At 45.5% G+C, this 288,358-nt stretch overlaps 2 protein-coding genes across 2 annotated transcripts; one reads left to right on the top strand and one right to left on the bottom strand.

Moving 5' to 3' along the window:
- The first annotated feature begins 85,194 nt into the window (after positions 1-85,194).
- ADAMTS3 (ADAM metallopeptidase with thrombospondin type 1 motif 3) lies at positions 85,195-224,094 on the top strand. Its single transcript, XM_035103109.2, has 22 exons — positions 85,195-85,807; positions 90,915-90,942; positions 98,219-98,625; positions 129,504-129,660; positions 168,107-168,306; positions 172,767-172,850; positions 177,436-177,592; positions 178,387-178,492; positions 179,514-179,657; positions 181,063-181,195; positions 182,478-182,591; positions 183,826-183,971; positions 184,825-185,000; positions 186,439-186,572; positions 189,337-189,460; positions 191,257-191,337; positions 199,185-199,348; positions 202,170-202,335; positions 203,338-203,470; positions 205,287-205,494; positions 208,657-208,774; positions 219,923-224,094. Exons 1-22 carry the CDS (start codon positions 85,739-85,741, stop codon positions 220,495-220,497), a joined length of 3,624 nt encoding a protein of 1,207 aa, XP_034959000.2. The 5' UTR covers positions 85,195-85,738; the 3' UTR covers positions 220,498-224,094.
- A 15,481-nt stretch (positions 224,095-239,575) lies between these two features.
- On the bottom strand, positions 239,576-241,515 carry LOC118079055 (ferritin heavy chain A-like). Its single transcript, XM_035103078.1, has 4 exons — positions 241,414-241,515; positions 240,641-240,787; positions 240,382-240,507; positions 239,576-239,731 (listed from the first exon to the last, which is right to left on the bottom strand). Exons 1-4 carry the CDS (start codon positions 241,513-241,515, stop codon positions 239,576-239,578), a joined length of 531 nt encoding a protein of 176 aa, XP_034958969.1.
- Positions 241,516-288,358: the final 46,843 nt, after the last annotated feature.

The following is a 288,358-nucleotide window of genomic DNA, read 5'->3' on the forward strand; positions in this document are numbered from 1 at the left end:
CACTTTGCCCTTTGCAATACAGGGACTCGTGCTTAAAAGACAGAGGGAAGGGAGAGGGCAGAACTGCCTCATCCCAGTTTAGAAAGCAACCAAGACTCCAGGGTGACATTTCAGAAGGGCGTAGCATCAGTTCGCCTCTCTCCTCTCTTCCCCCAGCTTTCAAGCAAAAGAAGACTACTTTCAAAGATGATTGGAAGCAAAATAGATATGGAGGATCAGTCTGTTGTTCGTGACAGCTGAATGGAGCATCCATGTTCAACAGTAGTGTATTTTGGAATATCAAGAGGTGAAGGCAAATGGGAGGGGATAAATTCATATATCCTGCTTGTAGACTTCCCAGCAAAATCTGGCTGGCAGCAACTGGAAATAGGATGCATGATGCGATAGCCAGAAGAGCCTTGCCAGAGCAGGTCAGAGGGTCATTTAACCTAATATTTTATTTCCAACAGTTGTCAAATCAGTGATGATTTCAGTTATAAACTCCTGGTCTGCAAGCGAGCACACAAGCTTCTGGAAAATTAAATAAGCCCTGGTGGTTGTTAATTAGAATTAGAGACTTTTGACAGAATACATTAAAACAGGGGTCAGCAAACTTTTTTAGCAGGGGGCCGGTCCACTGTCCCTCAGACCTTGTGGGGGGCCGGACCATATTTTGAAAAAAAAAAAAAAAGAACGAATTCCTATGCCCCACAAATAACCCAGAGATGCATTTTAAATAAAAAGACACATTTTACTTATGTAAAAACATGCTGATTCCCGGACTGTCTGCGGGCCGGATTTAGAAGGTGATTGGGCTGCATCCGGCCCCCAGGCCTTAGTTTGGGGTCCCCTGCATTAGAAGGACAAGGGACTAGGGTTGCCAGGCTCAATAGTGGACAGGACGTCTGTGCCTTTAATTGCCCTCCTCTCTTTTGAGTCTGGAAACCTTAAAGAGAAACCAGCAGACCCTTTACTTGGAAATTAAACAAAGAGTCTGCTGGTTTCTCTTTCAGGTTTCCAGACTCAAAAGAGAGCAGGGCAATTAAAGGCACAGAAGTCCTGTCCACTATTGAGTCTGGCAATCCTACAAGGGACCTCTGGCCCACAGGCCTATTTAAGCCTGTTAAGTCTCTGCATTTGGCCTGCAGTGCAACACCTAATGACATTTTCGATGTCAGCTGTGGGGCAGATAAAGTCACAGCTGGGCCATCAAGAGGGTTTGTGGTACTGACCAAACCCTATGCAAACCCTCGCACAGCTCTTTGCAAATCCTGACAATCAGCTGATGGGAAGTGTTTGTAGGGGCGCCCCATGTGGTGCTTTGAAGCCCCGTGTCATGAACTGGTTGGATGCAGAGGAATGGGGGGAGGAACCAGCTGGGGAAACCCCCCCCCCAGGGAAGAATGCTCAAAGCCCAGGGAGTGGTGGTGGGATGATGAAGAGGGGAAGGAGGAGAAGACCAAGGGGAGGAGGAGGTTTCGGAAGTTGAAGGGGTAACAGGGCTTAGTGAACAGGGAGAGTCTGTGGCAGAGAGAAGTCCAGCATCAGAGGCAGAAGCTGAACCAGGAAGGTGAGAGGAGAGAGGCCAATACTGGTACAAGCTCCCCTCCACCCTAGTCTCCCACAACCAACAGAGGCATGTAGCAGGAGGAGCAAAGACAGCCACAAAGGTACAGCCTTCAATTGCTTGGAAGAAAAACCTGGGGAGGCGGAGACATAGACATCTGTGGGGAGGTGGGGACCTTTAGTCTCAGCAACTGATCCATGAAGGCAAGACAATACCGGGGATGAGTTCCTGTGCTCATTAGGTCCGACACTCTGCCAAGTCTGTGAAGATCCTGTTCTTGCCAATAATGAGTTAACTCCAATATGCATGGTGTGATTTACAGCTGGCTAGCTTAGACACTTGTCGGGGCTTCAAAGCGCCACGCAACAAACCAGGCCTAAAAGGGTCACCTGATATCATAGTGGCATCAGGTGATTGGCCAGTGGGGGGTGCAATCAAACTCGGCATGCAGGGGATGCGGGGAGATAAGGATGTGGCTTACTGGTCAGATGTAACTTTCTGATCCTGGCATGCACATATGCTTGAAAGAGAAGAATGTCAGGCTGTTTTGAAAGCCCTCTTAAAACCAGTTTTCTTTTTCTTTCTTCTTCTACTTTGTTGCATGGATATCTCATCTTTTTCTCCCAGGAGCTCAAGGTGACGACATTCATTATTTAATCCCCAGGACAGCCCTGCAAGGTAGGTTAGACTGAGAGGCAGTAACTGTCTAAAGGCCACCGAGTGAGCTTCATAGCTCAGTGGGGATTTGAACTCTGGTCTTCCTGGTCCTAGTCCGACACGCTAACCACCACACTACATTGACACTCTTGTTTTACCGATTGTCAGGGTAAGGGCCCATTTAAACCAAATGCATGTTTTATCTGCCTCTTCATTTCATCTTGCTGCTCTTTCAGACTTAAGCCCACCCTTTCCAACATCTGCTTGCCGCTTTTCCACTTCATTGCAATGAACCTTTGATGCAGCCCAGGGTTTTAACCTGATCTTTGGAAGAATGGAGGAGAACCAGCCTTGCTGATCTGCCTCTCGGGAACAGAGAGGACCAGTAGACATTGCCAGGTGTCCGCACAATCCCGTCTCGTTGGACTGGCTGTCTTTGCAAAGCCCTCTGTGTTTGTAGGAAGGTGGCCCAGCTGGGAGAAGAATGGGTCCCTTCTGCCTCTTGGGTTTGTTTACTTACTGAGCTGCTGGACCAGCGCTTAACTAAACTCAGTTCATCATGCCAAGATTCAGTCTAATCCTGCAGGCCCTGGCAGCGCTGAGCAAAAGGCGAGCGCAGACAACAAAAGCATCCCAAAGAGACTGCAGAACATCTGCTTTGCATGCAGAAAAACCAAGGTTCAACCCCTGCCATCTCCAGGTTAGGGCTAGAAGTGACTCCTGCAGGGCAAATGCCAGCCATTGACAACACTACTGAGCTACATGGAGCAGTGGTATAGGTTACTTTTCTATGTTCCTATGTAGAGATTCAGATGGGAGTTTGTTTTCCTTCTCATAGAATGGTAGAGTTGGGACCCTAACCCCAAGAAATGCAGGAATCATCTTTGGTTCCAGATAGTACATGGGCAGATGAGTCTAAAAAGCCAGGGGACACAAATTTGCATGGCCCTCTAGCAGCTAGGGTGGCTCATTTACCAGAAGTAACATATTTAGTGTTAATTCTGGAAGTGTATACTCGATTCTGACCAAACTAAGCCTCCTGATGTATATTTTGCTCTAGGAAGCACACACAAACCAGGACGCTGTACACAATGCATTAATGAAACAATACATTTGACATTTAAATTTACAATTGCAGCAATCCATGGCAGAAAACAGATCAGTTTTTTTTAAAAAAAATCACTAAAAGCTTGTTCTAAATCAGCAAATTTCATTCACTCCCAATAATTCTGGGAACTCTAGTTTGCTCATTGCAGACTTACGATCCCTAGCATCGTAAAGAAACTACATCTACTCGGGGAGCCTGTTGAATATCGTGTGTGTGGTTTGTGTTTTCCATCACCTGCATATCTGCTGTTTAGATCTGATGCAAGTCTCTCTCTCTCTCTCTCTCTCTCTCTCTCTCTCTCTCTCTCTCTCTCTCTCTCTCTCTCTCACACACACACACACACACACACACACACACACACACATACACACAAACCTCCACTCTCCTTTCCTTCTGCATGAACAGCACATTCTTGTGGGAAGCTTTACTGGAAATTCTTCACCTATAAAGCACCCGCTTCACTGTTAACTTCCAGGAGAAACAGGGGAAAGAATGTTGTGTATCGCGGTGGTACAGTATTTCAGCCGAAAAGGGCATCTGGCCTCATCTCGCTCTCTCTGCTCCGAAAACAGTGATCCTGCCTAGGCAGAGAACGGGGTACTGTGCTTTCGTTGACATGGGCAATGGGTAGCAGGGGATTTCACAAGGAAATGGCATTGCACCACTGGAATATTTGCAGGGCAGGAGAGGGAAGGTCTCTCGGGATGCACCTGCCACTACCTCATCCTTTGAATAGCAAACAGACATTCACGGAAAATACAGGTGAAACTCGGAAAATTAGAATATCCTCGAAAAGTGCATTTATTTCAGTAATGCAACTTATTAGTTTTTATTTTTCTTTTAATTTTTACAAATGCTTTCTTTTGGAAATTTCACAGTAATAAAACAAATAGTTACAATAATGCAAAAATAAGCAAAAATAAACATCGCTATTACATTTCATTAATTACATTCCATTTATAATTGACCTGCCTAATGACAAATAATTACAATTACAACAAATAAAGGCTTGACATATCTTGCTTTGCATGTCATGCATCTATCTCATATATTGGTTTCACCTTTTAAGTTGCTTTACTGAAATAGATGCACTTTTTGACGATATTCTAATTTTCCGAGTTTCACCTGTATAACAAAACATGAAACGAAAAACAAAAAGCCATGACAATAGACAGTGAAAAATATTAAATGTATTATAGCAGGCATCCCCAAACTGCGGCCCTCCAGATGTTTTGGCCTACAACTCCCATGATCCCTAGCTTAGAGGACCAGTGTCAGGGATGATGGGAATTGTAGTCCAAAACATCTGGAGGGCCGAAGTTTGGGGATGCCTGTATTATAGCAACAGTGAGAAGAAGAAGAAGAAGAAGAAGAAGAAGAAGAAGAAGAAGAAGAAGAAGAAGAAGAAGAAGAAGAAGAAGAAGAAGAAATATCTATGAAAATGCAATGGCCTGACGCATACATTCAATGGTGCACAAACATTACTTATCTCTGTCAGTCTATAATGCAATAGTTCACTTGGGAATCATAAATGTTCCAGGTAAATATAAAGTTGATATTCAATGGTATTCTGTTTCCAGCAAAGTTCCTCGACTATCCTCGTCTATCCTGATGGGTTGCTAGCTGAAAATCCTCCCATTTCACTGGTGAAACTCCAGTTTCCTCAAAGGAGCAAGCTCTATCAATGGGAACAATATAAGAGAGAATTAAACAATGGCCAAAAAGCTCCAAAAAGCTACAATCCTCAAGGTCGGCAAAAGCCATTCAAACCTCCAGCAGGTGTCCATGTTCTGAGCAGAGTATCGGGGAAGGAAACCGTTGACACATGCCGGTGCTTTCTTTAGAAAGGGTTAGCCATGTCTCATTGGAAAGTTATTTGATATGATATAGTGAATAATATATTTTATTTATGCAAGAGCACAGCCGGTTACGTCTTGTGTGTTGGTTGCGTGTATTTTACGTAACCACAGGTTTGATGTTGCTTTCCTTGGATATACCAAGCAAATACTTGACTGCACAGTTTTGCAGATGACCCAGAGAAAAATGGGTTTAAAGCAAACAATTGGGTTGCTTTTTTCTCAAATCTCTCTGTGTGTGTTTTGCGAGTGAGGAGTTGAAGGATTTGATGCTCTTAGGCCTTTTGTTCTTGATTCGAAAGCCGAGTCTGAAGCTCTTGCTTGTAAAAGCAGCTTCTGAGAAGGACTTTTTGATGAGGAGCCAGCGCTGCCGAAACACACATGAAGCCAGCATTGCACCAGAAGATTGCACCTGAAACAAGCCCTGGGACCAACATTTTGCAGAACTGTTGCCAGGGATTAGATGTGAGCTACTAGCCCTTTGCTGGCCTCTCGGTCTGAGCAATGGCAGACCCTGGGGTCTCAGATTGCAGGGTGCCCTATGCAACACCAAAATTTGTCACCTCCTGCCTCTCACACTCCGTTCTAAATAATAATTTCTGCATCCTTTGTGGCACGCCCGAGTCTCTGCCCTCAGCGCGACTGAACCCTTAAATCCACCTCTGCTCTGGACAAGGGGTGCTGAGGTTAGCACTCCTTCTCCTTGCTCATTCCTTTGCTGGACTTTCCAGAGGGGGCAGGTGAACAGGCAGAAACCACAGGGAGCAGCACCTGTGGCAGGCGAAAGCCAACACCAGGCCCATACTCCAGCAGGGACCCCACTGCCAGTACCTGGGACAGGCCATAGCTCAGTGGTGTAGGATCTGCCTTGCATGTAAAAGCTCCTGGGTTCAATCCCTGGCTTCTCCAAGTTGGGCTGGGAACAACTCTTTATGAAACCCTAGAGGACTGTTGCCCAAAGGTGCAGACAACACTGAGCTGGATGGAACCAATGGTCTGACTCTGTAAAAGGCAACTTCCTAAGTTTCTCGTACAGGGATGGGGAACTTGTGACTCTTCATCCCTGAACACTGGCTATGCTGGTTGGCTGGTGCTGATGGGAGTTGAATGGCCATGTGTCAGGGATGCTTTAGTTGAGATTCCTGCATTGCAGGGGGTTGGACTGGATGACCCTTGGGCCCCCTTCCAGCTCTACAGTTATAAGACTTGTGCCCAGACTTGCACCCCAGGGAGATCACTTTGGTGCTGGTAACACAGCGGTTTGACTTCACCCCTAGAGGTGCACTCCATTGTCTCTTGACTGAGTCACAAACATGTAGTTGGCTAAACACTGAGAACCGGTTCCAGCTGTTCAATGAGTGGTGATGTGACAGTTGACTGTCAGTCGTAAGCACTGCCTTTGGAATGTATCGCAATGAGTTCTCAATCTCATCCGCAGCTTGACTTTTGTTTTCTACCTATAATCAGCCTGAGCAAATACGTCTCTTAAAAAAAAACACCAAGCAAAGTCTAAATGACTTCCACTTGGTGGAAGTAAGGAGTGCAATTTCTGTTTTCCTCTCAAATTGCCTCCACATGTTTGTAGAATTTGACCTCATTAGTACGCTTGTAGTCTGTAACATTAGCATTAAATCATTCAAGGGCATGCACCCCTCCCTCTGCCTTATAAAGAGTGTTCGATTCAAAAGAGCTGAAAGTCAGTTGATCTATAGATGGGTTTCATTATTCCTAGGGGAGTGGGGCAAACAAATGCCAAATTGTTTCCGGGGATATTTAAAAGGTGCTTTCGGTATGATCTCAGTTGCTCAGATTTATGATGGGAAGCCCCTCCAGGATTTTACCATCAGTAAAATCGGTGGCAACTGCAATGATGTTTTTAAAGTGAAATAAAAATAGGGGCAGAGGATCAGAACCAGACCATTGGGCCCACCTACTTCAGTTCAGTCTGCACTGACCTGCAGCTGCTTTCCAGGATTTCAGGCAGGAGGTTTCTCCTAGCTCTACCTGGAGATGCAAGGGGTTGAACCTGGGACCTTCTGCATGCAAAGCAGAGGCTCTACCACTGAGTTATGGCTGTTCTCCAATGGCCTATGCCTACTGAACTAGGGCAGGTGGCCTTTGGTTCTCCAGATGTTCTTGGACTCCATCTCCCATTATCCCTGACCATTGGCCCTGCTGGCAGGAGCTGATGGGAGTTGGAGTCCCACAATGTCTGCAGGAGAGAGGGCATAAGTTCCCTATCCCTGCAATGTAGAACTTTCTCTGGTAGCACAATGCACAATGGTCCTTATCAGTTTCATCTTTGCAATCACCTTGGAGGTACAGTGGTACCTTGGTTCTCAAACTTAATCTGTTCCCGGAGTCCATTTGACACCCGAAATAGTTCACAAACCAAGGCACAGCTTCCGATTGGCTGCAGAAGCTTCCTGCACTCAATCAGAAGCTGAAGAAGCCACGTCGGACGTTTGGCTTCCGAAAAACATTTGCAAACCGGAACACTCACTTCTGCGTTTGCGGCATTCGGTAACCGATTTGTTCAGGAGCCAAGCCATTCAAGTACCAATGTACCACTATATACAGGTACAGTATTTTATTCCTATTTTACAGACGACAATCTGGGGCAAAGGCAGGTTTCCCAATAAACGAGAGAGTGAGGATGTGATTTGATCCCTGAATAATGTGATCTATCCTGCTTAATTCAGAGTTCACAAGTCACTATGGGGTGTCAGTGTGTGTAAAAACCTCCTCCCCTCCGAACTCTTGTTTGTTAGTTCTTATGTGAAAACTGCAGGCACACTGGCGAAGCTAAGCAGGGTCTGCTTTGGTTTAACATGGATGGGGAGCCACATACTGAGATTCCGACATTGCAGGGGGTTAGATTAGATGGCCCTCGGGGTCCCTACCAACTCTACAGTTCTGTGATTCTATGTCCAAGCCATGTTGCACGGCAAAGATCCCAACAAGAACACAATCTGTGGTCTATTGCGATCTAGTTTCCCCAGAACCTTCAAAGTGACTAGGATTCCTTCCAACCGTTCCATACAGTCTGTGTTGGAGGAAGGTCAGTTCCCCGAGGGGACAAGTTGACCTCAATATGGGACAATCAAAGCTCTATTTTTTTTATAACAACAATAATAAATTGTGGTGTCCGGTCACTGGTTTCTCCAAGCAGTCAGGCTTGTGAACCGCTGACAATGGTGTTACATTTGGAATGCCTCTTGGCTCTCCATCTTGAGGCTAATAGCAACCAGCTTTCCTGCAGTATGTTATGTTCTCTGTTGGCATGATCCTGTCCTATTCTCCTTGCAGCTGCATCTTTTGCCCTTCAATATGGGCTAGACATCACACAAGCGAGAAATAATTTGTTGGCCTTAGATACAGTTCTTCACCAAAGGCCGGGGGGGGGGGGGTGATGAAAAAATGCACCTTGAGCTCTGTTCAAAGAAGCTGTGCGAAGATCCAGCAGAATAAAATAAGCAGGCTGTTCTTGCTTTCTTTTTTGCGTCTTCAACTGGATTGGTAGCATAATTCCTGGTGATCCCATCCCTCCCTCCCTCCCACCCATTTCTTTTTAATTTTCAAAAGAAACATTATTAAATGAATAGCTTGTTTACCATTACAATCAAGAAAGAAAAAAATCCCAGAACTTTTTGCCATAATATCGCAACTACAACAATTAATGAAATAAATAAAATAAGATGGTTGTCTGTCTGTTGCTTCCCGAAAACATTTCATAAACCATCAAACCAATCATTGGAGGGGGTTGGACTAGATGATTTTGGCCCCTTCCAACTGTACTTCCAACCTTCTATGATCAAATGTAGCCAGACTCTGAATAAGAATAAGCAGCTGAGATTATTGGTCCCATATAAATGCAAACAGTCTTCCCCCACACCTGGTTTTTAATCTTGTATTTAAATTATTTCTTTAATCAATCTGGTTAATGTTTTTATAGTCCACCTTTCTCCTGAGCGGAGATTCAAGGTCACTTCCAACATTTAAAAACATCGTTATGAAATACATAGTAATGCAAACAAACTAGTTACAAACAGCAGTTAAAATACACCGAAACACTCTGGTTCTTCTTGTGCAATCTACCATTGCATGGCAAGGTCCCACCCCCGGGAAGTGGAATAAAGACACATGAAACAGCATTTTTGGTTAATGGGTGAAAAAGACCACAACTACAGAATGTGAGTGGTATTGGCTTAGGCATTGGAAACCACATGACTATACAGTATCTGATTCCTGCCCATCCACAGGAAGTCTTGGAAGGGTTAAACACCAGTAAGGGGGGGGGCTTCCGGTCGCGCCGCACGGCCATTCAGTCGGGTTTAGTTCAGCGGAGCTAAACCCGACACGTCAAGGACCGGGCACCCTGCTCCGGCGCAGCGGGTGCCCTCAGAAATCTCAAGAGGGGCTTCTTGAGAACGTGGACGATCTGGCAGCGCAGTTTTGCGGGCTCCCCCCTCCCCGGAAAGGCTTAATTTTGAGCCCCCGAGAGTGAGGGGGTCGGAGCTGCAGCGCTATAGCGGACGCAGCACTTTCCTTGACAGCGTGAAGCCGCAGGACTGAACGGCAACAGCGGGCGATTCTTCTCAATAAAAGGTTGAAGAATGTACCGTGAGTACTTTGGATACTAATTCGATTTAATTTGGAGTAAATTGGCCACGGATAAGGGGTTTAAAAGAAGGAAGCCAGCCCCTATCTATTGATTGAAGCGGCAGCAGCAAAAATCACTGAAGCCGCAAAGACTCTTTGAAGTTTAAGGCTGTTTCTGGAGAGCTGTCAAACCTCCCCTGTCAAACTCACAGAGAGGGGGGGGGGAGACTATTTAAGAGACTATTTAAGAAGAGAGCAATTAAGCAATAAAGATCTGGAAGGGAGTAATTTGTTGGAAAGGAGGACCTGTCAGCTCAGCCAGAGAATAGAGGCTTTGTTAGTGTAACAAAGCCTCAAAAGAACTGGGAAAGAGCTGTGAAGTCTGCCTCTTTTTAACCATTTGAAAAGTTGGAGACAGTGTTATTTGGAACTTAAGGACTTGCCACATTGTTGGAACTAAGTAATATTAAGAAGACTGCAATAGACTGTGTTGGATTTTGACTATACCCCTATGGTTAGAAAGAAAGTACTTGCCGCCTGTGAGAAAGGAGCTTGGTTTCCAGCACCTACCCAGTTGTTTGGGCTACATGAAGGCTTGGTGACCTTGAGAGCCAGCTGGGGAAAAGTGAGTGTTTTTCAGCATTGCAGCCTCTGTTGGCAATACAGGGGTGTTTTGAATTAAGAGGAAACGAAAGTAAATTCCAGCACGTTGGCTGCTGTGTGGATTATAAAATATTTTGGGTTTTGGAGAAGAGAAAGTGTTTTCCAGCACATCAGCTGCTGTGTGGATTACAAATGACTTCTGTTTTGGTTGGGGGAGAATCTATGTGACTTCCAGCACGTTGGCTGCTGTGCGGATTACAAAATAATTTTAAGGGCAGGAATTCTACTGGTCTAGCACACTAGCTGCTAAGTGGATTACAAAGTTTGGGACTCTGCAAAGAAGGTATTTCTCTGGAATTAAAGACATAATAATAGCACTGTGGATTACAGTTTTCTGGTTTGGAAAGGCACATTAGCTGCCTGGTGGATTACAAATTATTTGGCAATCATAAAGGTGGAATATACAAATAAAAAATGTCGGGTACCGACAAAAAGATGCAATTGAGAAGGAAATCCAGAGATCAAGCTTTTCAAGAACAAATTTTGGAATTTATGAAAGAAAATAAGCAGAGCCTACAAACTTTAACTACAGAGGTAAAAGCTACTACAAAGTGCCTCCAGGAATTTAAAGAAGAATTTGGCGTGCTGAAAAAAGATCTTCAGGAAGTAAAAACACAGGTCTCTGGTTTAAATGTAAGAGTAACAGATATTGAAACAACTAAGCTAACGGACTTAGAAAAGTTGCAGGAAGAAACACAAATTAGGCTTGCTTTTATTGAATTACGAGATAAGGAGAATCAATTACGACTTAGGAATTTGCCGGAGCTGGAGAAGGGAAAAGGAGATTTGGGAGATTTAATCGCACAAGAATTTTCTGACTGGTGGGGCCTAGATAAAGAAGAGATAAAAGCCACTATTTTGAGGGCCTACAGAGTAGGCCCAAAAAAGAAAAAGGATTCTAATTTTTTGAATGATTGTATAGTGGTGTTTCAAACAAAGGAGCAAAGAGATAAGATACTAGGCCATCACTACCAGAAAAAATTGGAAGTCCTCCAGCACACGATAATTTTGTTTAAAGAAACGCCTAAATTCTTTTTGGCTAAAAGAAATAAATATACAGACCTGACAACGATCTTGACAAGGAAAAATATTTTCTTTAAGTGGAAATTTCCAGAGGGCCTGGCGTTTAAATATAAACAAAAAGAGTATAAGATCCGATCGGTTGAAGACAAAAGAAGATTTTTGGAAAGTCACGCAGAGGATTTTAAACTACCAACTGGAGGAAGCCAAGGTTTGGGAGCAGGAGCTGGACCAGGAGCATTCGATCTAGAATTGCTGGCAGGTGCAGGAGTGGGGACAGGTGCTGGACCAGGGGAAGACGAGTAAATTACAAAGTAAGACAAGATGGCGTTAAGAGTACTTTCGTGGAACGTGAATGGACTAAATTCATGCGTTAAAAGAAGGAAGATTTATCATGTGGTTAAAAAACAGAATTTGGATATTATTTGTCTACAAGAGACCCATGTAATTAGGACTCACAGAAGAATTTTACAAAATAAATTATTGGGCCAAGAATTTATATCTTCTGATAAAGTTAAGAAAAGAGGGGTAGTCATCTACGTAAAGGAAAAATATAACCCTAGACTGTTGTTTAAGGATGAAGCAGGGAGATATATCGCAGTGGAAATATCTTTGCAAGGCGAAAAATGTTTGATACTTGGAATTTATGCACCAAATGAAGCTAAATCAGACTTTTTCAAGAATATTCATACTGCGTTGTTGGAATATTTGGATTATAAGATTATAATGATGGGAGATTTTAATGGGGCTGTATCGACTATGATGGACAGAACTCAAAGACAAAAAATATCTAATGATGGCAAGCTTCCAAAAACATTCTTTGACTTGGTGGAGAATTTTGACTTAATAGATGTTTGGAGGCTAAAAAACCCACTAGAAAAAGAGTTCACTTTCTTTTCGGACTCGCAAAAGTCAGGAAGTAGATTGGACTACATTTGGATTACAAAGGACTTATGTCCAAAAGTGACAAAAAGCGAGATATGCCCCAGAACATATTCAGACCACAACGCAGTTTTAATGGAGTTAAAACAGTACCTGCAGGGTTCTTTTAGATGGAGGATGAATGACTCTTTATTGAGAAACGAGCAGATAAATAATAAGGCCCAGAAGATGTTGAAAGATTATTTCGAATTAAATTTGAACAAAGGACAGAATATTACAGTGGTTTGGGATGCCAGCAAAGCGGTAATGAGAGGATTTTTGATTCAGCAGAACACAATTTGGAAGAAGAGGAGAAATGAAAAGAAGGAAAAGATTTTGGACAAATTGAAAGAAAAGGAAAAAAAAACTGAGAGATAATCCGAAAAGTCAGGAAATCCAAAAAGAGATAAAAGCTTTGCAGGTGCAGTATTCCCAAATAATAAATGAAGAAACTGAGTGGAAAATTAGAAGAATGAAACAAAGATCTTTCGAATCGGCTAACAAATGTGGGAAATTGTTGGCCTGGCAATTGAAGAAAAGACAAAAAGAGAATACAATTATAAAGATCATGGACGAAGGAAAATCTATTGAGAACCCTGCTGAGATACGGAAATGCTTTACGAAATATTACAAACAGTTATATAAAAGGGAAAAAGAAGATTTAGATGGAATTGAGAAATTTATAAAAGAAAATGGGCTGCAGAAAATTCCAGCACAACAAAAGAGCCTACTGAATGGACTGATTACAAGACAAGAGGTTGAAACAGCAATTCAAGAATTGAAAAACGACAAAGCCCCAGGTCCTGATGGACTCACCTCCAAGTACTACAAAGCATTAAAAAACTGGTTGATACAACCATTAATGGAGGTTGCAAATGAGATTTTAGGGGGGGGGGGCAAAGCACCAGAGACTTGGAAAGAAGCTTTTATCTCTCTGATACCAAAACCGGATGTGGATAAGACTCAGGTTAAAAACTACAGACCAATCTCCTTACTAAATGTGGATTATAAGATATTTGCTAGCATTTTGGCATCAAGATTGAAAAGGGTGTTGAAAGATTTAATTCACAAAGATCAGGCAGGATTCCTGCCTGGTAGACATGAAAGACAACGTGAGAATCATAATAGATATTCTTGAGAGGTTGGAAGTGAAAATAAACACCAAAGCAATGCTAATTTTCGTAGATGCCGAAAAAGCTTTTGATAATATTTCTTGGAATTTTATGAAAAGAAACTTTGCAAAAATGGAGGTTGGCCAAAATTTTGTTAATGGGATTAATGGTATTTACTCTGAGCAAAGAGCTAAGATCATTGTAAATAATGTGGTCTCAGAAAAGATAAGAATCGAGAAAGGAACAAGACAAGGGTGCCCACTCTCCCCCCTGCTATTTATTTCTGTCCTGGAGGTTTTGCTGAATATGATAAGGAACGATGATGGTGTTAAAGGAGTTACAGTGGGTACAAAACAATATAAGTTAAAAGCCTTTGCAGATGATTTGGTACTGACTTTGCAGAACCCTGAACAGAGTGCGGTGAGAGCACTGCAGATAATTCAAGAGTTTGGCAGTGTGGCAGGCTTTAAGCTAAACAAAGGAAAAACTAAGGTATTAGATAAGAACTTGACATTGCAAGAGAGACAGAATATAGAGGATTGCACAGGACTGAAGTGTGTAAAAAAAGGTGAAATACCTAGGAGTTAATATGACGTCAAAAAATTTGAACTTGTATAAAGACAATTATGAGAAATTATGGAAAGAAATCCAAAGAGATTTGGAAACATGGACAAGGTTGAAATTGTCCTTAATGGGAAGAATAGCAACTGTTAAAATGAATGTATTGCCGAGAATGTTGTTTTTATTTCAGGCCCTACCAATAGTTGACAAGATGAAATGCTTTCAAGAGTGGCAGAAGACACTGTCTAAATTTGTCTGGCAGGGGAAGAAACCTAGGATTAAATATAAACTTTTGACTGATGTAAAAGAAAGAGGAGGATTCTCCTTGCCAGACTTAAAGATTTATTTTGAAGCCGCAGCTTTTTGTTGGTTAAAGGAATGGTTTCTGTTAGACAATGATGATTTGTTGGATCTAGAGGGCCATGACAATGCGTTTGGTTGGCATGCATACTTATGGTATGATAAAGTAAAATTGCATAAAGGTTTTAAAAACCATATAATTAGGAAATCATTGTTTAATGTTTGGATTAGATACAAAGATTTATTGGAAAGAAAAACCCCTAGGTGGATTTCACCACTTGAGGCAAAGAAACCTAAAAGGACAAATATGGATGAGAATAGGCTGAAATACAAAGATATTTTGATGGAGGTGGAAAACCACCTTAAGTTAAGGCCATATGAACAATTGAAAGATAAGCTGAGTGACTGGTTTCAGTATGTGCAGATAAATGAAGTATTCAAGTTAGATAAAAAATTAGGATTCCAAACAGAAAAGTCGAAATTAGAAACGGAATTATTAGAGACAGACCATAAGAATTTGTCCAGAATGTATAATTTGTTGCTAGAATGGCAGTTGAAAGATGAGCAAACAAAATCAGTTATGATTGAATGGGCCAAAGATTTGGGCCACAATGTGATGATGTCGGAGTGGGAAAAATTGTGGAAGAAGGGAATGAAATTTACGGCTTGTACTGTGTTGAAGGAGAATTTGATGAAAATGATGTATAGATGGTATTTGACGCCGGTTAAATTAGCTAAAATGTACCACAAAAGCGATAACAAATGTTGGAAATGTAAGCAGGATGTTGGCTCATTCTACCATATGTGGTGGACATGCCCTAAGATAAAAGGCTTCTGGGAAATGATTTATAATGAGTTGAAAAAGATGTTTAAAAACACATTTTTGAAAAAACCGGAAGCCTTTTTGCTTGGAATAATTGGGGAAGAAATTCCCAAGGATGATGTTAATTTGTTTATGTATGCCACCACAGCTGCTAGGATTTTAATAGCAAAATATTGGAAAAAAGAGGAATTGCCTTCGAAGCAGGAATGGCAAATGAAAATGATGGACTATATGGAATTGGCAGAATTGACAGGAAGACTCCGGGACCAAACAAATGACAAAGTTTTAAAAGATTGGAAGAAATTTAAATTATATATAGGCAATGTATTTGTTAATTAGATTTTGAACATCCAGGAAAATAAAGAAGATAAGGCAATAGGGAGATAATAGAAGATTGAAAGGGAGAAATTATGGTGGATGATATAAAATGAAATTTTGAAGTGTTAATGAGATTATATGATGGGTAAGAAAGATGATTTAGAAACTGCTACAGAAGTTTATAAAAATGAAAATCAATTAGTGGGGAACTGGGGAAGCCAGAAGACAATGAATATTAAAATGGACTCGGGATGATATATTTTTCTTTTTTTTGTGTTGTGGATGTTGTTCTCTGTTTTTTGCTGTATTTGTATTTTTGTATTATGTATTGTTTTTGTATTATGTACTGTTTTTCTATGTGTGTTGATAAAATGTGTAATAAAAATGTGTAATAAAAAATATAATGAAAAAAAAAACACCAGTAGGGGGAGCCCTGCTGATGCACATCAACTAGGAACTCCCCCAGGGTCACCGCTAGGGGTCGTGCCAAGGCTCTAGCCTCCCATCTGGACAGAGACCACGTCCCTCGGATTCCTTTAACGGAATACCCTTGAATTAGGAGGGGTAGGTGATGGCCACTACCTCCCCTCACCTTCAACCGAATACTCCAATGCCTAACTGCCAAACCTTACAAAGTTGTGATGATTTGCTACGAGGTAGGCGAAAAACCAAATGGCCGGTGCCAATTTGCCAAGTGGGGGAAAAATATCCTACCAGGCCCCTTGGACAACCAAGGTCCATAGCAAGGTCAAGAGCCTAACCTAAGGGAGGGAGGGAGGAAAGGAGAAAAAAAGTGGCCACAGGCAGTTTAAATAGCCCGTGCCACGCCCCTGGATCGTGCGGATTGGACGGCCTAGGGATGACATGGCTGAGGACCCCCTGATGGTGCAGGGGCTATCCGCCCTGTGTGCATGGGGAGGGCTTGAGGGAATGGGAAATGGCTTTTCCAGACTTTCAATCCCAGGGAAGAGGGATTGATTGCTAAACCACTCTGGGAGTTGCAGCTCTGCAAGGGCAATAGGGGGGTCTCGCAAGAACTCTCGGCAACCTTAACAAACTACAGTTCCCAGAATTCTTAGGGGGATGGCATGTCTCTTTATAAGTTGTATAATCATGCTTTAAATGTGTGGTGCAGAAAGGGGCTTCAGCAGGATGAAATGTCCTGCTTCAAGCAGCACTAGGAAATGGGGGTGGGGTGGGGACAGAAAGAAAGAAAGAATCGTCTCAATGTCTTCTTTGCTACAATAATTTGCTTTGGCTAGCACAAAGGCTTTTAATACCTGTTGGTTCATTCAGAGGTCAGGGAACATTTATTGAAGGAGTTTATTCTATTCCCCCAACCCCACACCATTTTATATATTTGGCATATTCTTTATAGCCCACCCTTCATCACAACAGGTCCTACCATGAAGGAAGAATGGAATCTAAATGTAACAATAGTTTAGTTTTTGTTTTTTTAAAAAATATCTCTCGATCGTGTTATTGCATGGACCTTCCTGACATGCAATTCAACAGTCTTCCTCACCAGGAAGCGTGTCAGGGGCTGCTCTGGATCGGAAGATTAGGGAATGCAATCACAGGAAGATCAGCTTCTAACAGAAGAGGAGGGGGAATAATCCAGTGTTTCCAGAAGCAGAGACAGGCAGACTCAGAAGCTGCACAGTTAAGACAGGAGCTATCCAGCTATGAGATAGTAGCTAAGCAACCAGAAGGGAGGGAGCAGCTGGGGAAGACATCAGTTGAGAGTGGGGGGGGAACCCCTCCCTACCCCCAAACTCAGAGGACCGAGCGTGTCAGAGAACAAAGAAAATGCAGGGGAGGGGCAACTTCCTGTTGGTGCGTTACTTGCTGCGGAAGTGGGGGGGAGTCAGAGTGAGCAACTGATATCCTTGCGGAGGGTGGCCTTTTTGTGCTCGCAACATATTGCTGTAATAAAAGGACTATAAATCTACCAAATGCTTGTTAATTCTTTTTGGTGAGCTACCAGAAGGGAGAGGGAAACTCCCATACTACTTGACAAAACGTGTCACACAAAGATAAAGGCAAATCCACAGTAAATTCATTTGCTCTCTGATCCATTAGGGTTGACTGAAATCCAGACCTTCAAAGGGGCAGCTGTTAATGTTAATTTTGCAAATTTCAATGATGGGCTCCCATTTGTCCATTGCAGATCCTCACAAGGGGAGTAGAGGTGTTTGGGTGGACATATCACAAACACATGGATGGAGAAGGCTGGAAGAATCAGTGGTTTCATCACATGTGCATTATGGAGAGGAATAAGTGGTATTCTGTTATCCCCATCTGGGATTCTGGCAGTCCAGGCATTTCTGGGGAGTGTTTATTAGTATTACGTAGTATCATACCTCCAACATTTCTTTGATGAAAATATGGGCATCCTACCATACTCTCCAATATTTTTCTCTGCTGAAAATAAAGACGTCCCAAGGAAAAGCAGGACATTCCCAGGATCAAATCAGAAACAGCAATGGCTTCTCTAAATCCGGGGCTGTCCCTGGAAAATAGGGACACTTGGAGGGTCTGTAGAATTAGTATTACCCACCCTCCACCCTAAGGTTCCAGTGCTGGTTACAACAATTAAAACACAACATTGGCATTAAAGCAGAACATTACACAATATTAAGAACGGTTTAAGCACATCTGTCTTAGAGGAGAAAAAGATGAAATGAAAGAGATCTGAGATGGAGGAAAGAGCTATTCTTAGGCTCAAAGCAGTGAGCTATTTTAGATACCGGATGTACAGAAAGCAATAAAAGAACTTGGCTCCTTACTTACACACACACACACCACTCTGTTTCGCAAATGGTAGCACAAAATGTGTTAATCGTTTCGTTTTATCTTGAAAGAAGCTGCCTGCAGATCTTGCTGGATGCCCTAATTCTGTATTACTTTTGGATGTAGGCCTGAGAGCAAATATATTGCATGTTATCATCAATGCCTAGGGCCCCATTTGTTTCCCAAGGTTGTATTGACATTTTCATTTTTGGAAAAGACAGAGGGTTGCCTTCTGCGCAACCTACTGACATTGATAGGATTGAGGTTCCAATCCTAACCCATGTCTACTCAAAAGTAAAGCCTATTAAATTTAATGGGCCTCTTTCCCAAAGAGTGGGATTTGGTTTGCAGCGTTAATCATGTCCATTAATTTCAGCATGATAATTTCAGCCCAGAAAGTTTTTGCCAGTGTCATGGTTTCAGCCAAAAGCATGTCCTGAAGATAAGGAAGCCATGCACTGTTGTTGGCATCTGTCTGTCTCAAGAGACAGTGGAGGACACCTCCAGGGGTGAAGTCAAACCACTGAGTTAGCAGAATCTAAGTGACCTCCCCAGGATGCAAGCAGTGTGTATGGAGGTCCTGGGCTGCCCAGCCAACAAGACCCCCTCCAGGCGTTGCTGATGTGGTCAAAGGAAAGCAGAGCAATATGTTTGGCACCAGTTTGACTGCAGGAGTTGCCAGAAGGAGGCGTACAAGGCACCATTCAACTGTCTTAGAGACTCCACTCCGGATTTGTGTTGGGTTAACTCCTTAGCCTTTTCTTCCCCTGAAGATATTCCACAAGGCAGCAGAGGCTTAGGATCAGAGTTTTCCTTCTCCTAGATGGGCTACTTTCCCAAGCTGACTAAGTTCAGTTGAACCTAAGTTCCATTCTCCACATTTCCAAATCAGTTTGAGATTATTATTTTTCAGTTCTCGTGATAATTTATCATTGCTTAAGTGTAAATTCCTCCTAATGTACACATGTCTAATACATACATTTTTTCCCCAAAGCAGTTTTCCCCAATATAATGCATTTTAGTTATTTTCACTAACATATGCAATTTTATGCATGCTTTACCCTAGTATAAATATTTCTGTACACATCACTTGGCTGGAAAACTGCATTGCAAAATTCAGAGAAGTACAAATTTTAAATAATGGCTGCACTTTTATTGCACACTTCTGAAAGCATAAATTAGGTCACTTCACTTTTCAGTGTGAACCTAATTGAATTTCTCCTCTATTCCTAATTGTAACTACCACCCCATAGAAATTTTTGAAATGAATGGCAGCGTAGAAATGTTTTTTAAAATAAATAAATAAACAAACAAACAAACCCATTTGAAACACACACTCTAAGAGCAATAAAATAAAATGCATTTAACACCACAATTACCGGTAGTTTAGCCCTGTGAATTTGAGTTGCTGTGCTCCCTGCTATTAACTTCATAATATTTCTGAAGTGGTGTAACTATTCAAAGGTTGTCCAGCTCACTTGGAACATCTTTAAGAGATTTCGGAGAAGGTGGGATAATTTTTAAGCTCTCTTACTGTAAGAACGTCTATGGGCCTTTGGAAATGCATCCAGGAACAACCCGTCTGAATGACTTCAGCTTCCTGCTTCTGTATTGCAAAGACAAATGTAACTCATCACTATGGGAATAGAGTATTTGGAGTGAGATACAATAGAGTATCCAGCAGGGCTCAGAACTTGGCCCGTTTGTCTGATGTGCTATCCAGGATGCTCTTCAAGTCTGAGAGAGGGGGGGGGATCCTCTCCATGTACAATATGCAAGGTTGATAGATCACATACTTGTGATGGTAGATAATTTTGTCTACCTGGGCTCAACCATAACCAGCAATCTCTCAATCAACGCTGAGCTGCAAAAGCATATTAGCAAGGCAGCTTTGGCAATGGCTCCCTTCTCCAGAGCTTTTGGGAGCATGTGATGCTAATGCCCAAGAAGATGAAGGTTTTCCAAGCTTGCACGTTGAGCATGCTGCTTCATGGAAGTGACTTGTGGGAAATGTATACTTCCCAGGAACAATGCCTCAATGCCTTCTGTATGCATCTATGCTGGTTTGGTCATGTCCACAGAATGGAAGATGGCAGGATCCTCAATGTGACATGAAGGCTGTCAGCACCAATCCCGCCATGAGGGAATCCCACAGTGCCTAGAGACAGGGAGTCAGGTCGTGTATCCATGGCAGTGACTAGAGGAGGGATGACAGCTGGGAGAAACACAGAGAAGCACCACGGTGGACCAGTGGCAACAAAACCGGGTGCTTTCACCTGCCCCACCTGCAATGAAACATGTCTCTCTCATATGTCTCTCTACAGCCACAGCAGGTGCTGAAATTCTCAAATGGTTTGACTTTTGCCCCAAAGGAGCACTCTTCTAATGCCCCCTGAGAAAGCCAATTCCCCTCGCAAAGAGTCAATGTTGTGGGCAGATCATGAGCCCAACCCATGCACACGGGGCTTAGGTCACAGGGAGTTCCTGGCCGCATCATTTCATATCGGCCAGTCCGGTCAGCTGGGGGTGTGTGGCTTAGCCCATTTAAATGAACCGCAGCCAGGCTCTCGCTCTCTTTTACCTCGCTCCCGCTTGCGCAGTTCTCCCGCCCTCCCTCCCGAAGGTTAGGTCCTTATCCTTTGATAAGGACTTCAGTTGGGTCGCCTGTTGAAGGGGCCTGGTAGGAATTTTTTCCCACTTGGCAAATTGGCACCAGCCGCTTGGTTTTTCGCCTGCCTCGTAGCAAATCGTCACAACTTTGTAAGGTTTGGTGGTTAGGAATTGGAGTATTCGGTTGGAGGGGAGGGGAGGTGGAGGCTATCACCTACCCCTCCTATTTCAAGGGTATTCCATTAAAGGAATCCGGGGGGCATGTTCTCTGACCGAAGCCCAGACGGGGGCCAGGACCATAGCACGTCTCCTATCGATGACCCTGGGGGAATTCCTAGTTGATGTACATCAACAGGGCTCCCCCTAACGGTAGTTAACCCTTATTAGACTTCCTGAAGGCGGGCAGGAGTCAGATACACTCAGATGCCTAAGCCAATACCACTCATATTCTGTAACCAATAAAGTTGTGGCCTTTTTCAGCCCATTAACCTAAATTCTGGTGTCAAGTGTCTTTATTCTACAATGGGGGAGGGTTCAGGACCTTGCCACACAAAGACAGATGCCAGCAACAGGTCAAATATAACTAACAGACAGACGCACACCCACCCATTGAAGTCCTATCCACCCATAAGTTGACATGATAAAGGCCAGGAAGAATTTGCACCATGCACTATTTCTGCATGCATTAATTGCCCCTGAAAACTAATTTCCACATTCTTTGTTAGATAAAGGAACAAGCCACCGGAAAGGAGTCCAAGAAGCGATACCAGCAGGAAGCTATTTCTGCAGCTGCACTGGGTTCTCCACACATCTTTTCACCACCTGGATGGCTGTCCATTAAAACATGTGATTTCCAGACCCTGTTGTGCACACTTCGTGAAATGTGTCGCGAGGCTGGCAGATACATTGAGCTTGAGCTGCTTGGGATCTTTGTAAACCAAAAGCCAACACAGGACTGGAAGTCTGCCGTGCTGACATCAATCACAGAAATATAGACACAACATGTAGGCTAATAAGTGTTAGAGCATATGTAATAGAATAATGATATCACTCAAAAAGTAGAAATAATTCAATAGGAGTTCATATATACAATGTAACTAGTGGCACAGAACGTCAAGCCATTGTGTTCAAGATAGGTGTCAAAGGTCAGTCTCACAATGGTTATTCAAAGGTTTCTACAGAAGAGGTCTCAAAAGTCTAAAAAGTTAAGTTTCCTCAATAGTTTTTCAAAAGTTTCAACGGAAGAAGTCCCAAAAATCTCAAGGACAGTGTTTCCGGAATGATACTACCGTTTTGTTACAGCTGAAAATACAATACAAGGCATACAACCAAGGAATGTTAACAGAATTGGGCTATCCGCATACACATTGTATAATAAAACAGAATATACAAAACAAAGTGTATAAAGAAAGCTAAAGGGTAAAGGTAAAGGGGACCCCTGACCATTAGGTCCAGTCGTGACCGACTCTGGGGTTGCGGTGCTCATCTCGCATTATTGGCCGAGGGAGCCGGCGTACAGCTTCCAGGTCATGTGGCCAGCATGACAAAGCGCTTCTGGTGAACCAGAACAGCACACGGAAACACTGTTTACCTTCCCACCAGAGCAGTACCTATTTATCTACTTGCACTTTGAAGTGCTTTCGATCTGCAGGATCTGGAACCGAACAACGTGAGCTCACCCCATCACGGGGACTCGAACCGCCGACCTTCTGATACGTACCCAATATTTTTCACAAGAATATGTAAGTAATATTCATGCTACGGATTAGTGTTCACTAGTAGTGTAGCTGGTTATACTGTACTTGCAACTCAACTGCATAGGACATGGCAAAGACTTACAAGCCCCTGTCTTCCATAGTGATGATGAAAAGGGGACTGTTAAGAAAATTGTGATTACCAGATGTTGACACCATTCCTTCCCACTTTCTATAGTTTCATATTGTATTCTCCTACTTTTCTGCATCTAATATGCAATCAAAGCAGCAAGCGTGATTAATTCTGCATACAATCAGGGTACTGTTAAAGTGCACTGCTTCTCCCAAAGAATTATGGGAACTGTAGTTTACACCTCATAGGACCACAATTCCCAGCGCCCATAACAGTTCCCAGCACTTTTAGGGTGAAGCCATGTGCTTTCAGTGTATGGTGTGTACACAGCTGAAGAATAACAACAGCAAAATCAGACCCATGAACAGTGTGATCCTAACTAGGTCTACTTTGGCTTTCTATGGGTTTGTTTTTTAAAAACAAATCTAAACATATATATATATATATATATATATATATATATATATATATATATATAATTCAAGATCCATATATCAAGATTGCTCTGAATCTCTTGACTTCCCCCATCCCTTCCACGGGTCCTAATCATAATATTTACAACTGCATATCAATACTTAACCAAATTTTAACCATCCAAATTATCCATACTTTCTGTTACTTTACAAGTGTGATTAAAATCCTACTAATGTTTTGACTTGCTTACAGTGGTCTCGTAAGTAAATCACAAGCTTTTCCCATTCTTTTTCCCAAGTTCTTGTCCTCTTGGTTTCTGAGCTTCCCAGTTAATTTTGCCATTTCGGCATGGTCTCTCTTGCTTTATTTTTTAATGCTCATTTGTTGCTTTTTAGTTTTATTTATATGGATTTACCCCAACACACTCTAGAACCTAGAAAGCTGCCTGATCCTGTGTTGGACCGTTAGTCTGCCTAGCTCAGCACTTCCTACACAGACTGGCAGTGGCTCTCCAGGATTAGGCAAGGAGTCTCTCCTAGGTCTACTTGTAGGTGCTGGGGGTTGAACCTGCGACCTTCTGCATGCAAAGACAGGTGCTTTATCACTGAGCCACAACCCTTCCTTCCACTGAGCCATGGCCATTCCCCTTTCGTACACCGCCTTGGCATTGTTTGACAAACAGCAGTGGAGAGGTTTTTTGGGTTTTTTTAAAAAATGAAATAAAAGAATAATAAAGCATTCCATCTGACTGTGTGATGGAGTGGGAACCAGCCATCCCTGGGTCATTCTGCAGGTGCCGAAAGGGCCTGGAAGTTTTTCAGGATTAAAGCCATGATCATATAGGGCATGTCATCTGAGCAAACAATGGACCATCTGGCCAAGGAGTGAAGTCAACCCAGAATTCGTTCCATTCCAAATGCTTTAAGTGGAAGTTGCAAATCCTGTCCAGGCCTTTAATTCTGTAATGTTACATCCATAAAAGCATTGGAGACAGGATGGCTTAGGGTGGGGAGGACGGATTTCTCTCCCTTTCCCAGGTGGTGAGGAGCTTATGGTCTGAGGCTTAAATATTCCTAGCTCATCTAACTTCTGCCCAAGCTCATTCACTGTAAAACCATTTAATTTCTGTGAATATTATTTTCAAAACATGCTGAATCTGTACATTGGAAAAAAAATAAATTGGCAGAAGTTATAAGAGGACCCCATTCAGAAAATTTCAGATCATACACACTACCCAACATTTCCAACTTGTTTGTCCTACAAGTCTAGTTCTGTTCTTCTGACCATCTAGCCTTAAGTACAGCTGAAATGATCCTCTCACAGTCAATGATAATGGGATCTTTTCTTCTGTAATTAAGTCCCAATTATGCCTAACAAGATTGACCCCAAACCTCTTGCAATATGATCTATGCAATCCCATCTGTGTGTAGATATTTCCAAGGCACTCTTCTTCATTGCCCAGCCTTAATCCTTGATTAAGATATAGCAATTGATTAAGTTATAACCTGGAAGAAGGACCATAGATCAGTGATAGAGAGAGCTTCTGCTTTGTATGTAGAAGGTCCCAGGTTCTGAGATACATGTGTTTCCAGAAAGATGCTGGAGGAATCTGAGCTCGGTCCTGAAGCTTCTTCTATGAGAGCTGCTCCAGTGATGTAGGGAATATAGCCCACACATTGAAGGAGCTGGAGCAAAGAGCTTTAGAAGATAGATGCTCGTCCAAGAGATCTGATGACAAGCACTCTGATCTCCAACCCAGTTAAGGCCCATTCTTGGAAGGAAGGAGGTCAAGCCTCCCTTTGTTGTTGTTGTTTAGTCGTTTAGTCGTGTCCGACTCTTCGTGACCCCATGGACCATAGCACGCCAGGCACTCCTGTCTTCCACTGCCTCCCGCAGTTTGGTCAAACTCATGTTCGTAGCTTTGAGAACACTGTCCAACCATCTCGTCCTCTGTCGACCCCTTCTCCTAATGCCCTCAATCTTTCCCAACATCAGGGTCTTTTCTAGGGAGTCTTCTCTTCTCATGAGGTGGCCAAAGTATTGGAGCCTCAGCTTCACGATCTGTCCTTCCAATGAGCACTCAGGGCTGATTTCCTTAAGAATGGATAGGTTTGATCTTCTTGCAGTCCATGGGACTCTCAAGAGTCTCCTCCAGCACCATAATTCAAAAGCATCAATTCTTCAGCGATCAGCCTTCTTTATGGTCCAGCTCTCACTTCCATACATCACTACTGGGAAAACCATAGCTTTAACTATACGGACCTTTGTAGGCAAGGTGATGTCTCTGCTTTTTAAGATGCTGTCTAGGTTTGTCATTGCTTTTCTCCCAAGAAGCAGGCGTCTTTTAATTTCGTGACTGCTGTCACCATCTGCAGTGATCAAGGAGCCCAAGAAAGTGAAATCTCATTCTTGGAAGGAAGGAGGTCAAGCCTCCCTTTAGCCAGGGCCGTCTTTAGCATATTTGGTGCCGGGGTGCAAAGATCTGCCCAGCTCCCCAAAAATTTAGTTTAGCCCCGCCCCGGCACCATTGAGTCTGACAAGTGCCACTGTTGTGAAGTGAAAACTGGAATGGTCATGGCTGGGGAGGATCGGGAAGAGGCCGGGAGGAGCAGGAAGAGGTGGCAAAGTGGCAGGGAGAGTGGAGAGAAATGAAAGCTCTGCCAAGGCGGCGGCGGCGGGGGGGGGGGAGAGAGATCAGCTGCTCCGCCTTGGGGCTCTGCAGGATCAGAGGCAGAGGGCACCCACCCACCCCCTTCCCTGTTCTGCCAGCTGCTTCCGCCACTCCCAGACCCATCCAGGAGCCACTGGGGGTGGCAGGGTTCTCCCTCTCAGCAGCAGCAGAGTGGCATTTCTGGGGGTGATTGGCTTCTCTCGTGGGCTCGCAGCCGCCATCAGGTGAGCGTGGCTAAGAGCAGATCAGCAGTACTTGTTTCCAGCAGCTGGGGCAGCCGTGATCTCAAACCCCCCCCCCCGCTTTCCTTCCCCTCCTCCTCCTCCTCTCCTTCTCCTCTTCTTTCTCCTTCTCCTCTTCCACCTCCTTCCCCCCCACAGCGGGTGCTGTTGCTCCTCTCCTCTCCTCTCCATTGCAATGCAGCACCTGGCAGTCAGCTTTGACAGCGGCCGGGGAAGGGGAGGTCAGGTTCAAGTAAGTGGTGTCGCCACGAGCCAACCACACCAGGGAGCTTAGGCAGTTTCAGCAGCAGAATTTGGCGCCCAGGTGCCCTGCACCCCTTGCACCCCTGGGTAAAGATGGCCCTGCCTTTAGCCATTTCCAAGGCATCTTTCCTAGGGAGGCCCCCTTCACACTTTGAGAACCGAGTCTGCCGATCTACAGAACTTCTTCAATCTTCTGTTCAAGCCCAACTACAAAGTGTTCCTTTGATGGGTTGCTCCCCTCCCTTAGTCTTAGCAGATGCAGATTCTAGTATTATCTCAGGATTATCTTAGACAGCTGCTTCCCACACCTCCAGGTGAATCATGGGTAATTCCAGTTGATTGTCACAGGTCTCCATGCTGGAGTTCAGAAGCTCCCCTTGATCTTCCCCAGGCTTATTTTCTTCTGCTCTCACTTCTGTCTGCTCCTCTGGCTTCCACCCAAGCCTTTCTCGGGAACAGCTGTGACCACATGGCTTGGGTGTGTGCTTGCCGGCTGGAGTGTATTATGCACATTTTCGCTATAAACCTGTTGTTTCGATATCTGCAGTTAGGGTTGGGGGAGAAATTTGGCTTGGCACATATTTGTGCTTCCAGGAAGAATGCGTGAACTGAAACATAGATTTCCTTTGAAATTTACAAAAGAACATAAGAGCCTGCAGGATCAGGCCAATGGGCAACTAGTCTGGCATCTTGTTCTCACAGTGGCCAACCAGATGCCTGTGGGAAACCCGAAAGCAGGATTCAAGACAAGACCCCTCTCCCCTCCTGTGGTTTCCAGCAACTGGTATTCAGAAGCATTGCTTCCTTCCACTGTGGAAGAAAGAGCGTAGCCATCATGTCTAGTAGCCAATGATATTCCTCTCCTCCCATGTAGTACTCCGAATTTCTTAATGCCATTCTCCAACCCAAAATGTGTACAAAAATTTGTATATTGTGGGAAATTGCACTTTAAAATGCACACATTCCTGAAAGCAACATTTTAAATGGGAGTAAATTAGGGCCGGCTCCTGAAGCATTGCAATTAAATAATTTAAATCAGATAGGTGACCTTTTCCTTCAAAATTATAGGAAGGGCTTCATACTCCAGCTTTGCCATTTCCTTCATTCAGTGCAGATATTTCCATTATAATCAGGCAGTGCTTTGGGGGGGGGATGCAGGGGGACACATACCCGTAAACCTTTTGTGAGTCTTTATACTTTTGTCCATTTATTGTATTTATTTCCCCTGATTTGAATTACAAAATGGTGATTTTCTTGAGTCAAAATGAGAGTACCCATAAACATTTTTTAAAGGAAAAAAAGCACTGTAAACAGGTCTCAATTTTTGCACCTAAACAAACACATGCACCACTTTTAATTGTTCTCCAAGACATGGAGGAGAGGAAAAAGGGAAAACAGAACGTTCCAGGGTCAAACCGAAACCTAGATGGCTTCTGTAACTCCATGACTGTCCCTGGAAAACCGGGACACTTGGAGGGTATGAAATAGTCCATCCTCCTAAGGCTTACTTGCCTGCTATTTAACTACATTCATGCATTCAGCTATGTGATTACACACACACACACACACACACACACACACACACACACACACACATTATTATTATTATTTTGGAGGACTGGCAAGTACAAAGAAATGGTCTCATTTAGTTTTATGTGGAAACCCAGCTGCTTGACGAATTAGCAATGGCAAAGCTGGAAAATATGATTTTGTGATATTTTTATAACAAGGTTAACACACAGCCAGCACAGGTGGCACCACAATTAGTGCATCACGTCGAAATCAGCCTACATGGTGCACATAGACTCATGCATCCGTTTCTGGGGCTTAGCTCAGCCCAATTCAGAGAGGACTGCTGTTTACATAGCAGATCCTGCTGTTTATCTGGCGATCTCATCCCATGGCACCTTTGCATTTTAATGCAATTTGGATTAGAGTCACTGCCGGCACATGAGCCAGAGCGAAACTGGAAGTGAACTTGAAGGGTCTTTCTTGGATGAAGCATTAGACGATAAGTGGATGATAAGTGGGACACAGGTGGTGCTGTGGTCTAAATCACTGAGCCTCTTGGGCTTGCCGATCAGAAGGTCGGTGGTTCGAATCCCCGCGGTGGGGTAAGTTCCCATTGCTCTGTCCCAGGTCCGGCCAATCTAGCATTTTGAAAGCACGTCAAAGTGCAATTAGATAAATAGGTACTGCTGTGGCGGGAAAGCAATTGGCGTTTCCATGTGCTCTGGTTTCCATCACAATGTTCTGCTGCGCCAGACACGGTTTAGTCATGCTGCCCACATGACCCGGAAAGCTATCTGTGGACAAATGCTGGCTCCCTCAGCCTGAAAGCGAGATGAGCGCTGCAATCCCATAATTGCCTTTTAGTGGACTTAACTGTCCAGGAGTCCTTTACTTTTACCTTTTACAGTGGTACCTCGGGTTACGTACTCAATTTGTTCCGGGGTGCCGTTTGCACCCTGGAAAGTGCGCAACCCGAGCGTCCATTTTGTGCATGTGCAAAAGCGCGATATCACGCTTCTGCACATGTGCGACCTGTGCAGAACGCTTCTGCGCATGCACAGACTGTGTGCGTGGCAAAAAGTGGTGAAAAATACTTCCGGGTTTGTGGAGTACGCAGCCTGAAAGTACACAACCTGAAGCATACATAACCCAAGGTATGACTGTACATTAGAACAGGAGTGGGAAGCCCCTGTGGTCAACTGTGGCTCTCCAGGAATTTTTGTCTGGCTCTCCAGATTTGGCCCAAGCATCATACGCTCCCCAGACCACACCTCTTCTTCCTGGATCCAGTTGCTCACTGGCCCCTGCTCTATTGCCTTGAGTGCTATTTAATATTTATATACCACTCTTCATCACAAGATCTCAGGACGGTTCACCCTGGTCCCATGCCAGGAGCTGGAAATGTCGGGCAGATGCCAAGGCCCAGCATTCCTAAATGGGCCACATTGCCACCCATTTAGGATACCAGGAAGGGAAGGGAGGGCAGCAGTCGTCACTGTTCCCTCACCTGCCCCCAGAGTAAAAAAAAAAAACCAAAAGACAAATACAAAATACAAATGAACATATAACACTTAGGAACAATTTAAAACACCCCCTACACACAAATAAAAACACCCACCCAGAGGTGCCAACTTGAATAAAATATTGGGGGGGGGCAGGTAAGTGCTGCCATACATAAGTGATCACATGACATGGCACAGCACACACCACTTGACTGACAATGTCCATTAACTTAGGGGGGGGGGGTCACAAATATATTATTGGGGCAGGAACGGATCTTGGCTGCTACCTCATCCTCAACATCTTGTGGGAGAGTTCAACTATGTGCTTTGTGAAGGAGCCAGTGTGGTGTAGTGGTTAAGAGCAGTAGACTCGTAATCTGGGGAACCGGGTTCATGTCTCCACTCCTCCACATGCAGCTGCTGGGTGACCTTGGGCTAGTCACACTTCTTTGAAGTCTCTCAGCCCTACTCACCTCACAGAGTGTTTGTTGTGGGGGAGGAAGGGAAAGGAGAATCTTAGATGCTTTGATGGGTAGTGATAAAGCGGGATATCAAATCCAAACTCCTCCTCCTCCTCCTCCTCCTCCTCCTCCTCCTCCTCCTCCTCCTCCTCCTCCTCCTCCTCCTTCTCTTACCTGAACTGAATCTTCCAAAACTCAGCTTCTTTGGAATGCCCACGGGTTCTAGTATTATGACAGAAAAATGTCCCTCTATAATGTCTCTCCTATACTGAAAACTCCCAAATGTTGGAACTTTTCCTCAACTGGGAACCCTGGATATACGGAGACATGTTCTTATCATTTGATGGTGTTTTCCCAGCAGGCTTATCAGATCCAACGGCCGCAATGTGTGATGCAGCAGCTAAAAAAGCTAATGCAATTCTGGGCTGCAATAGGAGTATAGCATCTAGATCAAGGGAAGTAATTGTACCACTGTATTCCACTCTGGTCAGACCTCACCTGGAATACTGTGTCCAGTTCTGGGCACCACAGTCCAAGAAGGATACTGACAAGCTGGAACGTGTCCAGATGAGGGCAACCAAAATGGTCAGAGGCCTGGAAACGATGCCTTATGAGGAATGGCTTAGGGAGCTGGGTATGTTTAGCCTGGAGAAGAGAAAGTTAAGGGGTGATATGATAGCCATGTTCAAAAAGGATGTCATATAGAAGAGGGTGAAAGGTTGTTTTCTGCTGCTCCAGAGAAGCGGACACGGAGCAATAGATTCAAGCTACAAGAAAGAAGATTCCACCTAAACATTAGGAAGAACTTCCTGACAGTAAGAGCTGTTCGGCAGTGGAATTTGCTGCCAAGAAGTGTGGTGGAGTCTCCTTCTTTGGAGGTCTTTAAGCAGAGGCTTGACAGCCATCTGTCAAGAATGCTTTGATGGTGTTTCTTGCTTGGCAGGGGGTTGGACTGGATGGCCGTTGTGCATCAGAAAGCACTGAAAAGGTGCATATTTTATGTAAAAGGTATGCATTTTTCATAACAAAGCCTGCACAAGAGGACACCATAATAGGATGGAATGGAACAGAATGGACCAGCAAGGTCAAGACAGGATTGAATTAGCGGCTCAGCCCATCCCTAATGAAGCTGAGCATCATGGTGCTGATGAAACTCCATCCTGAGCCAGACATGCTTCATCTCTGTTCTTAGCCAGATGCTCAACTGCATCATAGGCACACAAGTTGTCCATGCATACTGCTTCAGGCTACTATCTTGAATTGTTCTGCCAAACAACAATTCTGACAAAATTCAAGACAATGGCTTCCATCCTAAGGGATGTCAGTTCTCCTACAGTCACCTAGATGTCCCCCCACCAAAAAACCCAAGAACACATTACTCCCTGGTGGATACTAGTGGTGGCTTTTGAACAATGAGAGCTAGTGTGGTGTAGTGGCTAGAGCATCATACCAAGACCTGGGAGACCAGGGTTCAAATCCCCACTCACAGCCCTGAAGCTCACTGGGTGACCTTGGGCCAGTCCCTGCCTTTCAGCCTAACCTACCTCACAGAGTTATTTTGAAGACAAGGAGAATTGTGTACACCCCCCTGAACTCCTTGGAGGAAAGGTGGGAAATGAAGGCAATAATCGAATAAAATAAAAAATAGATAAGTGAGGGGTGGGTGAAGGGTCTGCTGGGGGAAGGGAGAATCTAAAATAGATTAAGTTAGGGTTAGATTAAGTGGGCTTAGAATCTAAAATAGATTAAGTTAAGGAAGTTCGTGGACAGAAAGTCTCTTGTCACCTCCTCAAAACAGCCCCCTGTGTCTTGTTGCACATTGTTCAAAGGGACCCCAAACTTCCATTGCATTTATATGTTGATTTGAAGCATTCAGTGTGCTTTGTATTACTGTAGTTATAATCCTCAGAACAATTCTGCAAGTAAATCAGTATTGTTATAATTAGTGTCCTCTATCTACCCACAGAACTTTTTATTTCATTGTCTGTACCAGACTCTTCATAAGTCTTGCAGTAATAATTCCCTTCTTCTTGTGCTCTTTGGAAGGCATCCACAAGCATTGAGCTGATACAATGGGATGCACTTACTTAGTTAAAACCAGCCATGCAAATGGATTTGAAGAAACTCGAACCTCAAGTTTGCAACACTGTGCTTTGCTTGTGTCTGTCATTGGGCTGCAATGGCATCAGGGGCAGAAAAGGGGGGTTGGTTTTAAAGCCCTATGCTCCCCCTTCACAAACACTTTTTATTCTGCCGCTGTGAACTACTCTTTGCACCACAGACTTGGGTCTTTAAAAAAACAAGACACCAATAATAAAACACCCTGATTTTAGCTGTCAGACAAACTATATTCCAGGAAAATTGGCCGAGCCCCCAGAAAAATTGAACTTACTAGCAGAAAGTATTAAAATCATAAAACTTTTATAGAATTCTTACTTTATTATACTTCCATCCCTTGGTATTTAGTGTATGTGTGTGCATATATATATCTATACATAGTACACAAATCATATACTGCCCGATTCATTTTGGGCTTCTGTCAGTTTCACTGGCATCGCAATCCATACAAGACGTGACTGGCTTGTCTCATTAAAATGCAGTAGATGAAAAAAAAGGGAGGGGGGATAAGGGGAGACAGAGAATCTTAGAAACGTAGAATTTTAGAGTCAGAAGGGAAGGATCATCTAGTCCAATCCCCTGCAATGCATGAGTTTGCAGCTGTCCCATACGGGGATTGAACTTGCAACCTTGGCGTTGTGTGGCAATGTCCCTCCTTCCCGTGTAATAAAGACACAAGATGCGGTAAATAAGTTTAATTGGGTGGTTAAGGCCACAACTTTATTGATTACGAACGTTGAACGGAATTGGCTTAGGTGTTGGAACCTATCAGACTATATCCGACTCCAACCCGTGTGTTGGAGCCCGTGAGAAGTTAACCACCAGTAAGGAGCCCAGTGATGTACATCTACCGGAACACCTCCTGTGGCCACTGAAGGGGTGTGCCCTACGGCCTGGCATCTCCAGGCTCAGGACCAAGCTCCGCCCCCGGAATCCTTTAATGGAATTACTTCTCCAAATTTGGGCAGTTGCTGACGTAACCTGCCCCTCCCCGTCTAATTGTTATGCAAATTTCCAACGCCTAACAGCCTAACCTAAGTTGTGACAGATTGCTATGAGGTAGGCGAAAAACCCATTGCAGCTAACCCCCAATGGGAAAAAATCCTACCAGGCCCCCTGGCCAACCAGGGCGACCAACTGACGTCCATAGCAGCGTCCCCTACCTAAGGGGTGGGCGGTCGGGTGAATCGTTCGCTCCGGCGAACAGGGGGTAAAAGAGGCAGAGTTCCCACCTGCAGGGGGCTTTAAACTCGAAGCCTCCACCCCCGACCGACCTGATTGGTCGGTCCGGGTGTGATGCAGGCGGGAACCTTCCATCGCGCAGGGGCTGAGCTGGCAGCCCCTGCGCAATGGTTCAGTCGGGAAGCCCACAACCCCACCTCCGTAGCAGGCGCGGAAGTGGCTTTATCAGCACCATACTTCAACCCATGTCAGAGAACATGGGGCTCTCTCAAGATCAAGAACGCATTGTGCATGGCTCTGGCTCTGGTGTTCCCTTTTAGAGAAGCTGTTTATAAAGGGTGTCACACATCAAGAAGGAGAGAAATATTAACAAGGTTGTGACAAAGGGAGAAGTGATCTGCTTCTCTGGCATGGCCATTCAGTATGTTGGACTTCAGGTGGTGGGACATGGCCACAAACTTTATGTGGCCCTTGGTCTAATGTTAACTCTGCAAGCCATCAGTTCAGACTTTTGGAGACAGCCACCTGCATCTTCCTTGCAGCCCACTAGGAAGGACGGGAGAGAGGGAGAAGGTCTATCAAGCCTGCAGCCCCCCAGATGTTTATAGATTCACAGATTTGCAGAGTTGGGAGGGACTCTGAGAGTCATCTAGCCGTGCGAGCATTCCACAAATGGGGAGCCACCACAGAAAAAAAGCCCATTGTCACCCTCTGAACCTCTCAGAGAGGGGGACACAAGGCTTTAAGTTCAAGAGCAACACCTTGAATCGGGCCCGGAAAGGATTAGATAGCCAGTGAACCCGGAACATCGCTGAGACAATATTGTCTGAATGTATGATACTGTATGATACTGCTTTGAAGGTGTGGTACAGATGGCACCTTGCTCACTTCCATCTTAGATTATTGGAGTATGCTTCAAACAGAGCATACTCCAATAATCTAAGATGGAAGTGAGCAAGGTGCCAACTGTACCACACCTTCAAAGCAGTATCATACAGTCATGGATTTCCCTGGAGACTCCTAGGTCCTGTAGTAGAAGGTGCCATGTGTTTTGAAGAAGCTCAAACTCAGGACGAAAGGGAGAAATGCGCTTAGAGGAAGGCATGCTTGGCAAACCTCACCCAGGTTTGCTCCCACCCAGAAACCTATGTCCCCACTGTGGAAGGGCGTGTGGATCCAGAATTGGCCTCCACAGTCACTTACGGACTAACTTTTAAAACCATGCTTATGGAAGACAATCTTACTCGGCTACGAGTGATCGAAGAAGAAGAAGAAGAAGAAGAAGAAGAAGAAGAAGAAGAAGAAGAAGAAGAAGAAGAAGAAGGAGGAGGAGGAGGAGGAGGAGGAGGAGGACGAGGGGGAGAAAGGGTGCTGAGAGTTTTTAGGACACCTCCTGTTCCCTGCACAGAGCTAGTATTCTCAGAGTTCCCTGTGAAGAGGGATTGATTGCTAAGCCATTATGGGAAATGAATGAATAAAGCTTTGATGCGGGGCAGAGGCAAGGAGATAAGTGCTAGGAAGGAAATATCCCAGCTGCTCAATTTATGCATTTCAGTTGCTCTTTAAAGGGAGAGTCTGAGCAAAGCAAGCGAAAACAGGTTGACAAACGGAGTTGTCAAGGAAGCTTGGCGAGGCTACTGAGGCGGCAGACTGGATTTGGAGCTGCTCATGGAAAGGCCTTGCCGGATCAGGTCCCTGATCCCCAAAGCGTTTTCCAGTGCGTCGAAGCAGCTGTTCTTGGGATGCTTTGAAAGAAGAAGAAGAAAAAGCCTTGTAAAAATGAAAGTCAAGTCCATTGAGTGATTCCAACTTTCTTTTATTTAAAAAGGAAAAAATGCAAGGTATTCTTTTTGCTTAAATCTGAAGTGTTGAGGTTTTTTGTTTTTTGTTTCATGGTAAAGGTTGTGGTTATTGGCTGTCTGGGTGAATTTTGAGAGAGGAGAGAGTTCTTGATTCACCACTTTACTACAGGGTGTGAAAGACATCTGTGTGCAATCAGTCAGGTCTGAAATACATGAAAAAAACATATGAGATATAGCAGCAGATAGGCCTACGATTTTCCCAGTGGATTTTAAGAAGCAAGTCCAAAAATGATTGCAGTTTGGGTGTCTTCTGATTGGTTTATCCATGCAGGTAGGGGATTGTGAGCTACTGGAGAGGGGTCTACAAGATGTTATTGCAACAATGATAGTGCATTAGTGTGGATTCTGATTTCTTTGTTGTTTTGCAATGCTTACCCAGCCATAGCTGCCAAGTTTTCCCTTTTCTCGCGAGGAAGCCTATTCGGCATAAGGGAAAATCCCTTAAAAAAAGGGATAACTTGGCAGCTATGTACCCAGTGTTACCACATTATTCCCAACTGGAGAGACAGTTTGAATGTTGGATGATTCAGAACAGATAAATGAAAATACTTCTCCACTCGGTGCTTAGTTAAACTATGGAACTTCCTCCCTTGGGAGGCAGTGATGACCACCGACTCAGAGCTGTGAGAATCGCAGAATAGGGGTCTCCTAAAAACTCTCATTGCTCTTGACAAACTACAGTTCCCAGGATTCTTTGGGAGAAGCCAAAGAATGTATAGTGTATGGTGAGGATGGGGCCCTAGAATATCTCCCAGAATCCTATGCAGAAGTGGTGTGGACTAGATGACTCGTGGGGTCCCTTCCAACTCTACGACTCTATGATATGCAGAAAGAGCTCCTTCAATCAATGTACAGTAGAAAGTTCAAAAACAAATTGGCCTATACCAGAGGTTTTCAACCCTTTTGGGTCCACAGCTCCCTTGACCAACTACATTCTTTCTGTGGCACCCCGTGGGGCTCGGGAGCCCAGTTATGTCACCCCTTGCTTGCAGAGCTGGCAGGCTCTCACCTGAAGTGTAGGTGGGTTCCCACAAAGCAGGGCACATGAATAACAGGAAGAACCTTTATTGAACTAACAGAACTGGACAACAGGGGCAAAGCAACTGCTTACATACATTTCTGAAGGACTGGGCCACTCCCACTCTCCACGTGATTGGCTGTCTAAACTCCCAAGCTGCAAATCATAACTCAGAGTTTGAGGGCCAATGGCAGGGGCCCAAATCCTGAAATGTTCTGTGATTGGATATCATGTTTCAAATCAGAACACAGGGGCTCAGAATTCTTAGTCCAGAACTCAAGCTTAGGCAAACACAGACCACTGAAAACATAGGTAAAGGTAAAGGTAAAGGGGCCCCTGACCATCAGGTCCAGTCGTGTCCGACTCTGGGGTTGTGGCGCTCATATCGCTCTATAGGCCGAGGGAGCCAGCGTTTGTCCACAGACAGCTTCCGGGTCATGTGGTCAGCATGACAAAGCTGCTTCTGGTTTACCTTCCCGCCGGAGTGGTACCTATTTATCTACTTGCACTTTGATGTGCTTTCGAACTGCTAGGTGGGCAGGAGCTGGGACTGAGCAATGGGAGCTCACCCCGTTGCAGGGATTCGAACCGCCGACCTTCTGATCAGCAACCCACAGCGCCACTGAAAACATAACACATCCTTTTTTGAGCATCCTCCTTTGTGGAGTGTTTCCTCAGCCTCCTCTCCTTGAGAGTCCTCTGGGCAGTTGAAAGAATATTTTGGGTCCCTGGAAAAACAAAGCCATTCTGTGTATAGGCAAGGCACGTGGCTATTATGGAGTCACAAGGAGGAGGAAGGAAGGGAAAGACAATCTTCATATCAGCAAGTGGTCACTCATGAAGGAATCTGTGAGGAGATATTAGGTTGACTTTCTGTCTATCCCCACCTCAGGTTACTTGTTATGAGTGTTGGTATTTTATTCACAGCGTGCAAAACCTATATCTTCCCCCAGGTTACCCGAAGTCGGTCTTCCACCCCAAAGGTTTCGGAGGTTTGACTGGAATTCCATCTGGTTCTGTGTAGCTGATTTTCCCCTGTTTTATTGGGTTTGGCAGTAGAATGCTTCTGGTCTGAGAGCTGCAAAAATGCTTTATGCATATCGGCATAAAACTTAATATTTTCTAGCACTCAAACTTTTCTTTTTCTTTTACAATTTCAGGGCTTCTCTCTCTCAGCACTGGTGGTAGTGTTGGGGGAGGGGATTGCAGGGAGTGAAAGAGGAAGTGGGAACTTCTAAGAGGCAGTGTGGTTGAGTGGTTAGAGGGTCTGATTCAGGAAATCAAGGTTTACATTCCCACTCAGCCACAAAACTCCCTGGGTGATCATGGACCAGTTTTCACTACTTCTCAGCCTATCCTATCTCACAGGGCAGATGTGAGGATAAAATGTACCGTAATAAATATCACTTGTGATTCCCAGCGGAGATGGAACACAGCCAGTGTAGCTAGTGGACGTTGACAGCCTTATCCATGAATTTGTCTCATTTCATTCTCACTCACAAACACACATTCTCTCTCTCTCTCTCTCTCTCTCACACACACACACACACACATGGTTTTTTGTTTTTTGTTTTAGAGGAGTAGCTTTGTGGAGTAGGTTGAGGACTAGGCAAAGGCTCAAGGAGGTAGGGAACTTGCAAGCAAGGTGGCCGAAGGAGGGGTATTGAACAAGAAGTGTGAAATGGCAATGTGGGCAGCCTAAGACTAAGAAAAAGGGAGCGAGGGGGAAATATTTGTATGTGTTGGGAGAAAACTGAATTTCACATATTGTGGGTGTGGGTGTGGCCTGGGTGACAGTTCAATTAAGAGCAGCAAGGGAGATCTTGACCCCGGAAAGAAAACCACCAACTATTCCTCTGCTTTGTTTCATTTATAACGCCTTATATGTTTGCTGCCAGTTCTCCTAATTCAAGCAACATGAGAAAATAGCAAAGAGCTCCATGCTGCCTTAGGTCTAAAATGCTGACAATAACATTGCAAGCAAGGCAAGCCAGTTCATAAACAAAATTAGGGGATAAATAAATATAATTATTTCCCACTAATTCCCTGCAGGATCAGGGCCAGTATGCAAGCCCCAGCTTGTTGCGGTGTTCGTTTTTGGCAAGCCTCGTTAAATGTTTGCATTGGAGGCCCACAGCTAATTTTAATGAAAAACATGCGGCCCAATGTTTTCGTTGGAGGAAAGTTTGACCATTGGCCACAATGGACTAACACAGATTCCCCCAAACAAATATCCAATTCAACGTGTGTGTGTGTGTGTGTGTGTGTGTGTGTGTGTGTGTATTCTTAGTTTATAACGAGCAGGCAATTTATTAAAGTTGGGAGACAATTTTGCACACATTGTTCTATCTGGGAGGAGCTGGCAATAAATCAGAAGGAAATGAAGGCCCATCTGGTAGATATACATTATTTTATACATTATACATTGCTGTACATATCTGTTTTTGTACTTGGTTACTCTAGAAAACCTGGATCATATAAATATCAGGGATATGTCGTTGTTGTTGTTTAGTCGTTTAGTCGTGTCCGACTCTTCGTGACCCCCATGGACCATAGCACGCCAGGCACTCCTGTCTTCCACTGCCTCCCGCAGTTTGGTCAAACTCATGTTCGTAGCTTTGAGAACACTGTCCAACCATCTCATCCTCTGTCTTCCCCTTCTCCTTGTGCCCTCCATCTTTCCCAACATCAGGGTCTTTTCCAGGGAGTCTTCTCTTCTCATGAAGTGGCCAATATATTATATCAGGGATATACAGTAATAGTGCATAAAATTTGCAAGCATTGTTCACAACTTCAGCAGAACTGGTAAAAATATATTGTTTCTCACTGCAATCAAACTGTGAGAGGGGAATTAGGGGAAAAAATCTGTGCGGATAAACGCAACCTAAGATTTTCAGAAAATTTCCTCCCTATCTGCTCCTCATGCTGCTATTAAGACACAGAAGCAGGGGTGGTTTCAGCAGTTGGTGACCCTTCCTGACACTTATTGAAGTTGTTTTTTTTAAAAAAAATCCAGATCATCCCATTTATAAATTATGCTGCAAAAAAATAGTACAGCATGAGAGTTGACTTTTCTATACATATCTTCCTATACACATTAAAATGTAAGGCTGTCTTCACGCAGCTCACATTGGAGAATTTGTAGTGCCGCATCACAATCCTGGATTTGCATGCAGAAATGAGGTTGGGAAGGCAAAAGCTGATCTTAGTAGTTGCATGGGATGAGAAGAGAAAGCTCTAGGGTTTAATGTGGATTGGGCAAGGCCTCAAGTTATATGTAAAATACATGTATTTTTTCCCCCATACAATTTTGGATATATTTGGTTGTGGTTTAAAGAAAAAATGACAATGCACGGATGGCTTGAACCTAAGTGGCCACTCAGTGCAAGAGGCAGTCTCATGTGGGGAAAAATGAATGTATAAATCAGTTTAAAATGGATTCTGATTCCATTCCTATGTGCAGACATTAACAGGTGATGTTTATTGCCACTGCATGCTGTGAAAGCTTCTTCTACTGATTTTCATTTTCATTTTACTTACTTTAAATTTCAAGAGCAGGCCAAGCCATTCTTCTAGTCAGTTGGCAGCCCAATTGCTATGTAACTTTTTGAGACAAACAACAACAACAACAACACCAACAACAATTTATTATTATTTATACCCTGCCCATCTGGCCGAGTTCCCCCAGCCACTCTGGGCGGCTTCCAACAAAATACTAAAATACAGAAATCCATCAAACATTAAAAGCTTCCCTAAACAGGGCTGCCTTGAGATGCCTTCTAAAGGTCTGGTAATTGTTGTTCTCTTTCACCTCTGGTAGGAGGGCATTCCACATGGTGGGTGCCACTACAGAGAAGGCCCTCTGCCTGGTTCCCTGTAACTTGACTTCTCGTAGCGAGGGAACTGCCAGAAGGCCCTCGGCGCTGGATCTCAGTGTCCGAGCTGAACAGTGGGGGTGGAGACGCTCCTTCAGGTATACAGGACCGAGGCCGTTTAGGGCTTTAAAGGTCAACACCAACACTTTGAATTGTGCTTGGAAATGTACTGGGAGCCAGTGTAGATCTCTCAGGACCGATGCTTGATCAAATAAGAGCTATACATACAGAAGATATCTGTGAGGGGCAAGGGATATCGCGAAGCCCCTCCCCTCCTGAGTTCCAGCCCAGCCCCGAGCGAGGCTGAAAAGAGGGAAAGCTCCAGCTCAAGTGGGGAAACAGGAAGTGGTGTCCAAGGCTCTGGCAGGGTAGAAGAGCCATCGTCCCAGGTGGGACAGGAAGGGGGAAGGAAGGGGGGCAGGCCAGTCCCCCCAACTCCGGAACTTCGCAGATAGTGTCGGGGGAAGAGGATGGGTCTCCCCAAGTTGTTATGCTGGCACAAGACGCGCCAAAAGCCACTTGGAGGTTCTGATTCAAGCTGAACAGATGTGTCTTTGTAAATAGCACTGCCATTAGCACTGTAAATACTCAGCACCAATAAAAGAAAAAATGCAGAGCTGTGTAGAGTCGTTATTCTGAAGTAGCCTTCTCCGGCCACCGTGACAGCAACCTCCAAGTCTTTCTGGCTACTTTGGAGCGGCCGCGATGAGCGCGCAAGACGCTGAGCAGTGGAGGCTGGAGGCCGAAGCCGCAGCACAGGAATTACAGAAATTACAGAACCTGACAGCGCAGGCACACCAGCAATTACTTGCCGCTCAGGAGGAAGCGTGAGGAACGCGGGAGGAGCTGAACAAGCTGGCAGAGCAGGTGAGAGCGAAAGATGAAACTGAGAAGCAACTAAGGGTGATGGTGGTGGAGTTACAGAAAAAGCTGGATGAGGAAAAAGCTGCGAGAGGTGGGGGGTGCCCCAGCCCCAGCTAGTCCAAGTGAGGAGGGGACAGACCCTAGTCACCAAGTTTAGCGGCGACCCAAGAGAGTACCTAGGCTTTGAGACAGAAATAAATTATGCGCTGGAACTGCATGCGGCAGAATTCCCAGATGACGCGCACAGAGTCTCCTTTATCATAGAGCATTTGACGGGGGCCGCCAGAGAATGGGTCAGACCGCTCATCGCGCAAAAAAAGATTGCATAAAGAACACAAAACTATTCTTAGAAGCTTTAAAAATCATGTATGCGAGTGACTCTGAAATGGAAGCCACAAAAGAAGAGCTTCATAACTTAACACAAGGAAAATCGACAGTTCGGGACTACTGGGCGAGATTCACCATGCTAGTGCACAAACTGGGGTGGGATCTGCACAGTGAGCCAGTGAAATCAGCCTTCTACCTGGGGTTGCACTCAGACGTTAAGGATGAGCTGGCGAGAGGTCCCAAACCGCGGACTATGGATGAGTTAAGCAAAGCGGCGCTAGCGGTGGGGGTGAGACAGGAATCCAGATGGAATGACAAACAAACGACGCGCGCAGCAAAGCCTTGGTTCCCACGCTCCCAGGACAGACCACTTCACCAAACCCCACCCCAGGGCCCACCCCTAGTCCCGCCCAGACCGAGCTCAGAGCCGGAACCGATGGAGATCGGTGGAGCGCGCGCGGGGGCTTTTCAAACCCCGGCGGCGCCAAGACGCAAGGAGGGAAGAGGCGGGAATTGCTTTCTCTGCAACTCCCCCCAGCATCGCGTCAGAGACTGCCCACATCGCAGGGAGTGGCAAGGAAAGGCGGGAACGGTTGTGCCCTCCCCCACTGACGTAGCACCACAGCAGGGAAACGAGACAGCCTGGCTGCAGGAGACAAGGGGCAGCAGCCAGGCACAGTTAGCACAAACCGGCCCCAACCCGCCCACCCACACAGCGAGGAGCAGCGCCAGCCCACCCCACCCCCAGAGCAGGGGTGGTTCTAGAAGTGACGCTAACGCTCCCAAATGGCTATCCCCTGACGGTCCTCGCGTTAATCGACAGTGGTGCCTCAGCCAACTTCTTCTCGAGAAACTTTGCAGAAGCGCACCAGATCCAACTTCTGCAGCTGGATTTTCCCCTGCACGTCTCCACCATAGACAGCAGGGAGTTGCTGGGAGGGGCCATCACCCACCAGACCCCCCCCATGAGGATGACGGTGGGAAGGCACTCAGAGACACTGGCATTCAACGTCACCACCATCTCAGACCCCCCCCCATCGTCTTGGGCATGAGCTGGCTGGCGCGCCACGACCCCTCCATCAGTTGGCACCAGAGATGCATCACGTTTGGATCGGACTTTTGTCTGGAACATTGCATGCAGCGCCAACCAGGGGAGGGGCCTCCCATAGCCACGGTGGCCACCATGCACGTCAAAGGGGGTGAGGCGATACCCAAACCGTACTGGGACCTGCAGGAGGTCTTCAGCAAAGCGGAGTCCGACCACCTACCCCCGCACAGGTCTTTTGACTGCCAGATCAACCTGGTGCCAGGGGCAACGCTACCCCCCGCCAAGCTGTACGCCATGTCAGATCAGGAACTGGAGGATCTGCGTGCGTTCATCGACAAGAACCTCAAGCGGGGGTTCATCAGAGAAAGCAAGGCAGCAGGGGGCAGCCCGGTCTTCTGGGTGGACAAGAAAGACACGCAACAGCACCGTCTGGTGGTGGATTTTTTTTTTGTGTTATTTTCACTACTGTATTCATTTTGACAACATTAACCCTTAATATATAAATCTCTGCTTGGTTCAAGAACTGCATTGTAAAATTCAGTAAGTGCGAATTTTGGTTCTCATATTGTTTTAGAACATGTGAATTTGATAGAGTCATCTATAAATGTGAACTGAATCAAATATCTCTCTCATCCCTATGCATGAATGAGTAACTAAACAGTTGAGCTCTTTATGAATGAATGGAGTAATAAAAGAAACTACTGTCTGGTGGTGGATTTTAGACGGCTCAATAGCATGACGGAACCGGTGGCTTTCCCAATGCCCAGAGTGGATGATCTGCTGACAGCGGCACGCAGGGGCAAGATCTTCACCAAGCTCGATCTGAGGGGGGCGTACAACTTGATCAGGATCCGGGAAGGCGATGAGTGGAAGACTACGATGTTCACGCCTCTGGGCTCTTTTGAATATCTGGTGATGCCCTTCGGTTTGCAAGGAGGCTCAGCATGCTTCCAGGCCTTCATGCACCAAGTCCTGGGGTCACTCCTCTTCAAGAACTGCTTGGTCTTCCTAGATGACATCCTTATATACTCCAATGACCCCGAGCAGCATGTGAAGGATGTCAGGGAGGTGTTGCAGCGCCTAAAAGAGAACCACCTGTATGTGAAGCTAGAGAAGTGCAAGTTTCACACCAGGGAAGTGGACTTCCTGGGCTACAAGCTGTCAGACAAGGGGCTAGCGATGGACAAGGACAAGGTGCAGGCCATCCTGGACTGGCACAGCCCCAGGACGCGCAAAGATGCACAACGCCTACTAGGCTTCGCCAACTTCTACAGGAAGTTCATCGAGAACTTCTCTCGCGTTACGGCTCCCATCACGGACTGCCTGAGAGGCAAGCAGAAGTTCAGATGGACACCAGAGGCGCAAGCAGCGTTCGAAAGCCTCAAGAGGGTGTTCGCCTCAGACCAGAACTTGTTCCACGTGGTGCAGGATGCGCCCCTACGCGTGGAGACAGATGCTTCAGACAGAGCTGTGGGCGCCATTTTGCTGCAACTGGACGCCAACAGAGAGTGGAGACCCTGTGCCTTCTTCTCCAGAAAGCTGACCCAGCCGGAGCGCAACTACACAGTGTTTGATAAGGAGCTTCTCGCGATCCACTCTGCGTTCCAGCACTGGAGACACTTCCTGGTGGGCGCCAAGCACCCCATTCAGGTGTGCACGGACCACAAGAACCTGGAGTTCTGGAGAACGGCCAGGGTGCTCAACCAGCGGCAGATACGGTGGGCAGAGTTCTTCTCGCACTTCAACTTCTCCATCCACTACATACCGGGGGAGCAGAATGTCAGGGCGGATGCCCTCTCCCGCAAGCCAGAGTACATGGAGGAGGAGTTGCCCCCAGCACCCAGGCACATTTTCCCCCCGTCCGCATGGTCCTGCGGAGCAGCAGTGGTGAGCGAGGCAGAACTCACAGCACTGACGGCAGCAGATGAGTTTGCCACCCGCATCTTCAGAGAGCTGCGAGGGGGGAGGGAGCAGGCAAAAGACTTTGAGGAAAGGAGGGGGTTGCTTTTTTACAGGGGAGCCCTGTACCTGCCCACCAACCAGCTCAGAGGTAAGGTCCTCAAGCAGATGCACGACAACCCGACGGCGGGTCATTTTGGAAGGGACAAAACCACTCACTTTGTCATGAGACACTTCTGGTGGCCAGGGGTGCGGGAAGATGTTCGGGACTATGTAAGGGGCTGTGACATATGCCAGCGAGCAAAGGTGGTCAGAGCACCACCAGCAGGGTTGCTGGAGCCATTAGCCACACCGCACAGGCCGTGGGAAGTAGTGTCCATGGACTTCATCACAGACCTGCCGTCGTCCAGGGGCAAGACCACAGTGTTGGTGGTGGTGGACCTCATGTCCAAAATGTGCCATTTTATACCGTGTGCCAGGGCGGTCTCTGCAGAAGAGACAGCCAAACTGTTCGGCAGAGGATTGGGCAGAGGAACTGGAGACGGTGCACCAGCAGCTCAGAGAACACTTGGAGAGGGCCAAAGAAGCGTACAAGAAGGGGGCAGATCGCCACAGGCGACCGGGGGAGGCCATCAGGGTGGGGGACAAGGTTTGGTTGTCCTCGGAGGGCCTTCCCACCAGAGGGAGGTGCAAGAAGCTGGCACCCAGAAGGTTGGGCCCCTTCACGGTCACGCAGCAGGTAAACCCGGTGGCATACAGGCTGGCACTGCCAGAGGACATGAGGGTGCACCCAGTGTTTCATAGATCGCTGCTGTCTCCGTACAGGGAAAGTAGCAGGTTCCGAGGCAGCGAACAGCCCCCCGAGGGAGGGGGGAGAGTGGAGGCAGGGAGCCACTCAATGAAGCAACGGCCATCCTTGATTCACGAAGGGGGGTGGGGGGCCTGGAGTACCTCATGGCATGGGAGGACGCCCCGCCATCCCAAAATGAATGGGTCCCAGCCACCCAGATACAAGAGGAATTCTTAGTGGAAGAATTCCACGCCCTCTTCCCACACAGGCCCAAGCCCTGGCACATGGAACGGGAGTGGGAGGAGGAGGAAGCACAGGAAGGGGAAAGCAGTTCACCATGGAGATGGGAAGCAGAGTTTGAGGACACGGAGGAGGAGATATGGGCATCTCCGAGGTCCATTCAGTCAGGAGAAGAGGTGGACTGGCAGCAGATTTTCACCCCCACCAGCTCTGAGGCCACGGACTTTTTGGGCTTTCCCTCTTCCCAGGAGGAAGGAGGGGGCCAACGGGACTGGGGGGAGGTGTTCACACCAACCGGCTCGGACAGCACGGAGTTTTTAGGCTTTCAGTCACCACCGACACCCGTGCAGCCTCTAGGGAGGGGAGAAGGGGGGCCTGGGAGGGGGGTGGATGTGAGGGGCAAGGGATATCGTGAAGCCCCTCCCCTCCTGAGTTCCAGCCCAGCCCCGAGCGAGGCTGAAAAGAGGGAAAGCTCCAGCTCAAGTGGGGAAACAGGAAGTGGTGTCCAAGGCTCTGGCAGGGTAGAAGAGCCATCGTCCCAGGTGGGACAGGAAGGGGGAAGGAAGGGGGGCAGGCCAGTCCCCCCAACTCCGGAACTTCGCAGAAAGCGTCGGGGGAAGAGGATGGGTCCCCCCAAGTTGTTATGCTGGCGCAAGACGCGCCAAAAGCCACTTGGAGGTTCTGATTCAAGCTGAACAGATGTGTCTTTGTAAATAGCACTGCCATTAGCACTGTAAATACTCAGCACCAATAAAAGACAAAATGCAGAGCTGTGTAGAGTCGTTACTCTGAAGTAGCCTTCTCCGGCCACCGTGACAATATCCTTACCTCAAACATTCTAATGTCACCTTCTTCGGGATCCATGAGTAGGAACAATGGACATCAGCACCCAAGGGTACTAAAGGAGCTTCTGTCTATAATGTTCAAGAATTCTGAGGTCGCTGCAGACTGGAGGAGAGCAAATGTTGTCCCCATCTTCAAAAAGGGGGGAAAGCTTACTGACCAATCAGCTTGATGTCAATACCAGGAAAGGTCCTAGAACAAATAATAAAACAGTCAGTCTGTGAACACTTAGAAAAGGATGCTGTGATTACAAAGATCCATCATAGGTTTCTTAAAAAAAAAAAACACCAAGCCATGCCAGACAAATCTAATTTCTTTTCCCCCAATGGATTTAGAATCATAGAATCATAGAGTTGGAAGAGACCACAAGGGCCATCCAGTCCAACCCCCTGCCAAGCAGGAAACACAATCAAAGCATTCTTGACATATGCCTGTCAAGCCTCTGCTTAAAGACCTCCAAAGAAGGAGACTCCACCACACTTCTTGGCAGCAAATTCTTGTAGTTTGAATCCATTGCTCCGTGTCCGCTTCTCTGGAGCAGCAGAAAACAACCTTTCTCCCTCCTCTATATGACATCCTTTTATACATTTGAACATGGCTATCATATCACCTCTTAACCTTCTCTTCTCAAGGCTAAACATACCCAGCTCCCTAAGCCGTTCCTCATAAGGCATTGTTTCCAGGCCTTTTACCATTTTGGTTGCCCTCCTCTGGACACGTTCCAGCTTGTCAGTATCCTTCTTGAACTGTGGTGCCCAGAACTGGACACAGTACTCCAGGTGAGGTCTGACCAGAGCACAATACAGTGGTACTATTATTTCCCTTGATCTAGATGCTATACTCCTATTGATGCAGCCCAGAATTGCATTGCCTTTTTTAGCTGCTGCATCACACTGTTGACTCATGTCAAGTTTGTGGTCTACCAAGACTCCTAGATCCTTCTCACATGCACTGCTCTCAAGCCAGGTGTCTCCCACCCTCATTTGTGCCTTTCATTTTTTTTGACCAAGTGTAGTACTTTACATTTCTCCCTGTTAAAATTTACAAGCTTGGTGGATCAGGGGGATTCTGTGGATATAGTGGATCTTGATTTCAGGAAGGCTTTTGACAAAGTCCCCCATGATATTCTCACGAGGTAACTGGTGAAATGTGGGTGGAATGAGGTTAGGCGGATTTGTAGCTGGTTGACTGACCAAACCCAAAGAGTACTCATTATCCTGGGGGGGGGAACTGAAAGTGGGGTGCCCCAGGGTCAGCACCTGTCTAATCAATGGCTGCTAGGCATGATGGGGATGCTCAGCCTCCACAGTTGGAGGCAGTGACACTTCTGAATACCAGTTGCTGGAAGCCACAGAAGCGGAGGGTGTTGGTGTGCTCCAATCCTGCTTGCAAGTTTCCCATAGGCATCTGGTTGGCCATCGTAGGAACAGGATGCTAGGCTAGATGGGCCACTGGCCTGATCCAAGAGGCTGTTCTCATGCTATTGTGTTCTTAAACCTTCACTGGGGATATTCCAAACTGCAGGTGCCATAACACCAAAGATCTGATTCCTGTTTTTTTGTGTGGACCTCCCAGTAAAATGGCAACTGCGGGATGCAGTGATCCATTCAGTGTATAAAGGGTGAGACGATCTTTCAAGTCTCCAGGTCCAACATGGTAAAGGGCTTTTCACAGTAAAGCCAGCACCTTGAACTTCGCCCAGTACCACGAGTGAACAAGAATAATAGTTTTGTTTTTTATGGCAAAAAAATCTCAATTCACTAGCAGATGAAATCTGAGTCCAATATAGTTTTGGATAATTGTGGAGGAAAACTGGAGGTGCCACATTCCTTTTTGCCTGCTAGGCTCTGAGCAGAATACCATTGTAATATCCACAATAGCAGCCATTTGCGCGTCAATGCAGTAATAATATTTTCCTACCTTCCCATCCAGATTGGCTTCCGCACTGTCCGTCTGGGACTTGGACCACCCAAGTGATTCAGAACAGTAAGTGTTGCAGACAAAGGGTTAGTGCAACTAAATAAAGACACACACACACACACCCCAACAACCATGAAAAAAGGAGGAATGTTAGAAAGATTTGCAAAACAAAAAACACCCACCCCCATGCTCTTCTCTCTCTCTCTCTCTCTCTCTCTCTCTCTCTCTCTCTCTCTCGCGCTCTCTCTCTCTCTCTCGCGCTCTCTCTCTCTCTCTGTGTGTGTGTGTGTCTGTGTGTGTGTGTTTGGAAGTAGCCAGCAAAATGAGAATTGGAAGATGGAAAGGAGTCGGTACATTAAAAAGAGTGCTGTGCAACTTATTGTGGGGCAGAGAAGACCTGGGGTGCAAATGCTCCCCTGTGGACAATTGGATAGAAGACTCTGACACCAACCCAGAGTGAAATAATTGCAGACTCTGGGAGGTTAGCAGCATCTCAGGAGCTTCCCCAAAGGAGGTGTGTCTAACCGTCAGGGCCGTCTTAAGCGCCCCTGGCGCCGTGGAGCGACAGATCCCTCCAGCGCCCCCCGCCCCGTTTCCCAGCGCGGTGGGCGGGCGGAGCGCACAGCACGGCTGCCACAGGTGCTCCTGTGCGGCGCTGCGGCAGGCGGGCAGGCACAGCGTGGTTGTCGAACCGGCGGACCGGGCGGGCGCAACTCGCGGCACCCTCCTGGCGGGCCGGCGCCATGGTGCCCTGCGCCACCGGGGGTCTACCTAGAGCCGGCCCTGCTAACCGTTTATGCAACTGTCACTTCTTACTGGGTTACTGCAGTGATGCAGAAGCCATTGCATCAGTTGCTCATCAGGAAGCCCTGACTGCAAGTCAGGATCAGTTCCCTGCTTCTTGACCCACTGGGTCAGTAGATGGAACAGTAGGCAGCTCAAGCGGGAACATGATCCCCACAGCCAAGAATCTTCCAGGGTATAGGTAGGAATCAGGTGACATCAGAAAGACAATTCTGTGCCACTTCGTATTACAAAGCTCCCATATCAACTGATAAACCTCATGATGTTGGTAGAAAACATATTCTCTGGTTGCAAAGGTTTGTTCATTGTTTTATTTTTTGTTTATATTAAAGCAGTTTTAAACTACTCGAAATTTAAACTGAAGCTGTAATTTGCAGCGGCCCTTCTGGGAGAACTCACCCACTCAAGCCTACCAAATTCCCAAAACAAGAGGTACATTGAAATGCAGCAATCCTTTGAAATTCTTGCTTCTCTGAAATTTGCAATGTTGTTCTTTAGCCAAGCAAAGGGTACAAAACTGCATATGCTTGGGTAAGCTGTGTCTCAGCATGCATGCATTAGTGCATGGATTTATTATATCAGAGGGAATTGTTTATATTAGGCAGAATGCCATTTAAAATATATCTGGCAAGGAGGAATTCACATGGAAATGTTGATGAATTTTCATGAAAACTTCATTTTTTGAATTACAAATTGATATGGATATGTGCAGAGCTGAATTTAGGACTGAGGGGGGAACAGAAACAGAGAGAAAGTGAAGTTGGAATATTTGCCCATCCCTAGAGTAGCCTCTCAAAGATGGGAAGGACAACTGAAAAAAACTCAGGAATGCCATGGTTATGACACTGCCATGAGACGGCAATGGGTGTTCCTCCATATGCTCATTGTAGAGGTCAGCAGCAACAAACAGACAACACAGTAATGTTAGCAAAACAATGAAAAGGTAAACAACCGTGCATATACATTTGTTGGTGCATATACATTTAAATATTTGCACTTCACGGTTGTTTACCTTTTCATTGTTTTGCTAACATTACCCTGTTGTCTGTTTGTTGCTGCTATTCTGTGTATTTTGAGACATGGCCACATGTGATGGGTTTTTTTGCCTTCTCTGAAGAAGATAAAAAATGTATCTTATCAGACTTACCATCTATGCTAAGCTTAGGGGCAGGGTTCCACCACCAATCATTGGGACCAATATTTATATTTACGCAAAAGAGAAACCCGCTTCCACCTACGTGCCGTATCCCTTACAGATTATTGTAATGTAAACAAAATTCCTGGAGGTCTACGTATGAACAAACCACCTGCTATGTTCCAGCAGGATGATATGTTTATATCCAAATGGGCATCTATTTTGAACAAATGTTCGCTGGACCTGATGTTGCTCATTGTAGAAAGATCCAGACAAGAGGCTATAAAAATTAAAGAGGAAACCGGAAAATTAGAACATAACCTTAAGACTACTGAGGAGGGAAGTGTTTACGAAAGGAAAATGCGGGAGATGGAAAACAATATTAAGGAATTTGAGAATAGTTTGAAAGAGCTTAAAACCAAAAAATTGAACAGGGATACAAAAGATTATGATATGGGTAGGGTTTATAATTTGTGGCAGAATTCCAAAAACTTAAAGAAAAAAGTTACATGGGCCACTCCAGTAGAGGCTCACTCTGACTTTGAGACTACAGATGGGGAAAGTTCTGAATCAGCCACGAATTCTGGAGATGAAAATTCCTCCAGACCCAGATATTGGGCTAGGAACAACCGCTCAAAGGGGCATTTTCCCCAGATGCGAGGGAGACGGAGACGACACAGACAAAGGAATTAATAGTCAATTTATCTACCCGACCTCTGAGTTTTTGGGAAAGGAAAGTGTTAAACATGGGTTTGGGTTTTGTACCGACGCCCTGATATAATTCATTTAATACCCGAGTGGATGTCTTTAGGCTGATTAGACTCATAAAATTAAAAAAAAAGTTTTTTGCAATACACCCACAGACTCATCTTTACCTAGGTTTAGAAAGAGATCCACGTACTGTCCCAATGTTGCAGACCCACTTATTACCACGTTTGAACAGATGGTTCTAAGAGACACCACTAAAGTAGAACAGGAGACTCGATCTAATTGGTCCAACTTATCGAGATTAGAATATAATGCCTTAAGAAATCTCATGACTGACAGTAACATCATCCTCAAACCCGCTGACAAAGGAGGAGCCATAGTTATCTTGGATAGAGGGGATTATTGTAAAGAGGTACAACGACAATTGGCGGATACCTCATATTATAAAAAATTGACTGGAGATCCATCAGGACACATTGGTAGACTCGTTAAAATTGTTGTAGAGGAGGCCGAATTATTGGGCCATAGAGATTCCCATTTAAAAGGATACCTAATGAATCAAAATTGACGGCAGGGAGTTGCTGGGAGGGGCTATCACCCACCAGACCCCCCCCATGAGAATGACAGTGGGACAGCACTCAGATACACTGGCATTCAACGTCACCACCATCTCAGACCCCCCCCCCATCGTGCTGGGAATGAGCTGGCTAGCACGTCATGACCCGTCCATAAGTTGGCACCAGAGATGCATTACGTTTGGGTCTGACTTTTGTCTGGAACATTGCATGCAGCGCCAACCAGGGGAGGGGCCACCGATAGCCACGGTGGCCACCATGCACTTTAAGGGGGGAGAGGCGATTCCCAAACAGTATTGGGACCTACAGGAGGTCTTCAGCGAAGCAGAATCCGACCACCTGCCCCCGCACAGGTCCTTTGATTGTCAGATCAACCTGATACCAGGGGCAACGCTACCCCCAGCCAAGCTGTACTCCATGTCAGATCAGGAACTAGAGGATCTGAGGGTGTTCAACGACAAGAACCTCAAGCGGGGGTTCATCAGAGAAAGCAAGGCAGCAGGGGGCAGCCCGGTCTTCTGGGTGGACAAGAAGGACACGCAACAGCGCCGTCTGGTGGTGGATTTTAGGCGCCTGAACAGCATGACGGAACCAGTGGCGTTTCCAATGCCCAGAGTGGACGATCTGCTGACAGCAGCGCACAGGGGCAAGATCTTCACCAAGCTCGATCTACGGGGAGCGTACAACTTAATCAGGATCAGGGAAGGCGATGAGTGGAAGACCACGATGTTCACACCCCTGGGCTCTTTTGAATACCTGGTGATGCCCTTTGGTTTGCAAGGGGGCTCAGCATGCTTCCAGGCCTTCATGCACCACGTCCTAGGCTCACTCCTCTTCAAAAACTGATTGGTCTTCCTAGATGACATCCTTATTTACTCCAATGACCCAGTGCAGCATGTGAAGGATGTCAGGGAAGTGTTGCAACGCCTGAAGCAGCACCACCTGTATGTGAAGCTGGAGAAGTGCAAGTTTCACACCAAGGAGGTGGACTTCCTGGGCTACAAGCTGTCAGACAAGGGGCTAGCGATGGACAAGGACAAGGTGCAGGCCATCCTGGACTGGCACAGCCCCAGGATGCGCAAAGACGCCCAACGCCTACTAGGCTTCGCCAACTTCTACAGGAAGTTCATCAAGAACTTCTCTCGCGTTACGGCCCCCATCACTGACTGCCTGAGAGGCAAGCAAAAGTTCAGGTGGACACCGGAGGCGCAAGCAGCGTTCGAAGGTCTCAAGAGGGTGTTCGCCTCAGACCAGAACCTGTTCCACGTGGTACAGCACGCGCCCCTACGCGTCGAGACTGATGCTTCAGACCGAGCGGTGGGCGCCATTTTACTGCAACTGGACGCCAACAGAGAGTGGAGACCCTGTGCCTTTTTCTCCAGAAAGCTAACCCAGCCAGAGCGTAACTACACGGTGTTTGATAAAGAGCTTTTGGCGATCCATTCTGCGTTTAAACACTGGAGACACTTCCTGGTAGGTGCCAAACACCCCATTCAGGTGTGCACGGACCACAAGAACCTGGAGTTCTGGAGAACAGCCAGGGTGCTCAACCAGCGGCAGATACGGTGGGCAGAGTTCTTCTCGCACTTCAACTTCTCCATCCACTACATACCGGGGGAGCAGAATGTCAGGGCGGATGTCCTCTCCCGCAAACCAGAGTACATGGAGGAGGAGTTGCCACCAGCGCCCCGACACGTGTTTCCCCCGTCGGCATGGTCATGCGGAGCAGCAGTGGTGAGCGAGGCAGAACTCACAGCACTGACGGCAGCAGATGAGTTCGCCACCCGCATCTTCAGAGATCTGCGAGGGGGGAGGGAGCACGCAAAAGACTTTGAGGAAAGGAGGGGGTTGCTTTTTTACAGGGGAGCCCTGTACCTGCCCACCACACAGCTCAGAGGTAAGGTCCTCAAGCAGATGCACGACAACCCAACGGCGGGTCATTTTGGAAGGGACAAAACCACTCACTTAGTCATGAGACACTTCTGGTGGCCAGGGGTGCGGGAGGATGTTCGGGACTATGTAAGGGGCTGTGACACCTGCCAGCGAGCAAAGGTTGTCAGAGCAGCACCAGCAGGGTTGCTGGAGCCACACCGCACAGGCCATGGGAAGTAGTGTCCATGGACTTCATCACAGACCTGCCTTCTTCCAGGGGCAAAACAGCAGTGTTGGTGGTGGTGGACCTCATGTCCAAAATGTGCCATTTTATACCGTGTGCCAGGGCGGTCTCTGCAGAAGAGACAGCCAAACTGTTCGTTGACCACGTATTCAGACTGCATGGGTTACCCTTAAGGGTTATTTCGGACCGCGGCCGACAATTTGTTTCCAGGTTCTGGAGGAGGCTCATGAACCTCCTGCAGGTGGAGGTCAGCTTGTCGATGGCTCGGCACCCGCAGACCAATGGACAGGCGGAGAGGGTCAACGCCATTCTGCAGCAGTACCTGAGATGCTACGTCAGCCAGAGGCAAACGGACTGGGTGGATCGCCTGCCACTGGCAGAATTTGCCTACAACAATGCAGTGCACGTCTCCACAGGGGTGTCGCCCTTTAAGGCCAACTACGGGCGCGAGCTCAGATCTTTCCCAGAGAGGGAGGGGGAGGAGGAGGAGGAGGAGGAAGGCCCACAGACAGACGATTGGGCGGAGGAAGTGGAGACGGTGCACCAGCAGCTCAGGGAGCACTTGGAAAGGGCCAAGGAAGCGTACAAGAAGGGGGCAGATCGCCACAGACGACCTGGGGAGGTCATCAGGGTGGGGGACAAGGTTTGGTTGTCCTCAGAGGGCCTTCCCACCAGAGGGAGGTGCAAAAAGTTGGCGCCCAGAAGGTTGGGCCCCTTCACGGTCACGCAACAGGTCAATCCGGTAGCCTTCAGGTTGGAGCTGCCGGAAGACATGAGGGTGCACCCAGTGTTTCATAGATCACTGCTGTCGCCGTACAGGGAAAGCACCAGGTGCAGAGACAGCGATCAGCCCCCCGAGGGAGGGGGGGAGAGGGGAGACACCCAGCAACTCAACGTGGCCACTGATATTCTGGATTCAAGGAGAGGTGTGAGAGGGCTGGAGTATCTCATGGCATGGGAAGACACTCTGCCATCCCACAATGAGTGGATACCAGCCACGGAAGTACAAGAGGAATTCTTAGTGGAAGAATTCCACGCCCTTTCCCCCCACAGGCCAAAGCCCTGGCACATGGAAAGGGAGGGGGAGGGGGAGGGGCCGGAGGAAGGGGTCGCAGAAAGCAGCTCTCCATGGAGGTGGGAAGCGGAATTTGAGGATCCTGAAGATGAGGTGTGGGTTTCTCCAAGGTCGTCCACGTCAGAGGCAGGAGCGGACTGGCAGCACATTTTTACTCCTACCAGCTCTGACGCCACGGACTTTTTGGGCTTCCCGTCTTCTCAGGGGGAAGGGGAACGATCGCTAGATTGGGGGGAGATTTTTACGCCTACGGACTCTGACAACACGGACTTTTTAGGTTTTCAGTCGTCCCCGGCACCCTTGGAGCCCCTAGGGAGGGGAGAAGGGGGGCCTGGGAGGGGGGTGGATGTGAGGGACAGGGAATACCAAGAAGTCCCTCCCATCTTAAGGTCCAGCCCATCCCCAAGCGCGGGGGAGAGCTCTACCTCCAGCGGAGAATCAGGAAGTGGTGCCCAAGGCTCAGGCAAGGTTGCGGAGCCACTGACCCAGGTGGGACAGGAAAGGGGGAGCCAGGGGGGAAGGCCAATTCCCCCAACGCCGGAATTGCGCAGAAAACGTCGGGGGAAGAGGATGGGTCTCCCAAAGCTTCTTTGCTGGAAGAAAACGCGCCAATCTCCATTCGGAGGTTCTGACACCTGACCGAAAGCATGTATATAGATCGCTCTGAGCACTGTAAATAATCAGCACTTAATAAAAGTCTAAAAGGACTATGCTGCGAGGAGTCGTTACTCTAGAGTAGCCGCATCAGCGCCTTTGACAGTGGGGCATAGGAATTTGTTCATTTTCTTTTCCAAAATATAGTCCGGCCCCCCACAAGGTCTGAGGGACAGTGGACCGGTCCGCTGCCGAAAAAGTTTGCTGACCCCTGATCTAGAGCATTCTATAAACCTAGAAATAGTCTGTTTGAGGAACATACAAGACAGGAAAACCAGCCCATTACATATGCACTGGATTTCATTCCTTTGGCTTATTCCATCAGTAGAATCATTTTTAAAAATGGCATTTGGTAAAAGATTTACGTGGCTCTGTGGGTTAAACCACTGAGCCTAGGGCTTGCTGATCAGAAGGTCAGCAGTTTGAATCCCTGTGGCGGGGTGAGCTCCCGTTGCTTGGTCCCAGCTCCTGCCAACCTAGCAGTTTGAAAGCACATCAAAATGCAAGTAGATAAATAGGAACCACTACAGCGGGAAGGTAAACGGCGTTTCCATGTGCTGCTCTGGTTTGCCAGAAGCGGCTTTGTCATGCTGGCCACATGACCTGGAAACTATACGCCGGCTCCCTCGGCCAATAATGCGAGATGAGCGCGCAACCCCAGAGTCGGTCATGACTGGACCTAATGGTCAGGGGTCCCTTTACCTTTACCTTTTACCGGGGTGTGCCAGAATTCCACAGATAGGATATCGTAGAACGAGGAATCTTAAAGACACACGGCCATTTCCGATGCGCGCCAGACCCAGAGCAGTATACGGGGCCACTTTAAATGTGGAAGGTGTGCCACCTGTGAATTAACGCAAGAAATTAAGGAATTTACAATACCGGGTTTTTGCAAACCTGTCCGGTTGGAGTCTTTTACTAATTGTAACTCTCGGGGAGTTGTGTATGCCCTACCATGCAATTGTAATTTATGGTACATAGGGAGTACTATTAGACCGGTGAAAGCGAGAATCTTAGAGCACAAAAATCGAATCCTTAATAAAGTTTTGGAGGCGCCACTTACATCCCATTTTATTGAGCAAAACCATAGAGCTATGGATTTTAAATGGTTTATTATTTATAAGCACAAACACTCTGGAATAAATGCTGAGGCTTTGAAAAGGAACCTACACCAAAAAGAGGCATACTGGGTACATAGATTTGGATCTTTAGCACCCGCGGGGTTAAATCTCCAAGCAGAACTTAGTGCCTTTCTATAAACGAGGAATTTCAAGGATATGGTGGCGAACGTTTTTATCCTATTTATGAGATTATTAACAGTTGTATATCTTTAAGAGTTGCTGGTGTTGTACTTTTTGCAAGGATTGGTGGATTTGAAATGATTTACTGATTGGACCTTGTAAGTAACTGTTGCATTTCATCAGTCTTTGAGAATTGTGAGCTTTGGTAGTCTTGTTAAGCTTTTACACCGGAACGTTAGGTGAGTAATTTTAAACATTTCTGTACAATGTTTTATAGAAATGTATAAGTATTTATGGTGCATCATATAAATTTATACAAATGTATTACTTAAGAAAAAGTTCGCCCCCTGAGGAAGCCATTCCTGTGAAACGGGGAATAAGCTAGCCGCCCGTTGGAAGAGATAAGAACGCATGGGAAGAGATAAGAACGCATGATACATCGTAGCACTTTATTATCGGACTTTATTATCAGACTTGATTATTGCACTTTATACTTAAAAGTCCAGTATAAAGTGCAATAATCAAGTCTGATAATAAGACTTCGAGCATGAGATTTTGTACACATTTTTGAATCTCTTTGTATATGTGAAGGTCACTTTAGGGGTCAGGCATGCTGGGGAGCCTGGGAAATGTAGTTCCTAGGATCCCAACTTCTGTGCATATTATAGAGAAGTTGTACAACATTGTCCAGGGTTTCTGGGAATGATGAGAACAATTGAGACTGGGAACATGTCCAGAAATGCATTGTGCAGACCTCTCAGCTGAGATTAGACATGCATTAGTTCATGCATCTGATCAGGGAACTTACAGCAAAAAAACTTTTGCCATTAGTAATGTGTACTACAAAACTTATTTGCTGAAAAATAGACAGTAACATGGCTGCCCTCTGGAAGTGATTGCATCTGCTGACATATTCATCATTCGTTCATCGTGAGCAGATCAATCCATGCAAATTTCACACATGCTAATTCCTAAATCTATTCCATCCTGTTTCTGCATGAATCTGTGGTGTTATTTTTTGGGGGGGGGGTGTATGAAAATTCTTACTATAATAGTACTTTGAATATATATTTATTTTATACATACTTACTTTTAATATATATTATCACAAAGTACACACTTAAATGTGTATTTTATCTATGCATACATTTCTAATGTATATCTCCTACCCTAAAATCCACTTTGCAAATTATATTTGCCAGATTCTGAGAAAATAAAATATAAAAATATAAAATATAAAAGGATGTCATATAGAGGAGGGAGAAAGGATGTTTTCTGTTGCTCTAGAGAAGCAGACATGGAGCAATGGATTCAAACTACAAGAAAGAAGATTCCACCTAAACATTAGGAAGAACTTCCTGACAGTAAGAGCTGTTCGGCAGTGGAATTTGCCACCAAGGAGTGTGGTAGAGTCTCCTTCTTTGGGGGTCTTTAAGCAGAGGCTTGACAGGCATATGTCAAGAATGCTTTGATGGTGTTTCCTGCTTGGCAGGGGGTTGGACTGGATGGCCCTCATGGTCTCTTCCAACTCTATGATTCTATGAAATTCAGAGTATAATTATCATGTTCCGGTCCACACAGTTTGCATTGTACATAACATGAGCTGAATTCTCAAGCATCCCTGCATGATATGCAAATGTGTTTTTGTGCCACTCATTGTATAGATTACCATGTGCTTGGGAAAGACTAAAAGAGAGAGAGAGAAAAGGAATATAGTTTACTGGTGATCTCATGGCAAAGAGCTTATTGCTACTGTAGAACGGTACTACGGTATAAACACAGCACTTCTAGGTAGCAGGTGCTCATTAGCAATCCACTGTTACATATCATTAGTGGCTGAGTCAGAATCTATAGAAAGACCAGACCAAAAAAAAGGAGGTTGGACCCAGGTAACCTAATGAGGGCATAAGAAAGAATGGGTATCAAATGCCACCTCTCCTTGATTGTTGGAGATATCCCAAGGGAAGTCTCTGGGCATGACAACACCCGTTGGCAAAGGCACCCACTGCTGGTGCAGACAGACCGGGGGAGAATTACTGCCCTAGGGGGAAGAATTATTTTTAAACAACAAAGTCTATTGTCATGAAGAGCATCCAGTCGGAGGATCAGCCTTTACAAGTTCTGAGAAGCCCTCCCCGGGTGCAAACTCGGATTTATAGACAAAAATGGTTGTGGATCGGGTGCTGTTGGTGCTCCTGTTTCTCGTGCTTGTCGAAGAATGGATGAAGTCATAGCATGTGGCCTCACTTTGACCGAGGACGGCGTCCACAAATGCCATTGGGATGAGCGGCGTGGTTTCTGCTCAGGCATTCCGCTTTTTATTGCCTTGTTAAGGGTCAGCAAGGGGCCAGGCGGGCAAGGGATGTGGTAAAATCAAGCATGTCCCTGTATGGTAGAATCCAAACATCGGACCTGCAACTTTGGCACTATCAGCACCATGCTCTAACCAAAGGAACTATCCAGACTGCTCTATTGAGCTCAGTATTGTCTATGCTGCATCCGGGTGTGTGGGTGCATGGTTAGACTAGAATCAGGCATGTCAAACCCGCGGCCCTCCAGATGTTTTGGCCTACAACTCCCATGATCCCTAGCTAGCAGGACCAGTGGTTGGGGAAGATGGGAATTGTAGTCCAAAACATCTGGAGGGCCGCAGGTTTGACATGCTTGGACTAGATGATGCTCAGAATCCCTTCCAACTCTACAATTCTATGATTGTAGTTTGACTCAGGGGAAGGCAGCTTCTTCTACAAGAGCATATTTAGAACTGATACTGACTTGACTGAGGATGGGCTATTTAAGGTCCTTGGCTTCTCGGAAGAGCCAGGTGTTGTAGTGGTTAGAGTGGCAGATTAGGACCTGGGAGACCAGGGTTCAAATCCCCATTTAGCCATGAAACTCAATGGTAACCTCAAGCCAGTTACTGCCTCTCAGCCTCACCCTCCTCACTGGGTTGTTGCGGGTATTGAATTAGGATGCAAAGAACCAGGTGTACTGCCTTGAGCTCCTTAGAGAACAGGTGGGCTAGAAATGCAATTTATAAATACAGTGTTCTGTTAGCTATGCAGAAGCCTGTGGATGTTGACTGTGGATGTTGATCACCTATCCCTGTTGCACAGGCATTTGGAGGTAGACTGCATCCATAGATGGAGGTTCCATTAACCCACCATGGTTCAAATAACTATAAAAGTGAAGTGATGCATTTGGAAGTTCTCTCCTTCTCTCGTTACAGGTAGGTAGCCATGTTGGTCTGAGTTGAAGCAAAATAAAAAATTAAAAAAATTAAAAAAATTAAAAAAATTAAAAAAAATTTAAAAATTAATGCCACTGAAGGAATTTTTCAGGTGCTACTGAAGGAATTTTTTTTATTTTTCTCCTTCTCTCGCTCAGTCTCCTGCCCAAGCATGTCTCGCTTGGGAATTTTTTGACTGGAAAAGCAGACAGTCTGGTAATGGTTACAAGTATTTGAAAGCCTCTTTTTCTTTTTCTTTTCTCTCTTTTTGCTGACTTCTCCATTCTTTGCCAGCTGTGAAATCCTAAAGTAGCTGAGGTTTCACCTTGTGAAGTTAGTCCTCCGTTTCCTATCCAGAATTCAGAAAGAGGAGCAGTTTCTTACAGGGCAAAGCTCTGGACAGTGGTGAAAAGCTGCCGGTCAGCAATATTATCAACGGCAATTTTGCACTGCAACATTACATTCCTGCAAAACCGGTGCTCTCATAAGAATGCATGCAACATAGGAACATATGGTTAGGAATGTTCTAGCTCAGGCTGCAGTCCTACTCAGAAGAAAGCCCAATTGAATTCAAGGAGGCTTACTCCCAGGTCAGTGAAGCTAGGACTGCAGCCTTTGTCTATTCCATTTCCACTCCTCCCCTTTCTACATTAATCTGAAGAGGAGGAAGATCTAGAGGGGGCGGGGATTCCATTTAAATCCATATGTATTAAATATGTATTTCAACATGTTTTCTCCCAAATGATGCACTGCTAAAAAGGGATGCGGGTGGCTCTGGTTTAAACCACTGAGCCTCTTGGGCTTGCCGATCAGAAGGTCGGCGGTTCGAATCCGCACAGCAAGGTGAGCTCCCATTGCTCTGTCCCAGATCCTGCCTACCTAGCAGTTCGAAAGCACGCCAGTGCAAGTAGATAAATAGGTACCGCTGTGGCGGGAAGGTAAAAGGTGTTTCCGTGCGCTCTGGTTTCCATCACGGTGTCCCATTGCGCCAGAAGCGGTTTAGCCATGCTGGCCACATGACCCAGAAAGCTGTCTGTGGACAAGCACTGGCTCCCTCAGCCTGAAAGCGAGATGAGCACCGCAACCCCAGCGTCGCCTTTGACTGGACTTAACCATTCAGGAGCCCTTTACCTTTACCTTTATTGCTATCTCTCAATATATACTTTGATAAATAGATTGGCCAGTTAGAGACTCCCCCTGCAAGCGAAGACAGACCCCGACAGAATGGGCAGGCAAGACCAATTGTGGGACCAATGGTCAAGAAGGCAGTTTCTGCGTGAGCTGTAGGGGAAGTGAGGGGCAGTTGGGGCCTATCAACCATCTAGGAGAAGGAAAGCTCTGATCCTATACCTCTGCTGCCTTGAAAGATATCTCTAGGAGAAGAAATGGCTAAGGAGTAAACCCTCTACACAAATGCAAAGTGAGGTCCCTAAGGCGGTTGGATGGCACCTTGTATGCCTCCTCCTGGCAACTCCTGGAGCCCATCTGATGCCAAATGTATTGCTCTGCTTTCCTTGGGACCACATCAGTGAGGCCGAGAGACAGTGTTCTTCTCTGAGTAGCCCAGGATCTCCATACACACTGCCCAGGCTTGAGCCCCAAGGAGGTCACTTCATTGCTACTAACACAGCAGTTTAGCTCCACCCCTGGAGGAACACTCCACTGTCTCTTGAGACACATGGATGCCAACTCACAACCCTTGGGTTCCTTGATGCTTATCAGGAGCCCCTCAACAAGAAAGTCAGTAACAGTGGAAGAGTTTTCTTGAAAGACAACTTGCCCATCACTTCCTCTGCCCTGCATAGCCATGTTTGTGGGGTGGATATGCTCTAATTCATGTTCTCTGTTCAGGAGAGACCCCAATGCCAGGACTCTCCATAAGCTGAGGTCTTAAATATGCTCCACAATTTTGCATAGGCCACACTTCCTGCATAGACAAATCATGGGGAAATGGAAGGTTTGTGAAGGACCCTGTGATCCTTGGATGAAGAGTGATATTGAAATTTAATAAATAAAATAATAAAATAGTTGATAGCCTCAAGGATATAAGTATGATGGGCACAACCTCAATGGCCTAGAAGCATTCCTTCCTACCAAGAGGAAGGGAAGGTTTTGTGAGAGATGGGATCATACAATTGGCTGTACCCAGCATGAGAACCCATTGAATATTGGAAGATTCAGGACAAATAAAAGAAAATGTGTGTGTGTGTGCGTGTGCGTGTGTGCGTGCGCTTTACAATTTAAAATATTCATTTTACATCCTTAATATATCAATGACTACCCTTCTTTTCTTTCCATGGTTCATTTTACATGTCATAAATCCCTGCATATTTTACAAAAACTACCAGTATATCATTCAGTATTCCATTATTGCATCCATCAAAACTTATTTACACTGTTGAATTCATCTTAACGCTGCCAGCGTTTTCAGCTGTACACAATTATTTCCCATATATTCAGCGGTTTCCAATCTTCTCTAAACATATGTTCGTCTTGTTCTCTTATTCTATATGTTAAGTCTGCGAGTTGTGCATATTGTGTCAACTTGAGTTGACATTCTTCTTCGGTTGGGACCTCGCTCGTTTTCCATTTTGGAGCTAACAAAACACGGGCTGGAGTAGTAGCTTCTTCTTCATGCGGTGCAAAGTTAAGCTATGGAGCTCCCTTCCACAGGAGGAAGCGATGGCCACCAACCTACCATAGATGGCTTTAGAGAGGATTAGAGAAAATCATGGAAGAGAGGGCAAATGATGGCTGCTAGCCATGGTGGATGTGCTCAGGAGGGAGCAATGCTTCTGAATACCAATTGCTGGAAACCACAGGAGGGGAGAGGGCTCTTGTGATTGGGTCATGCTTGAAGGTTTCCCATGGGCTTCTGCTTGGCCGCTGTGACAACACGGTTCTGGACTTGATGGGTCATTCGCCTGATCCATTGCCCTCAAGTGCCCCTTTCCTTTCCTCCTCCCTGTTTGCCCCCATTCCCATTCTAGGTTGACCCGGATTACGCCACACCTTTTGAATCCAGCGCATGGAGGTCGTGGTGCCCTTCAAAGACATTGGCCTTTGGGCGACCTTTCCGAAGATCAAGAGGACACCTCCAGAATAGGAAGCAAACAAAAAAGTCATTCCCTAGAAAATGGACCTGTCCGAGTGGTGGCACATTGCAGAACAGCTATTGGAGGCAGACCCTCCGCTTGCCAGAAGTCAAATACCGTCCATGCGGAATGCCCAGCATGTGGACTGAAGCCACGGAGGAGTCCCATGCCAGGCGACTAAATAAATAAATAAATAAAATCACCCTCTGCCCTGTTACGCCAGCGGGGAATGGCATTACATAAAGGAGTAGCATTCTCCAATGTTTAAGCAATCACATAACTAAGTCAGGTGCTGGAGTCTGCGACGAATGCTGGACAGCTCTTGCCATAGTGCAGCAATGCCAGACAGAGCAAGGGGAAATTGGTCTCCCTTGTCTGAGTAACTGATTCTCCCCAGGATCTGCAATAATAACAATAATTGTATTATTGTGGAAATAATACTGGCACTGTTGTGTTTGCGCAATGCAGTTTAGAATAGCGCTATGTCCTGCTTTACAGAGGACAGCTTTCCTCGAAGACCTGTTAAGCAGGCATGAAAAGTTGCCTTATACTGAACCAGAGTTTGGATGTGTTTAGCGCAGTATTCCCAAGAGTGGCTGGCAGTATATTTCTGGGGTTAAAATAAGAACATAAGAAGAGCCTGCTGGATCAGGCCAATGGCCCATCTAGTCCAGCTTCCTGTTCTCACAGTGGCCAAGGGGATGCCTGTGGGAAAGGTCCGAGCACAAGAAGACTTCCCCCTCCGTTGTTTTCCAGCAACTGGTATTCAGAAGCATGACTGCCCCTGACTGTGCAGATAAAGAATTGGCTAGTAGCACTGATTGCCTTATCCTCCATGAATTGGTTGCTTCAGGGGGGAATATATATATATAGAAAGGATATTTCCTGTATGCCAAGTTCCAAGTTTGGGGCACATACTCTTTGGTGAGGGAACCCCAGTAGAGATTTAACGTCACAAAGTATGCATCAAAGCGAAGTGTGGAAATATAGGCTGCTAGACCTTTAAAATATGTGCCCTTTAAAGTGAGTTCCAAAGCTTCCCCTAGGATAGAAAAAAACCACATGTTTGGTAAGTTTAAAATGGTTTACCTACAAACTTCCAAAGGTCATATTCATGTGCTTTCCCATACAGCATTTAGAAAAAAAGTTGCAAAGGCAGTAAAACTTGGGTTAGTTACAAAGTGGTGAAAGTTTCTAAGGTATTGGTGTAGGAACTTGAATGTGGTGTAGGAACTTGAGCTTCTTGGGAAAAAGGTGGGATAGAAATGGAATAAAGTATTACAAAACTTTAAAATGCTGTTGCTGCTGCAACTGCAATACCCTCCTGTCTCCAGCAGGGGCTCTTTCCATGGACAGGGGAGGGTGAGACTTGCCATCACATCGCTCAGCCTGGAATATTACATTTTCTTCAAACCACGTGCTTTTCTGAAATGTGGAAAGCCACATTGGGGGGGGGGGGTGGAAGGTGTTTTTTTTTTAATTGAAAAAAAATCAAACATCTGTTGGTTCAGAAAGTGACTGCTGAGCTTTGCATTAGCATCCAAGAGAGGAAACACCTGTCCACGTTTTATGAAGGTCTTGGTGCCCACTCAGTGCACAGTGCAGATGATTCAAGCCAGGGCATGCAAGGACATGGGCAATTAGCAATGGGGCTTGGCCCCGGCTCCTGGCTCTTGACTGCTCCTCCATGATTAGCAGCGTGTGTGCAGGATTGGCCCATGCCAGAAACTGCATCATATGTTCACAAAGCAGGCTCTGTGTCCATTCTTCTGATTCATCCCTCACCCTTTATGTGCCACCCCTCTGCCCAAACACAGACCCTCTAAGTGCCCCTATTTTCCAGGGACGCTCCTGCATTTACAGAAGCCGTCCTGGTTTCTGATTTGATCCTGGAACGTTCCGCTTTTCCTTAGGAACAGTGCCAGATTTATCTATAAGCGAAACAAGCTATAGCTTAGGGCCCCACTCTCTTGCCCCCCCCAAAAAAAATGTAAAGGAAAAACAGCTGGATGTACATTTCCAAAATATAAGATAAAAAACAAATGAAATAAAACCTACATGCATACAGCAACAGTGTTTTGTGTTGTGTAGGCTCCTATTTGTTATGTGCAAATGACTTTAGATTATAATATGTCCATAAATAAAAGATGCCTGCTTCTTGGGATAAAAGCAATGCCAAACCTAGACAGCATCTTTAAAAAGCAGAGACATCACCTTGCCGACAAAGGTCCGTATACTTAAAGCTATGGTTTTCCCAGTAGTGATGTATGGAAGTGAGAGCTGGACCATAAAAAAGGCTGATCGCCGAAGAATTAATGCTTTTGAATTTTGGTGCTGGAGGAGACTCTTGAGAGTCCCATGGACTGCAAGAAGATCAAACCTATCCATTCTGAAGGAAATCAGCCCTGAGTGCTCACTGGAAGGACAGATTGGGAAGCTGAGGCTCCAATACTTTGGCCACCTCATGAGAAGAGAAGACTCCCTGGAAAAGACCCTGATGTTGGGAAAGACTGAGGGCACTAGGAGAAGGGGACGACAGAGGATGAGATGGTTGGACAGTGTTCTCGAAGCTACGAACATGAGTTTGATCAAACTGCGGAGGGCAGTGGGAGACAGGAGTGCCTGGCGTGCTATGGTCCATGGGGTCACGAAGAGTCGGACACGACTAAACGACTAAACAACAACAACAAATAAATTACCATATAGCGCATATTCAACACAAAAAACCAGTGACAATTTGCTGTTGACAAAGGACAGCTGGACATATCAAGGGCCCCATTACCTTCCGTAGCTTTGGGCCTCATCAAATCTAAATCCAGCCCTGTTTAGGATGTCCCTATTTTCATCGGAGGAATGTTGGAGGGTATGGAGTTATGCGACCCCCGAGCCAAGGAGAGAAGTCACTATACCGTCTTTAGAAGGCATCTGAAGGCAGCCCTGTATAGGAAAGGTTTTTTTTTTTTTTAAGGATTCATTATGTTTTTATACATGTTGGAAGCTACCCAGAGTGGCTGGGGGAACCCAGTCAGATGCGTGACATGATGATGATGATGATGATGGAATAGGACAACCCAGGTGGCGCTGTGGGTTAAACCACTGAGCCTAGGGGCTTGCTGATCAGAAGGTCAGCGGTTCGAATCCCTGTGACGAGTGAGTTCCCGTTTCTCGGTCCCAGCTCCTGCCAACCTAGCAGTTTGAAAGCACGTCAAAATGCAAGTAGATAAATAGGAACCGCTACAGCGGGAAGGTAAACGGCGTTTCCGTGTGCTGCTCTGGTTCGCCAGAAGTAGCTTTGTCATGCTGGCCACATGACCTGGAAGCTATACGCCGGCTCCCTCGGCCAATAGTGCGAGATGAATGCGCAACCCCAGAGTCGGTCACGACTGGACCTAATGGTCAGGCGTCCCTTTACCTTTACCTTATTTTCATTGGAGAAATGTTGGAAGGTATGTGACTATGCTTCCAGGGGCCAATTTGGATCTTCATAATGTGTGAAAAGGGCCCAGATAGCAGTGCTGTGGTTTTCTTCTCTTCTCTTCTTTTCCTTTTTTAAGCCCAGCTGATTTAAATCAGGAATAGTAAGGTGGCGCAACAGTCTCAATGCAATTCGTCTAATATCCAAAGTGCCAGTATTGGCAGATTCGTCAGGCCCGGTGCCTCTTTGATGAGGTGTGAAAGCAGCTAAAGAAAGCAGGTTCCCATCCCAGCTTCTCTCGCTGAAATACTGCTGGGAATCATCCCAGCGTCTGGTTTTGAGTCATGCCGAACTCACAGGCGTGCGTGAGCACACACACACACACACACACACACACTTGAATGGAAGGGAAGGGTCTTCAGAAATATACGATGGAATTAATTGCGGGTGGTCTTTGGTTCACAACTCGCACACCCCTCTCCATAAGGCCCCTTCAGTTTCCAGCCTCTGTTTGCTATTTTGCCTTCAATAAAATACTTCTTATCCATCTCAAGCAAAGCCTCTGCCCTGAAAGAAAGAAAGGAGGGGGCGGGAGGAGAGGAGAAACTTCTGGCAATATTTTCAGGGTAGAAAAAAGAGACCTCAGACCTTGCTCACAAGCCAACTTTTCACTGCTGTCTAATAAAATGAAATAAGAGTGAAAAGTTCAAATATTAGACTTTCCTGTGGAGCTGGTTTCATTGGGGTGGGGGTGGGGATGCGAGGGCCAATGTAAACAGTGTCCGAGTGGCGAATTCATGTCTCTGTCTCATCTGTGGCGAACGCGTGTGAGAGCATCTGCTTAGAGGAATAAAACCTCCTTTGCAAAAGACAGAAGGGATAATATATGCCACTCTCCTGTATATAGATCATTGGGTTTGGTGACCTAAAGGTGAGATAATCTCTCTTTCTCTCTCCCTTGATGTTGTGGTTACAGAGCACATTGAAAACCTTTAAGTCTATTTTGGCCAAAAAGTAGGGGGTGGGGGAGATTGGAACATGACTTTTGAAATATTTTCTGTTTAAAAAAAAAAAAGCAAAACCCGCCAGTCTTGGGGTTTATTTATTTTCCCTTCCAACTTTCCTACCCACCAGACCCACTGGCCACTATTGCCCTAAACATCACATTCAAAGTAACGTGAGTCAGGAAACACTCGACAAGCAGCTAGCTCACATTATACTATAAAAATTTAGTAAATAAAATGGAAAATAAAAAATACTAAGCAACATGGATTGCTGGTCCGACTCAGCAAAAACTAGCCTCATTTGCTTGTATGTCGTGTCCCCCTCCTGAGGTTGTTGAATACAACTGCCATCATCACAGACCAGTGGTTATGCTTAAGTGGGGCTGGTGGGAGTTGGAAGTCACCTTGAGGTTATTTTTAGTTGTAGGTATTTTTTTTTTTAAAAAAAGCTTTTATTTATACTTTCCAAGTTTATACATTTCAATAGTTTTACAATCAATTTAACATTTCAAAGTTTGCCATCATTCCCCCTCTTTTTGTGGTTCCTTAAATTTATTTTTTAATATCTTCTGCATATCCAAATTCATTTAATTTGTTCATTTAACTATCTAGTTTAAATATATACTCTTATGAAACTGCAGGTTATTACAACAATCCTGCTCATGTTTTTTATCTGTTTGCAATGCATCTGTAAATATTCTATAAACTATTTCCATTCCTTTATATATATTTTTTAAAAAATGTGATCTTGATTTCTTACTCTTCCAGTAAAAGAGAGCAGGGCAATTAAAGGCACAGAAGTCCTGTCCTCTGTTGAGTCTGGCAACCCTAGGGATACATTGTAACAATGCAGAACTCCCTGTGTTGCCTTTTGGTTAGATCTGTTTTCTGCACAGGTACATGGGCAAGTGATTTGGATTGCACCGGTATCTTATTCTGGAGCGAGTCAAGCTGGGTTTTCCTTGAAATTCAAGTGTACGTAACTAGGGTTGCCAGACTCAATAGAGGACAGGACTTCTGTGCCTTTAGTTGCCCTGCTCTCTTTTGAGTCTTGAAACCTTAAAGAGAAATCAGCAGACCCTTTGTTTAATTTCCAAGCAAAGGGTCTGCTGGTTTCTCTTTAAGGTTTCCAGACTCAAAAGAGAGCAGGGCAATTAAGGGCACAGAAGTCCTGTGCTCTATTGAGTCTGGCAACCCTATACGTAACAGAATTTGCACAGCATTCTCTGGGTGAAAACTTTTCTGCTTTCAGAAGCGCTTTGTGTTTTCAATGTTGCTAAATGCTTCACTTTGGAGGATACAGAACAACTCCTTTGCTGTGTTCTTCTGCAGAGTGACCCTAGGGACCAATACTCAGCGGCTGACTTGCCTCTTTCACTCTTATTAGCTCCAATCAACACAACTTTTTCACGCGGGCTGGGTAGCTCTAAGATGCTGGACATGGTTCTTGCTGCAGAAGTAATAGTCATTCTTTGACACACATGCACACACACACACATTCTGCCATGAACCCTGACCACTATGGCTAGAGCATGAGACCCTTAATACCAGTGGAGGGTTGGGGCTGTACCCCCTTGCTGGGCAAAAGATCCCTGCATTGCAGGGGGCTGGACTAGAGAACTCTTGTGGCCCCTTCCAACTCTACAGTTCTTTGATTCTATGTAGACGATGGCACAGATAGCTAGGAATAAGACATGATTCTTAGGGGTGCCTTTCTTTTTGAATTCCTCAATGAACTCACTTGAATCTGTATCTCCTTGATGAATGTGTTGAGCAGAACTTGTAATGTGTGGCTAGTCAGGCGGCAGAATAGCAGGATGGGAGATCGAACCATATTGAGCTCACCATCGTAGTTGCTCTAACCATCTTGGTTGATCTGATTTGATTTGTTCATCCATCAATTTCTCCCCAAGACGCGCATTCTGGACACTAGTTTGTTATTGAACCACTCTGGGAAGCCAATAGCTAGAGACGTGTTGGAAAATACAATGATCATAAAAGCTAATCCCTAAGGAGAATTACTCTAAAAGATTATAATGTTATGACTAGTATGAAGGCGGGAGGGAGATTTTTCTTCCTTTCTCATAATGCTAGAACTCGGGAGATATCACACCGAATCTGTAAAGTGCTACAGCTGCAGACAAAATTCTGGATTCACAGATCTTCAGTCATACTCAACCAACTCTAGATTCAGGGTAGCTGTGTTGGTCTAACACAGTCAAAATAAATTAAAAAATTGTCCAGTTGCACCTTAGAGACCAACTAGGTTTGTTCTGGGTATAAGTTTTTGAGTGCAAGCACACTTCTTCAGATACACTGAAACAGAAGTTACCAGACCCTTGTATATGGTGGGGGTGGGGTGGGGGTGGGGTGGGGTGGGGTTCTCAGAAGGCTAGTAGGAGATGGGTAGTTGACTCTGCTTATGACAGAAACTCATCTGGAAACATGACTGTTCAGGGTGTTCATCAGATAAAGACATAACTTGTCAGAATCATTTGCCCAACATGGGATTCAAACCCACAACCCTGAGATTACGAGTCTTAGAGCATGGCGCTGAGAACACCAAGGTTTCAGATTCAGTCCCTGTATGGGACAGCTGCATATTCCTGCATTGCAGGGGGTTGGACTAGATGACCCTCGTGTTCCCTTTCAGCTCTATGATTCTGTGACCGGTATGCTGTACCGACTGAGCCATCGCCAATGTCCTTACAGGAAGCCTGATGCCACAGAGCTGCTGAAATCAGGCAGTACTGGGGGAGATTTTATGGAAAGCAAGCTCTTGGCATGTGGAGAAATCCTGGCCAGCTTGGAAATGTTGGCTTTTTTTCTGGCTTCCTTGCATTTCTCTGAGATGTGTACGTGATGCTGTGGGAAGAGCACTGTTTTGGTCTCCCCAGGCACTATGTAATCTACTCAAGCCACCTCTAGTGTGTGTCCTTACTGGCCAATGGAAAGGTGTGAGTCACACTGAAATTGCCTAGAGGAGCTTAGGCATTCAGACAGATATCTCTGTGGCATTGGAGATTCTCTGTCTCCCCTCCCTGCTCAAGGATAGCATTCCATGCTGTCTCAGCATGCTCCCTGGATTAGCACACACATTGAATTTCTACTTTAGGCTCTGCTGAAACAGCAAAATGGGACTGAAAGCTAGAGGGAAGTACTTAACACCTGAGCTGGGGAGATATCAGTGGTGCAGCAAGAAAACCGCTAGCCCATTTGCAAAGCTAAGCAGGGGCCAGTATGGGCTCTAATTTGGTGGGGAACCACGTGTTGAGATCCCTGCATTGCAGGGGTTAGACTAGATGACCCCCAGGGCCCCTTCCAGCTCTCTGATTCTATGATCTTAAAGAGACCACTAGCAAAGCTTTGCAAAGATGCTTTTGGAAGTCTCATTTGTTTCCCTGTGATGTACTGAATGTGCACTGGTTGGGGAGCCCAGAAGCAAATGTAGCAGAGAGCTCCTTTATAGGTTTGCCGTATGACCGGAATTTCCCGGACATACCTGAGATACTGTGTCCGGATTTCCACTTTTTGAAATATGGCAACCCTACTCCTGTATGTTCAATAGCTGATCATTGGGAGCTGCAACAAAATGTTGCAGTACAGAATGCTCTTGCTCAGAGTTCTAGTCTGCCAGTCAGGCCATCATCCAGCATACCTCATTGCATTCGGCTTCCTCTATTTCAACCCCTTTCCCAGTAGACACTCAAATATGAATTTCTTGTTCACCAAGCGTATTGAGAACTGAAGATTGTTTCTTTATCCCCCCTTTATTATTATTTTTCCTTTGGATCACTTTGAGTAGCAGTCACATAAAAGCTAATGTAATCCACCAACACCCACCAGAAACATTATAAAGTATTTGCAGCTGCATAATGATCTTGATATATACTGTTGGATAATAGCTTTTTGAGGGGAGGGGATTGAATAGGTCAAGAGAAATTGTACAAAATCAATTCCACTTGCTAGATACCGATAGCTGCAGAACTTACAAAACTCAGCAGATAAAGGCAAAACTAATTTCGTCAATAAATATTGTGGTTTCTTGACATCCTTTGGAATTGATCTGGATTGCCTTGGAGGAAAGGCAGACAGTCCTTTATGACTGAAGATTTCAGCTTCAATTAACCTAGAAGGTCCAATTTGAGCCCAGAGAAGGAATCTTTCTTGGCCTGAAAGCTTCCTTCCATGAGAGGTGTATTCCAGAGGTCACATGCTGTGTTGTGAGTTGGGGACCTAGGCAAAAGTGGGCAGACCAGTTTGACATGGCATCCAGACTAAAGCACACAAGTTTTGACACACATCCACACACCTCTTCACCTTCCGTCCAGGAAAGCAAGAGGCATTGACATATTCCAGCCAGGCAAAAGCTCTCAAGGAGGGCACAGAGTGAGGGGTGTGGCTCGGGCACAGGGGAGTTGTCACCTGCAGACAGGACAGGGAGACACATTCAGCCTCAAAGTTCTGCACCCCTGTGTTAAAGCAGGTGTTTTGCTATACAGTGGTACCTCGGTTTATGAACACAATTGGTTCCAGAAGTCTTTTCATAAACTGAAGCAAACTTTCCCATTGAAAGTAATGGAAAGTGGATTAATCTGTTCCAGATGGTCCGCGGAGTACTTAAACTGAAGCATTCATAAACTGAAGCGAACTTTCCCATTGAAAGTAATGGAAAGTGGATTAATCCATTCCAGACGGGTCCGCGGAGTACTCAACCTGAAGCGTACTTAACCCGAAGCATGGTTCCGGAAGTCTGTTCATAAACTGAAGCGTTCATAAACTGAAGCGAACTTTCCCATTGAAAGTAATGGAAAGTGAATTAATCCATTCCAGACGGGTCCGCGGCGTTCGTAAACCGAAAATTCATAAACCGAGGTGTTCATAAACCAAGGTTCCACTGTATTTGAACTTTGCTCGCGGTCTTTAAGGTTTATTGAGATGAGGTTCATGGAGCTAAGACTTGCAATGCTGGATTCGTGCTGCTTTCCCCTGCAGATGAATGCCCTTCTTGTCCAGGTATGTCAGCTTGCATGATGACGACCACGATGCGATATAGCTATTTGCTCATAAACGTCCACGAGTATTTAGAGAGTCTGGAGAACAGGATGCCATGCATCTCTGCTCAACGGACAGGGGAATTTTTACGAGAGCAACCCAAAAAAGGGTAACATGGCTTGATGGGCACAGCCTCATTTATGGAAAAAAAGTTGCAAAGAGCTACGCAAATCCAAAGTCATGCCAAAGGCTGGACAAAAGAGCAGCCTGCCGATATATTTGTCCTTGCTTTTGAAGCTATCCGTGGCCTTGTCCCCATCCTAGGTTTTTGCCGTTCTTTCTTCCCTGTAACCTGTGGTGTTTCACATATATTGTTGCACCCCAATCTCTGAGCGGTGAGAAATTCCAGGGGTTCCAGTGCTCACCCAGGATTAGAATAATAGAATCATAGAATTGTGGAGTTGCAAGGGACCCTGAAGATCATCTGGTCAAACCCCCTGGAATGCAGGAATATGCAGCTTTTCAATACAGTGGTACCTTGGTTTACAACCATAATCAGTTCCAGAGGTCCGGTTGTAAACCAAAGCAGGTTGTAACCCAAGGCATGCACTTTTGCCAATGGGGCCTCCCCTCCCCCCAAATTGGTTGTAATCCAAAACATTTTTTAAAAAGAGTTGTAATCCCAAAAAAGGGACACACAGTTCTGGGTTTGACGTGGTTGTAATCCAAAACGGTTGTAATCCAAAGCAGTTGCAAACCAAGGTACCACTGTGCAGGAATCTAACCTGCAACCTTGGCATTACCAGCACTACGCTCTAACCAACCAAGCTATCCAGGTTCCTTGGAAGGAAGGTCAGCAGAGACTGCAGTGTCTTTAGGATATATGGTTTTATTTACACATACAGTGGTACCTTGGTCCATTCCAGGAGTCCATTCGACTCCCGAAACTGTTAAAAATCCAAGGCGCGGCTCCTGATTGGCTGCAGGAGCTTTCACAAACCAGAACACCTACTTCTGGGTTTGCAACATTCAGGAGCCGATTTGTTCAACAACTAAGCCGTTCGGCAACCAAGGTTCCACGGTATATACAACCTGAGCATCTTGTGCATTAACACTCCAGTACATTTTGGTTCCCCATTAAGGTGGCTGAGAAAACCTAATCCACAATATGCTACTTGGAGTTGATTCAGCTATGAGCTTTCCAACACATTTTATTAACTATAGATATTCCTTGGGAGGGCTTGCGGAAAGGGAAATCCATAGAGCAAAAGGGCATCGCTGAATAGAAGTAGTTTATACTCTAACATTTTGTCATAAATCTCGCTTTTAATAAATGTGGGTATTAGGAGTGCTGTGCACCGGATTTGGCCGAGCTCCAAACCGAACTGAGCCAATTCAGGGGCATCTTGGTGTTGATTTGAGTTGGGGTGAGGCAGTCCCAGATCTCCATGCGGTGGGTGGACCAGAGTGATCCTGGGCTGCCAGGGGGTGGGGCATCAGGCAGGAAAACCCACCAAGAGGCCTACTGCCACCTGAGAAGCCTTCCTGGGAGAAGCCTTTGGTTATGGACAATGGTTTCCAACCTGATCTCCTTTCCACTCCAACACCACCTGACTCTCCTTCCTGCAGATACCCAGCTCCTGCAGGATTGTCACCTATGGGATGTAGGGTGCTCCTTTGTGAAGCAGTGCCCCACAGGATCCACGTCCCTGAGCAACAGCTGTTGCGTAGAAGCACCAATCCTGCAGGGTGCAGGCTTCTCATTCGCATGTGCACCTTCTCTGCACAGAAGCTGCTTGCAAAACAGCACCCTGCAGAATCAGACACCCCCCCCCCCATTTCCTTCCCCTGCACCCCTCCTGACTATATAATTAATTAGGGTTTTGTGTTCTCTTTTTAAAACCTAATTAAACATTAGCTCCACCCCTGAACTAATTCAGGACTAAACCCAGGGCATTGTGGAGGTGGGGTTCTCGTCTTGGCCCAAGGTGGGTTCCCAGGGCAGATTGGTGTGGTGTGTGTGTGCGTGCACAGCATTAATTCTTATTACTCCCCCAGTTGCAACCTTAAACATGGCATGAGAAATCCGTGTTCTGAGTCTTTAAATGCACTGCTCTAATCTTTCATCAGGAAGGATATTATTTCGACAGGAGCTCAGGTCTCTGTTCTGCATGTGCGCGGTATATGTATTTGTTTAGCAGCTGTTCCGAATTAAGAGAGGGGATAGGTATATTGATCTTGGGAAGTGGACAGATGTTCTTACTTCTCTCTTGAACAAAGTGCGGGCCACAGGCAAGCAACAATAATTCACTAAACCTTGATCCCTTCCTAAATCTGTAGCTGAACAATTTCCCTTGGAATGAATGGGCAATTTTTCGCACGGTTCTGAGCAAGCTGTCAGAATGGTGCAATTGCTCAAGAAATACCCTAACGCTGCTGATGTAATTGGTCAAAGGCCTGGAAACGATGCCTTATGAGGAACGACTTAGGGAGCTGGGTATGTTTAGCCTGGAGAAGAGAAGGTTAAAGGGGTGATGTGATAGCCATGTTCAAATATATTAAAGGATGCCATAAAGAGGAGGGAGAAAGGTTGTTTTCTGCTGCTCCAGAGAAGCGGACACGGAGCAATGGATTCAAACTACAAGAAAGAAGATTCCACCTAAACATTAGGAAGAACTTCCTGACAGTGAGAGCTGTTCGGCAGTGGAATTTGCTGCCAAGGAGTGTGGTGGAGTCTCCTTCTTTGGAGGTCTTTAAGCAGAGGCTTGACAGGCATATGTCAAGATTGCTTTGATGGTGTTTCCTGCTTGGCAGGGGGTTGGACTGGATGGCCCTTGTGGTCTCTTCCAACTCTATGATTCTAATTGCCAGCTTTTTTTTATCAAAGATGAATGTGGTGGTTGTTTTTTTTTTAATCATTAAACTGCACGGCATCCAACAGAGCCACCTCTGAATTTGTTGGCATCTCTCTGTCACGAGAGACAATAGAGTGCACCTCCAGGTGTGAAGTCAAACCACTGAGTTAACAGGATCTAAGTGACCTCCGAAGGGTGCAAGCCTGGGCAGTGTGGATGGAGGTCCTGGGCTGCCCAGATGACAAGACTCCACCTCTCAGCCTCGCTGATGTGGTCAAAGGAAAGCAGAGCAATGTGTTTGGTACTAGCTTGCCTACAGGAGTTGCCAGAATAAGATTTACAATATGCTTAGGGACTCCACTCTGCATTTGTGTAGGGTTTAATGTCAGCCTTTTCTTCTCCTAAAGATATCCTGCAAGGCAGGAGAAGTTTAGGATCAGGGTTTTCCTTCTAGATGGGCTACCTTCCTGGGTGGAATGAGCTCTATCTGCCTATCATTTCCTTCCACATCACATGCAAAAACTACCTTCTTGACTGCTGGACCCACTATTGGTCTCATCTGATCAATCCACTGAACCCAGACTTTGCATGCATAGGAAGTCCCTAACTCACTGAGGGTTTGAGACCCATCAGCTACCCTCACCTGGTTTAGCTGGCCAGTTGAAGCTATTTCCTGGGATATGGCTGCTGTCACATGCTGACTCAGCTTCTAGGAGCCACAGGTGAGAGCTGAGTGCAGGGTGGGGACAAAAAATGGACACACTACCCCAGAAGGAGCATGACGTGTCCTCTACCAGAGGTACTAACCTTCCCCAGCCACTCTGGGAGGTGCCACCACTGAGAAGTCCCTCTGCCTGGTTCCCTGTAACTTCACTTCTCACAGTGTAGGGACCGCTAGAAGAACCTCAGAGCTGGATCTCAGTGTCTGGGCAGAACGATCAATTTGCAAGATTTTTTAATTATTTTTTTAAGAACAAAACCTCAAGTGTCAGACTAGGACCTGGGAGACCTGGGTTCAAATCCCCACTCAGTTAATGATGTTCACCTGTTGACCTTGAGACAATCACTGCCTCTCAGCCTAAGAAGTATCTCTCAGAAGTATCACAGGGTTGTTGTGGGGTTCAAATGAGGAGTGGGAGAACCATGGACACCACACTGACCTCAGCCCAGTATACCTGAAAGAGCATCTCTACCTCTGATGGCCTTTTGGTGGTTCCCTCATTGCAAGAAGCAAAGCTACAGGGAACCAGGCAGAGGGACTTCTCAGTGGTGGTGCATGCCCTGTGGAATGCCCTCCCATCAGGGTGGTATATTAATAATAATAATAAAAATTTAGAGTCATCATTAACTGCTAGTGATTGTCAGCCCTCTACTCCATGAAAAGCACCTACACTTTTAGGACAGCACAGCTTCTGTCAATTGTGCCCCTATCATAGCATGGCGTTTCAGTGTACACCATTACTCATGGCGCATTGGTCCACTGTGAGAACAGGATGCTAGACTACACGGGCCCTTGGCCTGATCCAGCAGACTTCTTATATTATTATTTTCTCATTTGGGGGGTGAATGAATTTGTCAGTTTTGGTTGTTCTCGCTTTCTCATTTTTCCAGCCTTAAGGGCCTGTTATTCCCATTCCCATATCAGTTTCCATTTAAAGAAAAAAGAAAAAAAGTCCCCATGAAAATTTTAGCTCGTATTTCCCCTAAAATATACATTTTTGTTTGCTTTTTGGATGCACATTTTTGCAAGCAATTGTGCAAGTGTGTGTCTATGTGTGTCTGTGTGTGTTATGTTTGCATATATATCCACAAACATACTTTCCCTCAATGCATGCATTACATAGAAACATACAATTGCAGAGCTGGTAGGGTCCCCAAGGGCTATCTTTTCCAACCCTTTGCAATGCAGGAATCACAGCTAAAGATTCCTTGATAGATGTCTGTCCAACGTCTCTTTAAAAACCTCCAATGAATGAGCATTCACCTCTTTCCAAGGTAGCCCGTTCCACTGTTCAAAAGCTCTTGCTGTCAGAACATTCTTGTGTGCACATTTTTGGGTCAGAGAACAGCACCCCAAAATTCGAAGAAGTGTCAATCTGGAAAGAGAGCTGTGTTTTGTTCATGCCTTGTTTCGCATCAAGTGGCCCTTCTTGCGTGTGCGCTTATCCTAGCCATTAAGTGGTTGCATAAATATTTGCTGGATGGGAGCCTACAATGCATAATGTATTTGGTGCAAAAATAGCTCTCTCTAGTATGCTTACCTCTCCCCTGGTCAAACACATGTACATCATCTCATAACAGAAGACTTTTAAGCAGCCTGCACATTTCAGCTGTCTCTTTTTAAAATGCCCTTTGATCCATTAGCAGTTTACGGGAATAGCACTATCTCCTGGGCTTCGGCTCTGACTCTGCGTTAAAAATGCTTACAAAATTGGAGGATCTTGGCAAGCGGAGGTGGGCTATTTTTACACATATGCCACAAGCTTTCATCATGAAATCAAGGAAATGGGCGGGGAGGGGGGCAGGAGAGGGAGAGAGAGGTGCAAGTTCACTGTGTGAGTAGGCCTATTCGGATGAAATCCCAACAGGAATTACACATTCTAGGGCAACCACACGGAAGGTAGCGTTCTATCCCACTTCTTCTGAAAAAGGCATTTCCTACTGTACAGCGGGCCAAATTGGCTGCTTACTATTGATTCTGAACCAACTTTTTTCCACCCATTCCTATTGTACTTTTTAATTGCTCGGGGAAGGGTTTTTTGGCTCCTTTGCCTTCATTCTCTGTTTGGTTGGCTGCCTAGATACATGGAGAGGCTGGCTGGGCTGCTGCGTAGTAAAAGAGCCGTAGAAAATGCAAGTAGGATTGTGGCTGAAGAACAAATCTGAGATTAAGGGCGTATCTGCACCACAGATTTTGGGTTTGATCTTCGTTCTCTCTCCTTGGGGAACTGTAGTTCCGTGAAGAGATGCTTGGCGTTCCTGGAATGGCAAATCTGGGGATTTGCACCAAATGTCATTTCCCAAGATTCTTTGGTAGGTTTCTGGCATTGCGGATATGACCCAGAGGCACCAGCTTGCAAGGGCGATTGTGGGGGGTCAATATTGAGCGTGTGACACCAGGACATTGGGGGGGGGAACCAGGAGCAGAGCAGAACATGGCGGTCACGTGGCTTCAATGGCTTCTCCTCCACACTTTTGGGACTCTGGGGCCCCCAGCCCTGACCCTAAAAATATTGAGGGGCCCCAAAAGTGCTTGGCCCCTAGGAGCTGGCCCCCTGATTTGACTGTATGGAGCACTGTGAATAAATAAGTTAGCATCTTGATGAGAAGACTTTCATGTTTCTTCGCAGTCATTGAAATGGCAAATCACAGAGTCAGGATCTCGGTGCACTGCTTAGGTGCACATGAGAAACTAGAACTTCTCAGAATGTCCCATAGAAACTTTTAGCAGTTGCATTAATATTCTGGGCATTTATTTTAACAACCTATTTTTTAAGGTCACTAATGTCATAGAAATCTGAACGATTTTTATAAATACTGCCTTCAGAGTAGCTAGCTGCATGTCAGCAAATTTGCTCTACATTGACTTTTGCATAGCTGGAGTGAAATAAATATTTTACAGTCCTCTCCCTCTCCTGACTACATTCTACGTTGGGCTCAGAACTTCACTTTCACGGGTCTTGCTGTTAAATCTCTGCCATAAATTCTACTCTCCGGCACTCTGAAATAATAAAGCCACCGAATTTCTCCATTTCATGCTCTCGTGGAATTGAGGGCGTCTTTTAAAGCAATTAACTTTGGCTCGTGTAATACAATATTCTCCACAGTTTCTAAGGTATGGAAAAGATGTTGTTTCATTAAGAATCTCCATCCTAGAAGGGGATTATTTGTGATCATGAACTATAAAGGAATGCCCCCTTCCCCCCCCCCAAAAAAAAAACCTGGGATCTGGAGTTGAGCTGCTGCATGTATGCATGTGTGCACATGTGTGTTCAGTTAAACTTTTTCCTGCATGCTGTATTTTTTGTGTGCAAAATCCCCAGAAACTGCTTTGCTCAAATAGAGTTCGGAGCATGCTTGTGAAGCCCATATGTGGGCCAATCCATACCTTGGCTTAATGTGGATTGTGAACCCCTCATGCCTCGTTTAATTAGAATAATAGAATTAAAAAATTGTAAAGTTGGAAGGGACCCCAAGAGGCATCTAGTCCAACCCCCTGCAATGCAGGAATCTCAGCAATTCTTCCTTGTCCATGAGACATTCTCCAGCCCCTAGGAACAGTTAAAAAGGTAAAGGGACCCCTGACCATTAGGTCCAGTCGTGACCAACTCTGGGGTTGCGGCGCTCATCTTGCATTATTGGCTGAGGGAGCCGGCGTACAGCTTCCAGGTCATGTGGCCAGAATGACAAAGCCGCTTCTGGCGAACCAGAGCAGCACACGGAAATGCTGTTTATCTTCCCGCTGTTGTTGTTGTTGTTGTTGTTTAGTCGTTTAGATGTGTCCGACTCTTCGTGACCCCATGGACCATAGCACGCCAGGCACTCCTGTCTTGCACTGCCTCCCGCAGTTTGGTCAAACTCATGTTCGTAGCTTCGAGAACACTGTCCAACCATCTCGTCCTCTGTCATCCCCTTCTCCCATTGCCCTGAATCTTTCCCAACATCAGGGTCTTTTCCAAGGATTCTTCTCTTCTCATGAGGTGGCCAAAGTATTGGAGCCTCAGCTTCAGGATCTGTCCTTCCAGTGAGCACTCAGGGCTATTTCCTTAAGAATGGATAGATTTGATCTTCTTGCAGTCCATGGGACTCTCAAGAGTCTCCTCCAGCACCACTGTAGCGGTACCTATTTATCTAGTTGCACTTTGACGTGCTTTCGAACTGCTAGGTTGGCAGGAGCTGGGACCGAGCAACGGGAGCTCACCCTGTCGCGGGGATTCGAACTGCCAAACTTCTGATCAGCAAACCCTAGGCTCTGTGGTTTAACCCACAGCGCTACCTGCGTCCCATGAGGAACAGTTAATGGAGCCTTAATTTTGGGTGGTGCAGGCAGTTCTCCCACACAGGGCTTCAAGTCAAGGGGGTGCAAAACTATGATGTAGCACACTTGAGAGCATGCACTGAATGGAAAGCAAGGGGGGGCACCAGATATTGTCCTTGCTCAGGGCACCCATGGCCTTAACTAATAGATTCCAACAGGCTTAAACATGCCTAATTCTGCACATTATCAGACCATGTCACCTATAAAAGTGACTTTAGGATCAGTTCACTGGCATATAAAATGGGCATATGAATGGCTTCCCTCAGAGGCTTGTTGCAAAGATGCATGCTGCACAGATTGTATAATGCCCTTGACACAACCGAGAGTGCTATAGAAATGAGTTGTGGTGGTGATGCAAATAATAAAGCTTGGGATAGTTGGCTGGTCTGAAATTTTATGACCAGCTCTGAGATTCCTGTTGCAATGGAGAGGTGGTAATAAATATTTAAAATAAGATAAAACAATTAGATAGCATGCACACCTGTCTGTGCACACACACACACACACACACACACACAAATAGATTGTATTCTTTTCTTTTTAATGTATTTTTATTAAATATTTTCTTGATTTACAAAGGTATGTGCAATCTCTCTCTCTCGTATATTTTCCCCCCATGTAACATTTTTTTTTTTTACAAATCATTGATTTGTAACAAAATCATTTGAGACATTAGGAAAAAAGGGGGCAAAGAGGTGGTTGTTCATTTGTGGTTGGCTGTGGTGGTCTTTATTTTCATGTATGAGTGGGGTGGGTGGGTGGGTGTTTTGGATCAGGTTAGCCTTATTGATTTGTATGCTGTTGGTGGATTTTTGTCATTGTCTTGTTGGGCTGTGTATGTGATAAAGAGGAGCCATACCGGGGTGAAGGCGTCTTCTTCTGTTTGTCCCCGTGTCAGTTTCAGCTTATTGGTTAATTTTTCTAGTAAGGCTGTTTCCCATACTATTTGGTACCATTGGTCCATGCTTACTCCTGACAGGTCTCTCCAATGCCTGGTTATGATGCTTCTGGCTGCTGAAAGTAGGTGAGTTATGAGTTCTTTGTGGTCTAAATGGGCATTGTTGTCTTGGAAGATGTTTAGTAGGTTGTATTCTGAAATGTTAATATCTGCCCTGGGGCTGAAGGTCTGTAGCTCAGTGTATAGAAAACATGCAGGACATGTCAAAAGTCCCAGGTTCAATCCTTGGTATCTCCAGATAGTAAAGACTCCTCCTAACTAAAAACCTGGAGATCTGCTACCAGCCAGTGTTGATAATATTGGGCTAGATGATCTGATGATCTGATGAGGCTATATGCTAGCTTTCTATTTTTCTGAGATATCCTTCTTCCTCCAATCTGAGGGCTGTTAACAAAGGGAAAATGCCTTCTGTGTGAATTCTGCTGTATTCAGACTTTCATTCCAGGAGACTTGCAACCCTCCACCCCAATCAGAGGCTGATTCAAGTGTGTGAAAGGGGAACCTCAACTGCCCAATATTCCACACAGCCTTGGTTCATTCTGTGCTGGAGTACCCACTGCAGTTATAAACCAGCAAACTGAGGCAAACTTTGTCCAGAGTTTCACAGAAAGGGGTGTACAAAGAAGACTTGGAATGAAGAATTGTGAAAGGGGAAAGGTTATATTTATTAAATACAGTATAGCAGCCTAGAGGATCTGCAAATCAAATAAAAACTAGTTAAACCATAATATATTCTGGGCAGGAAAGCTCCCTAAAACAGCAGGAACCTGTTACTCTCTACTTCTTGGCATGTTTATAGATAACACTTGTGGCCCCACAGCAAAGGATTGGGAGGAATTCTTTCTCCTTTCGACAACAACAACAACAACAACAACAACAACAACAACAACAACAACAACAACAACAACAACAATTCATTAATATCCTGCCCAGCCGGGTGGGTTTCCCCAGCCACTCTGGGCGGCTCCCAACAGAATACTAAAATCACGATAAAATATCAAACGTTAAAAACTTCTCTAAACAGGGCTGCCTTCAGATGTCTTCTAAAAGTCAGATCGCCGTTTATTTCCTTCCCCAGGGCGGGTGCCACTACCGAGAAGGCCCTCTGCCTGGTTCCCTATAACCTCACTTCTCACAATGAGGGAACTGCCAGAAGGCCCTCGGAGCTCGACCTCAGTGTCCAGGCTAAACAACAGAGTATTGTTTACTTTCAGGTATACTGGGCCGAGGCCGTTTAGGGCTTTAAAGGTCAGCACCAACACTTTGAATTGTGGTCAGAAACATCCTGGAAGCCAATGTAGGTTTTTCAGGACCGGTGTTATGTGGTCTCGGCGGCAGCTCCCAGTCACCAGTCTAGCTGCTACATTCTGGATTAGTTGTATGGTAGTTTTGGGGTCACCTTCAAAGGTAGCCCCACATAGAGTGCATTACAGTAGTCCAAGCGGCAGATAACCAGAGCATGCACCACTCTGGTGAGACAGTCTGCAGGCAGGTAGGGTCTCAACCTGCATACCAGATGGAGCTGATAAACAGCTGCCCTGGACACAGAATTGACCTGTGCCTCCATGGACAGCTGTGAGTCCAAAATGACTCCCAGGCTGCGCACCTGGTCCTTCAGGGGCACAGTTATCCCATTCAGGACCAGGGAGTCCTCCACACCCGCCCGCCTCCTGTCCCCCACAAACAGTACTTCTGTCTTGTCAGGATTCAATCTCAATCTGTTAGCCGCCATCCATCCTCCAACCGCCTCCAGACACTCACATGAGTAGAATGTGTCCTTTTATTAAAAAATGCATCTCTGGGTTATTTGTGAGGCGTAGAAATGTGTTCATTTTTTTTCCCTTCAAAATATAGTCTGGCCCCCAACAAGGTCTGAGGGACAGTGAATCGGTCCCCTGCTGAAAAAGTTTGCTGACCCCTGTTCTTGACTGTTGGTCTCATCTGATCAATTGGTCTCATCTGATCAATCCACTGAACCCTGACTTTGCATGCATAGGAAGTCCCTTACTCACTGAGGGTTTGAGACCCATCAGCTACCCTCACCTGGTTTAGCTGGCCAGTTGAAGCTATTTCAAAATGACTCCCAGGCTGTGCACCTGGTCCTTTAGGGGCACAGTTGCCCCATTCAGGACCAGGGAGTCCTCCACACCCACCCTGTCCCCCAGAAACAGTACTTCTGTCTTGTTAGGATTCAACCTCAATCTGTTAGCCGCCATCCATCCTCCAACCTTGGGTATGTAAGTTGGCAAGTGCACAATGGCCCCACCAGCTCATCCTTCAACCCAATGTTCATGCCAGGCATATAGGGAACCCAGTGATCTTTATTCAGTTCTTTACTCCGTCTATTAACTTGCTATTCCTTCCCTGACTAATAGCTAATGAAACCCAATGCCGCTGCAGACACAAAAGTCCCGACAATTTGAAGTAGGTGAAAAAGAGGAGTCCCAAGGCCAGTTAGGGGCTCCCCCCCCCAAAAAAATCCACTCACCTCCCCAATGGGCAGCTAGTCAAGGCCCATGCAGCATAAAGAGGGAGGGGGGACCCAGAAGAGGAGACTGGAGTGTTTCTGGATGCTTAAAAACCTGCTTCCCTCTTCTTCAAAAATTGGTCCACACTGAGAGGTGGACCAGTCACAACTCCTCCCCAGGATGATACCACCTGAGTCTTCTTTCCCAAGGGAAAAGGTGGATGGCAATTTCAAGAGCGGCATTTTTAGAGGCCTGTCAAATGTCAGCTTCCCATGTGTCTGTGGAAGCCTCTAAAGATGTATCAAAGAGTGTAGCCAAAACCAGGAATGCCCCCTTTTCTATTAATGTGCATTTCCGTCATTCATAAGTTATGCTGATTCAGCTATCCAACTATCCAGAAGAAAACACGTTCAGCTGATGCCTCTCATACCGCCTTGTACTGAGATGCAAGTCCATCTTGCTATCCTGCCATTTCTCTGCCCCACCATCCTTTACCTTTCTCTCCCTATCTGATCCCCAGGGAAACTGATAAGGTTAGGGCAGGGAGAGTGAATATTGGAGTGAATGGATACTGTGCAGAATTTGAGACTTTTCAGCTTAGAGAAAGTTGAGAGGTGACTGACATCACTTATAAAATGATGCATGGCATAGAGAAAGTGGAGGGGGGTGTTAGTAAAAATCCTATACAAGGGAGAAAAAGCTGCATGTGACTGAATTGTTTACATTATAAGACTGCTGTATTTTCCCACGCACAGGCGACACTGTAATTTGATCTCTTGTCATGTGATATTCTTTGTTCTGTTTCTACTTTCATTTTTGACTGGAGAGTGATGAAGTACACACTTAATAATCACTCTCTAATAAATGTAGTTAAAAAGCTACGATTGTTTGCTGTCTTCTGTACCGAAGCCAGTGGCAAGAGGAAGAATATTGGGCTTTAAACCCCAATATTCTAACAGGGGGGTTCCCTCCTCTCTCATAACACTGAAATTCAATGAAGCTGAATGTTGGGAGATTTGGGCAGATATCTCCACTGCCAGAGACAGCATTCTTTCTGAATACTAATTGATGGAAACCACGGAGGACGGGCGAGAATGGTTTTGTGTTCCGATCCTGCTAGCAGTTTCCCAGAGGCATCTGGTTGGCCACTGTGAGAACAGGATACTGAACTAGGTGGGCCATTGGCCTGATCCAGCAGGGTCTCCTTACAGTCTTATATTCAGGAAATGTGAACTGGCGAAACTAACCCCACCACCATTCTGTACAAGAGAGCAGAGGTTAACATCTCTCTGTGTGTAGCCCTTTGCAGATGTCTGCAAGTCTGTGCAAGTCTGCATTTGCTAATGTCTACAAGTCCAGTTGATGGAATCACAGGAGGAAAGAGGGTTCTTGTGCTCAGGGACTGCTTGAGGGTTTCTCGCAGGCATCTGGAAGGCCACTGTGAGAACAGGATGCTGGGCTAGAAGGGACAATGGCCTGATCCAGCAGCCTAAAAACCGTGCGTGAAGAAACACAAGCAACTGACATACTGCAAGCACTGGGTCTATCCACCTCCACACTAACTGGCAGAGATTCTCCAAGGTTTCAGAGCCAGGTTTACCCTCAGCGTTGAACCGTCAGCTTTTACAGATAGCAGACGCTCAATCCCTGATATCTCCAGGCACAGCTGCCTGAGAATGCCCCCTGGCTGAAACCCCGGAGAGCAGCTGCCAGTCAAGGTAAGCAATGCTGAGCGAGGTGCTCCAAAGGTGAGACTTGGGATAAAGCTTCTTCCTCCATCTGCAGCTTCACGGGTCTCTTCGACTCCCTCGCCGTGCGCTCTCAGGCACCGGCCGGCCCGCGCTCTTTCTGCCAGCTTGTGCCCGGCGCAGCTCAGCTGTGCGCCCCTGCTTCGGAGCACCGGTGCCCGCGCTCACGCCGGAGCGCAGCCAAAGGCGCTTCCCGCCTCGCCAGAGAGAGCGTCGAAGGGACTCCTTGATATCTCTGGCTGGAGAGGTGGAGCGTGGCCAAGAGGGGCGGACTCCGGAGCGGTGGCTTTATTAGCGCGCCCAGCAGGTTACAATGAGAGGAGCTGTCGAAAGAGGAGGCTGTGTGCTCTTGCCCTTTCCCGGCCGCCTAGGAAGAGACCCCGCGCAGGGGTAGAGGGGAAGGAAGGAAGGAAAGAAGGAAGGAAGGAAGGGGATCTTCAAAGCGAGCTGGTCCGTGCCTCCAGGCAGGAGTCGCCCACCCTTCTCCCCCGCCTCCTCCGCCCTCGCTGGCTTTCTCCGCCCCTCGCCACGGCTCTGCCTCTCCTCCTCCTGCGCGGCGAAGGAGCTGCTTTGCAAGACAGCGCAGGCTGCCAGCCGGGACGGGAGCGCGCGCGCTGCGGGCTGTGCAAAGCGCCAAAGAGGACCATCAGGGAATTCTCCCTCCGGCTCCTTGAAATAAATACATTAAAATTGCCCCTTTCTTTTTTCCATTCAGAAGTGCAATTTTCCATTCTGCACCCCACCCAACCCCGCAACATTTTACTTCCATTTATTTATTTATTTATTTATTTTTAAAAGTGCATATAGGCTGTCCTATATATCCATCATCCACCATCCAGCCTTTTTTTCCTTCCCCTTTCGAGAAACTCACTTCGGGATGATTCTCCTGTCATTGTGCTTCACAGCAGCGGCTCTGGTCCAGTTGAAGACTTCAGCTGACGAACAAGTAAGTCCACGAATATCCCAAGAAGCCTGCATAACAACGCACATCCCTTCCATCACCACCTCCATCTACTACTAATTACTATCATTTATTTATTACTTTCTTTTTTTATTTATTATTTGATTGATTGATTGATTGGAGGTGATGGTGAGAAAACTTCGTTGTTCCTTTCCAAACTCTGTTCTTCCGGGTGGCTTTTTATAAACCCACTTTCTTCAGCTACCCCCCCCCCCCGCTTCAAAAAAAGAAAGAAAAGGGTTTTTGATTGTGTGATGATATCCCTGGCTCCTGCGCGGAATTACTGCTTGGCAAAGCAACCCAGAATTGCCTTAAGGTTCTAATTTGTAGCGTAATAGAATAACTTTGTTTGTTTCCAACTTTCTCTTTTGCTAACACGGCTTTCTCTCTCTTTTCTTTTGCGTGTGTGTGTGTGTGTGTGTGTGTGTGTGTGTGTGTGTGTGTGTGTGTGTGTAACGGATTGGCTTGTGAGTATTAAATTGCAAGATTCTTAGCAGCTCTTCCTCAGCAGCCCAAGGTGAAGAGGCTGCTGTGAAGATTAACTGCTGTCAGCGAGTGATGGGAATGGGGATGTTCTTTTTCGTCTCTCGGGGGCGAGCGTGTGAAAGCGTTCATTCCGTGTGCAATTCCGCAGGTGGTGGTGGTGGTGGGCTTCTCTAAACACGAGCCCCTCCGTCCGTGGCTCCCGTTCTCTTCACTGTGGCTTGCGCAAGAGAAGTCCCCCCACTGAATACTTTCCCTCTATTAGGGAGTTCTGATGCCCTTGGGATCCGTCAAGTAGAGACCAAGGCTAAAGATCTTTGAGCGTGGTAGCACCTGCCCTTCGGAACTCCCTGCCTATTGACAGCAGGCAGAATCCCTCTCTGTACTCGCTCCTGTTTAAAACGCTTTTTCTTAGGCAAGCCTACCCGGACACGTGGAAGCTGAGATTAAAACACAAGCCTTTTTAGTCTCTTGTTGGTTTTAATTATATTTCTGGATGTTTTAATACCTGTTTTTAACACACTTTCACTGGCAATTTTCTATCTGCTTTATTAAGGTTTTTTGTTTTCCTTTTTACAATCAAGAGGCATGTACAGTTCATTAAAATAAATAAATACGGTAGCAGCTTACCAACGGTCTGGGACCCACTTTAGGCAGGGATCCTAAGCTCAGGTAAAGTACCTGAGAGTCATCCCCATTGAATTCAATAGGACCTACCTCTGAGTCGTCATGGTTTGGCGTGCACTGTTAGTTGTGCTTAGAGTAGCCCAGCTGAGACTGTAAGGCATTGCTTATCTTTTTAAAAATATCGTGCATACACCAGGTTGGATCTCGATGTGCAGTACTCATACTATGGGTAGACCCATTGAAGCCAATGGAACTTCAGTACTAAGTTTGACACAGTGTTGGCACAAATGATAAAATAATTGATTCCTCGCCCCAGTGTAACAAAACTTTGAGACATTGGCCCATGCACAGAGATATACAGACCTGAGCAAACAGGCTATCCCACCTGCCCCAAGGTTGGCACGGGATTTGTTTTCTGCATGAGGGAAATGGTCCAAAGGAGTCATCATTTCTTGGGAGATGTTTGTAACCTTAGCTTACTACAGCAGCCACCAGGTGTCAGGGGACATCCTTACTTGAAGGTGAGATGTTACTGGGTGGACCAGTTTGGTTCCATTGTAAAACACATTCAATGCATTCCTCTTCTTTGTGCTTGGGAAGCATGAATGAACCTTTGCAACCTGACGTTTCATTTCCTCTTCTCATCTTTCATGGAGTGGTTTTTATTTATTTTTATTTAGAAAAGCTCATTCAAGTCAAAGGGCTCTTCTTCCCACTCATCTGAGAATCCTTACAATTTTCTCACAAGCTCTTTTCAGTTATTATTCTTATTCTTATTATTTATACCCCGCCCGTCTGGCTGGGTTTCCCCCGCCACTCTGGGCGGCTTCCAACTTCATAGCTGCCAAGTTATCCCTTATTTTAAGGGATTTTCCTTTATGCTGAATAGGCTTCCTCGCGAGAAAAGGGAAAACTTGGCAGCTATGCTTCCAACAAATACCAAAATACATTAAAATATCACAGATCAAAAGCTTCCCTAAACAGGGCTGCCTTTAGGTGTTTTCTAAATGTCAGGTAGTTGTTTATCTCCTTGACCTCCGATGGGAGGGCGTTCCACAGGGCGGGCGCCACTACCGAGAAGGCCCTCTGCCTGGTTCCCTGTAGCTTTGCTTCTCACAGTGAGGGAACCGCCAGAAGGTCCTCGGTGCTGGATCTCAGTGTCCGGGCTGAACGATGGGGGTGGAGACGCTCCTTCAGGTATATAGGACCAAGGCCGTTTAGGGCTTTAAAGGTCAGCACCACCAACAACACTTTGAATTGTGCCCGGAAACGTACTGGGAGCCAATGTAGATCTCTTAGGACTGGTGTTATGTGGTCTCGGCGGCCGCTCCCAGTCACCAGTCTAGCTGTCGCATTCTGGATTAATTGCAGTTACAGTTGATACTTAAGAACATCAGAACAGCCCTACTATATCAGTTCCAAGGCCCATCTAGCCTCAGCATCCTATTCTCACCAGCCAGATCACAGAATCAAAAAAATGTAGAGCTGGAAGGGATCCCCTCTCCAAAAATGCAACACGACTTTCCACATCATGTGTGACATTGCACACACTATGTGCTGATGTGTGATATCGCAAGTCCATGTTATAGCGACAGGCAGCCACAATCCTGAGAGCGAGCTTGAGCCCCTTGCCCCAGACAGTACTTTTGCTGGTTGCTGTTAATTTTCTTTGTGGGCCCACATACATTCCTGAACTTGGGGTTCTTCCGCTGCATGTTGGTTGCTGTGAATGCAAATAGGTATGAGATGCAACAGACTTTCAGATTGCTATGATAATAAAGCCATCACTTCCCAGGAACTCATTTCCTTCCCTCCCTTTGCCATCACCTTTGATCAAATAGGTTTTGCAGGCTTTTTGAAGCACTCTCCGCACCTTCAAAACCTGTTCGCTCAGAGATCTAACTGTACTGTACTGTACTTCCTTTCTCTGCTAGCTCAGTTCTAGGGCAGAAAAAAGAGAGACTGCCACTTGTCTTGGTTTCTTTGGCTTTGTGTCCCTGGAGAGTTGTCAGGATTCATGTTTGCTCGTTCCCCCTACGCCCTCCATCCCTCAGGAATCGTGGGTTTAATTAGCTTTTAAAGTATTTCTTCAGCCACCAGACTCTATTTTTTTGGCGCAGCACTGCAGCATTACAGAATGGCCCATTCAGAAATCTGGGTTTATTAGCTCAAGCTGTTTATGTGAAACTTATTATTTATGGAGTCTTATTAGTGCATTGGGGGACAGCTGTTTATTCACTTAAGGGCAGCATGGTTCCTGGATGTGGGGCAATGGGGGGCATTGCAGAAGGCAGGAGGAGGTAGAACAGTGTAGGATAAGCTGGCTAGACCAACTAGTTTGTCCTTTGCAAACATAGCAACTGCTCTGAAGCATGGATCCTCAGTGGACAAAAATACTATACTTCTGAATACAAATTGCTAGGGACATTGGTGATTGGGGACTGGTAGGGCAGAAGTCTGGGAGGCCAACAGTAGATGGCGCCAAAGCTGATGGTTGGTGGAGCAAGAGCCAGAGATGGGTAGAGCCATCTAATTCTGGTCTGGTTCCCATCATCCTCTTTGGTGAGTTCCATGGGGCAAAACTGAGACTGAGGAAGAGGAAGCTGATGGCCGTCCCCTGGAATGAGACAGGTTGAGGGCTGGCTGAGTACAGACTGAGGCTGGTGGGGTGCAGCCTCCACTGGCTAAGGGCGAAAACAGGCAATGTGCAGCTCAGTCAGGAGAGCATGAGACTCTTAATCTCATGGTTGTGGGATTGAGTCCCATGTCAGGCAAAAGTTTCCTGCATTGCAGGGTGTTGGACTAGATGGCCCCTCATGTTCCCTTCTAACTCTACAATTCTGCCGAGGGCCTTCTGGCAGTTCCCTCGCTGCAAGAAGCCAAGTTACAGGGAACCAGGCAGAGGGCCTTCTCGGTAGTTGCACCTGCGCTGTGGAATGCCCTCCCACCAGATGTCAAAAAGAAAAACAGCTACCAGACTTTTAGGAGATATCTTAAGTGAGCCCTGTTTAGGGAAGCTTTTAATCTTTAAGAAATTAGTGTATTCTAATATTTCTGTTGGAAGCCACCCAGAGTGGCTAGGGAAACCCAGCCAGATGGGTGGGGTATAAATAATAAATTATTATTATTATTATTATTATTATTATTATTATTATTATTAATTTCCAGCATCTGGGTGCCCTTGCTTTGCTACTTTTCCAGAAACATAAACTATCTTCATCATGATCAGAAGCAATTAGCATTAGCATCCTCCCACCCACTCACCCGCAAAAAAGTTTCCTGGTCCAATTCAAAGTGCTTCTTCTTGCCTAATAAAGCAGGGGTGTGAGATGTGTGTACCTCCAGATCTTGTTGAACTACAACTCCCATCCTCCCTGTCTCATTGGCTGTGCTGGTTGGGGGCTAATTGAAGCTGAAGTCCAGCAACAACTAGAGAGGAACACATTTCCATCCCCTAAGTGGCTAGGGACTAGGACATCTGAAGGGCTGCTTACATTGCTACTCTGAGGTTCTTTAGAGGTTCCCCCCATCGAAATAGGCTAGACTGGTGCTCCTGCATGCGACAGGGCCTTTTCTGTGGCAGCCCCTTCAAGGATTATGGAACTCCTTTTTTGAAGTTCTATTTATGTATTAGATTTATCTCCCGCCTTTCCTCCAAGGAGACCAAGGTGGTGTACCTGGTTCTCCTCCTTCCTCATTTTATCCTGACAGGCAGTGATTGGCCCCAGTGAGCCTCTTGGCTGAGTTGGGGGGGGGGTTGAACTCTGGTCCCCCAGATCATGGTCCAATAGTCTAACCACACTACACTCTGCTGGTGATTTGATTGTTGATGTGGTTTCGCTGTTTTGCCACTCTTCTGTCATTTAATATTGTTTCAAAAATTGTTTTTTTATGTACACCGCTTGGAGTGCCTGAGTGCCAAAAGTTGATCTATATTTGAGTATTGTTAAAGAATAAAACAAGTTATTGTTTATTTTTTCAGGCTGCTAAAGAAGACGCTATTCAAACAGGTAAGATCATTCAGTTGTATCTTGTTTGTGGTTTGTATATAAAATACTACTACTACTACTACTACTACTACTACTACTACTACTACCACTACTCCTCCTCCTCCTCCTACTAATAATATCTACTATTGCTACTACTTTTTTATTTATATGCCACCCTTCTGACTGAGTTGCCTCAGCCACTCTGGGCAGCTTCCAACAAAATATTAAAACACAAACTCAAAATATTAAACACAAGATAGAACTATTTACCACTAATATGGCTTTATTACCCTGTGGGACCATATATTTGTATACACACACAATATAAATAAATTGCCATGTAGTTAATATTTGATCCCAGTTGCCAAGTAATAGTGATACATGTTGGAACTGTGTCAGTCTACTATGGATGGATGGAAGGCAGGCGAGAAAATCAGGGGGGAAATATTATACATATACAGGAAACGACTGGCCATCTTATCACAATGAAACCTTTACAAATTCTCCACCTCCATGCTTCAGCTTGACCACTGGGGTCCACCTCCGAGGGCCTTCTGGCGGTTCCCTCACTGCGAGAAGTGAAGTTACAGGGAACCAGGCAGAAGGACTTCTTGGTAGTGGCACCCACCCTGTGGAACGCCCTCCCAGCCGATGTCAAGGAGATCAATAACTATACATCTTTTAGAAGCCCTGTATCAGGAAGTTGCTAATGTTTGGGGTTTTATTATGTTTTTATATGTGTTGGGAGCTGCCCAGAGTGACTGAGGAAACCCCGCCAGATGGGTGGCGTATTATTATTATTATTATTATTATTATTATTATTATTATTATTATTATAGAATAGATTAGAATAATAATTTATTGGCCAAGTACTAATACTTGGAATTTTGTTTCGGCTACATTTGCAATGTAAAAGTACTTTATAAAAAGTGTGCAGAACACTGTTTCAAGATCACCAGCGGAGTGACTTCAGAACAGGTTGAGGTGGTTGTTGGTGCCTCTGGCACTAACTGAATGACACTAGTTGATAATGCTAGACTTTCGAACCTGCTATAAAACTGATTCAGGTCGTTTGCCAATTTTTTGACTCTCTGGAGCAGAATAAGATGTTCTCTTATATTCAGTAATGTTCTGTAAATTCTTCCAAAGAGTAGCCAAGTCCCTGTTGAGAATTGACTCTGAATCATATTATTATTATTATTATTACTATTATTATTAGACAGATACCTGTATTTAAACCTGAATGCTGGGCTGGCCGGCCTTTGGCCCAATCCAGCAATCTCTTCTGATGTTCTTATGTAATTATGGGCAGGCGGACTGAGTCCAGTGCCTTGGGGTCCTTCTCCCTCTAGGAAAATGCTCGAAACATGTAGCCCTGGTGGCTCCTGAGACAAGGCAGCTGTGCTCAGAGCTGGGGGCTCTCACTTCCAGCCTTGGCAGCTGTCAACACTATTGCAGAGCTGTGTGTGGGCAGACAAGCTAACGAAATGCCTATGGGCTTGTAACAGAGGCTCTCGTAACCGTTCCTTAATTTCCCTCCATGAAAATGCTCCTGAATTGTCTGTGGATTTTTCAGATTCGTATTCATTCAGCGCTTGCCAACTGGAAACCGTATCGTCTTGGGGCAGTGGGGGGGGGGGGAGAGATGAGTTGCCTAGTCAGCCAGTCCTTGAAAGCGAAATCTCTGGTGCCTTTGACCCCTTAATATGGAGGTTTAAACCTGTTTGGTGGCTCTTCTAGCAGGCGAAAGCTCACATCCCGAACACTTCAAAAGGCTGCCTCTGAGCTTTGGCGATCTCTTTCATTGACCTTTCGCTCTGAGCTCTTCTCCAGTTTGACAGCTCAGCTCCTCGTATTCTTAGGTGGCCTCGGAGCAAAAAGGACCAGTTTGCTGAAGCGTTATGGTCCTACGACAAGGATGGGCAATTGACAGAAACACAGTCCAGCTGTCTTAAAAGGGAACTGGACAAAACGTAGTCCTTCCTTGGCTGCAAGTCACGACAGCTAAATTGGGCCATCATATTCAGAGGTTATATGCCATGGATAGGGGTGTTAAATAATTCTGATGCAAACAGGAATGGAAATTGCCTTGTTTTTTTCTTTATGGTCCCGTGGCATTTCTCCGCATTTGCCCAAATTTCTCCTAGCATACACATTTTTGCATGCAACTTCATTTGAGAAACACATTTTTAAATGTGATGTTCCCAATACAATGCATTTCCTTTGTCAGAATTTGCATCTTTATGAATGCTTTCCCATGATATAAACATTTTTGTACGTGTTATTGGACTGCCGAGGTGCATCGCCATATTCAGAGAAGCGCAAATTTGGGAGGAAAGTGCAAATTAAGAAGATTTGCATTCAGATTCTAACTCAACCAATTTTCTCCTCCACTGCTAATCACCCACAAGCAGAGCTAGTCCCGGTATACAAATTGGCTCCCCCCCCCTTTTCCCCCTGAAAGCACCCCATAGCCTGTGGCTTAATGTCAGTGGCATGCAGTGAAATATTACGTAGAGGGGAAATTAGGGCCAGAGGCCCCAGCTTGTGAGGACAATGGGGTGTGGGGGGGTGATGTCACACACAAGATGTATTGATGTCCTGATGTTGCGCGCATAAACATCATGCCTCCCTAAGCCGGGGAGAAGCTCCCTGGGCTTTGGAAAGGAGGCATCAGGGGAATATTTAGAGGACTAGACTGGTCCCCCTTGCCCACTGACCGCACACCACTGCTTAATGTGTGTGCTCCCCTTTGCAATGCACATGTTCCATCAATGTAATACTCTTACTGCTTAGTGGTGGTGTTTTTGTTTTTTTGTTTTTTTTGAAGCACCTATATGCTAGGCCTCCATTTGGAGGAGTGAGAGATTTTACTTTCTTGGGCTCCTTGATCACTGCAGATGGTGACAGCAGTCACGAAATTAAAAGATGCTTGCTTCTTGGGAGAAAAGCAATGGCAAACCTAGACAGCATCTTAAAAAGCAGAGACATCACCTTGCCGACAAAGGTCCGTATAGTTAAAGCTATGGTTTTCCCAGTAGTGATGTATGGAAGTGAGAGCTGGACCATAAAGAAGGCTGATCGCCGAAGAATTGATGCTTTTGAATTATGGTGCTGGAGGAGACTCTTGAGAGTCCCATGGACCGCAAGAAGATCAAAACTATCCATTCTGAAGGAAATCAGCCTTGAGTGCTCACAGGAAGGACAGATCGTGAAGCTGAGGCTCCAATACTTTGGCCACCTCATGAGAAGAGAAGACTCCCTGGAAAAGACCCTGATGTTGGGAAAGATTGAGGGCACTAGGAGAAGGGGACGACAGAGGATGAGATGGTTGGACAGTGTTCTCGAAGCTACGAACATGAGTTTGACCAAACTGCGGGAGGCAGTGGAAGACAGGAGTGCCTGGCATGCTATGGTCCATGGGGTCACGAAGAGTCGGACACGACTAAATGACTAAACAACAACAACAACATATGCTAGGTAATACACAAGCAGGGGCATGGTTCCCTGCCCCAAGGAGCTTACAGCAGCTGCACCATAACAGTGACTGGGGCACTACCACATCAACCTCAGTCTGTCCTCACTCAGCCCTCACTTCCCTGCTTTCTTATCCACAGCCAGGGAGCGTCTCTGACTGTCATTCTTTCTGGCTTCTATTCCTGTTGGTTTCTGTGCTTCTCGCCCTAGCAATACCAGCCACCACTGGCCTGCAGTCATCCAGTGAATCTGATTATGGCACTTCGCCATCTGGGAGGCAGGGATTTGCCTGGCAAAAGTAGACTTCTAGGCTTCCAAACTGGAGAATAAGAATATATTAAGTGTATATATATATATATATATATATATATATATGGGCTGGATTATGGAGCTGCATCTTTCATACTCATATATAATTTAAAGCAAAGAGCAATTCTCATGCATCATCCGATGACATATTGCTAACAATAAAATAAAACGTATTTTTAGCTCTTGCGGTTAGGGAAGAAACAATCTTGGATGTGTGCAGGGTAGTTTGTGTTGCAAAGCCCTTTTGGCTCAGCCCTCTCGGCTCTCGGCTCTCTCATTCTGCCTGGCATGTGGAGCCGGGAGGTGATAGAATTCTGATAACACTGATGAGTTTCTGACAAGAGCTTGGCTTTCGAACTTCGGGGGATGACATTGGCCAGCTGCCTTTAGGAGAAGCCCTGCGAAGCTTCCTTGATGACTCCCTGTAGGCCGAACCAGACATACTGGGGTGATAAATGAGCCCCTTTTAAGTTCTGAATCAACAGGGGAATTTTAAGTGGCCCCTTGGGAGTTGTCATCTCTGGCTGAACAGGGAAATGTACTTCCAGGACTATTAGGCTATTAGATTTCATCTCTCTCTCTCTCTCTCTCTCTCTCTCTCTCTCTCTCTCTCTCTCTCTCTCTCTCTCTCTCTCTCTCTCTCGTCCAATCTAAACATGCTTACATTTTTTAAATTAATATTTTATTAAGAGAATTTAATTTATATTTAAAAAAAGAGTGAGAAAAAATGAAAGATAGAAAAAGCAATTGGGAATGAAAAAATGCCATTACATGTTTAGCATGTTTACATTAGGAGTACATCCTGCTTATTTTATAGGGACTTACTGCCAAGAAAAGGATGCATAGGATAGCCTTATGTGTCTGTGATGGTTTGTGCAGGGCAGGGCTTCCTTGCCCCACCCCCAATGTTTCATTCAAGTTGGCACCAAGTTGGTAGCCAAAGTGGTGTAACAAGAACTGAAGAAGACCCTGATGGATCCCGCCAATGGCCCCTCTGGTCCAACATCCTGTTCTCACAGCAAACGCCTGGATCCCTGGACAAGATCCTTTCACTTTCTTGCAATTTCCAGCAACGTTGCTGCCTCCAGCTGTGGAGGTGGAGCATAGCCATCATGGCTAGAAGCCTCCAAAAACTCTCTCTTCTCTATGAATTTGTCCAATCCTCTTTTGTAGCCATCTTAGTTGGTGGCCATCGCTTGCCTCCTGCGGGAGGGGGGTTCCACAGTCTAACTCTGCAACGACTATAGAGGTGCTTCATTTTATCTGTCCTGAATCTTTCATCACCCAGCTTTATTGATGTCCACAAGTTCCCGTGTTATGAGAAACCACGAGTTGCAATGAGCTCTAATAACATGAATGAGATCACACATGCAAGTTAACTCCAGTAAGGTAGATGGGATCAACTTGGGTGGTCCAGAAGACCTGATTTCGTGACCCTTTTTCTTTTCTTTTTTCTTTTTGCTCCCTCTGGGAATTCTGCTAAAAAGTTGTAAGACTTTCTAAAAAATGCCTTCCTTTTGCTTAATTATATGTTTTGGAATGCTTCCTTATGAGAATATGATGTGCTTTCTTGAGCAAAACCTTACAACGTAACCATTTTTGCAACTGTAGCAGAAATGAGGAGTCTGGGAAACAAAATCAGGACTATTTTAAAATCCCTTATTCTGCAGTCTGGGGCACTTATTTGGCTCTTCCATTGGAATCAATGGCTGCGTCCAAGTTTTAAAAATTTGTGCGTAAGCATTTTCACTCTTATCTTCTTCTTCCCCTTTTTACTATTACTGGCTATTAGCAGAGCTCCTAATTAGCTAAAGAGGATGTGCTGGGATTGATGTGTGGGAGAGAATGAAGAGAGGGGAAAATACTGTTTTCCACCACCAATGGATGGAATTGCATTTCCATAGACTGTAGACTCTGGAAAAGGGACAAAGGAAGCCAAATGAGACAAATGAGAAGCCTGGATGTCTACAGAGTTTAAGCATGCCACATTTAATTTTAATTGCCTTTGACTACTTAAGGGGGGGTGGGAGAGCCTTCCATTTCTATGTTTATGGATCTTGGGAAGCTCTCTGCTGACTGCAAACAATCCTGCTGGTGTCTCCTTCTCTCCTATTTATTCTCACCTGCTCATACGTAGTTGGTTCTGCTCCTTGAAGAGCTCCCTTTCTTCCCTTCTCCCTGCATGCTGAAATGTGCGGAGATGGTTAAAGGGAAAGGGACCCCTGACCGTTAGGTCCAGTCGCAGATGGCTCTGGGGTTGCGGCGCTCATCTCGCTTTACTGGCCGAGGGAGCCGGCATACAGCTTCCGGGTCATGTGGCCAGCTTGGTGAACCAGAGCAGCACACGGAAACGCCATTTACCTTCCCGCCGGAGCGGTACCTATTTATCTACTTGTGCCGGTGTGTGTGCTTTCGAACTGCTAGGTTGGCAGGAGCTGGGACTGAACAACGGGAGCTCACCCTGTTGCGGGGATTCGAACCGCCGACCTTCTGGTCGGCAAGCCCTAGGCTCTGTGGTTTAACCCATAGCGCCACCCGCGTCCCTTCAGGGAGGTGGTTACAGGACTTTTAAAAAACCCTGTTTTTGAACTGTAGCTGAAAGGCTGAACCTAATCATCATCTTAAAGGGAAATGTCTGTACAGGGGACTAACTCTGCTACTATTCATGAGGTGAGGGTTTTTTTTTTTTTAATGTATTCAGTGCTGGCACATCAGATCACTCTCAGATCACTGTGTCATTTTAAAAGTATTGTATTTGTGGCAGTGGCGGACCTGGGGGTCTCAAATTTCAGCAGCACCCTGTGCAACAGCAAAATTTGGCACCCCTTCTCACAGTGGCCACCCAGATGCCATGGGGAAACCAGCAAGCGGAATTCAAGAACAAGAACATACACTTATTCTGAGTTTCCCAGCATTTAGGTTGGTGGCCATTACTTCCTGCGGTGGAAACGAGTCTAATAATAATAATAATAATAATAATAATAATAATAATAATAATAATATATTTATACCCCGCCCATCTGGCTGGGTTTCCACAGCCACTCTGGGCGGCTTCCAACCAAATATTAAAAACAATACAGCATCAAACATTAAAAACTTCCCTAAACAGGGCCGCCGTCAGTTGTCTGCTTAACTATGTGCTTGATTGAAGTCTTTCCATAGGTAGTGAATTGGCTGCAGTGGGGAAAGGATGGTGGACCAGAGCTTTTAGCTGAGATTCCTGCATTGCAGGGGGTTGGACTAGATAACCCATGGTGTACCTTCCAAGTCTACAATTCAATGATTCAAAGTCTTTGAATTGATCCAAAAGGGTTCTTCTTACAATGTTATGATACGCAATATTGATGGCTGTGCCTGCGCCATTTGAATATAGCTGTCACGTTTTTTTTTCTTTTCTTGCGAGGAAGCCTATTCAGCATAAGGGAATTTCCCTTAAAAAAAAGGGGGAGAACTTGACAGCTATGCATTTGACATTGATATAAATGTTGCTTTTTCCTTTTCCTTTTAACAGAAACATCAGAACACAAGCTAAAACAGTATATCTTAGCAACCCCGATCAGCACCAGAGCAGACGGAAGTTACATCTCCCATAGAGTTTCCGCAAGCCATTCAAGAAGATCTGTGAGAGATGTATCAGCAAGTCCCAAGCAACTATATTTCAATATATCTGCATTTGGAAGGGAGTTCCATCTGAGACTAAGACCTAACACTCATCTAATAGCTCCCGGAGCGGTGGTGGAGTGGTACGAAGACTCTGTGGAAACAAGGAACGGAACGGACGGCGTTAGCCTGGGTCAGAGTGGGAGTGTCACCGAAAGAATATGGAAAAAAGAATCATTATCGACCAACTGTGCTTATGTTGGAGATCTTGTGGATATCCCAAGTGCTTCAGTTGCTATTAGCAACTGTGATGGTCTGGTAAGATATTCTTTTTGGTTACTGATAGTGTCAATATGTGTGGTTGTTTCTGTCACAAACATCACCAGTAACTCAGAATAGCTGAAAGGATGCCTCCTTCCCCACAAAACTTATCAGGTGCTGAGATCATCAGAGGGGGCCCTCTTGGTAGTTCCCCCACCCTCAGAGGCTCAGGGGGTGGCATCCCCTGGGAGAGCCTTCTCTGTGGTGGCCCCCAAGCTGTGGAACTCCCTCCCCACAGAGTTGCGCCTAGCACCTTAATTGTACAGCTTCTGGCAAATGCTGAACACTTCTTTACCTTGTGATGTTTGTTTTTTTAGGACCCACCTAATTTCTACGGTTGTTAAGTTGTTCTAAATTACTTTTGATATTGCATTTTGATGTTGCTGGACCACAGCTCCCATCATCCTTGACCACTGTTCCTGCTAGCTAGGGATGATGGGAATTGTAGTCCAACAACAGCTGGGGACCCAAGTTTGAGAAATACCGCACTGGGACCTTCGGCTGAAGGGTAGGCAAAAATAAATATATAAATTGGTAATATTTTCCAAATGGGATGGGGGAATGTTTTTCTGTGTTGGAACTCTTTTTTACGTTTAGCTGTTTGCATTTGAATACATGGGGCTTCCTTGCTTCAGTCAGCATGAACAGTTGCTCTCCAGTGCCTTGGATGGATATCTCTCCTTCTCTGACCACCCAGGTTCCTTTTCACTGGTGAGGCTGGAGGTCGAGTCAAGGGCCCCTCCCCTCTTCTCTGCCCTTCTTCCAAAGCAGGGGGGGTGAACCTGTACCCCCCCCCCCTCAGATATTGTTGGGCTCCAACTCCCATAAGGCAGCAAGGATGGGATTTGCAGTAGAGGTCCACGACTTTTCTACCACTGTATCTAAAGCGTTCAGAATCACTCATATGACTTTCACATTTGGTCTCCCATGCAAACAAAACTCAAGGGACCAAGTCTACTCGCCTTCAGCAGTTGTGCTTCATTATGGAATAAGGCAATTAAATTTGTCTGTAGCATTCTGTGTCCTTTGCTGTGCACCATGGGAGAGGGGGTGTAGCTTGGATTCAAAATCTTAGTTCGCATCAAAATGACATCTTCCCTCTTGGCTGATTTAGCACTGGAGTCTGTCGGGACTCCTGGAAGAGATTCTGGTGGTGTGGGGGAACTGGTGTGGTGTAGTGGTTAGAGTGTTTGGCTAGGACTGGAGAGATGGGGGTTCAAATTCTCACTTTGCACAAACTTTGAGCCAGTGACTATCTTTCAGTGTAGCTTATGTCACAGGTTTATTGTCAGAATGAAATGGAGTGGAAAAATCCTCGAGCTCATTGGTGTGTGTGTGTGTGTGTGTGTGTGTGTGTGTAAATAAGCAGGAGAGCATGTGAGTGGGTATTTAGAAAACTTGAATGGTTATGGTGGCCCATATCAGGAAAGCAGAGCTGTGCACAGACCCCTGATATGTGAATTGGGTCAATTCACTCGGTGTCACCCAGGGGACTTTCACCTTGCACCGGATCCATCCCTGAAGAAAGAGGTTTCTAAAACCCTATTTTAACATAGAGTCGAAACACTGGGTTTCAAAAAGGTTGGGTGGGGATGCCTTAGCTCCATACAGGAGTTGATTCTCAAGTCCAACAGCTCTTAAGCAGAAGGATCTGATCCTGTAGAGTGTGGATCTCAGCTCCTTTGTGGATGCTTAAACTCAATTCGAATGGTGCCTGGCTCAATCCAAATAGCCCATTTTGGCTCAGTATTCAGGCCTTTGGTGAATCCAGCACACAGCCCTAATGGAAAAGCTGTCATGAAAGACAGATAATGATCTCAAAGTGTGTAGTTCAGGCATCCCCAAACTGCAGCCCTCCAGATGTTTTGGCCTACAACTCCCATGATCCCTAGGTAACAGGACCAGTGGCCGGGGAAGATGGGAATTGTAGTCCAAAACATCTGGAGCGCCGAAGTTTGGGGATGCCTGGTGTAGTTACTCTGAATGGTTCCATGAGGTTTCATTGCATCCAAATTTGTCAGTCTTCTCCTTGCTAGTACTTATGAAACAATAATGCACTTGCATTATTGCTGTTCTTTATTTTAAAGTGATAATAATATTTGTCATTGAAGCTGAGGGTAGATGTGGTTTTTTTTTTAAAAAAAATTGGTGTTCAGTCTTGGAATGCCCTTTCTCAGTCCTGTGGTACCTCTTGCAAGGGTGGACATGAACAATTAACTTGGACAATGCAAACCTTCTTGAAGCTAGTAGAAGCTGTGCAAGTGCATTACTGCTGAATCTCATGCCCAATAAACTGGTGCTTAATTTTTTTTATTTAAAAACTCATGAAAATTCACCAGTATTTGAATGCAAATCTCTCTGAATAGGCATTCATTTCTATGCAATTTTGACTAGTATGTGCATTTTTGCAAAGCAATTTACACTAACATCACCTGAATTTATGTTTGTTATTCCCCTCAATATGCACACTTTTATGCACACATCACCTCAGTATATGCGTTTTTGCACACATTACTTGGCTGGAGAAAGCCACTTCCGTGCTTTTGCCGGAGGTGGAGTTGTGGGCAGCCCGACGAGCCCATTGCGTGGGGGCTGCAGTTTCAGCCCCCACGCAATGGAAGCCTCCAACTGCGTCACCCACGCCCCTGTCCAATAGGGACGAGGAGGCGGGGCCGCAGCACTAAAATCCCCCCCGCGTTGCCGGAACTCGGTCTCTCTATGCAAGGTAGCTACGTAATTCCTTTACTTTTCAGGTCAGCCTTGGTTATCATGGCCACCTGGGCTGAGCCCTTAGAGCCCAGATACCTTTTTCCATAAGTGTGTATCTGGATAGCAAAACCGAGCGATGGCTCGCCTGCGAGATCCCAGACCGTGTGTTGCAACCGGGAAACTGCTTTGCAAGCTCAATTTGCAAAGCTGATTAGTGCAAGCTCCTTCAAAACCAAACACTAACATTGTTGCTGGGGGTGTATACGGGTTGCTCTGCTTGAGCAATATCTTGGAACGAGAGAGTGGACCCTTGGCAGGGCCTAAGCATTTGGGAATCTCGTAATGTAGAAAGTCAGTCCTGTCTTCGAAGCGGACGCAAAACAGAGGGCAGCTGAGGTGAGAGAAAATGAGGGTCAAATGACAAGACAGTGAGAGGAACAATAAAGGCACCGGAAAATATGCAATTAGTCAAACCGTCTGAAATAATGAAACCACAGATGATCAAAACATGCTAATTCTGCATGCTTTTTCATCTCTTATAGTTTGGAGCCCAGTCAAGGGCCATTCGTGACATTATTGCCCAGCAATGCACAAACTGCAGATTGGGGGCATAGCAATTTATTTTGTGCGCTGGAAAAGAACTTAAGGAGAGCCCTGCTAGATCAAGCCAAAGGCCCATCCGGTCCAGTGTTCTGTTCCTAGAATGGTCATCCATATGCTTCTGGAAAACCCACCAGGAGTGACAGCACTCTCACCAGGCGTGCCAACTAGGGGCAGAAGGGTCTTTGGCGCCCTCTATGTTGAGGGGTGGAGGAGGCTGAGCGTGCTTAGGTTCAATGGTTGGCTCCTCCTGAGCATGAGAGAAGAAGCCACACCAGCCAAGCTCTGGACTCGGCCTTCTCCCGACGATGCAAAATCCTGCAACGTCCATCTGTATTACGTCACAAGAGCATGCCTCGTGCTGCCCCCCAATATTGGGTGCAAGATAGTACCTCTGACTCTCACCATAGCTGCCAAGTCTCCCGTTTTCCCTGGGAAATCCCCATTTTCCAGCTGTTCCTAGCTGAAAAAAAATGGATTTTTTTGTTTTCCCCCGGTTTATTCTGGTGCGGCAGCCATTTTGGAACTGGGTGGAGCATGCTCAGAAGCGACTTTTGATGCTGCTCTGCCCAGTTCCAAAATGGCTGCAGTGCGACTTCTGGCACGGTGGCCATTTTGGAACTGGGCAAAGCAGCATCAAAAGTCACTTCTGAGCATGCTCCACCCAGTTCCAAAATGGCGCCAGCGCTACTTCCGGTCTTCTATTTCCGGCCCGGTCCCTTATTTCTCTGACAGCAACTTGGCAGGTATGGACCCTCACCATTTGTAACTCCAAGCAATTGGTATTCAGAGGCATACTGCCCCTGACAGCACAGGCAGAACATGGCCTTGTGTCTTGTAGCCATTGCCATCTAGTAAAAAAAGGTGAAGGTAAAGGACCCCTGGATGGTTAAGTCCAGTCAAAGGTGACGATGGGGTTGCGGTGCTCATCCCACTTTTCAGGCTGAGAGAGATGGCATTTGTTGGCAGGTTGGCAAGAGCTGGGAAAGAGCAATGGGAACTCACCCCATTGTGGGGATTTGAACCGCCGACCTTCTGGTCGGCAAGCCCAAGAAGCTCAGTGGTTTAGACCACAGCGCCACCTGCATCCCACCATCTAGTAGACCACTGAGAGAACAGGACTATTTCTAATCCCCTTTAAAAGCCAGCCAGGTAGGGAGCCCTCGCTACCTCCTGTGAGAGCAAGCTCCATAGTTTAACTGTTTTTATTATTGTTTTTGTATACCACCCTTTCATCCAAAGACCCCGACTACGTGTTGCAAAAAGAACTCCTTTCTTTTATCGATCCTGAGTCTTCCAACATTCAGCTTCATTGGATAGCCCTGAGTTCTAGTGCTATGAGAGAGGAAGAAAAACTTTTCCCTATGCATTTTCTCCATACTGTTCATGATTTTATGTACATCTCCTCTTCCTTGCCTTTTATCTAAACACTGATAGTGTTATCTGCCCTGGTTCAGGTCAAAGGCATTCTGCATGTCCACTGGATATCTCTAAAATTTCCAAAGCTGGACATCAATCCAATAGTGCTGCTTCTCCTTTGTTAGTATATGCTTAGAGTGTGGTAGGGACACGGGTGGCGCTGTGGTCTAAACCACTGAGCCTCTTGGGGCTGCTGATCGGAAGGTCAGCGGTTTGAATCCCTGCAACGGGGTGAGCTACTGTTGCTCTGTCCCAGCTCCTGCCAACCTAGCAGTTTGAAAGCACACCAGTGCAAGTAGATAAATAGGTACCGCTGCGGCAGGAAGGTAAATGGTGTTTCCGTGTGTTCTGGTTTCCATCACGGTGTCCCATTGCACCAGAAGCAGTTTAGTCATGCTGGCCACATGGCCCGGAAAGCTGTCAGTGGACAAACACTGGCTCCCTTGGCCTGAAGTGAGATGAGCGCTGCAACCCCATAGTCACGTTTGACTGGACTTAACCATCCAGGGGTCCTTTACCTTTACCTTTCTAGAATGTGCTACTGATAATGCCAAGGTTGCAGGTTCAATCCCTGTATGGGACAGTTGCACATTCCTGCATTGCCGTGTGTGTGTGTGTGTGTGTGTGTGTGTGTGTGTGTGTGTGCTAGATGATTTTCAGGGTCCCTTCCAACCCTTACAATTCTATGGTTCTATGGTTCCTAAAAAAAAAAACCCTTTATTGCATTTCAAAGACATTTACAAGAATAAAATCAAACAAAATTTTACAAAAAATTCCCCATACATGTTATTTTTTAACTCATAATCTGTTCTCAATTCCCCCCTACCCCCCATTTCCCTCACCCCCTTTACCCCCCCTTTACGTCTCAGCCTACACCGTGCTACTCTATAACTTCTATATTTCATATCTAAATTGTTAGAACCTTTAAATTTCTGGTAGAAGATCTGGCTTTTCCACCTGACTTTTAATATAGTCTTTAAACAATTTCCAATTATTCCCACTTTCTTCTGATATTACTCCTTTAATTTCTCCATACTAATGGTTCTATGGTTCCCAGGTATACTGCTAGTTAAGGACATTCAAAGTCAGACAAGTAGTTGACTATTATTTCTTTCTGCATTAACCTGCATGGACAGCATACACCCCAAGTGCCCCAATTCCCCCAGGACATTCCCAGAATTACAGAAGCCACCCCGGCTTCTGATTTGATCCTGGAATGCCCTGTTTTGTTCCTCCAGTGCTGCCACTGCCAAGCTCGGGGAAGAGTGTGAGCTGGCCCTCGCAATTGCAGTGGTGCTGTGCTCTCGTGAGAGTCAGCTGGCTTCCGCAAATGTGCAGCATCAAAAGACAAGCATCCTGATTTTCATTAGAGGAATGCAGTAGAGTATGAGCACAACCCTTGGCTGAATTATTCCTGCACTGCAGGGGTTGGACTAGATGACCCTTGGGGTCCCTTCCAACTCTACAATTCTAGGATTCCATGAATGCCATACAGGTTGCAAGGAGGGAAAACAGAGAGAGAAAGAGCAGGTATTTGTTTTGTTAAAAGCATTTCAAAACCACTTCGTGGTTCGAAAACCTCAAAGCAGCATACGCCGTGTGCGTTATAAAGGCAATGTCCATTAAAGCAAACAGAAAACATACCAATAAAACAGCAGCATAAAAACCTATAAAAGCATGGGGAGGCAAATGAAACAGAGATTCAGGGGTTTCATACACATAAACAAGGGTCCAATGTTATAGGTCAGGGAAGGCTGGGCGCCAGGATACGTCTTTGCAAGATGACTGGAGCAAATGATAGCTCCAATCTGGCAGAGGGTGGCAGAGGGAACAGGCGGCAGCAGAAGATGGCCCTTCTCTTTTTTTTTAAAAAAAAATATTTTTATTAATTTTCCAATTAAAACCAATTATATCACATTCAATATTTCAAATTATACACATATATATATCAATCAAACCGAATGTTATGCCAAATCATCTAAAGAATTTTTTATTTGGGTTCCCATGCTTCAAGAAATTGGGAATTCCTCGCAACTGTCCACTGCCGTCTTTTTTCTAAAGTTCAAATCGTCCTCCAAGTTCATAATAATCCAGATCTTCCCCTTACAGTCACATAGATGTTTTCCACTTTCATCCGATTGTTTCCCAGCTGCTGAGATAAATATCAAACAAAGTTTCACAGATGTTTTTTCTCCTGTGTGAGTTAATCAGTCCAGCCTCCCCATAAATCTTCTTAATGGAGCTCCCTGTTGCGTCGAAGCAGCTCGAAGCAGCGCCATCTTAAAAAGCTCAAATCACTTTCATTTTCTCTCATAGCCATGAAGATTTACGATCATTATAGAATTTACAGCTTTTCCAGGCAGGAGACCCAAACATCAAACCATAAACTCTTGGTAAATTAATGGATCTCCTTGCCCTATAGCTGAACTTAGCTTCAGGTCGCTGCTCCAATTTAAAGTGCGTCACAGCTCATAAATCCTCCGAGCGCGTCCAGAACTCCTTCCGTCCGACTAGGGGGGGGCTTTTCTCATCGGCAACTCCACATCTTTAAAAAATATGCTCAGTAACAACAGTTATAAAGTTCAACTCACACAGTCTTTTGCTTCTCTTTCACTCCAAACAAGCCAGGACATCGCGTCCGGGAAGGTACGAGGCAACAATATGAAGAGAAAAAAAAATAAAAACTCACTTCCCTTATCGCTCCGTCCCCATCAATCCTTCTTCCAGATGCAGTACAGTCTTTGACTCCTCTCCCTCAGCAGCATAAATTTCTCAGCAGTAAACAGCGCTTCTTCCCCTCCTTCTGAAGTATGTCCATAGATTTAAGCCTAATTATCTTCTTTAACCATGGAAATCCCCGCCATGCAGATTAGCGTCCGGGAGTCCTGGCCCTCGTAAGTGCTCAGCCCAAGCTCCCCCCACTCCAAAAACAGTCGGAGTGGGTCTGGGGGCATCGCGGGCCAGCGGCCCCTCTCCGTAACCCCCGGAGAGGGTAGGGGGTTGCCATTTACTCCCCTAGCAACCGCCAAATTCCTTACGAAGGTCAGAGAGATGGAAAACAGGTCCGCCATTCCTGCAGGCGGAAACTGGAACCCGAAGATGGCCCTTCTCAGGTCACCACTGTATGGTATTCTGTAAGGCATGGGGCTCTGAGCAGAATTTCCCTGGATGATCTAAGTGATCCTACAGATCTATACAGGGGCAGTTGGTCAGGAGAAGGAAGGAAGGAAGGAAGGAAGGAAGGAAGGAAGGAAGGAAGGAAGGAAGGAAGGAAGACAGTCTCTCATGGGTCCATTTTATTAAAATGAAAAATGCATAAGACATACCAACAGTTTCCCAGTGATAACAGATTTCCTGGCATTAAGTTGCTGCTGAATCCCAGATTTGTGTTTGTGTGTGTGTTGTGTTCTGCTAGAACTCAGTTATTCCCGAGAGTATGTGCAACTGACATTTTAGAAGGAGGGTGGGGGCAAGAATTGCAGAACTGGCTTTAGACGAAGAGACTCTCCTTCCTATCTTTTGGCTGACGTCTGCTAGCTGGTGGCCCAATATTGATCCAATAAAGAGCCAACGAATCAATGTGTTAATTGAATCCGGTGGTCATTCCAGCATCGATTCAGAATCCACTCAGCTCCCCACAAGCATCTTGATAAATAGTTTATTGTTACTAGAATCCATCTTTTTGAAACAAATGTATCGTTGGTCTTCCTCTCCCCCTTGTTTCAGCTCAAAGTGTTTGCTGACACAGGGCGTGCAGCTCAGCTCACCAGTGTATTTAGAAGTTTATGCTCGCTTCGTCCTGTTCGGTTTCAGCTCATTGGGGAACGATTTCCAACCTGAGGGCCACTCTTCTGTCTGGGCAGGCTTCTGAGGGCCACATGCCAGTGGTGGGTGTGGCTAGAGGCAAAAGTGGGTGGGGACAAGTGTAATTTTATGCAATCTACATGCTCTCACACACCCTTCTCTCTCTCCCCCAGCCAAGGAAACAAAAGGCCTGTTTGCAGTTCAAGGACACATTCCAGCTGGGCAAGATGATAGCTTAGTGCAGGCATAGGAAACCTCAGCCCTCCAGATGTTTGGTGACTACAACTCCCATGATCCCTAGCAAACAGGACCAGTGGTCAGGGATGATGGGAATTGTAGTCCCAAAACATCTGGAGGGCCGAGTTTGCCTATGCCTGGCTTAGTGGGTAGGGCATGAGATTCTCAATCTCAGGGTTGTGGGTTCAAGCTCCATGTTGGGTGAAAGATCCCTTTGTTGCTGGGGGTTGGACTAGATGACCCCTGTGGTCCCTTCCAACGCTATGATTCTAAAACCACTTGAGGTACAAAGCAAGCGCCAATGCTGGTGTGTGGCCAGTGGAGTCTTTAACATATGCTCTGCTGGGGTGCAAAGATCCGCCCAGTGCCTGACAAGCACCGCTGTTGTGAATGAAAAGCGGTGCCGCTGGCGTGGCATGTCTTCGGTAAATGAGTGCACAAAGTCTAAAGTCTTTTAGTGAAACAGTAGGTATACATTTCGGTAATACCTGTGTGTGTGTGTGTGTGTGTGTGTGTGTGTGTGTGTGTGTGTGTATTACTAGCTTGATCAAAATTATTTATTATTTCATAACAGGTTTGGGTCCCCCATGGTTTGGGAGGGGGAGGGAGGCTCGTTTAATTTCATTGTACACAGGGTGTACAATGACAATAAAGGTATTATTATTAGATAGTTAAGAGCTTAGGCGATTTCAGTGGCAGGCGCCTGGCACCCTCCAGAAATCAGCACCCGGGTGCCCCGTGCCCCATGCACCCCCAGGTAAAGATGGCCCTGTGTGTGGCCTGGCTAGAGAAAGAGAAGCCTGGAGGTCTTCTTTCACCCACTCTCTGTATGAGGTTTCCACAGCCTTGTTGTTTGATAATAAATGGCTTTCTGGTGGCACTTTTCGAGAGTCTGCAGTGCAGTGTTATAGTTCCTTTCAAATTAATTAGACTAAGTGTGCTGACTGCCAGCGAATAATGCTGGCAATAATTAAAAGTTACTAGTCTGCCCTCTCTCTTCCCCTACCCTACCACATAAAGCTAACTCAGTGTGGACAGGTAGAAGAGGAAAAGAGAGGTCTATCCTATCTGCAGGAGCCTGCTAAATTTCAACACTGGTTCCCTCCTCTTTCAGCCCTCATGGTTTCTGTGCTGGGTGTAAAACCGCTTTGCAAAAATGTGCAGATTAGGCAGAATTGCACCCCAAAAATGTGTTTGTTGGGAGAAAATTTGCCCTGAAAGCTGATGTGGAGAATTGGAGTTAAGTCTGGGAAAATGGGGAAAAAATTGAGAGAAACAAAAATAGATATATTTGCCCATCCTTCACTTTTGGGGTCATGTGCCTTACATCCAAGTCTGCTTTGCTGAGCTGCTCCGTTTTTGGATTTCCTTCTGCATCTCGTGTGAACATGTATGATTCCTAGAAGGGGTGTACATGCAGAGCAGGGGTGGCCAACTCCCAAGAGACTGCGATCTACTCACAGAGTTAAACACTGGCAGTGATCTACCCCCTTTTGGGGGTTCAGGTCAAAGTTGTTGAGTTTTTTCAGGGAGGAGGTAAAAGGTTGAGCTTTTTTTAGGGGAGCCACAGTTGTTCAGCTTCTTTGATGAGGGGGGCAATGATCTACCAATGATCTACCCCCTTTGGGGGGGGGGGGTTCAGGTCAAAGTTGTTGAGTTTTTTCCAGGCAGGAGGTAAAATGTTGAGCTTTTTTTTAGGGGAGCCACAGTTGTTCAGCTTCTTTGATGAGGGGGGCAATGATCTACCAATGATCTACCCCCTTTTGGGGGGGGGGGTTCAGGTCAAAGTTGTTGAGTTTTTTCCAGGCAGGAGGTAAAATGTTGAGCTTTTTTTTAGGGGAGCCACGGTTGTTCAGCTTCTTTTGAGGGAGCCAATGATCTCCCAGTGATCTACTGCAGACGACCACTGATCTACAGGTAGATCACGATCCACCTGTTGGACATGCCTGCAGTAGGGGATGCATGAAATATTCTTCTAAACATGTACAGTATATCTGCTAGAGCACTCCCCCCTCCCCCGAGAAATCTCCTGGGGTGTTTCTTCCCCCCCCTTTTTTCACCCCACTTCAGAAAACAGGCTTGCATCCAACTGCCTTGAAAATGACCAAGGAAAAACAAAAAGTGGATCTCTCTTCAACTATCCCTTGCCCAAGCGGACGTGTGAATCAACCCCAAACATCTGAAAGACCATCTCTTTCCCTTCTTGGGTTTCTAAGCATTGGAGACTGGTCTATTAGAGTGAATGGACCACTGGGCAAAAAACATCAGTCAGCCCTCAGCCCTCAGTCCTTCTTGGTCCTATATGTTGCTCCTATACAACTCAGCAGGAGGGAAGATGAGGGCAAACTTACAATTACTAGGCTGGTCTTGTCATTAAACATTGTTGGTCTTCTGACCAGTTTCTATTGGCACTAGAGACTGCTGGTGTTAAGATTGGCAGAGGGAGGGACCTTTCTTCATAGTTAGGCTGCTCTCAGATGTGCAGGGAGTGGTGGCTGATGGAGGCAGAGACATTTCTCATGCAGAAGCCCGTACATTGTGGAACTCCCTCCCCAAAGAGATGTGTCCAGCGTCTTTGACTGTTAAGGTGCTTTGTTTTACTCACCTCTTACGCCAAATTAATGCTGTTCTGTTACATTTGGGGGCAGTCATAGAATCATAGAGTTGGATCATAGAGCCAAGGGTCATCCAGTCCAACCCCCTGCAATGCAGGAATCTCAGGAATTGGTTCGAGTCCTACCCTCCAGAGCAGGAGAAAAAAAGCTTGCTCCATCTTCCCTCTGACAGCCCTTTAGACATTTGAAGATGGCTATCATGTCTCCTCTCAGCCTTCTCTTTTCCAATCCTGTCCACCTGTCATCGTAATGGTTACCTCCATTTCCATAACTGTATATTATGCCACTGTTACATATCCTTAGATCCTAAGCAGAAAACTGTATATTATGCTGCTGTTACCTATCCTAGGACCCTGAGCAGAAATAATAATAATAATAATAATAATAATAATAATAATATATTATTATTATTATTATTATTATTATTATTATTATTATTATTTATACCCCGCCCATCTGGCTGGGTTTCCCCAGCCACTCTGGGCGGCTTCCAACAGAAAAATAAAACACAATAATCTATTAAACATTAAAAGCCTCCCTGAACAGGGCTGCCTTCAGATGTCTTCTAAAATTCTGGTAGTTGTTTTCCTCTTTGACATCTTTTGGGAGGGCGTTCCACAGGGCAGGCGCCAACACCAAGAAGGCCCTCTGCCTAGTTCCCTGCAACTTGGCTTCTCGCAACGAGGGAACCGCCAGAAATCCCTCGGTGCTGGACTTCAGTGTCCAGGCAGAAATATAGGCAAGAAATCTTATAAACAAGTAAATAAACTGAAACACCACCTCCCCCCCCCCCCCCACGGCATTTAATCCATTGGATTGGGTTTCAACCAGGAACTTGCCTGCCACAAGAAGTTCACAGATCAGACTAAACATCTCTCCCTGCTGCACCTCCAATTCCTTGTTCCGTTCAGCTTGGAGGCATTGTGGTTTTTCTGTCCCATGTAAACTGTTCTCTCTCTGGGCACAAACCTGCTTCCTTTTTCAGCTGAGAGGGAGAGTTCTCCTTGATTTTAGCGCAGTCTCTTGTTCTTGGCCCTCTCTGGCCTTCCTTCGCTTTGTTGCCATGCCTGATTCTTCCTACGCTTGAAACAGATCCCTGGTTCTGCATGCCAAAATCACCCTCCTTTCCCACTTCTTCTTCAAAAGCGCTCTCTCTCTCTCTCTCTCTCTCTCTCTCTCTCTCTCTCTCTCTCTCTCTCTCCTTCTCCCTCCTGCCTCCAAAAGTTCTCTTAAGAAATTGCTGAAGACTTGCCTTTTCCATGGTGACTCCCAGAGCTTATAGTCTGTGCTGGAGAGAAGCATCCTATCATAGAACCATAGAACTGTAGAGTTGGAAGGGACCCTGAGTGTCATCTAGTCCACCCCCTGCAATGCAGGAATCTCAGCTAAGGCATCCCTGACCCACCCATCATCTGCGTAAAACCCTCCGACGAAGGAGACACCACAAACTCCCGAGGGAGACTGTCCGACCTTCAGAAAGTTATTCCTGGTGTTTTGTTGGAAAATCCTTTCTTGTAACTTGAAGCCATTGGTTCGAGTCCTACCCTCTAGAGCAGGAGAAAACAAGCTTGTCCCCTCTTTCGTGTGACAGCCCTTGAAATAATTGAAGATGGTTAATCAGATGGACTTATAGATGTTAATGTTTTAAGACCGAGGTAGGATAACCTTTTAGAGGTCAAAGGCCACATTCCCATCTGGGTAACCTTTTGGGGGCCACTTGTTTGGTTGATGGGCCCAGGGGCAAAAGTAGGCAGAGCAGCACATGTGTTTCCCCCCCTTTGTTCAGGAGGCTCAACTCTAGACATCCTCCTGCACCTCTGGAGGGTCACAGGTGCACCATCCCTGCATTAAGGAAACATCTATTCTTCACCATCAGTTTAGTAGGCTGAGATGCTCTAGGGCAAGGGTAGGCAACCTAAAGCCTGGGGGCCGGATGCGGCCCAATCACCTTCTCAATCCGGCCCACAGATGGTCCAGGAATCAGCATGTTTTTACATGAGTAGAATGTGCCCTTTTATTTAAAACTAGTGTCATTGAGCCCGTTAAATAAACGGGCGCTAGAACATATGTGAGAGGAGCGACGGGGCCGCAGCCTTCCTTCCCTCTCTGCGCTCGGCCGCGGGGGGCGCCAGGAACGCAAGTAAAGCCGCTCCTCTCACGGGCCAGGGAGGGTTGTGAGGAGGAGGCGGCGGTGGACCAAGATGGTGGCATCGGGCTCCGGGGCTGCGGCGGCTGCGGGAGCCGGACTGGGCTACTCCTCGCCGTCGGGCGGCACAGCGGCCACGGGGGGGGGCATCGTGGCTGCGTCGGCCGCAGCAGCTGCCACCGCCGCATCCAAGTGTCTCTGCGTTCCAAGTCCCAACGGCTGTCCATGGGGCACATGCGCAGTAGCGCAAACCCAGGGACACAGGAACTGGACACAGAGACACTTGGACTTTATTATATAGGATGCATCTCTGTGTTATTTGTGGGGCATAGAAATTCATTCATTTCCCCCCCCCCCAAAAAAAATATAGTCCGGCCCACCACATGGTCTGAGGGATGGTGGACCGGTCCGCCGCTGAAAAAGGTTGCTGACCCCTGCTCTAGTTCTCCAACTTCCACCATTCTCAGTCACTGACTGTGGATCAGGAATGGTGAGAGTTGTGGACCATCAACCTCTGGGTGGTCACCAGCCACAACGTAGACAATAGCTAGATAGATCACTGATCAATGAGCAGTCTGTGCCCTCTGAGCATGCTCAGTCCTTGCTAGATTACTTTCATTTACTCCCCACCCCTCAACTAAATTTGTACTTCTGTAAAGCTTGGGGTTCCTTCTCTGCCATTTTGGCTTCCCAGTGAAAATTGAGCTTGCTGTTAGTAAATACATTGCAACTGGATGGGATGTGCTATGAAATCAAAGTCCCCTTCTTTCCGCTGTGTACTATTGCGCAGATTAAAACTTTGCATTCATATATTTTCCTCCTGTTATACAGTTCATCTCTCTTTTTTATAATTTGGGGGTGGGGAGAAGTGTGATTCACCCAACCCCAGTCAACCTTCAAAAATAATAGATTTTCCAAAACGGGGGTGGGGTGGGGGGTTCATTTCCCTCTTCCTGTCCTTCCAGGACTTGTTTGGTCATAGGAAAAACTGATTTGACACACACCAAGTCAAACGGCTTGGAACGTCACCGGCAGCCCTTGAGCCAAGTCGAAGCAGCTGGATTGCACTTCTAGAGAGGGTGAAAACAGCAACTGGCTTCCGATACATTTTGCAAACAGAGGAAAGGCAAGAAACTAAGACTGGCTTGGTGTCCTCCATCATACAGGACAGTCCAGTATTTCCTGCAGTGTCCAGTTCACTGACCTCATTCCCTGCACACCCACCAAACTTCCAGTAAACCAAATGCTCAAGGAAGGAGGTTCCAAGCGAGATGGTGACCTTTTTGGTTCTTACTTAATGAATCAGCAGGCCAGCAGCTCAACTGCTGCTACTGCTGGTGGCTGTCTTCCGCACCACAAATTGAAACCTCAAATGCTTTTGGGAAATGATGATGTGTGATGACACACCATCATTTCTGGGTCCAGAGTCATTGGGGTAAGCAGGTCTATCTATCTATCTATCTATCTATCTATCTATCTATCTATCTATCTATCTATCTATCTATAATAATAATAATAATAATAATAATTAATAATAATAATAATAATATTTATACCCCGCCCAGCTGGCTGGGTTTACCCAGCCACTCTGGGTGGCTTCCAACAGAAGAATAAAATAATCGATTAAAGATTAAAAGCCTTTCTAAACAGGGCTGCCTTCAGATGTCTTCTAAAAATCTGGTACCTGTTTTTCTCTTTGACATCTGATGGGAGGGCGTTCCACAGGGCAGGCGCCACTACCGAGAAGGCCCTCTGCCTGTTTCCCTGTAACTTGGCTTCTCGCAACGAGGGTACCGCCAGAAGGCCCTCGGCGCTGGACCTCAGTGTCCAGGCAGAACGATGGGGGTGGAGATGCTCCTTCAGGTATACTGGCCCAAGGCCTCTCTTCCCTAAGAGAATGAGGGAAGAGGGGGTGCATTTATTTGACCTGGCCAGAATCTGGGGCACTGGCTGCTCCAACTCACCTGGCAAGTTATAGTAACTCACTGCATGCTGAGTTCTGGCACCTATTTGTCTTGAAATAAAAGTGATGAGTGGAAATAAATGCAATCATAATTAAAACATTAAATCCCCAGCCCTCTCCAGCTTCTTTGTTTGCAGCACCCAGCTTTTAAAAATTATTTTCCTGTATTTCTGCATCATCTGTTGCCTGTGGCTTGGACTGTTCTAAAAACCAAGAGCACTGCTTCTTGCCATGACTCATTTTCAAATACACTGTATTTATTTTTATTTATTTTTAATCTCTGTTGCTGTACACCTACATTATAACTATGGTGGAGGGAAATTGCCTTGACAATTCTGTCCCTGGAAAGTGGTTGTTGCCAGTAGGTAACAAGCCCTCAATTATGTGAAGGAAGCAGGATTAAATATTGCAGCCATCCACCTCCAACTTGGAGGGCATCCCCTGGCTGTGGATTAGGAAAATGGGTGTTGAGAAGACTGACGGCTTTTTAAAGCAACAGGCTCTGCATCTTCTCATACCTGCCTTGGCTCTTCAGCACAGGATGAAGTTTTTGCTTCCCTTGGCTTTGCATAGGAACCAGCGGCCTCACGTACTATTTATTGGCTTCACGTTTAAAGCTGGACCTACCTAATCAGCACTTTGCAAAACAATATGAAAACTGAAACACAGGCACCCGTCAAAATCTTCACTTCTTCAAGTTATGCATCACAGTTCTCCAGTCCATCAATGAGTACAAAAATGCATAAAGAGTGTGCATAAATTGCACATACCTGTATGTTCATGGAAATAAACATACAAAATGCTTTACGTCATAATGTAAAAATGTGCACACTGGGGGAAATTGCTTTGCAAGAATCTGTACATTGGGCACAATTTCATGCAGAAATTTGCATTAAATTCAGAAGGATTTTTATGAGGGCTTTTTTAAAAACAAAAACCCCCCAAAATGAACTGATGTGCAGAACTAAAAAAAACGAAACCAAGGAAAACGAAAATTGACAGCTATTTCCATTCCTAGTTGGGGGTAATCTATTGCGGTGTGGGAAGAGAGAGAAGGTCTCAATATTTATTTATTTGCATTTATAGCTTACCATACGCATGGTGTTACTTGTTGTTGTTGTTGTTTAGTCATTTAGTTGTGTCCGACTCTTCGTGACCCCATGGACCATAGCACGCCAGGCACTCCTGTCTTCCACTGCCTCCCGCAGTTTGGTCAAACTCATGTTGGTAGCTTCGAGAACACTGTCCAACCATCTCGTCCTCTGTCATCCCCTTCTCCTTGTGCCCTCAATCTTTCCCAACATCAGGGTCTTTTCAGGGAGTCTTCTCTTCTCATGAGGTGGTGTGACTAGGGTGGGTCAAACACAGCTTAATACTCCCAAAATAAAAATGAAGTGAAATAAAAACTTGTATAATTCTTAGCCAGTCTAGAATGCATTACAGCCACCCAGATCATGGTCACTGTGGATTGGCAATAGTTTATTATTATTATTATTATTATTATTATTATTATTATTATTACCCCGCCCATCTGGCTGATGAGCTGATTGTCCCTCCCATGTGTGCAGCTGCAGTTTATAGGGAAGAGGCAGGGAGAAATGGATTGTGCCACCTGTCTGAGGGACACAGGAAACTGCTACATACAGAGTCAAACCCATCTAGATTTATATTGTCTACACTGGCAGGCAGTGGGTCTCCGGAATTCCATGCAGGAGTTCTTTACAGTCTTGCCTGGATATGTTGGGAATTGAACTTGGGACCTTCTGCATGCGAGCTGGATGCTCTACCACTGAGCTAAGGCAAGACTTCCCTGGTTCTTCTTTTGTCCAGACCTGCACAGCCTGTGCTCGATGTCTGATGGTAGCTCTCTGTGCACCAGAACTTTACCATGAACAAAGGTGGGTGGGTGGGAGAGGGTATCTGTCCAAGTGGTTCTTATATTGCCCAGCCTTTGCTGAAAGCCTCGTGAAGGTAGGCACTGCTTTTTGGAGGGTGGCAGGGAGACCACAATAAAGCAGAACTTTCAAAGAGATGGTGGGTTGGAGAGTGTGGCGGGTGATTAATTTAACAAACACAAAGTGGGCGGTCATTAGATGTTCTTTAGTTATGTGTTTTGGAACTGTTGTTGAATCACACCTTCTGTCCTTGGCGATACTTTTTTTTTTTTTTTGCAAAAAAGAGAGGCGAAACCTAGAAACGAACACAGTACTGGGCAGATTGACAAGTAATTTTCCTTCTGGATTTTTGCTTTTGTTACCAAAAGGTGGCATCTGCTTCTTGAATCCTCTGTGACTGAGGTCACTGCTTGCAGCATACTGAAATAGCCTGCAGTCTTTAGGAATTACAGGCAAGCCCAGTCCAACCCAGTGTTTGGTGCTGATGTTGCCCCAAGAAGGAGAATCAATCTCCTGTTTCTCCAGGACTAGAAGGACAAGTTCTCTTCTCCCTCGCTGTGTGGGATTGCCAAGCCATTGATAAAGCTCTCTTCCAAGAATTGAAAGCCATCCAAGTTCGTGACCATCATTCGACTATGAGCGGCAAGAAGAAGTACTTTATTTCATCTGTCCTGAATCTTCCAACATTCAGCTTTATTGATACCTGTCACAGTGGCCGGAGCGGGCTACTTCAGAGTAACGACTCTACACAGCTCTGCATTTTATTCTTTTATTGGTGCTGCATATTTACAGTGCTGAAGTCATTGCTATTTACACGGAGCTATGTGTTCAGTCGGGTTCAGAACCTCCGAATGGCTTTTGGCGCGTCTTTCTCCAACACAAAAGCCTGGGTAGACCCATCCTCTTTCCTCTCCGCTTTCTGCGCAATTCCGGAGTTGGGGGGGTGGGTCTCCCCCCCTTATTTGCCCCTTCCTGTCCCACCTGGGACCCTGGCTCCGCTACCTTGCCTGAGCCTCGGACACGACTTCCTGCTTCCCCACTGGAATCGGAACTCTCTCTGCTTTCCCCTGTGCTCGGGGATGGGCTTGAACTCAGGAGGGGAGGGACTTCGCGATATCCCCTGTCCCTCACAATACCCATGAGTTCTAGTCTTATGAGAGAGGAAGAAAACCCTTTCTCTATCCACTGTCTCCATGCATTATTTTATAAAGCACTATAATGTTGCCTCTTACTTGCCTTTTCTTGAATTAAGAAGTCCCTTATATAACGATCTCTGGCAGGTAAGCAGCCTGATAAGCTGCAATGACTCTCCGTCAGTTTTATACAAGTTTATTTACATCAACAAGAAAAAAACAAATCCAGAGCATGGCCTCCGCGTGCTCTCATTAACAGTAGTTGCTCAGTCTGACTCATCAACGCCAAAAATCCCGCCTTTCTTCTCTTTCCCTTCCATTGTTCTCTGAGCAGTTCTCCAGTCTCCTCCTAGTACAGGGCTGGCCCGTTTCCTCACCACTCCCAGAAGACACAGCCTCAGACTCTTGCTTATCTGCTAGTTGCCTGGCAACACTCAGGCTGACTTCCAACTCCTCCTCTCCTTGGGAGCTAACAGCTTCTTCCCTGGGAAGGAGCGGGGCTGAGCTGTCCTCTCTAAACTTTTGACAAACGGTATCAGCTGCAGAGTCGGCTCCTTGCTCGCTTAGCTCAATTTCTGAGGCTGACTCTTCCACTGTGCTCTGGGGGGCCACATTCCTGACACCTAACACTTCAACCTTATGTTGATTCTCCTTTTCTGAACTTTTGCCAACTCTTCCATATCCATTTTGAAGTGAGGTGACCATTGTTGTTGTTTAGTCATTTAGTCGTGTCCGACTCTTCGTGGCCCCATGGACCAGAGCATGCCAGGCACTCCTGTCTTCCACTACCTCCTGCAGTTTGGTCAAACTCATGTTGGTAGCTTCAAGAAGACTGTCCAACCATCTCATCCTCTGTCGTTCCCTTCTCCTAGTGCCCTCCATCTTTCCCAACATCAGGGGAGTCTTCTCTTCTCTTGAGGTGGCCAAAGTATTGGAGCCTTAGCTTCAGGATCTGTCCTTCCAGTGAGCACTCAGGGCTGATTTCCTTCAGAATGGATAGGTTTGTTCTTCTTGCAGTCCTTGGGACTCTCAAGAGTCTCCTCCAGCACCATAATTCAAAAGCATCCATTCTTCGGCGATCAGCCTTCTTTATGGTCCAGCTCTCACTTCCATACATCACTACTGAGAAAACCATAGTGACCATAAAAAAACTGATGGTGACATAGAAAACTGGGAGGTGACCATAACTGTACACAATACTTTAAATGTGGCCTCACTGTAGATCTGAATAATGGCACGATGATACTGGCAGCTTTGCTTGCAATTCCTTTCCTAACAATACCTAGCATGGAATTTGCCTTTTCTACGCCTTCCGCCCACTGGGTCGACAACCTCAGATGCAAGAAAGAGAACCGTTACAAAAATACCGTGCTTTGCGTTCCCAACGCCACTCACTTTTCTGTAGGTGATGATGAAAACATTTCTAAACACAGTAAAATCCCCCTTCGTGATTCTCTAATTTGTTACGTGGAGAAACTTCCAACTCTTGAAAGAACATAGGAGCCCAGGGAACTGCTTTATGCTGAGTCAGACTCTCGGTCCATCTAGAATCATAGAGTTGGAAGAGACCACAAGGGCCATCCAGTCCAACCCCCTGCCAAGCAGGAAACACCATCAAAGCATTCTTGACATATGCCTGTCAAGCCTCTGCTTAAAGACCTCCAAAGAAGGAGACTCCACCACACTCCTTGGTAGCAAATTCCACTACCAAACAGTTCTTACTGTCAGGAAGCTCTTCCTAATGTTTAGGTGGAATCTTCTTTCTTGCAGTTTGAATCCATTGCTCTGTGTCCGCTTCTCTGGAGCAGCAGAAAACAACCTTTCTCCCTCCTCTATATGACATCCTTTTTTATATTTGAACATGGCTATCATATCTAGCTTGGAATTGTCCAAACGGACTGGCAGTGGTTCCTTAGGGTTCCAGACAGGGTGCCTTTTCCAGCCTTGGAGCTGCCAGGGGTTGAAAACAGAACTTCTTGCCATTAAGGCAAGTGCTCTACCACCGAGTCGCGGTCTCAGAAGTATGGATCCCACTGAAAATCACCAACCCCAAGTTCCATGACACCTTATCCCCGTAGCTATGGAAGTAGGAAATCCATAATAAATTTTACTGCCGATCTGTTTGGATGTCGGGCGGGAGCAGCCAAAGGGGAAAGCGGTGTGGGCATCATTGCCTCTTCTTAGCTTTCATTCTCCCTACCTTCCCAGTAAATTGGGCAGTGTTCGGTGTGCGGTTCTGAACGTTTTTCATCCCCGGACTTAAAAAAGCATGTGGCAGGTATTTTGTGACGCAAGTTTTGCACAGTCATTGAACCCAACACACCTTAAACTAACAGAGAGGGTGAAAGGTGGCTGTGTCTCTTCGGTGCCTGGAGATGTGTTTTTTAAAGACATGGCAACATCGTAGCTATAAAAGCACGTTTTATGTCAACTCTTTAAGAAGTTAAAGACTGGAGGGTTGTCTCCACAAACTGCACCCCCCCTCCTCTCCCCCACAACCCATGTGCACCTCCCTCCAGCCGGGTCTGCTGTGTTTGTCTTGGCAAGCAGAGAGTGTCTGCTTGGCTGGTGCTCGGCTTTTAGACGGATGAAACACAGAACTCTTGATCCTTATTTCAGTGGCACTTCTATTTAGCGAATGGCAAAGCAGAGCTCCCATCGGCCGCTTGCAATTGTCCAAAGCAGTGTGTGTGTGTGTGTGTGTGTGTGTGTGTGTGTGTGTGTGTGTGTGTGTGATGCCCTTGCAAATGTGCCCATTTGAATAATGAGAATGGCAGCTGGAATAGAAAAGATTCCGTGGGAAGCTGCAGGAATTCTTTCAGAACGGAATGCCCATAAAACTGCGAAAGCTGTAAGGTGGTAATACCTTTCTTTGGGTAGGGGAGGAGGACCACTTTAGGGATGGAGGAGAAACCGGATCCAGCCCAGATTTAAAGAGGATCCTGCTTAATTTTGCACTTTCTGAAACAATATGCGAACTGAAACACAGGAAAAAAATTGCACATGAAGCAAATCTACAGACATAGACATATTTATTGCGTACACAAATTAGGAGAAATTCTTAGAACAGGAAGTGCTATGTATATGCTACCGTTTGAGGACAAGCATTGACATTTATTGCCATTTGTGCTCCACAGATCTGCATCTCGGAAGAATAGCTTCCAGCCTTGCAGACCTTTTTGCCAGAGAGGGCAGGGCCTTGACTGACTCCAGCTACAAAAGCTGAAGCTGCTAAACACACTCTTGGGCTGGGATGTTGTTTAGCAGGGTTTGTTTGAGGGCAGGAGGTTGTTGCTGCTAATGCTATTAATTTTTGTATCTTCATTTTAGCTCTTATTATGATATATGTAGAAATTGTTTAATTTGGTTGTGTACTTTTTGGTGTTTTCTTCATTGATTATGGCTACGCATGTTATGTTTGCAATTACGTGTTTTTTTCATGTTGTGATCCTCCTTTATCATGGTTTTCTATGGAAAGGCGGCATACAGATAAATTGATGGATGGGTGGAAAATCACACCCAAATGCTTATGGATTTGTGTGAGGATTCAGTGGGGGGCCCGGGTGCATTTTTTAAAAAAATAAATAAAAATGAAGTGATTTTGAAATGTGGAGAACTGAATTTAAGATTGGAAAAATGAGAAACAAAGTGAAACCAAAATTCACATATTTATCCTTCCCTAGCAGGCGCAACAAGTCTCTGGGGCTGAGGCCTCTACAGCCTCCCCAATGACCACTGAGACGGGGCTCAGCCGTCTCAATCTTGAGGGGCGGAGGAAGCCTGGCAGGATTTGGCCCTGGCTGACCTATGAGGCCTGGTGTGTGAATGCCACATTGGGACATTGAACAAAAGTTGAGCTAACTTTCTCACAGCGTAAGCCACAGTGTTAACACACCATGTTGGCCCGGCTATAAGCCACACCCTCAAATAAGCCACACCTTTAAAATTCAAGGCTTATTTGCGGGTGCGGCCCGCCTCCCGTCACTACCACCCTGAATGGGAGGGGAGCCAGCGCTCGGCATCCCGCTCCCCAAGCCAGCGCCGGCGCTCGGCTCTGAATACAAGCCGCACATTAAGTTTTCAGAGTCGGATTTTTTTTTGGGGGGGGGGGGGAGTGTGGCTTATATTCGGGCCAATACGGTATTCATGCTTTTGAATTTGCCCTCTGGGCCGTACAGCACTGTTCCAGAAAATGCCCCGTGACGCTGCATCTCTATCTAAATAGCACATTTGTGGAGTCAGCACATATAATCAAATAATTAGCCTCCTCCTCCTCCTCCTCCTCCTCCTCCTCCTCCTCCTCCTCCTCCTCCTCCTCCTCCTCCTCCTCCTCCTCCTCCTCCTCACATTGGAACAAAGCAACAGATGGTTGTTCTTAATTAATAGCTTCTCGGTGCCATGGGGCTTAGTGGAGAAGGCTGTTTAATTTCATTAGCATGGATCAAGGCAGGGTCCCATCCACTCCTGCAGCAGAAAAGGCTGGCTTAACCTTAGATTAGCCATGTAGCTTCTTCCAGACTTTGCCATGGCTTCAAACCAAAGAGCCCAACGGGAGGGTCAAACCCCAGGAAAATGTTCATACTTCCTCTCTTCATTGAGAACAAGATCAGCGACAAATCCCAGGCCCCCGTTTGTTTGTTTATTTAGTTCTCTTAAGCTATTAATATGCATCTTAATTGCTAAAGCTTGGAAGTGGTGCACCCATTTATTTATTTTTATTTTTAAACACACGCATTGGATAAGATCAACTGAAATTAATAACGAAAGCAAAACGCTTCCTTAAAATTGCCTGCTGGACTAGAAAGGTCTTTGTTGAGCTGGATGGCTCAGTCCGTAGAGCATGAGACTCTTAATCTAAGGGTTATGGGTTCAGCCCACACATTGGGGAAAAGATTCCTTCATTGCAGGAGGCTGGGCTAGATGACCCTTGGGGTCCCTCCCAACTCTACGATTTTATGATTTTATGAATCTGAGCACTCAACAGGGAAGGGGTTTTCTAATCTCAGCCAGGAGAGAATTCTGCAGAATTGACCTCAAGATCAATGACTGAGCCACATTTATTCTGGCCTGTTTGAAAGCTGCTGGACTGATGAGGAATGTCCCACTTGCACACCCAATTGTATTTAAAAACATCAGCACCACCACCATCCTGAAAATTCATCAGAGTGCACGTTTCCCATGTGTGGGCAATTTTGCCAAATATCCACTTTTTTTTGCAAGCAATTCTCTCCAGTATTGCTCTTGTTTTCACCAATTTATTCATTTTATTCTCATTTTGTCCTAATATGCACTTTTTCTTTGGCTGGAGGACTGCATCACACACTTTGGAGAAGCATGAATGTCCAAGAACAGCTACACTCCTTATATCAGGAACTGCAAATTAGGTCATTTCACATGAAAATGCAAACCAACCCGAAATTCTCCCCCATCACTGCTCTATGGTGAAGTACAGCCTCTTGAATGTTGCACTTGATTGTTAGGGCTTTTAATACTGGGATGAGTGTTTGGTTTTGGATGCCTGCTAATTCTGTTTGTGTTAAGGAATGTGAACATCCAAATGCAAATAGAAACACAGAGAGCATGACAGCAGATTCCCCATTCAGTCTCAGGGTTTCAGAAATCGGTACACCCTTGGTGTTGGATATATTTGGAACTTAAAATACCAACGAGTCTTTTCCAGGTAACCGCAAGCTTCTTGGCTGCTGTGGCCATAGCAATTCTCCCTCCCTTGAAACTCACACCCAGATGTATCCTAGAGGTGAGCACAGCTGGGCATTTGACTTCTTGTCTTAGTGGATTTCTGCTTGTTAACAAAACTGCCCCCGTCCCCAACCCACCTGCCTGCCAGGTAGGGATGGACGGGTGACTCTGTCAGTGTCAGATTCTCAAGTTTCCAGTCTTAAATTCAGTTCTCCACATTTCTACAGAAAATTCACCAGCGTTTAAGTTCTCATAGCAAAGACATTTCCATGTGCAGTTTCAATATGCACATTTTTTTGCAAGTGATATTTCTCAATATGATGTATTCTTCTGTGTTATTTTTTTAGGAATAGCTGCAATTTTTATGCAAATGTTTTCCCCAATGTATTCATTTTTGTACGCATTCGTTGGAGCACTGCGTCACAAAATTGAGAGAAGGGCAAACTTCAAAGGATAACTCTGGTTTGGTTTGTGTAATGCTTCAAGACATGAGAATTATTTGAGAACAAAATGGAAACATTTATGTGTGGTGATAGCTAGCAGCATATGTGTAAGAGATATATTTCAAAGGGGCTCACTATCAGCTCTGGTCTTCCAAAAGTCCAGGCAGACCTTCAAAACAAAGAGGCCTGCATTCGTAGAGTGATCTTGGCATCGGTTCTGCAGGTGGTAGTTGAAAAACGGTGGCTTTTTTGGCATTTTTTTTGGGGGGGGGGAACTCGCAACAATTTAGGTGTCTTCCTAAAAGAAGCTCGGCAACTTTTGGGGTGTCCTGGTTTTTACTTTTTGAAATATGGCAACTCTAAGTCACTACTGCAGTCCAGTACTGTACAAAGGTGGCTTGGATTGCAGAGACAATGGAGATTAACACCTTTGCTCAATCCACAACACACACACACACACACACACACACACAGAGAGAGAGAGAGAGAGAGAGAGAGAGAGAGAGAGAGAGAGAGAGAGAGAGAGAGAGAGACTGGAATGAAGTGAGTATGGGCTTCACCGTAAGGCAGCTTTTTTTTGGTTGGTACAAAGAATTTCTCCCTAGTATCTCAATATATGCACAGCCCTCAGCATATTTACTCTGAACGAAATGTTGCTAAATTCAGTGGCACTTAACAGAACATTCCAATGCACGTTCATGCAGCAATAATTCATGTTGAGCTTGATGAGACTTATTCCCTACAAAGTGTATTCAGGATTGCAGCATTAGTGGGGTAAGATGAGGACAAAGTTTGAGAGCACCAGGTCACTGAAAATCTGGGCAGGGGACATTTTAGAAGGTGAGAAAGCACTGCGGAGGGAGGGATCCTGCCTAGAGGCAACTCTACCCATTGATTATTATGTTGAAACAGGAGTAGGCCCTGACTGACTTCACAGTAAAGAGGCAATTAGGATGGAAGCCAATTCTTTTTCCCCCTGCTGAACTGAGTAGAGTAAGTGATTGCTTATCCAGTCAGGGGAGAGATTGTATTACAGCATTGCCTGGTGGCTGGTAACACCACACCTGAATTCCTGTGCACCTTTTGACCTTAAGAGAGTAGAACTGCAAAGCAATAAAAACCAAGTGTTGAACTGTGCATCCAGAAATGCCATATGGTTAGGAATGGCAGAGAAATTCAATTAAGTTTTCATTTAAATGTGGACTTACCTCATTTGCACTTCATGAAACAATATGTGAACTGAAGCACAGTTCAAGAAGGATACTGACAAGCTGGAACGTGTCCAGAAGAGGGCAACCAAAATGGTCAAAGGCCTGGAAACGATGCCTTATGAGGAACGGCTTAGGGAGCTGGGTATGTTTAGCCTGGAGAAGAGAAGGTTAAGGGGTGATATGATGGCCATGTTCAAATATATGAAAGGATGTCATATGGAGGAGGGAGAAAGGTTGTTTTCTGCTGCTCCAGAGAAGCAGACACGGAGCAATGGATTCAAACTACGAGAAAGAAGATTCCACCTAAACATTAGGAAGAACTTCCTGACAGTAAGAGCTGTTTGGCAGTGGAATTTGCTACCAAGGAGTGTGGTGGAGTCTCCTTCTCTGGAGGTCTCTAAGCAGAGGCTTGACAGGCATATGTCAAGAATGCTTTGATGGTGTTTCCTGCTCGGCAGGGGGTTGGACTGGATGGCCCTTGTGGTCTCTTCCAACTCTACAATTCTATGATACTATGATTCGATCTTTTGCAATTCACACTGTCTGAATTTTGCAAGGCAGTCCTCCAGCCATATAGCAAAATGCATACCCTGGGGTAAAGTGTGCCTTATAGATGCATACATACAAACAACCCTGTTTATATTAGGCAAAAATGCATACATATTGGCAATTATCAAGCCCAGCAATATGTACAGAAATGCTTAAGGTGGAGGAAAGTCTGCATATAAATGCATATGTCAGTGATAGTAGTTTGCAGAAATGCATTATTATAGAGGACACAGCTGTGCAAGAATGTGTCTATTATGCAAAACTGCATACAAAAAAGTGCATATTTGGAGAAATCACATGCTGGTGAATTTTCACCTGGGATGGATACACAAGAAATGGATGGATAGATGATAGATAGACAAGGAGATAGATATAGGTCATGGAATCATAGAATCGTAGAATTGTAGAGTTGGAAGGTACCCTGAAGGTCATCTAGTCCAACCCCCTGCAATGCAGGAAACTCAACTAAATCATGCATGATAGATAGGGCCACCCAACCTTTGATTAAAAGCTTCCTATAAAAGAGACTCCACCACCTTCTGAGGGAGCCCAATCTTACCACCAGAAAGTTCTTCCTAATGTTGAGTTGGAACCCCCTTTCTTGTCATTTGAATACATTGGATTGGGTCCTCCCTTCCAGAGCAAGAGAAAACAATCTTTCTCCATCTGTCATGTGACAGGCCTTCAGATATTTGAAGATAGCTATCATATCTCCCCTGAGTCTTATCCAGGCTAAACATACTCAATTCTCTAAACCAGGGGTTCCCAACAAAATTTTCTCGAGGACCCCTCATCGAGCCGCTATTGTGACAAGGACCCCCATTAATTCCTAATCCTAAAATTAAAAAGTGAGAGCCAAATTAAGAGTCTTTTTATATTTTATATTTATACGTTTTTTTACAGTTACAACAGAGTACTCCATCAGTATACAGTTAGTTTTAATTTTCAGTTCTTAATGAGATGAACCACTTTTTAACCAATGGTCCATTTTTAACTACGCGAACTGTAGCTTCCGCGAAAAACAACGCTTTGTTTACAAACACTACTGTTTTACAAAGAGGCAGCGCGCGCCAGGGAGGAGGGAGGGGAATGGAGAAGACAGGGTACCTGCGCAATAGCGCACAAATGAAGCCGACGTGCGCAAAGCATCTTGGGGAGGTGAGCGTTAGTAGAATGCGCGCGTGGCCTCTTTGCAAAACAGTAGTGTTTGTAAAGCGCCACCTAACGGCATACAGCAGAACTACTGCCTCTATCTAATTCTAGTTTTGCGCTAGACTCTGCTCATGCAGGAAGCGGCCAAAGCAAAAAATCTGTTATCATACGAAATATATTTAATATATATTTTTTTCTAATAGCATCTTGCGGACCCCTCTGGCATAGCTCGCGGACCCCTGGGGGTCCCCGGACCACCTGTTGGGAACCACTGCTCTAAACCATTCCTCATGAATCTTGGCTTCTAGACTCTTTATCATCTTGGTCTTCCTAAACATTCATACAAACCGATGCGGATATATGGAGAACTGAACTCAATATTGGAAAAATGAGGAACTGGTAGAAACCAAAATTTACCCATCGCTTCTATTTACCCATCACCAACAAATTGTTTTTGAAAATATTTCCCCCTGTGATCCTTTCATGAATTATGTCATCATCTATCTTACCACCCACCCCATCTTTAGCTGTGAAATAGAAAAATGGAAGAGGAACCTGCTGGGCTGGGGGGAAAGGCAGCTGTGTGCCTCCTCTCTTTTATTTTCTTTCCTTTGAATACTTCCAAGCTGAAAGCATTGAAAATGGGATATTTAAACAAACGGGGCAGTGCCAAGACAGAATCTTACGTCATGAGCATAGCAACAGTAGGCACAAACTCTCTCTGTCCCCCCCCCCTTCCATTTCAAATGGCAAGAAAGCAATCCATTCACTTGCCAGGAGGCCGCTAGGTTGGCCAACCTAATAATGCTTCTTGGCCATACGGAAAGGGAAAAATGAGGGTGTGATCCTGAAATGGACTTATTTGAACTTCAATATCCCAGTGGTTATTGTTGAGGAAAGGGGCCATTTAGAGGCAAGGTGGAGGCTCTGCATTGCATTTCAGTTCTGCCATATCCCAACGAAAAGGATCTTCTGTAGCAGATTTGGGAAATGGCTGTGCCAGTGATCCAGGAGAACCACTGCCAGCTGATTCCTGCCCATAGCTGCCAAGTTTTCCCTTTTCTCACGAGGAAGCCTATTCAGCATAAGGGAATTTCCCTTAAAAAAAGGGATAACTTGGCAGCTATGTTCCTGCCTTAAGAATGCCTTGTGTGTTTTGATGGAGCTGCATATTAGCCTTAAAAAACAACAACCACACACAACTTTTCAAGGAGCAAGAATGATCAAAACAGATAATTATATGGAATATTCCAATCCCTGACTTCTTTCCTTGAAAGGAGCAGTGCCGGATTTATGTATAAGCTAAACAAGCTATAGCTTAGCCCCCCCCCCCCCCCGAAAAGGAAAAAAAACCCTGGATGTACATTTCCAAAATATAAGATAAAAAATAAATAAAATAAAGCCTACGTACAACAGTGTTTTGTGTTGTGATGTAAGCAATGGGCCCCGGCTGCTACCCTGTTCCCTAAAATATCACATTTAAAGGGCTCCATTACCTTCAGTAGCTTAGGGCCTCATCAAACCTAAATCCGGCCCTGGAAAGGAGTATAAAGTGGGGGTGGATACACAGCATGTTTACTCAAAAGTAAGTCCCATTTAATTCAATGAGGCTTACTCTATCGTGACTAGATAACAGTAATACAGCCAAAGGCAAAGTCAGTAACTTGGCTTTTCAGCCACAAAAGTTTGCATGTTACCCCCTTCCAGCAACCAAGTAGTTGAGGAGCTAGTCCTCTGATCCTATAGACTAGGGCTGGGGAATTGAATGTGGCCCTCCAAGCCTCTCTATCTGGCCCTCAGGAATCTCCCCAGGCCACTTCCCTTACCCAGCCAACCCCTCTAGTGGCCCTGCTTTCCTTGAGTGGTTTTTTTTACCTGGCTAGGATGTCCTTCTCCTTTTACTGCCCCTTCCCCCACTGCCTTCTTTCACCACAGCCAACATTTGGATGGCTTCAGGGCAGAGGTGTTCTAAGTAACCACAACTTTGAAGTGGTGTTGAATAACTTTTAAACGGTCCTAAGCATTCCAACCAGGGAATAGATCCCACGCCACATGACTCTGCAATGTCTCTCTGCAATTTCTCATTGCTGTTTAATTTATCAGCTCCCATGGAGCTGCTACTGTTGCTCCTCTCCCCCCCCCCCCCCGGGACTGTTCAAGGCAGTGTAGTTTTCATGATGGATCAGAAGTGGGAAGATCCAGATTCAAATTCTTATTCCCCCATAGCACTTAGTACATTGGGCACTGGAACATTGGACATTGGAAGCTGCCTTGAACTGGGCCAAACCACTGCTCCATCTAGCTCCATATTGCTCCTACAGGATTTAAGGATTTCTGTCCCAACCCTACCTAGAGAAGCCGAGGATTGAACCTGAGACTTTCTACAAGCAAGGCAGATGTTCTGCCACTGAACTATGCCTGTTCCCCAATTGCCCAAAGCCAGTAGTTAAGGCATAGCCAGTGTGGTGACCTCCAAGTGGAGTCCTGCTGCATCTGCACCCGCTACAGGGAGGCAGTTGATTGCCAGTTTGTAGATGCACACTCTCCAACTTGATAAATGGACATAAATCTGACATCAGAAATCACAAGACAGAGAAACCAGTAGGAGAACACTCCAATCTCCCAGGACATTCTATACAAGATCTCAAAGTAGCTGTCTTATTACTAAAGAATTTCAGAAAAAGACTGGAAAGAGAAGTTGCTGAATTGCAACTTATTACCAAACTTAAAACCATGGAGAGACCTGGTCTGAATAGAGATATTGGATTCTTATCTCATTATACACGATAAAGCAATTTTTAGCCATCTCACCACTTGCTTTTTCCTGTAAGACCAATTGCAGTCGTTAACTGTCATTAACAAGTTTACCACACCTATCAGCCAATCACCCATTCCCACCACCCTTCTGAGTAATACCCCTCCCCACCCTCTCACTATATATAAGGGTCTGGTGACTTCTATTTCAGTGTATCTGAAGAAGTGTGCATGCACACCAAAGCTCATACCAATGACAAACTTAGTTGGTCTCTAAGGTGCTACTGGAAGGATTTTTTGTTTGTTTATTTCTCCAATGTGTCTTTGTCCCTTAACATTTCCACACCCCTCTGGAGAGCAATTCAAGCAGGATTTCTGTACCTCTCATCCAAGCATAGGGTTAGGTTCCCCCACCCCCTGTTTTGTATTACCTTCAGTGGTTGACAATTCAATGATCCCAATGACAACTTATTATCATGACAAATATGGAAGACGGATTCTTCACATGTTGGTGTCTTCTTTCTTCTCTTCCTCTTCCTCCCTAGGCTGGAATGATCAAAGTGGGTGAAGATGAATATTTCATTGAGCCATTGGAGAAAGGGAAACAAATGGATGAAGAGAGAGGGAGGAGTCACATGGTCTATAGGAGGTCGGCCATTGCACAAGATCCAGGAGATATACTCCCTGACATCCTCAGTGAAGGTATTTCTCATGTCTATGCCTACTTGAACTCACTGACTGCATTGGGGCTGAACACAAAAGGCTAGCATCTCCGTTGCCTCCCATGCTTCCACTCCCCATCCCTGAAGGACATTAGAAGCTATCGTTTTTCAGTTTTGATTAACCAGAGTTTAGCATTCCATCAGAACTTTAAATTGTGGTTAATCTTAAGTGTAAGTAAGTAAGTAAAACTTTATTTATTTGCGTGGCCTACAGGCCATTGCAACAACGGATTCATATTACATATCCTGGTAAAAGAAAAAAGAAAAATGCTATATATAACAATAAAATGTGCTGTCTCGGGATTCAGCATAACACAATTAAAATGAAACAGGTGAGATCTTAATTATATGTTCACACAGGAGGCGCTATTGTCCTTCAGCTGGCGGCCCTCAGTCTCATGGCCCTCTCAGTAAATCTGGCTGCCTTCTCTGTTGTCTGGGCAGTCTGGTCTGCCAGGAGGAAAAACAGTATATCCTCGGATGGGCAGCCCGAAATGGCGGATATCAGCGGTGTGATGATCTCATCCCTGAGGTCTTTATATAGGGGACAGGACAGGAGTACATGTGATACAGTCTCCACGCTGCCAACTCTGCAGGGACATAGTCAATTCTGGTATGGTGTTTTTGAGAATCAACCTTCAAGGGCGGCGGAGGGTAGCATGTCCAGTCTGGCCAGCGTGAAGGCTCGTCTGTATTTTGGGATGGTTAGATTGGACAGGTATGGTGACCAGAAGTCCATGTAGGAAGGTGGAAGACAGATATACCATGCGCTAAATTTCTTAATAATGGCCATATTGTTTTGTTGTTCAATGTTCTTCAGGCGCTGGTATATGAGGCTTACATCTTACATCTTAAGTGTATATTTTGTTGAAGTAAGCCAGCTTCATAAACCATTGTGTGAAACTGACATTTCCTATATTAACTACAGTTTAGGATTGTATCAGAACTCAAAACTGTGACTAATCATATTTTGTTGAAGCAAGCCAGCTTCATAAACTGCTGTGTAAAGCTGACCTATTTCAAACAAACCATAATTCAGGTTAACCACAGTTTATCAGGTTTGAACAATGCCACAACTTCTGGTTAATCAAATGTGGAAACACGACACTTTGAATTGTGCTTGGAAACATACTGGGAACTAATGTAGATCTTTTAGGACCGGTGTTTTATGGTCCTGGCAGCCGCTCCCAGTTACCAGTCTAGCAGCCACATTCTGGATTAATTGGAGCTTCTGCATCACCTTCAAAAGTAGCCCCACGTAGAGTGTATTGAAGTAGTCCAAGCAGGAGATAACCAGAGCATGTACCACTCTGGCGAGACAGTGCGCAAGCAGGTAGAGTCTCAGCCGGCATACCAAATGGATCTGTAAACAGCTGCCCTGCACACAAACAGCATGGGCTAGGCTCATTCCTAACTTCAAGGTTTAGTGTTATGTCTGTAAGGTCAAAATTTCAAGGGTTTCTTATATTAACTGTGGAAATTTAATAAAAACAACATTGTAGAAGATCAGCAGCAATAGCAGCATGAGTTTTGATTTGGTTGTTGTTGATTGGAATTTGTTTTTGCAAATCCTGAGCATTGATTTGATTAAAAACCTAAAATACTCTTTTGGGATTGGATTCACACAGTGATACAAACTACTTGTTGAGTTTGGTTCAAGTAGGATTGAGTTGCATGTGACCGTCGAAGGTGATGCTGAATAAATTGTGTGCACTGAAAACTTTGGAAAAATTCAGTGTCGACCTAGGAGACTGACATTTAACGGGAAACGAAATGATGTGTTAAACTCAAGGATGATAGCTTCATCTGCTAAATGGAGCTTCCATGTTTAAGCAATAGTGTGTTGCAGAATACCAATTGATGGTGGCCTTCTGTGGAGCTGTCACCTTCAAACCCTGCTTTGGGGCTTCTTGTGATGTTCTTTTGCAGTGGTAGACTATGCGATACCTGCCAGATGTTGTTGGACTTCAATTCCCATCACCCCCAGCCAGCATGGCCAATAGTCACAGGTGGTGGGAGTTGTGTCCAACAAAACTGAGGATAATGGAAGTTGTGTGTTCTCCAGAAGTCAATGGACTACAACTCCCATCATCTCTGACCATTGGCCATGTTGGCTGGGGCTGATGTGAGTTCAGCAGCATCTAGAAGGCTCTAATTTGGCTACCCCTGTTGGCTGGGGTGTTTTTTTTTTTGATAGTGGTGATGGGGATAGATAATGTGATACTAGCTATGCACTGACCCAGCACAGGGAATTTCCCCATAAGACCTCAGGAAATAACTGTTGTTTTTTTAGAGCTGAACTGCAAAATTAATTGAGTCAGTGGTCTATGATATATCACAATATGATTACAGGGACTTGTAGTTCATGGTCAATCAGCAGTGCAGTTATGTAATTTTAGACTCTGGACTTAATGTTCTTAGGTGGGGGACGTCTTTGGTAATATCTTGCTTACTTCAAATGGTGTTGTGCCCCCCTCCTTAAATTGCTTACTAAAAATTGAGGCAAGCCAACTATGCTGAATTTGGGGGCCCTACTACTCATTCTACCAAGTGGGACACTGGGCCTGCCTTGACTATGGTCAATTGTCCCATGGAAATCCAGTGTGTAGGATGAAGGGTCTGTGAAAGAGCAAAAGATGCCTAATCTCATATGTATGCCCCCAGAGATTACCAATGTGGACACCAGTGTAATGCCTGTGGGTGCAGGGGAAGACTTGACGTATTTCCCTGGAGTCCGTAACATCTCTCGCCTGCCCAACACTGCCACCGCAGTCAGGAGGTGTTGAGGGCAGTTACCTTCCGTCCCATGAAAAGTACATGAAGGAGGAAGTTGGGAAAGTGACGCTTTTTCTCATGTCCTCTTTCACCTCCATGCACTTTTCAAAGCTCTGATTAGTACTTTTACCCAGATCCCACGAGAAAACAAAATGTGAGCATATACAGTCTCTTGGGAAGAGGGCTTATCCGGGAAGCGGGGTGAAGTGTGGAGAGCAGTTGGTACCCATGGCAGTCACTCAAATTTCAAAAAGTTTGCCCACAGGCTGAAGACGTTTAGCAACACCTGAAGTACTCTGTGCAAGCACAGAGACACATTCAGCTTCTTTCTCTCACTGACTTTTCTCGATGCCCTATATTTCATTTCCATTTCCACTTACAGATAAACTAGGGGAACAACTGAGATTTTAACATTGTTTCCTGTCTGAGCACATCACTCTTTCAGAGTAATTGTTTTATCTGGATATGTCTGCAGGTAAACAGAATGTGGTTGGCCCACCTTAAAACAATTATTGTTCAGACTATTTTGCAAGATCTTTTCCCCCTCCCTCTTTTCAAAAAATTATATATATGCTTGAGAAGCCAAGTGGTTCATAAACAAACAATGAATTCTTTCAAAGATGGTTGGAAGTTCTTAAGAGTGCATTGAGTTGGATACAGAAACATTATTATTATTAATGTATTAATAGGAATATTACTATGATGTGGCTTATTTTCAGGGCACCTTAGCATTTATTTGGAATTTTGGTGGATGTGGTGCTTGGAGCTTATTTTATTCTTACAAAGTAGCCAAGCATGGTGTGCACCTTTTTCTTTCAATTAAATCTTTCTTCCGCACTTTGCAACCTCCTTGGCTGCTTACATTTTCTGAACAGGACTCTCCCACCCCAGTGGGAGAAGTTAACCACAAGGGACCTTCTCCTGCCCTTCACTGAAGTATGGGCATCCACTTTTGATGGCTTTAAAAGAGGATTAGACGAATTCATGGAGGGTAAGGCCATCAGTAAATCTGAGACTGTCCCTGGAAAATAGGGGTACTTGGAGGGTCTGCTTTGAGTAACAGTAGAGCTCTTTTGCTTTAGGGCAATTGAATACATGTACAGCTACGAACATGAGTTTGAGTTTGACCAAACTGCGGGAGGTAGTGGAAGCCAGGAGTGCCTGGCGTGCTCTGGTCCATGGGGTCACAAAGAGTCGGACACGACTAAACAACAGCAACAACAGTTCTCAGAGCCACCTGCCCAAGACCACAGGGCTTTTACAAACCAAAGACACTTCCATGGCACACTGCTCTTAGGACTGAAACTTCTCTTCCCTTCCTCCCACCTGGTCATTAGACACTTAACTTACATTGGGCTCTTGAGGAGTCTGGAGGACAAATCCAGTCTAAGAAGATTGTTATTTATAAAGGTGGAGTGCTGTGCAATTGGCTTAGCCATAACGGGCATTGTAATTAAGGAAGCCAAGTCACCCGAGGGAGAGTGTGTGGGAGGCATCTTGCCAATCCATTTACAGACCTGAAGGTTGATTACATCCAGCAGATGTGAGCTTCCCACCTCATTCTTATCATTGCCGAGAACAGATTGAGCACACTTCGGAATTCTAACGCTGATTAAGGTGGGGTTGTGGAGGGGTGGAGATTGTAACCAGGGGGAGCATTCACCTACGTCCTCCTCAGCCAAGCCCCATTAAAACTAATGAATCTAGCTTATTCTTTTCAGTTAACTTGAGTGGATCTACTCAGAGGCGTAGCAAGCCCGGGTGGTACCCGGTGCGGAATTTTCTTTTTGTCACCCTCCCCCATTGACAGCTCAGGGTAGGCTTGGGAGTTGCGGGCGGCCACCAAATGTCACCCTCTCAGTGATGACACCTAGGGGTGCTCTGCCCCCTTCCTATGCCTCTGCACCCCACCCCCATAACTCCCAAGTACCCCGAGCCGTTGGGGTAAGGGGGGAGCTATGCCACTTTGACGGGGCGCTGGCAAAGCTGTGCAGCTTGTCCTCTTGGGACGTTCTTCCCGCTCCCTCCCACCCTGGCTTGCTGTAAAGCGGCAAAGTGGGAGCCGCTTACAGCAAGCTGGGGAGGGAGAGAGGCTGGGAGAGGGGGCCCCTGCTCAGCATAAGTGGCTCCCACTTTGCCGCTTTACAGTGAGCCAGGGAGGAAGGGAGGGAGGGGTAGTCGTGGCTCCTGTCCACCCCTCCCTGGCTCGCTGTAAAGTGTCAAAGCAGGAGCCGCTTACGGCGAGCCTGGGATGGAGGGGGGCTGGGAAGGGGTGGCCTGGCTCACCGTAAGCGGCTCCTGTCGGTGGTGAAGGGATCCCACCGCTGTCCATAGGGCGCTCCAGTGGTGGCAAACCGCTATGTACAGTGCATATGCGGTGTCGCTACGCACAGCACATGCATGCGACACTGCACATATGTTGTACGTAGCGGTTTGCCACTGGCACTGCCCAAGAGCCGTACGGATGGTGGTGGGATCATCTGGTCGCAGCTGCGGCGGCGGCGGCGGCAAGATCCTCTGCTTGCAGATGTAGCAGCGATGGAGGCATCCCACCGGCGTCCGCATGGTGCTTGGGTGGTGCCGGCGGCAAACCACTATGTACAGCACATGTGTGGCGTCACTATGTACAGCGCATGCGTGTGACACTGCGCATGCATTGCATGTAGTGGTTTGCCACCGGTGCCGCTCAAACACCGTACGGACGGTGGCAGGATACTCTGTTTGCAGCTGCAGCTGCGAATGGAGGATTATTATTTACTTTTGGGGGGCCCAAGGGCCACACAACCCTCCAAAGGCCACTTTCCAGGGATGGGTGTAGCCAAAGCAAAAGTGAGCATAACCAGAGTTTGCTTGCAGAGAGAGAGAGAGAGAGAGAGAGAGAGAAGCAGAGACAAAAGCAGACAGATATATATATTCTCTCTGTATTTCTCTCTCTCTCTCTCTCTCTCTCTCTCTCTCTCTCTCTCTCTCTCTCTCTCTCACACACACACACACACACACACACACACACACACACAATGACTTGAAACCCCACCAACCCACTCTTCTCTTAATCCATGCCTCTGCTGAAGTCTTTTTCCTCTCAGCTCAGCTCCAAAGTGGAGCAGAACAGGCCCCATGCTTAATATGCAAAGCTGTGGATTACTACAACAATCAAATCTCCACCGAAAGCCACTTTAAACATCAAATAGAAATGTACGGTATCAACAAGGGAGCTCAGCACCATGGTAGATGAACCCCCAAGCCATGTACAGCTGCCTACCTCAGGCCAGCCCCCTCCAAAAGAAAATGTGTTTTGTTGAGAATTGAATAATGATGGTGCCAGGCAGAGCCGGCCCTGAGATCTTTGGATGAAGGGTGGAATATAGGGCTGCCATACACCCAGGTTTTCCCAGACATGTCCGGGAATTGGACTGGCAAAATGGCGTCTGGGTGGATTTTTGCCGAATTGGCAAAATGTCCAGGAAAAACCTGGGGGTGGGGGAGAGAGAGAGAGAGAGAGATTAAAATATGATTTTAAATGTCCAGGAAAACCTTGTTAAAAATATTTAAATACAGTGGACGCTCAGGTTGCGAATGTGATCCGTGCGGGAGGCATGTTTGCAAACCCCCCAGTGTTCGCAACCCCCAGCGCCGCGCCTGCGCACAGGTGGGTCATGATTTGGTGCTTATGCGCATGCACGAGCGCTGGGTACTTCCGGGTTCGCGCGGTGCGCAACCCGAAAAAACACAAACTGAAGCATCTGTAACCTGAGGTATGACTGTATGGTTTTTTAAAAAAAATATTTCAAAATAAAAAAGCCCCCAAACAGCCTCAACCAGTATCATGTTTCTCAAAACAATAGCAGCGCGTGATTCAAATGACTGCAGCGGTTTTCTTTTCTGGAGGAAACAGCAGCAGCGTTCCTTCCTCCAGTGTGCAGACACGGCTTGGGTGAGGCGAGTGCTGGCTGTTCTCCCTCGACATTTCTCCAGCGCCTGCTAAGGAGAGGTTTCCAAGAGGACCCCACGGCCAACAGCGAAGGCTAGGAGGGCCCTGCAGGAGGGCTGGGGGCACCTTTCCAGCAGCCACTGCCTCCTCTCCCAGCTCTAGTGTGCATATCACCGGAGCTTTCACCACCAACAACATAGAACTCCTTGTACATTGCTGTAGAGAGGTGTGTCTGTGTGTGGTGGGGGGGCAGCAACCCCCTCCACTAGCAGCAACCCCCTCCACTAACTGTGTCCCGCCAGGCCAAGCCCCCTCCAAATGGTGGAGAAAGGGGGTGCGGTGGGTGCGGTCCGCCCCAGATGTCATCCCTGAGGGGGAGTGACATTGCCGCGGCACTCCCCTGGGATGCTAGCACCGCTCCTACAGGTGGCTAGCCCTGCCCCCCAGGTGCACTAGCTCCTCCTCCTCCTCCTCCTCCTCCTCCTCCTCCTCCTCCTCCTCCTCCTCCTCCTCCTCCTCTGCTGACTGGCTGTGTGTGCGAGAGTGTGTACCAGGAGCCGGGGTGCAGAAGCACCACAGGCTCTCCTTGGGCGCGTGCCATAGCTGCCAAGTACCCCGTTTTCCCTGGGAAACCCCCGTTTTTACTTACCTTTTCCTGGTGGTCCCCCGTATCACTTCGTCTCCCGTTTTTCTCTGTTATTTTCTCCTGCCGGCGGCCATTTTTTTCCTTTCTGATTTGCCCTTCTATGGGCACCAAAAATGGCCGCCGCCGGCTTCAAAAGTCACATCTACGCATGTCCGGTGTCAGCGGCGGCCATTTTTGGTGGCCATAGATGGGCAGAGCGACACCGGAAGTTGCGTCGGCGCACTTCCTAACATGCGTAGAAGCGACTTTCGAAGCCGGCGGCCATTTTTGGTGCCCATAGAAGGGCAAAATGACACCGGAAGTTACGTCGACGCAACTTCCGGTGTCACACAGCTGCCGGTCCCGGATTCTGCAGTCCGGGACTTGAAAGGTAAGACGTGTGCACAGACACACACACATGCGCAGCCAGCCAGACTGCTTGCCCTTCCTCCACTGTCCCATCTTCCCCACACCAGAAGGCTGAGGCTCCACCTGCCTTGGCATCCAGTGCCAGAAAAAGCTCCCACTTCCAGTGCCTAGCAGGGCAACCCCTCCCCGCCAGTTTGCAGCTCGACAACTTTGTCTGGATTTTCACTTTGGGGAATATCGCAACCCTATGAATATGAATCTAATAGCTAAACAAATATGAATATGAATCAAATAGGTAAACAAATAAATACAATCCATAAGGCAAACTGAGGCTGCCACCACAAGTGGCAGAATCCATGGGGTGCCTTTGTGGGCACCCTCTCAAAGTGAGGAGAAGTGGCTGTGGCAGCTCTCGGGGTGCGGCGAAATCTCTGAAGAGCCCAGGGAAAATCTTCCCGTTTTTTGTGTTCTCACAAGATCTTGCCAAAATCCAAAAGCCACACAACCCCAGGAAGCGAGGTTTTGGCATGGGCAGCAAGCAGTGGGGGGCAGGCATACCCTCCAATATTTCTCCAATGAAAATAGGAACACCCTATTCCATAATAGGGACATGGGTGGCACTGCGGGTTAAACCACTGAGTCTAGGGCTTGCCGAACAGAAGGTTGGCAGTTCGAATCCCTGTGATGGGGTGAGCTCCCGTTGCTCGGTCCCAGCTCCTGCCAACCTAGCAGTTCAAAAGCATGTCAAAGTGCAAGTAAATAAATAGGTACCACTCTGGCGGGAAGGTAAACGGCATTTCCGTGCGCTGCTCTGGTTCGCCAGAAGTCATGCTGGCCACATGACCCGGAAGCTGTACACCGGCTCCCTCGGCGAATAACGGGAGATGACCGCCGCAACCCCAGAGTGGGTCACAACTGGACCTAATGGTCAGGGGTCCCATTACCTTTACCTTATTCCATCATCATCATCATCATCACTACCACTACCAATATGCCACCCATCTGATTGGGTTGCCCCAGCCACTCTGGGCAGTTTCCAACATGTATAAAAACATAATAAAACATTAAACATAAAAAACATTCCCTATACATGGCTGCCTTCAGGTGACTTCTAAAAGGTGCTAGTTACTTATCTCCTTGGCTCGTGGGTCGCATAACTCCATACCCTCCAATGAAAATAGGGATGTCCTAAGGAAAGGTGGGACATTCTGGGATCAAATCAGAAACTGTGATGGCTTCTGTAAATCTGGGATTGCCCCTGGAAAATAGGGATATACTTAGAGGGTCTGTGCAGGTGATGCCGTGGGTGGCACCTTCCCATTTTGTCTAGGGCTGGCCACTTATCTAAAGGGAATAATAAGACTGCAAAGAAAGAGGAAGAGGGAAGCGAGGCTGGTACCACTGTAACCACACAGTAGCTTTCACTGGAAAAGATCCCCTGGGCTCAGACCAGGGCTAGAAAGCCAGGCAAGTTCATTCTGGCAAGGGAGAACGGAGGAGAGCACAGCGTCTGAAGCAAAACGGCCTCTCCGCATGCCTGCCTGACGCCGCACGTAAGGGAACAAGAGTCCTCGAGGGAAATTTCCTTCCCTGCAGGCCGGGAGCCAGAGCCAAAAGTACTGGGCAGCCCTGTTTCATAAATAAATAGGGAAGTGTTCCAAACAAACAGGGGCAGTGAGTCATAAGCAAGGAGCATATCTGTGGCAGGCCAAGTTCTCTGTGCGAGGAGAATTGCTGAGAATGTGTCCGACTCTCTCGCTCTCTCCTGCGGGCACATCGAGGCATTCTGCTTCGCAAAGAGATTTTCCAGGTCTGTTGAACCTGGACACACAAACCGACCAGCAAACAAAACCGGGGTCCAAGAAGGGAGTGCCTGCCTTAAATCAGAGCAGAGAGTCTCTCAAAGGTCACACTGGGCTACCTTGTTCTTGGAAGTTGTGGAAAGTATTTGCCTAGAAAGTGCAATGCGAGAGATGGGGCAGTTTCAGCCAACACGCTGGGCTGTGCTCTCGATTTCCTTCAGCATCCATTGAACTTCAACAAATAAAGATGCAAAGTTAGCACTCCACTTTTATTTTTATTTTTTAAAGAAAATTGTTAGGGTTTTGGAAGAGGAACACAGTACAATTGTGTGGCTTTCTTGCCCCTTTGCTTGCTTCTTTTGTGAAACACTCATTCACCCAAACACATGTGGGCTTAGGATGGAGAGAGGTCCAAGGGGGACTGCTCTGTTTTGGTGTTGCAGAGGCATCTACAGGGCAAGGACTACAGGTAAACTGAGGTCTTTTGAGCCTCTGTCTCTGGTCTGCCTCTCCTAGGCTGCACCCTCTTTTTTGGTACTTAAAGGGCCAACCCTCTGGGATGATGGACCTCCATTGGTCCTAATGTAATTTAGCCTTCTGTTTTTGAAATTCTCTTAATGTTGTGGTAGTTTTCAGCTCAAAAAAGTACCAAAATTGCACATTTAAAAACGTGTATTTTAGGGCAATAATATTTTTTTTAGAAATGTGTATGCTGAGATACATATTTGAACGTATTCTGTTTTGTGACCAAATGCCCATTTAAGAATGATTTTTTTGAAGGGGTAGTTTCAAAAAATATTTCAGAGAATAACACAGAAGTGGGATGGCACAGAAGTATGAACACATGTGAAATTGACATGTATCTGTATCAAAAAATCAGAAACGTAAATAATTCATCTCTAGTGTGTATATACACACACACTCAAACACACACACACACACACACACTCAAACACACACACACACACACACACACACACCCATCCATCATCAGATCACTGGAATATTTGGGACTTTGCTCTTTCCAAGGCAGAGTGATTTGTGGGCAGAAGCTAATCTGGTGCCAGAAAGGAGAAGAGGCTTCATTTCCACAAGCTGGGTAGTATTTTGTGGTTTCTCACTTTAATTTTTCCACATGCAAATATTTGCATACAGCAGAAGGCATCCAAAAGCAGCCTTTGTGTCGCCAGTGAAGATGACAGGATCACTAAAGCAGTTGACTGCATATTTCCCTTCCCTGCAAGGACTGGAACTTTGCCAAACTGCGGGATTTAAAAATAATAATAGTAATCATTTAATTTCAGCTGAGGTTTGCATTTCTTCTTCTTATAGCTACAGAAGGGTTTAAGAAATTCTGTGCTTCTTTGAGTTACTGTATTGGAATAAGGAGAGAAGAATAGCTGGCTGCAACCTTTTTGAAAGTCTTTCTTGTGATATTCCATTTTTATTCAAGCATGTATTGTTACATAGTTACCACTCCAATCTCTGAGTGGTGCGAGATTCCGGGGGTCCAGGCATTTATCCTGTGTTCATGTTTGCTTTGGAAATGAGGTACAGCAGAGACTGTGGTGTCTTTATGATATATGGTTTATTTTCACACATATACAGCCTAAGCCTTTGATGGAGGGGCTCCCAGAATCACACTTCAAGAGGGTCCCATTTCTCCCATTGCTACAGCCTCCGATTCAAACAGGCATCTCACTTTGTGCTTTAGCCTCTCTCAGCAACTTGCTGCGTTTAACAAACTGACACCATTCTCCCTCAATCATGCTGCAGCAAACTGAAACCCCAAAACTTCCTCCTAACAAACAAAAACTCAGGCACTGACTAAAAAAATCTCAGAGCTCAGGGCGGAGCTCCAATGGCATAGCACAGGCACCCCCAACCTTTGGCCCTCCAGATGTTTTGTCCTACAACTCCCATGATCCCTAACTAACAGGACCAGTGGTCAGTGATGATGGGAATTGTAGTCCAAAACATCTGGAGGGCCAAAGGTTGGGGATGCCTGGCGTAGCATGAGGGGCAGGGCACGGGGCCGGTTGCTCTGGATGCAACACTGTTAGGGGTGCAAAATTTCAACACCTAGTGGTGCCTCAATACAGCTGTGTGCTTCCATTGCCAGGCTCCATTAAAAACAGCTTCTCCGTGCGAACCAGGAAGTGACCTATCCAGACAACAGAACAACTCTTCTTATCTCCTGGGTGACATGGATGCCATTAGGCAGTTGAATGCACATGTATACTCTGTCTGTTTCTCTCCCATCTACTGACCTCCTCTGTGCGGCCCTGGGTTCTGGCAACCCATGCTACACCACTGGCTTCACCCATCTGCTGGATGGCAGAGTCTCTGCTGTATTGATGACCCATCTCTGTGTCTTTGTTCTCTGTTAATGGCCTATCTCTCAGGTGATCTCCTGACACGGGAAGCTGAATCCAGCTGTTAAGAGTCTGATTTCCAGTTTAATTCTCCAAACATTAAATTCTAACACCTACTAAATCCAGGAATTATGGGTGCCTTGCACCCATGAACTTATAGAATCATAGAACAGTACAGTGGTACCTCTGGTTAAGAACTTAATTCATTCCAGAGGTCCGTTCTTAACCTGAAACTGTTCTTAACCTGAAGCGCCACTTTAGCTAATGGGGCCTCCTGCTGCCGCCGCACCGCTGGAGCACGATTTCTGTTCTCATCTTGAAGCAAAGTTCTTAACCTGAGGTACTATTTCTGAGTTAGCGGAGTTTGTAACCTGAAGCGTTTGTAACCCGAGGTACCACTGTACAGTTGGAAGTGACCTCAAGGGTCATCTAGCCCAACCCATTTGAAATGCAGGAATCTTTTTGCCCACTGAGGGATCGAACCCACAACCCTGAGATTAAGAGTCTCATGCAAGGTAGCCCCACCTACTTAAACACCCACTAGTCCTGCCTCCCCTGCATTTGACAGACACTCCAAGCTGCTTTCTGTGCATACTGATACAGTGGAACCTCAGTTTACGACCACCTCCGTTCACGACGAACTCGGAGAGCAACCGCCGCAGACCCAGAAGTATTTACATCCAGGTTCCATGTGCGCGGATGCGCAGAAGCAATCTGCGCAGCAAGCGCAGAAGCGGTCTATCGGCGCTTCGCGCACGCGCAGAAGCGTGCCTTTGGCGAGCGACGAACTCGGGGAGTGACCGGCTCCCCGGAACAGATCGTCGTCGTAAACCGAGGTACCACTGTATTATAGAATCATAGAACTGTAGAGTTGGAAGGGGCCCCAAGGATCATCTAGTCCAACCCCTTGCAAACAGCTGTCCCTGGGTGGGCTTCAACCACCAACTTTCTGGTTAACAGTCAGATGCACTGAACCATTGCGCCACCTAGGCTTATATACCACGTCTAACCACCGGTCTATCTAGCTCAGTATTGTCAACACTAACTGGCAGCAGCTCTCCAGGGTTCCAGGAAGGAGGCGACTCTCCCACCACTACCTGACCATGGTGGGGATTGAACCTGGGACCTTCTGCATGCAAAGCAGGTGCTCTATGGCAGGTGCTATGGCAGATATGCAGATAGAGCTCCTCCTCAAGAGAGGGATATTGGGCTAATCAGGACCCCCTTTCATGTGGATTAAACTCTATGCACCAGGGTCTCATTTTCACCAAGCATGTGGCCTGCAGTAGGAATGTTTTGTCAATGTGGGATGGGAATAGACTGTGTGACCTTGCAACTCCCCGACATGCCTAAGAGCTATTCCTACCACTGGATGTTGCTCAGTTTTAGAGCATCTTCTTTCTATGTGGAAGATCCCAGGTTCAGTCCCCAGCATCTCCAGGGAGGGCTGGATCAGAACCCTGTCTGAAATCCTATAGAGGCAATAGGGAGCTAGGTGGGCCAATGGTTTGGTCCAGTTTAAGGCAGTTTCCAGTGTTTAGTGTTCCAATGTCCAATGAGGGGCCACTTGGGAATACAAATTAGAATCTGGAAAATACTTTATTCATGAAACTCTGGAGAGTTACTGACAATTCTGAACGATATGGACCAATGGGTCTGACTCAGTATAAGGCAGCTTCCCGGTTCCTATTTGAGCAACTCACTTTTCATCTCCTACTCACATATCCTTTGGGTGGAAGCCGTGCAGATATTTCCTTTCCCTGTAATCTTTCCTGCATGTATTCATTTGTGGGAATTGATTTCCTGTCTAGTCCACGATCGATGTCAGCTGTCTCCGGGAATTATTTTGTCAGAGGTCCCCATCATCGTGACCCCCCTGCCCGTATGCCCATGTGCAGGGGAGATGTTCCTCTCGAGTGTGATATCACAGCACCCGGTAATCAAAGGCCCTGCGAAATCTCCCGGAAATGACTCATGTGAGAACATGATGTGCATTTGGGGAATGGTTCCCAGCGGACTCCAGTTCTGCCGTGCATGCTGTTAAAAGCTTGTCGATGTGCGTAAATTCTCACAGAGTGCATCAGCCAGATCTCAGACCGTGACCCACCTCTCTCCGTCTCTCTTTCCCTCTGCTGAAAGAGTTATTGTTATCAAGGATTTCTCGTTGCCTAATTTTCAAGTATTTCAAGTATGTTCTGCTATCTTGGTTGGAAGAGGAAGCGTTCATTGCGTCTTTCCAGAGATAAAAGATATCAGCCTCCTTTTGCTTACAGTGGTAATGATTTGTGTTGCTTTTCTCAGAGGGGTAAGCAGTGGCCACATTCACACCGTACATTTAAAGCAGTAGTGATGCCACTTTGAACACTCATGACTTCCCCCCAGAGCAGTGGTTTTCAACCAGGGTGCCATTGAATGATAGTCAGGGGTGCCATGGGCAACAATGGCCTCTGTCCCTCTTTCCTTCCCTCCCTCCTCTGATACCATCTCAGGTCTCTGCCTCCCAAAGGCTTCACAGCTCATCATTGCAGCAGCCCTGGCTACAAGCTCCGCAGGCGAATGGTGCCTCGGGGGGGGGGGCACCTCTCTTTGGGGCCATGGGGGGGGCAGCTCAGAGACCAGGGACAGCAGGAGCTGCTGCCCGGAAGACTCCCAAGGAGTAGAGAGAGGAAAGGAGGCTGAGGGAACACTCCACAAGCAAGGGCGTTTGAAAAAGAGTGAGAGGTTGGCAGCTCGGCAGGCAAGGGGTGACATAATGGGCTTCTGAGCCCCACAGGAGTGCTGCAGAAAGAATTTAGTTGGACCAGGAAGCCGTGGACTCAAAATGGTTGAAAATCTCTGCCCCAAAGAATCCTGGGAAGGATCCTTTGCTAAGGCCGCTGGGAGTTTTTAGGAGACCGCCTATTCCCATCATGGCACTACGGCTCTCAGTGGTTTAACAATCAATCCCTAGCCCTTTACAAATTACAGCTCCCAGAATTACCTGTGGGAAATCATGATTATTTACAGTGGTATGATACTGCTTTAAATGTGTGGCGTGGGTGTCTCCAGTTCCGTTGCTGCAAGAATAACAAATAACAAATGGCACCTTAAAGACTATATATATATATAAATACTTGCTACCATCGGTCAATTATTACAATCACATCGTAGCATTGTAGAGTTGGAAGGGACCCAAGCTCTGTGCTGTTTCATTCATCGTGGGAGTAAAAGCTTGCTTGCTTCCCAACTTCCGAGATAACTCTGTTGAATTTAGGTTAATAATTACTGAAAGTGATGGTCACTTGCAGAGTTTTGAGCTGTTTCCTTCCCCGCAGCACCGAGTGATCCTGTGCCCTCTCCCCACCGGGAAGGTTGACACAGCAAAAGTTCAGCTGGTTTATTTTGCAGCTGATTTTGAGCGGCTTCCAAGTATGTCGCAGATTGGATCGTTTCCATGTCGCAGGGATTACGGGCATGACGAGCCCTCGGTGAAACAGTTTCGTTGACTAAGGTCAGCAAGAAATCAATTTCCCGCACTTGTGGCATTTTTTGCTTCCTGTTCTTAGGAATGAATAAAAAGCAATTGCCGGGGTGGTGAGAATCCCCCTTTGGTAGGGCATGTGGAACATAATGCAGTGCAAAGGCCTTAGAAAGCAGCTGTAGACATTTTGCGACCCTTCACCCCTTAGTATATTTCAACTAAGAGTGCTGGATAATTCCAACAAAAATAGAGGATAGAAACAGGAGCAGAATTTGCAGGTGCAGGCTTATTCATCCCATGTCCAGAACAGAAATGAGTCCATTTGATGCCACTATTTTCAGCCCCCAAATTCTACGTAATATGGGGAGTTCTCTGCACCTCCATTTGCATTGTATTTTCTTTGTTGTGATGCTGGGTCCTCTGCTGCCTAGCTGCAATTTTTATTTCAACCTGGCTTGCCAGAAGTACATGTGAAAAGGATGTAGTAGACCACAAGCTTCACATGAGCCAACAGTGTGATGCAGCAGCAAAAAAGGGTGACTGCTATTATAGGCTGCATCAATAGAAGTAGTGTCCAAATCAAGGGAAGTAATAGTACCGCTTTGTTCTGCCTTGGTCAGGCCACACCTGGAGGACTGTGTCCAGTTTTGGGTACCAAAATTTAAGAAGGATGCTGACAAGCTGGAACATGTGCAGAGGATGGCAACCAAGATGATCAAGGGTCTGGAATACAAGCCTTATGTGGAACGGTTGTGGGAGTTGGGTATGTTTAGCCTGGACAAGAGGAGACTGAGAGGAGATATGATAGGCATCTTCAAATATCTCAAGGGCTATCACATGGTAGATGGAGCAAGCTTGTTATCTCCTGCTCTGGAGGGGAGGACTCGAACCAATGGCTTCAAGTTACAAGAAAGGAGGTGCCGATTGAACATTCATCAGAAAAGGATTTTCTGACAGTAAGAGCTGTTTGACAGTGGAACAAAGTCCCCCAGAAGGTCGTGGGCTCATCTTCCTTGGAGGTTGGATGACCATCTGCCATGCATGCTTTAGCTGAGATTCCTGCATTGCAGGGGGTTGGGGTCCCTTCCAACTCTCCAATACCATGAGTCTATGATTCACATGGGTGGCGCTGTGGGTTAAACCACAGAGTCTAGGGCTTGCTGATCAGAAGGTTGGCAGTTCGAATCCCTGTGATGGGGTGAGCTCCCGTTGCTCGGTCCCAGCTCCTGCCCACCTAGCAGTTCAAAAGCACATCAAAGTGCAAGTAGATAAATAGGGACCGCTCCGACGGGAAGGTAAACGGCGTTTCCGTGTGCTGCTCTGGTTCGCCAGAAGCAGCTTTGTCATGCTGGCCACATGACCCGGAAGCTGTCTGTGGACAAACGCCGGCTCCCTTGGCCTATAGAGTGAGATGAGCGCCGCAACCCCAGAGTCGGACACGACTGGACCTGATGGTCAGGGGCCCCTTTACCTTTACCTATGATTCACTAAAAAGTAATCTCATAAAAAAACACCTTTGGGCCTGTTGCTGCCTCCAAGCCTAGCCTACCTCACAGGGTTGTTGTGGGGATAAAATGAGGAAGGGCGGGGGGAGAACCATGGATACCACATTGAGCTCCTTGAGAGAAAAAGGTGGGATTTAAAAGCAACAAACAAAGGAATAAAGAATTTCCTTAGCAAGCTACCACGAGCGAGACACACACGCTTTGCCCCACTTCCCCCTCCTGAACTCCACTAATTCCAGAGTGCTGACATGGTGTAATAACAAAGTGGAGGATGTGTTATTTACTCTTAGTTAAAAATGGCTTTTTAATAGGGAACAGAAGAGGGGGAAGAATCTAATTGAAGGAGGCCAGCAATTGCTCCAAGGAACAATAGTTGAAATTCCCAGGGAAACTCCTAATAAACTGATTGAATATGCTGGAGTGGGTTTCATTAGACAAAGGGAACTCATGGGAGGGAGCTGTAAACGGAGAGAGCTCTTTTTGCTTCTTGTCAAGCACTGCGGACAAATTTCAAAGCATTGTTTATGTTCAGTTGTTTGTTTCAAATGTGAAGTGTGTCCAGCATTCTGGAAAACTATTACCACAAAAGGCATCTGGAATCCCTGTGCGCGTGTGCGGGCGCGCATATGTTTGTGTATGTATATATCAAGAGAGATGACTTAGCCGTTACTCACTCCTCATTGCAAAAGTCATCCAGAGCACGTTGAAGCAGAAAATGCAAGTGCAAAAAGGAAAGCAATCAGTAAAAGCAAACAAAAAGAATCGTACAAAATTAAAAAAAAACACCTCTATACTGACAACGTCTCCTTGTAGGGAACAGTTTAAGAACATGCGAAGAGCCTGCTGGACCAGGGCAATAAACCATTCAAGTCTGACATCCTATTCTCATAATAGCCACCTAGATGTCTGTGAGAAACCCATGAGCAGGGGAGTTCTCTCTCCTCCTTTGCTTTCCAGCAACTGATATTCAGAAGCCTTATTGCAGTGGGCGCAAGGCAACACATGTTCCTGCCCCTCCCACTTCCATATGCTCTAATATTTCTCCAATGAAAATAGGTAAAGGTAAAGGGACCCCTGACCATTAGGTCCAGTCGTGGACGACTCTGGGGTTGCGCACTCATCTCGCATTATTGGCCGAGGGAGCCGGCGTACAGCTTCCAGGTCATGTGGCCAGCATGACAACGCCGCTTCTGGCAAACCAGAGCAGCACATGGAAACGCCGTTTACCTTCCCGCTATAGCGGTTCCTATTTATCTACTTGCATTTTGATGTGCTTTCGAACTGCTAGGTTGGCAGGAGCTGGGACCAAGCAACGGGAGCTCACCCCGTCACAGGGATTTGAACCGCTGACCTTCTGGTCAGCAAGCCCTAGGCTCAGTGGTTTAGCCCACAGCGCCACCTGGGTCCCATTGCTAATGAAAATAGGGACAGCCTATTATTATTATTATTATTATTATTCCCTACCCATCTGACTGTGTTGCCCCAGCCACTCTGGGCAAACATTAAACAATTAAAAAACATCCCTATACAGGGCTGCCTTCAGCTGTCTTGGGGGTTGCATAACTCCATAGCCTCCAACATTTCTCCGATGAAAATAGGGATGTCTTTAGGGAAAGCAGGGCATTCCAGGATCAAATCAGAAACCAAAGATGGCCAGTTCCCCAAACAATACATGCACAGACACAGCCATGATTTCATTCCAGCCATACCTACCTTCCTTACACCTTATGTCAGCTGTGATGTCAGGTGTGGGCAGGAAAAGGTGCAGCTGGGTTGAAAGCAGGGTTCACAGGCACTGCCAACCAGCTGGTTATTGGTGCTTGCAAAGTGCCGTGCCTTTGGCCACACGGTTTGATTTCATACTGCATGTGCAAAGGAAGATGGAAAAGAAACACACACACACACACATACACACAAATTTAATCAGATAATGATTAAAACGGTGCAGTGCAGAGCCACACTGCATTATTCATCCACGGGTTCATGGGGTTTTGTGAGTGCGAGTTTTCCAGTGGTGACACAGATGCAATCTGAGTAATGACCGCCCTGTGTTCAACCATGATGAACACTCTTACGCACCAAGTACTGACCTCTGAACATTCTCGCACTCCCACAATATGGCTTTGTGATTCCAGAAAGCTGTTCTGTTAATTAAAAACCAATTCCTTAATTGAGGGGATGAGGCGAAAAAGCATTTCTCTCAGTTGCTATGGAGAGTGTGTTTAAAGACAGAAAACAAGGTTGCTTTTTTTATCATTATTAATTTCTAACTCCAGATTTACTCTGGCATTCCAGTTTGACTTCAGAGCACACTCCTCTGCCCAGAAAATGTAATAAATACAATAAGCAATCAAATGAACAGAAGACGTCGTCTTTGTGGCAATCTGCTTTTTGCAAAAATGCAGCCTGACAGAGAATTAATTTGTGCTAAAGAGCACATTTTGTTCATTTGCAGGCTCATCTGTTCTAGTGATTACTCCTTTCTCCCCCACTCTGCATTTTTTTTATCTAACTGACACAATCTTGCATTCAATGTAGTACTTAGTAACCGTCCTGTCAGTACAAAAATTTATGCTCTCCCCATTTTCTTCCCATGCCCTCCTCAAAGCGGAGTGGGGTAACTCCCAGGAAATATTTAGGGGGCACTTGGGCAGAGATGGGGGGAAGTCCCATTTTGCCATCATAAATTCATGCACTGACAGGATGGTTACTTATTGCTAGGTTGGATGCCAGCCAGGAAACACACACAGAGAAATCATTCTTAAAAACAACTGACACATTGTCTTAAATCATTGGTCTTCTTCCATCTGTAAATAAGGAGGATGCAGTTCGTTATATATTATATCCCCAAAATTCTTTATTTTCCTGTAATTCCACCACATATGAATCATTGTACCCTCCACTCTCTACATCTGTTCAGTCGTTTAGTCGTCTGACTCTTCGTGACCCCATGGACCATAGCACGCCAGGCACTCCTGTCTTCCACTGCCTTGGTCAAACTCATGTTCGTAGAATCATAGAATCATCGAATCATAGAGTTGGAAGAGACCACAAGGGGCTTCCGGTTCAGCACCAGCGCCGATCGGCGGGGTCCCGTCTCGTCTCCGAGACGGCCCGTCTCTGCTAGGAGTGGGGAGGGCAGCGAGAGCGACGCTGCGCCCCTTAGAACCTCGGGAAGAGCGTCCCGGGGGCGAATTTTGCTCGGCAGAGCCCCAATCCGGACTCCCCAACTCTCCGGCAAGCTCTAATAAGAGCTCCGGAGCGAGGAGGGTAGAAGTCGCGGGGGCCATTTTGAGCGGTAACGTTATCCTAGCGGAGAGAAGCTTCAAGCCGAAGGCGGAGAGCGCTGGATTCTTCTGAAAATAAAACGATTGGAAATAAGAGTGTAAGTAATCTCACGATTTGGATTATAAAATAATTTGGATTTGGGAGAGAGGGGGGAAAAGAGGAAGCCACCCCCCCACGGCAATCTAAGAGACAGTAAATAGAAACCCGAAGCCGTAAATAGAAGATTTCAATTTAAAAGGTTCCCTCAAAGGCATCAAAGAGAATCTCCCCTAGATGCAGGGTAAAAGGGGAGAAAAATTGGTTGTGAATACCCTGCAGAAAGAGGTTAAGATTAAGAAAGACCTTTCTTTTCCTCGGGAGCCGGCAGCCCAGACAACCCAGTGAGCTGATCAGGATCTATAAGTCGAATCTTATTTTTATTTTTATTTCTGGACTTTTTGGAAATTTTTTTGGTTTATATGCTTTTGAAATGTGAGTTTGAACTTTATTTCTTATAAGACTTGGAGAATGCAGCCAGCTTGTTAAAATGGAGTCGAGAAAATAAACTGTGACCATTTTCCACCCCATGTGACAAGTTTTGACCTTGACAGGATTGAACTATGTCAACAAAAAGGTACTCGCCTGAGTTCCAGCGAACTGTTTTGACCTTAATGTGGGAAGTAAGAATAGAACTATGTCAAGAGGAGACACAACAGCAAGAGTTACAGCAACAATTCCAGATGGTGATGGCAGAATATGACTTCTTAGAGGATGAAGCTATTGAAACTGAAGAAGAGGATTTTGACAATGATGGGGACTGTGATTTGGAAGGAAAAGATGAAGATGAGGACTGTGATAATATAATACAAAATGAAGCGCACCACGAAAAAAATGATAATTTTACTCTACAAAAAGTCAGATGGAGTGCCCCTCCTTTGAGGGGGGCACGATTGGATTTACTGGAACTCCAGAATGCCCACAGGGAAGAGGAAAAAAATAAGCAGAGAAGAGAAGAAACTCAGGGGTGCTGTATGGAGGCCTGGATGGCAAAAGGCTGTAAAAAGGGGGTGGGGTGAAGGGAAAGCGAAGTTGTGATTATTAGGATGGATTAATAGGATTAAAACTGGACTGCTGACTATGGAACTTGCTGGATTGGGGGGTTGGAGCCGGAAAACGGGGTTGAAAGGTTAGATTGGGAATAGTTATAGTTTTAAAAGTGAATTGATTTTGAAAAAGGTGAAAATATGGAGGCTTATAGAGGGGGTAAAAATTAGGCACGGGAAGAAAAAATGGGAGTTTGATTTTTCAGTGATTTGGATATTAGGTGAAAATGATAATAGCCAATTTAAAAGTAGTATGAGGTATAAAGGTAATTATTTCATAGAATAAGAAACTGTTGAAGAGGATAAAAAAGGGATGAAAACCGGGGAAGGGGGGAGGTTGGGGAAGCCCACAAAATATGGTTTATCAATTATGAATGGAAAAAAGATTATTTTTGTTTTGTTTCGTTTTTTCTTTTTTGTCCTTTTTTCTTCTTTCTCTTTTTCTTTTTTCATTCTTTTTTGGTATGAGAATAGATGGTTGGATGGATGACTTCCTGCGTACTGCCCTGGTTTCCTGGAGCTCTCTGGTGGCAGGGGGGGGGCTTTGGGGGCAGGGGAGGGGGAGGAGGACAGAAATCCAATCATAAAATGGACCATCTCTGACTGTTCACCTGCGTGGGATACTTCTGTGGCAGGGGAGGACCCATGGAGGGGGGTGGAAAGAAGGTGGAAAAGGTGTTCATGTATGTACCGTCTTTTGTAATTTGTAAAATCAATAAAAATTATGTTAAAAAAAAAAGGAAGAGACTACAAGGGCCATCCAGTCCAACCCCCTGCCAAGCAGGAAACACCATCAAAGCATTCTTGACATATGCCTGTCAAGCCTCTGCTTAAAGACCTCCAAAGAAGGAGACTCCACCACACTCCTTGGTAGCAAATTCCACTGCCGAACAGCTCTTACTGTCAGGAAGTTCTTCCTAATGTTTAGGTGGAATTTTCTTTCTTGTAGTTTGAATCCATTGCTCCGTGTCCGCTTTTCTGGAGCAGCAGAAAACAACCTTTCTCCCTCCTCTATATGACATCCTTTTATATATTTGAATATGGCTATCATATCACCCCTTAACCTTCTCTTCTCCAGGCTAAACATACCCAGCTCCCTAAGCCGTTCCTCATAAGGTATTGTTTCCAGGCCTTTGACCATTTGGGTTGCCCTCTTCTGGACACGTTCCAGCTTATCAGTATCCTTCTTGAACTGTGGTGCCCAGAACTGGACACAGTACTCCAGGTGAGGTCTGACCAGAGCAGAATACAGTGGTACTATTACTTCCCTTGATCTAGATGCTATACTCCTATTGATGCAGCCCAGAATTGCATTGGCTTTTTTAGCTGCTGCATCACACTGCTGACTCATGTCAAGTTTGTGGTCTACCAAGACTCCTAGATCCTTTTCACATGTACTGCTCTCAAGCCAGGTGTTCGTAGCTTCGAGAACACTGTCCAACCATCTCGTCCTCTGTCGTCCCCTTCTCCTTGTGCCCTCCATCTTTCCCAACATCAGGGTCTTTTCCAGGGAGTCTTCTCTTCTCATGAGGTGGCCAAAGTATTGGAGCCTCAGCTTCAGGATCTGTCCTTCCAGTGAGCACTCAGGGCTGATTTCCTTCAGAATGGATAGGTTTGATCTTCTCGCAGTCCATGGGACTCTCAAGAGTCTCCTCCAGCACCATAATTCAAAAGCATCAATTCTTCAGCGATCAGCCTTCTTTATGGTCCAGCTCTCGCTTTCATATGTGTATTCCTCTCCAAAGTTTGGCTAATATTGGAGCTAAGTGTACAAAGTTGATTTCGCTCAAACTCACCTGCCTTTTATTTTCAAAATTATTTATGATAACCCATATTTTTAAAAACTTGTTTTAATAAATTGTCTTGACAGTTTTCCTTGAACAAACCACAGAAGGAGAGAGAGACAGAGAACTCCTTAATGTATTTTCCTTGTCGTAATTTCAGAAATCAGTTTGGAGATGCCTTGTTAAGGGCATGATTTTTGTGTGCATGCTAATGGGCTTTTGAATATTTTAGGAACATTTCTGCTGCTATAGGAATTGCCAAAGGGCTCCTTTTAAAAAAGTGACAGAACCCCAAGATGCATTAAACAGAAGGTTATGATCCTTTCCCCATGGGAAGAACAGAATAGGAGTTTTCTTCAAAACACCCTTTTCACCCCAAAGAAACATTGTACGTACTGTTATATGAGTTGGTGGGGAAACTAGCCAACGTGAAATTTTAAGTTACATCCTCTTCTTGACTTGTGGAAGCTATCATCACCCTCTGGAAAGGTTGGTGGGAGACTTCCTTTGTCTATTGCTCAATAGCGGTTGAGAGCATTGGCAAAGGCATCGTCACAATTTTTCTACAGAAATTGAAGTGGGGAGGTTCTGAAACTTTTAAAGCAGGGTTGCATAACCTCAAGCCATGGGACTGAGTGCGGCCCTCTGAGCCCTTTAATGTGGCCCTTGAAATTCTCTGCCTTGCCCTTTAACTTCAATAAAAGGGTACCGAGGCAGAGTTTTATGTCACCTTGCTGTCTACGTTTGCCTCTGTTCCACGTAGAGGCACCTGCATAATACTGATGGGCTGGGACCAGATGCGGCTTGTTGGGTAGGCAAGAGTTACCAAACTAGCTTCCCAGCAGATGGGTTACTGGGAGGGCTAGGCATTGGGGAGGTCAGCAAGGTGCAACCACCCTGGTGGAGCCAATCTGCTGCTCTTGCTGGTGTGCTTGCCTGCTTCCCGGTAAGAAACAGAGCCCCACCTACTAGCAGTTCCACCCCACCCAGCAGGCTGCTTTAGGCACGGAGTTCCTTAGTCTTCTAGGTGCTGCCGCAGAGAGAGATCCATACCTTGTGCGATCTTAACTCCAGCTGCTCCTTCCCAACATTCCATCCTCTAAAATGCTTCTCCTGCCTCTTGCCTGTGCACCACACCCTCCAAGACATCCTCCCTCCCTCTGTGGAGAGGCACACACTCCCAGCCTATCCCCCCCCCCAGAAATGTGGGCAAGTTTCTTCTTTGGCTGCTGCTTGGTGGAGGCACTTTGAGTCCCCCTGAAGGACAGTATCCCTGCTAGAAAGGAAGTGGAAAGAGCCTGGTAGCCACAATGATGGAGAACGTTTCACATAAGTGCGGCGCTGGCAAAGACGACGCGGGAAAGACAGGATGGTTTTGCGGAAGGTGACCCTGGGCAAGCTTGAGCGCTTCCTTTTATTGACAGGCATTTTGACAGTTAATGATTATCCTGTTAGTGTAACTTTCCACCAGTGACAGCAATCTGACAAGGCAATGCTTCCTGTGCACGTCACTTTCGGCAACACCCCAAACAGGGCCGGTGCTAGGGTTTTTTGCGCCCTAGGCGAGATCACCTTCTGGCGCCCCCCCCTCCAATTGATAATAAATAAATAAATAAATAAATAAATAAAACTAGAAAATAGAAAAATAGAAAATAGAAAAAATAAAAATAAAAAGTAGAAAAAATAAAAATAAAAATAAAAACAGCTGAGAGGCGTGGAGGAGGCAACCCCAGGCTCGCGCTCCCCACGTGCCTCCGGAGCTTCGCGCAGGGAGCGTGAGCCTGGGGCCGCCTCCACTGCGCCTGTCAGCTGTTGAGCGGCCTCAGGCCGCTTTCTGGAGGCAAGTGCGTGCCTCAGGATAGTGGCCTAAAGCCGCTCAACAGGTGACAGGCGCAGTGGAGGCAGCAGTGGGCGGCGTGGGCAGCGGGCAGGCTGGCCAGTGCCCCCTCCATTTTGGCGCCCTAGGCAGCTGCCTAATTCGCCTAAATGGACGCGCCGGCCCTGACCCTAAAACTTCCCCGCATGGTCTCCATTGCATACATGCTGTTTCTCACGCACTCTGTCCATGCTCCTGTCACATGCCTACTCTCCAAATACCCCTCCTTGACCAGCTCACGACCCTCTCAGTAGTTTTCCAGGACCCCATTGTTCTCTCCCAACTTGCCTCTCCTTGTCCAGTCCCAACCTGTCAAATCCTGCTTCATCTTGTCCTGCCTTGCTCTTCCCTGTTCCACCTCGCTCTGCCATGACCTGTTGCCCTGTAATGTCCCATTGATCCCTCCTGTTGATTCGTGTTTCCTATCTTGACATTTAGTGTGGCTTGCCAGTGCTACACTATTATGATTTATTCATGCGCTTTGATAGGTTGACGCGGCATGCCGACGTCACCCTGAAATCCCTGCTACACATAAGTATGAAACCCAGGATTTGGTTGGGAAAGGCTAAATGTCCTCTGAATTGGGAGTGGTTGGGACACCACTAAATTTCTTCTACAGGAAAAGTTCAGCAGTTAAACGCAGTTGACACAACCCCCCTCCCTTTTTTTTTCTTTTTGCAAAAGATGAGGCACTCCAGCTTACTTACTCTGAAGAACAGCAAATCCCATTTCATTTCAGCTAAGCTGATAAAAGCTTTACAATTTACTGGACCATGCCATTAAAGCAATGACATTAAAACGGTGTTAAGGTTGGAGAAAAGGTTAATGCAATCCAAGTTTTATTCTAGGGAGAGAACTGATGGGGCAGGTGTTAGGAGAGAGAAAAATGTTCATCAGATAAAGCACTGTTGAGTAAGCCAATTCATTCATAGTCCATTAGTGGCTCATCTGCAATATGCCAAGCATCTGCTCGATCTATATTGATTGACTTGCTTGAATATGATCTCTCTCTCTCTCTCTCTATATATATATATGTGTGTGTGTGTGTGTGTGTGTGTGTGTGTGTGTGTGTATGTGTATTAGAGAGAGAGAGACCACCAATCACAAGTTCAGACCCTCCAGGGACAGTCCCGCATTTACAGAAACCATCCTGGTTTCTGATTTGATCCTAGAATATCCCACTTTTCCTTAGGATGTCCCTATTTTAATTGGAGAAATCTTGGAGGGCATTGGAGTTATCCAACCCCTGAGCCATGTGAAGGCCGCCCTGTATAGGAAAGTTTTGAAATGTTTAATGTTTTATTAGGTTTTTATAATGAGGTTCAGCGCCAAGGGCCTTCTGGTGGTTCCCTTGTTGTGAGAAGACAAGTTACAGGGAACCAGGCAGAGGGCCTCCTCGGTAGTGGCACTCGCCCTGTGGAATGCCCTCCCATCAGACGTCAAAGAGAAAAACAACTACCATACTTTTAGAAGACATTTTAATGTTTAATAGATTATTGTATTTTAATATTCTGTTCTAAGCTGCCCAGAGTGGCTGGGGAAACCCAGCCAGATGGGCGGGGTATAAATAATAACATTATTAATCCTTTTCAGTACATGTGAAAAGAATCTAGGAGTCTTGGTAGACCACAAACTTGACATGAGTCAGCAGTGTGATGCAGCAGCTAAAAAAGCCAATGCAATTCTGGGCTGCATCAATAGGAGTATAGCATCTAGATCAAGGGAAGTAATAGTACCACTGTATTCTGCTCTGGTCAGACCTCACCTGGAGTACTGTGTCCAGTTCTGGGCACCACAGTTCAAGAAGGATACTGACAAGCTGGAACATGTCCAGAAGAGGGCAACGAAAATGGTCAAAGGCCTGGAAACGATGCCTTATGAGGAATGGCTTAGGGAGCTGGGTATGTTTAGCCTGGAGAAGAGAAGGTTAAGGGGTGATATGATAGCCATGTTCAAATATATAAAAGGATGTCATATAGAGGAGGGAGAAAGGTTGTTTTCTACTGCTCCAGAGAAGCGGACACGGAGCAATGGATTCAAACTACAAGAAAGAAGATTCCACCAAAACATTAGAAAGAACTTCCTGACAGCAAGAGCTGTTCGGCAGTGGAATTTGCTACCAAGGAGTGTGGTGGAGTCTCCTTCTTTGGAGGTCTTTAAGCAGATGCTTGACAGCCATCTGTCAGGAATGCTTTGATGGTGTTTCCTGCTCGGCAGGGGGTTGGACTGGATGGCCCTTGTGGTCTCTTCCAACTCTACGATTCTATGATTCTAATTATTATTATTATTATTATTAATTATTATTATTATTATTATTATTATTATTATTAATGTTGGAAGCCACCCAGAGTGGTTAAGGCAAACCAATCTGATGGGCAGTGTATCCATAATAAAATTATGAGGAGGATGGTGAGGATACAATATGACATCCCTATTTTCATTGAAGAAATGTTGGAGAGCATTCAAGTTTGATTCAGACCTTACAGGGAGAGCATTTCAGAAATGGTGGCCTACCACAGGATAAGATTAATAATGTCAGCCAAATTTCCTTTCTTGAAGCTTGCTTGCCATCACCCATATTCTCACTTACAGGACCCCAGTTCCCTTGAAGGGCAGAGGGGGAATGAACGAGATCATTTAACCAAAGTCACTGGGGATATTCATCCACAATTCATGCTGCTGTTCGGATCCAGAAATTTCTGCCATGAGACAGAAACAGTGTCTGGTCAGTTGCAAGAAAACCTACCACTTGCCAAGCTCCTGAGAACCAAGAGCAGCAATCGGAAGTCTCCGGCTGCCAGGATGGAAAGACAATACCACATTTATTTCAATTTAGGAGGATTGATGCAACAAGATGACTGAAAGGGCTTGGAAGCCCTGGAGTCGGGGAATCCAGGAGGCTGTCACTGCCCTTGAGATCAGCTCCCATCCCTTTTAAGTAGCATCCAGAGCAGACCCAGTGTCTTGAAAATCATTTCCTTTGCTTAAAAGAAATGGGAAGCATCTGGTCCTTATTGTGGCAGGTAAAAACTGCAGCATCAATGTTGGCAATGTTTGCCGCAGGGAGGAGGCTCCTTTTTAATATTCCTCATTTGATGGAGCTATGCCCAGTGTTAGTTCTACTTAAAGTAGATGCATTAAAAATAATGGACACGACCAACTTACGGCAGCTCCATTAATTTCTGTGGCTCTGCTCCAAGTATAATTTAGTTGGATGCAACATTTAAACAGTATCTTGTGGCTCTTAAGAACAATTAGGGAAGGATATCAGAATCATATGGCGTAGGCATAAGTGCGTATGTTTCACTTGATGAAATACGTTGCATTATGAATCTTTCATGGACTTCTGCAGCAAGCTATCGATTGTACCAGCTGTTCTCCTTTAAGAGCCATAAAATGCAAAAATGCCAAAGGAGCTTCCAGCAAACTTAAAGGCCGAACCAATATGTCGGGTGTGTGGAAGAAAAAGCAGTTTGAGGAATGATCTCATAAGCATTCTTTAGCATGGAACTGGCAAATATTCTGCGTCCCTCACTTCTTTCTAAAAACAGCTTGGGTCTTAGCATTTGCTGCCACTATTACCCACTATTACCCACATTCCACACCCTTTCCAGTAGGTTTACAGTGAGCAGGCATGTGAGCTGGAGATGGAGGGGGATTGCTTGAAGGTAATTGAGAGAATGGTTTTTATTCAATGCGTTGCAATAATACCACTGGGACAGGTAGTGGGTTGCATTCAAAAGCATTTTAGTAGAGGGTCGCTTCTATATATCTCCAAAGGCCAGAGGGTTGCGTGAAGGGAGAGGTTCCATTGTGCTTATGGAAATCGCTGCAATGAAAGCAATTATTTCATTGGATGCAAATCCAACATTTCCAGCTGGAAGCTCAAATTGGCTCCTGCCCACTCCAAAAATGCCCCACCAAATTTGATCATACACCATGCCCAGTCTAACAGCCCCTCTGGACAGCAAAAATGAGGTATTGTTGGTGAAGCATTGTGGGATAAATCTCCCACCAATGCACTGTTATTGTGTCCAGGAGGCATTGCACAATACACCCACAATAAAACTCGAGTACAGAGAGCTAGGACCAGTTCAACATTTGTCAAATGAGATCTTAAGGAGCCAGTGTGGTGTAGTGGTTAAGAGCGGTAGACTCGTAATCTGGGGAACCAAGTTCGTGTCTCCGCTCCTCCACATGCAGCTGCTGGGTGACCTTGGGCTAGTCACACTTCTTTGAAGTCTCTCAGCCCCACTCACCTCACAGAGTGTTTGTTGTGGGGGAGGAAGGGAAAGGAGATGGTTAGCCGGTTTGAGACTCCTTCGGGTAGTGATAAAGCAGGATATCAAATCCAAACTCCTCCTCCTCCTCTTCCTCCTCCTCCTCCTCCTCCTCTTCTTCTTCTTCTTCTTCTTCTTCTTCTTCTTCTTCTTCTTCTTCTTCTTCTTGTTTGAAGAGGAGGGCAAACCTTATGAGGAGTGTTTGAAGGAGCTGGGTATGGTATGTTTAGACTGGAAAAGAAGAGACTGAGAGGAGATATGATAGCCAACGTCAAATATCTGAAGTGGTGTCACATGGAAGAGGGAACAATCGTTTTCTCATGCTCTGGAGGGGAGGACTTGAACCAAGGGCTTCAAGTTACAAGAAGGGAGATTTCGACTAAACACCAGGAAGCACTTTCTAACAGTAAGGCCTGTTTGACAGTAGAACCACCCTCCTCGGGAGGTTGTGGACTCTACTTCTTTGGAGGTTTTTAGGCAGAGGTTGGATGACCATATGTCATGAATGCTTTAGCTGAGATTCTTGTATTGCAGGGGGTTGGACTAGAGGACCCTCAGGGTCCCTTCGAACTCTACAATTCTATGATTCTATTATTCTAATGGGTAAATTGGTGTGAGAAGGTTGAAAAGGGAGCTAACCTGCCTTTTGCATTCTGAGCTTGGAATTAATTTCAGCTAGAACAAGACTTCACGGCGACCATCCAGCCTCCGTTTGGCTGGTGGGCGCCATATTTGTTTGGGCCAGAAATGCACCAGAATGATGCTATACCCCTTCAAGGGGCATTTTTTTTAATGAAATGGTACTTCTTACTGGTTGACAAAGAATCACTGAAATGTCCCTCCTGCTTTCACGGCTTACCATGCTGCCCTGAAGTGTGTTGGAGGGTAGTACCCAATTGCCTGCATGGATTTAAGATTCAGTTAGCAGCCCGGTAAACGGAAGTGGTGATGGTGGGATCTTGTCTTGTGCCTCAGACAGCAACATAGCTTCCTCATATACTTTGTCCTATGGAACTGAAGGGAAGCCCCTGAGAAGCCCCATGATTTCACTTCAGTCCTGCCCCAAAATCTACATAGCTCCGCCCTCACGCTATTTCTTGGTCACACAAGAGTGTGACCAATATATGGAAACCTGAAACTCACCTTTGTATGTGTGTTTTTCATTATTTATTTGATAAAATCCCCTTTAACTTCATTTCTTAAAAACCATGGTGGGCTTGCATTTTCTCTGTCATGCTGTTTAGACTACAATGTGTGAATTTGTATGGGTTTTAACATTTCGTCCTTTCAGCTGCTTCCATGTTTGTGTTATATGGAAAGCAATGTTAGATCCCCCCCCCTCCTCCTTTAAGTTACTTGTGGAAGAAAGTTCTTTTTAGTAAACAGATTTACAGTACTTTTTGGCTCTATTCGCTCTTGGCATACAAATGTATGCACCTCCTTTTTTATGAGAGAGCTCATTTATTTCTTATTCTGAGGCCTGCAAAATACAGTTTTAACATAAAACAGCTCTCTGTGGCATGCTATGATGCCTGTTCAAGGCACACACAGGCCAAAGGTTATTTTCAATCTGTGTCTCAAAATAATTATCTATATCCAAAGGGACATTGGTAACCTGAATAATTTATTCTCATCTACACATTTTTGTATGCAAATTCTCATAATACACACCCTTTTGCAAAGCACTTTTCCTTAACAGAAAGTATTTTTGCAACTTATATTCACAAACGCACACTTTACAAAAATGTGGATTTTTGCACACGTGATTTGGCTGGATAACTTTATTGCAAAAATTCAGCAATGTGTGCATATTGAAGGACTCCTACCTTTCAGTTTGTGCATTATTTCTTATCTGAAGAAGTGTGCATGCACACAAAAGCTCATACCAGTGACAAACTTAGTTGGTCTCTAAGGTGCTGCTGGAAGGGGGGGAAATTATTTTGTTTCAACTACGTCAGACCAACACGGCTACCTACCTGCATTATTTCAGAAAAAGTAAATTAGGTAGATTCCACTTTAAATGTGAACTGAATTGAATCCCCACCCCCCTATCCATGGTGTTCCTTATGCCCAGTGATTGACTCTTTATTCCTCCAAATCACCTGCCCCTGTCAAGGATGGGCGACAGGCAAATTTCTGAGGTGAGGCAGGTGCTGAGAGCTAGGAGTTGTTCATCATTGATAAGTCAGGACCAGACAGCAAGTTGTAACTGGAGTACAAGAAGGAGGCAGGGTCAGGGAGCAAGTCAGAGCCCACCTGGAATACTGTGTCCAGCTCTGGGAACCACAATTTAAGTAGGATATTGACAAGCTAGAACTTGTGCAGAGGAGGGTGACCAAGATGATCAAGGGTCTGGAAACCAAGCCTTATGAGGAACGGTTGAAGGAGCTGGGTATGTTTAGTCTTAAGAAGAGACTGAGAGGAGATCATAAAATCATAGAGTTGGAAGAGATCACAAGGGCCATCCAGTCCAACCCCCTGCCAAGCAGGAAACACCATCAAAGCATTCCTGACAGATGGCTGTCAAGCCTCTGCTTAAAGACCTCCAAAGAAGGAGACTCCAGCACACTCCTTGGCAGCAAATTCCACTGTCGAACAGCTCTTACTGTCAGGAAGTTCTTCCTAATGTTTAACCATCTTTAAATATCTCAAGGGCCGTCACGTGGAAGATGGAGCAGGCTTGTTTTCTCTTGCTCTGGAGGGTAGGACCTGAACCAATGGCTTCAAGTTACAAGAAGGGAGATTACAACTAAAAATCAGGTAGAACTTTCTGACAGTAAGAACTGCTTGACAGTTGAATGGACTCCATTGGAAAGTGGTTGACTCTCCTTCACTGGAGGTTTCTAAGCAGAGGGTGGGTGGTGATCTGCCATGGATGCTTTAGCTGAGATTTATGCATTGAACTAGATGACCCTCAGGGTCCCTTCCAACTCCATAATTCTAGTCCTACCTAAAGACGCCAGGGATTGAACCTGGGACCTTCTGTCTGCAAGCCAGGTGCTCTAGCACTAAGCTATGGCCCTTGGCCTACAGTCTGCAAGTGTTTCAAGAGCTGATAACCTGCAGACCCCACTGAGCTCGTTACTCCTCCACTAACCTCATTAGGTCATCAGTTTGATTCACAAACTAGTTAAGCTGAAATGCTTCTGCCTAAGATGGTCTTGCCCCACTGACCTAAGTGGAACTGTATTGGCTTAAATCCAAGGACTCAAAGCGGGTTAGGATAATAACGACAGGGTGTGTGTAGGTGTGTGTGTAGCAGGGAACGAACTGAAGAGTGCACTGTTTGTTGAAATCCTTCATTTTCTAGGCCTATTAGCTAACAGGACAATCCTTGTTTAACTGAAAAGTTAAACGAAAAGGAAAAGGCAGGGTAGGTTTATTTAAACGATTGGTTTCAATCCCTGAGAAGGAAGGTGGATTTAGGTCAAGCTTTACATTTTGCAATAAATATATATCCTGAGCAAGTATGCATTGGTTGCTATTTTTTTAAAAAAGGTTTATAACTAAAAATAGCCTTTACTGAACCTGGGAGCATGATCTAACAGGGGTGCTTAACCTGTGGCCCTCCAGATGCTGGGAGACTCCCAGTTCATATCAGACACAGAACCATTGGTAAGGGATGGTGGAGGTCTATAGGCTACCCGGTGTTATGTACTGAGCTGAATCCTAGAACAATAGGATCCAAAATGCAGCACAAATAATAATAATAATAATAATAATAATAATAATAATAATAATAATAATAATAATAGTAATAATAATAATAATTTATTTATACCCCGCCCATCTGGCTGGGCTTCCCCTGCCACTCTGGGCAGCTTCCAACAAACATTAAAAGACATCAAAAATACATGGATCGGCTTGCCACACACTTTGTGCTTCTTCCTACTCGGGCGGAGGCGGAGCGGCGAGGGGCGTCAGCGGCCGTCGCTGATGCTGCTCTCCGGCCCGCCCCTTGCCTCCGCCCCACCAGGAAGAACCGAGGGGTGAGACCAGCAACATCAGGGCCTCCGCGATGGTGGTCGCGCCGCCGACACGGTAGCGGCAGCCATTGGTGGAGGTGGCGAGGGGGCACCACACTGCCCCCTGCAGAGTGGAGCCCGGGGCTCCCCGCCCCCTGCCCCCCTATTGCAACACCCCTGGCTGGCAGAAGTGAATCTGCAACCTGATTGGCCTACAGGTGCAGTCCTGAAGGAGCCAATCGATGCAAGGCCCATTGTGTAAATAATGTATATAAGCAGACTTTGGGGAAAGAGCCATTCTTCTCTTCTTCTCCTTTTCTACTACAAGCTGAATAAAGAGCATGGAATTCACTCTCGACTCCAAGTATACTTCACCCACCCCATCTAAAACCTTTAGCCATGAGTTCCCATGCACTTTTTACTCTGCTTAGAGATGAGTGGCAGATTTGTGTTTGTCCTTTTGTGCTCCCATGCACAAAGCTAATTTTCTACCAGTTTCCAGAAGGAAAATTAGCAGGAAAATTAGTGTTCCTCTATGAGATGGGACCTTAAATGTAGATGTCATTTGGTTGGTAGAGTGCTAGAGAGTCATCATTTGGAACTGAGCATATTGCAGAGTTTACATATGGTACTTGTTAAGAGAAGTATCAAATCACCAACGTGACCTCCATGGATTCTTAGTGAAAGGGTGGTGGCTCTTGCCTGACCTCCTGAAAGCCGAGTCACTGCTGCATACTGGGAGGTAACACATCAGGGAGGTCAGTGCAGTGCAGGTGCAGTGGCAGAGCCAAACTGGTGCTTATGATGCATTTGCATTCCGTCAGTCTCACTATCACCTCTTAGTAAGCAGCGTCGACTCAGCTGTTGGGTGAACAGGTGAGTGTAGTCATCCCATCACACTGTCTGCTACTGATGTTACAGCAACTTGCAGGTCTACAAGGAACTCTTGTAATTATCGAATACATGACAGTGCTTAGCCTCAGAAGTCCGAAACATATACCCTCTGCACTTATTTCTCTTATATAGAATTACAGGCTTTAATTCCGTACTTTGATACATGGTCATAATTCAGTTTTAAGAGATCATGTGCCAAGTGTGGACATGTTTGTATTGAATTCAGTTTTCCCTTTAAATCAGGAATGGGGAATCTGTGGCTGTCTGGACGTATTGTTTTCTGCTTTGTCTTTCAGACTACAACTCCCATCATCCCTGACCATTGGCCATGCTGGTGGGGGCTGGTGGGAGATGGAGCCCAACAGTCGGTTAAGCCCTTGTTTATTTGCCCTGGCATTTAAAACTGTTGTGCTTTCAGTGGACTGAATAGTTTCCCCTCTCTGTTTCATTGTACAGTTATTTTATTGTGATGATTTATTAAGTTTGTATGCTTCAAACATTTCCGTGTGCTGCTCTGGTTCGCCGGAAGCGGCTTTGTCATGCTGGCCACATGACCCAGAAGCTGTACGCCGGCTCCCTCGGCCAGTAAAGCGAGATGAGCGCCGCAACCCCAGAGTCCTAACAGTCAGGGGTCCCTTTACCTTTACCTATGCTTCATCCATAGATTTCAGGGTGGCTCACAGCATAAAACTACAAAATAAAAACACAAAATACATAATACAAACAAGAACAAAACACACACACACACACACACACACACCAATAAACCTCCTCCTCCAGCCTCTCCTGTTGTTTTGCAGATTTTAAATCCCTGTGTATATCCTTCTGAAATCCATTGTCTTTTGAACATGCAGCTTATATATTTTTAAAGCAACAAACAAATGAATAAACAAAATCTGGAGCGTCATAGGTTGCCCCATCCTTGTTTTAAACAAGGTTCCTTTAATCACGTACTATAACTGAAATCGTAAAACACCAAAAGGGTTAAAACAGTGTTTCTCAACCAGTGTGCCTCCAGATGTTTTGGGACTACAACTCCCATCATCCCTAGCTAGCAAGACCAGTGGTCAGGAATGATGGGAGTTGGTAGTCCCAAAACATCTGGAGGCACACTGGTTGAGAAACACTGGGTTAAAAGCATAGCTGCCAAGTTTTCCCTTTTCTCGCGAGGAAGCCTATTCAGCATAAGGGAAAATCCCTGTAAAAAAGGGATAACTTGGCAGCTATGGTTAAAAGCGGGTGTGGGTGTGTCGCCACCCCAGTAAAGGAACTGGATTTTTGAAGGTGAGTGAGTGACCTCTTAAGGATCGTTTTTTAAATCAGCACAGTTTCTTCACAGGAAAAAAAAAAGTGGCTCGCAGTGGTGCTACGTGCCACACCAGTGTAAAGCCAAGGAAGCAGGCGGCAAGAGACACATAGATGAGAATCACCCTGCTAATTTCAGAATGAGATTACATGAGATTAGCATGTCTGCTTCAAACAGATTTGCTACAGGTAACGGAAACTTAAAAAAAAAAAAAAAGCTTTTGGCAGCAGCTCCGTAGCAGAGCATCTGTTTGGTGTGCAGAAGGTTTCAGGTTAGCAAGCAAATTGGGAAGAGGGGATCCCACCTTCTGCTCTTTATCCCAGTGAACACCTCATCTGATTTGCCAGTTGTTTTGTGGGTGGCTGGCAGGCAGAACTTGCTACAGTGGAACCTCGGTTTACGAACACCTCGGTTTATGAATTTTCGGTTTACGAACGCCGCGGACCCAGCTGGAACGGATTAATTCACTTTCCATTACTTTCAATGGGAAAGTTCGCTTCAGTTTATGAACGCTTCAGTTTAAGTACTTCATGGACCGTCTGGAGCAGATTAATCCACTTTCCATTACTTTCAATGGGAAAGTTCGCTTCAGTTTATGAACGCTTCAGTTTATGAACAGACTTCCGGAACCAATTGTGTTCATAAACCAAGGTACCACTGTACTTGAGGATGAATCATGAAAAACAACCCTTTTTTAAAACCATCAAGGTCGTTGGCCATCTCTACCTCCATTGTTTAACTGTGCATAAAGTCCGATGAGCCCTGCTATGGAACTGCTTGATTTTTTTTGCCACAAGCTAAACCTTTCCCCTCCCCTCCTGTAAGCAGATGGTTGTACCTGTCCATTTGCCGGGGATGTAAATTAAGATCCTGAATATTTCACGCAGAAAAAAAGCGGGCAACGAGGATGCTATTTAACCTACAAATCCACAGTCCAGGAACGAGCTGGACATTTAGGGAAAGATAGTGTTTCTCCCTGCCCCTTTCACACACAGAAAGGAGGATTCTCCACTTACTCCTGACCACAAAACCACTTATTTAAAGAGGGAAATAACAGCCAAGCCCCTGGGCCCTGTGCGGAGCAGACGGCCCTCCCCCCCCCTCTTGCTGACCTGCCGATTCAGACTATTCCATTCATGCAGCGGGCATAATGATATGATGACATGACTGTATATTTCCATTGGACGTGGCACTCCAAAAAAGAAAAAAAGGGGGGGGAAGAAAACCCAAAAGAAAACCACCCACCCTTGCCAGGAGGAGCAATTTTTAGAAATGGGAGCCAGGGGTATGAATTTCCCACTTGTGTGCTATCACAGCCTTTGCATTCTTGAGCCCTGCAAAGAAGCGGAGGTCAAATTGTAGAGCTTGTTTGCCAGGCTGGGTTTCTCACCCGCAAGGGCTCACAGCGCGAGGGAAGTCTCACTGTTTGATGTGGGGAAGGAAGGAGGGTTACTTGTGTGTTGTTGAGCTACTGAGATGAATTTTAGGAGAGAGAGAGAGAGAGAGAGAGAGAGAGAGAGAGAGAGAGAGAGAGAGAGAGAGAGAGAGAGAGAGAGAGAGAGAGAGAATTCTCCACTAGTTAGCAATACAGCTCCCCCCTGGAAGGAGTTGTGCAAGTTTCAGAACTTTGGTTAAATTCCCTCTACTACTTCTCATTTATTTTCTGCATATGCAACTCACCTTTTCCTCAAATATGTTCAAGGTGGTGTTTGTGCTTCTTCCCCTTTTAATCCTCACAACCACTCTGTGAGGTAGGTTAGGCTGAGAGTCCTTGGCTGCCGGTGAACTTCATTTGGCTGAGTGGGGATTTGAATCTTGGTCTCGAGGTCCTAGCCCAGGCTTCCTCAATCTCGGCCCTCCAGATGTTTTGAGACTACAATTCCCACCATCCCTGACCACTGGTCCTGCTAGCTAGGGATCATGGGAGCTGTTGGTACATTTAAAGCAGTAGTGATACCACTTTGAACACTCATGACTTTCCCCCAGAGCAGTGGTTTTCAACCAGGGTGCCGTGGCACCCTGGGGTGCCTTGAAACAACCTTTCTCCCTCCTCTATATGACATCCTTTAATATGGCTATCATACCACCCCTTAACCTTCTCTTATCCAGGCTAAACATACCCAGCTCCCTAAGCCATTCCTCATAAGGCATCGTTTCCAGGCCTTTGACCATTTTGGTTGCCCTCCTCTGGACACATTCCAGCTTGTCAGTATCCTTCTTGAACTGTGGTGCCCAGAACTGGACACAATACTCCAGGTGAGGTCTGACCAGAGCAGAATACAGTGGTACTATTACTTCCCTTGATCTAGATGCTATACTCCTATTGATGCAGCCCAGAATTGCATTGGCTTTTTTAGCTGCTGCATCACACTGTTGACTCATGTCAAGTTTGTGGTCTACCAAGACTCCTAGATCCTTTTCACATGTACTGCTCTCAAGCCAGGTGTCACCCATCCTGTATTTGTACCTGGGCCACCTAATATTTTATTCAAGTTGGCATCCCTGTACTCATTCATTACTCCCCCCCCCCAAAAAAAAATGGAGGTGAAGGCTACAATGATAGTTTGTTAGGCCTTAGGTGATTGAAGCATCCCAGGATGCTGCTTGGAATCATTCTGTGATGCTGGGAATCATTGGAAAGATCATTTCCTGTGGTTCCCAGTGGCCTGGAAGCTGCAGAACACATTCAGAGCTTAATAGAGACCCTATAGAATGGCCCATCCTGCAACCAGAGTGACGTCCAGGCAAGCAGAGAAAACAGTGGCCACAAGGTTGGAACACTCTTCTAGAGGCACAGAGAACAAAATTATGTTTTCAGCAGTTTTCTAATGTTTCATGCTTGGGGCATTCACAGACCTACCTGCAGATTCCAGGGATTCTCTACCACTGAGCTATGGTCCTTCCACTGGAAGGCATTCAGCAACGTAATATGAGTTTCCAACATTATTTCCTAGCTGAACATGCAGGAAAGATGGTCGGGAGCCATCTGTAATTTATGGTACGGCTTCTACTAAAGGATGTCAAGGGGCACTTGAAACCCCCTGGGAAATTCTAGGCAAAGTAGAAAATCAATTATAACAATGGAACCTGTGCTTTTATTTCCCCTTAGAATCTGGCCTTGGGGGTCGTCCCAGTCTCGACTCTACATATGCAAACTTAGAGCAGCAGCTGAACGAGACGCTGAGGCAGCGCCGGAATGCTGCGGACAATCACTACAACATCGAGGTGCTTCTGGGAGTGGATGATTCCGTCGTCCGATTCCATGGCAAAGAACACGTTCAGAACTACCTCCTCACCCTGATGAATATAGTGAGTTCTCTCCCTCCGTAGTTGTTCCGGGAAGCATGTATTTTCATCCAGTACTCAGGACTAACTCCCTCTCTCCTCAACTGGTGGGGCATTTTGCAGGTGTATTCTGAAGCATAGAGGTGGGGAGGGGGATGAAGTCAAGGTACTAAGGGACACGGGTGGCGCTGTGGTCTAAACCACTGAGCCTCTTGGACTTGCCGATCAGAAGGTCGGCAGTTCAAATCTCCGTGACGGGGTGAGCTCTCGTTGCTCTGTCCCAGCTCCTGCCAACCTAGCAGTTTGAAAGCATGTCAGTGCAAGTAGATAAATAGATACTGCTGTAGCAGGAAGGTAAATGGCGTTTGCGTGTGGAGGTCCCCGAAACCACCCCTCAAATAATTCACACCATAGTCAGAATTTTTGTTTAATGGTTTTTTGGCATGAATTTGGCCACAACTTTTATTGAAATACAAATATAAAACAAGTGAGTGGTTGCGTAGGCATTGGTTCTCCAACTGTCACCTAAGGACAGAAATAAACTCGCCTTGTCAACAAGGGGAGACCCTACAGGGAGAGACAGGGAGTCGGGTGCAATAGGCTTTCCCCTCTCCCCTCAGGCTCCCAGGGGCTCATGCATGTTGCTGGTCCCCGACCGGGGTTATGGACACTGCATAGAGCCCCTGTATTCCTGATCAGAATTTCCCCAACACTCAGGCATTAACTCAAGGGGCCAACACAGTCAACAGACCCCATATACAACCAATAACCAATGCCTAACCGCCAACCTTACAAGTTGTGACTATTTGCTATGCAGTAGGCAAAAACCAGATGGCACCAGCCAATCAGCCAAATGGAAAAATTCCTACCAGGCCCCTGAATACAGGCGACCCCATGAGAGGCACAGCAATGTCAACACAGAGGCCTAAAAACAGCGGAGGGAGGGTGGGGGTCCAAAACGCAGCCAAAGAGAAAGAGAAACCTCTCTCTTTGGCTTTTATACCAAGGGGGCTGACCCACCAACTTGCAACATACAAATTTCCCAACAACAGCCAGGGACCTATCAGACGGTGACCAGTGACCACTCATGCCCCCACCTTTGCAACTCAGGAGTGGTTTGTTAAGCCCCCACTGCAAACCGTGCTCACCATGATGGTGAACCCGCATTCTGTGTGCTCTGGTTTCTTTCACGGTGTTCCATTGTGCCACAAGCGGTTTAGTCATGCTGGCCACATGACCAGGAAAGCTGTCTGTGGACAAATGCCAACTCCCTTGGCCAGAAAGCAAGATGACTGCTGCAACCCCATAGTCGCCTTTGACTGGTCTTAACGGTCCAGGGGTCCTTTACCTTTAGTAAGGGTGCATTCACACGATGGTTTATTCCTTTCCCCCAGCATTTGCCTAACAGTTAATTCGTGTATTTGAGCTTTCACATGACCTTAAAACCACTTCTGGAAATCTAGCAGAATATAGTGGAGGTTTAGAACTCATGTCCATGTTAATTGCTTCCAGAAAAGAAAAACCCTTAATACAGGAAAACAACAGAAGTAAAGTGTCAACATTTGGGGCGGTATACTAGCACACAGTTATTTCCTGCTGTTTTCATGGGTGTATCAGAAACCTAAACATGCAGGAAGTTGGTGGATAGTGACATTGTCCAAAGACAAAATAAAAAATAAAAAAATAAAATTGTCCAGGAGAACCTTATAGACCAACTAAGTTTGTTCTTGATAAGCTTTTGTGTGCATGCATACTTCTTCAGAGACACGGAAAGAGAAGTCACCAGACCCTTATATATAGTGGGAGGGTGGGGTAGGTTTTTCTCAGAAGGGTAGTAGGAGATGGGTGATTGACTCAATGGGTATGGTAAACCTGATGACGACTGTTAACGACTGCAATTAATCTTACAGGGAAAAGCAAGAGATAGTATGCAGATGACCAAAAATAGCTTTAGCATGTGTAATGAGACAAGAATCCAATATCCATATCTGACTGCACCTTAAATAAACATCATATTAACTATAACATGATGGGACGCGGGTGGCGCTGTGGGTTAAACCACAGAGCCTAGGGCTTCCCGATCAGAAGGTTGGCAGTTCGAATCCCCACGACGGGGTGAGCTCCCATTGTTCGGTCCCAGCTCCTGCCAACCTAGCAGTTCGAAAGCACGTCAAAGTGCAAGTAGATAAATTGGTACCGCTCTGGCGGGAAGGTAAACAATGTTTCTGTGCGCTGCTCTGGTTCGCCAGAAGCAGCTTAGTCATGCTGGCCACATGACCCGGAAGCTGTACGCCGGCTCCCTCGGCCAGTAAAGCGAGATGAGCGCTGCAACCCCAGAGTCGTCCGCGACTGGCCCTAATGGTCAGGGGTCCCTTTACCTTTAACTATAACATGCATAAAAATAAAATAAAATAAAAACTGGCAAAAATTAAATTTGTAATCCAAAGATGGAAATCTGGCGCAAGCCATTTTGTTGCCTGAGGCAAAGATGTGTCTTCCTCTCCATTTCCTGTACAGAAGCAGTTTGGCCCATCATCCTACACTCCACCTGAGGGAGCAGGCTAGTTTTGGGAGACGGGGGCAGGACATTAGCATGCAGAGGAAAAAGGCCAGGGCACTTTGGAGCAACACCAGGGGGGCTTTTGCCCCTGCTCGCAAGCATGTGCTGCAAGAGGCAATTGCCTCACTTTGCCTAATGATAGAGCCAGCCCTGTTTAATGTTTCGGTGCCATCTGTCCCTTAGGGCACAGGTCTTTCTTGCCAATAGCCAGTCTCATTTACAACTCTGTTCTCCTTCCCCTTGCCCTCACAACCCACGAAAAGTGCTTTGTAAGCGAAGGAGGGAGATCAATGTGTCTGCTTCTTTGAGAGGATGACCTGTGTCAATTTTTCATGAGCCTTTCAAAACCACGCTCAGCTGAAGCATTTAAAAGGCTCTGGCAATCCTTGAGCCTGAGAGAAATGGATAGTCTCCAAGAAATCTAGGGAAAGTAAAGTTGCTTGTAAAGCTGAATTTGGCCCAGGGTGCCCAAACTACGGTCCGCGGGCCAGATGCGGCCCAATTGGCCTCCCAATCCGGCCCGCGACGACCCCCGCCACCCGCTGCCGCCGCCCGCTCTTGCGGCGCGCAGCGCGGCGGCGCACTTCCAGATCGGAAAAAAGTGCCGAAAATCATTTGTGCACATGCGAATGGGCCTCTCCCAACCCAGAAGAGGTCATTTCCGGTGCACTTCCGGGTCAGGGGGAGGCCCATGCGCACAAACGATTTTCGGTGATTTTTCCGACCTGGAAGCGTGCCACCGCGCCAGTAAGTGTGTGTGCGCATGCGCACGGGCGCGCACTCCCCCACCCTCCGGCCCACCGCACGATCGGCGCGGCAGGCACCGGCCCAAAGCCAGGTAAGTCTGGGGACCCCTGATTTAGCCCCATGTTTTTACAGAAAGTGTGAATTAGTGAAGTAGATGTGAATGAAATTGAATTTCCCTCCCCAAAACCCTATTAATGGGACACGGGAGAGAGCAGGGGTTTGGTTCTTCCCGATACCTGAAATATTTTGGTGTAATCCCATATACTGTGCAAAGGCACAAGGAAAACTCAGAACATATGATGATGATAGTAGGAAGGACAAGGGTGGTGGATTGTGAAAAGTTCATATAAACTTTTTTTTTACCTACTTCCCCCTTGGTTCCATAAGCTCATCCCTCATACACTACAAAAGGCATTTATTCAGAATAGCATTCTGCATGACCCACTAAGGAAGATAGTAATATACATAAAATATTAATTGCAGTAGCAATTACCGTATTGGCCTGAATATAAGCCGCACCCGCAAATAAGCCACACCTTTAAAATTCAAGGGGGGGGGGAGAGAGAGACAATACCCGAATATAAGCTGCTCCCTTAAAATTCTGCAGGGACTCACACACCTGTAAATGGCAAATGTAGAAGAAAGTCCTTCAGTGATATCGTAACAACCCATATTTGTAAGGTCGCGAATTTGAGCCACACTTTAACTTTTCACGGTCAGAATTGGGAGAGGGGGAGTGTGGCTTATATTCGGGCCAATATGGTATTTGCACATTGATTCATAATCCAAATAAAACTATTTAGTTTAATTAATTCAACAAAATAGATGAACTTGATCCAGTGATGCCAGCTTTCCAATGCCTGAAAAGTTATTTTTACTTCAGCACCCCTTTGCCTCTTAGTGCCCCCCTAGGTCTTCCCTCCCAGAAAGAAGCACTTTGGGAACCAGTGATATAAACTAAGGAGAAGGAATACTCATTCGGAGTGCAGATTTTTAAGAATCAACATGCACCAGCTCGATGCATTTATCCCCCACTTTGACCCAGTTGCAAAATCCCACTGTTCCACCACGCACTGTTTTGGAAAGTAGAAATTGGGTTGTCCTTTTTATTGTGGACTGAATCAAACTTTGGATTTGTGACTGTTCAGATTTTACCTTCTCTCCCTCTCCCTTTTAGGTGAATGAAATTTACCAGGATGAATCCCTGGGGGTCCACATAAACGTTGTTCTGGTTCGCATGATGATGTTGGGCTACACCAAGGTAAGCAAACCAAGTGAATGGTCCTTCTGTCTCCATTCTCATCCAAATTGTGTGTGTGTGTATCAAGAAGAGTAATGAGGAGAGAGAGTTCCTGTTACAGCGACTGCCACCTCTGCTAGCTGGTTCAAATACTGCCTTAATCCTCAGGGGATAAGATAAGCAAGGTCTGTGTCCTCATCATGTTTGCTTTAATTCTGAGCCTGGAAGAAGAAAACAAATGGAGCAACAATCTAACAGGAGGTCTTTTCATTATCATCCTTTGCCTTGCATTTTTCTGTTTTGGTGAACAAATGGAGCCTGGGGTTATTTTGTGTGGCTTCTTTTTTATTTTATTTTTTAAGGGAAAGCTCTGCACTCAACGAAGCCCAAATCCTGTTCTCAGAAGCACCTGAAATCTGCACCCTCCGGAATGATGCACATGAAACACTTCATTGCGATTCATCTTACTTTGCATGATTTACCCGGCAATTGCTTCGCATATTTTTAACTTCACTAGTCCTTTGGACTGCTAATGTAGCTTAACATTGAAACCTCCTTGCATGGACCAGGGTAACTAGAAATTCCACCAAACCACCTCTTTTGGCTCCTGAGACTTCAGTTGGCATTGTGCAAGCACTTTTACAAAAATAAATAAATAAAAATCAACCACAAGGACTAGAAACTTGCTTTTAAAGTTGAAAGCTGAGAGTCTCGGCAATCTGAATTCTCCACTCAGTTTCTGATTCAGATCGCCCCCACTTTGCACCCCACAAAATCATAGCCCTGGCCTACATCCTGTCCCTTCACTTTAGGAGTACTGTATTTTGGCAGCAGGAGAGTAAACTGAGCAGACCAAGTCTCTTTTGCCATCTAGTGGCAGTCAGCTTCTGAAAACCCAGCGATACCTTCAGATTATCACCTTTTAAGTTCGAAAGCATGTAAAAATGCAAGTAGATAAATAGGAACCGCTACAGCGGGAAGGTAAACGGCGTTTCCATGTGCTGCTCTGGTTCTCCAGAAGCAGCTTTGTCATGCTGGCCACATGACCTGGAAGCTGTACGCCGGCTCCCTCGGCCAATAATGCGAGATGAGCGTGCAACCCCAGAGTCGGTCACGAGTGGACCTAATGGTCAGGGGCCCCTCTACCTTTACCTAAGTCATGGGTGGGGAAACCTTTTCAGCCTTAAGGATGCATCCTCTTCCAGGGGCCATGAGTCAGTGATGGGTGGAGCCCGGGGCAAAAGTGGGTGGGGCAGCAAAGGTGAATTCTACCTATGTACTGTAGGCTACTTTCAACAGATATACCCCTCCATTTTGGAAGCTGAGAGGCATTAGCAGAATTCAAAAGCACATTCCACGTAGGCAAAAACATTCAAAGAGGGTGTGAAGCAGGATAAGTGAAGGCTGTGGCCTGGGGAGACAGGTTAGAGCAGGGATCAGCAGACTTTTTCAGCAGGGGTGCAGTCCACTGTCTCTCAGACCTTGTGGGGGGCCAGACTATATTTAGAAGGAATAAAATGAACAAGTCCCTGTTGTTGTTGTTTAGTCGTTTAGTCGTGTCCGACTCTTCGTGACCCCATGGACCATAGCACGCCAGGCACTCCTGTCTTGTACTGCCTCCCGCAGTTTGGTCAAACTCATGTTCGTAGCTTCAAGAACACTGTCCAACCATCTCGTCCTCTGTCGTCCCCTTCTCCTAGTGCCCTCCATCTTTCCCAACATCAGGGTCTTTTCCAAGGATTCTTCTCTTCTCATGAGGTGGCCAAAGTATTGGAGCCTCAGCTTCACGATCTGTCCTTCCAGGGAGCACTCAGGGCTGATTTCCTTCAGAATGGATAGGTTTGATCTTCTTGCAGTCCATGGGACTCTCAAGAGTCTCCTCCAGCACCATAATTCAAAAGCATCAATTCTTCGGCGATCAGCCTTCTTTATGGTCCATCTCTCACTTCCATACATCACTACTGGGAAAACCATAGCTTTAACTATACGGACCTTTGTCGGCAAGGTGATGTCTCTGCTTTTTTAAGATGCTGTCTAGGTTTGTCATTGCTTTTCTCCCAAGAAGCAGGCGTCTTTTAATTTCGTGACTGCTGTCACCATCTGCAGTGATCAAGGAGCCCAAGAAAGTAAAATCTCTCACTGCCTCCATTTCTTCCCCTTCTATTTGCCAGGAGGTGATGGGACCAGTGGCCATGATCTTGGTTTTTTTATGTTGAGCTTCAGACCATATTTTGTGCTCTCCTCTTTCACCCTCATTAAAAGGTTCTTTAATTCTTCCTCACTTTCTGCCATCAAGGTTGTGTCATCTGCATATCTGAGGTTGTTGATATTTCTTCCGGCAATCTTAACAAGTCCCTATGCCCCACAAATAACCCAGAGATGCATTTTAAATAAAAGCACACATTCTACTCATGTAAAAACACGCTGATTCCCGGACCATCCGTGGGCCGAATTTAGAAGGTGATTGGGCCGGATGAGGCCTCCGGGCCTTAGTTTGCCTACCCATGGTTTAGAGGTATGACTTGGATCTGCAGATCATCTCATCTATATCAATATAAATATTGATATCTAGATCATCTAGATTTTACTTTTGCGAACCGTATGGGTTCCTTCCAGCATACTGACATCTCACTCATGTTTCTCAGCTTTCTTTTGGCTACAATTCTGTTGGCACTCACCACTTTCGTTTGATATTAGAGGCACTGATCTCTCTCTCTCTCTCTCTCTCTCTCTCTCTCTCTCTCTCTCTCTCTCTCTCTCTCTCTCTCTAACATACACCCCTTGGCACTGCAGTTCATAATTTTGCCACCCCTTCTGCATAATCTGTAGTTTGGCTGCCAGGGTTCTCTTCATGATGCTACTGCTTCTCTTTCTCCAAAAAGTCAAAGAGAAAGCAGGCTTGGTTCTATGGATATAAATGGCTGAACACAGCAGTCATTTGAATATATCATCATTCTATCACTTAGTTGGACAGTATAATGCTTCTTGGGCAGGGGAAAGGACTGCTTCATTAATATCCTTAAGTGCTAATAAATATTCTTCTTGGGTGGGTGGAAGGACCACTTCATCAATAACCTGGAGCACTAATAAATATTTATTGCCTTTTCATCTAAGTGCACAACACTGCTGCTTCAAGCCTCCCTTGGCAGAATTGCTGGCAGCTCTATGCATGTCATTGGCCTCAGATTTATTTTCCAAGAGGGTTGCCTCTTCTCCCCCAGCAGTTGAGAATGTAAGCAAAGCCCAGCTGTGCAGCCACAATTGTCCTGGTTCTGAGACTGTCTCACTCATTGAGCGTTTGTTCTGCACGTGGCTTCCCCCGCAGAGAAAAGGGTAGCCCCCAATTCATTACTGGGATAAAGAATATAAACATCGGAGGTAATGTCTTCTGCAAAGTTTCTAATATGCAGCTCCAACAAGCAGATCTGACTGCCTTGAGCCAGAAAAAAAGAGAGTGTTTATAGCAGAAGATCCAAAACACGATCAGTAGTATTTGATTTGATTTGAACCATGCACAGAGTTCCGTCTTTCATTTACGCAACTGAGGGCAGATGTTCTGACCTGACAGGGCTGCCACCAAAAAGGACATCTGTGTATACCTTCAGTTTACCTGAAGGAGTGCCTCCACCCTCATTGTTCAGCCCGGACACAGAGGTCCACCTCCGAGGGCCTTCTGGGGGTTTCCTCACTGTGAGATGTGAAGTTACAGGGAACCAGGCAGAGGGCCTTCTCAGTATTCTTCCCTGTAGAACGCCCTCCCATCAGATGTCAAGGAGATAAAGAACCACACAACTTTTAGAAAGCATCTAAAGTCAGCCCTGTTTCAGGAAGTTTTAAATGTTTGATGTCTTGTGTTTCTAGATATGCTGAAAGCCGCCCAGAGTGTCTGGGGAAACCCAGCCTGATGGGTGGGGTATAAATATGATGATGATGATGATAATGTGTCTCCAGCTTGTGAGGCAAAGGAGTAGATCAACAGTAGCCTAGTTTCTTCATACACTGCTCTCCAACCTCCATCCAGGGGAGCAAAAAGCGTTATCAGAGTTCAAGGACATGTTCCATCAAGGCAAAAACACTTGGGGTCAGTGAGGAATGTGGCTCAAGGATAAGGGGTGTGTCCTGGGGAGAGATCCAAGGGCCAAACAGAGAAGCATAGAGGTCCAGTTTCAGTCCCTGAAGTTCCCCACACCTGTACAATTGAGTAGTGGGGGTGGGGCAACCATGTGCAGCCCCTCACTATGAGGCCATGTGCCAGGTGACGCATAGAATCATAGAATAGATTCATATATTCATAGAATCATGGAGTTGGAAGGGACCTTGAGGATCATCTAGTCCAACCTGAATATGCAGCTGTCCCATACAGGGATCGAACCTGCAATCTTGGCATTATCAGCACCAGACTCTAGCCAACTGAGCTATCAGCTGCAGTTGCTGCCATCTTATTTTTTCCAGAATAGAATGAAAAAAACAAGAATATCACCACTGCAGGGCTCTCCAGAGCCACATCATTTGCTCTGCCGTGCTGAGCGCTGGCGCCTGGCCTGACCAGCAGCAATCTCTCCATTTGTGATCAGACCCATCTAACATATATCACATTCTTTCTCAGTCCATCAGCCTTATTGAACGAGGAAATCCATCCCGGAGCCTGGAGAATGTTTGCCGCTGGGCATATCAGCAACAGAAAGCAGACTCCAGCCACTCAGAGCACCACGATCATGCTATATTCCTAACCAGGCAGGATTTTGGACCAGCTGGAATGCAAGGTAGCGTGACCAAGACTTTTTTTTTAAAACAAGTATTTTGCTGTGTTGGCTGTTTGCAAGATTCTACTTACTTGATTCGGGCAAGTGGAATCCAGCCAGAATTCACAAGTCATTTCGTCTCTCCTTATTCAGAGTTGGTCAGAGTTTAGTAACTCAATCTATCCCTACTGGGGAATGTGTTCAGCCATTTCTCTCCCAATTATTATTATTACTCCACTAGGTTTATGAAATAAAACTGGAGAACTTCTAATAGTTATTAAAAGAACGTATTTAGAAGCTCGGAATGGGTTATAAAGATTTCCCGAATCTCTCCCAGCTTCATATTACTCTGATGGTGATGGCAATCACACACCCTGGTTTCTAGTAGCCATTTTTCTTTAAGGTTCCTTCCTACTCAGAAGGAGATGGAATAAGGGGAGAAAGGGTGCAGTAGACAGATAAAGAAAGGGCTTGGGGAAGGTCATAGCTCAGTGCATCTGCTTTGCATGCTGAAGGCCCTCTGCGTAGGGCTGGGCATGATCCCTGCTGGAAATCCTGGAGAGTCACTGCCACAATTCTAAGCTACATACACACAGTGCAAGGCAGCTAGCTCTCTTCATATGACACAACTGGAAATCTCTCTTTTTCATTTGCACAGAACTGTAAAGAAATGTCTCCTTCTGCACCCATTGACTGTTGACAATTTTGTTCTGTCAGTAGGTTAAGGCTTCACGATATAGCTGTAGCCATGGAGGGCTAAAAAAAACAGTGCTTTGTTTTGTTTTTAAAACCCAAGTCTTTCGCATTTTCAACAGGCTATGCTCCAGTAACAGGCATGTGCCATCCTGTCCGAAGCTGCACTCTTAACCACGAAGATGGATTTTCTTCAGCTTTTGTGGTCGCCCATGAAACTGGCCATGTGTAAGTCTCAGTAGTATGCCTCCGAATGCCCGTAAGATGGAGGCAGGATGCCTCTGAATTCCAGTTGTTGGGAATCACAAGGAGTGTTTGGGTCCTCGTTGTGGGTTTCCCATGGAAATCTGGCCACTATGAGAACAGGATGCAGGACTAGATGAGATCCAATAGGGTCCTTCTTATGCCCCTGTGCTAGGGAATCTTTGGCCTGCTGGCCAATCTTGACCCACCAGGATGTCCAAATTGGCCAGTAAGGTCATTTCCCTCAAACCACACCCAGTTGACGGGAGGGTTATATTCCTGCTGGGTGCTGCTTCACCATCATGTTCCTTGCAGAGAATGTGATGGCAAAGCAAACTCTTCCAATCTACCAGGATGCCCACCTATCAGTCATCTGATGTCGCAATGACATCCAGCCATCCACCTGTCAAAGTGAGTCCTCTTGGGAGGAAGGCAGAGAAATAAAAAAAATATCTGCCAGGCCAAAAAATTTCCGCACCCCTGAGGGTTAGCAGATGGGGCAGACTGAGGCTGGTATGGCAATGCTTCTTGCACCCTAATGAACCACCCACCACCCACCAGTGTTCAGGGAGAAGGATCCTAGACTAGCCTTCTAAGTGTCTGTCTAAAGCAGAACAACACAGACCCTGGTTTTCAACTGCAATGGAGTCCTAATGATGGGTCTGGTTCTGTGAAATTCACACTGCAATGGCTGTCACGCTTTCCCTTCTCGAAAACCTGGAATTGAAGGAGCTTGGGAAGGGTTGAGATATGAGACCTATTGTTGAGCTCCGGCTACCATCAGCCCAGTTCAGCATGACCAATGGTCAAGGATGATGGGAATGTTTGTCCTGCAGAATCTGGAAAGCCACAGGGCTCTCCATCCCTGAGCTTACCTAGACCAGCCTGGTAAAATTTATCAGAGTAAAAGAGAAGCTGATCAAAGTCACTTTGTATGTGTAAGATGGTTTCACTGTCCTCCACTCTTGGCCCCAATTAATTCCATCATGCTTGTCTCTGATTTCAGGTTGGGAATGGAGCATGACGGACAAGGGAACCGGTGTGGGGATGAGACAGCAATGGGGAGTGTCATGGCTCCCCTGGTGCAAGCAGCGTTCCATCGATACCACTGGTCCCGATGCAGTGGCCAAGAAGTCAAAAGATATATACAGTAAGGACCAACCGGTGGCCAGCATATGCTGTACGAACAAGACTAGGGAGCGCACATGGGGAAAGCCAAAGCTTGGCTGGTGTCCAGGCAAAGTCTCAGATATGGCTTGGAAGCTTTAAGAACTGAATCAGGAGGAAACAATGGGTTGCAGAAGGCAGGTGAACAGCAGGACCAAGAAGAACAACCCTGACCCTCTCTTCCTTCATAGTGACTTACAGCAAAGGACGTTGGTGCACAGATGTGGAGATTTATTGTTCCAATTTTGACAAGCAGTTAATGCATTTTTAAAGACCAATAGCAAAGCACCTGATGCAACAGTTGTTACTGATGTTTTGGGGTGGATAGTGGGGGGGGGTGCAGCCCTTCGTGGAAAATGCCTCGTTTGATATTCCAGGGGTGACTTAACTGTGGCTTTCCAGATGTTGCTGAACTGCATCTCCCATCATCCCCGATGATGACTGGGGTTCATAGGAGTTGTAGTTCAGCAACATCCGGAGGGCTACAGATTAGCCACCCCTGGTTTATTATGAGCCCAATCAATTGGGATCCTTTTGTCTTTGGGAACTGATCCCCTTCTCCACCACCACCACCACCAAGGAACCTTTATTCTCCTCCTCCCTCCCTTGTATTTTACATGAGCATTAAGAAATGTGTGCTTCAGTAACATCAGTTGTCACAGACATGCTCTTCTGTTACTATCAGTCTCAGAGTTAGGGGACTTAGTGAACTGGGGAATGGGGTGGCTATCTGGAACTAGAAACTGGGAGAGAGCAAACAATCTGAAGGGCCTACCAGCCCTCTTGCAAATCAGCCTGAGAGATCCCAAACACAATAAGGCAAACAGGAGAATGTTTACTCTTTTCAAGTGCAAGAACCACCCATATCTTTAATTCAAGAACTGCTGTTGCCAGCATTGATAAACTCACGTTCTGCAATCCCAGTTCATTTGAACTGAATATGTTTGCTCGAAAGTTTATCAGCCCTGCAGTGCCCTCTGGTGTTGGTCACCATGTGTTAATCTCCATTATCTATTACTTGATGCTGTAAACAGATCGAAAAGATGGGCTGTGGATAAGGAATGCCTTCCTTACTTAAACTCATTGGCAATAATAATAATAATAATAATAATAATAATAATAATAATAATAATAATAATATATCCCAGCCACTCTGGGGGGCTCCCAACAGAACATTAAAAACATGATAAAACATCAAACATGAAAAACCTCCCTAAACTGGGCTGCTTTCAGATGTCTTCTAAAAGTCAGGTAGTTGTTTATTCCCTTGCCATCTGATGGGAGGGCATTCCACAGGGTGGGCGCCACCACCGAGAAGGCCCTCTGCTATAAGTTGTGGCTTATGCATTTCCATCAGATGACTCTCTTCTCCTTCGTTTCTGCAATAGCTCCTACGGCTGCCTCCTTGATGATCCCTTTGAACATGACTGGCCCAAACTTCCTGACCTGCCGGGGATCAATTATTCCATGGATGAACAGTGCCGTTTTGATTTTGGAGTGGGCTACAAAATGTGCACAGCGGTATGTCCAAAGCGTATTCTAGAAAGTAAAACCGGACCAAACCATTGAACTTTTGAAAGATCCCAGTTTTGCATGCAGAACTGGGTTCAATCCCCAATGGCATCTCCAGGTAGATTTGGAAACCTGTCTGAAACCCTTGAGTGTCGCTTTCAGTCAGTGAAGGCAATATTGAGCTGGATGGACCAATGGTCTGACTCGGTATAAGGCAGCTTTCTATGTTGTTATATTTCATTATATTATGTATCATGAAAGGTAAGCCCAAGTTGGTTCTTCATGTAATTCAATCTAGATCTCACCCCCCCCCCCCAAAAAAAAGGAGAGAACAGGGCAAACCATTGATAAGCTGGAATGTGCCCAGAGCAGGGCAACCAGGATGATACAGGGTTTGGAAACCAAATCTCAAGAGGAATGGTGGAGGAAGTTAGGTGGGTTTAACCTGAAGAAGAGAAGGCTGAGAAGTGATATGATAGCAATCTTACATTTCTGAAGGGCTGTCATATGAAAGATGAAGCAACCTTGCTTTCTACAGCTCCAGAAGGCAGCACCGAAACCAACTGACTCGAATTGGCAGGGGGTTGGACTGCATGGCCCTTGTGGTCTCTTCCAACTCTATGATTCTATGAATTACAAGAAAGGAGATTCTGGATAAAATTTAGGAAGAACTTTCTGACAATAAGTGCTGCTTGATACCCCCCGCCAGGTGGTGGGCTCTCCTCTGTTTTTTTAACAGAGGCAGGGGCGTAGCAAGGGGGGGCGATGTGAATGGGCCGCCCCGGGTGCCACCCTGGGGGGGTGACACTTGGCCCGCCCCTTGCCTCCGCCTGTGCGCAACGAGCAGGTGAGTGAGCAAGCTGCGGAGCGAGGCTTTTTACCGGGCGGCAGGGCAACGGTGCCTCCCAAGCCGCCCGGTAAAAAACCTCGCTCCGTGGCTTGCCGGCGCTCCAGCGACATATGGATGGTGCTGGGATCAGGGCTGGAGCGCTGCTCCCATCAACCTGCGATGCTGTGCGCATGCAAGGCGTCGCGACATAGCAACACTGCACATGCGTGCTATGTGCGACGCTGTGTGTGCGTGTGCGGTGCTACAAGCTGCTGCTCCGGGTGCCGGAGTGGCTTCCTCTGCCACTGAACAGAGGTTGGGTGTCCATTCACCAGGGATTCTTTAGTTGTGATTCCTGCATTGCAGGGGGTTGAGCAAGATGACCCTTGGGGTCCCTTCCAACTCCACAATACTATAATTCTCTGAGATCAAAAACTTATCCAGGCATCTCCCTTTTTCTAGTTCCGAACTTTCGACCCGTGTAAACAGTTGTGGTGCAGCCATCCGGACAACCCCTACTTCTGCAAGACAAAGAAGGGGCCCCCACTGGATGGAACGGAATGTGCACCCAGTAAAGTGAGTATGTATCTTCAAGTTTACATGTCCCAATACATTTCAGGGCAGAGAGATGCAGAGGTGTTTTTTATTTATTTCCAACTCCTTATACACCACAGCAGCTTTCAGTGGCTTAAGGTGAGGTTACAGAAGAGGAGATACAAAGGATAAAATCTGTTTCAACGAACCACCAAATCAGAAAATGCTTGCATTAGAATGCTTGCATAAAATAAATAAATAAAAAGATATTCACCAACGGGAGCAGATCTGTCTGATTTCAACTATGTGTGGCTTTTTCACAGAATTAGGCCTCCGGTAATGAATGCACAGGGACGCGGGTGGCGCTGTGGGTTAAACCACTGTACCACTTGGGCTTGCCGATCAAAAGGTTGGCGGTTTGAATCCTCGCGACAGGGTGAGCTCCCGTTGTTCAGTCCCAGCTCCTGCCAACCTAGCAGTTCGAAAGCACACAGTGCAAGTAGATAAATAGGTACCGCTATGGCGGGAAGGTAAACGGGGATTCCGTGCGCTGCTCTGGCTTCGCCAGAAGTGGCTTAGTCATGCTGGCCACATGACCCGGAAATACTGTCTGTGGAAGCGGACAAACGCCGGCTCCCTCGGCCTGTAAATCAAGATGAGCGCTGCAACCCCAGAGTCGTTCATGACTGTAATTGTCAGGGTTTCCCTTTACCTTTACCTAATGAATGCACAGCTCCTAATGAGTATGACCCATGCATCCGAACCATGGGAGACCATTGATAGAGACCCTATCCTGAAGGCATGGACTGGGGTAATTAATTAACTGTTAATTAATTATTAATTAAGTACAAACTCAGTTATGCTAACAGAAACAACAACACACCATTAAAATACACCGTGAAGCAATTTCATTGATACATTAAAATACAGAGGCTTAGACAAAAACCATGAAGGAGAGGGCTTGTGATAACTTGCAAGCCACAATGGCTATGCTCTGCCTCCACCCTTGGAGGCAGCAAGGTTTCTGAATACCAGTTGCTGGAGACCACAGGAGGCAGAAGTCCTCTTCTGTTCGGATCCTGCTTGCAGGTTTCTCGCGGACATCTGATTGGCCACTGTGAGAACAGAATTCTGGACTAGATGAGTCACTGGCCTGATCCAGCAATGTTCTTCTCGTTTTAACAATTAAAATAAGGAGTTCAGGTTAAGAGATCAGGGCGACTTCAGAGGGTCTAATTTGTTTATTTTTTTGTCTCATTTCTCACTTTACCCTTAGTGGTGCTACAAAGGTCACTGCATGTGGAAAAACACCAACCAGCTGAAGCAGGATGGCAGCTGGGGAGCCTGGACGAAATTTGGCTCCTGCTCTCGGACATGCGGAACCGGCGTTCGCTTTAGAACGAGACTATGCAACAATCCTGCGTAAGTCGGCGGCGCTTCTCCTGCGACCTTTTGCGCGCACAACATCTCAGGGTGGATATAAGGAGGGTGCCCTCTGATGAGCACTATAGTCAGTGGCTCGAAAGAAAAACTACTCAGGACTCCCTGAGTCAAAAGCCAGACAGGTGTAGAGATGGATCAATGGGGTTTGTGGTCTGGAAGGGGAGAGAGTGGGGGGCTGGGATCCGATCCAGCTTAGACCCAGCCCCAAGCATATTATTATTATTATTATTATTATTATTATTATTATTATTATTATTATTATTATGAAATCGTTGTTATTTGGTTTCACAAATACAAAGTTATAAAAATCCAAACATCTATCCATATACATTGATTCCTCCGAATCTCAGGACTTCCCCACACCCCCTGCATGGGGTCCCATTTTGAACCTTTAGAACAGCATATTCTTCCATACTCTAACTTTTATATCAATCCATATTATCCATGGTAATCGTTACACTACAAGTGAATTCAAAACCCTGCCACTGTTTCCATCTGCTTACAGTGGTCTCCTAAATAACTTCTTATAAAAATTTCCCATTCTTTTATAAAGTTTTTGTCCTCTTGGTTTCTGAGTTTTCCAGTCAGTTTTGCCATTTCAGCACAGTTGTTCCTCCATACATGAAAAGTCTTTTCTGTTCCTTTGGAATGTTGATACCTGAAATTCCTAATAAGAAAGCTTCTGGTTTCTGAACAAAAGTGATCTTAAACATTTTTTTCCCCTCTCCATTTCATTTCATCTGCCAGAAAGCTTTTATCACTTTACAAGTCTACCACATATGATAAAGTTACCTTCAAGCATTCTAATCAGGCCTCGTTTCTCCCCATTAAGGCCTCTTAACGGGGGTCAGGATTGTGCCGGCGTCAACTTTGAGTACCAGTTGTGCAACATGGAGGAATGTCCAAAACATCACGAAGACTTCCGAGCCCAGCAGTGTCAACAACGCAACTCACATTTTGAGTACCAGAGCAGTAAACACCACTGGCTGCCTTATGAACATCCTGATGGTAAGTGATGGTCGGTCCTCTTCTGCAAAGAGCTGTTTTGAACGTTGCAAAGGAGTTGGGAAAGAAGAACAAATAGCAGATGGGCAATGTTCATTCCCCTCCACCAACTCTTTTCCCTCCAGTAGGGAAGCCATAGGGACCCAGGTGGCGCTGTGGGTTAAATCACAGTCTAGGGCTTGCTGATCAGAAGGTCGGCGGTTCGAATCCCTGCAATGGGGTGAGCTCCCGTTGCTCGGTCCCAGCTCCTGCCCACCTAGCAGTTCAAAAGCACATCAAAGTGCAAGTAGATAAATAGGGACCGCTCCAGCGGGAAGGTAAATGGCGTTTCCATGTGCTGCTCTGGTTCGCCAGAAGCAGCTTAGTCATGCTGGCCACATGACCCGGAAGCTGTCTGCGGACAAACGCCGGCTCCCTCGGCCTATAGAGCGAGATGAGCGCCCCAACCCCAGAGTCGGACACGACTGGACCTGATGGTCAGGGGCCCCTTTACCCTTTACCTTTAGGGAAGCCATCCAAAAGCCACTTCTCAATAATAAATTCTTCTCTTGAGCATTAATAACCAGAACTATTACAAAACGCAGTGACTGGTTAAATATAACTAGGGAAGGAATTTTGTTAGATCTTTAGTCTACCAACTCAACTCAAGTCTTTCGTGTAGCACAGATTGATCTCCTTTGATTAAAGATGAGCCTGGCCTAAAAGAGGCTTTCATAGTGACCCTTTATAGCTTCTCTGACAACTAAGCGTGCTCGGAAAGCTGAGACTAGGGAGATGATAGAGAGATAGCTAGAAAGGTAGCTTTAGTCATTTATTGTATTTATATTAGGGCTGTTCAATACAGCCGCAACTTGGTTTTCAAACAGCCTAGTTCTTGAACATTTTGGCTCCCGAATGATCGAAACCCAGAAGTGAATGTTCCAGCTTTTGAACATTCTTTTGGAAGCCAAGCGTCCAATGAGGCTTCTGCGGCTTCCAATTGGCTCCAGGAGCTTTCTGCAGCCAATCAGAAGCCGTGCTTTGGTTTTTGAATGTTTTGGAAGTCGAACAGACTTCTGGAACGGTTTCTGTTGGACTTCCAAGGTATTACTGTAATTGTATTTATATTAGGTGCCTTCTGGTTCGGTCCAGGGCTCATTTCAGTAATCCTGATTGGGCCTTGATCTGACCTGGCCATGATTTTGGGTCCCAAACTGAATCAGGGCCAGAGGGATTGCTGTTAAACCACCCTGGGAATTGTAGCTCTGGGAGCAGAACAAGGGTCTCCTAACAACTCTCAACACCATCAAGAAACTGCATCTCCCATAATTCTTTGAGGAAAAGCATGATGGTTTAAAGTAGTTTGAAGGATTGATGTGAATGTGGTATGTGCTGCTTGTGTAATCCAACAATTGTTCACGGGTTTGGGCACATATTCTGTCCACATTTCTACACCGTGTAGCTACCAAAAGATGCCAACTCTACTGCCAATCCAGAGAGACGGGAGATGTTGCCTACATGAAACAACTCACCCATGATGGGACTCGCTGTTCATACAAAGACCCCTTCAGCATCTGTGTGCGTGGGGAATGTGTGGTGAGTGAGGTCTTCCTGACCATCCCAGTTGCTCTTTTTAGCTGGAGCTGTTCACAAAAGACCTTGCAAGACGTGTTCAGTCAAATATACATGGCGTGGCTTCTTCTTTTTTGAAATCGTTTTTATTTGATTTTACAAATATAAGTTTATAATAATACCAAATACATATCCATATAAAGAGATTTCTCTGAATCTCGAGACTTCCCCCCATCCCCTCCAATGGGTCCTATTGTCAACATTTTCAACTGTGTATTATTTTGTAATCTATATTTTGTATCCATCCACGTTATCCATACTGTTTGTTACGTTGCAAGTGAGGTTAAAATCCTGCTAATGATCTCATCTGCTTACAGTGGTCTCCTAAATAAATTATAATTTTCCCCATTCTTTCAAAAAGTTTTTTGTTCTCTTAGTTCCTGAGCTTTCCAGTCAGCTTTGCCATTTCGGTGTAGTCCATCAGCTTAGTTTGTCATTCCCCTTCGGTAGGGACTCTTTCTTCTTCCCATCTCTGGGCTAGTAGTATCCGTGGGGCTGTTGTCACATAAACATAGTGTGACTTTTAATTGGAGAGGGTGAAGGACAAAATTCTTTTATGAGAGAAGGTCTCATGTTCAGTTGCCAGCAATGTTTTCCTCCCTGTGTGTTTCTTTGTTACAGCTTTGCATTGAATAATTGCCCCTGACATTTCTGGGGATGGGGGGTCTAAAGCTCAGCTCCTCTCATTTTGGCAGCTGGATTTGGAGGATGGATGGCGGCTAACAGATTGAGATTGAATCCTGACAAGACAGAAGTACTGTTTGTGGGAGACAGGAGGCGGGCAGGTGTGGAGGACTCCCTGGTCCTAAACAGGGTAACTGTGCCCCTGAAGGACCAGGTGCGCAGCCTGGGAGTCATTTTGGACTTACAGCTGTCCATGGAGGCGCAGGTTAATTCTGTATCCAGGGCAGCTGTTTATCAGCTCCACTTGGTACGCAGGCTGAGACCCTACCTGCCTGCAGACTGTCTCACCAGAGTGGTGCATGCTCTGGTTATCTTCCGCTTGGATTACTGCAATGCGCTCTACGTGGGGCTACCTTTGAAGGTGACCCGGAAACTACAACTAATCCAGAATGCGGCAGCTAGACTGGTGACTGGGAGCGGCCGCCAAGACCACATAACACTGGTCTTGAAAAACCTACATTGGCTCCCAGTACGTTTCCGAGCACAATTCAAAGTGTTGGTGCTGACCTTTAAAGCCCTAAACGGCCTCGGTCCAGTATACCTGAAGGAGCGTCTCCACCCTCATCGTTCTGCCTGGACACTGAGGTCCAGCGCTGAGGGCCTTCTGGCGGTTCCCTCACTGCGAGAAGCAAAGCTACAGGGAACCAGGCAGAGGGCCTTCTCGGTAGTGGCACCCACCCTGTGGATCACCCTCCCATCAGAGGTCAGAGAGATAAACAGCTACCTGACATTTAGAAAATACCTAAAGGCAGCCTTGTTTAGGGAAGTTTTTAATCTGTGATATTTGATGTATTTTAATCCTAGTTGGAAGCCGCCCAGAGTGGCAGGGGAATCCCAACCAGATGGGCGGGGTATAAATAATAAATTATTATTATTATTATTATTATTATTATTATTATTATTATTATTATTATATTCTGAGGGGTACTTCTGAAAGCACCCCCTTAACAAAGCAGCAGAGAAGCCATGGAAGTGCTTTGAAGAGCTGAGCCCAGAAAATTTTGGTCTGGGGTACGGTGGTCCCCTGAAGCAGGTAGATTTTGATCCACTGCCACCCAGCTTTGGTGAGGTGCTTTTCAAAGAGGGATAGGCAGGAAATCTTCTCCAGCTTGGATTTTAATCTGATCTGGAGAAGAACATGGGAGCTTCTGGTGCTCACTTCTCCTTTGAAGCAAGCATTATCAAGTACCTGAAACTCATTGAGGCCCTGAGCTGGAAGAATTTTGCCAGCATCTCTGCTTAAAACTTCCAATGGTTATGCCTGAGATGTAACCCATTGAAGAAAATGACACCAAAATTTTGAACAGATTCCAAAAATTATTTGCCAGGAAATGTGGAATTCCACAATCTGCATAAGTATATTCTGTAAGACCAGAATTTACCTGGCTTCTGCAAGTCATGAATGGATGCAGTAAATTGTGCAGAGTAACTCCTGAACTGCCAAAATTGCTTTTGAGTCCCTGAAGTTTACTCGGCCATATAAACTAGAGCAGGCATGGAGAACTGAATCCAGCTGGGGGCCTGAATCCTTATCTCCCCGCCCCTGGGCCAGGTTTGATAGGTGGGTGGAGCCCCTCACCTTTCAATCACCTGATACCACAATGACATCCTCTGCTGGTGCTTGCAAAGCCATTCGTTGGTGTTTGAAAGCCCAGTGCAAAGTGCTTTGGGCCTGCAAACCCCTTTTTAGCCCAGTCACATTTTTGCCCATCAAACCTGCAAAGCAGGTCAGCATGTCTTGGCTGAAATAGCCTCATGGGCCTAATTACACTTCATGGCTGAAGGTTCCCAACCACTGAACCAGAGACTTGCTCCCCACTTCCTTTTCTTTTTGGGTGACAAATGTAAAGATCTGCCAGAAACTGTATTAGATGTGTGGTATCACAACTTGCTGTTGTGGAGCACACATAACACCTGCACTTTCATTGGGAAAAAATATATTAGGAGTTGCAAATTTGACCTGTGCATTTGATTGTGTTCATTTCCAAACAATGCTTCCCCTGATTCTCTGCTCTGATGATACGGTGAACATCTCTTTTTGCAGAAAGTGGGCTGCGACAAGGAAATCGGGTCCAACAAAGCTGAAGACAAGTGTGGAGTATGCGGGGGAGATAACTCTCACTGCCGGACGATCAAAGGGACCTTCACTAGAATCCCTAAGAAACCTGGTAGGGATACCTCTACCTCCATGACTCTTCCATATTACCATTAGTTTCCAATGTTGTCCTTCACCTCTGCAGAGGAGAAAAGGTGCTGAAAGCCTAAATCTTAACATGAAGTGCTTTGACCATGATTGCAAATGTTCACATGAACTGACTTCAAATGTTCATGTGGACTGGAATTGGTTTAATACGGGTCACAGCAGGGCAGCCAGCCTGTAACCCTTTAGATGTTGTTGGACTCTTAGCTACCATCATACACTACCTGACTATTGGCCTCACAGACTGAAGCTGTTGGAGTCCAGCATCAGTGTTAAACGGATTCCAGTCTGCACAACAATTTGGAGTCATTTCGTGCAACCATCTGAAGCAACTGGAAATGGAAATTTCAAACTGATTTGCAGACCTTTAAACTGAGCTTGTGAATGATCCACAGCACAACAGCATGCCACGCTTCAATTTTTTATTTATTTAGTTTTAAAAAAAGATTTCCAAGACATTTTGCGGTAAGTTCAAGACACCAGTTGAAGCATTTGCAAAGCTAGCAAATGCAGAAAAAAAATCTGTTAGCTGATGTTTGGGGATGGTCTTTGTCCTTGGGGCAGCGTTTGAAGCATTAATTTTCCATTCCACAATCATGTTTCTCAGTTATTTATCATTAGATTCCATTTTTGTTTGGCATCGCAAGAAAAAAAAATCTAATCAACCTCTTCCAACAGGAAAACAATTAAGCAAGAGGTGCCAAAATGAACTCAAGGTTCTGGAAAATGAAATCTGCAAGTATCCAATTGATTTTTCACAGTCTTAATTTTCATTGACTTGATGTTTTTAAGTAAAAAAAAGAACTGCTGCAATGTGTGCAAAAATCTTTCAAACTGAATGTTGAACAGACTGATTCATGCTTGATTGATTAAGAAAAAAAAAGCGCTCATATGAAGACTCAGTCAATGAAAACTCAAGACTCCCATGCCCTAAATTACTAACAAAAGACATTCTGTTTAAGGGAAAACAAGAGGCGCGTTCACTTTGCCTAAAGGAGCTCGTGATGTTTCTGTTTCTGAAAACAGAGAATCTAAAAATATTCTGGGTAAGTTTTGACTCTTTGCAGAAATTTGGGCATCCATAGCCACCGCAGAACCATCTTTTCTTCTTGCATTACTTCTAATTGCTGACCAGTCACTTACAGGAAAAGCAAACACAGACAAACCATTTTATGCTTCCAATGGGAGCTTCTTGAAAGCTGACAATATTCTGACCATGAACTAGATTCACTGAAGTCTGTCAAACAGTAAGCTGAAATTCTTAGGGTGTTGAATTTGACTTGCGACAGCAGCTTCTGTGCTTTCACAAAATGCCCCGCTGGCCTGATCTCAGCCACCGGGGAAGAAATGAATTCTTAACAATGTGTATTTATTATTCTGGAAAGGATCTAACTGACACATGATAACAGGGGTAAATGATCCCTGGTGTCCTGCTATTTCCATTCTACAAAACATAGGAAACAAAAATGCTTTGTCTAAATTACCCAGATTGATATGGTTCCCCAGAGAACAAAATGAAGTAAATGGCTTGCAATGAGATTGCCTCCCCCACCCCCCATTGAAATATGGGGAATACAAGGCTGCCTAATCGCCAATATTGCAAACCTACTTGTCCTTAAGTTGACTGTTCATGGGTTTATGGATGCACCTCTTCTGCAAATGGGGCCAACCTCTTCTTGCAACCTACTAACCCTAGCAATGATTTTTCTCTCTCCTTTTGTTTCTCTTCTGCCTCCTCCCAATGCCTTGCTCCACATGCGAAAGGCTACCTTAAGATGTTTGACATCCCTCCGGGTGCTAGACATGTGTCTGTCCAAGAAGACGAGGCTACCCCTCACATTCTTGGTAAGTGCTTCTCTGCTTAGGTTTGACCATGCTGCCAACAACTCTGCCCTAACACCACATTCCAGAAGATGCCCAGCAGGACCCATTGCAGACATCACCCTGGTCACTTGGGGAGTCTGAGTGGTACCTCCTGTGGTTCAGGTTGTGGAGCAATTCACTTGACATTTTATTTGCGGTTCACTATCACTTTTATAACCCGTGGAACTCAATTCAGCATGGGGAAGAGTTAAAAAAAACATAAGAGGAGACCTGCTGGATCCAGAATCTTGTTCTCACAAGAACGGTCAGGCCTGAAGAGCACTCATCTCCCTTTGGTAACTTCACAGATAAGAATTAACAAGCAGTTGAGAGATTTATAGTCCTTTCATTACAGCATCATGTTGCGAGCACAAATACACATCTCTCTGCAAGGAGGGCAGTTGGCTACTCTAAACCCTCCTCCCAACTTCCGCAGCATTTTGGGTGCCAGCAGGAAGTTCCTCCCTCCCTCTGATTCCTTTTCTCGCTGATACGTTCGGACCTCTGAGTCTGTGGTGAGGGGGAGGTCCCCCACACTCCCAAGTGATTTCTCAAGTCGCTGCCCCCTCCCTTCTGGTTCTCTTGTCATTATCTCAAAACCGGGTAACTCCTCCCTAAGCTTTTCAGCTTCTCTCTCACTCTCTCTGCTTTTAAACACGCTGTGGACGGGGGGGACGACTCTTCCCCCTCCAGCTCTCCATCGGAGAGAAGCTGGTCTGCCATAGAATGTATGACCCAGTCCTCATCTTCAGACCAATCCCTGACAATAACCAAGCAGATTTCCATGGGAAGCTCACAAGAAGTACCTGGGTGTTCTCCTCACTTGTGATTTACAACTCCTGGTATTCTTAGGCCTACTGTCTTCAACAGTGGATGTTGAACAACCCTATTGTGGCTAGTAGCCATTGTCTGGCCCTGTTTTACAACCATCCAAGTTGGTAGTCATCGCCACTTCTTGTGGGAGCAAACATCCGTAGTTGAATGATGCAAAGTGTTTAGGAGCAATTCTTTCCAGTCTGTCCTGAATCTTTCAACATCCATGCACTGAACAGACCCAGAGCTCCTTTACTTTATCACAGTTGCTGCAGCCCGTCTGTCTGGGTGTACATCTAAGATGCTTAAATAGCAAACCAAAGAAATATAATGTGTGAATGAGGCAAAGCTGTTTAGTAACCTGAATCAGAGAGCTAGAAATGGATGCAGCTCCCTGCCGAGTTTATATTCCGTCATGAACCCAGCTTTCCTGCCATGTAGGTCATGCCAAGGCACTTCATTTGAGCAGGCAAGTGAATTTGGCCAAAAACTGAAGCTTAAAAACATGTGGTTGAGCTTGGCCTGGCCCTATCAATTTCTGCTTCACATAGGTCACTAACTATGCTAGAAAGGAGTTATTGTTTTAAATTGTGCTTTCTCAAATCCATTTCTGCCTGATGTATTGAGTATGCAGACACAATTGTGCTTTGCAGAATTATATCACTTAAAGTGGTATTTGTCCAAGAGGGTCCTGCCCCCCCCCCCCCGCCCCCCATGTTTCCATTCAAAAGTTTACATTCTGAGGCATCGGTAATATCATGCAATGGCAGCTGGCACTTCTGAGCTTTAGAAAAGCACATCAGTCACCTTCCCACCATTTGTGTCTCATAACGTTGCCATGTATTTAAAAATATCAGTCAGGAGGAATCAATTCATATTTTTTTTCAAGTCCAACAATTGCAGATGATTTGTCGGCCATCTGAAATCTAAACCCCTCAAAGAAATAATAGCTGGTCTTTGAGAAATCAATAAGATGCTCCTTTGGTGCAGATGTGCATTGTATGAGCTCTTTTAAAGCTGATGTTCTCTCTCGGTCCACTGTTGATTTGCTGATATTCACTATAATGGCATATTTTAGGAGGAAGATCAGTCAATGGATCCACAGATGGGAGGCGATTAAACTAAGTGGTGGTCCTCATCTTGAAAGCATGTCCAGAAGAGAAGACTGTTATTTATGCCTTTAGGTGCAAAATAAATAGCTTAGCCATTTTATAATATCATTATTCAACAGAATTGGAGAAGAATGAGGAGCTATATCAATTTGCCATGCAGAAGGCATGAAGCTGTAAGAAAACTGAGGGGCCAGGAAAGCTGGTCCCTCAGGAAGTAGGGGTAACAGGGTGGTAGAAAGATTTCATGCCCGCGCCTTTCCAGAACCCATTAAACCCCTGGAGATGCACACTGTTCATTTAAAGAACATGAATACACCACCCAAAAAAACTGGAAACTGTAGCTTATACCTCACAGAGCTACAGTTCCCAGAATCCTTCATAAACTATAGAACCCAGGGATTTTTTTTTTTAGTGAAGGCATATAGCTTAAATGTGCCCCAATTGTACTTTGAATGTTTGGTATGGATGTGATAGGGATGTGGGTGGCACTGTGGTCTAAACCACTGAGCCTAGGGCTTGCCGATCGGAAGGTCGGCGGTTCGAATCCCCACAATGGGGTGAGCTTCCGTTGCTCGGTCCCAGCTCCTGCCAACCTAGCAGTTTGAAAGCATGTCAAAGTGCAAGGAGATAAATAGGTACAGCGGGAAGGTAAATGGCATTTCCGTGGGCTGCTCTGGTTTCGCCAGAAGTGGCTCAGTCATGCTGGCCACATGACCCAGAAAACTGTTTGCAGACAAACATCAGCTCCCTCTGCCAGTAAAGCAAGATGAGCACCGCAACTCCAGAGTCAATCGCGACTGGACTTAACTGTCAGGGGTCCTTTACCTTTACTTTTACCTTTACCTTTTTATGGATGTGATGTATCTCTCCTGGTTTGGTTACCCTTGACTTGATCAAGTCTACAGAGGTGGACAGATCAACTGGTTGATCCAAATGAGCAGCAAGAAATAGGGTGTTCCATGCTAGGGACCTGGCATAGATCACAATCGTATGCAAGTTTGCAAATCAGTGGCATTTAATTCAGCGGGACTTCTGAATAAATTTGCATTGGTTTGTACAATGGTGAGCTGTGAGCCTGGAAGTCTCCGGTTCAAATCCCTAGGTGGGCAGACCAAGCTACTATTCTTTCAGCCTTAATCTGCACATTTGAAATATGGAAATGGAAGTCCTCCTGGCTTGTCATAAAGCTTGTTGCAATGAATGCTGCAATAATGCATGTTGTTGTTGTTGTTGTTGTTGTTTAGTCGTTTAGTCGTGTCCGACTCTTCGTGGCCCCATGGACCATAGTACGCCAGGCACTCCTGTCTTGCACTGCCTCCCGCAGTTTGGTCAGACTCATGTTGGTAGCTTCGAGAACACTGTCCAACCATCTCATCCTCTGTTGTCCCCTTCTCCTTGTGCCCTCAATCTTTCCCAACACCAGGGTCTTTTCCAGGGAGTCTTCTCTTCTCATGAGGTGGCCAAAGTATTGGAGCCTCAGGCAATTGGAGCCTCAGGTATTGGAGCTGAGGCAATAATGCATACGAAGCACTTAAACACTTGGGATGCACTCAGTCTGGATAAGCCTCTCCTCAAAGGTTTACTGTAGTCCCTGAGGACACCTACATTTCCATTTCTATTTTTTGCAACAGTGGATTTTATTATTTTTATCAGCCTGTTTTCCAATTGGCCACATTCCCCAGTTACATCTCTACAAGATAACAGCTGCAAATTTTGCCGTGTGTGCCGTGTGTGCACCCCAAACTGCTGGTAAGTGCCCCCAGAGTCGTTCTGCTGCCTCTTGCACATTGAAACAATTTCTGCGCCAGCAGTGGTGGCTGGTGCCAGTTGGGACCGATAGGGAGGACAGCGGAGAGCCCAACGGTAGGTGGAGCCAGAGAGCCAGGGATGGGCAGAAGCAACTAAATCTAGTGTTGTCTCCAGCCTCTTCCCTGGTAAGTTCTGCAAGGGCATCATGAGGCTAAGGAGAATGAAGCTGTCAGCCAGGGTCACCCCATGGTCTGGTTGCAAGTAAGAAGGCAGGAGGTGAGCTTGGTGGAATCGAGGCTGAAGCTGGTGGGATCCACCCTCCACTCAGCAATCTGCATCTTTCTTTCTTATAGCTTCGCTGCCAAAGGCCTAGGACCCTCGTACTTACGGGACCACCTCTCCTGGTATGTCCCGCAGAGGACCCTAAGGTCCATGAATAATAACAGCCTAAGGGTCCCGGGCCCTAAAGAAGTCAAATTATCCTCCGCCAGGGCCTTTTCAGTGATGGCACCGACCTGGTGGACGAGACTAGGGCCCTGCAGGACTTGATCACCTTCCGCAGGGCCTGTAAGACAGAGCTATTCCGCCTGGCCTTCAATTTAGCCTGATCCTCCATCCCCTTTTCCCTTCCCTTTTTCTATGAAGAAACCTTTCTGGATCCCCACATTTAAATACTTCCCTGGTCTCCTTGTGGGTCTTAGCAGGACTAACTTGGCTAGTTAGCCCTGGGAATGCTATATTTATGTTGTACTTTGTGTTGTTTTTAAGTCATTTTTTTTAAAAAAAAAATTATTCATTTTATAGGAACATCTATAAAACAATACTACAAATACAACAAAAAAGGGGGGAATCCACAACTCAAAACAAAATAAAACATTGAGAATATATTTTAACCCTTGCCCCTCACAAAGGGTGGCATATCCTCTCAGCTCTCACCTGGGAGCTTCCCATTCTTCTCCCAGTCTCCCACCCTGAGAGAAATTCCTTTCCCTTCCTCTCACGAAGGGTCTTTAATCACCTGTCTTTCACCTTCCTGTGTGGAACCTCATGATAAACCCCAAAACAACACATAATACAACTAACTACACAAAAAAAAATTACAGAAAATTTTCAGAAAATTATTACAGAAAAATTTCAGAAACAGACAGGAAAGAGAAATTGCTGAATTGGGACTCATTACCAAGCTTAAAACCACGGAGCCACCTGGGATGAACAAAGACATAGGATTCTTATCTCATTATGCATGATCAAGCTTTCTTTAGCCTCAGCCCTTGCTTTCCCCCCCAGGACCTATTGCAGCCATCAGCAGCCGTTAACAGCCATCCACAGGTTTACCACTCCCACAGCCCATCACCCATTCCCATCACCCCCCCCCTGAATATATATAAGGGTCTGGTTGCTTCTGTTTCAAGTGTATCTGACGAAGTGTGCATGCACACTAAAGCTCATACTAAAATAAAAACTTAGTTGGTCTTTAAGGTGCTACTGAAGGAATTTTTTTATTTTATTACACAAAAAAAATGTTTTATATTTGTTGTTAGCTGCCCTGAGCCCGGTTTCTGGACCGGGAAGGGTGGGGTATAAATAAAATCATTATTATTATTATTATTATTATTATTATTATTATTATTATTATCTGATCTGATCTCCAAAAGCTACAGAATGCTCCTGATCATAGAACTGTAGAGTTGGAAGGGACCCTGAGGGTCATCCAGTCCAACCCTCTACAATGCAGTAATCTCAACTAAAGCATCCATGACAGATGGCCACCCAACCTTTGCTTAAAAACCTCCAAGGAAGGAGAGTCCACCACCTCCCAAGGGAGACCTTTCCACCACCAAATAGCCCTTACTGCCAGAAAGTTCTTCCTAATATTTCATCAGAATTTCCTTTCTTGTAAATTGAATCCATTGGTTTGGGCCCTGGCCATTGGAGCAGCGTAAAACCAGCTTGCTACGTCTGACAGCCCTTGATATATTTGAAGATGGCAATAATTTCACCTCATTTAAAGGATCTTGGTGTTTCATTACCGCCTCTTTCCCTATCTCGGACTGCAGCTCCCTCCCTCCAATATTCATTATATTCTCACCAGGTTGGGCTATTCTTTCACATCTGAGTGCTGACAAGGGCAGCAGAAAGAGGGCAGCCAATGTAATAGCTCTTTAGAAAAACGTAGAATCATAGAATTGCAGAGTTGGATGGGACCCTGAGGTTCATCTAGTCCAACCCCCTGAAGTGCAGGAATCTTTTGCCCGACGTGGGGCTCTAACCCACAACCCTGATATTAGGAGTCTCATGCTCTGCCAACTGAGCCATGATCATAATGGTTGATCATAACAAATATTAGAACTTGTAAATGGAATAAGGAACATTAATCAAATTAATGGGGAACTTGGGCGATGGGGTTTAAACTAGTGAAGTGAAAAGGGAATTAAGGGGGGAATGCACTTGAAAATAATAATGAAACAAATTTAACTGGGAGTCATGGGGGACAGGGAGTGGAAATTAATAATAAAATTAAGTTATTAAGGAGTAATGGGGTGAATATTAATAGTGGAATGAAATGAATAAGGAGTAATAATGAAATGAATTTAGTGTGGCGTGACAGGGGAAAGGGATTAATAATGAAATGAGTTTTAAAAGGCTTAATGGGGAAAGGGGTGGAAATTAATGGTGAAATCTTTTTTTCAAAAGGTAAACGGGAGAAAGGGAGGGGGAATAACTATTAATTGCATCTAACATTTACCATTAAATGTGAAAAAGAGGAAGACACACTTTGGTTTCACCCTTGACATTTGGCCCTCAGCCTGAAAGGCATGTTGAACCATGGAACTCACCCCCACAAGAGGTTGTGATGGCTACCAACTTGGATGGCTTTCAAATAATATGAGACAAATGGCTTACAGTGGTACCTCGGTTTACAAACACAATTGGTTCCAGAAGTCTGTTCATAAACTGAAGTGAACTTTCCCATTGAAAGTAATGGAAAGTGAATTAATCTGTTCCAGATGGGTCCGCGGTGTTCATAAACCGAAAATTCGTAAACCGAGGTGTTTGTAAACTGAGGTTCCACTTTATTAATAGCTACCAGCCACGATGGCTGTGCTCTGTGTGCCTGATTGAAGGCAGTGAGCTACTGAAAACTGCAGGAGGGAAGAGTGCTCTTGTGCTTGGGCCTTGCTTGCAGGTCTCCTGCAGGTATCTGGTTGGCCACTGTGAGAACAGGTTGCAAGACTTGATGGACCGTTGGCCTGATCCAGCAGGCTTCTCTTGTGCTCTTGAAAAGGTTAGCCACCATTGGTGCCATGTAGTAATACTGTATTCGAATATAAGCCACACTTTAACATTTCACAGTTGGAATTTGGGAAAAAAAAGTGTGGCTTATATTCGGGCCAATACGGTATTAGTATCAGTGAACACCACTTTTTCTTTGACCTCTTCAAATAATTCTAAAACCAGCCACCCCAGCCTCTCGTTGCATGTGCTTTCCTTCATCTTCTCCCAACCTGCCCTTGCTATATATTTTTTAATCTGCTTTGTTCTTCCAAATTAGCTCTAGAGAAACCATCTATGCAGAGGCTACATCTACTTTCATATTGCGCCTGGAACACAGTGGGGTGGGCGGGGTTTGAATTAAAGCTTAAAAAGAAGCACTAGATAATGGGAGACAGAGCTGAGAAGCTCTGGGTCCTGGGTGGCCGCTTATTCATTGCCAATAAAAAAATGAACTGTATCACCAAAAGGAGGAGGAAAGACAACACAGATTTGCACAAATTGTGTATAGGCTAAATTTCATTTATTATATTTACTATAATTGAAATAGAAATGCATAGTGGGGTAGACTTAACAGGTGACCCTAGTCTGCTAAATGTGCCTTGGCAACTTCAAGGTCCATGATCTCCCATCTTAAGGTTCTTTAAATGGATTGGGAATGGGCAGCCCTTTAAACAGAGGATGTCATCAAATAGATTGCTTTCTGTAAAACAGAACACATTACTGCCCTATCGGAATCGCTAAACGAGACCCCAAATTTCATGGCATCGAAACAATGCAAAATGAAGGTCCAAGTGCCTTTTGTATAGTCTTTAAGGAAGACATGGCCCAATTTAATTGCAATGATTAATCAGCCACCACTTCTGCTTTTGTTCCTTCCAGCTGTTAAGAACCAGGCAACAGGTCACTATATTTTGAATGGCAAAGGAGAGGGATCTGGCTCTCGTTCCTTCATTGATCTCGGCTTAGAGTGGGAGTACCACATAGAAGATGACATAGAAACCCTTCAGACGGATGGGCCACTGTATGATGCTATTGTTGTGTTGGTAGGTCATGCTCCATTTACTGTTTCATAGAGTTTTCTTGTGTGACCAGCGGGGCTTGTATCTCTGTTCCATGCCAAGCAGTATCAACTTGGGAGATCCACTCACAAAACCAACAAGGACATAGCCATGTGGTTGTGACAAATTGTTCTGCCCAAATTGTGAGTTTCAAAACTAGAGGGAACCCATCAGTCATACATAGTTGGGGTGAACATAAATGGGACTTAAGATCCACCTTGTATCTGTCTCTGTGCCCTTTATACATACCAGTCTATTTCTGAATCACCTTGTGCTCTACACTTCAATCCAGGGCCGGATTTAGGTTTGATGAGGCCCTAAGCTACTGAAGGTAATGGGGCCCTTTATATGTCCAGCTGTCTTTTGTCAACAACAAATTGTCACTGTTTTGTGGGTTGAATATATGCTATATAGTAATTTATGGACCTAATAGGTATCTAAACCCATTTTATTTTTTAGCTTATATTTCGGAAATGTACATCCAGTTTTTTCCCCTTTAAATTTTTTTGAGGGCCCCAAGAGAGTGGGGCCCTAAGCTATAGCTTGTTTAGCTTACACGTAAATACAGTATTGCTTCAATCTTTGATTCGGGTTCCGATCTACTCTGTGTAAAATGAAGCTCTCTCTCTTCCCCATTCACTTTTATGGGGGGATCTGAAAATGGCTAATCATCTGTAAGGACTGAAAAGGAAGGGAGCAGTTACAATTAGTACAGTAATGATTGTTGTTGTTGTTTAGTCATTTAGTCGTGTCCGACTCTTCGTGACCCCATGGACCATAGCATGCCAGGCACTCCTGTCTTGCACTGCCTCCCGCAGTTTGGTCAAACTCATGTTGGTAGCTTCAAGAACACTGTCCAACCATCTCATCCTCTGTCGTCCCCTTCTCCTAGTGCCCTCCATCTTTCCCAACATCAGGGTCTTTTCCAGGGAGTCTTCTCTTCTCATGAGGTGGCCAAAGTGTTGGAGCCTCAGCTTCAGGATCTGTCCTTCCAGTGAGCACTCAGGGCTGATTTCCTTAAGAATGGATAGGTTTGATCTTCTTGCAGTCCATGGGACTCTCAAGAGTCTCCTCCAGCACCATAATTCAAAAGCATCCATTCTTCGGTGATCAGCCTTCTTTATGGTCCAGCTCTCACTTCCATACATCACTACTGGGAAAACCAAAGATAGGCTCTGTGGCCACCCTTATTTGTGACTTTCCCCTCCTGGATTGTAGCTGGATGTTTTCAATGGTCTGGCTGCCCCATCAGCCTGGAACCAGCCTGGAACTCAGTCTAGTGACCTCCACATGGTACATATTATCCTGGCTCCCATCAGATGAAGGACTTATATGCAGATTGCGGTTCCTACCAGAAATGTTAATGATCAAATCACATAGCTGCCAAGTTATCCCTTTTTAAAAGGGATTTTCCCTTATGCTGAATAGGCTTCCTCGCGAGAAAAGGGAAAGCTTGGCAGCTATGAAATCAGTGCATAGGCAAAGGAGAGGTCAAAGTCACCACAGGTGCAAGGCATGGCTAGGCTAGCCAAGATGTCCATCCAACAGTTGGCAATGCCCTCTAACTCCGATTAGAAAAGAAATAAGTGGGAAGGGCTTTAGTGTGGCAAACTTGGAGCATCTTTGGACTGCACAAGAGAATGGGAACGGCTTCTGGTAGCTGGGCCTGAGCCATACCTGCCAAGTCTCCCGCTTAAAAATGCGGGATCAGCAGCGGTGTGGCTCCGGAAGTTGCATAGAAGCAACTTCCAGGGCCGCTCCGCCCATGTGTGGGCACCGGAAATTGGGCAGAGAGGCACCGGAAGTCGCTTCTACGCATGCCCGGTGGCCATCTTGGTGGTGGCCGCATGGCGACAGCCATCTTGGTGACGGTGGCCGCATGGCGGCGGCCATCTTGGTGACGGCTGCCGCCATGTGGCCACCATCAAGATGGCCGCTGGGCATGCGTAGAAGCGACTTCCGGTACCGTACTGCCTGATTTCCGGTGCCCACACATGGGCAGAGCGGCACCCAAAATGGAGGCTCCCTGGCAGGTAGGAAATCCGGGGGATTTCCAGGATTTTTCTCCATTCAGGAGAAAAGCAGGAAATGTATTAAAATCTGGGGGTTTCCCGCGAAAAACGGAATACTTGGCAGCTAAGGCCTGAGCTGTCTGCTCAGGCCAGCGATGGGTGATGAAACAGCACCAGCTCAGAGTCAGACTTGGCATGGGGTGCCTCCCCTGTGGGGAGGGTCCCACAGCTCAGGTGTTGGTGCCAGGGTTGTGGGCTCGACTGGCATGGAACAAAAGCTTGATAGCCCCCTAGGTCCCGCTCCAAGATCATGCTGCTCATTGGCTGTGTCCCCACCATCACCAGACAGCTCAGGTGTCTCATAAGACCCTAACATACCTTGTTCCAGGGCCAGAGTCATCAGCCTCCAACTCCTCACGCTGCTTCCACCTCTCAGTCTGATCCTGACCAGCCCCAACAAGACATCGCCTCAAAACTCTTAACACATATCCCATCAACCTCAGCCAGCACAACCGTGACCAGGGATGATGGAGGCTATAGTCCATTAACATCAGGAGAGCACCAGGTTGGGGAAGGCTGCCCTCAACACTACCAGCCACAATAGCAGCACAACCACCAACTTTTGAGTTGGTTTTTTAAAAATAAAATAAAAAAATCACTTGCTAAGGTACAGCAAATACTGTATCTTCCTCTCTTGTTGGCTCTGAAAAGAAAAGAAAATTCCTAAAGGAAGGAAGTGCCCATGTTTCCAACTACTACTGACATTCTGTCCCATTTGCTCAACCTTTTTACAGATCATCCCTCGGGACAATGTCACGCAGTCGAGCCTGACATACAAATACATAATCCACGAGGATTCAGTCCCCAATGTCAACAGCAACAATGTACTTCAAGAGGACCTGGATACGTTTGAGTGGGCTTTGAAGAGTTGGTCTCAATGTTCCAAGCCTTGCGGAGGAGGCAAGTCATAATATTGTCTGGTGGGAGGGAGTAGAAGAATATATTGGAGAACTGTATGTGTCTTTTTAGTGCCCACACATGCAGGGGCGGAGGAAGGGGGGTGCAGTGGGGGCGGGTCGCCCCGGGTGTCACCACTGAGGGGGGTGACAGAACGCCGGGCAGCACTCACTTCGGGGCTCGAGCCATGCGTCTCTCCTAAGAGTGACGCAGTGGCTTGAGCGCCCACAGGCTCCGCGTTGCCCCCAAGAGTCCGCCTGCTGCCTCCCCCTCAGCTGTAGGGCGGCTGAGTGGGAGGAGGCAGGCAGACTCCTTAGAGGTCTCGTGGAGCGTCCTGCCCCAGCTTGCCTTGTCCTGCGGGCAACTGACTCCGCTCCTGGGCGCAGACAGGCCCGGCTGTAAGTGTAGTCCCAGTGGCGCGGGGCGCCAGGGCGCCGGGCCGGCAGGAGGGTGCTCACGGCGAAGCCGCGCTGCGAGGGCAGGGGCGCCGGAGTGATCTCCGTGCCTCAGCGCCAGGGCACCTGACCTGCTTGAGACGGCCCTGGGCGCAGGGCACGCATGCCGCCCCAGGCACCCCACCGGCTTGCTGCACTGCTGCGCACATGAAGAGTTGTATTTGACAGAACCACTGACACAGTGGAATCTCCCTTCCTTCTGCTCCCTCTGTGTGCCCCCACCCACACCAAATCTACTCTGAGAGTTTCTCCCAACCATCCCAAAAAGAGTTGGGGGGGGTACCCAAGGGGGAGAGAGGGAGGGGAAATGGTTCCACTTGTGATTCTGTTGGATTCAGTCCAAAGTTGTGTAATACGGGACGTTACATTGCAAAACCCATAACATGTGATCTTCTGTAATAAGCCCATAACAAGTGATCTTCTGTAATAAATTAAAAACTGCACCAAATTCTGCACTTGGGATGAAACTGGAGAGCTGATTGTGTTTGCATTGTATATGTGGGGTGTTTTTTTTTTCTTTCCTGAATTGTTGTTTGGTTTTCATCCCCAGGTTTCCAAGACACTAAGTATGGGTGCCGCAGGAAGAGTGATAGCAAAATGGTACACCGCAGCTTCTGTGAAGCCAGCAAAAAACCCAAGCCCATTCGTAGGATGTGCAACCTTCAGGAATGTACGCAGCCATTGTAAGCATCTGCTCCTTTTCAGTGACGTATTGGCAGCAGCAGTGTGGGGTCAAAAAAGCTTCCTCCAAGCGGGCATAGAGTCTCTCCTCAGTGAAACAACAGGTAGCCAGATTCAGTGATAGGCCCTGGTATTTGACTTCCCACAACTTACCAAGGCAACATATTAACGGACGATGGGAAATACATCAAGTGCTAACCCCAAAGCTATAATCCAGCTGTCTCAGAGGCTTTGTTTTGGAATCGGAGATTACGCTTTGCAGCCTTCTGCCTCTTCTGCACGTCCTCAAGTTTCTGCATACTTAGGCTGAAAGTTTGTTGCCTTTAACTATGTGACAGAAAGAACTTGTCGTTCTGCCTATTAAATCCTGCTCAGATTAGACCTGATGAAATTACTGGGCCTAAGAGAGCCATGACCATTGATTCAAAGGAGTCTACTCTGAGTAGGATCCAGTTATATACGCATCAATTACTATGACTATCATTATTTGATGTCTGTGCAGCAAACTCATACAAAAACATAGCCATTCAGTGTCCAGAAGCTCAGTTAAAACTGGAACAACTTAACAAATTTTAAAATGGAGCAGAATACATTAAAGAAACAAAAATACAAATATGGGTCATGGAATCGTAGAGTTGGAAGGTACCCAAGGGTTGCCTAGTCCAACTCCATGCAATAAAGGAATCTCAACTACAGTGGTACCTCTGCTTACGAATTTAATGCGTTCCGAACGCACATTCATACGTTGAAAAAAATTGTAAGTCGAATCCCATAGGAATGCATTGGGAGAAAAAAATTGTAAGTCGAAGCAACCCTATCTAAAAATTCGTAAGTAGAAAAAATCCTATCTAATCCGCATCCAAGATGGCGGACGGAGCTCCGTTCGTAAGTAGAAACATTCGTAAGTAGAGTTATTCGTAAGTAGAGGTACCACTGTATAGCATCCTTGACAGGTGGTCACCCAACCTCTGCTTAAAACCCCAGAATACCACTGTATTCTGCTCTGGTCAGACCTCACCTGGAGTACTGTGTCCAGTTCTGGGCACCACAGTTCAAGAAGGATACTGAAAAGCTGGAACGTGTCCAGAGGAGGGCAACCAAAATGGTCAAAGGCCTGGAAACGATGCCTTATGAGGAATGGCTTAGGGAGCTGGGTATGTTTAGCCTGGAGAAGAGAAGGTTATGATAGCCATGTTCAAATATATTAAAGGATGTCATATAGAGGAGGGAGAAAGATTGTTTTCTGCTGCTCCAGAGAAGCGGACACGGAACAATGGATTCAAACTACAAGAAAGAAGATTCCACCTAAACATTAGGAAGAACTTCCTGACAGTAAGAGCTATTCGACAGTGGAATTTGCTACCAAGGAGTGTGGTGGAGTCTCCTCCTTTGGAGGTCTTTAAGCAGAGGCTTGACAGGCATATGTCAAGAATGCTTTGATGGTGTTTCCTGCTTGGCAGGGGGTTGGACTGGATGGCCCTTGTGGTCTCTTCCAACTCTATGATTCTATGATTCTAACCACCCCACCACCCCCATGAAGGAAGGTGCACCATCTTCCAAGATGGTCCATTCTATTGATGGACACCTGACAAAATGTTCTAATCATGACCAATCATTTTCACAAGAAGGTTTTCTAAGAGAACCAAGTCTAAAGTTGGTGCCTGAAGATCTTTACAGGTGATGCAAGCTAGATTTAGCGACAGCCAGCGACGATGATATTTGTGCTGCATGCAGATCAATCCTGGGCAGAGTTAGTCTTTTGCACTACCGGTAGTTAGTGTATTCCTATTTAATGCTCTTCTCTCTGCCCCATCTCAGCTGGGTATCAGAAGAATGGGAGCATTGCACCAAAACCTGTGGGACCTCTGGTTATCAGATCCGAACCGTGCGCTGCATCCAGCCTCTCCACGATGGTGCAAATCGCTCCGTCCATTTCAAGTATTGTAGCGGGGATCGCCCTGAGAGCCGTCGGCCATGCAACAGGACGCCGTGCCCTGCTCAGTGGAAAACCTGGCCCTGGAGTCCAGTAAGCAAAATGGGTCTTCTGTGTTTCATCAACCATTATGGGCTCAGGTAGCCAAAACAAACAAAAAACTCCACCTTTGGGCTAAAAAGCCCAGGACACTCCATTTTGCCAGAATGGAGAGAGGTTATTGACAAGCAGGCCCTCTAACAAAATGTTGTATCATGGAGAGCATCAGTTCAAGGTCCCAGGCATTCCACTGCATTTCTTCCTTCCCCCTCAGTTTTCCATTCCCATAAAATTAAGTCCATTGATCTTGCTTTGCCGTCGCTGGGCTGTTCTTTGGGGCAGGGACCCCCCAGCTGAGGGATCTCCCCCTCCTAACTTAAAGCCTCGTGAACCCCCTGTTAGAATATCGGGGTGTCAAGCCCTATATTCTCACTCTTGCCCACTGGCTTCGGTAAAGAAGACAGCAAACAATCGTAGCTGTTTAACTACGTTTATTAGGGAGCGATGGTTAGGGAGCCCCCGGGAAAAAATCCTGGTGATACAGCACTCTTTTGTGTGGGTTGTGGGTGGTTTTCTGTCAGTAATTCGGCCGTCCCGGGGGCCAGTTGTCAGACTGGTCCCACAGGCCAGATATGCGATTGCTCTCACAAACGTGATGGACAACACACAAGTCAGTAAATAAGGCTAAACTGCTTTATTTACATATAAAGAAACTGGGAGCTCTACATCATGGCTCCCTCTCTCTGGCATCACAGCCAGTAAAGAGAAAGAACAAAGGAACAACAGTCCCACGTAAACATCCTGTCTACGTCACTTCTACTCTGTGGGAATGAAAACACATACAGTCATATGATACCCAATAACCCTATGACTGCAGACGGGGAATGAATCCTAACAAACCCCCCGATTTATGCCCTGTGCTGCAGTTCACCATTGGAACTACCTGCAACTGGATTTGGCAAATAAGGAATTATTCTTAATTATTCTTAATTAATTTAGTATACTGCCCTTCATCCATAGATCTCAAGGCGGCTCACAACATAAAAATACAAGATTAAAAAACTCAAAATGGCTAATAAAAACAAACACAGACCAATAACCCCCAACCACTCACAGCTTGAACACTGGAAATAGAGGGAATTATATTTGTCTAATTGCACACACACTCATGAGTCTTCTTGAAACAGATCAAAGACCCAACTAAGTCCAACATCCTGTTTCTCACATCCAGATGCCACAGTGGGATGCGCACAAGCAGAGAATCCCCTTTTAAATCAAGATAAATGAAATAAAGAAAAATATGCCTCTCAACAGAAATGTTTCATTTAGCCATCGTGGATAAAAGCCATTGTACAAGCAGGAGCTTCTAACAACCTTCACGTCTAAAACTTCCAAGGGCTTCTGGTCTTGCAACAATGGTGGTTAAACAGTTTGAAACTTGTTGGCATTGAAAATGTGAGCATGCTCTTCAACCGAAGGCACAGTTGATGCAGGGCTGCCTCTTGCTAAAATATTATATATAATAAACTAGAATCATCCATCACTTTGTCATATTTCCGGACTCAGACAAAATCTGGACATGCACCCAATTAACATGTCCTAATTTCAAAGTCTCTTGTTTTCATTTCATTTCCTAGTTGATGAGTATTGTTTGTATGGCTATATATCATTACTTGTCTTTTTTTTTCAAAAGAAAGAGAAAAGTACCCCTCGCCACACTATTGTGTGGCAAGGAAAGGCAGGAGAAAATATTTAAAATAAATTATGACCAAGCCTCTAAACTTCAAGGATGCAGCCTAGATCACATTTTAATAATCGTAAGAATGAATACCTGCATCTGGATGGAAGCAAAGCTACTGTTTTTTTTACCAGCTATGGGTTTTAGTGCTGTGACATCTATCCTGTGGGGGTTTCTTTTACCATTGCCCACCAGTTAACGTGAAAAGAAATAGCATTTGAAAATTAACAGAAGGGGAGGAAAATTCAGTGACATTCTCATCAGTGGAGTCCAGGGCTTTTGTCACATTAATCTTACTTTCAAGATGGTTGAGAGATGTTCACAAGTGTCCTTTCTTTCTTTCTTTCTTTCTTTCTTTCTTTCTTTCTTTCTTTCTTTCTTTCTTTCTTTCTTTCTTTCTTTCTTTCTTTCTTCAAATCATCTCAGCCTTCACAGCTAGCCAGGGAGGCTGCAGAATATTGGACTGGGGGGGGGGGGATGTTTCCTTGAAAGAAAACCTCACCTGCTTTGCAACAATAAGCTAAGCTCTAAACTCCATGCTCACCAAAATTCTAAACAAAATCTCAAGTGTTCTGAGAATGAGGCAGTAAAATGGAAGCTTCTTCTGCAGAGGAAGAAAACTTTTGAGAGACTGAGGGACAGATTTTGGCTCAGGGGTAGTGTGGTTCAGTGGCGGAGCTTCACGCTCCGGCAGTGGGGGCAGAGAGCAGGCGGGGGCGGGGCTGGCGCGCATCCCGCGGGCGGAGCGCGCTGCCTGCATGGGTGTGGCGCGTGTTCTGGGGCGTGGCGCACCACCTGCAGGGGCGTGGCGCACGTTTTGGGGGTGTGGTGCACCGCCCGCATGGGCGTGGCGTGTGTTTTGGGGGCAGGGACAGTCGCGTTGGCACCCTACCGGGATTGCGCTGCCGGGGGCGGCATGCTCCCGTCGCCCCCCTCTTCCTACGCCCCTGGTGTGGTTATAGAGCCCATCAACGTGCATGACTGTTTTGCAGCATAGCACAGGCCAGAAATGGTAGTTTCCAATTGAACACTGGCTAATGGCAGGGTAGAAGGAGAATTGGGAAGGCTGAGGTTACTAGCAAATGAATGGTTGAGTTAACAGAGCACACATGAAGCATGTTTCTCCTTCCTTTAAAGGTCTGCTTGCAATGTCATGCATGTCCATATTTTGGCAAATGGTTTTGGTTTAACCCGGACAAGGTGGCAAGAGACAGCATTGCATCAGTGCCACCATCTGGCTTTACCTGTGGAGCAGCTGGAGGTAGCTGTTAAACCTGGCAATGTGTCATTTATTAGGAAAGGGGACAATCCCAAATCTGGTCAGATTTTGACCTTTTCAAAGAGTTTCATCCTTCCAGCTCCAGCAGCAGCAATGGGAGCCACCTGTACAACTCCCTTCCTCATTTGGTTAAGGGTATGTGTGCGGAAGTCTCCATGGTTTCTCTTATCCATAGTGCCTTGTTGCTTTCTGTCCATAGTGTTCTGTGACCTGTGGTGAAGGAACAGAGTCCAGGCAAGTCTTATGCCGCGCCAGCGACCAATGCAATGGAGAGAAGCCAGAATCCGTGAGGGTTTGCAAGCTTGCCCCCTGCAATGGTAAGGAAAATGTTGCCCTAACTGTGTCAAGATTGGATCGTTCCAGTTTCTGGAATTCTGGCAACATCTGGAATTTGGGGGAATGCTCTGAGAGCTGCTCCAGTTTCATGCAGAACAGATATTCCAATTTCTGTGTATCATGCTATGAAAATCCCACAGGTGGCATTAGACAAAGGTGATTGGGCCTGCTGGATGTTGTTGGACTACAACTCCCATCACTGATGGACACTGGCTCTAGGATGGCTCAGCCTAATGGGGACTGAAGTCTGACAACATCCAGAGGTCACTGTGTTCACTAGCCCTGATTTGGAACACAGAGCATATAGCCAGCTTGCTAGGGGAGATATTTGCACTGGGGAAACAGTGGCAGGGAAGGGTTAAAACAGGCATCCCCAAACTGTGGCCCTCCAGATGTTTTGGCCTACAACTCCCATGATCCCTAGCTAACAGGACCAGTGGTCAGGGATGATGGGAATTGTAGTCCAAAACATCTGGAGGACCGAAGTTTGGGGGTGCCTGGCTTAAAGCAACAACAACCCTGAATTGCTTGCTTCCCAGACCTTTTTTACCCCAATAAATTTGATTAAAGTTTGAAATAAAATATACCAAGGTTAATATCAAACATCCAATAGCTTTCTTTATCAACGATTAAAAAACTAATCTAAATAAAAACATGAACCAAAAGGAGTAAAAGAAAGTAGAAAGAAAAAAAAGAGAGAACTTCCAATTCTTCGTCTTTCGGCTATACGTAAAAAATTATTCAAGACATCCACTCCAACAACTCTACTTTCTATAAACCAATTATTTTCTTCAATCCTCAAACCCAGATATCCTAAGTTCATTTTATTTTCCACGCGAAAAGTTTCCGATCTTTAGTAAATATTGACAAAGATTTTCCCCTGATTAAACACATCAGCTTCGCCATATCAGCTCAGTCCAATGTCTGGGCAGATGTATAAGAGAGCAGGCAGTCTATCGGGTATCTATTTCCCAAGCTGCCAAGGACTTTATATTAGTATTATTCATTAGTAGCATCATTTCTACACCACTATGCATTTTAAAGAACAAATCTCAAAGCAGTTTACAGCACATTGTTGTTGTTTAGTCGTGTCTGACTCTTCGTGACCCCGTGGACCAGAGCACGCCAGGCACTCCTGTCTTGCACTGCCTCCCGCAGTTTGGTCAGACTCATGTTGGTAGCTTCGAGAACACTGTCCAACCATCTCATCCTCTGTCGTCCCCTTCTCCTTGTGCCCTCCATCTTTCCCAACATCAGGGTCTTTTCCAGGGGGTCTTCTCTTCTCATGAGGTGGCCAAAGTATTGGAGCCTCAGCTTCACGATCTGTCCTTCCAGTGAGCACTCAGGGCTGATTTCCTTACAGCACATTAAAACAGCAAATAAAGCAATCCAGAAGAAAACAAACTCAAGCTTTGAGGAAAATATTTCAGATCCTTCTCTAAGTGACAATTTGCTTTCCCCAGTCTCCAACCTGGCATCCAGAGATCTCCACGTGGTCGGAATTGGACCAGTTGCAAAATGCGCCTGGCGCCTGGCTAATCTCTAACACTGTATTCCCGCAATGCTAATTTCATTTCCTCCAACTTCTTTCCCATCGGGAAAATGCAATAGGGAAAAAGAGAAAACGTTGCAGTGTGGAAGCCAAAGTGCGATCAAAACAAGCACTTTAAATTTAGCTCGGTAGCATTTTGGCAATGTATCTGAAGAAGTATCTGATGGATATTTTCCAGTGTATCTGAATAAGTGTGCATGCGCACGAAATCTCATACCTATGACAAACTTAGTTGGTCTCTAAGGTGCTACTGGAAAGATTTTTTTTTTGACATTTTGGCAGCCAGAGCAATCAACGCCAGTGTTACATTTGGGAGGTGAGCTTCCAACTGCAGCTTCCGAACCGCTCTCAAAGGCAGTCCCACATAGAGTGAGTTGCAACAATTCAACTGAGAAATTGCCAGCTCGTAAACTACAGCAGCTTTTACATGAAACTTTACGAAAGTCTGAGGCCTGTTGTATTCACTAGAGACACTAGAGGGGAGCAGAGATGTATCTGTTAGCTGAAGGTGGAACCACATGGAGTTTTTCCTTGGTATAAAATGGCATTTCCACCTTATCTCTCAAGCCCTGTCGGAAAGAACAGTGCTTCTAATACAATATTATAAGGGAGCCATATTCATTTTTGGCTCAGAGTAAAGAAGGGGCAGGCAGCACAACACCCCAGGATTATTTCCAACTGGCATGGACAGTTTTGCGAGACCACTCTTGCCTCTTCCTCCCTCAGCTAAAATGAGGCTCACGACCAAATGTAAGAAGGAGAAGGTTTTCTACCGTGGGAACCTGGTGAATAAGAAATGGATGTCTAGATTATGTGTAGTCCATCTAAAAGGCCAAAAAACCCACAACCCCGGGAACCTTTGAGTACGCAACTCAGAGTTGGTACTGATGTGCTCAAAAGTAGACTCTTTTTTTAAGAAAATGAAACAAAACTTTGCACTGCTATACTTGGATCGATCAACCCCACCGTGAAATGCATGCGATAGTTTATTGAACAGGCAAAAAGATGGGGTGACTTTGGGGACCTTTGTGAATACAGTGGGACCTTGGTTTTCGAACTTAATCTGTTCCGGATGTCCGTTCGACTCCCAAAACCGTTTGAAAACCAAGGCACAGCTTCTGATTGGCTGCAGGAACTTCCTGCACTCAATCAGAAGCCGCGGAAGCTAGGTCAGACATTTGGCTTCCGAAAAATGTTCGCAACCGGAACACTTCTGGTTTTGTGGCATTCGGGAGCTGATTTGTTTGGGAGCCAAGCCGTTCAAGTACCAAGGTACCACTGTAGTTTAGAATTGCATTTCACCAGACAACTAAAACCTTGTCAGTCTACACATACAGCAGAGAAGCAGAAGCCTGAAGTAATAGGATTTTTTAAAACCTAGGAACAGTGTTTTTTTAAAACAAAACAAAACATAATAATAATGGCATTTCTCTCTTTTTTTAAAATACATTTTATTCCAATTTTCCAAATTCAACAAATTAACAAAACCAATCTTTTATACAAAATCTTATATTCACATCTTTTACCTTGCTCCGCCGAGCTATGACTTCCCCCCCTCCCTTCATGCGGGTTTCTTGTTAATTCCCTTTTTTGCAGTTCCTTTTTTAACATATTGGTCAATTCGTAAGGTTTATTTTAATCCTGCGAGAGTTTTTAATGATCTACAGTTTTTCTCCATATAGTCCACATATTTACTCCAGTCCTTTTGAAACCTTGTCTCCCCCTGGTCACGAATCTTGCATGTCAATCTAGCAAGTTCAGCATAGTCCATCATTTTTATCTGCCACTCCACAATTGTAGGTAATTCCTGTAATTTCCATTTTTGGGCTAACAAAGTCCTAGCCGCGGTTGTTGCATACATAAACAGTGTTTGATCTTCTTTTCTAATCTCTCCTCCTATTATTCCTAACAAAAATGCTTCTGGTTTTTTTGGAAAAGTATATCTAAACATCTTTTTCAATTCGTTATATAAACTTTCCCAAAATCTTTTAACTTTTTCGCATGTCCACCACATATGATAAAATTCACCATCTTTCTCTTTACATTTCCAGCAACTTTTATCACTCATTCTATACATTTTAGCTAATTTAACTGGAGTTAAATACCATCTGTACATCATCTTATATACATTTTCTTTCAAGGCAGTACATGCTGTAAATCTTAAAGTTTGATTCCATAATTTCAACCACGCATCATATTCAATATTATGCCCCAAATCTTTTGCCCATTTAATCATCACTTCTTTTGTCAACTCATCTTTTGTATACCACTCCAACAACAAATCATACATCTTTGCCAAAAGCTTTGTTTTGCCTTCTAGCACTTCTATTTGAAATTTGGATCTTTTATCCTAATAATGGCATTTCTCAATCAGGGTCAGAAGTGATACAGCCTTCCTCCCCTATCACTTTAGGATTTTTCTACAACTACCTCATTCTGTTGCAAGTTGCAGATCAGGCCAAAGTGACAAAGTGTTCAGAAACTACAACATAAGGGTGACATTTGGCAAAAGAAGAACAAGACATCTCTGGCGCCCCTCCGCATATTGGAAACCCAGTGCAAAGATTTGTGCTTCAGTGGTAGCAGCTGCTGTAGTTTAGATATAATCTTAGAAGTTTCCAGCCTCAGATTTGTTGTGCTCCTGCTGAAATTACTATAGCTGTTTTGTGTTGGTGGAGCAAACAATGGTTGTTATCATGAGATCTGAGTGGATAATTCCATGGTTTCACATGGTTTCATGCATGTGAAGGGGTTCAAACAGGCTACAACTGCACTTATGAGTCTTTGGGTAATAGGATCCTTGCTGGAAGGCTGATCATTCTCTCACCTCAATCTCTCCTAGGGAGCCACACTTTTTCTTCCCCCTACACCCCTTCTCCAACGTAAGCTAATGGATAGATCTCTCCTAGGGAAAAGAAGCTGTTTCCCCAAAAATACAAGCAGAAGCCCCCTCCCAATGACCCTTAGGAAACATGATCCTTGCTGGATGGTAACACTTTCACCACTCCCATCCTTCCTGGGGCCTCATGCTCCATTTCCCACCCCACCTACTAGAATTATGATTTCCCCTCCCTCCAGTATTAAAGTTTACCCTTGTGAGAGACCCACTGCAGCTATTCTTCTGAAATTTAGCAGGCTCGGTCTCCTTGGAAGAGGTGAGTATTCCCGCAAAGTACTCACCTGGAGTACTGTGTACAGTTCTGGGCACCACAGTTCAAGAAGGATACTGAAAAGCTGGAACGTGTCCAGAAGAGGGCAACCAAAATGGTCAAAGGCCTGGAAGCGATGCCTTATGAGGAACGGCTTAGGGAGCTGGGTATGTTTAGCCTGGAGAAGAGAAGGTTAAGGGGTGATATGATAGCCATGTTCAAATATATAAAAGGATGTCATATAGAGGAGGGAGAAAGGTTGTTTTCTGCTGCTCCAGAGAAGCGGACACAGAGCAATGGATTCAAACTACAAGAAAGAAGATTCCACCTAAACATTAGGAAGAACTTCCTGACAGTAAGAGCTGTTCGGCAGTGGAATTTGCTGCCAAGGAGTGTGGTGGAGTCTCCTTCTTTGGAGGTCTTTAAGCGGAGGCTTGACAGGCATATGCCAAGAATGCTTTGATGGTGTTTGCTGCTTGGCAGGGGGTTGGACTGGATGGCCCTTGTGGTCTCTTCCAACTCTATGATTCTCTCTAATTCCATCAGAAAATAAAATCCTTTATCCTTAAAAAAATAAAAAGTAAAGGTGCTCTGCATGAACACGCCTGGATAAATCTGCCTACAATTTGGCAGGCTTAAACCACTGGGGACGGACTCTTATGCCTGCAAGTTTTATCCACTTCTGTGAAAAGAGAAAAGAGTTCTTTCTGTTTTTAGATTTCCGATATTGTTGAATGGGAAGGGGGAAGCGGGCTTCATTTTTAATAGATCTAAGTCCATCCCAAAAAAGGAGACAAATTGGAAAAAAACAAAGAGTGGCTCTGAAACAGACCAGTCAGCTTCTTGAAGCTCTGTTGTTGTTATTTAGTCGTGTCCGACTCTTCGTGACCCCATGGACCAGAGCACGCCAGGCACTCCTGTCTTGCACTGCCTCCCGCAGTTTGGTCAAACTCATGTTCATAGCTTCGAGAACACTGTCCAACCATCTCATCCTCTGTCGTCCCCTTCTCCTAGTGCCCTCCATCTTTCCCAACATCAGGGTCTTTTCAAGGGAGTCTTCTCTTCTCATGAGGTGGCCAAAGTATTGGAGCCTCAGCTTCAGGATCTGTCCTTCCAGTGAGGACTCCGGGCTGATTTCCTTCAGAATGGATAGGTTTGGTCTTCTTGCAGTCCATGGGACTCTCAAGAGTCTCCTCCAGCACCATAATTCAAAAGCATCAATTCTTCGGCGATCAGCCTTCTTTATGGTCCAGCTCTCACTTCCATACATCACTACTGGGAAAACCATAGCTTTAACTATACGGACCTTTGTCGGCAAGGTGATGTCTCTGCTTTTTAAGATGCTGTCTAGGTTTGTCATTGCTTTTCTCCCAAGAAGCAGGCGTCTTTTAATTTCGTGACTGCTGTCACCATTTGCAGTGATCAAGGAGCCCAAGAAAGTAAAATCTCTCACTGCCTCCATTTCTTCCCCTTCTATTTGCCAGGAGGTGATGGGACCGGTGGCCATGATCTTGGTTTTTTTGATGTTGAGCTTCAGACCATATTTTGCGCTCTCCTCTTTCACCCTCATTAAAAGGTTCTTGAAGCTCTAGAAGCAGATGAATACTAATGGGTGAACACCCCTAGTCTTTGCTGTAACCCTGCAGAGATCATATTACAGACCTTCCAAAACCCTGTCTTGTTTGCCCCAGGATTTTGTCCAGGGACAAACTGAGGGTGAGGATGGGACCATCCAGGTGTTTTGCCTCGTGCATGAAACACCATCAGGCACGTTGCTTAGGCAGAGTGTCTAGAGAAGTCACAGTTAGAACCAGTCTGCATGCTGGGAACTCTTACATGCAGCATGGAAAAAAAGAAAAGCTAATTTATGCTTTGAAAACTTTCCAGTAACTTTTTTTAGCAAATGCAACCTTGGCACCGTTTTGGGAGGGGCGAGAGTTTGCATCCATATGTTAGTCAGGTGTGGGTGGCTGAGATCACAGTATAAAGATGAATTCCACTTGTCAAAAAAGGTTGCTGGGCATACAGCTGTTAAAACTTCAGTATAAATAGAAACACAGGACCAAAAGCGAATATTTGTTGTTTCCTATAAAAAGGCAGACTTTGAACTAGATAAAGACAGTTACTATCCATTCTGTACGTCTTTGTGTTTATAATTCCGTAATGCTTTTCCGTATGCCAAATGCTCCGCAATTCAAATTTCAGTGCCTCTGACACACATACAATTTTGGAACTGAGTTCTACTACAATGACTTATAAGCAGGAAGGCTTAGGAAAGGGCCTGATTTTTGCAGGTAAATTAACCATGCCATCAAATACTGTCTACTCAAAAGTGCATCCAACTGAGTTCAAGGAGGCTTACTCCCAGGTATGATAAATCAGTCGTTGCCTGTACAAAACAACTCTAATTGGAGTGCAGCAATTTCAAAAAGAAGAAACACAAACACACACAAATATGTTTTATCTATAAATATATTTGTGCTGAAACCCTCAGACAGGATAGCTCAGTAGAATTTAAGATTTTTTTTCTCAGGGTTGTGGGTTCAGGCCCCATAGAATCATAGAATGGGGGTCTAGTATCACTGGTCCTGTTAGCTAGGGATCATGGGAGTTGTAGGCCAAAACACCTGGAGGGCTGCAGTTTGGGGATGCCTGTCCTGCAGCATTGCAGGACGCGCTGACTACGGTTAGCAACCATCAGTCAGACTTGGGTGAACAATTGGGACAGAGGCAGGCATGCCTCCCCCAGATGAGCCCTGAACTCAGGGCTCAGGGCACAGCCCTGCTTGGGGAAGACCAACCATGAGTCCTTGGATTCTTTTTACAGGAATACCCATGCATAGTGATGGCTAGGAATCCTGCCACCCCTATCAATAAGAACCAGAGCCTATCCGCCAACCTTACAAGTTGTGACAATTTGCTACACAGCACCAGCCAATCAGCCAAATGGGGAAAATTCCTGTCGTGCCCCTGTCCCAAAGACAGGCAACACACGACAGCATAGCAAGGTCAAGCACAAGCCCTAAAATTAGGGAGAGGTGGGCGGGTGTTCCGATGCACTGAGCCGGAGAAGAAGGCTCTCTACGGACACGTGCAGCACTTAAATAGTGGTCCATCTGACTCTTTGATTGGCATGCCCTCAGCCCAATTGCACCCTGTCAGATGGACCACCAACAGGGTGTTGTGGCTGCTCCAATTGTCCCCTCCCCAACACCTAGGCCTGGTTGCCGGGTCCCACCACAACGCGTGCCCTCTCTTGCAGGGAGGACCCAATTTGTGAGGACTAAAGGCCCCCTCCTTCCCACCACTCCCTAAGTCTCCTCCTCCCTCCTCCTCTTCCCCAGCAACCTGAGACTTCTTCACCCTGTCTGTTTTTGCTGTGCCCCCTTCATACCTCTTCTGGTTCTGAGAGACCAGGGGGAAAGACATCTGGTGGCAGCAGGAGATGGAGACTCCCTGACTTCTTCAGCAGCCTGACTTATCTCTGCTTCTTGGTTCCCCTCCTCTTCTGCCTTTGATTCTGGACTGCTCTCTGCCACAGACTCTCCGTACTCACTAAGCAAACCCTGTTAGCTCATCAACTCCTGACACCTCCCCTTCCCAGTCTGCTCCCTCTTCTCCCTATGACCACTCATTGTCATCCCACCACCAATCCCTGGGCTCTGAGCCTTCTTCCCTTGGGGGGAGGGGGTTTCCCCAACTGGTGCCTTTCACCATTTCTGTATCCAACCAGCCCATGACATACACTAAGGATGGGGGCGGGATTTTGATTCTGTACTCATTTAAGGGTGAACCTACCTAACGCTTTCTGAAAGAGTATGCAAACCAAAGCACAGCAATCCTTCAAACTTCAAATTTCTACAAATTTTGCAGTGCAAGTTATCTAGCTAAGTAATGTGCCTAAAAAATGCAGGTGCATAAAATTTGGTGAAAATAGCATATTGAAATGCATTATATCACATAAGCTTGCCTTGCAAAAATGTGTGTATTAGGCAAAATTGCATACAAACAAAGAAGAAATTTGCACTGAAATACTGGCGGATTTCCCCAATGACATTTTTAAAATTGCAAACCTGTGCAGAAATGTGGAGAGCTTAATGTACGTGTGGAAAAAATGAGAACTGGAGGGAAACAAAAATTGACATATTCAACCATCCCTAATTGGAACAACCTCATGAAATAAATGAAAGACGGTTAAGGGTATTTGCTAATTTCCAGATTTAGCTATTTTCCATTTAAAACCTTCATTAATACACTTTTTTTCATTTCTGCATGAATTAAATCACTTATACTTAATAAGCCATACTGAGTTCTGTGGAATTTACTCCCAGATTAGTGAATATAAGGTTCTAGCAAGAGAGGGGACAGCTCTTGAAGCAAGACAGACCTGTGCATTTGGGGTAAACATGAAAGTGTCTGCAGAATGGGTGACTGCCCAGGGATAATCCTCATATATGAAATTGGTCTCTGAGCACAACAGCAGCAGGCATAATTGTAAATGTTTTTTCCAAGCAAATAAGCGTGTATTCAGGTGGGATTTTTTTTTAATGCATCTCTAATCTCACCTTCTGTAGATGCTTCAAGAACTGGGGCTCCCATGGCAGATGCTTAGAGCACTTGATTAATCCCCCCCCCAAAAAAAAACACCACCTGTTGTTAAGTAAGGGGTAAAATCAGCTTTCAGAAAGAGCTACCAGCAGGCTGCCAGGAGAGGAATAAGCTCCTTAGGTAATTTTAGACTCCAGATTTATTGGTCTTCTCACCCAACTGTGCACAGCCTTTATTTCACTTACTTCAAATGTGGTACCCAACTCTGGCTGCAATCAGCGCTTCTCCTGCTCATTCTGCTGAATGGGTCTCTGGTCTTCTGTCCCAAAGTCCTGCCCTGACGGCACCACTGAAACTCCTCTCTTGATTCTCATCTATCACCTGCTGCCAAGACCCAGTTTTCTAGTACATCTGGATTCCGTTACCCAGAAACGGAACACAAGCAATTTTGTGCACTTCTTGCCCCACCTTTTGGCAATCCCTTTGTTGGTGTGCCTGTGGTTCTTCTCTTCCTCTTCCCCTGTGGTCGGCTGCAGTGGGAAGGGAGAAATCAGCCTTGAGCAGGGTGTAGGTTTTAAAGCTGAGGTTCAGCAGCCTGGACACAGAGTATAGGGGTATCAAGGGATCAGGTGGATAGCTCAGTTGGTTAAAGCATGGTGCTGATGATGCCCAGGTCACAAGTTTGATCCTTGTATGAGACGGCTGCAAATTCCTGCATTGCAGGGGGTTGGACTAGATCAGTGTTTCCCAAACTTGGGTCCCCAGCTGCTTTTGGACTACAACTCCCATCGTCCCTAGCTAGCAGGACCAGTGGTCAGGAATAATGGGAACTGTAGTCCAAAAGCAGCTGGAGACCCAGGTTTGGGAAACACTGGACTAGATGATCCCCGGGGTCTCTTCCAAATCTACAATTCTTTGAGTCCATGGTAAGCTGCATGCAGGCAAGCAGAGAAATATCAGAGGGAAGCAGGATGCAAGTACTGTATAGAAAGCACTGAAGTAGCCACCCAGCTCCATGTTCCTTTTTTAAAATTGAGTTTGAGAAGATGTTGCTCTCCCTTCTTCAGATTAAATCTGAATTGGGTGTTTGTGTACAAGAGAGAGGAAGAGAGAAGATATAATAATAATAATAATTTATTATTTATACCCCGCCCATCTGGCTGGGTTTCCCCAGCCACTCTGGGTGGCTTCCAACAGAAATATTAAAATACACTGATTTCTTAAAGATTAAAAGCTTCCCTAAACAGATGAATGAATGAATGGTGTATGTATATGTGTGTATGTTTGACAGTGTGTTCCTCTCCCTTCCTGAGATGAGAGTTGAGCAAGTTAGAGAGCTTAAAAGCTCCTTTTGAGCTTGGAAAACCCAGTTGTGGGGTGTTCCTGCGAGATCACAGAAGCCCCAGGATGTTTGCGCAGGGACAGTTCCAAGGGTTTGGGTATATACGTTTTTGTGTATACGCAGAACCCTTGGAATCGAACTCTAAGATGAGATCGCGTTGTATATGCAAATGTGGATGTTGAAGAAATGGTTATTGACATAAGGAAATTAGATACACATGCACACAATTCTTCCAAGCAGCTTGGTGTTAAGGTTACTCAAGGATTTTGAATTTTAAAGCAAACGAACCCAATTTGCAATTCCTAGGCTAATAAATCAGAACACAGTTATGTTTCAGTTTTTTTAGAGTTCTACGAATTTTGCAACAAAGTTTTCTGCTGAAGTGTAACAACAAGTGAAAAATGAGAGAGAGAGAGAGAAAATGAATGAATGAATGAATGAATGAATGAATGAATGAATGAATGAATGAATGAATTGACTCCAGCAGGCTCTTCTGGTGTCCTTATGTTCTTGACTCTTGTTGGGTTCTGTCTTTCAGACGAACCATGCCTGGGAGACAAATCTATCTTCTGCCAAATGGAAGTGCTCTCCCGGTACTGCTCCATCCCGGGCTACAAGAAGCTCTGCTGTGAATCTTGCAGCAAACGTAGCAGCACCCTCCCACCACCTTACCTTAGCGAAGCTGCCGAGACCGAAGAGGGCGTGATGACCAACCCTGGCAACCTCCCCAAGACTTTGGCTTCTCCGACGTCTTCAGTCCCTCCTCGTTCTGAGAGGCGTGGTTCTTTGGGCAGGATGCCCTTGGCAGAAGAAGACAGGCATGCCCTGATCCCCAACACCTACGGAAGGGCAAGGGTTGCCAGTCCACCTCAGCGGAGAGTTCAAAGCCAAGCGAGGAACAAGACTTCCGGGCTGGTTGCAACGCCGTTACAACTGTCAACCGCGAGTGGGCACCTTGCGACCCACACATCCTCAGCCTTGTTAGATATCGGTCCAGCTGTGACACAGAACAGCAGTTCAGCTGGCGTCCTTTCTCCATATAGACCCTCAAAGAAAAATGAGAAGCAAGCGGACAGGCGGCAACCTCCGAGGCCTTCCACTGTGGAAAGATGAAACTTAGAAATAAAAAAAGGGGGTGGGAGATACCTAAAGTGGAGAATGTGTCTCCTTGCTTTGTTTGGAGTACGGTGGTGCATGCAAACCCTTCTAACACAAAACTTTCAACAAGTCAACCGCAGAAAAAAGTGTTGGGGGGAAAAGTGCTGGCTCACTTTCCAGTGACATCCATTCTTCACTCAGTTCCTCCTCTTCTTCTTCCTCCTCCTCCTCCCAACATTTGGTCACCCCAAAAACTTTGAAGGGAAGCACCAAAATCACACCGATGTAAGAAGAAGAAGAAGAAGAAGCAAGTAGCTGAGTGGGTTGGCCATTCTCTGCCACCCAGACCCCCTAACATTGCACGTCGGCTGCTTTTGAGGGTGGAAAGTATGATTAATTAAAAATAAACGAAGGAAAGAAATTAAATGTTGCTTTTGAGGGGTGGGAGGGGGCAACCAAGCAGAGGCACCAAAGTTTACACGTCTACAGCATATTTTTTTTACTGTGGGACATTTGACCTCCATATGAATTGTATTGCTAATTTATCTCTATAAGCAAATGCTAGAGTATGGTTCACCTTTGTCATGTACATAGGCTTGGTTGGCACATCCCGCTGAGTCAAAGCATGGCTGAGCTTGAAGATGCAGCCTCCCAGAGAGGGCATTTCGGTTGTGTTGCTTCTCCCCAGCCATCCTGCTACTTAGCCGTGAGTTAGCTTACCAGGGTCCTGCGAGGCTCCAGAGGTTGCTGGATTACAACCCCCATCATCCCTGCCTGGGGATAATGGGAGCTGAAGTCCAACAATATCCAGAGGGCCACAGGTTCGCCATCCCTGGGCTTAGTGTGTCATCTGAAGCAGGCTCGTGAGTTAGCTCTCCCGTACAAACCATGAGGCATAAAAACAACCACACAGGCCATGGTTTGGTTTTAGCTTGTGGGTAACCTAGAAAGAGTAGACCCTCAAGCCTGTTAGCAAAATCAGTTTAAAAAATGCAGGCAGAGTACACAAAGAGGAAGAACCCTCAGAAAACTTTACCAAAAACCCTGTAAACAACCTCACTGTATAATTTGAGGGGAAACAAACAAAAGTTTATACATAGTCAGGAGATATTCAGTCAAACATACAGAGGGAAAACTTCTTCAGAGTTACACAGCCAATCAGGGTACATGCTGCCTTTGGAACCATCATGCCATGCTGCGTGGTTGCTAAGCAACACTTCTACCCCGCCTCTAGGCTAGGCTTTAACAGTGGCAACAGAATTAACCCTTCAATTACAAAGCCTGGGTTCAGGCCCCACATAGCAACAGCACAGCAAACAGAAAGGATCAAAGCAGCCGCAGTCTCCTCTTCCTGGAGCCTGCTCTCTCATGCGCTCATGCTAAGGTGTGCTTTGTTTTAGCACAATGTGCAAACCAGGCCATAGTGCATATAATGGATAGAGAGGGAGGAAAAACAGTGTTATTTTTTTTCAGAGTTTTGTGTTGTTCAGCCATTTGTTTATGGACTTTGCATTTCAGGATCATGTTTAGGTGCCTGCCGTTCAGTTCTGCCTTATTTACAAGCCATGAACCTGTTGGGTTTTTTGCTGGGATCCAAAGACCTGGATACAAACAGTGCTGCACACCAATCCAGGTCGCCAAATGGCTTTGGACATCCATGAAGGCTTTCTAGATCTCCATTTCCCAGCATGATTTCCTTGTGCTGCCTCAGACTTGCTCTAGTGTATCTCCCAACATTCTGATGTGGCGTTTTGTGGGCACAGTATCAACCGAGGGAAAGTGTGCCAGAAGGAGAAGTTAAGTCTGAAGACCTGAAAGGCCGACCTTCACTCCTAGCTAGCCTGGTCTGGAGGCAGAGCTTCCAAGAGGCTGGCACTGGCATGAAAGGCCTGCCCACAACCTTTTGGACCCCAGCAAACAGGATTACAGAGAAAGATAATCTCCCACCTTTATATCCTTCCCAGGGCATTGAGGTGATCATCTCAGTCATGCAATCCATGGCTTGGAGAGATGAAAGGCAGCAAAAACTGCATGTTCTAAGTCAGGCATCCCCAAACTTCAGCCCTCCAGATGTTTTGGACTACAATTCCCATCTTCCCCGACCACTGGTCCTGTTAGCTAGGGATGATGGGAGTTGTAGCCCCAAAACATCTGGAGGGCCGCAGTTTGGGGATGCCTGTTCTAAGCTGATTCATCTGTACAGTACCACTTTAGGTATGTGGGGTAGCTGAACTGTCCTGGCAAGGAAGGGGAAAGCAATTCCCCGTGCCTCTGGTGGGTGGGAAACAAGCATGTAACCTAACACCCCAGCCTATACTTCAGGGGGATTACTGAGGCCTGGACTCACAGTGCCATCTTCTTTTGCCTGTACCCAAGCATCACTTGCACATGGGCTGTGCACACCAATCCCAACATTAGATGGTGCAACCGAGATTGCAAATGACCACAATTTACAGTGCGGTTGGTCACAAGTGGCATTGGCACTGCCTTGTCTCTGCCACCATTTTTGACCTCTGTGCAGATAGGCAAGGTGCAGGTTGCTTTGGTCCATCACAGGGACATCACCGAAGCTGCAAATGTAAATGGAACCTGAGAAGAAATTGGTGGAAGAGGTGAAGATAATCATGGGCACACCCTCGATGAAATGAACGCTAGAATTTGGGGGTCACTTGCTATGTGAGGAGGAGGAGGGTGTCAGGACTCACCGACAGAGCACACGGCTCCTGCCTGGAGACACATGATAATAGCCACCTACCTGAAGCTGAGCACAGGGACATAGGAATCTGCCGTAGCTCAAGTCAAACCATTAGTCTATCTAGCTCAATGTTATACGCATTGATTGACAGGATCTCTCTTGGGTTTCAGGCAGGTTTCTCTCCCAATCCAACTTGGAGATATCAGGAAATGAAGCTGGGGCTTCCTACAGGTGAAGCAGATGCTCTCCTGCTGAGCTGTGGTCCTTCCTCAGATCCAAGTCTTGTCGGTCCTTCCAAAAGAAATGGTCTGGGGACCCTGCGTATGCTACCTTGAATTCCAGGGGGGGAATGAAGGGATAACTAAGAAAAACTACCTGTGTGCACGCAGCCCCAAGTTCGGTTCTTGGCATCTCCAGGACCAGAGTTGAGAAATGCCCTTACAAGAGACCGTGGGGCACTGCTGTTGGTCAAAGTATAGAGTACTGAGCAGATGGGCCTATGCTTGCCTGGCTGCCTTTCTTTTCAATAGGGCTTGTGCATGAGAAGGTCTTGCTTACAGCACTCCCCTGGTGTACAGTAAAAGTATGGTAATGTCCATGAAAAGAAGGTGACTTTACTTTAAAAAACAAACTGCTAAATTGCCTGTTCATCAAAGCCAAAGAGCGACTCCAAACTAGGACAGGAACGTGGTGTAGGAGTGGCAAGCACTGTAAATGCACTTAACTTTTTCATCAACTTCAAGCTGAGAGAGTGCATTGACCAATTGCACCACCGTGCACCACCGTATGCATCCAACTGGGACAAACTGCCAGCCATTTAGGTCACTATCAAACTTGTCAGGCAACTTCTCTCTCTCTCTGTGTGTGTGTGTGTGTGTGCAGGGTTTCGCTGTAAGGTACTTGTATATAGGAATGAAAAGTAAAGCTATTTATTAAAAATTGGTTGTGGTGGTTTTCTGTGCCAGTGTTTCATGTCCTGAAAACTTACGCTTAAGATGGTGGCACCGTTTCCTCCGGTGTAAAGTGTTTCAAATTGAATTCCACACACGGCTCCAAAGTGTGGTTGCAGTCTAAGCTTGTTTATATGCACTTAAGGGCCCCACTACAGAGGACATACCTTAAAAATATGTAGACATGTGTCAGCTGGGCTCTTTACTATTTAAATTACCGAGCAAGGACAGAGAAGGCCCATCCCACCAACGTTTTGCATTTTGCTTTTGAAATGTCACATCTGAATTTATTTGAAGGTTTATAGCATGTCCTTCCAATGCATTTCTAGTACAGCAGACTGCTAAGTTTCACCACCCTGCTCCACTCAGTTGCTGCTTGTGGTGTCAGAAAAACGGATGGGCCAACTTCAATAGAGACAACCCACAGAACAAAGATGAATTGAATGTGGAAGGTGTGGAAACTCCTCTACAATATTTGTAGATTTCACTCACGGAACAATTTTGATTTTTTTAAAAAAATTTTGATTTTTTAAAAAAAAAATTAACATTTTTATTAGATTTTCCAATTTAGATATCTAATCCATTTTCCAATTATACAAATTATTCAAATATCAATTAAACATTTTATCCAAATCTGCCAAATTGAACAAATTTATTGACTCCCCATGCTTCAGACTCAGAAGGCCCTAGCCCTCTTATAATGCTGCAATTCTTTCCCACATTGTCCAGATCTTATTCCATAATCTATTATTATCATTCTTTCTTTTTTCCAAATCACTGAGTTCCTTCCAGCAAGCAAATTTAATCAAGCCATATTTGATTGTGTATGAATTTATGCTATAATTCCCTTTTGTAAATTTAGCACTGTCTCCTTGCATGCTGGCACCCTGCCAAGTCCGTCCATAAATCCACAGATCCTCTTCACAGCTGGCAACCACGATCCTCAAACAATCCCAATAAATCAGATATTAAAGCCTCTGTGACACTTTTCTCCAAGCCTTTCTCAACATCAGCCTTTCCAGAGGAGGTTTTGCCAGGTCACAACCGTATACATACTAATGTCATTATTTATTGCTCTCTCCCACTTTGACTGCTGTTACGGCCGGCTCTGTCTCTTAAGATGGCGGAGGCTGTTTTTTATAACTGCGTCATTTCTCAGAAGTTTCTTGACAGGTTTCCAACTGCCAATGAGCTTGCTTCTCTCTGATGTCCATAAATACCACATTCCAAGCAGATCCCCAATTACAAACTTTTATTATTTATATTTTTCAATTCACACAGTCTATATACTTAATAACCATATTATCTCAATAAATTTCCAACGTTCCAATTTCGCTTGCTTTGTAAATGCTATAAATGGCTCATCCGGAGGGAGGTTTGTTAAGTAGATACCGGTAGGAAAACACAATTATAGAGTTCCAGCCTTCCCCCTTCTGTTCCGTCGCATACCTTCTTAATCTGATGAAAAACATTCCTCAGTGTCTTTTGTTTTCTCAGTGGCTGTACTTTGCAGTATAAATCTCCTTCTTTGTCTGAAGCATGTCCACGACTCATATCTAATTTCTCTCTTAAGTCATGGAGCCCAAAATCGCTCGTAAAATCAGTGTCCAGGAGATCCAGGCTCCCATGGGGGCTTTCCATCCAGTGCCCCCAGCCCCTCCTTCCTTCTGAAGTCAAAGCTGGTGGTGGGCATCTGCGGATGAGACTGCATCTTCCCGTACTCCCCCGGGAAGATTTCCGGAGGCTGCGTACTCCCATTTCAGCCTCGTAAATTACCCCGTAGGTGTCGGAGATATGGGATTTTCGGCCATCTTCTACGGCGCTCAGGCGGAAGTCCACGGAACAATTTTGATTTGATGCCTCAGGAACTTTGTTATTTACCAGGATGTTCCCAAATGCCACATTTTAATGTAGGAATCCTCACTAGCAATGTTGGCAGTCTAGTGCAACTGGCATTCCAGACGCGCAAAGAGGAAGAAAGTAATCACGGATTTCGTACATCAACATGAACAGATATGCTTCTTGCACAGAAATCCCACCCAAACACACACGTTGAGCCAATCTCCTCAAGTTCCTTCCCTATTAATTATCAAAATCCACCATTCCGTAGCCATGCCACCACCTCCCTCCTACAACTGTGCAGAAGCACTCCCACACAAATCCGCAGCTGGAAGCTTCCTTGCTCCCAGGTGTATTGCCATGCAGGTAGATGGACAAATGGGTATCTCTCCATTTTGTCATTTTCCCAGTTATCAGTTCCACCCACTCCATTTCCACATCAGTTTGTCATTTTGAATCTTGGAACTAGGGGAACCATTGAGTCTCACTGTCAGACAGCTTCTGATGTTCCTACTGGATTCTTCTCAGAGTCCTCTGAGCCTGCAATCACGTCTAATGGAATGGCATACTGAGCCGAAACAAGCAGACAAAGAAAGCAGACACCATCAATCTGTGAGTGGCAGTCCTATTATATGCTATTGCAAAAATGACAGGACAGGCAGCTTGGCTTGTTATTTTGAGTTGGTGATGGCTGCATGATCTGCAAACCTTTATTTTGATTTATTAAGCTGCATGTGAACTGGAGAAGACGCAAGGGAAAAACAACTCACAAATGCCACCTGCCTTGTTGATTGAGAGCAGTGAAAATGTAACTGGACAGTATTTGGCACGCCAGTTGTCCAGCTTAGCATCTGAACTGCTAAGACCACCTCTGGTATAATCTTGATTGATATTCTCCTGCAAATCTCCTTATACTTTAAATCAGGGGTCAGCAAACTTTTTCAGCAGGGGGCCGGTCCACTGTCCCTCAGATATTGTGGGGGGACCGACTATATTTTGAAGGGGGGAGAAATGAACGAATTCCTTTGCCCCACAAATAACCCAGAGGTGCATTTTAAATAAAAGGACACCTTCCACTCATGTAAAAACATGCTGATTCCCAGACCGTCTGCGAGCCGGATTTAGAAGGCGATTGGGCTGGATCCGGCCCCGGGGCCTTAGTTTGCCCACCCATGGTGTAGGCCCTCAAAGGAGCAAAACTTTCTCAGATAACTAACTACACACTGGCTTATACAGTCAGTCAAGGCATGAATGGCATAGCAAAGTAGAGGATTGGTGTGAGTCTCTAGCCTCTGGTGTAAAATGAGCCCAGTAGTGTGGAGGCCTAGATCAGGGGTGAGCAAACTTTTTCAGCAGGGGGCCGGTCCACTGTCCCTCAGACCTTGTGGGGGGCCGGACTATATTTTGAAAAAAATATGAATGAATTCCTATGCCCCACAAATAACCCAGAGATGCATTTTAAATAAAAGGACACATTCTACTCATGTAAAAACATGCTGATTCCCAGACCGTCCGCAGGCCGGATTTAGAAGACAATTGGGCCGGATCCGGCCCCCAGGTCTTAGTTTGCCTACCCATGCTTTAAATGCAAGTTGCTCCAATCCAATTCTAATTGTGCGTTTCAGAAGGGAGAGGGCGCTTGTGATAGATGCAGTAGAATGTGGATGGCGATGCTTAATTGAAAAATGGCGCAGGTGCAGATATTGTCCATGTTAGCAGCAGACTGATTCCTGAAAAGGCTTGGTACCTTTGAATGGGCTGTAAAGAAGTACCCTGTTGAGGATAATACTGCTAAACAACTCACAGCACATTTAATGACTGCAACTCGACTTACCATGACGAAGAATTGGAGGACTCTGAATACAGACATAATTTGATATGTGGCTGGTGCAAATATGGGACATTGCTCTGATGGACAAATGAACTGACAGGATGCGGGGACACAGAACCAATACAAAGACAAGTGCCTTTCAAATGAGATGCTTTGATTTTCTTTGGAATGCTGCCGTGAAAGAACATGGATTCAGAACTCCTACAATTTGAGGCAGATACATCATTTAACATTTAACTGAAGATGGAACATATTGTTTCTGTAGTTTTCCTCTGCAACTATTCTGCGGGGAGTGGAGGGGGGACGACTCCAGACAATTTTGTTTATCCTGTTTTATAGTACAACCACATCTTGCATAGGGCTTACAGGTACATTCCAGGGATGATGCATATGCAAAAGCATGTATACTCAAAGCGCTCCCTTGGAACCAAGCATGTGCAAACACGCCTAGCCTTGCAGAGCTGGGCCCTTGAGCCCTTAGCAAGGCAGAAAGCTTAAAAGCTCTTTTTGTGCTGAGTTTCCCCAGTGCGAAAAGAGTTTTTAAGCTCTCTGCCTTGTTTGCATTTAACGTGCGGGATTTCAACCAGCCTGTTGAAATTGTGTGAGTTAAATGAGTGCTAAGATGCAAACATACTGTAAATAGATGATAGATAGATACTTTATTGTCATTGTACATAGTACAATGAAAATGAATGCCATCCCATAAAAAACAAAACAAAAACACAATTAGAGCCACACACATACATACATACACATCCATCACAACTCCCCAAGATCCTGTGTGTGTGTGAGTGTGTGTGTGTGTGTGTGTGTGTGTGTAATTGTGTAACTGTACCTGCAAAGATAAACAATTATTATTATTATTATTATTATTATTATTATTATTATTATTATTATTATTATTAAAGAGAGAGAGAGATGTATACTCTGAACAAAATGGTAGCAGTAAAACTGTTGCAACATACCCCACCAGAAATGTTGGAGGGTATGTTTTTCTAGGACAGGGTGAGAAACCTCTGACCCACAGGCCAAACTTGGCTCCCCAGGCCTCCCCATTCGGCCAACAAGGCAGTTTGGGGAAAGCTGTGTGCCCCATATATGTCAGGTGGGGTGTGTGTGGAATTTCTCAAGTACAGAGGCTCACACCAAATTTCCAGTTGTTCCGACTTCATTCAGTAATGCACTACCAGGCAGAGTTCAAAGAGTCTGCAAGAACATTTTCATCAGGGCACACACTATATAGGCAAATATATATTGTCTTAACTGTTTTATCCTCTACTCAACCACCTTCTGCCACTCCAGTACTTCACTAACTTTCATCCAATTGCAGTGCATAATATAGAATACAGGGCCCATACATTTCCCCTTTAACTACCGTAGTTCTTGTATTCCTGTTTATGTGACATTGGCCTCACTAATAAGGGCCCTAACAGTAATTCACACTCACAGGTGTGGGGCAGGTAAGAACAGGGCTTCAAAGGAACAACTGCAAGCTTAAATCGGGCTCCCAGTTGTTCCGTTCCTGGAGCCAAGGCTAATTTGCAGCGAGAGCATACTTTGTTCAAGGAGGAGGAAGCTGCTTCCATGCAATGAAAACGACTTATCCCTCCCAGCTCTGTGCTTTGAAGCAGCCCTGCGCTGCTCCTTAAACCTTGGATTTCTGAAGGTCTAAGGAACAGCACTGGGCCAGCGGCAAAGGGTTTTCAAACAGCCCCTGGGACACAAAATTGAAACGTTTCATGATCAACCAGAATAAACAACAGATACAGAAATGCTTAAGAGACACGATAATAAAACGGAAAAAGCACACCTATGAGCTATCTGGGCTTGTGGCAGCATCCCAACCTACAAACAATAAAAGAACGCTATCTTAAATGATTATTAAGAGCTCAGTTCTGTAAAAGTGGAGGAAACTCCAGTTATCATAGATGGGGGGGGGAACCATAGCTGCCAAGTCTCCCGCTGAAAAATGTGGGATCAGCAGCGGCGCGGCACCGGAAGTCACTTCTACGCATGTCATGCGTAGACCTGACTTTCGGTGCCGCGCTACCCATGTATGGGCACTGGAAATCTGGCAACACCAGGACCCAAAATGGAGCCTCCCTGGCAGGTAGGAAATCCGGGGGATTTACGGGATTTTTTCCCAATCTGGGCTAGCAGTGGGAAACGGTTTAAAATATGGGGGTCTCCCGTGAAAAACAGGAGACTTGGCAGCTATGGGGGGAACAGTGGCCCCCAATCATATTATTCCTGATGTCAACATTTCCATCAGTTAAATTTCCTCAATTATAGAAAATGACAAGAAGAAAAATATGGTCAGTGCAGAACAGCTAACAAAAATCTTTATCAGAAAATATGCTTTATGGAGTGGGAGTTCCTAATATAAAGAGATCTTAAAGGTAAAGGGACCCCTGACCATTAGGTCCAGTTGTGACCGACTCTGGGGTTGCGGCGCTCATCTCGCGTTATTGGCCGAGGGAGCCGGCATACAGCTTCCAGGTCATGTGGCCAGCATGACAAAGCCACTTCTGGCGAACCAGAGCAGCGCGCGGAAATGCCGTTTACCTTCCCCCTGTAGCGGTACCTATTTATCTACTTGCGCTATGACGTGCTTTCAAACTGCTAGGTTGTCAGGAGCAGGGAGCGAGCAACGGGAGCTCATCCCGTCGTGGGGGGAATCAAACCGCCAACCTTTGTAGAAGAAACATTTCAAGAAATTAAAGGTAAAGGTAAAGGTACCCTTGACCATTAGGTGCAGTCGTGGATGACTCTGGGGTTGCGGTGCTCATCTAACTCTATAGGCCGAGGGAGCCGGTGTTTGTCCGCAGACAGCTTCCAGGTCATGTGGCCAGCATGACAAAGCCGCTTCTGGCGAACCAGAACAACGCACAGAAACGCCGTTTACCTTCCCACTGGAGCGGTACCTATTTATCTGCTTGCACTTTGATGTGCTTTCAAACTGCTAGGTTGGCAGGAGCTGGGACCGAGTAACGGGAGCTCATCCCGTCATGGGGATTTGAACTGCCAACCTAGGCTCAGTGGTTTAACCCACAGCACCACCAGCATCCCAAAGAGATCTTATAAGGCCTCAAAAATAGCAGCAACATTAGAATCATTTGGAAGGAAAAATAATCAGCTGCTATCAGCAGAAAAAGAAGTGTACAAATCTTTAAAAGCAGCCAGAGGCCAAATAGAACACAACAATTTTAATGTAGTCGATGTGACTTTATTGATTACAGAAATAGTGAGGCATATGGTAGAACAGTACCCACAGTTTACAACATAGTCTGGCATGCATGAAATGTATTTTAATTTGTTTCCCCATCACCCCATTCCTCTCCCCTTCCTATAAATGTCTATAAATTTTAACTGCTATTGTTATAAGATACCTTTTGCTCATTGACACCAATCTAAGCAATACACATTAGACTATGTGCATCATTTCATATCTTTAATAATTGTGGTATATACAATTCGACACAATTTTGTTAATAGGTTTATCTGAGTGTTTATTGTTGTTTTATTTTTATTTTTATTTATTTTATGTAATGGTTGCATGTCCTATACGCAACTGAAAACAAAGATCTATCTCACTGCAACCATGTTAAACAGTTCAAAGATGAAAATGAATAAAAACTAGGTAATGAGAAACAGAATTGTACAGGTCTCAATTATGGGAATGACTTTGGTTCAAACCAAAGAAGATCATAAATTATCTACTTTCCTCCACTAAATCAATACTTAATATTTGGAGTAATTGTTCCCCAAAGCTAAATTCAACTTTATCCCCATTAGCTTAAATCTTTTTTTAAAAAAATGGCGGTATAACAATGCAAAGATGACAGGCTAACAACATGGGTATCTGGAAAGGACTCGACTGGGGAAGATAGTATGAGTAAAGTCACAATATATCCTATGAAGGTGCCAAAAAAGTAACAAATCAAGCACATCATTTCATTTCTCTCTCAAGTAAACAATGGAAATTAAACATCTTCTTTTCAATTGGACCATTGCTGTTTAACATGGAACGCCACATCTTACTAAGTCTTTTGAGAAGCTTTTATTAAAAATCTGATAAGGGAAAAGCAATTGTGCATATATATATTCAATTCTCTCCTATTCAAGAGAAAATGGGAATGAGACCTTTTGAACTTAAATCAATCATAGAAGAAGACTGGGACTAGCTGTTCAAAAACGTTTTAGTGGTATTATTAAAGGCAGTTCTCAAGGAGAACTATTTCAAAGTTATATTACAATAGTATCTAATGCCACATAAATTATGGTCAATGTTCTGTACTGCTTGAGGTATAAAAGGACCTGGAGCTGTAGGCAATTTCGGTCAAAAATGTTGGGTATAATACAGGAAATTACGGGTTCTGATCTGCCCAATAAAACAGTTATTGGAATGCTCTGATCTAATTTATTCTCCCGCTCCAGAAGCTAGGACCATAGCTGCCAAGTTTTCCCTTTTCTCGCGAGGAAGCCTATTCAGCATAATGGAAAATCCCTTTAAAAAAGGGATAACTTGGCAGCTATGGCTAGGACCCAAACCAATGGCTTCAACCTGCAAGAAAGGAGATTCTAACTAAACATCAGGAAGAACTTTCTGACAGTGGAATGTAGAATCCATTTCTGTCACCCCATTGTTAGGTTCCATAGAATAGGTATATAGTTCAAAAGAATATTCTCTGCTGAAAGAATTAACTTTTTCTGCACAGTCATAGTTATGCAGACCAGCACTTTCTCCCAGAATTTAGTTAAGCATAGAACACTGTACAAGCATATGTTTTAGAGAGGCATTGTCCTTGCCACATCTCCAATGCTTCCCAGACAGTGGGAAAGTGTTTTAGCCTTGATACCTGAGATATCAATGGCTCTTACATTAAGATGAATACAACAGAAAATAATATTTAGAGTCTACTGCGCTCTTTATGGTCACAAAAGGAATAGCTAAAATCTCTCGGCCATCTTGAAAGCAGGGCCGGTGCGTCCATTTAGGCGAACTAGGCAGTTGCCTAGGGCGCCGAAATGGAGGGGCACTGGCTAGCCTGCCCCCCGCCCGCCCCCCACTGCGGCGGGAGAGGCGGCTTGCGCGCCTCCTTGGCGGGCTCAGGCTCAGCGGTGTCCCAGCCAGGAGCGCCGGAGCCCCAGCTGCAGCAGGCAGAGGAGGGTGGTGGTGGAGAGCAGGCAGAGGTGCAGTGTGCAGCCCTTCCCTGGCCGCCTTTCCTTGGCCTCGCAGCGCCACCGGCTCATGCTGCTGCCAGGGACGAGGGCGGGTGCCAGCGGGTCCAGGGCGAGCGGGCGGCTCTCTTCTCCTCCGTGCTCCTGCCGCTGGGTGCATGCCTCGCCCAAGGGCACATGCCGGGGAAAGTTTGGGCTCTGGCTGACGGGAGTTTCTCCCCTCTCCTCCTGCCCCAGCCGTGAAGTGGAGGGCGCCTCAGAGCCGCCGCCTCCCGGCCACCGGGCAAGGGACGGGAGCCTCGCTGCAGCTCTTGGCAGCCACCCCAAGTCTCTGTGGGGCCCTCGGTCCTCTTCTTGCTCTCTCCTTCCTTCTCCCCCGCTCACTCAGACCATATTTCATATTCCTTCTCCCCCTGCTCACTCAGACCATATTTCTCTCATGTTTGAAATATGATTGGCTGGGGGGGGAGGCACCAGAAGGTGATCTCGCCTAGGGCGCCAAAAACCCTAGCACCGGCTCTGCTGGAAAGTAATGTAAATTGAAGGTTGATTCTCGCCCCTGAGAATCTCATATATTCCTCCCCTCTCCATTTGGCCAATGTTGGGGTCCAAATTTGCTTCTCACTAACTGGTGGAGAATGATTTGTGGAGGGGGCAGAAGAGATAGAAAAGAGATATTTGACAAAGCACTTATCAAAATATGACAAGAACCTGGAGATGGAAGCCAACTGGGCTCACCTGCAGGCTGAAATTCAGACGTTTCTATTTAGGCATAGCTGCTGGTGTTGGACCAGAAATAATTCTAAAGGAAATAATTGCCTCGTTTTCTCTCGGCCTGTACACTCACCATTCACCTGAAGAAAGACAAATTGAACACATTTGTGCCCTGGCACAGCACAGAAGACCTTGGGATTGGGATTGATCACACACTGAGCATGAAGCAGCAGTATGATGACCCTACAGACTACAACTCCCATCGTCTCTAGCTAGCAAGACCAGTGGGCCAGGGATGATGGGAATTGTAGTACAAAAACAGCTGGGGACCCAAGTTTGGGAAACCCTGGTCTAAACTGAGTGGCAGTAGCTCTCCAGGGGATCAGGCAGGGGGCAGTTTCAGTGCTACCTAGACCTAGAGATGGCAGGGATTGATCCTTCTGCATTCAAAGGAAATGCTCTGCAACTGAGGCATGGCCCCTCCCAAGGTGCTGTGGTTATTAGGGCATGTTTTCAACTTTCCAGTTCCAAAAATGAGGGATGCTAAAAAGGTGCTGAGGCTCCAATACTTTGGCCACCTCATGAGAAGAGAAGAATCCTTGGAAAAGACCCTGATGTTGGGAAAGATTGAGGGCACTAGGAGAAGGGGACGACAGAGGACAAGATGGTTGGACAGTGTTCTCGAAGCTACGAACATGAGTTTGACCAAACTGCGGGAGGCAGTGCAAGACAGGAGTGCCTGGCGTGCTATGGTCCATGGGGTCACGAAGAGTCGGACACGACTAAACGACTAAACAACAACAAAAAGGTGTAACATGACTTGGGAATTCAAAATATATTTTGGTTAAATGAATATAATTTGGTTTTGCTTAGTAAGTAAAAGGTCTGCAAAATTGCATAGAAATCATTAAAAATGATTGCCAAGTACTTGCAGTTATATTATATCTTAATATGTTGTTGTTGTTGTTGTTGTTGTTGTTGTTGTTGTTGTTGTTTAGCATTAACTGACATTTTCAGAAGACAAAATCACAAGTCTTTGGTTTCCTGAAAGCAGTTTATTTGCTTCTTCATCAAATGCACACTTACCCAGCTAAATGTTATCCAAACACAAAAATAATGGGAGATTAGAACTCCTCACAGTCAAAAATATGTATATTTAAGACCCCTCGCTGAAGAAATTTGCAAAAATCAAGTTTCGCTCCTTAAAATGGCACACCCTAAAATGACATCTCCATTGGAGAGTCAGAGGCAGGTATGTTGACTGGCTGGTATGCTCACACACTGTGAGATAGGGCTGTTCTGCCGCAGTGTTTAATTCAACTGCACTTCATCTTCTTGCAAAAACTGCATTATTCATAGACTCATAGAATCACAGAGTTGGAAGGGCCCCAAGGGTCATCTAGTCCAACCCCTGCTGTCCCCTCTGCTAAAATGATATAACTTGTGAAATCCATTATGCATATTAAGTACGTTGTTGTTATTCCACCCCATTCATGTCAATGCAAAGGAAACACAATGCAAATGGGGAAGAACAAAACCATAATCAATTACATATACCACAATCAATTATATATAATTTGTGGGCTGAAAGCAACAACAGCAAATACCATTCAAATTTGCTGGACTGGTGTCCAGACAAACAACAACAACAACAAAACAACAACAATTTATTTATATCCCGCCCATCCGGCTGGGTTTCCCCAGCCACTCTGGGCGGCTCCCAACAGAATATTAAAAACACAATAAAACATCAAACATTAAAAACTTCCAATAATAATAATATATAAGTAAATAAGTGAATGACAGCAACTTTTTGCTGCCGTTCCTGTCTGAATTCTTTGACACCCCTGCTCTTGGATTGCATTTATCTGAAAACATTTTTTAAAATTCCCTGTACAGTGGTACCTCTGGTTACGAACGTTTCTGGTTATGCACGCTTTGGGTTTCCGCTAACCCGGAAGTAGTTGCTCCTGGTTGCAAACTTTGCCCCAGGATGCGAGCAGAAGCCGTGAGCCAGAGGCGCATGCAGCAGGAAGTGCCATTAGCGAAAGCGCGCCTCAGGATAAGAGCGGTTTCAGCTTAAGAACGGACCTCCGGATCGAATGAAGTTCGTAACCAGAGCTACCACTGTACTCAAAACAGTTGTCCTATTAAAAAGTTAATATTATTTTAAAAAATTCTTCTCCAGCATGGTTGTTTTAATTCCAAAACATTTTCTCATATAAGAGTGAAAGTGGGGAATACTCCAAGGAATGGACAGAAGAAGGAAGGGCAGAGTCTGACTCTAGATGTCTCTCTAAAACTGAGCCAAGTCTCCATCTAAACGTTTTTGTTAATAAGCAGAAGTAAACTTAGAAATCCCATGGACTGCAAGAAGATCAAACCTATCCATTCTGAAGGAAATCAGCCCTGAGTACTCACTGGAAGGACAGATCCTGAAGCTGAGGTTCCAATACTTTGGCCACCTCATGAGAAGAGAAGACTCCCTGGAAAAGACCCTGATGTTGGGAAGGATTGAGGGCACAAAGAGAAGGGGACGACAGAGGACGAGATGGTTGGACAGTGTTCTCGAAGCTACGAACATGAGTTTGACCAAACTGCGGGAGGCAGTGGAAGACAGGAGTGCCTGGCGTGCTATCGTCCATGGGGTCACGAAGAGTCGGACACGACTAAACAACAACAAATTTAGAAAACCTATCTGCCATAGGCAAAATATAGGAGCACCTGGTATCCTAGCAAATAGACTTTCTCCAATATTTGCTGAAAGCTGGAGATGGAATTGATTCCAGATGTCCTGAGGCAAGTTATATAGATCTGACCCCAACCAAGCATGAAAAGCTTCCCTGCATCATTCAGGGGACTAGGTTTTGTCTGGGGGTGGGGGCGAAGCATTTGTGTTGGGCTTGTAAATTTTACAGGAGCATTTTGTTGGCTGGTCCAGCTGTTTGATATCTCAGCCTATCCTTAAGTTAATCAAGAGCGGCATCAAAGGTCCACTGCTACAAAGACCTTACAAAGACTAGCACGCCTGTGGGTATCTGGTGGTCTCCCCTAGTGTCTCTTACTCGATTGGAATTGCACCTTCAACCTGCACCCTCACAGCTCCATTTCCTAAGGCACTCAATTCAAGAGAGCAATCGTCCATGGTTCTCCAGGGTTCCAGGTAGGAGACATTCCCGGACCCGCCAGGAGATGCTTGGGATCAAACCTGGGGTTTTATGCATACAAAGCAGATGCAGTACCAATGATCTGGCCCAGTATAAGGCATTTTCACTTAACAGATGTGCATTTTGGTGCCCCAGAGACATAGGAATTCTGCGCCAGATCTCTGGTCCTTCCAACTCAGTATTGTCTACACTGGCAGGCAGCAGTTCTCCAGGGTTTCAGGCAAGGATATCTCCTAGCGCTCCCTGGACATGCAGACACCACAACCCCATGTATCCCCATTTTCTTGGGACTGCCCTGGATTTACAGAAGGCACCCCGGTTTCTGATTTGATCCTGGAATGTCCCACTTTTCCTTAGGATGTCCTTATTTTCATTGGAGAAATGTTGGAGGGTATGGAGCTATGCGGCGCCTGAGCCAAGGAGATAAGTAAATATACAACCTTTAGAAGACATCTGAAGGCAGCCCTGTATAGGGATTTTTAAAATTATTATTCTTAATGTTGTATTCTGTTTTTATATACAGTGGTACCTCTACTTACGAATGACTCGACTTATGAATGTTTCTACTTATGAATGAAGCTCCGTCCGCCATCTTGGATGCTGTTTAGATAGGATTGCTTCGACTTACAATTTTTTTTCTCCCAATGCATTCCTGTGGGATTCGACTTACAATTTTTTTCGACTTACGAATGTGCATTCGGAACGCATTAAATTCGTAAGTAGAGGTACCACTGTATGTTGCAAGCCATCTAGAGTGGCTGGGCCAACCCAGTCAGATGAGTGGGGTATTATTAATTTATTTAATTAATTAAAATTATTAATTAATAAAATTAATTAATAATAAAATACAACAACAATAATCAATAATTGAATAGGATGTCCCTATTTTCATTGGAGAAATGATGGAGCGTGTGGACATGTCAGAGACTGAACAATTATTTATTTCAGCTTTCTTTATCACCCAGGTTTTTTGTGGTGTATGTCATCATGGCAAAAGAAGCATATCATGAATGAAATTCATTACAGAAGAGAAAACTTCCTAATAGTGCCTGGAAAAATTGAAAGATCTTCATCAACCACCTGAATTTCAACAGGGAAGGACCACTGAATGAGGTCCACAATGCTGAACGCCCAGTGCCTGAAACATAACCCCCGTGTAAGTGGGGAGTTGCCTGCAATCAGGCTACCCTTAAGGAATCCTGCAAACAAGCCGTTGGAATACATGAGGGTGGAGGCAGGTGGGTGGGAGCTGGCTGTGAGCAGACTGATGAAGCAGTGCTCCTTTTGCCCTAGTGGACCAGTCTCCATTGTCCCACCTCCACCACCACGAGTCTTCTCCATGCCAAGCAGATGTTCTACCATGGATCCTAAGCACCTTGTGCAGCAACCGGGTGAAAGAAGTGGAAACAAGCTGAGTGGTAGAGCTCCTGTTTTGCACGCAGAATGTCCTAGGTTCCAGGCAGGGCTGGGAGACACTTCATGCCTGAAACCCTGGAGAGTTGAGCTTGGTAGAGCAATGATCTGACTTGGTGTAAGGCCCCTTTCTATGACATAGTTTCCTTCCACATCAGGGAAAGGAACTGCACTTTGGAGGTGATTAACCCTGCTGGCATGGAAATCAATCCACATAGTTCCTATTTACAGACGTTCTTGCTAATGCAGTGTGGAACTCGATGGCATACCAGCATTTCCCACAAACATATTGCAGTGGGAAATTGTTAACTGGAGACACACCGTTCTCTCCACCTTTATTTTCTCGCTCTCAAAGTCAGATGGAAGCTACCATTCACAGACAACCAGGAAGGACAGAAGTCACCAACTGGCAGCAATAATTGGAGGTCCGAGTTTGAAAGAAAACTTTGAATGCCACAACGAAGCTTCAAAGGAAGCTTTGAACTGCTCCTGGAACATTTTGCTCATGGGCTAAGTTGTTTTCAACTTGAAGAGATGAGCTTGTCAGTAAAAGGATGCATGGGGAATGTGTGCTGTTTCTACATTTATTTAGCCTTCCGAAGGGAATATTCTTGTGGAGAGCAGGTACTCTTGGGTAGAGAAAGCATTCCATAAATGCCAGCTGGGTTTATTCTGCAAGTTCATTAGTTTTCTAAAACGCCGCCACACTGATTGATTGGGGAGGCTGCTTCAGGCAAACAAGAGAAGTGAAGTGTGCTGGCTGCGACGTGAAATTTCTCAGGATCTTATGCAACCACTGACTATCAAAGTTTCCAGTCTCAGGGTGGCTTAAGAACTTAAAGAGTCCTGCTCAACCACACCCAAGGCCCATCTAGTGCAGCCCCTAGTTCTGTGACCAACCAAATGCCCGTGGTTCTTATGCATTTTAGGCCACCCATAAAATCTTCAAGAAGGCTACAGGGTAATTTCGTCACATTTATATCCAACCTCTTTTCCATCCTAGAAACCAAGGCATCACATGTGGTTCTGAAGTAGCTGCCCATCCAAGTACAGACCAGACCCAGACCTGCTTTACTTCAAAGTAGTAGTGGGCTTGTGTACCCTCAGACCACACCCTGGCCTGAGTGCATTTGGGTTGTCCCACTCCATTTCACCAAAGAGCTTTTTTAAAAAAAGTTCTCATCCCTAACCAGACCACCACACATGACTACAGATTCATGCCAATAATTTATTTTATTCTTGAACATCACACTACACAAACTTGACTACAAATGTTACTCTTTTTCTAAAGTAATGAGAGGATTCAGCTGCTGCTCTTCAAAGTGAGCTTGTCAAACAGGTACTCCCCTGGGCCATTCTGGGGCAGTCCCAGGCGCCGCAGGTTCGTGAGGTGGTCTCCCAGCTGCTTGATGACCTTCACCTCTTCCTCCAGGAACTTGGACTCCAGGAAGTCACACAGCTGAAAGGTGAAAGACAAGCACTGGTCAACTGCACATATTACTCACCGCAAGCTATGGACAAAGAGAATCTGCCACCCTCCAGGTGTTGGATTTCAGATCAAACCAGCCTGCCTGAACAGTGATTAGAGTTTATGATAGCTGCAATCCAACCACATCTGGAGGGTCACAGATTTCCTACCTGTGGTTTAAAACTTTTCTATACATCTTGTTTAAGAAGTGGGTCACAAGGGGGAATAAGGCATGTAGCTTTAACCTTCTGTAGATAAGCTAAACCAGGCATAGGCAACCTTGGCTCTCCAGATGTTTTGGAACTGCAGCTCCCATGATCCCTAGCTAACAGGGCAAGTGGTCATGGGAGCTGTAGTTCCAAAACATCTGGAGAGCCAAGGTTGCCTATGCCTGCGCTAAACCAAAACCAACAGCCACCCATTGGGTCAAATCATGGAAGGGCTACAACAAGGCTACACCCTTCCAGTTTTTGAATGCCATGGAGAAATTAAAGATATACTAGGCATTGGTACTGGTTTTATGGAAGGAAACAAACCTTGCATGTGGGATGGGCATTTTTTCTGCCAGAGCTAACTAACCCTCCTAATCTTATGAAGCATGAGGAAGACTCCTGGAGAATGTAGCATTGTTGAGAACTCACATGAGGGTCGCCCTTCTCTGTTGCCAGCTTGTGCAGGTCCAGCAAGGCCTGGTTCACCTTTTTCTCCAGCTGCAGGGCACACTGCAGGGCATCCAGGCTGTTGCCCCACTCGTCCTTCTCCGGCTTCTGTGCCAGAAATAAGATGCAGAGACTCAGAACACCAGCCTGTGCCTTATTACACGCAAACAGCACCATCAAATCTCAACTCACACTCTCCTCCCAAATGAATCCCAGCTAAAGATCTTCCTTGTTCGCTTACCTTGAGGTCCTTCAGCAAGATGCGCCCCCCTCTCTTGTTCTGGTATTTCAGGAACTTCTCTGCATCCTCCCACTTTTCTTCGGACTGCTCCTTCAGGAACTTGGCCATGTGACACAAGGCAACATCATCCCGGTCAAAGTGGTAGGACTGGAAAGGGAAGGAAAAATAAAGGCCGTAGTCAGATGAGGACAGGTAGCCAATATGCAAACATATCCCTTCCCGCCCCAGATGTGTCCATGTATTTTGGACTCGCTGTACTCCAGTTTGCATTGACGCATCTGAAAAGATACTACTTGAATAGATGACCTACTGTAGCAGGTAATCTAGATGTACAGATGGAGAGTTGGTTGACCACTTTCAGCCCCCAGACCTAAGCTTCTTCACGAACACCCTCCACATGGAGGTCGTAAAAGCAAACAAAAGCCCCCATCCAGTGTACTGGAAAAGCTTCCTAGTTACCATAATAACTACATTCTTACATTGCAGAATGCCAATGCAACAATTAAGCATGGTTACCGTATTTCACTAAGGGTTCTATCAGATCTGGAGTTGAAAGACATGGAAAAGCATCAAGGGTTTACCAAACCCTGTAACTATTACAGTTTATCAGAAGCACATTCTCCCACCTATTGCACACTTTACTTAGAAAAACAACCTAATAAGCTACATGAGACCCGAAGCTTAATAAACATACCTAAGACTAGGAGAAGTCTAAAATTACACAAACAAGTTGCAACCAGGCTCTTCCCATTAGAAAGTCAAAAGTCACTTACCATGGACAGATAAACATAGCTTGCATACAGCTCCAAATTCACCAGTTGGTTCAAGGTAGCTTCACAGTCAGCATGGAAGTTCTGGCACACCTGAGAAGACATCTCTGTGTCCTAGCAAAATAAACTGAGACCAAATAACACTAGAAGCCCTAAACCGATGTTGCTGTAGAAAAATAGGCAGCCCTAGTGGTTTTATACCATTTGGGGCAGGTAACGTGTTTGTGATTAGCAGTAGAATCATCCAATAGAAATGCCACTTGGCTCTGTGGGTGGGAGAATGACTCAGCAGAATGGGACAAAGCTAGCAGCTGATAACAATTTGGGCTCCACCTAGTAATCAAGTCTTTCTGCCCCCCCTTTTTTTAATAGAGAGAGGGGATACTTGATTAGTTTTTTTGCACTACTTTGTGGGTTGTTTCCATCACAGCTGCAGGAGTTTAAGGAAGAAGCACGAATGTGTAGGGAAGGGCAAAGACTCACAGCACAATCCCAGGGCATGCCTACACAGGAATAATTCAATTGAACTCAATGGGGCTTGCTTCTGAGTAGGCATGCATAGGACTACACTATTAACTTGGAAGAGATGTGCAGAGCTGGGAGTGAATTCATGCATAAAACCAAAACTGTCACCTTCATTACAAGTGAAAGATGAGCATATAGAAAATCAAACTGGGTGTGTGCAATTATTCATCATAACATCAAACTTTACAATTATTCATCATTCATCATAAGGGTCTCAGATTCAATAAGAGATACATGAAGTAAAGTAATGTACTCAGCCTTGATGGCCAGTGTGGTGTAGTGGGAAGAAAGTATGGGTGGCTATCATGGCACCCACCAGATGTTCTTGGAGTCCAACAACATCTGGAGGGCCACAGGAGTCTTTCTTAGCCCTTTCTGGAGATGCTGGGGATTGGACATGGGAATTTCTTCCTGCAACCCGTGCATTATTACCTTTTCCCTTATGCAGGGATGAGGAATCTATCGCCCTTCTGATGTTGTGGGGCTACTGCTCCCACCTCCCCTGTCTATTGGCTACACTAGCTTAGGTGGATGGAGGCTGGGGTTCAACAACTTCTGGAGGGTCAAAGGTTCCCCATCCTTGCCAAATAAAGGAACAGGATAGGGGGAAACCAATTCATCACCCATGTGAATTACCATTGAACATGAGCCGTGAAAGCTCCATTCTCTACAAGTGACACCACCATGCATGGATTAGTGCAGCTCCCTTTTAGGATTTTGCTTTATTCCTCCCACACAGAGGTAGTGGATTGCCAGGCGACATATAGACAGGCATGTGTTTTCCTCTTAATGTTTCAGCATGCACTTGAAGAGCAGCAGCAGCAACAACAAGAACAATTTTATTATTTATATGCCGCCCATCTGACTGGGTTGCCCCAGTCACTCTGGGCAGCTCTCAACAAAATATTAAAAACACAGTAAAATATCAACCATTAAAAACTTCTCTGAACTGGACTGCCTTCAGACGTCTTCTGAAAGTCATATCGTTGTTGATCTGTTTCACATCTAACGGGAGGGTGTTCCACAGGGTGGGCGCCACTACCAAGAAGGTCCTCTGCCTGCTTTCCTGTAGCTTCACATCTCACAATGAGGGAAATGCCACATGGCCCTTGGAGCTGGACCTCAGTGTCCAGGCTGGATGGTATACAGGGCCGAGGCTGTTTAGGGCTTTAAAAGTCAACACCAACACTTTGAATTGTGCTTGGAAAGTTCAAGCAAGATTTCTGTATCTCTCATTGAAGCACCAGAGACAACTCTAGAACTCATGAACATCCAATGAGAAGGAATGTTGGAAAATAAAACGAAGTACAGTGGTACCTCAGTTTACGACGGCGATCCGTTCCGGGGAGCCAGTCGCTCCCCGAGTCTGTCGCTCGCCGAAGGCACGCTTCTGCACGTGCACGAAGCACCAATAGAGCACTTCTGTGCACACACGCGCTGCGCAGATCGCTTTTGCACATGTTCGACCTGTGCAGATCGCTTCTGTGCATCCGCACGCGCGGAACCTGGATGTAAATACTTCCGGGTCCGCGGCGGTCGCTCTCCGAGTTTGTCGTAAACGGAGGCGGTCGCAAACCGAGGTTCCACTGTACTTTCTCATGCAGTTAAACTATGGAACTATGGAAGGCAATGATGGCCACCAACTTGGATGGCTTTAAAAGGAGAATAAAGAAATACATGGAGGACAGAGCCATCAATGGCTACTAGCCATCATGGCTATGCTGTGTCTCTATGGATGGAAGCAGTAATGCATCTGAATTCCAGTTGCTTGAGACCATGATGGGGTGATCGGTCTGTGATGGGGTCCTGCTTATGGGTTTCCAACAGACATCTGGCTGTCCACTGTGGGGACAAGATGCTGGACTAGATGGGTCATTGGCCTGATCCAGCAGCCAGGACTCTTGTTATGTTCTTATGACACAGCACTAGCTTATGACATACTGCACATCACTGGCCTTTCCAGAAAGCTCTGCATTGTGGTAAGAATAATAGCAATCTGCTGCCCTTTATTGGTACCCAGAATTTGATGCCGGGGATGGGTTACCCCCAGTCAGCCTGTGTTGGTTCTGTCTGGCTTCTCCTTCCACACTATGCCATTCTGATCAATGGGTGCAATGAGGAGAAAATGTCTCAGGTGAACCTACCACACAAGGTTATTGTGAGGATAAAGTGTGGAAATCTCAATATATATATATATACCTCTGTAGCGCAACAGTGAGATAGAAGTGTCATTAATAAGAGCGTGAGAAGATGCAAGGAGCCTGCTGGATCAGGCCAGTGGCCCATCTAGTCCAGCATCCTGTTCTCACAGTGACCAACCAGATGCCTGTGCGAAACTCACAAGCAGGATTCAAGCACAAGAGCACTCTCCCCTCCTGTGAATTGCAGCATTCACTGAGATTCAAAATCATTAAGTGTCTCCAAACATGGAGGCAGAGCACTGCTATACCTGAGAGTAAACCCATTGAAAAACTGGAAATTACTTCCGAGCAGATATATAGATATAGATTGTACTGAAAGAGATTGAACATACGATTGGGCTTAGCAATTCTACAATGTTCACTGAACTACACATTGGCCAGCATAGGTGCCAACTCCCTGGGGCCCTGTGTGCCTGAGCACCCACAAAATTCCCCACAAAGGGGCCGAGTACCCACAAATTTTAGTGCCAGGGCCATGCATGCTGCATGGCGCCCACAGCCCCAGGCACCCACGGTCATGAGGCCAAGTTGGCACTCCTGTAATGGCCAAAATCACCTTCCAGAAATTTTCACCTGTGACTTCATCGGATGTTGCATTAGCAGAAATTCTGCAAGTGAAATCTTTCCATCTGTCTGGGTGTGTTGATGGGGGAAATTGCACCCGCTGTTTTCTTAAAGATATAGGAGCCGAGCTAGAAAACAAAGTTGTCAAAGAACCTTGTTGTTGCAGTTAAATTATTCTTAAAATATAATAATTACAAACCCACACAGTCAAAAATAGTACAGTAAAATGAATAGCTTGGAATAATAACAGCGAAAAGGAAGGAAGAGTAATTGTGTTGCACCATCCCAAAGCAATATTGTTTGGTATCTTTACATTACATGCAGCCTTTCAAACTGAAATTGGAATTGGTTGTTGGGGAAACCCATAAATTAAAAATGCTGGAAGGGGGTGGGTGTGGGGAGGGAAAGGAAGAGATTGTTTGCCTATGCTCAGATGCACTTCTAATGCATTTCTGTTGCTTGCAGAAATTGCTGTCAACTACTTAAGCACTTAAGCCAACCTAGCAGTTCGAAAGCACGTCAAAGTGCAAGTAGATAAATAGGTACCGCTCCAAGCGGGAAGGTAAACGGCATTTCCGTGTGTGCTGCTCTGGTTCGCCAGAAGCGGCTTAGTCATGCTGGCCACATGACCTGGAAGCTGTACGCCGGCTCCCTCGGCCAATAACACGAGATGAGTGCGCAACCCCAGAGTCGGTCATGACTGGACCTAATGGTCAGGGGTCCCTTTACCTTTACTTAAGCACAACTGCAACTTTCAGACTTCTAGATGTGTCAAAGGCTTCAAAGTGCTTTACAGAATTATGTGGAGGTGGAGAAAGACATCACCACACAGTTTGGTGCTATCCAACGTTTTTGGGTCCAGGGACACATTTGCAAATGTAAAGAATTGCTGGGAATACCCCAAATACCCATCTGACTGGCGGAAGTTCATGATGCCCAGAACCCCACTTCCAAACAGGTAAAATCCCCCCCAAAGAAAAATCCTAGACAAAGAAACAGGCAACCTACCCCCCCAAAAAACCCCAGTTACCCTAGGTAACTCCCCTCTTACACAACCCCATAAGGACCCAAAATGCATTAAAAACAATTTAGGAAGTTGGATTGGTGAGTGCCAAAGGGGTGTCTCAAGGCATCACATTGGGGGCTCCAGATGTAGTCGTGCTCCTGTGACTTGCGCCTTGTGTTAGGAGTATGCAGAATTGGTTCTGCACTGAACCCTAAATGCATCACCCAGCAGCTGATCAGCCAAGCACCTCTGTGAGAGGAGATGAAAGAACAGTGTTTTTTTTCAGCATCAAATGCCTGGGCAAACTAGATCCTGGTCTACCTAGGAAGCTTAGTTTGGTCAGAATTGAGTGTACACTTCCAGAATTGACGCTGAATACATTACTTCTGGTAAATGAGCCACCATAACCACTAGTGGGCTGTGCAAATTTGTATCCCGGGATTTTTAGACTCTTCTAGCCATGTACTATCTGAAACCAAAGGGGCACATTAGTTTCCAGATGTGATTCCCCCCCCAGCTCTCCTACCCCACTAATAAGACAATAAACACTGAACTAAGTGAGAAAAGAGTTTTCTTAACTGGGAACTCTGGAAAAGGCTGACTACCGGAAAGCAGGATAATTTTGGTGTTCTGCTGGAAAACTCTGCTGAAGCTTTGCACACTCTGCTGATCATGCTTTTTCCCCGTCTGGCCATTTTCTCTTCCAGGAGGAACATAAGGAGCCATGGAACCCAGCTGGAATGGCATGATCTTGAAGCCCCATTTCCACAAAGTCTGGCAAAGACGAGTGACCCCATCAACCTGCTAGGAAGACCCTCAAGAGGAAGTCTCACTAGGCAATGGCTCGTTGTATTGTTCCCCATCCAGTATTTGGACCAATCAGGAAAATTGTGAGGTGCCCCACCGAAAGATAGCACATCAGCCTACTACCATAGCTGCCAAGTTATCCCTTTTTTAAAGGGATTTTCCCTTATGCTGAATAGGCTTCTTCGCGAGAAAAGGGAAAACTTGGCAGCTATGGCCTTCTACACTTTTGACTGAGAGCTGATCCACGATCACTTTATGTACCTTTGGGGACTATTAATTGCTGATGAAGAAATATCATTGAAACAGTTCATTATCCCGGAAGAGCTGTTCTGTTTGCTGTTTGTTGCTGCTGTGGTAATAAAACCATCTGGCTCCAGTCCATTCTCAACCAAACTTTGATACAGAAAGGCTTTCTGCCTCAACTTCAGTGTTTCTTTGTGGTCACACACCGTTCTAAGCATTCCCGTTGATGGAATATTTATTTGACTTCTATTAGTTTGTGACTTCTTGCGTGTATTATATGGCTTTTGTTTATGAATTAAGAAACAATTGATAGTGTTTCATAAATGTCGCCAATACATTATTAGCCGACGTGTTGCCTTTTGTTGATCATGCAAATGTACAGCAGCTGAAGGAATACTGCTTTAAGCTCATCCTTTTTCCCTGGAGAGCGCCTCAAAAAAGAATAGGTTTTTTTAAAGAAACCCCACCAATATTGGGCTCATGTCTAGCAGTTATGGGCGAACTGTCTTCTACAAATCATAACAATATGGGGAGCAGCAAGGGTGATGCATAGAGTTCTTGCTCTGTCAGAAAAAGCATTTACGTCTATAACATTCCACCCACGGCTTCCCTTCCTTCTTTCTTTTTACCCAAGGGGCCCTGCTTTACAGCTCTTTGCCTCAGAGGGAAAGGGAAGTCTATTTCCTTCGCTGCTCTCCTTTTACCTGCAACAGATTGAATTATCACTTTGTCAGATGTTATTTGTCTGTCTTCCACGCGACCAGTCCCAGTCGCTGCCACTGCAGCAAGAGATCTTGCAGATGCTTCCGATATCGGATTAATGTAAAGGTCAGAGCACAGTGGGGCTGTGTGGGGAGAGTGGTGGGCCGGAAAAGAGAGATAATCCTGTGAAATATTGCTAATCGGATTAATGGAAACGTTTTGACCGAAGACAAATACAGTATGCTTTCTGTCTGACTCTGTCGAGACGCATTTCACTTCGCTGGCTTGGCCAACTGTTTCACAGTGTGCTTTTATTGCTCATTGTCGTTCCCCTGCTACATCAAAAACTGCCCTGAGGGCTCCCAAAATGGCCCAAGGGATGCGCCCAGGAAGCCTGCAAGCTGAGACATAAATACACAACTCTGCTGGTGCCCATCATTCTATGATTCCGGCCAAGCTCTGAGGGAAATGATCTCCTCTTGTTCAAGGGGGGAACTGTGTGGCATGCAGGGGAAGAGCAAACCCCTGTTGTACAAGGAGGCCTCATTCCACTCACTCACAGCCCCACTTAATGTTATATTGAATTTCATCCTATGATTTTTTTATTATTATTAAAAGAAAGACTGATTGCATTTCGTTCCAACCCACATTTCATTACCTTATTATTGCTGTGGGGATTCATGGCACACTTGACACCACAGACATCTGCGCAACAATTAAACCATGGCTCCTTTGCTCATGGCTAAACAGTTATGTATCAATATCTATTTCCCCTTCTTAATAAAGCAAAGGAAGAGGGGCAGTGGAACTAATCTCTAGGAGGCAACGCCTTGAAGTGCTCATTAGTGCATCTTGGTAGGAAAATGAAACAGACACCCCTCTCTCACCTCCAAGAGATTTTAATTAAATTTCCAGCAGTGTCCCTAATTGAAGGGATCGGCTAAGTGGGGGAGAAGAAAATGGATTGTAGAATAGATATTAATGTTCTCTCATGATGTTCTGGCAGAATAAATAGCACATCGATTTGCTTCTCAGGCAGGTACAAGTAGGAATGGTCAAATCTGTCAATTTTAGTCCCTCTTGGTTTCAGTTCACCAGATTGCCACTTCAGTTTACATTTTGTTTAATAATAATAATTTTATTATTTATATCCCACGCACCTGGCTGGGTTTCTGAGCGACTACTTGACAGCACATATAGAAACAGTAAAATGTCAAACATAAAAAACCTTCCCATGTCTTCTAAAAGTTGTGTAATCCTTTATGTCCTTGACATCTGATGGGAGGGTGTTCCACAGGGAGGGTGCCACTACCGAAAAGACCCTCTGCCTGGTTCCCTGTAACCTCACTTCTTGCAGTGAGGGAACCACCAGAGGAGGATAGTCCTCATGAAAATTAATTCTCCTTTTTTCTGCTTTTATAGTAATAGATACATTTTTGTGTGTGGAATTTTGACTACTATAATGCACCTGATAATATATCAGCACAATTTTCTCCTGCTTAGGCCACAGCAGGGATTATTCACAAGTTCTTTTAGGAAGTAGACAGTGCAAAGGCATAAGCACTACCGTTATAATATCTGTGTCTTGACTGTATATGTTAAAAACGTTGAAACTTAATAAAATAGAATTAAAACAACAAACAAACAAGGAGGAAGGGAAGCAGGTCTGGTGAAGGGTAGGGGTTCCAGACAGAAAAGCCTGGGGGGCCACATTCAGCCCCTGGGCATGAGTCCTTCCACCCTAACATTATGCAATACCTTTACAGACTGTCCTTCCTACTATTTGCTCTTGTGCCCTGGAATCCATCTGAAAAAGAGATATAAAAGCATCAAGGCAATCAGAAAATGGGAGTGGGTGGGAGCAATCAGCTCACAAGCTCAATGTGGTGCTTTAAATGAAAAGAAACATGCATTCGAAAACGGCATTTTGCCATTGATTTTTATTGCTAGCATGCCCTCTGATCCACCAGTCCTACCGGTCCCTGGCTGCACTGGTTCCTGCCGCTTAATTTGGGACGCACTCTGGCTCCTTTCCCCTCGGGGGGGGGGGGGAGAGGCAATCAGTGTTTGCATTTGCACCTGCGATGGCTCAAACCAATTTGGCTGCTTGGAGCCCCTGCAACAAACTGAGAAGCCGGCGTGGTGGTGGGGGAGAATCGTTGCAGCGCTAATCGCCTGCCATCCAAGGGGGGAGCGTACCGAGCAAAACTAATGCGCAAAAAGGCTCAGCTGGAAGTGAGAGGCAGATTGCTTGTTACTGCTTGATGCTAGGCAGCTCCAAAACCAAAATTCGTATGTCTCTGTATGAACGGTCATTAAGGAGGCATTCTCCCAGCTGTGTGGAGGGGAGGTAGAGATCCTGCTAATTAAACCTTCTGGTCACAAACCTGGATGGCTTTTAAAATAATTGCACAAATGAATGGAGCATAGGATTATCAATCGCTACTAGCCAAAATGGCTATGTTCTAACTCCTCTGCCAGAGGCAATATTCCTCTTTACACGAGTTGATGTGAGTTGTGCGGTGGCAGCAGCCCCTAGTAGTATTAACTGGTTATTTTATTTAACAACAACAACAACAACAACAACAACAACAACAACAACAACAACAATTTATTTATACCCCATCTGGCTGGGTTTCCCCAGCCACTCTGGGTGGCTCCCAACAGAATATTAAAAGCACAACAAAACATCAAACATTAAAAACTTCCCTAAACAGGGTTCCCTTCAGAAGTCTTCTAAAAGTCAGATACAGGTAGGTAGCCTTGTTGGTCTGCCGTAGTCGAAAGAAAAAAATTCCAGTAGCACCTTAGAGACCAACTAAGTTTAAAAGTCAGATAGCTGTTTGTTTCCTTGACATCTGATGGGAGGGTATTCCACAGGGCGGGCACCACTACCGAGAAGGCCCTCTGTTAATTTATTTATTGACTTTAAAAAAATTGCTATAAATTTTGCTTTGATGTTAGCTTCTTGAAAGGAAATTAATAAGATGCATTAACCCAGAGATGGTTTCACTTAGGGGCAACATCGTGGGGACAGGGGGCCATGGGGCCTAGGGCCCCCCAAGCATTTTCAAGGAGAGGGGCTGGCCCCCTCAAAATTCCATAGCGACCATGCACACAGGACATGCTAACATCATGTGCCCAAGCCGCAGGGTGTGTGCACGACACATCAGCTCATCCAGGAGCATGTGTGAGTGACGTCAGCCCCCTCAATCGCTTACGCCACGTGACCCCAGCCCCCTCAATCGCAGGGGCAAAGTAGTACACTTGATTGCACTCCTACAGCTCTTCACGTCACGCTCCTCCTTTCCCGATGAGTGGGGTACAAATCTTTCTTTGGTAAAAGGTCCATTCTCTTTGAGCATAGTTGTCAACTTTTCCCTTTTCTCGCGAGGAAGCCTATTCAGCATAAGGGATTTTCCCTTTTTTTAAAAGGAGAACTTGACAGCTATGTCTTTGAGAATCCTGAAGATTTGGTGTTTTCATAGCAGGGTGTTCGTTTCCTGACATAGAAACAAGAATGAGTTTGCAGGAATGAGTTTGCAAGCTTGATGCTAGTGATGGATTGACAAGGTCGGCCCAGTTTTCCTGAGCTTCGCAGCCAGTCACTTACAGGCACCACTCCATCCAATTAAACATGCTCTTAATGAGCTCTACTGATCCAAACCATCTGACAGCCCTTTCAGAATCCTTGTGTTTGAGTGATGTGCTTGCAAATCACTCAAGCATATTATTACAGCACCTGCACTCTCACTATATATTAACCCTTCCGGATTGGGAAAGATTTACTCTCACAAACCACACACTTACACATAAGAGCATAAAAAGAGCCTGCAGGATCAGGCCAATGACCTTTTGAGTGCAACATCCTGTTCTCAGAGCACTCTCCTCTCCTGTGGTTTCCAGCAACTTGTATTCAGAACAGAATTAAAAAAATTCCTTCCAGTAGCACCTTAGAGACCAACTAAGTTTGTCATTGGTATGAAAGCTCATACCAATGGGAAACTTAGTTGGTCTCTAAGGTGCTACTGGAAGGTTTTTTTTTTAATATTTTGTTTCAACTATGTCAGACCAACACAGCTACCTACCTGTAACTGGTATTCAGAAACATTGCTTCCTCCCACTGTGGAAGCAGAGCAGGTAAAAAAGGTAAAGGTAAAGGTAAAGGACCCCTGGATGGTTAAGTCCAGTCAAAGGTGACTGAGGTTGTGGTGCTCATCTCACTTCCAGGTCGAGGGAGCCAGCGTTTGTCCACAAACAGCTTTCCGAGTCATGTGCCCAGAATCAATAAACCGCTTCTGGCACAATGGGACTGTTGGAATACACTGGGGGGGGGAGGGTTCCACGCAGCCTCCGGGATGAGACAAACCTCTCCGGCCGTCTTCCTGGTGTTGCGCAGCTCTGGGACGTCCATAAATCAGTCCCGGCATGCTCCAGCAACACATTAGCATATGCCTATGTGCATGCACACTCAGCAGAGATCAGCAGAAACAAAGTGGATTTGGTGTGCTCATTCTAAGCTTTCATTAAGTAGTATATACAGGACAAAGTAATCATGGCATTCTCTCCCTTCAGCTCCAAGAGAGAACAGAAAGTGAAAAGTACAAAAACACAACAGAACGGAAAAGATGAGGTTAACTTCCGCTCTCAGGCTTTCCAGGCCTGGAAAGTAAACACAGGCATGTGATGTAACAATCACACATCCAGCAATGGAGGAGTGAAATGCTAACAGGGACACCGTGCCGGAAGCCAGAGTGCGTGGAAATGCCGTTTACCTTCCCACCGCAGTGGTATCTATTTATCTACTTGCACTGGTGTGATTTCAAACTGCTAGGTTGACAGAAGCAGGAAAAGGGCAACGGGAGTTCACTCCATCGTGGGGATTCGAACCGCCGACCTTCTGATAGGCAAGCCCAAGGGGCTCAGTGGTTTAGACCACAGCACCACCCGCACCCCATCCTGGCTAGTAGCCATCAATGGCCCTCTCCTCTGTTAATTTGTCTAAAAGGTAAAGGTAAAGGGACCCCTGACCATTAGGTCCAGTCATGACTCACTCTGGGGTCGCGGTGTTCATCTCGCGTTATTGGCTGAGGGAGCCGGCGTACAGCTTCCAGGTTATGTTGCCAGCATGACAAAGCCGCTTCTGGTGAACCAGAGCAGCACTATCTACTTGCACTTTGATGTGCTTTCGAACTGCTAGGTTGGCAGGAGCTGGGACCGAGCAACGGGAGCTCACCCCGTCGCGGGGATTCGAACCGCCGACCTTCTGATCGGCAAGCCCTAGGCTCTGTGGTTTAACCCTCTTTTTAAGCCATCTAGGTTGGAGGCCATCCTGTGGGAGCAAGCCCCATACTTTATCTATGCACTTGCAAGACTTCTTTAATATTTTAATCCCAGCCAGTCCAAACGTCTCATTATTGCAAGGGAAACACATTAGCCAAGTGACTAGAATAAAGCAAATGGAATCCAGAGAGAACAGAAACTTGCTTTACTGAGGTGGAAGCTGAACAACACTAAGGTTTAACTTGAGGAGAATTAAAACAGAGAGGCTTGTCTGTTTTTTGTCTCTCAGGCCTACAGATGAGGAAAATTCATTCGGAACTACTTTTCCACCCAACTCCCTCAGCTGTCAAAACACAACCATCTTCCTCGAGAGTCCAGGGAGTTTCAGGCACACTTGACCCAGGTTTCCTTTTTGGAAAATGAGGCACAGCGGGAGACTGTGGTGTCTTTATGATATATGGTTGCCATATGTCCAGAATTTCCTGGACATAGATGGGATTCGCCCATCAAAAATGGCATCTGAGCGCAATTTTTGCAAAGCAGCTAAAATCTCCAGGAAAACCCAGGCAGCCCATATCGGAAATGTTGCTTTTTTGTGATTTCCCTAAAAAGAAAAGAAAGGTAAAAACTTCAACAATTTTGTGCATGTGTGTGTGTGTGTGTGTGTGTGTGTGTGCCTACAATGGAGGGGTGCACAGCATTTGTACCCCAAAAGGTTCTGGCTTCCCCCATAAACACAAACAGACATCTGTCATTTTTCTCTGCCTCCTGCTCTCCACTTGTCACATAACATCCTCCTCCCATCTAACCCACATTCCTTTATCTGTGGATTGAAGGGGGCCCCACCCCATTGTTGCCTCACACAGAGTTGCATTTGATTCATTGCTTTGCTAATAGCTCATTAGCCCCACCAAGGAAACTGGTCTGAGTTAATTAGTTTCCAACAATGCCAATTCCAAGGGAATCTGATACAGTGGTGCCTCGCTAGATGAATTTAATTTGTTCCACGGGTCTTTTCTTATAACAAAAAATTCATCTAGCAAATCCCATAGGAATGCATTGAATTTTTTTTGAATTTTTTTGCCCATAGGAACGCATTAATTGAATTTCAATGCATTCTTATGGGAAACCGCGGTTCGCTAGACGAATTTTTCGTAAAACGAATTCATCTAAGGAGGCAACCTCCACTCGAAAAATCCTTTTGTTAAGCGGAAATTTCGTTAAGCAGGGCATTCATTAAGCGAGGCACCACTGTACACAGTTTAGAAAGTTTGCCTAGCTTAATTGGCCTTTCACACATGTTAATTCCAGAGGATTGAAAAGCATCTAGCACACATCTTAATACACACGGGTCTTGATCACATTCTGACACTTGAGTCTTAATTAAGTTCTAGCTACTGCAAGCCTATTAAGTCACATACTCAATCATCCCTGCTATTGTACTTCCAACAAGAGGGGGGGGGGACTGGCAAAATATAATACTTTGGTTCTATGAAATCCACAATGCTATGCAACTTTGTTTGAAACTCGTGTACAGGAGCCTTACAGTGAAGTAAGAACTTGGAACACTGAAAGCACAGGGAACCAGCCAAAATTGAGAAGGCAGATGGGTTTTTGACAGAAAAGAATGTATTCCAGATTTCCCCAAACTCGGCCCTCCAGATGTTTTGGGACTACAATTCCCATCATCCCTGGCCACTGGTCCTGTTAGCTAGGGATGATGGGCGTTGTAGTCCCAAAACATCTGGAGGGCCAAGTTTGGGGATGCCTGATATATTCCATATTTTAGACAGACAGACAGACAGACAGACAGACAGACAGACAGACAGACAGACAGACAGACAGACAGACATGGCTACCTGTGCTCACCTTTTGAGGATAAGGAAACTATTTTTTTTTTTAAAAAAAGAATGATTAAAATTAACTGAGACTTCAAGTTTTAATCAGTAGGTTTATCATCTGAAAGACTATGGTACCCTCAAGATACTTTGAAATAGGATCTCCATCAGGCTTAAACATAAAGGCCAATAGTTAGGAATGATGAGTACCATAGTCCAACAATATCTGCTCTATAATGTAAGTGGAAATGCTTTGCAAGGAACAAACCAGCCCTATTAAGCTGTAAAGCAATACAGACAATTTATAATCCATTCTTCTTTATTTTTTGTTTTGGCGTTCTCAATGATAGATCTGATTCAAAATGAGGCAGTTATAATCTTCCGACAACCGCTAGATCTGTTTTCAATTCCCTCAATTACAGAGACTTTCATTTTTTATTTTTGTTCTCGTTGCATGAAGCAATCATATCACTTAGGGGATTTGTGTTCAACAAAATGCAATCAGTTTCTACAAACCGCCTGAATGCAAAATGAATTTTCGGAGCAGCTCCCATCTGCCCCAGCCAGTAAGCCTGATGGCAGGGCCAGCCCGAGACATTTTGCCACCTGAGGCAAACCACAAAATGCCTACCCCCGCCCATGGGGAGGAAAAAAATGGGTGAGGGGGGGAGAAATCAAATTAACATTACCTGGCAGTTGAAGTCGCGTTGCACTCAAAGGTTGTCATAGGGTGGGGAGTGGGGAACAGTGCCAGGCGGGTACAGAGCACAGGAGACCCCCAGAGGGCAGCCCCCACCATTTCCTCCCTAGGGGTGGGAGGAGACTAGCAGCACTTCCTATTTGTTGAGAGGCCACTGTAGAAGCAGCATTGCTTGTAGCAGTGGCAGAGGAAGGGGGTTGCGGTGGGGGCATTCTGCCCCAGGTGTCATCCCTCAGGGGGGTGACACCAGCGTGCCCCCAGACTCTCGCCACGGGCGGTACCCCTCCTAGGATGCTTGCTGCGGGTGGCACCCCTGGGCCACTCGCCATGAGCGGCTAGCCCCACCCCCGTGGGCATCTAGCCCCGCCCCTGGGTGCACAGCATGTGCACCGCTCTGGGTGCTGGAGCAGCTAGCTCCGCCTCTGGCAAGTAGATACAGTGGTACCTTGGTTTATGAACACAATTGGTTCCGGAAGTCTGTTCATAAACTGAAGCGTTCATAAACTGTAACGAACTTTCCCATTGAAAGTAATGGAAAGTGGATTAATCCGTTCCAGATGGGTCCGCGGAGTACTCAACCTGAAGTGTACTTAACCCGAAGCATGGGTGTAATTGGTTCCGGAAGTCTGTTCATAAACTGAAGCGTTCATAAACTGAAGCGAACTTTCCCATGGAAAGTAATAGAAAGTGAATTAATCCGTTCCAGATGGGTCCGCGGTGTTCGTAAACCGAAAATTCATAAACGGAGGTGTTCGTAAACCGAGGTTCCACTGTAAATAGATACCACTGCGGTGGGAAGGTAAACGGCATTTCCGTGCGCTCTGGCTTCCAGCATGGTGTCCCTGTTAGCATTTCACTCCTCCATTGCTGGATGTGTGATTGTTACATCACATGCCTGTGTTTACTTTCAAGGCTTGGAAAGCCTGAGAGAGGAAGTTAACCTCATATTTTCCGTTCTGTTGTGTTTTTGTACTTTTCACTTTCTGTTCTCTCTTGGAGCTGAAGGGAGAGAGTGCCATGATTAGTTTGTCCTGTATATACTACTTAATGAAAGCTTAGAATGAGCACACCAAACTCCACTTTGTTTCTGCTGATCTCTGCTGAGTGTGCATGCACATAGGCATCTGCTATGTGTTGCTGGAGCATGCCGGGACTGATTTATGGACGTCCTGGAGCTGTGCAACACCAGGAAGATGCCCGGAGAGGTTTGTCTCATCCCGGAGGCTGCGTGGGACCACCCCCCCCCAGTGTATTCCAACAGTCCCATTGTGCCTTCAGATGTCTTCTAAAGGTTGTATAGTTACTTGGCTCGGGCGTCACATAACTCCATGCCCTCCACCATTTCTCTGATGTGAAAATAGGGACGTCCTATGATACCCTCCAACATTGTAAGAGTCTGCTAGTGTAAATTGTCTGTAGCTTGACTGCTGTTTTGGGAGTCCAAGTAGCAGGAGTATCGTATTCCCCTTGGAGAGATACAATATCCAGAGTGCTTTAACAGCTCTGTGATGAGATAGAGGTCTCCTAATAATTTTGAGCAACCTTAATAGATTACAGAAAGCAGAGACATCACCTTGCCTACAAAGGTCCGTATAGTTAAAGCTATGGTTTTCCCAGTAGTGATGTATGGAAGTGAGAGCTGGACCATAAAGAAGCCTGATCGCCGAATAATTGATGCTTTTGAATTATGGTGCTGGAGGAGACTCTTGAGAGTCCCATGGACTGCAAGAAGATCAAACCTATCAATTCTGAAGGAAATCAGCCGTGAGTGCTCACTGGAAGGACAGATCCTGAAGCTGAGGCTTCAATACTTTGGACACCTCATGAGAAGAGAAGACTCCCTGGAAAAGACCCTGATGTTGGGAAAGATTGAGGGCACTAGGAGAAGGGGACGACAGAGGACGAGATGGTTGGACAGTGTTCTCGAAGCTACGAACATGAGTTTGACCAAACTGCGGGAGGCAGTGCAAGACAGGAGTGCCTGGCGTGCTATGGTCCATGGGGTCATGAAGAGTCGGACACGACTAAACGACTAAACAACAACAACAACAACAACAACAATAGATTACAGTTCTCAGGTTTCTTTAAGGGGAGCCATTTATAGTTATACGAAACTGCTTTAGTTAGTTAAGTATTTTTATTTATTTACTGTCCTTGATTTTAGAGAGGCAGCTGCCCCCCTTGGCTATGCCCATGGTTATATAGTTGCTTACCTCCTTGGCTGGGGGGGGGGGGAGTGTCACATAACTGTTTACATTTGCTTCCTTTTGCCTGTCCTCCATCTCCAAACATTCATTTCCCCTGGACATCCACAAGTTCTAGTGTTATGAGAGGGAAAAAAGCTTTTCTCTTCTGAGTTTCTTTCTGACTGTGCTTGCCAAGACATGGTGTTTTTTTTTCACAGCTCTCTAGAAATCATTAGCAGAAAAAGTTAAAAACAACAACAACAACAACAACAACAACAACAAAAATGCATAAGTGCAGACGAAACCCCTGGGATATCCTCTCTTCCCAATGCATACTTTCCACAACATTATTTTTGGTCCAAGTGAATCAGTCAGTGAGCAGTCAACATTGCCATGAAATTAATACCTTTTCAATTGCTGTTAGCATTAATTTGTCATGTATGGGATTTTTCGGTGGCTAAACATCAATTTTTAAAACACTGCTAGTCCTTAAAGTCCTCAGGTGTCATGAGCATCATTTATTATAGCGATGCTTTGTTCTGCTGGCAGGCAGCCACCTGGGCACTGTAAAAGTAAATTGTGTGATGATGGCCTTACTCTTACTTTGGGCAAGTTGCCTTTATAGATTTCAAAACTATGAAGGAATCTAGGATCTGAGAGCTACTACACGCCACTTTGTTCAGCTCAGAGATGGATGCTTAAGCCAGGCACACTCCCCCCAAAACACTCAGTGTAAAATGGGGATTATTACTACAGACGCTCCAAGTGTCCCTATTTTCCAGGGAACCATCCCCTATTTTTACAGAAGCCATCCCAGTTTCTGATTTGATCCCGTAATGTCCAGCTTTTCCTTAAGATGTCCCTATTTTCATCAGAGAAATGTTGTAGGGTATGGAGTTATGTGACCCCCGAGCTGTCTGAAGGCAATTCTGTATAGGGAAGGGTGGGTTTTTTTATGTTTTATATATGTTTATATAAGCTGCCCAGAGTGGCTGGGGCAACCCAGTGAGATTTGTGGGGTATAAATAGTAAAATTCTCATTATGGAATGGGGTGTCCCTATTTTCATTGGAGAAATGTTGGAGGGTACGACAGCCATCTCAGTACATTTTGCTGCCTGAGGCAAAGGACGAGATGGCTCATAACAGAGGCCAACTGGACCAGTAGTTGAATCTTACTCCAATACTGCTGACAGCGCAGGGTCTTCCACTGCACTTGAGGGCAGCAGGCTAGTGTAGGGGGTACAGTGAGGGCCACATGGCATTCATAGCTCTGTCCTCTCCCCGCATCTGCCGCCTGAGGCAACTGTCTCACTCTGCCTCATTATAGGGCCAGCCCTGCATTAGAAATAGCCCCCAGACCATCTTCAAGGGCAGCCCCAGCACATTATGGTAGTCCAGGTGGGAGTTAATAGACCCTTCAATATGCTTTTATTTTTTACTTTGTTTTTAATTGTATGGCTTTGCTACTTTGCTGCTGGTGGTGGCCAACAAAAGAGGTTCAAAGACTGTCTCAAGGCAAAGCTTTAAAAATGTAGTATAAACACTGACAACTGGGAAACACTGGCCTGCGAGCGCTCCAGTTGGAGAACAGCCTTTACCAAAGGTGTCATGGGCTTTGAAGAAACTCGAGCTCAGGATGCAAGGGAGAAACGTGCTAAGAGGAAGGCATGCTTGGCAAATCTACACCATGATCAACTCCCGCCTGGAAACCAATGTCCCCACTGTGGAAGGACCTGCGGACCCAGAATTGGCCTCCACAGTCACTTACGGACCCATTGTTAAAACTGTGTTCATGGAAGACAATCTTACTCGGCTACGAGTGATCGCCAAAGAAGAAGAAGAAGAAGCCCTGGGCTCCTTTGGAAAGAAGGACGGAACAGAAAATCACCATCATATTAATACTAAATACTGGTTTCCTGTTTTTTCTTCCTTGTTGGGCTACCAGCAAGATAAACAATACATTGGAGAGGGTTGCCCATATATCAAGTTATTTTGAAATGCTGTTTTGAAAAGCACAGTGATGCCATCTCTGCAATTAGCCCTTCTAAACCTTCTCACATATAAAGAGTCTGTTCTCTGTAGCAGGGAACTGATCAGTCACTTACTAAGTAGGCACTGCAAGAGTCTGGAGAGTCAAGGTGGGAGCAGATATAGATGACTGGCGTGCTCTGGTCCATGGGGTCACGACTAAACGACTAAACAACAACATGCAAAGGAGAATTATTTGTTACATTAGTATTGCATAATAAGAAGAAATGGCACACAAATTGAGGACACTTAGAGACCCATGTAAAAGTGGTAAGCTTAATTTGGTACGATTTTACGATTGATGTTAATATCCAGGAGCATGCCACTTCCCCACCAAAAGCTTTTAAATGTATGTGTGGTTGAGATGAATCATTTTTATAGTTTTCTCCCTGGTGGTGATGTGTTTTCTTTCCAGTGGACCCCTGAACTCTGCAATGGATGCTGCATATTTCATTTTATATTGCCTGCTGTAAAAGGTTTTTAATGGTTGTTGTTTTTTTTAAAAAAAAGAAATTTATTTACAATGATTACTTCTGACAGATTTATGTGTTTGCTCACTGAGTTTGTTAAGAAGTAAAGGGAAGTGTTAAACCCCTTCCCCCAGCCGGTCTGCTCCAGCCAAAGTAACAGCCACCCCACAGCAGCTCCGATAAAGTTTGTTGAGAAAGTTAAAAGATCCATCCTTTATTCCACCACATTTGTTTGGGCCCAAGATCAAGGCAAAGTAGTTGGGGCCAAAAGCTCTGGAATGTCCCACTCCGCAACACTTCCAGGATATCTGTGTTTGGTAGGATCACTGTGACAAGGCTGGACATGCTCATCTGCACACATTAGGTACCATATTTTTCCGTGTATAAGGTAAAGGTAAAGGGACCCCTGACCATTAGATCCAGTCGTGACCGACTCGGGGGTAAGACAATGCTTTTTGCTTTATTGTTTGTTGTTGTTGTTTAGTCGTTTAGTCGTGTCCGACTCTTCGTGACCCCATGGACCAGAGCACGCCAGGCACTCCTGTCTTCCACTGCCTCCCGCAGTTTGGTCAGACTCATGTCCGTAGCTTTGAGAACACTGTCCAAAAAAATGGCAAAAATTGGGTGTTGTCTTATACACAGACAGTGAATGCAGAGGGGGGACGTGTGATTAGTGGCAGCAGCAAGCAGGAAATTGGCAGCCGCAATTGGTGGGGGATTGGTGGCTGTGGCAAGGCAGGCAGGTGATTGGCTGTGGCTGCAGCAATTGGGCAGGTGATTGGCGGCTGTGGCAAGTGGGTGGGTGGGCTGTTGGTGGAGGCGAGTGGGCAGACAATTGGCAGCTGCAGCAAGGTATGTGATCGGCAGTGGCTGTGGCAAGCAATTGGCAGTGGCAGGCAGGCGGGTGAGCTATTGGCAGAAGAGACCTCCCCCACCCCACCCCCCCCAAAAGCAAAACAGCTTAATTTCTTAATTTTGGGTTTAAAAAAATAGGGGTCATCTTATACATAGAAAAATACAGTAAGCCTTGATTCCAGTAGAGTTGGCAAGAAACTTTTCCAAATGTCATGTGCCCCTCTGGACTCCCTCCATCACCAGTGAACAGAGAAAATTGGAAAGAAAGCAGAGCCAGCCTCTGAAACTACAAATGCTTGAATTAGAATCTATAAGGCTCTCCTTTTCTGGCACTAACAACGCTGCTTGCTTTGCTTTACCCTCCTTCTTTGTGCCAAAATCCTGCCAAAATCCTGTGACCCACAACAGGCAAAATGAAGGCAGCCAATCTGCCCAGTTGCCATGACTTGGGGTGCATAAATATAAGCAAAAGGGATGAATATTGGCAAAAGGTGAGCTTAATCCACAGAGTGACTCAGGAGTTTGTACAGAAATCACAGAATTGTGCAGTTGGAAGGGACCCTGAGGGTCATATAGTCCAACCCTCTGTAAGGCAGTAATCTCAACTAAAGCATCCATGGCAGATGGCCATCCAACCTCTACTTAAAAACCTCCAAGGAAGGAGAGTCCACCACCTCCCAAGGGAGACCATTCCACTGTCAAACAGCTCTTACTGTCAGAAAGTTCTTCCTGATGTTTAGTCGGGATCTTCTTTCTTGTCACTTGAAGCCATTGGTTCAGGTCCTACCCTCCAGAGCAGGAGAAAACAAGCTTGGTCCATCTTCCATGTGACAGCCCTTGAGATATTTGAAGATAGCTGTTGTCTCTCCTCTCTGACTTCTCTTTACAGATCTCCTTCTCCTCCAACGGTCCTTTTCCATTGCCTTTTGGTGGGGGAGGGGGAGCTGTGGCCTTCCAATGTTGCTAGACTCCAACTCCCACCAGCCCCCAGTCAGCGTGGCCAACTATTGGGGATGATAGGAGATGCTTTTAGGGACAGGGTTACATCCATAGCTGTTGAAATTAATGGACAAGACTGGCTGCCATGGGTCCCTTGGCTCCAGCTGGACCTGCCATGTTTTGGCAACCACAAATGCAGGAAGAGATGAGAAGGGAAGATAAGGAGCAGATGGGGGATGAGAAGGTGGGAACCCAGAGATGGAGGAGAGAAAAAGAAGTCTTTGACTTGTGACTGTAGATATTGGAGAGGAGAAAGCAGATCTGCTGGCTCTCTCACCCTTTCTGTGGAGCATACACCTTATCAGGAAGTGGGGAGGACTTCAGTCTGGGGTTAAACAGGAGGAGAGCTGGAGACCCAAGGGCAGAAGGCAGTCTTGTCGCTTTGTAAGTGGAATCAGATGCACATGCCTATACAGAATGCATGCTCAGTAGACTCAAAGGGCAAGAGTGAACTCGCCTTGCCTTGCCTTTAATAGCTTGGCAGGAGGTACAGGTCAGCCATTGGGACATCTTCATACTTCTGCTTGGTTATGAACATTTTGCCTTGCACTTGTACCTTGGAGTCTTGACTTCTGGACCTGGTTATTGCTGCTGGGTCTCTACCACTTTTGGTCTAAATAAATACCTCTTCCTTACTTGCAAGTAAGAGTTGCTGACATTGTGTTTTGGGATTAGAGCCTGACCCTAATGTAGGTTCATTGATTTCAATGGGTCTACTCTGAGTAGAATTTAGTTCAATACAATCCATTGCATTTACCTGAATGTGATCTAAATGCAACACATCTCCAGTCTCTTACACTGACGTTTAACTTCCAAAGATTTGAGGGAGGAAGCAATAACCCAAAGGCCGTATGTTATGCATCTGTGTGCACAGTCCATTTTTCACAAAGGGCATTCAACTGAATGTTCCTTAGGCAAGAAAATAGAGACAAAACGTGGGAATTGTTTGTCCAGAGAGGGACCAACTTCCAAGGGGACAAAGCTGTTTATAGATTGTAGATTTGGGCAGTGCCACAAACACTCTTCCACATAACTGCCAATAGTAAAATGTGGGGAATAGAAAACACTTGCCATTTTGGATATATCCAGAACGGAAGGAGGAGTGTGTGTGTGTGTGTGTGTGTGTGTGTGTGTGTGTGTAATAACAAAACTATGATCTGTTTTCAACCAGCCTTGTCATATTCCTTGTGTTCATTTCCGCTGCTTGGCAGATCTCATCCTAGGCAGAAACTAATAATTACTTCTTACTGTGACATTTAGAATTATAAATGAAATTGGAATGTACTTTCTAATTCCCCGATCAACTTGATTGATATGTCTTTTCATTCCCTTAATGGCATTGCTTATTAGACTGTCTAATATAGACTTTATTGGAGGATAGGGGCAACAACATTAGCTTTCTAAGATTTTGTCATAGTTATAATGCCAGCTGGATTCACTCTGAAAAAGCAGAATTCTGTATCTTATTTTCAGCAAGATGCACTTTTTTAAATAATAAAAAGGATGGTCTTTCCAGCTAGTATAGCAGTAATCTGGAAAGACCCAGCAATGCCAGTACTGCAGAGTGGGGAGTGAAAACCGATTTACATTCTCTTTATTACAGCTGCAAATAGCACATCTAGTAAGCACACATTTAGCAAGCATTCACAGGGTGTTTTCAATCAATTCAGAGGTATAGCATGGGGGGGGCAGAGAACCATGGCCCTCGGCACACATTTTTGAGGGGGGCGCAATCAGGTGCCCGCACAACAGGCACGAAGCGGCTGACAGCTGCGATGTGGTGGCAGGTGGGTTGGTCTAGTGGGCAGGTAGAAGGAGGCAGTGAGAGAGGAGCCTGTTGGAAGGGGGCTCCATTCACCCTCCATGAGGGCTTCACACGCCCGCCACCCCGGCACACACCCCTACCCCAGCTGCCCAGTCCACCAGGGGTGTTCAACACTTGCCTCGCCCCGGGCACCAGCAACCCACACTATGCCACTGAATAAAGGGGCAGTTGCTGTGACTATGAATTCAATATCTGAGCTGTAGAAATCTACAGATATTTAAAGGTAACATGCAACAAGTGTAGAGCCTGAACTGTACAAATCAACAAGCATGTGCACTTTCACAAAAGCACTTTTGTGTTGTGGTGCTTGTAGTTGTTGTAGAGGAGTTTCTTGATCATCCTCATGCTTGCTCAGAAGTAAGTCCCACTGTGCTCAGTTGAGCCTTGTTTAGTCGTTTAGTCGTGTCCGACTCTTTGTGACCCCATGGACCATAGCACGCCAGGCACTCCTGTCTTGCACCGCCTCCCGCAGTTTGGTCAGACTCATGTTGGTAGCTTCGAGAACACTGTCCAACCATCTCGTCCTCTGTCGTCCCCTTCTCCTAGTGCTGTCACCATCTGCAGTGATCAAGGAGCCCAAGAAAGTAAAATCTCTCACTGCCTCCATTTCTTCCCCTTCTATTTGCCAGGAGGTGATGGGACCAGTGGCCATGATCTTGGTTTTTTTGATGTTGAGCTTCAGACCATATTTTGCGCTCTCCTCTTTCACCCTCATTAAAAGGTTCTTTAATTCCTCCTCACTTTCTGCCATCAAGGTTGTGTCATCTGCATACCTGAGGTTGTTGATATTTCTTCCGGCAATCTTAATTCCGGCTTGGGATTCATCTAGTCCAAAGTAACTGTGTGCAGAATGGACCAGTGCTTTTTTCCCTTTCCTTTCCTTTTTAATAGAAGGAATACTCACCAAGAGTAAGTGCCACACATTTATCATATTACAGTAAGTGCCACACTTTTATCATTTGTATGGAGAAGAAGGTTCTGGTACTGCATACTCTTGAATATGCCCAGAAAAAAAAGCAGTGGAAGGGAAAATACCAAAAAGCATTTAGTACACCCAAAACTTCAGTGAATTAAAAGCTTTGGGGAGATTAAATATGGCAATAACTGGAATGAGGAGGAAAATATTATTTTAAAATGAAGGAATCTGAGCTAAAAGACAAAAGACTTTAACATTATTACCTTCCAAACTGACATATCGCAAATGGCAACTGACTCAGCTACATAACAAAGAGATTACTGTATGTGGTAGGAGTAACGGGGTGGATATTATCTGGCATTGATTATTGCCTTTTGGGTGGCAATTGCTACTTTCCTGAATGTGAAAGAGCTCAACAGCTCTCGGTCGCTGTACTATATTTTCATGTGTTTATGGGCTGCGAGCACAGTGTGTTTCTTTTGTTCCTGGAGAATTCAGTGTATCAAATACATTTTAGTTCAGCATACATTCCCAGCGGGAGAGCAAGCTTGCTTAAATTGCAAAACACTTTGCAAATGTGTCTGGACTGGTGCCAGAACTCCGAAGGTGAAATTTCTGAGGAACATAGCTGCTGTGCTCCCCTATGACCAGGGACAATTGGTGGTGGTTGTGGGAAGGACTGGGACCTCAAATTCATTGTTTTGGCATTTAATTCGTTTCACAACTTGTTTTTATGTGCATCAGACCAAAAAGTAAGGCCCTCCCTCAGCTTAGAGTGGCAAATTTCAGCAAGTGAGAGGTGTGATTTGGTAAAAGTCATACCAGTAGTTTTTTTATTAACTGCGATAGTGTTGTGGCAAATTCAGAACTGCAAGGTCTTTTCATCATAGTCACAGCCTTCTAAGATTATACAATAACCCTAAAGGTAAAGGGGCCCCATACCAGGTTGCGGCGTTCATCTCGCTCTATAGGCTGAGGGAGCCGGCGTTTGTCCGCAGACAGCTTCCGGGTCATGTGGCCAGCATGACAAAGCTGCTTCTGGCGAACCAGAGCAGCTCACGGAAATGCCGTTTACCTTCCCGCCGGAGCGGTCCCTATTTATCTACTTGCACTTTGATGTGCTTTCGAACTGCTAGGTGGGCAGGAGCTGGGACCGAGCAACGGGAGCTCACCCCGTTGCAGGGATTCGAACCGCCGAACTTCTGATCAGCAAGCCCTAGATTCTGTGGTTTAACCCACAGCGCCACCTGGGTCCCTACATTTGCACCTGGGTCCCTATATTTGCATAATAATGACAATTAGGGAATGCATTGCAATGATCAACACAGATCTCCATGTGTTGCCTTTTGACTAGATCTTTGATTTTCTGCACACATAAATGTGCAAATGATTTGAAGTGCTCCAGTATTTTTTTATTAGGGGGTGGCTTAATTTTATTTTTTCACAAAGTTCCATCAAATGCAACAGGATTTGCACATCATTCTCTTGAAACTAAAGCACCCTATGTTTTCATTCTTCCTAAATGCTTAGCTTTGGAGCATACAGAACAACAGGTCCTCAGTGTGATCTTCCTGAGGGCCTTCTGACCCTCGAAGCCAATCCTCCATGGCTGACTCACTTCCTTTTACTCTGAGTGACTCAGATTGGATCAGCACAAAGGGTGAAATGATGTTTTCTCAGTGGCTGGAAATCTCCCCTTTCATGCTGACTGAGCAGCTCTAGGACTCTAGAAACTGGGACCATGCTGCAGAAAGAATCATGGGTCTTTAAATTCCTGCAACCAGGGACCACTATACCTCTGATTAACGGATATAGATTTTGTCATGGAAAATGCCCACAAATATTAATAAGAAATATATTGGTTCTGGGGGCAAAATAATAGACTGTGATGAGCAGCTCCTTGCAGATCAGCTAATGAAATAAACCAGGGTTTCCAGAACTTAAGTCACCAGCTGTTTTGGACTACAATTCCCATCATCCCTGGCCACTGGTCCTGCTAGCTAGAGATTATGGGAGTTGTAGTCCAAAAACAGCTGGAGACTCAATATTCTTTTGCCTAAAGGGCCTCAATCACCTCATCTGTCTCCTGAGAAATCTCTATGTGGGACAAGAAGCTACAGTTAGAACTGGATATGGAACAACTGATTGGTTCAAAATTCGGAAAGGAGTACGACAAGGTTGTATATTGTCTCCCTGCTTATTTAACTTATATGCAGAATTCATCATGCGAAAGGCTGGACTAGATGAATCCCAAGCCGGAATTAAGATTGCCGGAAGAAATATCAACAACCTCAGATATGCAGATGACACAACCTTGATGGCAGAAAGTGAGGAGGAATTAAAGAACCTTTTAATGAGGGTGAAAGAGGAGAGTGCAAAATATGGTTTGAAGCTCAACATCCAAAAAACCAAGATCATGGCCACCGGTCCCATCACCTCCTGGCAAATAGAAGGGGAAGAAATGGAGGCAGTGAAAGATTTTACTTTCTTGGGCTCCTTGATCACTGCAGATGGTGACAGCAGTCACGAAATTAAAAGACGCCTGCTTCTTGGGAGAAAAGCAATGACAAACCTAGACAGCATCTTAAAAAGCAGAGACATCACCTTGCCGACAAAGGTCCGTATAGTTAAAGCTATGGTTTTCCCAGTAGTGATGTATGGAAGTGAGAGCTGGACCATAAAGAAGGCTGATCGCCGAAGAATTGATGCTTTTGAATTATGGTGCTGGAGGAGACTCTTGAGAGTCCCATGGACTGCTAGAAGATCAAACCTATCCATCTTAAGGAAATCAGCCCTGAGTGCTCCCTGGAAGGACAGATCGTGAAGCTGAGGCTCCAATACTTTGGCCACCTCATGAGAAGAGAAGAATCCTTGGAAAAGACCCTGATGTTGGGAAAGATGGAGGGCACTAGGAGAAGGGGACGACAGAGGACAAGATGGTTGGACAGTGTTCTCGAAGCTACGAACATGAGTTTGACCAAACTGCGGGAGGCAGTGCAAGACAGGAGTGCCTGGCGTGCTATGGTCCATGGGGTCACGAAGAGTCGGACACGACTAAACGACTAAACAACAACAACAACAAAGGGCCTCAAATGCTGGAAGTGATCAGGGCCTCTCTGTACCTCTGAAGAGCTTGCCTACAACACTTCCTAGGGTGAAGTGGCTTTTAGTTTCTTCTGAACCTGAAAGAAAAAAGGACTGTAGAGGGAGGTTAAAGTTGGAGTGTTGTCACCCCCCTGCATGACGAATATTTTGAGACAGGGCCTGTCATCATCTCATGCTGTTGTGAATACATGCTTGAAGTTTCCTCAGCAACCAAGGTCTGGCTGGAGAGCATGACTCTCTCAGTGTACAGAAATAGAAGAAATTCAGGGGTGGGAGAGTTGTGGGCTTGAGGAAGAGAACAACTCTTGTCACAGTCTCACAGTAACAGCACTGTGTCGGTGAATATATATTGGGGTAAATGCTCAAACTGTTTAAACATAGATTTAACTGATGTTATCCAAGACTAACAGTAGACATACTGTCTATTGGGAGAACAATGGATGCAAAGTCACAGGAAATTGAAGACTGGGTTGCATGTGATCTCCTAAATCAAGTAATCTCCTAAATCAAGTTAGGCCTCTAGACCAGTGGTTCCCAACTGGTGGTCCTGGATCCTTGGTGTAACCCGCCCAGGGGGCTCATGCCACATACCTGTCAATGGTCCGGGAAACGGTGTTTTGGAGGACCACACACTCATGCAAGAGCACAGCACCCCAAAACATGCAAGATCATGGCCAGACATGTATTTGACATGAGATTGCAGTGCCTCAAAATATGTATTTTGGGGAACTGAACTCTCATGCTCATCACATGACTCACATGGGAGCACAGGCTGGTTTTGCTCTGGGAAATGTTGGAAGGTATACAGGCTCCATTCACATAACAAAAACTACCATAGAGATATCCGCATTTTTAAAAGTAGGAGGTCCATAGCTTGTATTTTGAAAAATAGGGGGTCCACAGTACTTAGCTAACAACAACAAGAACAACAACAACAATTTATTATTTATTATTATTTATACCCCACCCATCTGGCTGGGTTTCCAGCCACTCTGGGTAGCTCCCAACAGAATATTAAAAACACGATAAAAGGTCAAACATTAAAAACTTCCCTAAACAGGCTGCCTTCAGATATCTTCTAAAAGTCAGATATAGTTGTTTATTTCCTTGACTTCTGCTGGGAGGGCGTTTCACAGGGCGGGTGCCACTACTGAGAAGGCCCTCTGCCTGGTTCCCCGTATCCTCACTTCTTGCAGTGAGGGAACAACCAGAAGGCCCTCGGAGCTGGACCTCAGTGTCCAGGCTGAATGATAGGGGTGGAGATGCTCCTTCAGGTATACTGGGAACCACCGCTGTAGACCAAATCCTCACCACCAGCCCAACTGTCTTTCTATGCTCCCCTCAATTCCCACTTAACCTTTGACATTCTATACTCCAAGCAATCTCTTCTGCCATCCCCGCCAAACACAAACTCTAGACTTGGTTCACTGCAAGTCCTTTTGGGGTGTGAGGGCAAGTGAGGCTGTGGGGTTATCTGTTGGGCGCTGCCCCGAAAGCCATGTGACTCATCCCATCCATGCCATTGACTGTATTGGGGCATAACTTTGGGAGATAGGAAGTTGCCTTATATCAACTCAGACCATTGCTCAATCTAGCTTAGTATTGCCTACACATACTGGCAGTGACTCTCCATGGTTACAGACAGGGGTATCTCTCAGCCCTGCTTTGGGAAACCAGGATTGAACCCAAGATCTTCTGCAGATGCTTTACCGCTGAACTATAGCTCTTACGAAGCAAGCAGCCTGCTCTTTGAATGGAAAATCCCGGGGAGAGCAATCAATCCAGTGAATATGATCAGGTTGCTGCTGCTTTCAGTCCATAAATGCTAGGCAACTAGTTATTATTTTGGTAAGTTACATAATTTCACCACAGCAGACAGTGAGAACAGTGTCTGGCAGAAGATGAACTGCAGCAGAACAGAAACATTGTTGCATATGGTGAATCATCTCCATTCCCTCTTCACACAGTCCCTGCTTTCTGGCCTGTTGCAATGAGGGTATTTTGCTGTTATCATAATTATAGCCACCACTATTTCAAACTGTGATAATTAATCACCTAGTGATTTTCCGAATGTGCTTTCCCAGAATATGCCGGGGTTACCTGGGGGCTGAGCAAGGGCTTCTCAGTGTGGAGGTCAGTAATGGCAGACTAGTTTCCCTAAAAGATAGCTTGCCTGTTATTACCAATCTTACTCAGCAGTGAGCCACTGCAAAATAATGCCGCATATATTCAGGGCATACTCTCTGTTTACTTTCTATTCACAAGCTGAGACAGAAAGCCATCCTTATATGAAAAGGCACCTGAGATGAATGATTTAGGAATGTGATATTTGCACATTTCAGGAAGAACTGATCTAAATTATTGTATGGATCAGAATTTACGCTGCAATCCTAACCCCACTTACCTGGGAGTAAGTGTCGTTAAATGCAAGGGGATTTACTTCTGAATAGACATGGTTAGGATGGCAGTGATAGTCAGAGCTTTTTTTCAGCCGGACCTCCCTGGAACTGAGTTCCAGCACCTCTTTGGTGCATTCTGGAACCCCTTTAGCCATAGCTGCCAAGTCTCCCGTATTCCCCGGGAAACCCCCGTTTTTCCAACTGTCCCCAGCCGAAAAAACGGATTTTTTTTGTTTTTCCCCGGTTTATTCTGGCGCAGCGGCCATTTTGGAACTGGGCGGAGCATGCTAAGAAGCGACTTTTGATGCTGCTTTGCCCAGTTCCAAAATGGCTGCAGCGCGACTTCTGGTGCAGCGGCCATTATGGAACAGGGCAGAGCAGCATCAAAAGTCGCTTCTGAGCATGCTCTGCCCAGTTCCAAAATGGCGGCAGCGCTACTTCCGGTCTGCTACTTCCGGTCCAGTCCCTTATTTCTCAGGCCGGAACTTGGCAGGTATGCCTTTAGCATTGCATTCCTTGGGGGGGGGGGGCTGTGCAGCTGGCAGCATGGCTCTCGTATCATTCTTCATTAACCCCTAGAGAGGACAAGATGTATGTCCAGCTTTCATTTCAATAGAAAAATGAATGAAAGGAATGATACAGAATCAGGGTCAATTCTGTGTCAAGGGCAGCTGTCCATCAACTTCACCTGGCACACCAGCTGAGGCCCTACTTGCCTGCTCCCTGTCTCAGAAAAGTGGTACATGCTCTGGTTATCTCCCACTTGAACTACTGCAATGCGCTCTATGTGGGGCTACCTTTGAAGGTGACTCAGAAACAACAACTAATACAGAATGTGGCAGCTAGACTGGTGATGGGGAGCAGCCACTGGGAGCATATCACACCGGTCTTGAAATATCTTCACTGGCTCCCAATACATTTCCGAGTACAATTCAAAGTGTTGGTGTTAAACGGCCTCAGCCCCGTATTTCTGAAGAAGCGTCCCCACCCTCATCATTCAGCCCAGACACTGAGATCAACCTCCGAGGGCCTTCCGGCAGTTCCCTCACTGCAATAAGTGAAGTTACAGGGAACCAGGCAGAGGGCCTTCTCAGTGGTAGCACCCTCCCATTAGATGTCAATGATATAACTAACTGCACATCTTTTAGAAGACATCTAAATCTGTATGGGAAGGTTTTTTAATGTTTGGTGTTTTATTGTGTTTTTATGTGTTGGAAGTCGCCCAGAGCTGCTGGAACAACTCAGCCAGATGGGGAGGGTATAAATAATAAAATTACTATTAAAATATCAAGAGCATAAAAAGTAAGAATCCAGCTGGATCATGCCAAAAGCCCATCATACATAGTCCACCCTCTTGTTCTCACAATGGCTGACTAGATGCCCCATTGGGACACCTGCAAGCAGGAGCTGAATGTGAGGTCTCTCTCCCTGCTTATGATTCCAGCAACTAGCACTGAGAAGCATATTGCTGCTGAGACTTGGCAGCTGTCCTCTCCTCACCCCCCAAATTCACTGTCGTCCTTCATTAAAGATCTCCAGCTTGTAAGAACCTCAGAGGAGCAGGCAGATCCAGCAGCTATAGCAGGTGCTCACATTACAAGCAAATTGTTCATAACGAGCACCATGGTTGCTCTCCCTCGACCTCAAAAAGCAAGCATGTAAACAAACAAACAGAAAAGCTGAGATATAGCTAGTGGGGCTTTTAGCAAACCACCATCATTAGCAAATCTGGCACCTAATGGGCAGCACAGTAAGGCATAGCAGAACATGTTGGCTTAATGGGGAGGCTATTACTGAACACTAGACCATTCCTGCAGCTTCCTCTGTAGCTCGGGTTTAATTCAGTACCATGTGAGCAGCACTCATCAGGCTTTATTTATTTAGACATACCCCACCCATCTGGTTGGGTTTCTCCAGCCACTCTGTGTGGCTCCCAAAAGAATAATAATAATAATAATAATAATAATAATAATAATAATAATAATAAGGCAGGGGTCAGCAAACGTTTTCAGCAGGGGGCCGGTCCACTGTCCCCCAGACCTTGTGGGGAGCAGGCTATTTTTTTGGGGGGGGGAGGGAGAACAAATTCCTTTGCCCCACAAATAATCCAGAGATGCATTTTAAATAAAAGCACACATTCTACTCATATAAAAACACCAGGCAGGCCCCAGAGGTGCATTTTAAATAAAAGGACACATTCTACTCATTTAAAAACATGCTGATTCCCGGACCGTCCGCTGGCCGGATTTAGAAGGTGATTGGTCTGGATCTGGCCCCTGGGTCTTAGTTCGCCTCCCCATGATAATAAAGCAATCAAACATTAAAATCTTCCCTAAACGCTAGCAAAGATTACCAATGTGCACCCCCGCCTAGCAGGATTCATGCTCAGCTGGTGGGATTGTTTTTTTTGTGCCATGGCATGCTCATTTGAAAGGAGTTGTTGTGAACAACGGCTGCATGTGCACTGTACATTAAAAACACATGACTTCTCTCAAAGAACCTTGGGAGCTGCAATGTGCCCCTTGCATAGCTATAATTCATAGCACCCTCAAGGTGCTGCAGTTTCTTGGAGTCTTTGAGGAGGGTGTATGTGTGTTGTAAATGTTGTGCATGTAGGAAGGCAGTGTATAGACTGAGGGAAATTTTCTTCAATGTAGGGTCATTTCTTTTAGGAGGAAAAGAGGCAGTTTTCCAGTAGTACATGAGACTCTTAATCTCAGGGTTGTGGGTTTCAGCCCCACATTGGCAAAAGAGTTCTGCATAATTCCATCCGACTCTACAATTCTACGATTCTTTATACAGTAAAAAAGGACAATTTTCAGGAAATGACAACACAGGGCCTTCAAAATTATATATACATTCCCATTTCTATGCTGACGACCCCAGATGATTTTCATGATGTCAGAAATCCATTAGAGATTTCCCCACTCCAGAGATAGGGTTGCCAGACTCAATAGAGGACAGGACTCTTTTGAGTCTGGAAACCTTAAAAAGAAACCGGCAGACCCTTTGCTTGGAAATTAAACAAAGGGTCTGCTGGTTTCTCTTTAAGGTTTCCAGACTCAAAAGAGAGTAGGGCAATTAAAGGCACAGAAGTCCTGTCCTCTATTGAGTCTGGCAACCCTATCCAGAGATGATGATTTTTATTATTTATATGCCTCCCATCTGACTGGGTTGCCCCAGCCACCCAGAGCAGCTTACAGCAAAATATAAAAATACAATAAAGTGGATGCTGAAAATTGCATTTTAGGCAGCAGTGTTTGTCTGGATTTGTTGTCACCATATAATGTGCCTCTTTTTCCTCAGACTCAAGTGCAGTAGCAATTCCTGGGAGCCACTGACCTAAGATAAAGAGAACACACATACATCTTATATACTATTCTGTCCTTGCAGAGCTCAAGCAGGTCACTGTTGAGAGCGTAGCACTCAAATTGGAGAGCACTGAAGCATCTTTAAATTGAATGCCATTCGGTACAGAGAATTGGAGACTCTCTTCAGTCTATAATCCAGGTGTCTGTTGAGCTGTTATGTGTCCTCCGCGTTCTTCTGTTGAGATTATGAGGCTGCCAAGGTAAATGAGGAAAGAGGCTATGCCCTCTCCAGTCTCAATGGCCATTGATTACTGTGATTTGGCTGGCTTTGAACCCAAGGAAGAGCTGCTCTCCCTGTCCCTCTTGAAAGGTTCTCAAGTGGCTGTGGGAGACTCCCTGCTTAAGAATAGTATGATTGAACAATAAGGGCCTACTTTGAGCTTCAGCTTCAGAGTAGGCCTTTATTGTTCTGAAATTATCAATTTTAGAACAATTGATCAACATCAAAAAAACAAGATCATGGCCACTGGTCCCATCACCTCCTGGCAAATAGAAGGGAAAGAAATGGAGGCAGTGAGAGATTATACTTTCCTGGGCTCCTTGATTACTGCAGGTGGTGACAGCAGTCACGAAATTAAAAGACGCCTGCTTCTTGGGAGAAAAGCAATGACAAACCTAGACAACATCTTAAAAAGCAGAGACATCACCTTGCCAACAAAGGTCTGTATATTTAAAGCTATGGTTTTCCCAGTAGTGATGTATGGAAGTGAGAGCTAGACCATAAAGAAGGCTGATTGCCGAAGAATTGATGCTTTGGGGGAAATCCCCCCAAAAGATATTACCTTCTTTCTGTATGCCACAACTGCAGTGAGGCCAAGAACTGGAAGACCCAAGATATACCAACTATAGACCAGGGGTTCCGAACAAAATTTCCTCGAGGACCCCTCATCGAGCCGCTATTGTAACAAGGACCCCCATTAATTCCTAATCCTAAAATTAAAAAGTGAGAGCCAAATTAAGAGTCTTTTTATATTTTATATTTATACGGTTTTTACAGTTACAACAGAGTACTCCATCAGTATACAGTTAGTTTTAATTTTCAGTTCTTAATGAGATGAACCACTTTTTAACCAACGGTCCATTTTTAACTATGCGAACTGTAGCTTCCGCGAAAAACAACGCTTTGTTTACAAACACTACTGTTTTGCAAAGAGGCAGCGCGCACCAGGGAGGAGGGAGGGGAATGGAGAAGACAGGGTACCTGCGCAGTAGCGCACAAATGAAGCCGACGCGCGCAAAGCATCTTGGGGAGGTGAGCGTTAGTAGAATGCGCGCACTGCCTCTTTGCAAAACAGTAGTGTTTGTAAAGCGCCACCTAATGGCATACAGCAGAACTACTGCTTCTATCTAATTCTAGTTTTGCGCTAGACTCTGCTCATGCAGGAAGCGGCCAAAACAAAAAATCTGTTATCATACGAAATATATTTAATATATTTTTTAGCATCTTGCGGACCCCTCTGGCATAGCTCGCGGACCCCTGGGGGTCCGCGGACCACCTGTTGGGAACCACTGCTATAGACAATTGGCAGATGAAGATGATACGACTTTATGGAACTTGCTGAACTGAATGGGAGACTCTGCGACCAGGAAGAAGAGATGGTGGAAGAAGACTGGAAGAAATTTAAAATATATTGGGAAAAATATTGTAATATTTAAGATTCCTTAGGGAAGTAGATATAGGCTTTCAGTGTAAATGTAGGATGTTAAGTATTCCTTTTAGAATGTTCTAGTGAAAAAAATATTTTAGAAGTCATTTTCTGAAATTGCCAAAGATGATTAGAAATGAAATTCAGATGGAGGGGATTGAGGGAAGTCACATAATATTGTTAACGGAAGTTAAAATTTAGGGATGTTTAGAGAGGCTTTTAATGTTTAATTGATTATTTTATTTCATTTTCTGTTGGAAGCCACCCAGAGTGGCTGGGGAAACCCAGACAGATGGGCGGGGTATAAATTATTATTATTATTATTATTATTATTATTATTATTATTATTATTATAATATTGTAAGAAATATTTTTGTGTTGTTTGTTGTTCTGTTTTGTTTGCTTCTATTTTCTTTTTCTATAAAATCAGTAAACATTATTATAAAAAATTTTAATCATAGAATCATAGTTTTAGAGTTGGAAAAGACCCAAAGGGTCATCTAATCAAATCCCCCGCAATGCAGAAATCACATGGTCAACAACCTCATCCAGATTCTGCCTTCTAAGGTATTAGCTACCCCTCCCAGTTTTTTGTCATTTGCAAATTTGATGAGCATCCCCCATATTCCTTCATCCAAGTCATTTTTAAAGATGTTGAACAACACTGGACCCAGGACAGAATCCTGCAGCACCCCACTTGTCAGGTTTTTCCCCAGGAAGATGAGGAACCATCGAGGAACACTCTTTGGGTTTGGTCAGTCAACCATCTACAGTAAAATAATTTAGCACACATTTTACCAGCTTCACAAGAATATCACGAGGGGCTTTGCCATACACCTTACTGAAATTAAGATACGCTACATCCACAGCATTCCCCTAATCCACCAACTGTACTAAAAAGGAGAGAGAAAGAAAGATTAGTCTGGTATATCCTGCTTCTGAGAAACCTATGCTAGCTCTTAGTAATCACAGCATCCTTTTCTAAGTGCTCACAGACCAATTATCTGTTCTAGGACCTTTCATAGAATCAATGTCAAGCTATCCTGTCTTTCTTCCTTTTTGTAGATGAGGGCATTTGCCTGCCTCCAGTCTGCAGGGACCTCACCTCTTTTCCAAGAATTCTCAAAGTTTATAGACAGAGGTTCTTAGATTACATCTGCAAGCTCCTTTAGTAGGAGCTTTGGGTGCACCTCATCTGGCCCTGGATATCTGAATTCATTTAAAGTGACTAGATGTTCCCATACCACCTCTTTCCCTCTCTTGGGCTACAATTCCCTCTCAGAACCAGTGTGGTGTAGTGTTTCAGAGCGGTAGACTCGTAATCTGGGGAACCGGGTTCGCGTCTCCGCTCCTCCACATGAAGCTGCTGGGTGACCTTGGGATAGTCACACTTCTTTGAAGTCTCTCAGCCCCACCCACCTCACAGAGTGTTTGTTGTGGGAGAGGAAGGGAAAGGAGAATGTTAGCCGCTTTGTAGTGATAAAGCGGGATATCAAATCCAAGCTCCTCCTCCTCCTCCTCCTCTTCTTCTACATCATTTATTCTATTATCACCAGGTTGGGCACTGTTTTCCTTTCGGATAAAGACAGAGGCAAAGGAGGTGGTGAACAGTTCCGTCTTTTTTCTGTCACCCAATAGCATTTCTCCTTCTTCTCCATGCAGAGGAGCAATTGTTTTTCTTGTTCTTCTTCTTGCTTTGAACATTGCTTTTGTTATTTTTAATCTCTCTTACAAGTCTGATCTTGTTATGATCGTTAGCCCGCCTGACCTTCTCCTTCTAAATGTTGGCTACTCATTCATACTCTCCTTTCATAATTTGCCCCTTCTTCCATTTCTTATACATGCCCCTTTTGAATCTTATCTAAGTTAAACCACCCAGCAGTGTTCAAGTTGACACTTTGCATGCTGTTTCATTATTTCATTCTGTGGGTGGAGATTGACATAACTGAATGTCCCTCCATATAAAGCAATAACAACGTTGCACATAGAAAACTAGCATTTGGGGGAGACATTTCCCCAAGCCTTGCCTTGTCCCTGACAAGCTAGACCTCTATATGCGGGGAATTTACATTTACATTTTTGGCTTGGGGTAGCATTGTTTCATGCTATTCCCCACCTGCAGTCTTAAGTGCTTCAGCTCAGAGAGAGCTTTGCTATAGCAGTATAGGGATTATGTGCACCATCAGAGTTTCTGATTGTTCATGCTTCAGAAACCATGTGATGGATAGTCTACTTTACTCTCACATTCCCACTCTCTTCTTCAAGTCAGTCCATTGAGCACATCAGCTTAAATTGCAGATCAATCTCTTGAAAATATCTGTGACAGCGCGCCTAGGCAGAGGGAGCAAAAATATATGCACACTAGGCAAGTATTTGTTGTTGTTTAGTCATTTAGTCGTGTCCGACTCTTCGCGACCCCATGGACCAGAGCACGCCAGGCACTCCTGTCTTCCACTGCCTCCCGCAATTTGGTCAAACTCATGTTCGTGGCTTCGAGAACACTGTCCAACCATCTCGTCTTCTGTCGTCCCCTTGTGCCCTCAATCTTTCCCAACATCAGGGTCTTTTCCCGGGAGTCTTCTCATGAGGTGGCCAAAGTATTGGAGCCTCAGCTTCAGGATCTGTCCTTCCAGTGAGCACTCAGGGCTGATTTCCTTCAGAATGGATAGGTTTGATCTTCTTGCAGTCCATGGGACTCTCAAGAGCCTCCTCCAGCACCATAATTCAAAAGTGTTAATTCTTCGGCGACCAGCCTTCTTTATGGTCCAGCTCTCACTTCCATACATCACTACTGGGCAAGTATAGTCACATTTATTTCAGAATCCCCCAAGGAGCTGCTACGTGAGCTCTACTTTCTCTAGTTAACACTCCCTTGATTGTATGTTTTGTGTTTTGTTTGTAACTTTTGCTAATCCTGCCATCTGTTGAACCAGTTGCCATCACTAAAACAGCCTTTCTGGGTAGTGGCCCCTAGGCTTTGAGATCGACTTTCTGTCTCTGGCTGATGCACAGTGTGGGGGTGTGGAAGGGGACGTCTTGGGGCATGTCTACTAGAAGCACTGATTTGCATGTGCACACACAAACACATATACACTGGCAAACCTTTCAGGTTGCTATGGGAGGCACTGCATACCCAACCTCTCAATTTATATGCATTTGGATTTTATGTTTTAAATGTCCAATTGAATTGAGTCAATCAGACCAAATCACCTTGGTGCATTCTTTTGAGCTGCTAATGGCTCGATTCACCAAAATACGCTTTCTGCTTTCTTGACTAGGTGGCTGCGGTTGTTTTGTGAACAATGTTAGCTCAATCAACTCAGCTACAGGTGTTCCTTCATCTTCATTTGTCAACTATCAGTTGTCATTTTAAAGGTCACATTTTCCACCTACCAGGGCTCCAGCACCAAATGAAGTTTCCAAACGAGACATCTGACCCATGTGCTCCAACTGTTCACTCCCAGCTAAGTGGCTATAAGATTGTAGTCTGAATCTAGTTTCAAGGTTTATCACAATGTAGCAGCTGCTTCACATCTTCAGTCATATGAGGAGAGCAGGGGGGGGGGGAAATATCAGGGACCTACAAGGGCAAGCATTAACACACTTGAAATCTTTCATGCTAGTGTTCTGCTTACTTGAGCAAACCAAGGACACAACAGAATGAAAATTAAAAGCTTCAAGGAAGATTTAGGGGGGGGGGGTGTTGTTAAATGGCCACAGTACCAAAAAAGAGAAAAGATAAAAAGAAATCCAATTGGAGATGTTGCCTTTTACAAATGAAAAATTGGTCTTTGCACATAGAACTTCCTGTCTTTTTCAGATAAACCCCATTTTGCTTTGAAAACGAGTTTGTAGCATCAAGGATAATCCATATACTCTCTGTGAAGGAAAACACACGCAGAGCACCCGTTTTGTCAAACAGGGAGATAAATGCAAATCAATGGGGAAATGTCTGAACAAGGGCTCCATTCGTGTACATTGGAGAATGGGGGGGGGGGCATGTCTGGTTTCAGGGAGCTGGAAATGTTTCAGGAAGGATCAAAGCACAGTGGTAGACTGTATAGAAAGACTCCGTTTCAATCCCTGGTATTTTCAGGCAGGGCTCAGAATGTCTCTTGCCTGCAGCCCTGGAAAGCCATTGTGAGTCACTGTTTATTCAATTTGTTTTTATTTATTTGCAGATATTTAAACTGCCTTAAATCCCAAGAACTATCAAAAAGGTAGATTAAGCAAAATAATAATAATACCTTTTTGGTGATTTTAAGTTGCTTTAAACTGTTTTACATGTTGTGTTTTAATGTTGTAAACCACCCTGCGACCTTTGGATGAGGGGCAGGTACAGCAAGAAAACCAAACTATGGAATGTTTCCCGGGAGCAAATCATTTCCTTATTCTCTTCTGCCACTGTTTTCATAAGCACCAGGACACCAGCATTAAGCATGGATGAGATTGTGCTGGAGGTGACATGATCCATGATCAACCCTCACAGCAGGCTATGGCTTTCTTCCTGGCTACTGTGGAGCATAACATTCAAGTCATGTTGAGTCATTCATTACATTCAAGTCATGTTGAGTCATTCATTACATTCAAGTCATGTTGCATTGGCTGCCAGGCTAAGCTCAAGATGCTGGTTTTGATGTACTAAGCCCCAAACAGCTTGAGGCCAGGACTCTGCAGGTGAGGAGGACCTCCTACAAAAGACATTTGACCAGGAGCTCCATTCCTGATCAATATAGGAACAGGGCCTTTAAGCGCTGTGGCACTTTCCCTTTGGAATTTCCTCCCCTTGAATATAAGACTCTCAGTTGTAGTTTCTGCTGCTGTTGCCTACTGAAGACCATCCTTCTTCAAGAAGCCTTTTAAATCAAGAGCGTTCCCAGTTTGCATTTGTATTGGAATTGTTCTTGGGGAGAGGATCAAGATGGCGACGTGAACGGTAGCCTTGTTTTATGCTCGGTAAAGCTTTTGTTTTTATTTTCTGCTTTGAAGGGTTTTAAGGGCTCTAAGATGCCTTAGGGCGTTTATTTTAGAAGTTTTATGGTTTTATGGTTCAGATTATTTCTACTTCTTCCATAAATCTGCAAGATAACGCTGTAGATAAAGACTGTTAAAGGGAGCGGGGCTCATTAACAGCACAACCTGCCCTGACCCTGCAGTTTCGAGAAATTTTCTCCTTATCTTCTTGCCGGTATGAGAGGGAAGAAACGTTGCAGGCGGCATTCCAATGAAGCTATGAGCACTGCCAAAAAACAGACAAATACCAGGGATTTCCTGCCTGACAATGACCTAAATGAGATCTGTAGAAACTTCCCTACCGCAAATAGTTATGAGGTCCTTGCTCCCAGTACAGCTCATGAGGAGCCTACCGGCATTGTGGATGGTCCACAACTAGCCTCGAGCCTGTGTATGAAGGAACAGAAGGAACAGACTCTCGAGTCCCTGCAAAAAACTTCACCTGAATTATCCCAGTCACCAGCCCAGTTAAACGAGGACCGAGAGGCACTGGAACTGCTAATCTGCCAGACTGAGTTGATAACACATACCATCACCAACTTATATAAAAGGCTGGATGGGATCGAAAAGAAGCTTGAAAAAGTCCTTGGCCTGTTCAGTTGCCCCCCCTCACTTCCTCAGCTTAACAATATTGCAAACTCCGCTCATCCCTGCCCAAGTGTGCAGGCCAACCTTGCACCAAAACAAATGAGATGCCTGCCCAACCACGTACAAAACTCAAGTCTGCAACTCCAAAACAACAAACTTGCAGTACTGGTGGGAAACCACCCTTTGAACTATAACAAATGGGTGGATAAACACTCGGTCGCAAATTCCCTGACCCAACTGTTGGGGCAGACACTACGACCCGTAGATATCGTGGACATCTCATGGTTGCCTTCTGGACCTTATATGAGATGTATGGTTATTAACTTTAGATCTGCCCATCTCGTTGCAAAGATCCTAAAACTAAGAAACCGTACAAGAAAATGGTACATCTATTTTACAAGGGTATTCACCAATCTGACCCGTACATCGCTATGCACTAGGATAGGTGCTGCCTGTGTTGATGCTGGGCCTGTGTGCCACAAAGAACAAATAGACGGGAGAATGGAGCCGGGGACCCCAAACAAGGGCAAATCTATTACCCCACAGGGAGTGGCAAGCCTGCCTGCAAATGACTTAATTGATTTTCTACACCCCCCGCTTGGTACCCTGGTCTCTACGTGCAACGGGCCTGATATTGGACTACCCAAGCAAGACCAGTCTGAAATGCTCTCGTCCTCATATGCCTCGATGCCAGATTTGGAGGCTTCCATTATTCTAAGACCAATTCGCAATCAAGATTCACAGCATTTGTCAAATCCTGACCCGCTAGCAGTATCGACGCAAGATACAGCTGTTGACCTGTTACCTTTGCAACCTACACGGGTCAGCAAAGCCCTTGCTCTGGAAAAACCAGCTGAACATCTTGATATTTGTAATAGTGTCATTGAAGATCCTCTGGGCCACATTAACTTATTGGCCCCTCAGTTAAAGTTATTACACCTACCTAGGGACCAGCGACCTCAAACCTGGAACCACCAAGCAGGGCAGAAAGAGGATGAGCCTAATTCAGGAGCCTCAAACCATCGGAAAAGAGATTGACTGCCACTATTTCCACCATCACCCTATTTTCACATTCTATCTTGGAATGTGGCGGGATGGTTATCTAAGCAGGGTGATGTCGACCTTCTGGATTTCCTTACAAAATTTCAGATTATATGTCTACAGGAGACATGGTGTCTAGATCTCCATGTCCCTCCTTTACAGGGATATGAAGCCTTTGCTACCCCTGCGATAAAACCAAATATCCGAGGCCGACCTAGTGGTGGTTTAGTCACTTTTGTCTCTACCAAGCTAAAGTGCAAGGTCCGGCAACAGCAGTGGGTGAAGAGTAACAACTTACAAATCCTACTTATTTCTAGCAGTGAAGGAGGAGATTTCCTTTGCTTTAATATATATATCCCTCCCATGGGCACCCCTCCCCAGTCGTCACAAATCTGGGAAGATTTAGAGTTATGTTTGGAGAAGGCTGAACTAGAACTCCCTGGCATGGATATCCTGCTGGCAGGTGATTTCAACGCCAGGATAGGAAATGACATTAATATGTACTGCTCTAAATCTCAGTTCCTGCCAGAGGCAGATTGGTTTATTCCCTGGTCCTCTGATGATAAGGTCTTGAATAAGGCAGGCATTACATTAATGGAGACTGCCTTCAAACATAATTTGTATAATTTGCATGGTACCTATATGGACAGGTCAGGGGGTTTCTTTTCTTTTCTCGGGCCCAGAGGTGCGAGCGTTATTGATCATATCCTGGTCTCCCCAAAACTTTTGGAGAGGTCACAGGGCTTCAGGACTTTCAATAGAATTGAGAGTGACCATCTTCCTATAGCAATCTCACTAACTCCCCTTGGTTTGGAGGATCCGCTACACCATCACTGTGCAGACCCACCTCCAACTCTGGCCCTCCGTAGGTGTAACTGGAACAGCGACCTGGAATCTAAAATCAAACAACACCTGCATTCATCAGACTTACTGGCCTTGAGAGACCAGTGTATCTTATCTAAATCTGACCCCTTCTCAACATTCCAGCGGGTCTCAGAGTCGCTCTTCCCACTACTTACGAACTCCAATCCTCCCAAACAACAAAACAATTCGAGGGCCTGGTTTGACAGAGACTGCAGGAATCTAAGATCCTTGCTTAGAAAATTACAAAATAAGGTAAAACAGGAAGGGACTCTGTCCTCCATGGAAAACCTGCACAGGTGGCGTTCTCATTATAAAAATACTCTAAAATTTAAGAAATCCCTCTACAGAAAGGAACAATGGGAGGCACTTGACAAAGCGATCAAATTGCAGGACGACAAAAAATTCTGGGAAATAATTGCTCAGGGAGTTTCACCCAAAGGGAAAATTGTAACCAACAGTATTTCATCTAACTTATGGTACCAACATTTTTCCCGGCTATATACAGCTCCAAACATTGTTGAACCAAGCCAGTTTCCTCCTCTTAAAAACGATCTATTAATGGGCTGGGATCCTGTTACCGAATTAGAATGCTTACAGCTAATTAAAACACTCAAAAATGGCAAAGCTCCCGGTGAGGATATGATTCCTCCGGAGGTGTTTAAACTAAATGCCCAGTGGTGGGCCGCTATTTTGGCCCAACTTTTTACGGTAATAAATGATACATGCAGAATCCCACCAAACTGGAAACTGAGTCTTGTAGCCCCCATCTATAAGAAGGGAGATCCCCAAGACCCTTCAAACTACCGCCCCATAAGTCTCCTGGACATCGCGTATAAACTTTATACTCGTTACCTGCTAAATAAACTGGTTGACTGGGCTGACCACTCGAACTTGTTTAATCCGGAACAGGCAGGGTTCAGAAAGGGCCATAGCACAACAGGTCATTGTTTGGTGCTACAGACAATGATAGATAAGTATACAAAGGTACATAAGAGCAAACTTTTTGTGGCTTTTGTAGACCTTACATCTGCTTTTGACTCAATTTGTAGGGACAAATTATGGCAAAAACTATATCAAACAGATATCGATAGACGACTTCTCAAAATACTTAGAGAGTTACATACAGATACCACAGTTAAAATCAGAACTGGGATGTCAGGCAACTATACTGACCCACTGCCACTGGGGAAAGGGGTTAAACAGGGTTGTTTGTTAGCGCCATTCCTCTTTAACTTTTATATAAATGATGTTGTTCAGCATATGGCGAAGTACAAGTCATCAGCTCCTGCCCTGGAAGGCAAACACCTGAATATATTGCTATATGCTGATGACATGGCTGTCATGGCACTTACTCGAAGGGGTCTACACAGCATGCTGGAGGGGCTCGCAGCTTATTGTTCCCAAAACTCTCTAAAGATAAACTATGACAAAACAAAAATTGTGGTGTTTACTAGAGCTCGCCACACATTTAGATGGTCTTTAGATGAACGCATAATTGAACAGTGTCCTCTTTTTAAATATCTTGGTATCACCTTCCAAGCTACATCTAGCTGGCTTGCCCACTTCAAGGCCGTGACCCTTCTAACACATAGGACAATCGGTGCTCTGCTCAGCTTTTTTTATTCAAGGGGAGGGCAACTGGTGATCCCGGCACTAAAAGCTTTTGTTGGTAAAGTGATTCCCCAGATGCTATATGGGGTAGAACTCTGGGGATGGAATCAGAAGCTGCTAGAACGGCTTGAAATCTTCCAAAACTTTTATCTCAGAAGAATTCTAGGCCTCCCTCAGAGTACTCCGGCAGCTTTCCTAAGAGTGGAAGTAGGATTACCTTCTGTGTCTGCCAGGGCCCACTTAAGATTTCTGCGTTTTTTCACCAACCTCGCAGATGCCTCGAACACCTTATTGGCTAAGCAAGCCTTTGTATCTTTACAACATAATACTACTTGGCGTCAAAACCTATTAGATATTCTATCCAGATACAATCTACCTGAGTTTAATACTCTCAAACTGTGGAGCCCTGATAAAGTTCGGGAATGGATCTTTGAAAAAGACGCCTTTTTGGACACCACGAAGATAAAAAATTCTGGGTTTTCCTACTGGTTTCCCCGAGTAAAAGCAGTCAAAATCTGTGCCAACTACTTGGTGGAGATCACTGATCCCACCCTTCGGAGAGCTTTTACTATGGCGCGGTTCCAAACATTGCCAACTGCATATCTGACCGGTAGATTCACAAAAACCCCAGTAGAACATCGTTTATGCCCTTGCCTTATGAAGATTAAAGAGGATCTTACCCATTACCTCCTCTATTGCCCCATTTACTTGGGCTTTAGAGATGCAATGCTGCAAATTATACCCAACTCCATAATCAATCCTGAAGACAGAGTAAAATTTTTGTTGGTTGATGCAAACCCACGTATTACCCATGCGGTAGCGGTTTTTGTGATGAAGGCCATGAAAGCCAGGGAAAGATTTATAGATGACAATGTAAAGACCCCTTCATCGTCTGTTTAACTTGCTTGTTTTCCTTCTCTTCGTGTTTTGTGGGATGAAGGTTTTGTTGGGATATTATGAAATGGATTTTAATATTTTTAATTATTGTTGTGTTGATATTTGTGTACAGGCATGGTCCTCACAATAAACGGATTTGATTTGGAATTGTTCTTAAGATACTTTAGAGATTTTAATTGTTCTTGAGATACTTTAGAGATTTTAATATTGTTTTTATTATGTAGTGCTGCTGCCCTGGGTTCCCTTGGGAGGAAGGGCAAGATATAAATTTAATAAGGTAAACAAAAGAAAGAAAGAATTAGACCACTCACAACACCTCTGTAGACTTCAATCCACCTGCTGAAGCTCTGGGGCAAAGGTAAGAGGTAATCTGCCCACCTTTGGCTCTGGGCTAGCCCTGCCCACAACTGGCACCAGGCTGGGAATGTTGCTTAGGAGTGAAAGGAAGGAGAAAAAGTGCCCTACCCATTACCAGTCCTGGTTGGCAGTTGCTCTGTTATAAAGACCATAAAGAAGGCTGATCGCCGAAGAATTGATGCTTTTGAATTATGGTGCTGGAGGAGACTCTTGAGAGTCCCATGGACTGCAAGAAGATCAAACCTATCCATTCTGAAGGAAATCAGCCCTGAGTGCTCACTGGAAGGACAGATCCTGAAGCTGAGGCTCCAATACTTTGGCCACCTCGTGAGAAGAGAAGACTCCCTGGAAAAGACCCTGATGTTGGGAAAGATGGAGGGCACAAGAAGGAGAAGGGGACAACAGAGGACAAGATGGTTGGACTGGTCTATGGGGTCACGAAGAGTCGGACACGACTAAATGACTAAACAACAACCTGCTGGTGTAGGAAGGGGTGTGTGGTGGGTGCAATCCGCCCTGGGTGTCATCCCTGAGGGGGTGACAAAATGGCACGCCCCAGGGGGTGTCACTTACCGCCGGGTCCAGCTAGCGTGCCCGAGCCACACATCTCTCCTGGGAGTGATGCGGTGGCTTGGGACCCTGTGCTGCCCAAAACGTCAGTGTGGGGCTTGCGTCTGCCAGGCAGACTCCATGGGCAGCTTGCCACGCCACCCCCCTGGGTGGATACCCTGTGCGTGGATCTTCTCAGTCCGGATGCTGAAGCAGCTAGCTATATGCCCCTGGCAAAAATGGAACTGTGGCATTTTGAATAATATACCACTCTGTCATGCTAAATGTAAATCACACCAGCACACATAATGAATGGCAACTGGCATTGTTCACTTTGTGACTCTCCCACCTTTGCTGGGTGTGCGTGTTTCAGCGCCGCCGCCCCCAATGATTCCCTGCTCTGTATGCCAAAATATCTTCCAAAATTTCATTACATGAGCAAAACAGGTGGGTTAACAGGGAAATGAGCACTAAACTTCCACTAGATTTTGCTTGGTTTCCATATAGCCATGTGAAAGATAAGACATGAAGATTAAGAGTTAAGGAAGATGGAATGATGTGCCCTCTGAATACAGATTAAGTGATAGTCAAGGAGGCTGGACTTATACCTAGTCCATTTTCTGCTGATGCCTTTCATTCCTCTCTGCTATGTTTCAGCAGCTTTGGCTACAAGAGTATAATCATCAGCGGGTCATACCCAGCACTTGCTAAGTCTAAGCTCAGCGCTTTAAATTTAAATCAGTAAAGCAAATTGTTGATACAGCAGAAGCCTGAAAATGAAAACTCCCATCACCTAAAAGGCTGTTCATTATTTAGAAGGAAAGAATATGTTGTGATTTAGTTTTTGTTTTTGTTTTCATTAGAGAGATGTGAAGATTTGGTTCTTGCACACTTTAGGAAAGCTTTCAGCTAGAAACTTTTCAACGGCCATCTTTTGAGACCAGCTGTTCTGATCTTAAGTGGGAAATCCTTGGCAGTTTCCAAGAGCACCAGACATAGCACAGACTTCACCCTTTCATGCCCCCACAGCCTCTCAGGGGAATAGTACTGTCTGGTCTCCTGTTTTTGTTCATAAAAAAAGAAATCAATTTGCATAAAACCTGCATAAGGTATTTTATATTTATAGATGCATATTTAGAAATGAATTCTGTAATTTAAATAGAAATTCAATACACTGTGCCATATATTCCAGAGAGTTCAGTTGGTTAGAGTGCGGTGCTCATAATGCCAAGGTTGCAGGTTCGATCCCTACATGGGACAGCTGCATGTTCCTGCATTGCAGGGGGTTGGACTAGATGACCGTCCCTTCCAACTCTATGATTCTGTAGTGGAGATTACACCAGGCGTCCTGTGTGCCATGTGCTTGCTAGGTCCACTGACCAGGTGCTGATCACTGTTGGAGCACAACTTCAAGTTCCCTCTTAGTCTCCATTTTTGTGGTTCCTTATGTCGAAACCAGACTTGGGCTGGACAACCCTCAAAATGTGGTGCCATCGTTAGAGAGTTGGACTAGAACCTGGGAGACTGTGGTAACACATCCCTACGTGACCATGAGACATGTTGGGTGTTGCCTTAGGCCAGTTACTGTCTCTCAGACTGACCTCAGTGGTGGAGCTTCATGCTGCTCCCAGTGACGTGGCGTGCGTTCTGGGGGCGGGGCGCGCTGTGCGCAGTGATGTGACGCGCATTTGGGGAGCGAGGCGCGCCATGTGAGGTGGCGGGGCGCACGTTTAGGGGTGGGGCAGGCAGCGCCAATGGCGCCCCTGGGATTGTGTCACTCGGGGTGCACCCCCACCCCACCCCTATCTTCCTACGCCCTTGCCTGACCTGCCTTACAGGGTTGTGGCAAGGATAACATGTAAAGAGGGAGAATCATGTACACCACCTTCAGGGAGGGAAGGTGGGCTATAAACATATTTAAATAAATAAATAGAGGACTGTCCTCTATAAGATAGGCCACATGCCCACCCTTGTCTGTGGTAATCTGTTAGGGGTCACATATCATTGGTGGGCAGAGAGTGGATAGGTTTGCAGCAGTGGACCCACACCTCTCTCTCTCTCTCTCTCTCTCTCTCTCTCTCTCTCTCTCTCTCTCTCTCTCTCTCTCCCTACCACTTCCCCCTTTCTCTCTTCTTCCCTCACTCTTCTCTCTCTCCCATATACACAGCATTTTCCAAGCAGGTAAGACTCTCTTCTGAGCAGTGGGAGAGACCAGTCTTCCATTGTTTCCTTCCTTCTCCACATCCTGTACAAGTAAGAGAAGATGCAAGCTCCAACCACCACCATGAAGCCCCTGGTCCTACCACAGGATGCAAGGGAGGGAAGTACTGATTCCTGGTCTTCATGGAATGAAAAGTC

Source organism: Zootoca vivipara, chromosome 9 (assembly GCF_963506605.1).
Source record: "Zootoca vivipara chromosome 9, rZooViv1.1, whole genome shotgun sequence".
Lineage (NCBI taxonomy): Eukaryota > Metazoa > Chordata > Lepidosauria > Squamata > Lacertidae > Zootoca > Zootoca vivipara.

Bases quoted from the DNA above. Each gene is read 5' to 3' on its own strand.
- ADAMTS3 (XM_035103109.2), top strand. From the start codon at position 85,739: ATGATTCTCCTGTCATTGTGCTTCACAGCAGCGGCTCTGGTCCAGTTG. The intron at 85,808-90,914 runs GTAAGTCCACGA...TTATTTTTTCAG, and splicing joins AGACTTCAGCTGACGAACAA to GCTGCTAAAGAAGACGCTAT. The intron at 203,471-205,286 runs GTAAGCATCTGC...GCCCCATCTCAG, and splicing joins CAGGAATGTACGCAGCCATT to CTGGGTATCAGAAGAATGGG.
- LOC118079055 (XM_035103078.1), bottom strand. From the start codon at position 241,515: ATGTCTTCTCAGGTGTGCCAGAACTTCCATGCTGACTGTGAAGCTACC. The intron at 240,788-241,413 runs GTAAGTGACTTT...TTCCCTTTCCAG, and splicing joins GCTATGTTTATCTGTCCATG to TCCTACCACTTTGACCGGGA. The intron at 240,508-240,640 runs GTAAGCGAACAA...TTTCTGGCACAG, and splicing joins TCTTGCTGAAGGACCTCAAG to AAGCCGGAGAAGGACGAGTG.